The sequence below is a fragment of the Ischnura elegans genome, chromosome 12, assembly GCF_921293095.1.
Source record: "Ischnura elegans chromosome 12, ioIscEleg1.1, whole genome shotgun sequence".
In the NCBI taxonomy this organism is placed as follows: domain Eukaryota; kingdom Metazoa; phylum Arthropoda; class Insecta; order Odonata; family Coenagrionidae; genus Ischnura; species Ischnura elegans.
Window position 1 is genome coordinate 19,039,825 of NC_060257.1, and position 211,269 is coordinate 19,251,093.

The 211,269-nt window shown below is 38.8% G+C and overlaps 4 protein-coding genes and 2 long non-coding RNA genes across 6 annotated transcripts; 2 read left to right on the forward strand and 4 right to left on the reverse strand.

Annotated features, from left to right (window-relative positions):
- Positions 1–27,585: 27,585 nt before the first annotated feature.
- LOC124169266 lies at positions 27,586–148,259 on the reverse strand. Its single transcript, XR_006867068.1, has 3 exons — positions 148,159–148,259; positions 84,391–84,449; positions 27,586–27,669 (listed from the first exon to the last, which is right to left on the reverse strand). It is a non-coding gene; the product is annotated as an uncharacterized LOC124169266 (long non-coding RNA).
- Positions 148,260–148,296: 37 nt separating this feature from the next.
- Positions 148,297–151,926, forward strand: LOC124169265 (putative GPI-anchor transamidase). Its single transcript, XM_046547828.1, has 8 exons — positions 148,297–148,434; positions 148,531–148,673; positions 148,757–148,892; positions 148,982–149,190; positions 149,675–149,792; positions 150,673–150,783; positions 151,244–151,425; positions 151,750–151,926. The coding sequence occupies exons 1-8, from the start codon at positions 148,360–148,362 to the stop codon at positions 151,829–151,831; spliced, it is 1,056 nt and encodes a 351-aa protein (XP_046403784.1). The 5' UTR covers positions 148,297–148,359; the 3' UTR covers positions 151,832–151,926.
- Positions 151,927–153,012: 1,086 nt separating this feature from the next.
- Positions 153,013–160,090, reverse strand: LOC124169604 (chitinase-3-like protein 1). Its single transcript, XM_046548247.1, has 11 exons — positions 159,961–160,090; positions 159,391–159,475; positions 158,558–158,737; positions 158,352–158,452; positions 157,958–158,089; positions 157,728–157,855; positions 157,489–157,612; positions 155,653–155,838; positions 154,702–154,824; positions 154,392–154,538; positions 153,013–153,372 (listed from the first exon to the last, which is right to left on the reverse strand). The coding sequence occupies exons 2-11, from the start codon at positions 159,458–159,460 to the stop codon at positions 153,136–153,138; spliced, it is 1,428 nt and encodes a 475-aa protein (XP_046404203.1). The 5' UTR covers positions 159,461–159,475; positions 159,961–160,090; the 3' UTR covers positions 153,013–153,135.
- Positions 160,091–164,002: 3,912 nt separating this feature from the next.
- LOC124169739 (PAX3- and PAX7-binding protein 1) lies at positions 164,003–192,247 on the reverse strand. Its single transcript, XM_046548434.1, has 16 exons — positions 191,936–192,247; positions 191,727–191,863; positions 191,480–191,636; positions 191,291–191,393; positions 187,692–187,858; positions 186,069–186,157; positions 178,991–179,226; positions 175,811–176,000; positions 171,660–171,792; positions 169,965–170,174; positions 168,941–169,146; positions 168,348–168,516; positions 167,794–168,034; positions 166,365–166,578; positions 164,282–164,433; positions 164,003–164,174 (listed from the first exon to the last, which is right to left on the reverse strand). Exons 1-16 carry the CDS (start codon positions 192,156–192,158, stop codon positions 164,108–164,110), a joined length of 2,694 nt encoding a protein of 897 aa, XP_046404390.1. The 5' UTR covers positions 192,159–192,247; the 3' UTR covers positions 164,003–164,107.
- Positions 192,248–192,379: 132 nt separating this feature from the next.
- LOC124169740 (serine/threonine-protein kinase 40-like) lies at positions 192,380–210,977 on the forward strand. Its single transcript, XM_046548435.1, has 11 exons — positions 192,380–192,510; positions 192,610–192,888; positions 192,993–193,136; positions 193,576–193,724; positions 193,805–193,999; positions 199,666–199,914; positions 201,223–201,406; positions 207,038–207,167; positions 210,026–210,197; positions 210,342–210,440; positions 210,535–210,977. Exons 2-11 carry the CDS (start codon positions 192,768–192,770, stop codon positions 210,679–210,681), a joined length of 1,590 nt encoding a protein of 529 aa, XP_046404391.1. The 5' UTR covers positions 192,380–192,510; positions 192,610–192,767; the 3' UTR covers positions 210,682–210,977.
- LOC124169741 lies at positions 205,604–207,030 on the reverse strand. Its single transcript, XR_006867222.1, has 2 exons — positions 205,850–207,030; positions 205,604–205,655 (listed from the first exon to the last, which is right to left on the reverse strand). It is a non-coding gene; the product is annotated as an uncharacterized LOC124169741 (long non-coding RNA).
- Positions 210,978–211,269: the final 292 nt, after the last annotated feature.

The window sequence follows — 211,269 nt, forward strand, 5'->3', positions numbered from 1 at the left end:
ACAAGACCAGTGATGGACAGTTTTCGTTCCTTTCACGAAATCATTTCCTCCGCGTCCTCGCTAAACCGAAAAAGGGGCGAGCGATATATGCGTATTTATTTATTTATTTCTCCCACCTTTTCCCTTCATTTACAGCCAGCTTCGCGATCCAATGGACTTTTATCACGTGGTTGTTCAGGCATTACGAAATGGTCGCGTATATTTGAATAAAGTATTGGTGATGTGGTTACCGCACAGTTTTCCATTCCTGCACGTGTCTATTTCTCGGGTTGTCGCTACGTAGTTCAGTCGAAAACTGTTTCGTCAGCCTTCCGGAGAGCTCTTGCAAGTCCAAGTGTCGTTGACAAGGTTGACACGGGGCCAGAACGACCAGATATTCATAATACCCTACGATAAACATAGTATCTACATTTATGTCCGTGTGGTTTGCATGTGGGAATTCTCTTGCATGCTGGTGTTCGATAGTATGTAACTGAATTAATTAGGAATTGCTAGCAATAAAAATTTGGGAAAAGGATATACCTTCAAGAAGGAGCTACACAGCTAACACGATTAAATCATCGAGTGGCGAATTCGTAAAATATTTAGGGGTCAACATTAAGCGGTATCTTTCGTAAGGTAAACGCATAGGCGAAGCATGCGGGAAAGCTAACCGTAAACTGGGATTTGTTAAAATAACTCCCGGTAAATGCCCTAAAAAGGTGACAGAGATAAGTTCACTAGTGAGGCCTCAATTACAATACGCTCCTAGAGCATGGGGCCCTTATATAGTAGGACTGATACCTGAAATCAATCGAATGCAGCGCAGGGCGACCGGATTTGTTAAGAGTTGTTATGACAAAAAGTGCAACGTTTCCAGTACTATGTTACACGAGTTATTTAAGGAGCGTAGACTGAAGAATAGGCATGTTGCGGAAGTTCTTAATATTAGTAAAATTGGACATTGCAATATTTCTACTGAGTTTTATTATGGCACTACACATTTCGTTGTTAAAAACAACACACTTGATTGTTGTTTGTAACAACGATAGGCGTAGTGTCAAAATAAAACTCAGTGGAAAATTTGCAATGTCCTATTATACTAACACCCTAGAGGAGGCTCGCAGGGTATTATGTAGATGTAGAATAGGGTTGGCATTAGCACATAAAATCGTTTCAGGCTTGATTTTGTGGAAGTTTGCTATAGCCATGATAAAAACACAAATGGTCATTTCCACACCATTTAATTTAACACTCAACGACCGACCAAGGCTTCAACACTTTGCGTCATTTTCAAGGTGAAAATAAATGTTGATAAATGGTGATTTGTAAGAGGCGACTATATACCAACATTTTATTTTTATTTTTTTTATTTTAAAGAAATATAACCACATACAGCATATGCCATTTTATAGTGGCCAGGTAACAATACATAAATTAGAGGACGAAGACGCAATATAACATGTGAAAAACAATAATTACATTTACAAAAACAAAAGGACAAACAAGAAACTGCAGTGACAGATTACTTCGGTGACAGATAGGATAGGGAAAGGCTTATGAAGGATTTCAATGGAAGTGCAAAGGGGTCGATGTGTGGAGGGAGTGAGTTCAACACAGAAGTGATGCGGTAGAAAAACGAACGTTTAGTGAGCGAAAGTCTAGGAATGGGCATGTGGATTAGGGGATGAGAACGGGTAGGGCGGGGTGGAACTTTAAAATTGATAAAAGAGAGCAATGCTGGGCAGTCGATGGTGGAATTGAGAATCTTATAAATAAGTTTTAAATCGGCTGTGAGCCTATGGGTAGTGAGATTGGGGATGAAGAGGGAGGAGAGAATAGCATTAGTGGACATGTTGCGTAAATGCGGCATTCTATTTTTTACTATATTGGCAAAGAAATTGCTGACACAGTCCAGGGATGAGAGGTTGGTTTGTGAAGAGATAGACCAGATGGGACAAGAGTAGGTAAGAATTGGAAGAATGATAGATGAAAAAAAAGTTCGAAGTGCCTGGGGGTCTTTAATTTCAGTGAAACGGAACAGGAGTCCTAAGAGGGACATTGCTTTAGACTTGATGGATTGTATGTGCGGAGAAAAATTTAATTTATCATCAGTGATAATGCCTAGGTCCTTAGATGTTGATACACGTTTCAGCGAGTGATTAAAAATACTGTAGTCAAATTGATGAGACATCTTCTTTAGGGAAATGGACATCACACTACATTTATCTGGGTTTAATGCAAGATTCCAGACATTACACCAATTCGATGTCTGACGTAAGGCATCCTGTAGGTCTTGGCAATCAGATGGTTTTTGAATTTCCTTGAACAATTTACAATCGTCAGCATAAAGGAGAGTTTGAGCTTGGGAAGAAGGTACATACAAACTTTTAAGTGAAGGTTTAGCGCTGGTTATGATAAAATAGCATTCCTCATATTTCGGAAAATATACACGGTGGAACCTTAGCGACAATATATAATGTTGGGTTAAGGGAGTACGCGTAGAGAAACCAGTTAAATTGAGATATCCAAGGATGTGAAGCCACAATATGGAATTTAGCTCATCCTTCCCAAAACCCATTCTGAAATTAGGATGCCCAACGGACCGAAAATTCCGTTCAGAATATCCAGAGGAATGTACGAAATCCCAACAGATAATACGTCACTACTGCAGAATAAGTACGCCCCTACAGAATTCTACAGACACAAATCAAACCGAAATCGAGACTTTTGCAGTTTTTTTTATCGAATCCTCAAAAAATCTCACAATACTTCTGGAAATCCCCTGCAATTCTAAATAGTGAACTACCGGATGCTGTTAGGGTTGTGGATCATCTTGCAGTAGACAAATGCAATGTGCTTACACGTGTTTTTACGCTGTACTGAAATTCACTCTCCTTTCAATAACGCGATGACATTAGGGATCTGCTGATTAACATGCCACACATTTAGGATCCCTTTGTTCCTTCCATCCTCACCGCCGACGAGTCCACTCGTTCATTTCCAAAGAGTTGTTTTTTTTCCCCCTCCACTCCACAGCGTCCTTATTCGTTCCGTCTAGATCCTCATCCTTCCGATGGAATCGTTCCATCAGAACGAATCGTTCCGGAATGACCCATCTCAGAACCTCCCCCCACTCCTCGATGCTTATTTCCCACAAGAGCCGACCGCTATCCGCAGGCCTTATCCTTTCCCCTCACCTCTTCCGTCCATATAAGACAAACCTCACCATACAACGAGAGAACCTTCTATCCTCCTCCCCTCCCCCAACCGCCTTTACACCTCTGCCCCATACCTCTGCGGAGCTTGTACCTCCTACCTGCCTACCTCTTCACTCACCCACCACAAGGTTTCCCCCTATCACCTCCACGGAGGAAACATACCCACACTCAACTCTCCCCACTTCCCTATATTGACCTCAACCAAACTTATACCTATACCTCCACACACATACACAGCAGGCAAAGAGCTTCACTATATGACGACTCCCTCTCCCCCCCCCCCCCAACCACCATTCCTCTCCCTTTACCACTCAACTACCTTCCCTCCGCCTCATTCCACCACCCGACCAACCTCCTCCTTCCTCTTCTCATCCGACTCTCCTCAACTCGAGCCAACCTCCTCTCTCCCCGACCGCTCTGCAACGGAGAGAAAGAGAGAGAGGCTTCGAGGCAAGCACTCGCCAGTCGCGCGCGCGCGCGAGTTTCAGGCGGCCATCCTTTTTACACACATACACAAACGCAAAAGCGGAGGGGCTCTCTCAGGGAAGAGTCGACGCCCAGCAAGCGCGCAAAGGGATGGAAAAAAGGAGGAAAGAGTAGTGTTGGTGGGATGAAGAAGAAGTAAGGAGAAAACGCGGGGAGAAGGGAAAAAGAGAGGGAATGTTGGAAGCGGCAAAGAGAGCGCCTTCTATCCTTCCTATCTTCTTCCTGAGTCACCACGACCCCGGAAAGCAGCTTGAGAAGAAGCGTTGTAGGTGGAAACCGAGATTAAACGGGTTAAGACCTGGGGGTTAGAGCGAAAGCAATGAGGAGGGAATCTTGTTTAATTACGGTGAGTGAATTTGGACGGTTTCCTCAAAAAGCCGCAGCAAGGAGGAGGGGAATGAAGAACTACAACATCTTTTCCATACATATACATATTTATACATATATATAAAGCACGCCTTCCGTGAAGAGGTTTTAGGGGAGGATATATAGATGGGTAAGAGAGGAGGAAAGGGGGAAGTGTATAGAGAAGACAGGGGGGGTGGAGAGAAGAGCATGGTGCTTCTTTCGACACCCAAGTGTAGTCAAGCAGCGAACGGGTTGGGAAGGGGGAGGGGACGGATTAGGCTCGCACGAACTGGCGAGTGCGGGCAACATTCCCGGAGAGCGCGCACGATATGGCGAGTGCTTGCCTCGAAGCTCGCTGAGCTAACTGGCGGTTGATTTTTCATGGCTGCGGGAGGAGGGTGATAAATTCTACCGCACTTGACTGAAGATTGCCGTAGTAGCGAAGCAGCAGCCTGCTAAACTCTGGAATACGCCATATCTACAAAAAAAAAGACTTAGAACCTTTCGGGTACATATATACATAATCCTCCGCGGGAGTAAACGGGGTGATATTTTTCCCTACTAAATTCTCATCTTCGAGTGCTGACTTCCAACGAACGTCTTACCACTCAAGAAAAAGGTTTTTTTTTATTTTTGAACTTCATCTATTCCCTCTACCCCGTCACCTCTCAAAATTCGCTCTCTCGGCCCACGTGATAATTTAAGGGAGCATCCGTAAAAATCGGTTTTGGTCGCTCGGATGAAACGATAAGAGGAAACGCAAGCCGCGCACCGCTCGAAGAAAATACACTCGTCACTGTGATGGAAGGGAAAACGTGAAATCCGAGCGAAATATCTAGTGTAACTCAGATTTATGAGGTTACACTCGGTTCAATCCCAACGAGAGACGGAGAAACCAAACCACAAATGGCATTACAGAATCAAACCACACATATAAACACAAAAAAGAACTTACAAATAGTTTAGTTGACTGGTAGCGTAGCTTACCTACTTATGCATTCCTTAATGCATGTTTCTGAAATTTCCTAATATTTCTGACACTATGTTTAGCATGTTCTAGCTTCCTAGGCAGATTACCTTCAAAAGTATGCTTAACATTTTTACGACCGTATGGTCTTACATGAGGGAATCCTCTTGCATGAGCCATACTAGTGATTGACCACCCCTACCCAAACACCCAAGAGGTGGCTTCCAGGGTATTAAATAGAAGTAAACAATTCACTGCGATAATTATAATAATTTTTCGTTAGACAGTGAAATAGCTTAGTTCTTGTTTACTTGATATTATTTCCGAATAATCTTCCCAGTAGTACGAAATAATCGATGCGTACGGAATTTCCCGTAGTTTGATACTCATGTCCAACGAGGCCAAACTATTGTCGTTCGTCGGTAGCTGATTGAATGGCGCATGACTTAGCGAGAGCCGAGCCGTTCCACGTAATTGCACGCACAATTGTGGTAGCACATGCATGCAGCTGAGTGCATGTTAGGGAGAAATTCTCACCCCCTGCCACAAATCCTGGAGGTGGCACGCAGGCTATCACGTAGATGTAGATAAAGGCAACTGAAACCGCAATGCACGTAGAGAGAATACAAGCGTCGCAGTCATAGAAGGGAAAACGTGGACTCCGAGCCATCGTATGGAAAGAATTTCGAGTAGAAAACAGATTTACGAGGTTTTACTCGGCTGCAGTCCACGAGAGAGAAAAACAGACCTCAGTTAGTGTTAGGATGCACTACTACTTTAAAAGTATACACATACATTCATTTATTTCGATTTAATTAAACGGCAAAGTCGGGTTTCCTTTGTCTTCGTTTGTATAATGAATCCAACAAAGTCGTTACTCGCCGCTTTCCGGCTACTGCCATGGACGTCCAACACCAATTCATACAGGTAAATATATTCACCGTGCTTTCACCGTAAAAAAAATTAGTAGCAAAGTGAGCATTCAACAACATCTCTCAGCCAGTGAGCCAACTCAAGGATGTTTGTCAGGTGGTGAGTTTTCATTAGCACTCATTACGCTTCAAGTGCACTTACAATTAATTGTTGTGAAAAAAATTCCATATCACGTGCACATGCATGGGAGGGGTGTGAGCTCCCGCCATGCTCACATGCATCGCTCCATTTAACACGTAAGAATAAAGGATAAATGCACTTCAGTGTGAAGCTAAAAATACCCTGAGAAGATTATTAATGAAAATAGGATCATACAAGTCTTATCTCATTTAATTACCTACTTTAAGTATTGACTTCAATTCTTCAAATGCGATACTGAACTGGCCTGGCAGTTAATTAAAAAAAGAATAGAGGTTACCATGCCATAATCCTAAGAAATAAACTAGTTAATTCTGCTTTAGCACCGATAAAGCTATTCAAAATAATTTTTCACTTGTTTTCATGTTCAATTATTTAAGTGAACGCATGATTACGAATGGAATGTTGGTTATCCAAATACTGGTTCTACCTGCATTTATTCGCAAAGGAAATATAAATGCTAAATTCATTTGATGAGTAATATTACAGTTTTTTATCATATTCATTACTAATAAACATGTAAGTTCTCGGAGGAACCTAAGAAAACACGAAATTCAAATAATAAAAATTAAAGAGAAAATTTGTTTTTAGTCGTCCTAGCGACAGAAGCGATTCGTTCAATGATTGTTCAACTAATTGTATCCATCAAAAACTGTAAAGGCCGGGTATTAACTGTATTTCGTCACGGTAAATATACAGGTGATGATTCCATCAAATCCGTAACTAGCGGCTTTCCGCTTTCCAGCTTCTCCTATCCACGCTAAACACCTTTTGACACAGGCACACACGACTTTCTCCGAACTAATTAATCCAGTGACGAGTATTGGTGGACGAAACGATGGCATGCACACTAATGCGATGAAAAGAGTAAGGTAAAACGAGTCTGAATAAGTTACAGAGTGCAGGCCTAGCTGTTATACATTGCATGAAAAAGGATTATCACCAATCCGCGGTAAAATAACGACACAAATTCTTGTTTTGTACATATAGAGGAGTCAAACGCACTCCTATGCATGCATAGCGATGCCACGGGCAGTCGTGTCGGCCGATATCGATCAATTATGCACCGGCGAGGACGATATAAAAAGGCTGACTGGAATCATATGAAAGCTCTTCCAGTCCCATCTCATTAGCATACATGCAGTCTAACGCCAGCAACACATACATAGCGCGATGGCCGTATCATTCAAATGGCTCTCGGCAATCATTTACCGTTTATTAGCTTAGGTTACAGGAGAATTTTTTATTAGAGGATTTTTTCTAAAGTTCACGACGCACTGATTAATGATTTCACTCCGTCGAATGAATAAATTTATACTGGAACAAATACAGGTAATATGTGAAAGAAGTCCAAATTGTCGAACTATTTATCTTCAGTCTGGTTTGCACATAACGGAGCCATATGATTACTTCTTTGGACCTCTCTCCGCGACAAATAAATAGACCAGTAGTTATATATGTTGTAAAAATGTATATGTTCGATATGGTACTAGCTATCGGATTCGTTGCTTTTCAATTCCATTCCAAGAGTTTGAAAATACAATCTATTTCAACGTTTATGGAAGTAATTAGCAATGAATTATTTGTACGGAGCACATAGTTTGATATTCTTCTACACATAGGCCAGTGAAAGCGTTCATAGAAAAATTAGCCATATCAGTTTAACGGGAAAATAAGAGTGAAACTAAGTAAACGCGCAGTGCCGCAATTATTTTATTTTCATCCGCTTTTTATCAGTGTTTAGTTAGGTCAAACCGTGAATCATGGAAGAAAACATCTCGGGATGGAAAAAATTAATCAAATTTGAATTAAAAAATCAATCAAATTAAATTTCAATGAACATAAAACATCTGATAATACAAACGCAAATCGCAGAATATTATTGCGTAGTTTTATCAAAATATTCAACACACTCATGCTAAATAAAATGGCTAGTTTAAATACGTAATGTGCTCCCTACTCTTCCAACGGCGTGCAAAACATTTCGACATTATTTATCACCAGTCCACGGTAAAGTAACAGCATGAATTCTCGTTTTGTGCATGGAGTAGTCAAACACACTCCTATGCATGACTAGCGATGCAGCCGGCGATGGCGCCGGCCGCTAGCGATCAATTATGATTCAGATTACATAATGAAATAGAGTCGAGAGCAGACAGGTTGAAAAATTAATAATTCCGACGAACGACAAAGATAATTGACTGCTGTGGCCAGCGTGGCAGTGCGGCATCTGTTTTATCCGTTACCCATTAATATGATCATTAATTACCAATAAACATGCCCAACAGTAAATGCTATCAGGATAGTGTCCGTAATAGCGAAATACATACCACTTCTGCAATCTCTTTTTTCATAGCAAAATTAACAGTGAGAGCCTACTCCAACCACACCTGTGCACGGCTCACAAGGGTTGCGCCTACAGCACCGTAACGTGGAGCACCCTACTATTCACGACTGCTGTGGTGTCACGTCTTCACTTGTTAACCCTGAGATCGCGGACTCTAACCCCGCCGGGGTTTGTGTTTTTCACCACAAAGGGTATGAAAATACGTGTGTTTATCCAACAAGTTAATTAAGATAGAGGACTAAATAGCACAAAATTAGAGAAACCGTTAATATAACGTAATAATCACCGGGATCACCCACGCACGTGCGTCAGTTCAATGGACAGGACGTAACATTAGAGATTTATAGCTGAGCCTCAAAACATCTTATTTGAAGGGAGATTGCAAAATAAATGAAACTAAATCAATTATCTAACTATAATATAAGTAAAACTGAGCTGAGACAATCAATCGCTATGAAAATTAGCCAATTAAAGAGCACATAATAGAGAACTAACGATTTGATAAATCGGTTTAGCTATGGTGAAAAAGGAAATTGGATGACATTTCCCATTACGGAATGCGTATTACCTTTTACTTGCAGTAGGCTGTTTCACTAACTACGACATGGATCTATATGCTTGGTCAGTAACTGAAGTGGAAAAGAGGGCTAACTATCCCTATATTCGACAGCTTGATATAAAAATTCACGAGACAATTTAATTTATCATTTGGATGCATTAAGTTTTCTGAAGGGTTAGATGAGTCGTCTTGCATGAGGTGGATTGGAGGCACTATGGTAACCACATAAGTGATGAGTCCAAGGTGCACAGGGTAGCACAGATAGTGCATGCTTCGTGAGAGCCATCCACTGCCACGTTTGCACGTGCCTTTGTGGTAGCACCTATTGCACAGAGATGCAAGAGTCGGTCATTATTAAATTAAGTGTGGTGTTTACAATTGTGTTTCATTTTAAGGATAAACAACTGACACAAAGTATTGTCTGAGACGATTTCTTATACTCGGCCAGAAGTTTTTCAACCCAATGGATGTTTAATAAAATGAAAAAAAAAACATTCAATCAGTCGTCCGAGCTGAGCAACGACTATATTCATGAAAGTTAGCTTTTAGTTTCTTCCCTCCGAGGATACAGACGTAGATACACGTATAAAGGTAAGTATATAAACTTATTAATCACTAAAGAGTTAACAGTGTTTAAAGCAAATTTCTTGATGGAATGCTGGTAGTACTAAAGAAAGAGATTTATGCAAAAAAATAAAAGGAAAAAAAACTTTAAAATAAAGAAATGGAAAAAGAAAAAAACAGGAAATCAATCGTCTTAGCGATTGCATGATCGAAGCGGGAAGTGTTCTATTCGAACACTTACCGCTTTTAACTCGAGCACTTCGACGTACTAACACAACTTAAAAGTTCGAGTATGTCGATGTAGATGCACGTAGATACAAATAAACAGCCTGCGCTACGGTCGGTTTGGGGGAGGTTACATGAGTGGGTGTTTGACGCAGCCCGCCGCAAACCCTTGAGTGAAAGAGAGATAGAGAGTGCAGCACTGTGTTGGGGCACCAGTCTACGGCGGGATAAGAAACCGCCAGACAGAGCGCCACTTCATCGGGAAAATTGTGCAAGGGCAGCCCGCGGAGAGGGAGGGTTGAAGTGCGCGCGGTGCAGCAGAGAACACGAGATGCGGGTGTAGGATTACCTCCGCCCGTGTGGAGGAGGCGAGAATAAAAAATGCAAGGCCCTTTAAACGGCTCACAGTCGGAGGGAGGGAGAGGGGGGGGGGAAGAGGAGGATGGTGGTGGGGCAGGGTTGTTAGCTCAGGGCCGGCCGGGCGGCTGGCTGTGATTCGACGCGCCTCGGGAGCCCGGCGAAGACAAGAAAAAGGCCGGATCGCGTTGTTAAGCACAGCAACACACGGAGAACGTGGCGTTACGCAGGGCCATTACATCTCGGAAGGGAAGAAAACCGGTGGAATTTCCACAGTGATTTCGTGTTTAACCTTGCTGAAAATAGATTATAGAGTTTAGTTCTATGAGTAAAAACGTTCTAAAAAATCAATTTATTTCTTACTTGCCGAGAAATCTAATGATTATAAATTAAGTATTTTTAACGTTTCTGGGTACTGTTCCAATTTTAGTTTCTTGCACATACGTTTAACTAACCTGAAAAGACAACTTCTGCTAAGTTAATTATTTCATCTACATTTACATATTACCCTGCAAGCCACCTACAGAGGTGTTTGGCAGTGTTTGTTCATACATCATGTGGTGAGGTATATAAGCAGCAGTTAGTGACTGAAAAATGTAAATCCACGTGTTGCAAACAACCCGTTTTCCAAGTCAATAAAATTGGGAAAAATGTAGCGCGTAACTACAAATAGATCGTTCATCTACCGTTCCTGGATTTCTGTTATATTAGTCAACTGATAAATAACTCGTTCACGTGTTGCCGACGAACAGTTTTGCACGGTAAAAAAATTGGAATAGCATATTGTGTATACGTGTAACTGTATCATTGCATCTGAATAATTACAAATTGATCGTTCATCTACCGTTGCGGTGCGCCTCGATGAGGATTGGGAGGGACAAAAGACAGATTCTGATTTCCACTTCATTGTGATCATTAAGGACACTGAAGAATAATATCTGTTCATATGCTCCCAAATTGCCCGAAGTTATTCTCTGAGACTAAATGGCCAAACGACCTCCAGCGCTGTTCGTTTGTCGAGACTCGGCTGGCTTCGATTCGACGCGCTTGGATGGGCTGGATGGTAAGATCCACGACTCACGTGCGCATGCGAAACCTCGCAGGAAAAGGCAAGCTCAACGATTCCACGGAGGCAGAGTCATCATCGCCAGTCCTTCCGTCCGGGACCAAGGAGCAAAGTGCCCCCTCTACAACGTACGTCGACTACACCATATAAAAGTGCCCTTTGTATATGGTGTAGTCGACTGAGCTTTTTTTCAGCAGACCCTCCATGGAAGCAATGCTAAGCGAGCCGCAGATTGCGAATAGGCTAATGCGGCAGAAGGGCCACAAAAACGGACGATGAAACACGATTCAACGCATGAATTTTATGAAAGAGGATATATCCAATCGACAACAAAAAATGCTGTCTGAAAGGCTGTTAAAGAAGTAAATGTATGCCACATCTGCAAAGAAATCGAGAGGATGTGACTTTTATTGGAAGGTACAAAAAATGTCATATTCTCTCAATTTCCGCACAGATTTGACATTTAATTTTAATTTTCGACCAGCCTTTAAGGCGAAGATTGAACAGCAACCATTACGCACGTAAAAAAGATGAAACGTATTACTTTGAAAAATAATTTAAATTCCTAATGATTCGCTAGAATTCAAATAAATTAATTGCGCGTTTGATATCTGCATGTGATATACGATAAAAAATTATGAGAAATATATCGCCTCATCAAGAAAGTAGGGTCAAAAGCATCAGAATGCAAACCAGTTCACATGAGATTTACATCTTTCGATAAAGACTTTTCACCGAGTTCGAGCGGGTCAATATACTTACATTAAAAATTCATCACTCGTAAAATTACAAATTTTTCACTTATCTGACCTGTTAACGGAACATCGCAATCGTCTTTGCATCCCCATAAGCCCATTAAGTCATTAAAGCATTTAGTGAACTAATTAAGCGATCGACTGACTTCGGCGCGCTCGTTTAGAGTTTGCCATACCGTATGTACCCAAAAACTTTATTGAAAGCGTAATTACCGTTCCTGAAACCGTGCATTACCCAACCCCTTTAACAAGAGCTTGAAGAGACTTAACCAGGATAGACGGGAGAGACGAACAGAGAGAAACTAGATTCGTGAAGAGATGATTCAAAACGATGAGAATTATATCGCTTGATCAAGAACGTAAGGTCAGGAGCACCAGAATTTAAACGAGCTCACACGAGAAAAAAGATCTGACGCTTTCCCGGCCTATACTGACAATGACGGGTTCGGGTGCTCCACGGAGTAATTTCCTCCATTTATCCAACGTTTCGAGTCGTACTCCATCCACAGGGCTGAATCATTTCTGATTAAGACTTTTCATCGATTTCAAACAAGCATATATAAATTGAAAATTCATCACTCGTAAAATTACAAAATTTTCGTCTGTTTCCTACGCTATCTCATCGAAGTATTAAGAATCAGTGCTATTTATTTTCATTTAATTTGAAGAGCAAAAACACATAAGTAGACCTTTGAATTGAATGGCTTTCGTAAAAGGATTAAATAGATTTAAACCATATACTAGTGGATTAAACTAATAGAATTGAAACCATAAAAAAGTACGAAATATTTCATCTCTTTGTAAACGTAAACATTGGAAAACTCGACGAAAAAAAAAGTTGAAACTTGTGAAATTACAAATTTTGTTAACCCATCGACACGCTTTGTTCTGTCAACACCGCTTTCATCGATATGACAGCCTCTATTTCATCATTCATAACCGCTATCAATCGAGTTCCATATCAATCCACCACAATCCAGTGAAGGACCGGTAAGATAAACAATATAAATTACGAGAGGAATTTAATCGAGGAAAAGTCCCCTAGGAACACCTAAAGATAATATTTGGGACTGATAAAGAAGTACTCAAGGAAGAAGAGCATCAGGAAACTGGAGGAACGAGCTTTAAAAAGGCTTACATGGTGGGCTGAGGTATAGTAATGACTGAGGTTTGTAATAGCGTGACACTGATCAATTGAATTCCTCCCTAAATAACTGTAATCGAAAATGCTAACATGTTATTCACAGGATACGCTGCACTGCTTACGTATACAAAATCATGAAATGTATCTTACCTTTTTATGCTTTTCAATGCATTATTTTCTTCATTTAATCATTTTGCTAAAGCCATCCTGTTGACAGCGATGTTCGTGGGTAGAATTCTGGGTAAACGAGGGAGAGGAAGGAAGAGAATATGATTTTTAGATAGAATGAAATAGAGTAGACCTTATTGTGAATTGAAGAGGTAAGTCCATGAATGGACGGGAGACTGTCAGAATACTTCGTAAGTGCTTCATGGAAATCTTCCTTAATGGGTAGAATACTTGAATAACAAAAATCAATCAAGTAAAAAAATAATAAATACGCAAACCTGTTGCAGTCAAGTCTTGAGCGACTGAAGCGCCTGAATTAACGAGGCAAAAGTGCGATTTAGGCCTATCCGGATAGCTCAAGACTCACCACAACCGGCCAACTGACGAGAGATACTTCAGCTCATTTACTTTTACTGTAGTTTTGTTTGTAGTATTTAAGAGAAATATGAAGCTTAAACTGGAAAATTGATATTTATTTCATATTGAATTGAAATTTACCTGCATGGCAATACGTTTTCAATATTTTCCCAATATTTTATTATACTATTCCCGACGGCTATTACAGCCATCAATTCTTCTTCAGTATTGAAATATACAATAGAAATTTTCCACTATTATGGAGTTATAGTCGCGGAAAATTGTAAATTTTTATTTAAATATGGAAAAATTCCACTCCATCACGCTTGGATATTCGGATTTTATTCATCTTCAGTAGCTGAAAATGATTCTGTAGGCATCGATTTTTTGCGCGACATATCAAGTAAAAAATTGTATTTCTATACTTTTTTCCTTTTTTAAGATGCACAATACATACCAATTTATATCATTTTCGAAGCATTAATGTAAGAAACAATATATATATCGCATCTTCTCTTGATAGAAAGCAAAGAGACCACGCTTCTCTGGGAAGGGGATAGTGCTGTATTGCAGAGCCGTGTTAGCTGTCGAAATAGGGTGGGGTAAGTGATAGAATAGGGCGATGGAGGTGGAGGCCACGATTTTCGTCACCACAGGCCCAACGGCGCGCTTGGATTATCGGCTAACGACATACAGCGGCCAGGCTGACCGAGGGACCGCTGAGTTTTCCTTCCGCCGTGGAGCAAAGAGGGGCAAAGCGGGATAAATGTGTGGCCCGTCCGATGCAGCACACGTTGGGTGACGAGAAAACAGAACGCTCTCTCCGGGTTATTTGTGACGGGTTCGATAGGAACATGAGCAGCTTTTCGTCTTCTATCACGGCGCAGAGAATGATGGTGAGTTTAGTGCGGCACTAAAACGAAAATATATGACGACGCGAAAGCACAAAGCGATACGGAACGGTAAGCCGTCTGCGATGCCTCTTTTTACGACGTGTCTACTCTTTTTCTCATTCACGTAGTCACGGATCCCTTTGGAGCTGTTTTTAGCACTAGACGTATTGATATTTGACTAACATTTAGAACTTAACTGCATAGAAGAACAGAGTTGTACCGCTGAGTACAAAAGTCGCCCTGATCAGCCAATTGAAAATGAGTTTAAATTTGGCGTATTTTTTCCGATATCAGTGAGGGATGTTGGCGACATATAAGAAAGCGTGTGAAAACAATTTTCAACAAAAGATTCGTCGGTTGAAACAATTATTAAAAATTTTTGTATGATTGGTAGCAGTTTCATATTTTCCCATTTTTCATCATAGGTATATTCAATTTCGCCATCTTAGTAATTTACCTTCAAAGCCCCCATCTCATCCGAACTATATCTTGAGCAAGGACGTATACTTGTTAGAAGGACGCATAATTTTCGCTCGACCGATCTTTTCAAGTGACGAATTTCTCCCTTAAAATTTCAAGCTATCGTCTTCAAAATTTCAGATATAAATAGGGTTCCTAAATAAAGTAAACCCCAGTAAACTTTTGCATGTATCTCAAATTTGAAACCTTTACCTCAGTGATTTCTCATACGTCTTTAAACTTGATAAATGAGCAAATGTCGAAAATGCCACCTCAATGTGCACTGAAAATTTCAAGATATTAGCATAAGTCCCAAATGCGTGATACGTAACCAAAAAATACAAAAATAAATAAAATCCTGATAGGTAAGTAAGGATTGGCGAGTAATTTTAATAACTTTAACTAATCAGCACCAACGCTTTATTCTCCGAGCGATGAAAAGCTTACATTTTTACTTTTTAGAGCATTTGCAACGTTTCAGGAAAAATATGCGTGTTTTTAAATATTTTCATTAGGTAAATTTCTATTTTCTACTCTAAGTGGTTAATCGCGCAATCGATTAAACCAGAGCTATAAAAACAATTTCTACCAAAAAATTTATAATGAGCACCATCTATCATGAAAATTTAAAACTATTTCTCATACGAAAATTTAGTTGATTTTTTAGTTAAAATTTTAGTTGATTAATTAGAGCAAAACGGAACAATATTTCAAATGTCTGATTATTAAATTTTGTACTGTCATCGGAAGCAAGCAAGAATACAAAATGTCAAGACGATCTGACAATGGAAAGTGGGTTAAAATTCAATTGCAGGATTTCACCGATGAAAGAGACCAACAGACGAAGTGAGTTAAGTAAAAGCGTGTAATAAAGTTGAAAGAGAGGTTATTATTATATGACCTCTTTACACATTGTGTCGTGGTGACAAAAATATGTTCGAAATCATTTATCAGTGTGCTGTAGCCACACGCATTTGTTCAATGGACCCAATAGATTTCATCAGTAATATGAAGACATAAAACAATCTGTAATAGCCTGGATAAGAGGGATAAAATGTAAGTGCACTGGCATTCATCGATTATTATCGCTCCGATGGAGCAGGACTAAAAGTTGGAAAGGGATAAGGCAAACACGCAGATGGATGAAAACATTCGCTCACCACAAAATCCCAAAGATCCCCGATAAAAAATAACACCATTACAAAAAAGAGTGAGGCAGAAGAACAATCCATCATCGGACCGAAACTGAGGCATAACGATGGACGACAGAAAACCTACAACCGGAAATCCTTTTTTTATCCCGTCAGTTGAACCATCGCTTTTCTGCACATGCGATCCAATCTTCAGTTCTTAAAAAAAAAATATGGGTAGCATTGCGATGCGAATAAAAAGATCTTTCGTGGGGGATAATATTACTTGCTTCAGAGGAAAAGCGTAAAAGAAGGAATACCGAGGGGTTACAAATTCTCGGAACTCCAACGTATGCCGCGGAAATGATTAAAAGGCTAAAAAAAACATATTCCCGCCTACGTCGCACAAAGGTGCGTGGCCGGTAGCAAGCAGGCACAAGCCATTCCTGTAACTTGAATGAAAAAATAAGTGTACCTCCAGTGTACACATTTCTCGTTTTTTATTGCGGTTTTGCTGACGAAAGGCAAAGCAAGGGGAGTAAAAGGTAGTCAAAAATCTGCCTCAGCATTATTCTTAAACAGCACAATCAAATAACCCAAAGCACATACTTAAGACGAAAACGCAATGTCGTCAAAAGCAAATATCAATCTTAGATTAAAAGTTTCCGCGGCGCTGTTAAGGTGATGTCTACATGTTTACAGAGCACTTTGATCGCCAGGGATCAAACATCAATTTTGATGCCGTATTCTCAGATGAAAAGGAACATTCAGCCCTCAAAACGACAGACGTTTATTGAAGTGAGTGGTAGACCTGGTAAATGCGCGATTTTATAAAAGAATATTAGGCGCGGGAAGATATTATTCACACTCTGTATTTCTCATCTTATAAATACGTAAAATTGCCAAGAAACTCAGCGAAGCGCTTTGCGCAGTGGACGCGGTAATCCGAAGGACCGAGGTTCGATTACGGATCCGGGAAATTTTTTCTTAGGCTTCATTGTTGTGAATATCAAAGCCGTCCACGCGACATGTTGAAAACAAGCTTATAAAGTACTCCCAGAAATAAACATCCTCCCTCGACACCTGCCGAAGTCCTCTCAGGTTTTACACCGGATCACAGTTTCCGTGTAAATCGACGCTATGTTTAAATAATTCATATAACACTAACGGTGTAAGATACATCTCACATCTTAGCTCAGCGCTATGGATGTTAGAGAAGTAGGTATTCTAAAAGCCAGGTCACACGGCACATGAACAGAGTTCATTGAGCACGAATGAGTTAATGTATAAATGAATGAACGCGAAATTGTACGCCGAAATGCTCCAGGTAACCACCCTACTTGTACGAAAGCATGAACAGCAATTAGGACCAGCTCAAATTTGGTTCATGCATTCGTACTCGTTCCGTTCCAACAAAATTGTTCATACAATTAGGCATTAACTCGTATGGGTAAATACATTGTGTATGTATGTACAGGCTCCCAAGTATCTAGTAATCTGGTGAAAAATTCGACAAACAAGGACACTCTGATCCGGTGAAAAACCCGAAAGGAATTTACCAAAATTCAGGGTGCCCAGTCAACAAAAGTAGAAAAATTCGAGCATTATTCCAGGTTAAACACTCGAAATTACTTAAATACTTTTAAATAAGAAGTATTATATATTTATGTAATACTTTACGTTCCTAATTTAAAACCTTACCTTACAATTAGTATAAAAATTTTACCCTTAACTTCTGAATGTCTCAATTCGCACCTCATAGCATTCGTAATAGTTTAATGAGCTATATAGATTAAAATGTTTTCATAAAACGCAGTTTAAAATGTAAACAACACATTGCAAAGCGTGTATTCACACAAAATTGCCTATGATAAAAACTAAATAAAAAAACTGCTTTGACCTGATAAGTTGATGTTGACGTCGCCTGGCATTCTATTCTCCGTGTTTTTTAATCTTACAAGACTATTACAAGTCTTGTCTGACATTCCACGTTTCAATGCGTCTGTAAAAATTCTACTGAGCTGATCCACTTAAAATAATGACAAATAGGTACATTTTAGACCAGAAAATGGGAGTTGAACAGGCAAAATTTTATGTGAAATGAATTTGAAATAAAAGTATTATCAATCACAGACACTTAATGAATTTCACAATATATTTTTTTTTAATTCTATTTTAGAACGATTTCGGCAGTTACAACATTATCAAGTATTACAGAAAATATCTATCTATATATCTTCTGTACTTGATAATGGTGTGACAGCCGAAACCGGTCAAAAAATAGAATTTAAAAAAATATATTGTGGAAATAACAAAGAGTCTGTTATTGAAAATATGGAGCCCTTCCACCACGTAAAGGCTTCAAGTTTCGATTTAATTGAAATAAAAGATTTTAAAATCCCAGGTTGGATAAAAAATTCATGAATAATTCAGGGATAAATTTAGGTTCTAAAAATTCACACATATTTCGCGTTCCCCGTTTTTTCCCTGCAAACCGGACATCCTGTAAATTTCATTGTCACCGAAATCATATTTCGGTAGTTATTTATGACGTGTTTCGAACTAAATGCTCGCCCTATCCCGTCCGCTTACGGAGTGAAGGAAACACCGTTTGGCAAACGCGCATAAGCAGGGAGCATTCCCGGGCGTACACAGAAAAGGAACTCACAGGGGGGGGAAGACGGATGATTACGTACGCCCGAGGCATCGCATGGGAAGAAGAACAAACAACGACGTCACATTATCCAATACCCCGCCTCCGAGACCTCTTCGCATCTCATCAGCCATTGTCCGTGAGGTGGCAGCGCACACTTTGTGAACAAACAATTCCCGGCGAGGACTTGGCCTCCCACCACCTCGGCTGGGGCGTGGAATACAAAACGAGGCATCGGCAGCTAAGCGAGGAGGAAATGCGGTGGTTGGGAGGAAGGATAAAAAAACGGGAGAACACGAGCGGGGAAAAAAAGTAGAAAGCTTGGGTCGCATCTACGCTTCTTCAATTAATCGAGACAAATATCGATATCTTCGACCAGAGAATTGAGGAAGTTACCTATACTCCATTGTTACACCGTGAGCGCATTCATGCGTCAGAAGTTTTTTTTATGCTCTCGCACCCAAGCTTCTTCGATTAATCGAGACTAATAACGAAAATAAATTAGTGGCCCAAATATATTAAAATGATCGTAATTGGGAGAACCTATGATCATTACAGACTTTATTATTATTTCTCCGCCCCGAGGTTTGAGGAGTGTCACTAAATTTCACTGTCACACCCAAGGGCGTCCCCAGGATAAAAAAAATGGGGGCAAGCCATGGTTGTTCAAGTTGTAACATTTAAGTATGGAAATGGTGAATGAAACCAACATTTTTAAGGAAACTATTACAGCGATTTATTATTTTTTAAATTATTTGCTTAGAAATATTTTAGTTACATGTCCTACATTAACATAACTTTCCGTTGGTTTAAAGAAAATTAGTTGAAAACTTTCGTTTCAATCCAGTCCTGATTTTCCTTAATGACTTTTACGATTTCTGTTTCTAGAGGGGGGACAGCTGCCCCCTCCTGCCCCTCGCTGGGTACGCCCATGGTTACACCGTCTGCGCATTCGTATTTCAGGTGTTATTTATGTTTTTACGCCTAAGCTTCTTCGATTAATCGAGACAAACATCGATTTCCTCGACCCAGTGGCGTAACTAGGAATATGCTTTGGGGCGGGATGAGAGGGTTTTGGGGGGGGGGGGATGAGATGCGGTTAGTGGGGGCAACCCTCTACCCCTAGGAATCGGGTAGTTCAGGAACGATTTTGAAAAATAACATGCCTGAATATGCATTTTACATCATTTTGGCACATAAAATTCAATTTAAAGCAGATGCAGTTATTATATATAAAAAATACAGACATGATTTTAAAATTGTTTTTTGATTTCTCTGAGGGTTGGGGGGGGGGGAGGATACACCCCCCTCATCGTATAGTTACGACCCGAGGTTAGAGGAATTTACCTAAATCTCACTGCAGCATCGTCAGCGCATCCATATTTCAGTCAATCGTCAGCCGATCTTTAATGAATAGTCGAATAAAACGATCAAAGAAGAAAAAATATGCAGAATGAGGCCAGGGACGGGTAAAAATTGATAATGCTGTTCTCGCAGCTAACCACTTCTGATTGACGAGGATTTGATAATAATGAGATTCATTACGCCATAGACAGATAGTCACACGTAACTCTCGAGCCTCTTCGATGAATCAGAGTCCAAATGTTTCGTGCTTGCCGTTTTGCTACTTTAAAGCCGTTTGCATCATGTGAGAGATAATGCTTGAAATAGCGTGGTAGATAAAATAGAGTACAGACGTTACTATAGAAGTATTTCCACGGAGCGACAAAAATGAAACTGCCTCTCGGTCGACTTGGTACAGGGAGAAATATTTGAGGTTTAATACGAAACTGAAAAGTGATTCTGAGAAACTGTGAATCTATCAGCTACCTTACTTAACAATATTCATTTTCATAGTAATCAATAATCATTCTACACGAATAATGTTCTAGGAATTGGAAAAATGCGAATGCCAGCTATTCAACCGCTTACTTTGTCGATGCTAACATTATCGGAACTGTAAATGGCTGTTCATAACACAGAGATTTCAGAAACGACTAATCTTGGATTTTATTGGGATAAGATAACAGGAGAAATACTTTAATCGCGATTTAAGGCTCAACTACTCGATGATTGCTCCAGAAAATCAAATTCGGTTCAAGCAGAAAGATATGCAGGAGTATTAGCCGCAAAAGAAAGAGAACAGAACCTAACCATGTGTTACATGACAATTCATGCAAAGAACCAAATTAAGCGAGAGGATAAATTAATTCGGCATTTATTTTACCCTGAAGGTTATAGCAGAAGCATTAACTACGGCAGTTTTGCTAACACTGTGAGGAAACCAAGAAGACTTTAATATCATCATTTGTGGTGGAAATATCAAACCACAATATATTAATATCAATTGAATATATTCTCTTTTTTAAATTGTATACTCATTGCATGATAAAAGAGGGTATTTGCAACAATTTATACCTAACTGAATTGTATGATATAGTTAACGTAACTAAGAGTCTTTATGAACGTTAGAGGCTATAGCTAATCCACCTCAATTTCGCTCCAATGAAGCCATATCACAGTCATTATTCATCATTAGTCAACAATCTCAGAATTGGTTAAATGCTGCGACTCCACGGGATAATAGTACGGTGTTTTTCCCCTTGACTTCCACATTCAGTACTATGGACATTAAAGTAATAGTCACCACAGCTACAGTGACATGTAAGTCGCAGTATTGACCACTGCGGCCTCCACCCTCACTCACATAAAGGACAGTCATTGCAATAATTATGCTAAATAATCGGTTAAAACTACGGTATGAATCAATGAACGTAAATTTGAAGCTATTTCACCTTCAAAAGCATTAATTTCTGGAATTAATTTGCATTCATCGCTGCTGTCCGCATATTCGTATAGCAGTCAAAAGGCTTCGCGGAATTTCTCGTGACCATTAAAAATTCAGGCGCAATCACATCGCTTTTCCCTGGATATTAAAAGGTTCGGCTACGCCACTGAAATAAAACATTAATTTACCATATTCACTACGCCCAGAGATAAATTTTAATCAATGCCATAAAATATAAATCAATGTTCCGATACATGATGTAAGCATTAAGTTCATTATTGATGCCTGTCATTCCAATGATGGTTTCAGCGGTGAAGGGCATTCTGGACGCTTTCCGAGCGAATAAATTTTCCCGGAAGTCGTATATTTAACGAAGGCATTAGCATAAATATGCGTTTTCTACATATTCCCTGCTACTCAATAACCTGTAATTAATTCTCAGATATATTTACAGCAATGCTGGAGTGATTATTCATGCAGGAATTGCTATGATTCATCTGAAGGCACGAGTTCTCAATAAAAGCGTGAAGGTTCGCCGTACGACAAGATTTTACTAGGAATTGAAATGCAGTAGCTAAACGCAAATCATCTCTCTAAAAGAGCGGTCACGACAATTTCAAAATTCTCTCTTAGATTTCAATTATCAATCCACTTTAAAAATTATTTATTAACCGATAACATCCAGATGAATTACTAACATTCACTTCAAAGACATCATTTCCCCCGGCTTCGATGGATGACTTATAGTGAGAACCGTTAAGATATAAGTACTCGGAGAACATTAGTCCCAGCATTTTTTTTTCGTTCTTCAATTACTTTTGTAACAGCACTTAAGACAAAATTAAGTGTATGATAGAATTTTATTTACTCGCTGCTACCGATTTCAGAAAAATAAATCCTTGATATTTTCTCGACAAAAAAAGTGCAAAAATGACGTTTAGGGAATTGTGACAATTTAACGTGCAAATAAAAATTCGCAATCACTGATCAATTCATCTATCTAAATCTTTATACTAGTTTTCCCCAACAGCTCGAAAATATTTACCTGACATTCCCCCATTGGTTTCAATTTCTCTGGAATTTTCCTGATCCCCCTGCCTTTTGTATTTCACTCGCTATTTTTATTATAATGTCATACTCTTTCAAAAATTTGTTTTCTGAAAAATTCGTCGCACTAAGACGTATTTTCAATTTATAACTAAAAAAAAACACTGTTTATAATTTTAAGGGTGAGCTCTTTGATTGTTTTATGGAGAAGTAAGAAGCCTTTGGAGAGTTGTGAATAAATCTTTTCGGCTATAAAAATTGAAAAATCGGCGGCCCTATGTATTTTGAAACAGTAGCAAAAAACACACACTCGCGTACTGAAACTGAATTCATTAGAGGCGCACGACCTCATTCACTGACTCAAACCCCATCCCCGCAAAGTGAGTGACCGTTAAGCATAAACTCTGAACCATCGTAAAAAGCGCCCTCTGGAACGAATACAGAGCGGGAAACAACGCATGCAGAGAAGTAAACCAAAATATTCCACTGCCACTGAAAATATGCAACCTTCCCGCCATATTAATCTCCACTGTAGACTTAAATTATGTATCCGAGAACCTAGCATCCTTCTAGCGTGTAAGACTTCCTCTTCCTCAAATATACTAGATACTAAAATAGCGGTAATAAGGATTAAGAACAAAGAATATGTCCATTCATTGCTGACCCACGATGCTGATTCACTGCATTGTGAGTAGCATTTATTGCGATCGAATACAAATTATTTTTCGAGTAAACACTGTCAAAACAGCAGACGATAGCTTTCACGGAAGCTTTCCGAGTTCATATTCGAATTATTAGATGCATAAAAGTAAATGTTATGATAATATCGTAAAAAAATTGCGCGTTATTTTCTGCAGACAAAATACACGGAAAATGTTAATCAATTCCTACTGAACAATATAATCACCTACGATACTTCCTTTCCAATAATTACATTTCACAGCAAGTATGATAAATCGTATTTGTATTAATTTGTATGCTAGGCGCAATAGGTACCACTAGCTAGTTAAAAAGGGAGGTAAACAATCACAGACTAAACAATGTCCACCAACATTGCCTTTTATAACAACTGGCAATAAGTTATTACACTTATCCACATAGAGAATTTTAGTTAATAACTCTTTACTAGAACAAAGCTCTGCATGATAGATTCCGCCACTATTCAGGCAGCCAATTTGTTTTCAGTTCAGTAATTCCACGGCAAAATGTGCTAACGCTCATTGTTCGTAAAACGCCTGTAGAAATGCGAAACGATGAATTTCCTGTTAAACATACTCAACATGCCGCGCACCAACGGCTAGCAGAGTGCAACGTAGACGAGAATAAGTATACTTCAAGCATTAAAAAAAACCAGTTCACTTCTCTCGGAGAAATTTTATGCAGGCACGAAATAAATTACCTAAGTGACGTCAACAGACCTCGTTTCAGGAGTAGTTCACGCGCACACGGCGGAAAGTGTTTGACATTTTGTCGCAGGAAGGGCAAGAGAGAATGGAAAGCGTCCATGGAAACCAAACAAAACACGCGAGCGAGAATAAAAAAAGAAGAGCGGTGCTGCGGATCTCGCATGAAACGCTAATTAGCGGTGACAGAAAACTCAAAATTATAATCTCGTCCACAAACGGAAGTTAGCTATAACTTTACCTTCTACCCACAGTAAACTATGACCGTTTAGACGTCAACCGAATACTCAAATATGGGAAATATTTGAATATCGGTCGCACCCTCTCGTAGAAAATAGAGAAATGGAATTCGATCGTGAAAAATTAGGTAATAGCCAGAGAAGGCAACACATTGATATCTTTCTGATACCACACCATGTCAAAAAACAATCATCCCTATCTTTCATACGCCGAAAAGGATAAAATGTTTTATCGCCTGAGTGATATTAATAAGTTATTTCAGTTTGATCGAAGCTAGATATCACCAAGAGATAGCTATATTTGACCAAACTTATGCACCACTACATCACAAAAACCTAATGTCATAAATTTCTGGAAACTACTTAGGCACGCTGCTGTAAAAAATGTTAAATGGTCAAAGCCTAGGCAGAAACCATTAATTTTCAAGGCTATATTCAAAGGTAACACGTTTTCATCCGTAACGTTGATATAAAATTTTGATACAAAGGGTTATTTTTTGACACCGCTTTTTCATCACTTGTAGCGTTTCCAAATCAAAAAACTCAAGTAAATGCGATATCACTTTTTTATAACCCTACGGATTGAGGCGTAAAAGCGATATTGGTATTATAAAATTGATATCGTGTATTAAATCGAAAATTGAAGCTTGTGCGTGGTGGAAGGGTTCCATATTATGAATAACTGGCACTTTTTACTTCCACAAAATGTTTATAAATATTTTGTGGAAGTAACAAAGTACCAGTTATTGACGGTATGTGTACACTAAAAAAACGACATATGATGCAGCTTTGGTACTCCGAGAAGCGCAGAGCACTTATAATTTAAAAATTTAAAGCAAAAAGACATAAGGAACGAGATAAATTTACGTGACTCCAATATTTGAAGCAATTCCATTGCACACTAAGCATTGGTCATTAGTCATTTGCACGAGAGGAGAATATAATGGTGGAGTGCCACTGCCATCAAGTCTACACCAAAAAATTTCAGAAACGAAAACGTTCGTCACCTTATGCCAATGTGGGAAGATTATTTGAATATAATGAAATGAGACTTAATATAATACCCATAATATAATGTGAGAGGAGTCGGTATAAGATTTGAAGGATATGGGTATATATGTGAGGAGGGATGGAGGAGTAATGAACGGTGTTACGAACGCACAATCAAGGAGCATAAATAAATTCCTTGGCACAATTTATCGCGATATATCGTATTAAACTTTATCAACGGATGCACCCACAACAAGTTTGTGGTAGAGATGTTTGCGCTCGTCGTATGTCTTTCCAGTGTTTCACCTTCCGGCGTTGGAGGCGCTGCAGTCACTCAATATATTGCATATAGAATTTCTAGGTGTAGTTTCAAACATATTTAACTTAAATATATACGTATATATTTCAACATCACTGTTAGTCGATGAAACATTACACGCCTTTAATACCTCGCCCGCCAATAAAAGGGCAAGGAAAGATAATACGCTCACGGGAACCAAGTCGATAACTCGATGCTAAAGAGAGCGTGTTAGTTTAATCGCTTAGAGATACGATGTTTTATCTCTGCAGATAAAGCAAACCCGACGCTTAATGTGAACTCGCTATTCTCGTCGGCGACCAGAAAGACGTCCTCAGGCAGTAAATCAATTCTACCCCTTCCACAGCCCGAGAATACTGAGCGAGAAACGCGGTAGGAGATAAATGTTAACAAGTTAATATAAAACGAGGACAAATACCTAATGCTCGCTGATAAGTGAGAGCTTGTGAAATCATCGGAAAGGTATTTCACGGCAACCGGCCTCTATATCCATACGCAACAACCGAGGATACTGAATTATTACCGCTCAAGACCTCAGGCTGCATTAACAGAGCACTAAACTTCCCACACGGAAACGAAAGCACTCAGATAGGTGTGTGTATGTACGGAACATGGACGCTGGAACTCAATTCCATGAAAACTGCGCGGAGAAGGCTAATGACCACTTTGCAACACTTGATTTATATCCAAGTCGCCGAGCGCATATGAGAAAATACCATCCGTGCCACAAATGTGGGCTGGAAAAATGTTTAGAGCCGAAGAGTAGTGACCATAAAGTGATTGAAAAAATAAAAAAGTGACATTCGCAACTGTAATCAATTAACACAATGTCCGGAACTTTGTAGGTAATTATTTTATGCATGATGATTTATTTTCTGTAGTATAAGGCGTTAAAAATTAGATTTTTGCGTATATGACACGAAAAATCGTGTGAGAACGTTTCGATCACAGGCAATGCTTTACAACGAGCGTGTTCTCTCCTTTTTCCTTAGTATTTCCTAACACTGAAAATGCTATTTTTTAATCAACAAATTAATAAAAAATAAGTTGCATCAGCACTACAATGATAATTTACACGAGCATTATCCAAGAATAACGTTCGTTAACTTTCAACTTCATCATTTGGAAACAAGCGATGAAGAGCTTACTTGCTTGCACTCAACTTCGGTTTCAATACGAAACAAAAACACAGATAAAAAGAAACGGAAAAAAAGGTCTAATAAGAAAGAAGAGTCTGTACAGTAAATTTGTTAACGGCAAATAAACCTGTAACAGATTACAACGATTTCTAAAGTCACTTATCCAGCAACTGAGGAGAACTACTTATAGGCCGGTAAAACTATAATTTTCCCTCGATGACATTCCGTTTTGATACGCAACGGCAGTTGATAAGTTAAACAAACGTGGGTGGAGTAACTATTTCCACACAGAAAGTGCTTCCCAAGAGCAGCAATATAAAACACAGGGACGACAAATATTTCTATGAGCATGTGAATCAACAGGGGAAGCAATTACTGCTCACTAGCTTCAGAAACATTTCTTGTAACGGAATTCGAAGACGGGCAATACAAATGTTTGCGGAATATCAAATGGGAGATTAGCAAATTAACTTAACTTTATTCACTGTCCAAAAGGTAGTCAAACATTTTCAGTGGGCACTACTGAAAAATGATATTGGATTATTCGAGAAGGACTTGAAATGAACGTTGACACGCCACTCTACGATAGGTAAAAGAAAATTCATGGGAATTTTTCGTATATCGTTCAAAGAGTTTTCAACATCATGATGGCCTAAAAGTTTTTTGAATGACTAAAAAGGCATTCATGAGCAATACTTCCGCGAAGATTGCGCTTTTGCGGTCCACAAGTAAGTGGATTTTTTCAACTTCACCAGTCTAGTTAACTGAACAATGATCTCATCTTTTCTACAAAAACTAATGAAATAGAGAGAAAAAGACGAGTTTAGGGTGCCTAAATATGTTAATAAAATATTTTTCAATTTATATCTGAATCTTCTAATCCAAATCCAACAAACCTTATTATGGCGTGTATCTCCGCATCTTGTGAAAAATAAACATATCCCAAACTTATTCCACAGTCCACGCTGGAAAGTAGGTGATCCTCCTTGGTAAACCTGAAAATAGATAAAACAAATTATCTCTCATTTGGTAACCAAATGTGAACCAACGGCTATCGCCCAGCATATTTATTTATGTTCGAAACACACATGCAGTCAAATATTTAAATTTTAAACTGCACCGAAAATCAGTTCAGCGATAAAAATAAATAAAACCAACGTAATTCTTGAAAATAAATAAATTATCATGAGCTGTATTTCCCTGCCTTTTCAATTACTTTCCATTTTTTAGAATAATGTTCCACTCCATCTACTTTACAGAATATTAACATCTCTAAAAGTTTCAAAAATATGATAATGAAGCTACATATGAAAAATGGAATTAATCAAAATTATTATATAAATTGGATTAAAACAGGGCTGAAAAATGTGAATAGCATAACGTCGAACATTGCAGCAATATAAGATGAATTTCATGACGAGCTGAAGAAGATACACTAATATCCTTCTTAGTGAGATGTTATGTTGGATTATTTTACTTAAACTTATTCACTTAAGATAACGAGACAACAGTTCCAACAAATGACAATGGCCACCATTAAAACACGGAGAGCTCATATATTAACTGTATGAATATGAGGTTGAGGAAACAATACTATTTGAATTTCGCAAAAAACATTACTTTTCTACATTTATCATTTTCCCTACAATTCTATTTCTTTCTGGACACAATGTCCTGACTTTCAAAGCTTTTCACAACGGATGCTTCCGGAATTAGGATTCTCCACGATATGGTGATGTCTATAACAGGGTAACTATCAGTAAAAATATCGTAAAAGACTAACAAACTTATTTTGAAGCACGCCGGCCGAGCTCTTCGAAGAGAACGAGTTCAAAGAAACCATCTCAGTATTATCCAGAAGATTTAAATTTGCGGTTACACATATATCATTCTTAGTTGGGCGTAATTATTTTTAAACTGCATAAAAAATAATTACATCCATATTTCGTCTATTGTCTACAACATATTCAGTTTCACAGCTTCCTCGGCAGATTTTTTATTTCGTGGAGTTGGCAAGTTTTTCATGCCTAAGTGATGGTTATGCTACGTTTCCACACAATGGCGCCTGAATCTCATGAATGAATAGAGAAACATAATCCTGTGCACATTAGCCATAAATTAGGATCTTTCGTGACGATTTCGTAGCACCAAAAAACCTTATTACGACTTGTATCTCCTAGCCTAGTGAAACGTTTCTCATATATGAAGAATGATCTGGTGATTTCCGGCGAATTGACGGGATAAAGACCTCTCGAGATTACAACCGGGTTCCTTTATTCTGAAGTTTCGAGGTATGTCACGCACCTCGAAACATCGGACGTAATGGATTATATTACTCGTTTGCAAACCCGAGAGAACTTTATCCACAGCCCAAACATATTCCTTTACACACACTGGACAGTGAGGAATATATATATACAGGACGAAAATATGACAATATTGAATATCCACGCACATTAAACTCGACCCATTATAGCCATCAACACCTCCAATACTTAACGGTGAAAAAGCAAAGGAAATTTACACAACAAGCAGGAAACCCTGAGATTTCCCTCGCTCCGTCATGCTTAAATATGAGCGTAGTGACATACTCCGGCGAGCGGACGTCATGGGAGTCAAGTCTGCATCGATTAGAATAAGTTACCGCCGCTCTCCATCAGCGATCACACACGCCCGAGGAAAAGGGAGCAAAAAGTGCTGGCTATCAAATAAATTACAGGTTAGCCGCCAGCGTTCGGACGCCCATGTTTAAGATGCGTTCTCGCAGAAAAAAAAGAAAGAAAAACCTAGTTCCTAAGAGGACAGCAATCCCATTAGTCACCGCCCGAAGCGGTTGAAATAAAAGCACGCCAAAGTGGGAGAGGACAAAGACGAAGTTGGAACTGAACCAAAGCACCGGATGAGTGACTACGCGAATTAGGCCCCGGAGTAGGGATAAAACATCGGCTGCAAAACATCGAGAAGCCGATTTTGCGATGTTTTTAAAATACAAGGCTTATTCATAATTGATGCCAAAAACATCGACTTTTCGATCATCATGAGCATGTTTTTTTTTTCTTCCATAGTTCTAACCTTACATGGATTTTCTATAGGAAGTACCAACCACTAGCAAGTTATGTCTTTACATGAATATGCACGTATACTTTTCTAATATGAATAATATTTCGTGCGGTGAGCATGTGGCGGTCCTCTTGCATGCTACATGTTGGTGATTGGTCACCCTCTGATAAACATCCTAGAGGTAGCTCGCAGGGTATAATGCAGATGTAGATCATCATCACTGGCCAACGTTCCTAAGAGTTTGACGCAGCTCTCCACTCAATTCCTTTATCAGCTAATCTTTTCAAACCTACGAATTACTTCTCTTTCACATCCCTCCTTACCTATTTTACATATTCCATTCGAGACCTCCCTTTTCCTCGACGATTGTTTTCATCTATTGAATTTTCGCTACAATGAATAAAATTGAATTTTTCATATCCACTGAATAGCGTTGAATGTTCTTCTTGCAGAGCTTTCATATCCAAGGTATTTAATGCAAAAGACATTTGTAGATAATATACCAACATAAACCCATTACCTATATTCTAACGCACTCAACACAAAAAATTTCGGGGGGTTTAGGAGGGGTATATTTATTTAGTGAGGATTTTACTTGGAGTAGATACACAAAGCATATATTTTTCTCAACATTTCGGGGGAATTTTTAACCCCTGTTTGCCACGGTCTTGCTGTATTGCTAAACAAGAAGGATAGATCGCAGGAATAATAAAGGCTTAATTGTATATTGTATCCGTAAACGTTTGTGATGCCCAGATATACGTCATTTATGGATTTAAAAAATAAAGCAAAGCAACAGAATTTTCTTTTTTTACGACGCCAGATTGTCGTTTCGCGTGTTTTCAAAACATCGAATCGATAGAGTCGATTTTTGCCACTCGATATTTTCGATTCATCCTTAAAAAAAACGAGAAGTCCGAGAAGATCGATGATTAGGTGCCATTCTCACTCGGAGGGAGAGAAAGAAATGAGCATTAAAGTAAATACACCCGTACAATAATTGCAGATATCCCTTATCGATTGAAAATATAAAGATTTGCACCCGAATTTCTTTTTCACGACATCAGTGTTATTGGGCGGGTATTCATCAATTACGTGAGGTAACTTTGGCGATTTTTGGACACCCCTTCTCCCGTAGTGAGAATCTTGAGATTTGGCTCCACCCCCTCCCTCTAATCTCCCGTGAGATTGTTCAAAATGTGTCTTTTCAGCGTAAACACGTTAATCTATGTTTTATCGCGTTGGAATAATGAAAAAAATTGTTTAACTATGATTATTAAGACTAGTATTTAAGAGCACTAACATCGTAGTCTAAAACCACATGTTACGCTGTTTCTCGTGGGAAAGAATTACGTGATACTTGCCAGGACCCCCACTTTCCCCCTCGTGAGATTTGGTGAGAATCGGCTTGACGCCCCCCCCCCCCCTAAACACCTCACTTAATCGATGGATCCCCCCTAGTGTGTGTTTTAAAAAATCGATTCGATTGTCGATTTTTTCCGCTCGATATTTTCGATGCATCGGCAAAAAGATCGAGAAGTCCGATATATCGATGCTGAGGTGGCGTTCCCACTCACAAGGAGAAGAAGAAAGGAGCATTAAAGTAAATATACCCTTATTTTAATTGCAGATATCCCTTCAAGTCAGTTCAGCCGCCGGGTTTCCGGGAAACACCGCTTGGAGAGTAATGGCGAAATTAAGGACACTGGACGTAAATACCCACTTAAAGTCCCCGCGGTCTGTTAACGCCCGGAGGGCACGAGGAGCTCGGCCATTAGGAAAGAAAATCACAGCCCGTCAAGGAAGAGGAGAGAGAGGGATAAGCAGCCGAAGGAATTCACTCCTCTCTCTCGGGACGGGAGAAGCCATTCTTCTTGGACCGTCAAACTCGTTCCACGTAATAACACGGCGTCAGCAGCGAGAAGGACGACGGAGTGAACGAGTTCACGCGTGCACAAGAGCAGCAAATCCATCAAAATCTACATAATACCCTGAAAAGCACACAAAGAGTGTTTGGCAGGGGTAGGTTTTCACCTACAGACAATATTTTGTGGACTACACAACGGATTCCAAATAAAAACATGATTGCTCTTTGCGAGACAAGACAAGGCGCAGAGTAATATACAGTAAGTACATTTCATACGTTACCGAATTCCACAACAAAAACAAAAACCCATAACACTTGCTCATGTATTCAGGAGGTGTGAGCCTACATAAAGTATGCGTCGTTCTGTATGACACAAGGTAACACTAATGGTACAGAGTACTTTGGATCAAGGAAATGGAAAGGTAGAAAGAGTTGTTCTAGCAATTGCTCAAATATTCAAAACTTAAGTAATCAAAAAATGAGTCATGCCAACATGAAACATTCAAGAGTTACCTAGATCCCTAAAAGTTAAAAATGTAAAACCAAAATTATTACGCTATTCAACTTACTGAAATACTGCTGGAAATAAGTCATGGTACTGCAGTCGTAAAAAAGCTCCATGAAAAAAATCTCGACATTCCAGCGAATTAGCCTGGAATTGGAACGCAAACAAATGAGGAAAGTAAGCCACGAGGAAAATTTCTCCGTCTTTTCATTTGAAAAAAATGCTATCGACGAAGCGGCATTCATTAAAGGCTACCACTACAATTCAGATTTTACGAACCGGTAGTTTATAATTGTATATTTGTATTGATTGAAAGCACAAATTCCGTAATAGACATTTAATCAACCTACTGAATTGCCAATTTTAATCTTTACCTGACATACTGTGTTTGCTCGACAAATAAGACACCAAAAATTCTTAGGGAAATTACATGAAAAAAGGTAGACCAAGAATAGGTTCGATAAATCAAGCCAAAAGTTTTGGAATTATTATTATTACTGATTGAAAGCACTAATTACAGACCAAAGAATGACTATTAATTAACATACTGAAATGCCACCTTTCATCTCTACCTGACATAGTATGTTTTCTCGACAAATCAGAAACCAACAATTCATAGGGAACTTAAAAAAAGGTTGACGAAGAATAGATTTGATGAAATCAATCCAAAATTTTTTGGAATTATATATTATTATTATTATTGATGGAAAGAACTAATTCCTGATTAGCAAATGGCATTTCATTGACCTACTGAATTGGCAACTTTAATCTTTACGTAACACACTGTGTTTACTCGGCAAATCAGACACCAACAATTCATAGCGCAATCTCGAATTACTTGAAGAAACAAAAAAGTACTCAGAAGAATAGATTCGATCAAATCAAATCAAAACTGATCAAATTGCGGCCACGTAAAACAACATAGGAGAGGGTCCACGAGAAAACGTTGACCTCTTCCTACAGATCCCTAACCCACAAACAAAAACGTCGTTCAAAAAACAACAACAGCACACACGGAGGAAAACAAAACAGAACAGACGAAAGTGAGCTATAGACAGCATTGTTCCTCGGGACGCGAAATCGTCGAGAATCGGATGGCTGAGGAAGGAGAGGGGGTCTTCTGGAGTGGATAAAGTGGCGTACGAGCGGAATGAAAACAGCAACGTCCACACGAAGACGAGGGGATGATGCATCCACGCCATAAAAAAACCACCCCACACGCACCCTCCCTTTCAAACGACCCTCGGGGCACAAACCATCCCCCTCCACATACTCCCCTCTCCGTAACACCATTCTGCTATCCGTTACGAAATTCTGTCACCCGAGTTAAAAAAATAACAATATCTAAAAGACTGCTCATTGTATTTTAAAACATGCAACGTAAAATTGCAGCTCTTTTATTTCTTCGTTCACAGGTGAGATGCATACTATTTTCATGTTAATATTACTTTATTGTAACGGAATATCAGTACGCTATTCTAGTAAACGTATGGTTGCACAGCATTTACATGGGCGTAGCGAGCGGGGGAGGAGGGTGGGCAACTGCCCCACCCCCCTCTAGAAGCGAAAATAAATTTAGTTCAAAAACAATAGTTTTGAACAAATTTTCCTTTCGAAGAAAAATGATATTGGTATAAGACATGGAACTAAAATAAAAATCATTATTTTTTCAAGCAAATAATTATAAAAACCAATAAATTGCTAACAAAATTTCCTTAAAAACTTTGGTTTCATTAACCTTTTCTGTGCAAAAAAGTTACGACTTGAACGACCACAGCTAGTTTTGCCCCCCTAGTTTTGATTCTGGGTACGCCCATGGCTTCGTAGTAACAAAACGGATTTATTTATCAAAATAGTCTTTAAGTAAGTCGTATCGAAGCGATCTCACAATAATTATGTGAAATTATAACGCTCTTTGTAATGGATGTAAAGGTAAAAACTCGCTATTTTCCGATCCACACATGAGACGAAAATGACGTTTTGACTGCCTTCTTGCTCAAAGAGTTCACAAGCATGAATTCATTAATGACATATTTAAGGAAGCAGCTCGTAAGTCGATATCGTTCAACATTTACTTCGGGTTTGCGAGCGCGCTGGACTGCGTGGAGCCAGCCGAAAAGAGAAAGGGATGGGGGGAGTGCACTGTTAAACCTTCTCGACACCGAGACAGACAGCGAGCTGCAAGCGGGAGGTCGGGGTGTGGGGAGACCGGTCTGTCGGTATATATCCCCAGCTTGGAAGATGCGATGGGGCCCCATCCTCCTCGTATTTCCGCCTCCAGGGGCTGACAGCAGTACACGTCTCACGCCTTAAAGCTTTTTACCCCTCCCCCGAGCTACCGACAGCCCTCTTGCAAACCAGAATCTCCCCTCCAGCACGGCTCTTCCCCCTCCACCTCTGGGGACCGACCAAAAGCCCTCTTCGTTGCAGCTTCACAAAATCCTCCCAGCTCCTCAACAAAACCCAAGCTGGATGACTCCCGTGCCCATCTATCCAGCACGTCAACCGCTGCTCTCATTATCCTTTTTCAAACATGAATCGATGAACTTAATCTCAACAATAAATGAAGTTATAATTAATAGTAGCGGGCGTGGTTTGGTGGAAAACCTTTATCGTACGAGTTGAATAAATAACTTTGCAGTTTCCACATGGTTTTATTCTTTCCAACCATGATTTCGCTTCAGAGTAACATTACCAAGTAGTTACACATTAAAATTATCATGGTGTTACATTATATTACTGTGCTACCCTGTAACGAAACTACGGTTGGAAAGTGTGACATCGTTGTAAACTAGAAATCCCTGAAAGATGCTGCTGAGGTAGCTGCCGAAACATGTCGGAGACTATTCCTTTGATCTGGCTGGAAATCCGACGAATGTGTCCGAATACACGTATTTCGCTTTTGTTTGCTATATTGGGTAGGTATCTCTAAGACTGGTCGAACCGTAGGTTTTTGCTATTGGTGTAAAACGGCATTTTTAAGGCTACGTACGTGTAGTATAAAATTTCCAATTTCCTAAATCCTCCGTTAAAGCTAACCATGGCAGTGAACCTGCAATTTTCTTATTCGTAGCCACTTTTTGTCAACTAAAACCAAGTAAATTTCACTGCGCCGCAACACATACAATAGAATGTACGAAAAATTTGTGTAAAACGGCCTTCATTAATCCTCGAGAAAATACTGGAAAATTCTCTACGCTTAAAATGCTTCGATGAAACCAACCGCGACATTGCACCTACCATTTGCGCTGTCGTAGTCGCAAATTTACCATGTGAATTTCACTGTACCTCAGGGCATACAGCTTAGGTAAACTAAATTCCCGACGTAAAACGGTCTTTTAAAGGCTGCGACCGGGTTTTGTAAAATTCGTTGACTCCTAAATGCTCCGACCAAACCAACCAAAGCAAGGAACCTAAACATTCGCACAATCATACTCGCTTTCTTTCAATGTACATCAATCAAATTTCACTATCCTACAGCATGTTTTTCTGGATGAAGAAACGCATTTTAAATTCAAGGTAGGAAAACTTAAATTCCTGGAGTAACCTTTACACAGCTGCGTGTGTCTACTGTAAAATTCCTCCTTTTACCCCAAACCAAACCAACCATGGCACCTACCGCCGTTAACCACTCTTTCACCCAGCCATTACCGTCACCTACACAGGCCTTCTTCCACTCGCTGCCAATCCTCTCTCTGCCATACCACCCTCACCCTTGAAATACCTCCCCCTACCCTCTAGTAAAACAGCCTTTTCGACACACCCTCCGGACGGGTGGCGGTCGGAACGGACTTGGAAGGAAGGGACCGAGCGACCGACCCCTCGTGTGCTCCGCTTGGCTGACTCCAAGAGGCTGTGGGACGGGTGAAAAACCTCCAGGGACAAGGGACGTGTGCGTGTGAATACACACACTCACGCATAAAGCCCACCGACGAGACCAAAGGAGGCACATATCTGGGGGCTCGGATTAGCACGGCGGCTCAAGTGCTAGCTTAAGCACTCCGGAGGTCCAGTTTCAAATCCCGGCAGGTGCGGAAAATTTACAGAGGCTACCCGGATGAGATAAGGAGAAGGAGAGGTTTTCGATGGAGCTCCGACTGAGGGGATCCAAAGGTCGCATTGGAAAGTAGGAAGAAGATAGGGAAAAGGGTTCATGGATAGAATGAAGTTATTATTATTGGCCCTCTTCCACTGGTATTCAATCCTAAGATTGGTTGGCAGCAGCTTGAATGGTTAGCACTCCCCATTCTTCTCGTCAATCCGCCTTCCTATTCAATTCCTAGTAGCTTTTGCATCCAACATCCTGCATTATTTGGTCCATAAACTGAAGCCGTGGTATTAATTATAGGTATATAGAAGTTGTTTTCACTAGGAAACTGAACCACAAGCGCAAAGAGCACCACGATGAACAGCTGAGAATTTATGTACACATAAACATCTATATAGTACCCAGCAAGCCATCTCAAGAATCGTGCAGTGGCACCATCCGTTTACAAAAAAATGCACCTTAAAGTAATTCGACTATTCTAGTAACGACTTAGTTCCATATATAATTTATTAAATGCCTTTTTAATCGGGCCAATACTTATCCTAACTAATACTTATCTCAACAATTCCTATACTTATCTATTTGGCAAAATATATATTTTATTTTATCATTTATGTCGTACCTATATGGAAACATAGTGAGGTTCTCAGATAAACTTCTCCGTGTCGCTCTGGATCTCTGTGCACTGATTACCAGACGTTTTTGATTTTCGCGTTGATATTAAGGAAAGTCAGAATTAAAACTTTTTTTCTACATGTACTCATGCAGTTCCTCTCCCAAAAAACTATACCACGTAATAGCTGCAAAGAATGGTCATTATCTTCGCACAAAAAATCATGCATAAACAAATTCGAGAGTACAATGCTACACTAACGTTCTCGCACTACACTATGATAGAAGGTTTCGAGTTTTTTTCCTAGCTTTTACACGTCGTTCGTGAAAACAATACGAAATATATGTTTGCACATCCCACTTTATACCTCACATCCATATATATATAGACAGTAGTGCACAGATTAGTGTACTGCATAGCGCTTTGAAAGATAGAGAATGAATGAATGGCAGAAGCGTCTCCTAATGGGAGACAGACTACAAACGCGCTGATGATGAGTCCAATCCCATGCTCACAGCCTCCGCGTTCCGAACTACACGGTTCTTTAAAGACAACAAACGTATAGCTGAACCACTCCCTCTATTTCCTGCCGCGACTCCTAGTTCGTCGGCGCAGGGCGTCTTTTGGAAAGGGGAGATATCCCACTAGCTACGGGGTTGGAGGCACTAAAAGGCTAGGGGTTCGAAGAGGGGACGCTGAAATGCAAATGAGCCATTAGCGGAAGACTCGGGTTTCAGATGTTTCACGATCCGACGAATGGGATTTAAAAGTTGGCATCTTTCTCCGCCATTGAGTTGTGACTTCAAACGGCATTCTACGCATTTAATTTGCCAAGACTAATGCCACCCGAGCTATATGCACCCAGACGTCAAACGCTCCAGGCAAGTATCGGGTAAACATTTCATGAACCTTCCTCAGTTGCATTCAAACTAAATTAGCGATAAATCCGATGAAGAATCTTGGATCTACGAATAGGATGAAGAAATATAAGTCATTCCCAATGAGTAATGGACTTGCCTGAACTGACAAGGTCTATCAACGATTAAATAGGATTGCAAATATATTCCGACTGTTACTAAAACCAACCTAACCGGTAGATTACTGTAACTCATTAGTGAGCTTCTTAGTAATAGAAATGTGTTCTTAGAAATACAACCATACACATTCATGCCAAAAAAGTAATTTAACACCGATAGAAGATACTGAAGTCATTTGACTTCGAAGTTTGTCACGATCTAAAGAACAAATTCCCAGCAGCGATGGATGAAATATTCTTCTTTGCAATTGACTAACCGTCCTACTAATTTAATGCTAACGAGGCCTATGATGGCTGAAGGGACAGGTTTTTTCTCTCACTCACTCAGTAATACAATCCGTATGTTGTTTGATTAGGCGGGGGTACAGCTTCCCAGAATTAGCGACAAGGGAAAATCATCACGGGTGCCAGTACCTTTCCGTAAGCCACTTCGCACTCCGACCTCTATACTGACTTAATAAAAATAAAAAGTAAGATGAAGTTTTACGATTTTCGTCCTGGGAGAAGACTGCATTGTCAGCGGAACTGTTGTCAACAAAAGCCAACGCACGCTGTAGGAATTCGAAGAAAATGCTAAGATCATCGAAGGTAAGATGGCTTGCTAAGATTGGTAGGATAAGACAATGCTAGTATTACCTTTTTCGAAGTTATATGGCTCGAAACGAGGATCACAACAAACGAACTTTGATCTAACCATTGATCCTTGAGATTTAATTCGATTGAGCATCCCTAGGTCACATAGTAGGTATGTAACCTGTATCAAGAACTGAACATTATAGGAGTGTTAAGGAGTAGGAGATTATAATGACCTATGCATGCGATTAGAATGAGCGGAGAAAGATTTCTTAGGATGGCAATGGATACAATAGAAAGAAGGACACCAATGGGGGAGGCCCGAAAAATATGGATAGATGGGGTTAAGAGAAGAATTGCTACAGCTAGAAACCTGGCAGAATACAGCAGATGACATAAGAGAATGGAAAGCCTTAGTTGCATCATTTCGCGGAACTCTGGGTCTGATCGCGAAAAGTAAAGTAAGTAGGTAAGGAAGTAGGTATAATGAAACCAGCGTCTTCGGGGTTATCCTTGTCTACGAAAAACGGTTTTCGACTCGCAATATATCCAAGGCATCCTTCAAAGTTCATCCCGGCAGATGAAAACATCTTGCGCAGAGGGAGGGAGGAAAGTGCTTCGGATACAGTGGGGTTCTTCTTTCCGAGAGGGAAACTTCGTAGGGGGGGAGAGGTTATAATAAGAGTGAGACGGAAAGAGGCTTGGGGAGAGAGAGAGATATTTATCTGGCAAGCGAGAGTGAAGGGAAGAAGAAAGAGAGGAGAAGAGAGGAAGTGGATAGTCACCACAGCGGTGGAGTGGGTGGGAACGGGGTGGGTGTGGTCGGACACGGCGTGCACAAGCCGCCTGGGGAAGGGGGAGCGGCTGGGGAAGGGGAGGAGTCGAAACCGCCCACCCGCACAACCCAACCGCCCATCCCTCTTCACATCATCTGCCGCATCTGTGTGCGCGGGCGAGGCTTTGCTGTGTACTGACGAGAGACCCTCTCTGTGATCAAACTCACCCCACTGTGCGGAGATAAACGCAAAGAGTGCGTGAGTGGCACTCTGCCGTGGGTGCGTTTTTTCGGGGGTGAGATTGATCGGCATCATCTCGCTCGATACATCGAAAACATCGGCCACGATTGATCGAAATCATCGTGTTCGATTAACTGTTATCATTAATTCAAATAAATTTAAATTATACCGTCCGACAAATCGAAATGATCATATCATTAATAATCTATCGACCGAATGGAATTGCCAATAGTGGGTATGATTGTTGAAATTATCTACTTCGATTCTAAGAAACCATGCAACTCGATTAATCGAAATTATAACGCTCCATTATTGGAAATCATCAAGAGTCTCGATAAATTTCGATAACCATCGGTGACTCATGCCACTGTCTATACGTCGTCTTATGGTAAGTTCGACTATCCATTGCAGGCTTATAAAATATTAATTCGATGATCGACAGTGACAATTTTATTTCGAGGGTCGATTTTGGCGAATGTTAAATTATTACCGATGGCCAAAGAATATCTACTGATAATCAAAGATAGCGCTCGAAGAAAAATCGCCGGAAATCCACTACCAGCTATGATATAAGACCATTATTGACAATTAATAGTAGTGGCGGATGGGAGGCGCCCCCCCCCCTTGCGGGGCCGTCCCTATTGCCAAGCATTGCAGAACCACAGTTATAACTTTTTTATATCATAAAATGGTATTTTCTGGTATGTGTGTATAATCTCTTACATTCAAATTTTCTAAAACTCTGCATGTGACTTGATTATTTTTTGTCCCGATAAAAGTAAAGGTAACTCAAGATATCTTTTGCACCCCTCCCCCCTTGAGTTTTTCTGTATCCGCTCCTGGTTAATAGTTGATCAAAATTGGAGGTCAAGTGAACATAAAAAAATCGAGTGAACTGCGAAAATCTGAATTCCTTCAGAATTTGGTTGAAAATAAACCAAAGAGACGCAGATATAGATACTGATCTTTCATTGGAGACCACTTCCATTAATTTTTGGCCATCGAAACTGGGGGCATAAATCGCCCATAGAACGAGCCCGCGTGGGTGGGTGTGGATATCGCATTTCGAGGCAGAAGGTAGCAGCATTTGGCGTGGGGCGTGGCGGGGAGAGGCGGCTTAGCGGCGCGGATGTTGCCGGGGACCGGGGCGAGATAATGCGATAGGCCGTCCATCATATCGAAGCCTATCGCCGCGATTGATTCCCTCTTTCCGACCGCCAATTCATCTTCTCTTCAACACACCGCTTCATTCCACGCTAATCCCTCATGACGATCTTCCCAACTTGATCGACTGAAGAGCTCCACCTCCAAAACGGTAAAAAATCTTGAGATTGGTTAAAACTAGAAGAACCAAGCGTGATGGAGTGGAATTTTCCCATATGGAAACAAACACTTGCAATTTTCCACGATTTTAAACTTCTATTCCGACTTAAGTTTAAATGTTAATACAACATCTTCTTCACACCAAACCATTTTGTGCCTTGAAGATGACGTAATAACATCAAAACCAAGGAATAAATAAAAGTTTATATTCGTGGAAAATTGTAAGTTTTTATTTCGACATTTCAGGGGACACTTTTTTTTCCACGGATACTAGCGAGAGTGGACATATTAATGCATCTAGTTCAAAATGTTCAGTGTTGTATTAGAAGCGAACAGTATTGAAACGCACAATTTAAAGCAGGGAGACACAACATGTTTTTTTTCTCTATTTGCAATATCAGGAATATTAAGAGTTTCGCAATCCATACAATTAATGGCGGCACTTGCTCAGACGTCTATTTGCATATTCTTTTTATTTCCACTTGATTTTTTTCTTGCATCTACAAGTCATTTTTCTCATTACGTTTGAGTATTATTTGACCGAAATTTCTTAGCTAGCGATAAACCCTTTTTTTAGACTAACCTTGCATGGATAGACTTGTTTTCATTTGTAGCATCTAGAAAAATTCAGCTTCCGATGTAAGGTATTTTGTGGCTTCTGCTGTATGGAGCGAGGGAGCTCAAACCGCCAGCACAGATGTAAGCGTGTTATTTTTATTACATTATTTTCACTCCTTATGAAACGCGGATGTAGAGTATTGCGTACTGCACGCTGGTAATTAGCCAATCCCTGGTTAAAACCCAAGAGGTAGGCTCGCAGAACATTGAGAAGACCAAATTCCCCAAAAAGACCTTCCCACGTTAAACGTCCAAACAGCTACTTCTCCAGAAACAAAACTTCCATAAAAGGTATCTTGTATGATGTTAGGCACGATGTGGTGGAAGTTCGTAATATTGTTGAAATGACACATTGCAATATTTCCACTTATAGAGTGGAAATATTGCAATGTGTCATTTCAACAAAATTCCATAAAAGGTTTTGCACGGTCAGTGGCGTAACTATGGGGGGAATAAGGGGATAGATACCCCCCCAATGCCTCATTGTCAGTGAAATAAAAACATACTTAGAACTATTGTCTAGTTTTGTTATATAATAAATTTTAGCCTAAACTTTAAATTAAACCCAAATTTTAAGGGCCAAAATGATGTAAAATGTATTTTCAGGCATGATGAATTCATTTTTCAAAAATTTTCCCGGACTGCGGGGGAGGGTCACCTCCCAAGGTCCCCTCATCCCCCTCACCATAGATATTCCCAGCTACGCCACTGTGCACGGTACATGTATATCCTCATGCACTAGCGATAATGGCGGAACGCGGAGAATTTTACAGTTTTCAAATTGAATGAAAGTTACAGTGTTTTCTATGAAAGAGCCTCTGCCGCGAATATTTCTGGTATTACATAGCACCCTCCAAACCATGTTCAGGACAACAATATACTATGCAAATGTAAAAGACGCAAAGTAAACACGCTACAGAGCTTGAACATGAGAGGGAGATTTGCGCGAATTATATAAAGGGATTAAAAATCACTTCATATAATTCGTGAAATCACTCGTTTACTCTATGCCTTACCGTACCACAGCAAGCCCCTGATAACCCCGTATTAGAAAAAAAACAGCAAAAATTTTACACCCCAAAGTACATACATTATTTGGCACATTTCCATTTTCCCGCAAGCTCCCAACGGTCGAATGCAACGCTGCCATGATCTTATGCTAGCGCTTCCTTGAAACTACCGACAGAAATTAATAAAAAATAATCCCCTGCCACACACCCTAGAGGTGGCATACGGGGAAATATGTAGTTATAGAGAGGAAGGGGAGAAGGAAGACGAGGCGACCAACGAGTGGTTTTCCAGCGAGCGGGGGTGGATTTTATATACGATACGACCGTGGCGTTCCGAGTCGGGCTGGTTCGGTCTGTTGTGGCTGCGGAGGGGAAGTATGAAGGGGATGGGGGGGATGGAGGGAGAGAGGTAGAGTCCTCGCCGAACCGCATAACTCGTTCCGAGCCGTCACAAGAGGGGTGGTGAGGCAAAGGAGGGGAGGTGGAAAGGAAAGGAGGGGAGGTAGGGATACGACGTGGGGGGAGGGGAAACACCGGAGATGAAAAAAAAAGACTAAAGGGAGAAACGGGAGAATATTTAAGCATATACCTGAATACGAATAAATACATATATATATGTGTGCCGGGAGAGTGGATGGGTGTGTTTATATATGTGCCCGAAAAGAGAACTTTTAGGGTGAACAGAAAAAACTGGGGGGTTGATGGGAGAGGGGACCGGAGGGAGTGAGGGGGCAAAGGGTAGGCTCGCGGTGGGGGCAGCGGGGGCGGGCTGAATCGATAAGAACGCTGTGACGACGCCGATGAGTTCCACCCGAACCCCTCCACTGAACATCCTCAATGCTCCCTCACCCTACACACATAAAAACCCCTCTCTCTCCTTCCCTCTCAATTTTTCCCTTTCATAGCGAACCGACTGTGCTCCGCTATCCCCTTCCTTCCCACCTCTTACACGCTCCCTCGCGTTCAAATTGAACGTACGGACTGAGTGGCAACACGACCGATGACTAGAGGTGGGCTAAACGATTACTTTCCGGTAACTGAGTATAACTGATCCTGGTACAATTCAGTATCAGGTACTGAGATGCAATTACTTAGTGCTCGTGACTCCCAGTGATATCCACTTCCACTCACGATTCGTTGAACTCGCAATCCTAGTTGTATCCATTGCCAGTAATCGCGAGTATTCCGTACTCCATCGTTTGATAGTTAAGTACCTATGAAAATCTGAAAAGGCTAGTACCGATTCCTAGGTGGGTCCTTGCTTGCCACGCAAGAGGTCACGGGTTCGAATGTTCACATGGATGTTCGTGTACGCTTCATTTTAAAGTTAAAAGCCCCAATGTAAAAGGCCAATGGTGCTGTTTTCGGTGGTATAAGATTAAATATTCAATCACCAACCAAGCAATAAAAACTTGGTTATAAAATAGTATAAATTTAATAACAACATAAATAACACGAATACATTCGTGCACATGTGCCTGTCACTAAGCGTGCATCGTTCCATACAACACGAGAACACAAAATAAATATACTCGACTAAATTCTCCCAACGGCTAGTAATTAAATATATCTTCATCTTGTGGCACGGCAGACGCGACATCAAGGCTTAATAGTAAACAACATAAAAGGGGTTTAAAAAGCGATTTCAACGAAATAAATGAAAATAGAAACACAATAATGAATGCCAAGTGATGTAAACACATTTCTACACGTATTAGAGAGAGGACTTTGTTATTCCATCAAACAATAAACGAATTCAATATATTTCAGGCCGTAGTCAAATCACTCTAACGACACACACTTGCCCTAAAAAATATAAATACATGCATAATTCATAAAAGACGAATAAATTTCAGGAAAATGATACCAATGGAAAAGATTTTTATTTTAATTTTGTCTCGTCATGAAAATACACAAAGAATTTCGTAAACAAGGTATAATATCCGCATAAAGTTCAGAATCTGGCAAAATCAACGAAAATATTTGTACAATTATTACCGATTAAACCCAACTAGAGTCGTTATCTGTTTAAGCAAGCAGACAAAGCATACGTTTATCTTCCACATTACTGATAATTGAGAGATCATCCTAGCCCCATGAACGTGCCTGTGCTATAGTAACTTCAAATTGAACGGAAATTGAGCTAAAATTGAAAGCAAAGACTGAGTAGTAGGTAATGAGACAAGAAAAAGAAAAGCGATGTACTCGTATCTATTACAATAGATTTATAGGCCTTCGTCTCTAGTCTATTGGTGGCATAGCAACATAGAGGGCAACTCCATTTTAATTACAAACGCGTATCGCATTATCCGCTAATAAATGGTCGCATTAGCTCCCTTCACCCTTACTAATGTTCCGGCCACAGATTTTTCCACAGATAACAAGGTGCGAATGCACGCAACCACACAGAGGGTGGTGAAAAACACGAAAACTCCCCAACGTAACACACGAAAAATCGGAAAAAACATTTCTGCCTACTCCCAAACCACCATGGACGACAAATGACATCATTTATACATAGATAAAAGCAGATGATTATTTAAAATTCAGAATTGCATTCATTGCTCAATACAAGCCTTTAGCAGGATTAAATTAAATTCGAAAACACAAACGCTAGAGAAACATGGCGTATAAGTTATTGGAAAAACTCCATGAATACTTTAATTTTAAATATTTAACACACCACTTGAAGATATTACAAACTGTATTAAAACCGGTCGTGAAGTAAAATTAAAGTATTTGTGGAAAGTTGCCAGTAACTTCTAATTTAGTAACAGTAGAGTTCCACTAGATTAAACCTGAAAAAAAACTTTAAAATCTAAATCACTTTAAAAAATGGCTCTTTTGAGAGCATTCCAAGAATGCTTGGCATGATTGTTTTCTCCATCATTAGCACAGCGTAATCATAAAAAAATGAAACGCGAAATACGAGCCTTTATATGGTGATGAAGTGAGTTTCTTTCACGCATAGAATTCCTGTACTCCAAAAGGTCATAGGAAAATGAAAGCAAAAAGCAGTTCCCATTGATACGAGGAAAAAATAATTTTATGCTAATCGTCCTCATGCTATTAGATCGACAATTATTTATTGCTTGCATACGGGATAGTGATTCCAGGCGAATTATGCGGAAATCGAGACCCCCGAGTATGAGGAGCCCTATCGTTCAAACAAAGAAACGAAATTCCAATAAAACGAGAAACATAATAGACGCTCTTCTATTCTATGTACTATTATAAACAAAAAAGTCACCTGACCCTCAGTAAACATAACACTTAAAAATTTAATATCCACCGCCAAAAAATACTACCTCTTTGGAGCAATGCACTAGGTAGAAGATTACGATGAATAAATAAGAGAATATGAAAGTTCGAGACAGATTTGTCGCACTGACTAATTGAGTTTCTGGGTTTTACCGTGACGAAATTTATTTTCTGACGAGTTTCGCTGGTATTTCAACTGATGTTTTCAGACCGAGTGCCGCTTGAGGTTTTTGGACGACATACGTACGCAAATTTTGATGTCAATGTTTTCTCAAAGTTCTTCCAAAAAGCGGTGATGAGGATATTTGTCTTCTCTGTTCATATCGTTGGGCATGCGGGAATGCTCTTGCATATTGCGTGCTAGTGATTGATCACTCGCTGCATTCGGTGATTTTTTCCACCATCATTGAAGCGATCGCTTCAGCTATCCCTAGAAATGGGTGGGCAGGATAATCGTGTGATTCAGACTTAGATAGCAGTCAACTTATAAGGCCGATAGAAAATATTTCAACCATAATTGTATAGGGAAATAAAATAATACAAATTTGTGAGGTCCACTTGTATATCTAAATACAAGTTTTATTCTTTCATTTCCAATATGGAGAGGTTTCACAGAGTCAAGCCTGAAGTTACCAGTTGTATGATCGTATGAGATTGACGGCCGACGACATCCAGATCATGAATGCTCCACTTATTTTCCTTCAATTTTTTTTAATGGCCAATAAATTTTACTTTGTTAATAAAATATATAAGTTCATTTTCCTTCGCGCGGTATTTTTGGATAAAATATGGAATAATTTTTCGAAGACTTGACTGAGAATACAACTATAATTGAACACTTTTTAAGCTAAAACTACTCGAATTACGCCTCAAGTCTCCTTCTTACTCTGGAGCCATCCTCAACAATTCTCCCATCTCCTTACCTCTTCACCTTTTCATCCTCAGTGTGCCTACCTTCGCGCCCCTCTCCCCCAATCTTCCTTCCCCTATTCTCCCCTCGTTCTCTTCGCTCAAACTCCTCCTTCCGAAAATGTTTTATGAAGGGGGATGGATCCCTTTTCTCCCCTGGGGTTCAGAAATCATCTCCCATTCCTCCCCCCTCAACCCACCCCATGTACTGTGGAAATCCTCTCCAAGTTCCCGTAACTCCCTTCTCCCTAAAAAAAAACGTCTCGCAGTAATGCATCCCAGGAACGCCCAATTACTTTTCCAAACTCCCCCCTCACACTCTGAATGTAATGCAATTAAAATTTCCAAGTAGAGGAGATCGTTTTTTTGACATGAAAGACTGCACCTGAAAATGTGATCACATAGTTTGTGACATACCGAGTTAAAATACTCCATGGTCTTTAGATTGTTGCATTCTTAAAATTCTACATAAAAAAAGGTCGTATACACGTCTGATTTAAACACTCTAGCCCAAAGATAAAGTGAGACTATAGAGGATTTTGTGAGAATATTGGTGACTGCCATTTGTGACTAGAATGCACTACAATATACTGCCGTGAAAACTTAACCATTACCTATACATGATTCGACGTCTCTCTACAATAAATAATGTACATCTACCTAAAATCCTACTAGCCATCTCAAGTCAGTTCAAGGGTTTTTGGCAGGTGCCAAATATTATTGGCATCCTTTTATGAGGAGATGTGTAAGATAATTTTCGATACGTTACAAAGAACACAAAGTGAAAAATTATATTCATGCAATTGTTAACCACTTTATCAGGCATTCGTTATCGTTGTCAACCGGAGGGTTAAATGCGTAAATAAGTATGGTTATTCGCCGACGGTCGTTAGCATCTGCAAGAAATAAAAACATCAGCTATTGACCCCTGAGTCGAAAACAAATGTCGACCAATTTTATTTACCAACGCAAATTTAAGTACGCTAGAAGTAAACCTGTGAATAGTAGTTATTTTTAGGTACTTGAGCAGCTTATTTTTCCTCGTCCAGGGACTTATACAAGGGGAAGGGCAATTGGACCAGGCCGCTCCCGAAATGAGAAAAATAAAGAAAATAAATCGAGAAATGCAGTATGAATTCGATGCATTATGCGCGAGGGCACGGTCTCCACATGCAGTGATACTTTTTTATATGAAAAATTATTCATAAAGAATAAAATGTGAAATTTCGTGGAGTTATTGCAAAGGAGGGGGCCGATATGGCCCAGTATCCCGGGTAATGAGGATTTATACACGACACCGCCTCGTCTAAAGGTCGCTATACACGATGAATGATCATGCGAATGAAATCATTCGCTTTGTACAACAGAAAAAATCGCGAATGGACCGCAAGACCATTCTATGAAAATACCATTGTGTTCAATTTTTGCTCACATGATATCGGCAATGGTGGCCGTGATCTAATTCACCGTGTATAGCGGCCTTAACAAACTGAATGTGTTCAGGCGTAACTTGGTGAGATTGCATTCTAACTTACAATGAAATTAAAACACTTCGTTTGATCCACACAAAGAATTTAATATTCCAAACCGAGTTTCACCTACTCCGCCGAAATAATAATATGTATTGCTCCATAATCATTTTTACAAAGTCATAGGTACAAGTACATATTAGAGCTTCAGTTGGCCCCACAGGCTTTTGCCTGTTGGTGGGATCACCTTCAGAAGACAATGGTAACATTTTGCAGACTATTGTAAACCAAATTTGTCTCCTTATTGAAATATTTTTACATTGGAAATATACCCCAATAATAATAATTATTATGATAATATATTTTCATTGCTTATTAAACATTTAAAAAATCATACATTAAATACAGATTGGGGCTTCAGGTGACACTAAAGGCTAAACATGACATGGGGTTATTGTAAGGGATATAAGTTCATACATTTATATTCCAACGGAATAGATGTAACGCCCTTAGGTACTGAAATTACATTGTGTGGAACCTAACAAGCATATTTATTTCATTTTAGGCCTTGTTTCACATCTTTAAACACTAAATAAATGTAGCTTTGATCAATGTGCATTTTCTTGTTATTTTACAGCATACTCTATTATCATCATTTGAATGCATTTCATTTCAAGAGTGACTTTACAATGTATCCTGACGGTTAGATGGAATATGGGACTTTCTAGTCCCAATCTCTCACAATAAAGACGAGTTATTATTATTACATTACAACTGAATAATCACAATTTTTCTCCTTATCTCCGTATCCAGAACGCTGGTGTGTCATCAAAATTTCAAACAACGTTTTTCCTCAAAGCGTAAGTGCAAACACGTTCCTTTTTTTTCCTGCTGGTTTCCTCCCATCCCCTTCACTTTGCATGAGCAGCAGCTCTGGAAGAGTGAGTGAGCTGTGTTCGCACATGAGCCATCAACCCCCACCTCCACAAACACACGCAGACCCAGGCCGTTTCCGCTCCGCACACTCTACACCCTCCGTTAACGATTTTGAAAGCGTGGAGAAGAGGGGCGTCGGTTATACCACAGCACCACGCCACTACCACATGGCACGTTTCAACCCTCGATAACCCTCCCCCTCCTTGCGAACTAGACAGGCTTCCTCCAACCTGACACCCCACACACGGACGGGAAGGAAGCGTAGGAAGGTGAAAATCGCAGTAGCATTCGCAGAAACGAAGATTGCATATATTATCCTTGGACGCGATCCACCACCGGTTGAGGTCGATTTTCCATGGAAGCGGGACAATATCTGCCACCTCTGCAAGCACGTGTCTCCTTACACGATTACATTCTTCAGCTCAGGCATACGACCAGCCTCTTTTCACGCCACCCGTATAGCCTGTTTCTTCTCCTTCCCCTACCCCGCTTACCCAACATCCCTAACTCCGGTAAGGACTTCAAGCAACCCCTCCGTACTCGCTCCGGCCACTTATTGTGCCTCGCCATAATCTCTTCCGTAAGTCTCTTTGCCAACCATGCTAGCCGAGCAACTCGTTGTTCGATTTCCTCTCCGTCCTACGACCCTTGTCTAAAACATTAGCATCTTGAACGCCCGAGCTAGTACATACCACGGCCATCCTTTTGAGAAGAAGATAAAAAGGAAATAGACTGCAAAAGAGAGATATGTACTTCTTTCCTCGTACTATAAGGAATATCAACAGTATTGTGATTAATAAAATGAATGGCGTAACTCGCTAGGACAACTAATTGTATGCTAATCTTTTTCTATCTTCCTAACCTTGCGCAGATACACTACACGAATTAATAGCCGTCGCCAAATTTTGTCTTTGCATGAATATTCACGAATATTTTGCTATTGGCTTTCCACTCGAGATAGTGAAATGTAAAAAAATTGTAATTCCACATAAATTTAGTACTGTATGACCCTGGTTTCGACGTGGCAGTTTGTAATCACCAGACAATGACGTACTACGTCGTTCGTAGGTCTAGGTCGGCCTAGGTCTGCTAGCCCGTACAGTTTTAAATTTATGTGGAATTATAATTTTTTTACACTGCATTATGTTGAGTCGATTCCATGAAGTCACGCTCAAGGCAACGAATTCGATGCGATTTTAATTGTGGTGTGAAATCGAGTACCATGGAGCGACGTACGCTTGGTTGGAGCTCACACCACCAGCTTAAATGCGCACGTATTGTTTTTGCTAATATGATTTACTCTATTAATAAAGAAAGAGGGGATGCAGTTGCATGCTGGTGTTTGGTCACCCCCTACCAAACATCCTAGTGGTGACTCGCAAGGTATTATGAAGATGTACATCCCTGCCTCCGTTACGGACTTCAGCAACCCCTTCATAATCGCCCCAAACACTTACAGTGCTTTACCATAATCTCTTCCGTAAGTTTCATCTAACCGCCAATCATACCTCTGCGATAACCTCGTAGTTCGATTTCCTCTGCGTCCAACGAACCTTGCCAATTCCCCCTAAAACATTCACATCATGAACGCCCAAGCTCATATACATACCAGGCTCATCCATTATATTCAAAACAGGATGTCCGAAAGGCCTTCTATTCAAAATGGGCTTCAGACCCAACCTCATACGCCTGCCAAGTGACAGCAAATCTACTTGTTTTTCATCCATCTTAGAAGATGTTCTTGTAAGACTTCGTATTTGTAGTAACAGAGCCATGTTTCACATAGCCAAAAATTTACCGAGATTGAAAAAGTGATCATCGAATTTCCAATAGTGCCCATCATACAGTCTACTAGAAGTAGAAGGTATCAAGTCTACTGCTAGAACGCGAAGATTGCTAAAAAAACGGTCTATTACTTTAGATCTGATTCGTAAATTTCCATAAGAGATCGTAGTCCTTCGTCGAGAAGTTAACTTGATTACTGGGGCTTCTGAGAGCGTGCTTAAATACCTTCTACATCTATCTACATCTACATAATACACTGCGAGCCACCTCTGGGATGTTTGCCAGGGAGTGACCAATCGCTAACATGCAGCATGCAAGAGGGCTGCACATGCACACTGCACGGTCATAGAAATATCAACCATATTAACCGAATATACGTTCATATTCATGTAAAGAAAAATTTGCCAATGGTTAGTAATCCCTATAGCAAATCCACCCAAGGTTAGGGCTATGGAAGAAAAACAAAACTTGCAGCGAGTCGCCCTAGCGAGTGACGCCTATAATTCTTTTAATCCAGACACCGTTGCTATCTTTAATAGTAAGGGGGAAGAATTAAATTTTAAATCTGCTTTGCAGTCTATTTTTTTAGTTTCTTCTCGTGATCATTTCTATCACAGCACGACGGTAAACGTAGCATATTTCTCACATCGTCAGAGAAAATATTTTCTCCGAATTTAATAATTGTAAGTAAATTTAGCTTATACTTCGCTCTACGCTCCTGTAAAAATCCCCATCCTAACTCGCGTAACGTACTGGAAACGTTGAAACTTGGTACATACCTTGGTACCATTCTAGTCGTAGACTTCCATGCTATGCTTCCCTATACTCTGCCTCCTTTTCCGCAACGATAAGCAACCACAGTAGTAGTATCCAGCGTAAGAAGAGCATAGTGAAAACGGGGTATCAATTTATTTCCCAAACGACCGCTCTCGTCCGAGAACCAACTCTTCTTGCCACCACATCCAGTGGGCGAGGAGTGGTTTGCCTCCAGAACGCAGCTTGGAATACTGTGAGCATTATATATCTCTTTCGCAGTCTCTCCTCCCACCCAACTCACAGCGGCCCCCAGCCGGTACTTCTCGCATCATCTCCCACTCGCTATTTTTCCCCTCACAGGGCCGGGGAGAGATTCGACCCCAGATTTCTCGCGGCTTAAAGGATCGGTTTTTGCACTTACTCCCGCGCGGAGGGAAAGAGGCCAGAACGACTGACTGAGAGCAGAACAACGCGCACGGAGGCGAGGAGAAAATAAAGAAGTCGCAGACAGAGGATAGCCATGAGAAGGCCACGGCGCTGTACCTGGCAGGGTAGGGGAGGTCGACCCCACGACGCAGATCACATGCATCTGTCGTCGTAGTCAGGGACGGTACTAGGAACAATTGATCGCTTGGAGAGGCAATGTGAGACAAAACAAATCAATATGTTCAAAAAAGGCTACTCGGGCTTCCAGCCGGGTGTTCTCCCACCATTCTGCCGACGTTTCGGAACACGAGTCGGGTTCCGAAACGTCGGCAGAATGAAGGGGGACCACCCGGCTGGAAGCCCGAATAGCCTTTTTTGAATATATTCGCCGGGAAAGCATCAGATTTGAAATCAATATGTTGTTTCATTTAAGTATATCGGGTCTGGCCATGGTGATAGATTTACGGAGTCACCCTCAAAGCACAAATTGTGCGAAAAATCCACAGAGAAAAAATCCATTCTCCTCGACTGGGATAATCCACAAATTTCCCGGAAGAGGAATGATACCTCGGTAGCTTAACTGGCTAAAGCAATCGACCCGAAGGGTTCGTATCCCGGTCAAGGCGAACGATTTTTTCTCAGCGGAATTTTCGCACATTACTTAGTATTATTAAAATATGACATTGCAATATTTCCACTGAGTTGTATTATGACACTACGTTACAAACAACATTGTTCGTAACGACAAAACGCGTAGTGTCATAATAAAACTCAGTTGAAATATTGCAATGTCTTATTTTAATAATATTAAGAACTTCCACCATATCGTGCCCGATATCATACAAAATACTTAGTATTTTTTCACAGATACCGGCGCACTTTATGATAAATGCAATTGGTGTACGATTCAAATTTGAGAAATTTTGACGCCAAACCCAATAAGTAAATTACTTCGTGACCATTCACACTTATGCCCTCATTTTCCTGCACTCATATCAAAAAAACGAAAATGATTTCCTTTAATTTTAGATTAGGCTACTACCTCTAGAGGCCACTGCCACGGGGTAGAATAGCAGCTACATGGTGATACGCCGGGGATTACGTCGAAGCCGGCATAGCACAATAAGCACATAATTATGAAGAAAATGCCGAGCTATGAATTCATAGTACACATAGAATTAGTTACTTAAATTTAATTAAATCGTTTGTGGCCTAATTCAGGATTATCAACCCAAAATTATCAAAGAATATCACTCGACGTCACCAAACTTAACATGAAAACCACATTTAATCCGAGAAAATATCACAGAAACTCCAGAACACCTGATAAATCTTTACTCGTAAAATCGGACCAATGTCAGACCAGTTGTATACGCGAAGCAGCTGCAATGATTGCGGAAACAAAAAATACGACGGATTCCCGAAAATGATTACTTTGAACAACAAGACACCTAAAGTACCTATTAGAATTAGGTCTAATTAGGCACGCGCAACAAAATCGTATCTCATCTCAGACCGGGGAAGTCAGCAAACCGTAATACCTTCAGAAAAAACGACGAAAATTGCAATCACACGCAACGCAATATGGCAATGCGCCCTTTACTCATTCATTACCCTGGAACTAAGGAAACATCACCTCGCAGAACTAATTGCGACGTCCACTAGGCAATGAAATACGTCTTTACTCGAGAAAGCAACACAACAACGTTGGAAAGAGCCAAGAATTTTGTTGAAACCTACACAACGCAAGACAAGTGTTCGTAGGCATGTTCAGCCAAGTAGTATGGACTCTGTGTAAAATTCAGGCACATATACTAAGTTACCCTTTGTATTTGACTAAGTGGCATTGAAACTTTAAAGGAAGACGGCCATCGCAAACACTACGCTACATTCCTTGGTGCATAAATCTTTCGTAAATCGCGGTAAATAAAGTGGGATATTATTATCGCAAGCGACACAAAAATGCGGCTAATATCGAATTGCATTGTCAAGAATATTGTAACGGTTCTAAAAACTAAACCTATACTTAAAAAGTGTGACTAATCATTGTTTATATTTTGCCCATGTTAGAATTTTGTTATAATGTTTTATAGGATATTTCTTTTCTTATAAAATTGAGCAAAATATCTCTCTTAATTTATCGCTTCTGCTGGACTTGGAAATATAGTGGGGCTCTAATATTATGTTCTCCGTGTCGCTCTTAAAGATATCCATTCTCAATTGTTCAAGCAATCTAAGCCTAGAAAGGGTGAAATCGCGAGCAAACGGTTCTTTAATCGACTGTTTTTTTTCGCTTCCGCCATGGTTAGATTCAGGCTAGAGGCTAACAGCACACAGTGCAATAATACTATGCATTATATAGGCATTCCTTTCCCTGCTGAAGAAATAAAGTGTAACAGATAATGAATGGAAACGGTGATAAACCTCCAACATCCAAGTTATATCCTTAATAGAACGTTGGCCATAGTATTCTTATTGAAAACATCCTGGATAATATAAAGGCACAATATTTATGCACGGAGCGATACCTACTTGGTAGGGGCACACACCACAACCATGATTGTGTACGTGTTACATATTAACATATTTTTTTAGACCATGTGGTACGTTACTTATTTCACGTTGCGTGCACGTGATTAATCACCCCGTGGCAAACATCCCAGAGGTAGCTCGTTGAGTATTGTGTAGATGTAGATCTGGTGCGATGTTGGCATATCCGTATAAACGTAAACCAATTACCATTGACACTGATTCCTTATGCAACATGTCACATCCCGAGAATGAGGCGAAATATTCACTAATATCGCAATCCCTGGCCTTAGGGAAGAACATTCCGGATCCAAGCCGTGACGGTTGGAAATGAGGATTACCACGATCCCCAACTGACGATATGAATCGCTAATGACGCAAGGGGCTTGAAATAGTCCAAAACGGTCCCTCGCCCGAAACGCAGAGGGTCGCAGGTAAGAATTATGCCCCTGAGTAATTTCACAACTCCGCTGACGCGGATTATAACCTTATCTTCCTGCACACTCGAGCCCCTAAATGCCCGTTCGCAAGCTTCGGGACTAACGGGAGCCTGCCCGCCTGAGCCATAAACTAATGAAACTCCCAACACCTCACGGAGTTCACCGACGGAAAGGTGGCAGGCGTTAACAATAAAGCAGGAATAAATTTATCATAACACACAACACAACTCGGCCTGGTAAATTTACCATCACAAATTCTCATTCAAAATTGCAAACTTTAGTATGAGCACTTTTATTAGTGTCTTGGACTGTAAGTAGGTCTTTAAGAATGAAATGCAAAGTTTTTGACCAACTCGAGACTTTATATCCCACTTTATTTACCCCGAGTTACGAAAGGTTTATGCACCCAAGGAATGTAGCGTAGGGTTTGCGATGGCCGTCTTCCTGAAACTTGGTCTGATTATTTTTTATTCCTTCATCAAGTTTTCTGCATTGAATATTATGCTCATTCAATTTATTATTGTATTCAAAATTAACAAATCATACTACATACATCGACTCCAAGACACTAATCAACATTAAAAATTAAAGTCAAGAGAAATAAAACTCAATTTAGTATGAATGACATTCGCCTGACTCATTGTCAGTCATGCAAGGTATACCAGATTAAAACTGAAGACTCTTTACTTATAACAATTAAGTCATGAGCAATTGTCATCAAATATAAATTGCAAGTCCTTTCCTCTATAATATTCATAGACCCATAATTTCACAAGTAGATATTAATATCACGCTGGAGTAAATAAGGGTTCTTAGAACCTACTTATAAATATAATCCCGGAATAAGAGCTATCAACTTGAAATACAAATCTGACAGCGATGTCAGCTGTATTGTCTTCCGTGCCAGAATGAACGTTTATTTATAGAAACAAAACCCTTCGCATAGCAATAATTAGAAAAAACTATTTATAAAATTATATATTACTATAAACTTGATAAACTATAAAATAACGAAGTTATAAATATTAACTAAATAATGATGAAGTCAGGACACCTTATAAATATTGGCAAGAACGGGTGAAAATGGCAGAAAAGAACATCACAAAGGTTTCTCTCAAGAAAAATGTCTCTTTAGGCCCGTTCTAAATGTGGCACTAGCACAATCTGACATACCTGCGAGAGCGCATTTCAAATTGCGTCGTATAAAGCGGTGGATTGCTGGAACGCATGCGAGAATGCATGAGCGAGAAATGAAAAAATAGCCCCCGCTCTATTTATTTCATGAATTTGCGCAAGTGCATGCCAGATTGAGAAAAAAAATTAAACTCAGAATTGGGCTATTACATGCCCCGAGTTAAACAGCTTATAGAGAGAAAGATATGGATTACACATACAAGTTTAAATAGAATAGGTATTGAGCTGTGAAAAGAAAAAAAAAGGCTCAAGACCAGCTTAACTCAGGAGACCTGACTTCCGTTATTTTAACTGCAATTAACTTGCTTCAGCGGTTATTACATCCCATTACACGTCGGCTTATCTGCCTTTCTATTTTCGTTCATGAATTTGAGCAAGTGCACACTAGATTGAGGGAAAAAGCAGTACTATAATGTACAATTACATGGCCCGTATAAAACAGCTGAGAGAGAGGGAGCTATATATCATACATACGATTTTAAATACAATTTTGAGGTATGAAAAGAAAAAAAAGCTTCAAGACCAGCTGAACTACAGAGACATGACTTCCGTTATTTTAATTTCAATTAACTAGCTTCGGCAACTATTACATCCGAATACATGTCAGCTTATCTGCTCCAGTGGCGTAGAGCTCAAATGCCAAAGCAGGTAAAAATGCTTTCAAAATTCTATATTTATAAAGTGATTATCAAACACTTAAAAGAAACGAAAACAGCACAAGAAACGAAAACAAGGCTTTCCTTGTCACTTCAGACAATCGGAACACGGAAGAAACCATTTTAGGTGCTTGAGCGAAATAATTACGGGCACATGTACTTTGGAAAGACGAGCAGCTGCGCGTATCGCTTAAGAAAAAGGAGCTATTACGGTAGCGCTATCGGATCGAAATACATATTTCCGTCAAGTTTTTTCTTTTAACCGGTAACTGCCCTTGAGCAAAGGCGATAAAATTATTTCCAGAGGAAGTTTCCACTCCTTGCTGCGGTCACGCGAAACCGACAGAAATCGCTCACGTAGGTTTCAAGTGAAACCCCTCAAAGAGTTATGCGAGACGAAAATGTGGAAAAGGCGGTAAAAACAGGAAAGTTACGACCAACAAGGAATGCTAGTCTCGAGTGAAACGTGAAATCGCGGTTGATACAACTCTCTATACACGGCTAGAAGGATTGAATACTTGCTTCAGCGACTATTTTTTTTTCTACCGCGGATTAAATGTCATGCAGGATGAAGACGACAAAGCGAATGTCGCTGGAAAAGGCGTGACAAGTGTACCCAATAACACGCTATAAGCCGAGAGTATGGTTTCTCAACGAAATCGTGACTTAAATCACAACAAGTACTAAAGTAGTCCACCGATCTGATAAACACCACTATGGATTTGGTACAAAAAAAACACTCGGTCAAATTGTTTCTAGATCAGCACGCAGCTATAAACTTCCAAAAGAGGCATATTAATTCGAGCGAGCTCTACTACAGATCACAGATTAGCCATGAAGAAAATAATTATGCGCAGACATGAAGATCGAAATACAAAATATGAGATTTAAAACGGTTTACCAGAAAATATCAAAAGAATAGAAGAATTCACCAAAAATACCAGAGTTGATACCACTTTAATTATGCTATATTCTCCTATGATTCTTCTAAATGTGAGCAATAATAATAGCTGATTTAGATTAATATACTGGTATGGTAATTATACCAGTGAAATAGATAAATTAATTATTGCGGACATATGCGATAAAGTTCTATTATTTCGAATGAAGATTTTCCATAGCATTGCCGGCCTCGGTGGCGGCGGGGTAACGTTCTCGCCTGCCAAACAAGAGGTCGCGGGTCCGAGTCCCGCCTGGGTAGGTTTTCCCTGGTCCAGGGCATGGTCGTTTGTGTACGTTTACTTGTTACATTTGTTGAACACCCCGGTGTAAAATGGCCAACAAGAGCTGTATCCGGTGGTTTGAGAATTAAAAAAAAAAAAAAAAAATATCACCTCATACCGTGGAATTCATTCTCTCCGGAGCTGAATATTCTTAAAACTTTACCTGACCGTAACCACCAACCTAGGACATTGCATTGAACGCTAATTTCGTTACCCATTAATCTTCTTTAATTTTACGCTAATTGCATAGGGTAAGTATAAAGTTGGACAATAGTCGTGTGAAAAAGAGGAATGGCCAGCATAAGGTAAATGTACCAACTAATTTCATTCCCCATGACATCGTTTACGACTTAAGACATGTGTTGCACAGCCAGAAAGCTAGAAATATGGAAGCACCCTCAACTAAACCATCAATTACAATGCCGTACGCATGTGTCATATAACGGCTGTTGGAGCTAGTTTCTCTTTCACAAACTAAAATGATCGAACAGATGTTGAAATTACCTCGGCCCGAACACTGCGTTCATAATGAGCAAGCTACAGTTCCTACTCAACCTCAGACGTACATATATTTAAAGGCACTGAATTGGCTACACCTCGCGTGGGAAGTAGTCACGACGGAGGCAATAAGATGATAATCAATTCCAGAGTTGCCTAGTATGTAAAGCTCACCTCTTTATCAGGATAATTTGATCGCATACTCAAGGAAATCAATCCGTCGGACGAGTGAAAAACACCCCCAATGCAATGAGAAGCCTTGGTGGTATAAACTGGTAAATGATTGAGCCATAAAATACAGCCAATTTTCGCATGTGATCCTTTTAAAGCGAAGATCTAAGATAAATCAGGAATAGCAGAGGGGCAATCACGCCTTCTTACGGAGCACCGGATGTTATCATTTATGCACTGGGAATCAATCATTATCCACAGTTAGCGTTCACCGATAGAGTTGCCCACACAATTCATTACTTCGCTGTTTGCTTTGCATAAAAGGAGGTAGGCAGGTATTTGGTGACCAACGGCAGAGTCCATTTGCCCCATGAGGGAAAAGCAGCTGTGTCCAGCAACTCTTGGAAGAAAAATTTATGCATAATTACAGGTTTTCCAGGAAATTTTTACAAAATTCCAAGTTACATCTTAAGCAATTACAGCGATGCATAAGCATTTTAAAACACCCAAAATTACTTCAATACTTTTAAATAATAATAAATTTATGTATTATTTTACGTTCATAATTTAAAGACTTTATTTATATATATTCAATGCAAGCCAAGATGCCGCTTTGACCACATCAGTAGATTCTGACCTCGCCGGACATCGTGTTTTTTTATACTACAAGAGTCAAGAAAGCTAGACTAGACGTATCGATTCTGTCCGAAAGAATAGCTTGGTTTTCAATGTTAATCCAATTTCCCAATAGCCACTTTCTAACTATAAAACACTCAAATTATGAGCTGTGCGGGCCAAATCAAATTTATTCGCGAGCTTCAGGTAGCTGACCTCAAGGGTGGAGGAGCTACCTCATGCACCAATGATCGTAGCGCGCGATACTAACATGTAGTACGTGGCTGGACATTTTATGGACACCATCAATTCCGTGAAGCATGAATAAAAAAACACACTCTGAGCACCAAACGAAACCCGAATTGGATCTTGGTCTCGTGACGCTTCCACAACCATTATAGACTCGAAAAGACTCGTGGGAAGGATTTCTCACGCCCAGGAGTAGGGCAGATTAAACAAACACGAGCATTCCCCTTCCAAAATACTTTCTTTCACTTATTTTTCAACGCCAGAGAACACCAAATAACCTACCCACACCGCCGCCAAGTGTGTCTAAACTGCCAAAGAAATTTTTCAGCTCCCAGAAGACCGCGGAACCCTCCAACTTGCCAGCGGGCGGAAAAGGAATGGGATATAGGAGAGCGAGCGGCCGGCAGCGACTTTCGATTTACGAATTGGCAACATCCTGCCGCGGGCTAGCCTAGTGCCCATTCCACCCAGTGGGGGGCACCACGCTCCCCTAATTAGTCCCCTTCAAGTTTTCCCACCCACAGACCTTACCTCTCCAAGCCCCCCTCTTTTACTAGAAAACCCAAGCAACGGGGTGGAACGCAGCTACACCGTCACCCTGCGCGGTTTGGATTGTGAGCATGAAATTGGGGATGATGGATTCAAAAAGGAGCTAGGAATTGTTGAAGGTTATTCGGGATTTCCATCGGGTAAGGTTCTTCCATTATGATTGTTCTATGGTTCTTCTTCACGGCCGACGTTTTGATGAACGATTCATCCATCTCACCATGCCCTGATGACAATGGACGACTCGCTCATCGAAACGTCAGCTGTGACGGAGAACGTGACCTGATGGAAATCCCGAATAACCTTTCATGATACAATACGCCGGGAAAGCCCGCGAGGAAGGAATTCTTGTATTAATTTCAGCGTCAAGAAAATACAGGATCCCTGTCATCATCTAATGAAACCACGTCAATTTTCTGGTAGCCGAGGTATTCATGCGCATTAAAAGTGTTCGGAGACTTTCAATTTCATTTTACTTAAGGATAAAAATTATCGCCATTTCCAACAAATTCTATTCGCGCTTTCAAAGGGTCGTGTAATTGAGTTGAAAATATAGTTCCCGCTGAGCTTATAATCAAAATGGAGTTGAGATCGATTCTTTTTAATGCGACTGAAGCAGAGCAATTGCTTCAAAATACATTTTTCTACACATATTATCAACCCACTACACAGCAATGCCTGCTTCCTAAAAACAGGCATTCTTTCCCTCAACTAATAGAGATCGCTTACAAGAAATTACAACTAAATTTAATAATAAGGTTTTTTGCATCATATTTATCAAGAATAAGGAGCTCTCGTATTATGGAAATTCTGAAAAAAAACACGTACCTATTTGCCATTTAGACGAATAAGTTGACAGTCTCAACTCAAAAATATTAATTCCCGTTCAGGATGTAGTCATATTTATCTACCGGTTACCGAAGGTGTTAAAAAAATTTGCACTAGTTATGGGACGTAAACTTGACCTCAAACCTTTATTTTATCCTTTGGAGGCTGTAAATTATTATTTACCCATGCAGATAGAAACTCAAAAGGCAAACCAGGGGACCTCATACGAGGGATAAGTCATAAATCGGCCAATTATGAACTCAAATCACTATCTTAGGCCGAATTTCGACGCCTCCCATTGCTAAAACGCGCACTGCGACCGCAGAACAGGAATTTCCGAGTCGTAAAATTTTTCGAACGACACTCCCCCGACCCCACGATAAAGTTCTGCGTCCACGCCAGCGACACAAGTGGGGCGAAAGAGGAAGTATAATATGTGAGTAGTGTATTGCCGTGGTGAGTGGAAGGGTAGGTTCGCGAAAGGAGGAGAAAAGAACAGGTGTTGCGGCAACACCTAATTAGAGGAACCCGATAAAAAGAATGAGCGGTTTTATAAGGCCGAAGACGCTCGTGGGAGGGCCCGGCGGAGGTTGGTGGTAGTGGTGTGGGGAGAAGTGGCTCGTCCGCTGGGAGGGTAGACGCCGAGTACTTAGCATGCCTTTTTAAGTGGAAAAGAGGCGACTCACGAACGATGGGGGCAAAAGAAAAGGAAACGCAGGCAATAAAAAGACTCGGACGAAATCTTTTATAACCAAAAAAGCGTGGGGAGAAGGGGGTGGAGATCTTGCCAGCACGTGAGCGGCAATAGATTGACTCGGCCTGTCCGGATGGCTGCGGGGCGTAAAGAATGCCGGGAAGGAAGGGGAGGGGAGGAAATGGAAGAGGCGGGGGAAAGAGGAACGGGGGACGAGTTGAATAGGAGGTGGGATAGGTGTACGATCCGTTCTTTTTCGGGACTCGTTCTTTTCGGTCTCGCTCATCAAGTTCAATGCTTCGTTCTTTCGCTCCTTTTATAGATTTACATCTACATACATACTACCCTGCAAGCCGACTAAATAGCCGTGTGGCGGGGGAGGTACGACATCAGCCGTTTAAAAATACAAATAATGAATTATAACGAAACTTCGCCCGACATTAATTAAACTTTATTTTATTCTTTATTTAGTCCTTTTCGGGGGAAAAACGAATTCTCATACCTATCCGTGCGTAAAATTTTCTCTCTTGATAGATCTTTTCTGCCTTACCTGGAAGTACACCTCCACTTCCACTGTGCGTAATAAATTTTGGAAGACACACTATCTAGCTAATGAATATTAGAATAACACACAAACTTATGCACAGCCTATTTTCTCATTAATAATTTATAAAAAAAAACACCATCCAGTCGATACTTAACGAACAACAAAACGTAAATAAACTGATCCAAACCAAATTAACTTCTTAATGTCCACTATTACTCAGGTGTGTAGTAGTTATTGAAACAAATGGAAGCAACGATATTTTTTTGGAAATAAACAGATGATCATTCACTATTTAGGGAAATTAAACGATTTTATATTCAAAACGGCAGCTGGGAAGAGGAGGTGAAACTGAAAGGCTTGGGATGTTTAGTTCATACATCTGAATCGTTCCTTTCGGTCTCGTTTGTCAAAAAGGAACGAGTTCAAGGACTCGTTCTTTCGTTCATTTCCCAGATGTCTTCATTTCCGTTGCGCATGGGAAATTTTGGTCTCACGGAACAATTCGGTTAAAATTATTGTTTTGAATTAGTAATTTGACAGAACTGTTATCTGTGCGACTAGTTTCGCCGCTACGTTGCCCCTTCATGTACAAATATCGCGCTCAGCCGAATGATACTGTTGGTGAGTGACTGGTCACACCGGGTCTATTATATTCCCGGTGAAAAAAAGAGCGAAGTGATGACTGAGGGTTGAGTAATCAAAAACGCTCAGGATGTAATTTGCATCCCTTTGGGCTTGGGGATTAATACGACCACTGCCGATAAAAAAACACACAAACACAAATTTAAATTTTCTCCACCTAATTGTGGTTGTAAATAAATATTTTAGACGAATTGTATCGGAACGAGTTGAATATTTCAATAACAGAAGAGAAAAAGAACAAATTCCATAGGGTGGAAATAAGATTCTTCCACGAAGCGAAGGCGGATTCAGTGTAATTACATACATTGAATATCTTTGATTGAATTCATAGACGCAGCCGAACTCGCACCTTTTTATCTCCCAAGTGGATTCGTGCCTCAAGAAAAAAATCAAATGCCACAGAAATGAATAAGATTTTTTACTAACTATGATGGAAATCATAGTCCTATTCAAGTTTTCCGGAGTCGTAAATTTATTAGCATGCCGTAAAAAACGGATTGAAATTGAGACAGAAAACTTCCGACAAATTCGTAATTTCATTCTGATTTCATGGGTTATATAAAGCAATATCTATATTAATTGACTCTATATTACTAAGAATTAATTATGATTATAAAACAATAATTCATAAAAGATAATAGAATATGTGTTGTAACGTTAGACATTTTAACAATGTTATTTAATGTTGTCAGGGAGTTGTTGATAAAAAGGTAAAAGGGTTTATTACGTATAAGGGAGAGGGAAAGTTACTTGAAGGAATGAGGCAAAAAAAACTGTAATTTGAAGAAAATAAAGATGTTTTCGGAAAAAAATCGTCTGACGTTACAACTTAGATTAATAATAAGTTTATTTAACTACACAAACAATTTAGCAACATAACTTATAGTGATTTACGTATTTTTAACAGCAATTTTGGAGTAAAAGTTACAGAATCCCATCAAGGAGCTCTTTGAGAACGACTCATCCTCCCGGGACGACTCATCTCTGTAGGAGGTGGGAAGGAAGGCATGGGAAGAAAAGCAGGGGAGGCGCTAGGGGGAAGGGGAGATGAGGGGAATCAAGGGGAGGTGGGGGAAATTGATGGCTGTGAGCAGGAAAACGAGAATGGCTGAGTGAGGGATGATATGGTTGGCAGGGGAAAGGAACTAACTGCCTCGGAGAGAGAGGAGGAGGAGGAAGAAGGTGTATTAGACGCAGATGTGCACAGAGCGTACTGAAAGGGTTGATGCCCCGCTCGCGCCTCGTACACATATAAACACATCAAGGGCGCCTTCAATTACGTCCCGTGGACGTCGATAAGACTTTGAAGAGCGTTTCACGAATCATCCGAGCCGAACAAAGATCACTGGTAACCTAAGATTTCTCTCCGATACTATTTTTAAACAAAGATGTACACAATTATTATAATAGGGTGGTTTCCTATTATTTTTTTATTGCCTAAATCGAAAGATTATTACTCCCGGAGTACGTATTTCACGTTTTTAGATTTTTAAATGACGTTATCTATTTTTCGCGATCAAATGAAAAGTGAAAAATTTCAAGCGCGCGAAAACGCGACGCGTAAGTAGGAATGAAGGGAAAAAGTCCGTGCGACGCATTTCTGGTTCCCCCTCCCACCTGGTAGGTGACCTTGATCGAGGCTCTGACCGCTGATAGGACGCAGGATGCTAACGGGTAGCTGAGTACCTTCCTGTCTGGTAGCGCATGGCTTAAAAAAGGTTTATTAATACCTTATCAAGCGAAGAAAACTTTCCGACCTTAGCCAGTTTTAATAGGTGATTATTAAGACATGTTTCCCTGAGCTCTGTGCCTCATGCATGCATTGGTAGCCTCTGACGATGCATAACTCCTATCCTCTCGTGTAGAAACTAGGTCCCTGTGACGTCACGTGGAGTGGAATCGCATGGGCGCCAATCTGGCCTTTTTCAAATGAGGATAGAATTTGACCCTTGCCATACGTCTAAACCGGTATTTCAAAAACCAAATAATTTGTGTATTATGAATACACTAATGGTGGGTAACGAATCGCCATCAATGCCTTTTGTTTTCTTTGATGAAGGAAACTACCCTATTATTAGCATTGTAGTATTCTACCGATTAAGGTAGGTTTCCATGGAGTCTTTAAGAACCATTCTGAGAGCCTCCCATTCCCCTCCTCCATTCAAATTAAGGCCAACTCCTTTTCATTTTATCTAAAAATCCTATTTTCCTCCTTCCTCTCCCTCGTTTACCTAACATTCTACCCTCCAATACTGTTTTCAGCATACCCTCCCCACTAAATAACCCCTCCACCCGTACCTTCCGTCTCCTCTGTATCTCATCTAAAAGCTGCCTCTCCTCATCAACCATATCCGGAACTTCGTCGTTCCTCCTCCTCTCCGTCCACTTCACATTCACAATAATTAGGAAAATTTAGCCGATTCATGCGTGATATAATAGGATTCCGGCATAATTAAATAAAAGGTAAACAGCACATTTCCACTTTTCCACAGTTATTTTCATGCGTCTGACGCCTTTCGTCTCACAGAGTAATCATCTGTCACAAGATATCACGACGCATGAGAACATCTTTCAGTTCTCATATGTACTGTGATGTCTTGTACCAGGTGATGACTCCGTCAGCCGAAACGCGTCGTAAGCACCAAAATAATTGCGGAAAAGTTCAACTACAATTTATTTCAATATTTCAAAATATTTAGGTACACAAATTCGAATTTCTTCATCAAAGATAGCAAAATAACATCTCAAAACGTTTATTATTACATCATTTCACAAAAAAATAAAGAAATATGCTACGAATCATGAAATAAAAGAAATTTAAAAAATAATAATTTAACGGAAGGAAGACGATTTTTAATTGCCAAACAACCCAGACACAAACCCTAGATTTGCCAATTTGGTCCCGGTTACTGTGAGCCATTAATGTATATGTAAATAAGCTAATCAGTAACATACAATACAAACAAATATGTTTACACAAATAAAGTTTTATTTCAATTCTATTATTGCCTATAATACGCACTTCATTGGATACTAAAGGTGGATCACGCTATTACCAGTAGGTACATAACAAAAGTAATTTGGTAAGTTGCAATACCATATTGCTTCAAACACTGCAAAAAACGAAAAAGTCCAAGTTCTTACGGAAAAATAACCTCATATTTACACCCTAAGATAATTTCGAAGTAAATTTAGGTGCATAGTATTAACGAAAGTGGTCGTGAGATGAAAACCAAAAGCAAAAGATTAAATGGAAAAAAGAAACAAATTTGATAACTCGGCAAAGGTTTATGAAAGCCATATCGGTGATGTATTTTCTGTCATCCGATCACGAAGGTGACTACATATATATCGTGAAAGGTGTAATTAATCTTCTCTGCCCGCTTGGGACGCGTAAGGGTAAGTTGTTTGTCAGCTATCAGAACCAGTAGAAGTAGACGTACGAAATATCGCAGTCCATTGGGCAATTTTTCCACGTGGAAGTCCTCATCTCGAACTAAGTTACGTTCAAGTAGGTACGATTATTACTAACGATAAAGCTCCTCATGCGAAATAAGTCCAAAATAACTCTTTATCTCTGTCGGACCGTAGATTGAAAAATAGACTAAACCTTTTAGATAAATTCAAGAGCAGTGTCTTTTCTGACGAAGTTAACCATATCTTGCGGACGCCAACGTACTACGGAAGATCAGATCATATAAATAAAATAAGAGAGATAGATTGCAGAACAGACAGATTCCGAATGTCATTTTTTCCACGATCAATAAGAGATTATAACGGCAGCAATAGAACGCGTAAATAGATTGCATGACTTGTAGTGTAGCCTACTAACCTATGTAAAACTTACTGCATGTTTCTGAATTTCTATTCTATATTCTATTTCTAACAGCATATAGTAGTATAGTTTGTTATTATACGGGACGTTTCTTGGACGGTGTGGTGTGCATGTGGGAGTCCAAATGCATGCTGCATGCTGGTGATTGATCACCCCCTGCCAAACACCCTAGAGGTGGCTCGCAGGGTAATTTGTAGATGTAGATAACAAAACACACATGACGCCTTTCTATGTAATGCATGCTAATAAATATTTTTAAAGTGTCCCTTCATTTCGATGGTAAAGATGAAATCATTTCCAATGCAGATGAAGGAATAAAAAGTTGGTTTTATGCAGGAATTAGCATTAATTCCTCACGAACGTCTATCGTTAGTCGAGATATCCCACCCAGGATATCCAGTGGACGTTCAGTGATTACTAAGCACTACATTTCGACAGTGCCTCCCTCCTAGAACAAGGTATACAGCTAAATAAAAAAAGTAACGAGCACTAGAGTTTCAAGCTCATTAAAAAATATTACCAGCTGCTAAATAGAAAACTCTCGTTTCAGATGAGATGCGGCGGAACCGTTTCATCATAAATGAAAGAGAATTTTCGGTTCCACTTGAAAACTTTACCGACTCTACACGACGCGCTTCGATGTTTTCACGTCGTTTTCTAATGTTACTTTTGACGGCTAACTTGATTATACCTGCTATTAAAAAAAGTTTCCTTACAAGATCAAACTTTAAAATTTTCAAGCAATATGACCACAGACGAGTAAAATTTCATGCACCAAAGTGTGGCGACGATTAAACAGTAAGTTTTAACACATCAAATATTAAACATGACGCATTAAGCCTTTTTAACGTTATCGTATGAACAGAAAATAAGTTCAACAACCAATTAAAATCGTGAATTAAACATCTTTGACGAAGGACAAGCAAAAAAAGTTTGACATAGCCATTTAACAAAGCGGTTAGCAATTTCGTTACATGGCTTCAAACTCAAGCCACCTAAGTGCACCCAGTTTTGTTTCCGACGGTAACTATACATTTAGGAGCTTATCTTTTAAACAAGGTGGTACTCCTAGAGAGATATTAACGGTTATTTTAAACATTCCACATTGAAAGCTGTGACATGTTTTTTTTAGATAAATTCAAGAGCAGTGTCTTTTCTGACGAAGTTAACCATATCTTGCGGTCGCCAACGTACTACGGAAGATCAGATCATATAAATAAAATAAGAGAGATAGATTGCAGAACAGACAGATTCCGAATGTCAATTATTCCACGATCAATAAGAGATTATAACGGCAGCAATAGAACTCGTAAATAGATTGCATGACTTGTAGTGTAGCCTACTAACCTATGTAAAACTTAATGCATGTTTCTGAATTTCTATTCTATATTCTATTTCTAACAGCATATAGTAGTATAGTTTGTTAGTATACGGGACGTTTTTTGGACGGTGCGGTGTGCATGTGGGAGTCCAAATGCATGCTGGTGATTGATCACCCCCTGCCTAACACCCTAGAGGTGGCTCGCAGGGTATTATGTAGATGTAGACGTTGACTGCAACACCTTCATTTCATTGTATTTAGCTATAATTTACGAAGTATAGGTATTACAAAAGAAACTAGCATTCCAATTCATGGCCCTCCCATCCCATCATTGATTATAGTTATATGTTTATGACTTGGCGGATGGATATGTGGTGAAGAGGAATGAGAGGTGAGAAAATAGTTGGGGAGATAGCGGTGTTAGGGGAGGGGCTGGAAGACTGACGGCGCCATGGAGAAAACGAATAACGACGAGGGAGATAATATGCTAAGAGTGGGACGGGGAACGGCTGAAGCGACTGTCATCGGAAGGGGAGAAGGATGAAGAATATCCAACGAGAAGGATACAGGCCTCGCTCACACCACTCAACTAATCGTCATTCTCTCACACAAACTATTGTGCCGCCTAAGTCATTACCTATAACCAGGGTCGAACTAATGCCTGATGCCTGGGGCAGGATGAATTTCAGCGCCTTTTCACATAAAGAGTAGGCGTAACACCGGGTATGATGTCGAGAGCCACACTATATATCACAGCATTAATGAGAAAGCAAAACACAAATCCAAAAACGAATCGCAATGACAGAAAAAACATACCTACGTGCATCCCATTTCTCGTAAATAATTTAATTTCAAGCCACCTACCCAACAACACTCAGCGAGCAAGCAGACTGATCCACACAAAAAATAGGATTTCCACCATTCCTGAGGCGTGTGGTTGTCTGGAACAAAAAGGGAGACGATAGTCAATTCATTCTTAATAGTTTATCCTTCGAAATTTCAAGAAACTAAACCGATTTCGGATCTAAAACAACACCGACTTTCACGTACCATAATGGCGCTGACAGCAACTAGTTGGCGGTGTCTGATACTAAAAATTACGATAGCAAAAAAGGCCCGTCACGAAGCATTTCCACTGGCGGCAGTCACGAGCACATGTATGCGAGTGAATGGAGTGAACGCAAAGAATGCGAGAAAGCAAGAATGAAAAGAGGAAAAACTTGAGCTAAAGAACGCAGACGGTTCAAGAAATTACGGAAGAGACAAAAGATAAAGCAAAAGACGAGTGTATTAAAACTGCACCTATATAGTAAAAGAACACTTATGAGAATAACGGCTGAACAATATAAGAGGTAAAAGAAACGAGATGCATCAACACACTCATTCTAGCGAAAATTCTCGATACGTCGTAAAGTTTACCAAAAAATTTAAATTTACTAATGACAAAGAAAGGTAATTCTTCGTCAAAATTTTGCGGCATTTGTCAAGGTGGTTATAAATTTTAGATCTATGTAGCCGCGTCAATGTTTCGGACCACCAAAACATGGACGAGTCGACATAGCCTTGAAGTTTTCATTCGCCAAGAAAAGATAATGAGATGATCGCATATAATATCAAATCTACATGTTCCTTTGATGTATGTTAAAGGAAAAATATGACTCTTGACTATTTCACGAAATAATATCGATTTGGGAGGAAATCAAAACACTCGACTTTACGATGGTAATAAAAGTACTTTTTATTCGATTTTTCTCTAACTGCATATATTAATAAAATGATCGCTTGTCAAACTCAAAATACTGCATTGACTAAGAATCGACAGTCATCCCTCAAAGGAAAGAGTATGCATGTGCAATGTGTAGACGGCTATAGGAAGAAAATGAGAGAGGATATAGACAGGAGAGGGATGATAGGGGTAAGTACGTATTAAATCAAATAATTTAATAACATTAACCTCGCACAATAAAACTCCAATATTCAGATATTTCACAACAAAAAGACTTGGTTTTCACCACTATGTGGCGCAATAATAAAACTACTAGCAACCCACACGTAAATTCTAAAATCACGATATAGATAAATTCAAATCGGAGTGACATTCATGCATGCCTAATTATGTGTTGGTTTTGAACAATTTGGGAACCAATTTATTCATACGAAAAAAGCTTCCCTTTGTTATTTACAAAAACTAAACCTATTCATGACTCTTGTTTACACCATCATACCTCTGCATAATCTACGAAGCCCCTACAGACTTTCTTAATGACCGTAGGGGATCTTATAATTACAATGATAAAAAAGTCCTTCAGTGCACTGATGAGCTGAACGAAGAGAATGCGTGAAAATTTCAAAATGAAATACATACTATAGAATATATAGACGCGACTGACAGGAAAGAGAGGAAAAAAACACTAAGTAAGTATTATCCCACAGCAATTATAAGAATACCCACTAAATGAATTGAAAAAATTAATCCATCGCTAGAAATGACGAATGTAATATCGCTGGCTGTGAATTTAAGTAAAAAGATCATTTCTAATTGAATGAGACATAGCAATATTTAAACAGGACTTATTTAAACACGACGCGTTTCGTTGTTACAACAACATTATCAAGTACTGTTGTAAGAATGAAACGCGTCGTGTTCGAATAAATCCAGCGGTAATATGGCAATGTCTCATTTAACTAATATTAAGAAATTTCATCACATCGTGCCGCATATCAAACAAGACAAAATGTTTGTCCAAGCATTCTTAATTTACGGGTGAATATGAACGACATTCCGAAAATCGAGGCCGGGGAGACAACTTCCGATAATAAAACTGATTTCCGAACAGAAATAACTCGAAATGCCACTGACGATGCAAGCGCTGACGACGATTAGTCGGCGGCGAAACGAACTAAAAATTACGCAGACGGAAGAAAAAAAAGCACCATCTGAACACATGGCTGGTAAGTCCAACTCAAAGAATGCGTGAAAGTAAGAATGGGGAGAGCGAAAACTCAAAAGGAAAGAGCATGCGGAATATATAGACGGTTGGGGGAATGGAAGAGAAGGTAGTGGGGAGGTGGGGTTGAAGCGAGAGAAAGGATCGAGGAGCCTGAAAGAGAGACGGCACGACAAGATGCTCGGGGGTGGGGAGGGAAGAGGGTTGGGGGAGGGAGGAGAGAATACGTCGGGAGGGGCGGGGGAAAAGGGCCCGTGAAGTAGGCTTGCCAACCGTACGGAATTCCTTCGGATTTTGATGCCTTTGTCCGGATAAGAGGTAATGCCTCAAGGAAAAACAAGATTTGTTAAAAACTATCAATCAGATAAGATGAGGAGTAGTTTTGTAAAATATACTTAAACTTTGATGCAAATAATAAATCACTTGTTTTATTATATCAAACGTTCTTGATGAATTTTATCGAACATTTCCACATTTCATAATTTGGTCAATTGTGCGAAAGAGTTTGGTAAAAACAACTGCATAAATTCTATACAATTCAGAGTTTCCTAACTTTTATCGAAGTTAAGATTAGTTTTACGAAAGTAAGAGACCGAAAATACTTTTTTGGCAACAATTATAAAACTCTCTTGTTTTGTACGATAGAATTTACCAATTGTTTTGCATAATCTATCGAACGGAATTTATTTCCCGTTTTTTCATACCAATGCACAACTGCAGTTGAAAGATTGCTTCTTAGTTAGAAGATAGGTTGGAAGGAATAATTTCATTTTCATTCTTTGTAATGGCTAGAACGTTTTAATTTTGCTTACGTTCATTTTTCTGTTTATTTCTGTTTCAATGCGCAATGTTATCCGTAAACTCGAGAATGAAAGACATTGAATACTAGAATACGTAGGATAAGTGTAATTTTAGGTATTTGATATTCAAAATAAATTTAGCACTCGCAATCATCAGCTTCAAGAACGATGGACAAGTATTCCATCGATGTAAAAATGGAAACGATGTAAAAATCGAGAGTCTGACCCGGCTGGAATCCCGGGAAAAATTCGCCGTCACATTTATTCCTGATTCCGCTTCCTATGTTTGTGCTTTGTTTGGAATCACGCAGTTGAGCCAAGTTGGCAACCCTGCTACGAAGGCAAAAAAAAGAAAAGAGAATAAAGGAGGAGTGAGAGAGGGAAAAAGGTATACGTACGAACTTATCTCGGACTCGCCATCCATTTCTCCTCGCGAATATGGCCTTTGCACCACCACCCACTCCCCACCTGCCTCCCAACCAACCAACCCTCTCCGCCCCCTAGCCATCTCTATCTTTCACGGCCGATGTATTAAAAGGTCCCCCTCCCTCCTTACATTCCACGGCGTCAAAGGATAAAATGGTGGACTGGGAGAGAGAGAGATGAAATAAAAAAAAGAACGAAAGGAGGATGGGAAATGGTGGAGTCCAAAAGGTTTTTGAGAAAGGGGTGAGGGAGAGAGGAAAGAAAAAAAACATAAAAAAGAGGAGCGGAATGAGACCAGAAAGGAAGATAGATGGGTTTACTAAAGGAAATGAGAACGACATAGGGTCTCGGTGAAAGAATAAAAAGAATGGAACGAGGATGAAAGAGACGAGTGTGTGGGCGCCCTAGGCTGCTTATATTACACACGCCCTTCTAATGGGCCCTAACGCATTAGGCCCGCGACAAATACCGCCTTGGGGGTTAAATAGATGCGCTAATGATGGCCCTGCTTTTTCATTTTAAAAGAGGATTTCTACACGTAACATTCGTGACAGGTATGAACCTCAACTTGGCTTCATATAATGCAAAAACACTGTTTTAACCCAGATTACTTGAGGTAGTTAGAGCGCCTCGGTAGAAGTAAAAAGAATCAGATGAAACTTTGGTCTCATGTTCTTTGAGAGACGCACCTTAAATGATCCAAATAAAAAGGGATTCCCACGTGCCGTTTTTTATATATTTGACGGTAAAAGTAGGATAATCTAACATGATCTCTAATGGAGAAATACGGGTTTTTCGAGCACAGCGAAACTGTTTGTAACAAGATGATGTTGAGACGGCACTCATTAGAAGCAAAATTTTGTGCCAAATCTTAATATATACGGGAAAGTAAAATCCATGATAAAATAAGAAATATATTTGCGAAAAACTGCCTGAAATTGGCAATGTGGGTGGGAATCTCTGGTACCAACATCGCAAAACGAAACCACTAAACCGACATCACTTAAATTCTAACATACATTTAGTTTCCAGGCCTTTTCATACGTCTTACATATCTTTTGTTTGTAAATAAATATATATATATTTAGGATTTACCACTTAGATTGTGAATATTTAGTCAAGGTGTTTCGTCAACAGTTCAGTGTATAAAGGTTCGAAACAGTGTTGAAACTGCTCAAGTTGACTACCGTTAATACCTTTAAAAAATAATTTCTGACGTTAGCATTTTGCTGAGGGGCAAAATTGCTTTCACATTTCATTCCTCATTATGTTATATTTTGTTTAATTTTTTAGCGACTCTTTTGCGTAAATAATATGTAGCTAGTAGATAAGTAGTGCGTCACTTGACTTCAGCCGATGCCGCTCTAACTCCTTAACCCTCTAAATGCCGCAGGCCGATACATTGGCTTTTGCTTCTCGGCCGAAAAGTTCCACGAGCCGAAATATCGTCCTGGAGGTAGTTAATTGTTCAAATTGATAATTATACAGCCACTTAACTGTTGATTAGAAATCAGGATTAAATACACAGTTTAAAATTATTATAATAAGAGAAAAATATAACAAAAACATGTTGATGCGCCAAAAAATGACATAACAGAACGTTTGAAGATTTTGCATTTTATCTAAATACACTTGGCATTTCTAACCAGTGCCAATCCAAAAGGATGTTACTAAGAGAGTCAAGTATGGCTAGGAGCAAAGATGGAGTTCATTTAGCAGACCAATGAGTGATTAAATACATCAGAAAGAACAAACCTCTGGAATAAAATCGAGGTGAAGCTAAAATGAGCAAGCGAAAGTAGTAAAAATATTTAATCGCTAAGTGGAATTAACGAGAGATTCATTTAAGACCTGATATGGCATCATGGTTAATTTTAAGGACAGAGAATATTTTATTTAATTCCCCGGAATATACATCACGTAACTAAGGCTTCGGAACTCCCTAAAGGACCAATGTTTTGCTCCAACCGAGATGACTGCATAGCCTTCGTTTTTAATCCTAACAAAAAGTAAGTCTAAAAGTAAAAGTCAAAAAGTCCCATAAGTAAGGCTAAAAAGGACATTCCTTATAAGAAGTGTGGATAAAAATTATTGTATGAATGCATTTTATAATAGAATATGTATCTCCTTCAATACACTTTCAAGAGAATTACATATAAACTTACCAAATAAAATATATCGTGGACAGATATCGTCGATGTTAGCGACATAATAAATTCATAGAGAATTTTGTATGAGACATTCAGACGGCCTTGACTGTTTTGGTAATTAATCGTAATATCAGGGAAATAAGTTCTTCCTGTATTATGATTGCAATCATGATTACTAGCGAAAATAGTTTACCCTATCATTGTATTTTCATGCTAATAGCCTAAATTTTAAAAGGGATTTTTACGAATAGAGATGCAGTAAGGAAACCCACGATAAAGACTGAAAGTAATGAATGAAAAAAGAAACGAAAAGAGACGTTAAGAGGGAAATGAAGGGATATAATAAGATGGAGAGTAAAAGTCACAAGATGGCGGGAAAATTGGAGGGATGGACAAAGAATAAAGCGTTTTACGGTGAGAACGAAAGAAGGTGGAGGAAGAGGGAATAAGATAACTTAAAACTGACAATGAGAGCATTTAACTTCACTTTCACAATCTTGGAGGAAAGAAAAACGCTCCAGAACGGACCGTAAAGACTGCTTCCCTATTTTTCTAAGATAAGACTATGAAAAACTGGATTTATGAAATAAATATACAGAATAAGGTGCATGAACGGAGTTTCGAGTTATTCCACTGCCGTTGAGAAAAACTAAGCGTGCAAAAACTCGAAACATTCGTACGAGCATCCAGCCACATCTACATGTATATGATACCCTGAGATCCACTTTCATACGGTAGCGTTACATTCATAAATTTAATATTGGTAAGTGCTTTCAGATGAAGATAAAGAACCAACTTTGCTGATAATACTTGATATCTTAAAAAGGGGAAAAACCACATGAAAGCTTTTAAGAACAAGGAAAAAAATATTTTTTCATGTTTTTCTAAAAAAACACTAAACTAAGCTGATAAAATACTATTAACATATCCATCATAGTCTCATTTACAAGTAACTAACGTAAAATTCATGCAATTACAGCAATGATTTGCTACAGCCTCAAAATGTAGTAGTGGGTCGTCCACCATATATTTGTTATTATGATCCTTGCACTACACGAACTTTAAATAAATTTCTTCACAACGACATTATACTCTAGTAATCGACATTTTACCCATAGGAATAACAGTTTTGCCATAGGAGCCTGTAAATAATTCTGATTTTCAAACACAATTTCCAGAAAATATAGCACGGATTTTTTCTCGCCTTCAGTCGATAAAGTATTCTCTAAAGAGCAAATTCAGAAATTTTCATAAATATGACATTTCCTTCGTTTCCTTAAGAGGAAAATGAAGAGAGGGGAATAAGATGGTGACGAGAAGTTATGTAGAGGGCGGAGGAAACGGATGAGCAGGAAATAAAGCGTTTCGCAAAGGAAAACGAACCAAAAAGAAAGGCGAAAAGAAAGAATAAAAAAGGTGACTCGAAACGGCAAGAATTTAACGAGAGGTTGGGCAGAGAGGGAGGAACGAGAAAGAAGACGTAGAGAAAGGGTGTCGGCGCCGCTGTGCGAAAGAGATGGAAAGTGAGCCCGGGAAAGAAGAAAAAGGCGAAAATAAAACAGAATAGGGGGGAGAGGAAATAATAAAAAGAGAAGCGAAAAAAAGGCGGAGAGCTGTAGGAGGGAGAAAGAGTTTTTAAAAATTTAATGAGAGAAAGAAAGCAAGAGAGGTCCTTCTTGGAAGGCTTGTCCCATCCGTTGGGAGACTGTATTTGGGATACTTAAGACATCATCATGAGCATAAATATAACGAGTGCTCCGAAGAGAAGCCAAGATATTTGCACGGTCATTATGATAATGTCATTAGCATGACAAGCATGCAAAATTAGGTAGCGAACTATCATTTACAAGTCAATATAAACCATGCTATTGCGTGGGAAATATCCCCGCCCACACCACTGTAATACGTCTTGGACAGTACATTCAGTTCTAACCCAGCCTTACATTCATTGCTCGCGTTCTTAAACGCAGGCTCATTAAATATTTCACTTTCTTTACTGTACATTGGTAGGTATTTCTTTTGTACTTTTTCCAAGAAAAATCATCTGAATGTATTAAACGTTTATATACTAGGTACAACCCACTACCCGTTAAGATGACTAATATGTAATTAGGGCTCTTGCCCGTAGATTCATCCACAAAGCCATCTATCGGCACTTGCATTATTTAAAGTTTCATAGCTTAAACTTCCCAAAGCCACACCCATTTGCTGACACTTAATAAACTCATCGAAACGATAGGCATAACATGAATCTCACGGTCAATATCATAGGCCCACTTTATAAGGATATATATTATATATTTTATAGGTTCACCCCATAAATTAATAGCTCGACTCGCGGCTGACAGAGACAGCCTGAACCCACCTTCGATGACGCAGCATCGGGGACTATTATAATTTGAAAGTGCTGACAAATCGTCATATTTACCAGTACCAGACCTTGCTCGCATTCTTAAACGCTGGCTCATTAAAAATTTCACTTATTTGTACACTTTTTCCGAGAAAAATAAATCATCTGAATGTATAACAAGTTTTAAAGGTGGTGTATGTATTAATCGCTTTAAATACTACGTACAACCCACACCCCGTTATGATGACTAGAATATGAAATTAGGGCTCTTGCTCGCGCGTAGATTCACCCACAAACCCTTCCATCGGCACATGCATTTCTGAGGAGTTCATAGCTTTACCTTCCCAAAGCCACACCCCCTTCCTGACACCCAATAAACCCATTCAAATGATAGGCATAGCATGAGTCTATATAGGGATATATATTATATATTTTATAGGTTCACCCCATAAATTAATAGCTCGACTCGCGGCTGACAGAGGGAACCTGAACCCACCTTCGATGACGCAGCATCGGCGACTATTATAATTTGAAAAAGCGCTGAGAAATAGCCATGAAGCCATATGAATGAGACGCGGAGCGCTTAGCAGCAGGAATCGAATTCGCAGATGGCAAAAAGCAAAGACGGAACGAATGAAACGGCGAAGATATGTTCGGGAAACGGAGCGAGATCAAACGAAAAGGAGGAGGCACCGAAGAAAAGGGCAGGAAAACATAAAAGGAAGACGGAGAAGAGGGTGTAATAATCTCCCAAACGATACTTATCTCTCATGACCGACTCCTATGCGATTTCATTCCCGCACGGACAGATGAAGGGGATCGATAAAAAAGAGTGACATGGGGAGTGGAAAAAAACACGTCCAGTGGTAAGAGGCAGAGAGTTCTCTTTTTTTACTGTGGCGAGGAAAATGGCGTGATCTCTCTTTCTACAGTCCACCGCACTCAACCCACTCCACACATCCCTTCCGACGTATTTTATTCCTCTTCCTTTGAGGCGAGACAATCCAGCTCAATGTTAGCGCTAGACGGTTGCCTAGGGTTGGCCTATTCCTGGGATATTCCGGTTTCACGCGGGACCGAGCCATGGGGATGGACTCATTTTCCTTTCAGCGGCAAAACTAGAACATCGCTACTAGTTTTCGCATCTTCGTCACGCCAACTCACAAAGCGTAAAAACTAGGGCTGATAATTTAATGTTGCCACGTTCCATGCATAGGGTTACAGGCTTAGAAATGCCTACGAAAGTACACGTTTCAACTTTTGTACGTGATTACTTTTCTCTCTACGTCAAAGTAGAACATAATCTCTAGCAAGAATATAATTCTCCCACCTAGGTCACGCCAACCCACAAAGAAAAAAGTTAAGGCTGGTTAATTACATATCGCCACGCTCGCTGGATCATGCATAACACATGGCAATACAAGTCGAAAATCTGAGATCTGAGGTAATAAACATGTATATTGTTTCAATTATTTGTCGAGGTAATTTTCCTTTAGACTCCATGAATAGAAAATGTTTGTACGAAACGCTAACTCACAAAGCGTAAAAACTATTCTCTTCATACTGCCACGTCATTCATTGGAACATAACCATAACCATTCTCCATAACAGAAGGCAATACAATATGAAATACCTCAGATAAGAGATATGCATATTACTTCAACATTTCCATACGGTTTTCATATCGACAAACGGCAAAGAATAACAATTTTACAAAAATTACATAAATATCGCATGAGTTCCACGCTAGCACAAAAAAAGCAAAAATTAGGGGCAAGTCTAGTTTATATGAGACAAATACGTTCCATTGATTCGACAACATGCTGAAAAATGCCTCAGATAATATATATTAAAATCATTATTCGCTGAAATACGGAATATCACAATATTTTTACTGTTGCCGCACGGATGCATTGCAATTGCGGCTTCGTAGCGGAATATAACGGAATTAGATATCAAAATTTCTTTCGTGCGTGTTCCATATTATGGCTTCTGCATTAGTACTATCCAATTTCATGATATCACGCTCATCAGTGCTTATTATTGATACAAATGTAAAAACACGCGTCATTTTTTTTAACCTAAGTAGGACTACCCCACTACATATTGACTCGTTTCATGGATAATTAATTTTATTCGGCAAAGTATTTCAAAATTCATCAGATACGACATACGATCAATTGTTTCAACCAATGGACGGGATCATACGCCTTACATAGGCAAAACTAAACCATCGCTATTAGTTCCCGCAAAGAAAGTAGGCCTAGTTAGCTTTACCACGCTCACTGGATAATTCATGGCATCGGGCAATATGTTTCAAAATACCTCAGATATGTTAATGTTTCCATATGCTGAAAAAACGGGAATAGATTCAATGGTCTCGTTCATTACGTGATTCTTTGCTCTGAAGCGGTTGCCACTGCTGCGATTTAAATGTGATAGATAGCCAAATCTTCACATGATGGTATTCGATGCAATTTTGTCTTCAGTGATTTTCTGACTAAGACAGTGAACAATAATTTTATCTGACATTTTAATGATAATACCTGAAAATAACTATAACGATTTCCATTTTACTTGTCTCATGATCTTTTGAAAAAAATTAATTATACCTATAAAATTAATGGAAATATATTGAATAAGTACCACGGAAAAATCCATGTTGGAGCCAAAATTGTTCAGTAAGAGTGAACTTACAGCACTAAGGAAATAATATTTTTTCCATTCAACGGGAAGTATTAGCGACACGAGTAAATTGACCGTCCGGATCAGAGAACGGACCAATATAGGCAACAAAACTCCTTGTCGACGAAGGAGAATCGAGAACAGAAAAAAGACAGCCGCCGGGCGCCCAGCCCGAACGCCGACTTAATAAAATAATTGGGCCGGCAGTTAAATAGAAATCTCACGTAAAAAAAGGCACTTTCGCCCAAAATTAATGGTGGAAGGCTTTTAGCATCATGGTGGCATGCTTTCCACAACAACAGAACCATTATTTTCAATGAAACATAAAATCTACCGCTAAAATACACTTCCTTTTACCTATAAAGTATTGGTAAGACATAAAAGCATTGTAGGAATCACCACCTCACATAAAATTCTGACAGTGGTCGAGTTACTTCGACGAAATGAAACATGAACTCAAGCCAAAATATACCTGGGACAATGGGAGGAGTTGAAAAAAGCACTCGCAAGAGCCGAGTTGATTTCTTTATAACGAACGCATCTAAAGATTGTGATTTGAATCTCAGTCACCATAAAACCACGTCAACCACGGCTCTTACAAAATAACGAAGTAATAACTTCCCGTGGAATTAATGGGAAATTATAAATGCTAACAGAGTTAATAAACATATAATCACCAGTATGTATCGGCTGGTAGGTAATTCTTATCCTTCATCAAGACACTTGGGAATCCCAGCGGAGAACACCTAGTTCTAACATCCTAGAAAGATAAAAAAAAGGCTAAAATAAATCTTCAAATCGCGTGACCTATTAAGGGTGCTAATAATGAGTTCACTTTCAACTATAGTCACTATGGAAGCGTTACCTCGGTGCTGGAGTTTCCGGCGTCTAAATAAAGTGAAGTCTCTCTGTCTTGAGCATCATGATACCAGGGAGGCCAGTCACACGGAATATGCGGAAAAACCAATAAGTGCCCATAATTACTATGAAAAGTTCCATGCGTAGGTAAAGAGACAAATTTTTGCTATCTTAACCATATAAAGAAAATAAAATCAATAATTTTACTGTCATTTTCACATTTGTTAGAACCAACCTTTAAGAATACTAAATTGAACAGCTAGGATACCTCGCAGAATAACTAAAAAGATTTCAAACAAAATATAGAAATCTTTAGCCAGCGTAATACATCAAAGAAGAAAAAGCCCATTTAGCGCATAAAACTGACGAACGAAAACACACGAAACTAACTACGAATTAGCCAGGAAAAAATGACATTTTCTTCAGAAAAAGCTCGAGGATTTCATGCCTGTAACCGAGTGGCCACCCAATGAAGCGAAGTACGTTGCGGCGATGTTTCAACTCCCTTTCAGCCATTACCATAATTTCAATGCCACTTGCGCATGTGAGGCCACTTGGCGAGGAATACATCAGCGAGGAAAAGACGGCGTCGACACGAAGCCCACTCGGCCGCAACACAAAATAAACAATTTCCGAGGAGCAAGAGCGGTCGAGTGGCGGCGGGCAACACGATGGAATCGAAAAATAGTGACGCGCATACAATATTAATTGACGCTCCGTCCGTGATCATTCATCTCCCAACATCCCATTATACCCACACTATGGCCGACCTCGCGAGCCCTCCAACGTCCACAACACTCTCTCACTCTGGAACAAAATAAAACCATCACCGCGTACTCATCCCTTCCACCTGACGCTTCACCTTAGCGAGGATATGATGGGATAAATGGAAGAAAAAATATAATCGCCTCGATTCGAGTGTTATGAGGTAGACCTCAGGAAATCCCGCCAATGTAAAACCCATAATAATGCTGGCAGCATCACATTCTACACAGTACCTTCGATAAAAATCCATTCCATAACCATATCGTATAAGAAAATAAGATTTTTATTCGAAGTGTTGTACAAGGTGAGTGAGTAGAGGTAGCTAGATGAGAGACGTAGGAGAGAGGAGGTATTGATGGAGCGAGTATTTAGTGGGGAGGGGATGTTGAAAATAGTGTTAGAGGGTAGCATGTTAGGTAAACGAGGGATAGGAGGGAAGAGAATAGGATTTTTTAGGTATACTGAAAGGGAATAGGTCTTCCTGTGAATTGAAGGGGAAGCCCATGAAGGGAGAAGAGACTGCCATAATACTTCTTAAGTACTCCATGGAAACCTAACTTAATCGGTAGAATACTTTGATAATAATAATAATCTTTGAGGAAGTTCGAAGTACATATTTTTTCATAAATATATACAGAAAATTTCTAGACGGTTTGCCACAGTTATTAACAAACTTGAAGTCTGTATTTATTTATTAAGCATCCTAAGAGTATAGACACAACATCAACACGATTATCATAATTTCACCAAGCCTTCAAGAACTTTACAATGACAATACGAAAAAATACGCGGTCAATGAAACAATAACATATTTTTTTCGAGGGTTGCCCGGTCTCCAATAAATTATCAAGGACCTGAGCTGGCAAGTTTCAAATATTTTCTATCCAACTATAAGTCACATAGGACTTATATAAAGATAGCCTAGAATTAGGCTCTCCACTAACAACAGCCACAACACTCTCTCACAATAGAAGAATACAAAACCATTAAAGCACGCGCATACAGCCCCTCCATCTGACACTTCACCTTAGCGAAGATAAGATCGGATGAATGGAAGAAAAAATATAACTGCCTCGATTCGAGTCTTATAACATAGTCGTCTTAAAATCCCAAGAAAGCATTCTCTCCCTCGATTTGTCGCATATTGTTTTTTGGAGATGTTACTCATTTAAGACTTATGCTATCATTTTGAAAGTTTTCACGGTATGTTGAATAAGAATGCCTAAGCCGATTTCTTTTTTTTAACACCCACAGAACGCAAGTAATTTTACACATATTCTTAGCTCAAAATAACACTTCTACAAAATTTCTTGATCAGAAATTTCTATACTTATTCCCAGCATATAAAACACTTTCCCTTCTCACGTACTATTTCGATTTTATCATTCAGCAATATTAGGCCAGCACTTAATCGAGGAGTTAAAGTGGTGAAAGAATAGGTCTCAAATTTACATTATACCCAAGCAACTGCATTTCACATAGATTATGATCAAGATTGAGCCGATACAATCCATAGCACGGAAGGTGCTTCGTTGTCTTGGACGCTGATACGATCCTTTCTTTTGAATGCGTAAATTTGATGACGAAATGATGAGCGCATGAAAAGCGACCATCGATCAAAGTAGAAAATGCGCTTTGACTCCACAAAATGTAAGGGGATACCAGCAACACTGTAAAATATAAAATTAACAAAGAATCATTGTATTTCAGGAGGATAATGTGACGCAGAATTTATCCTTGGGATGTAAAAATATTGGATGGCATACAGCATCCTATCAAACCACTTTTCATAACATTAAATCAGCACTACATGAGTTAGTCAAAGGTTTATGGACTGCCGTAACTACAGATTTAAACATATTCATTTTTTTCATGAGTGATAGGCATTTTGATGATTAAGATTGGTTTCATTACAAATCTCTCCAACATCGCCAACTAGGACGCAGAATCCTTGCTCATGCCTTCAACCTTTGCGAGAAAAAAAATTACCACGAACGACATTTTTAACTCCACCCTCAGAAAACCTTGCTTAAATCTGACAAATTGGCTTAAATTGTTTCCCAAACCCTTTTCGTCCAGTCTATTCTGCACATTTTTACAGCCCGCTCTATTTCTTCGAAGAAAAACTGGAGCAGACTTTTAAGAGGAAATTCCTAAGAGGACAAATGTACGAAAAAATCCACAGAGAAAAAATCATTCGCCTTGACCGGGATTCGAACCCGGATCCCTCGATTTCCGGCCGAGTGCTTTAGCCAGTTAAGCTACCGAGGCGTCATTCTTCCCTGTGGAAATTTGTGGACTATACCGGACAAGGTGGTATGGACTGCTGAGCATATTATGCGACGAGCAGTCCAAATCGTGCGCACGGCGCCACAGCCTGTGGCGCCGTGGATTTCTCTGTGGATTTTTTCGCACAATTGTGCATTGCGGGTGACTCCCGTAAAAGTTATCACCGTGGTTAGTCCCGGTATACTTAAATTCGTCAAAGAGAGAACACCTATATGTGTTCAAAGTTCGGACCTTGCTCTCCGGCTGTGGCGCCGTGCGCACGATTTGGACTGCTCGTCGCATAATATGCTCAGCAGTCCATACCACCTTGTCCGGTATAGTCCACAAATTTCCACAGGGAAGAATGACGCCTCGGTAGCTTAACTGGCTAAAGCACTCGGCCGGAAATCGAGGGATCCGGGTTCGAATCCCGGTCAAGGCGAATGATATTTTCTCTGTGGATTTTTTCGCACAATTGTGCATTGCGGGTGACTCCCGTAAAAGTTATCACCGTGGTTAGTCCCGGTATACTTAAATTCGTAGGACAAATGTAGTTTGATTTTTGGCGTACTGATGTCAATTGGACTACGCAGTAAAAATATCAAGTCAACAATATGTAATCAAGTAGTTAAAGAGGCGAAGATAGAGGCTTAAATTTTTTTCACCAGTAACGGCTGATCGCAATGGCTGTCATTAAGATCGAATAGATTAAAACAGCCAGCAGCACGGAAGGTGACCTCGTTACTTTAATCATTACGTGCATATCCATTTTTTAGCACCTAAATCCCTACTCACCTTACTACTCGCATGTCCGCTTTTATTTTCTCAGTTAGTAAACAGATTATTAACAGTTTTATTATGCATTTTACGATTACGATTCGTGATATTTCAATGAAGGCAGAGCTGACATTTAGGTAGGTTGGAAATATATAAAAAGTTTAATGAGAGCATAAAACATTTAATTCCAGGTAATTAATCAAACACTTGGTAAATATTCATTCTACACCGCATGCATTTGAAGTCGATCGAGAGCAAGAACTTAAGACGTCGTACTTTCATTAAATAACATTTCAAAAGAGAGAAAATTTCGCAAAAAATAGACGCTTCGACGTAAGAAAAAAAGACGGAGAAAAAAGAAAAACAGACGGAGAACTCCAATAGACGCTTTTCCATTCTCTCTCAAGCATCAACAATAGTATTTTCCTTTCCAAACATAATCACTATAACATCACATATACAACTCAATCATAAAATTTTGCAGGCCTACCTTGCTTCTTAGAAGGCGAACCTCCTTTGTCATCACAATAACCATCAGAGGCACACCTCCTGAAACAGAAAAAGAGATGTTTAAATTAATGTTAGAAAAATACAAATGGGATTGATATTTAAAAATATAAATTCTAATCCCAAATAAAACTGAGTGCCTTGAATATCATAAACAGATTAAAACACGATTCCTCCACTGAATTCATCGATACGAAGAACTATCCCTTCCAATGCCCACGTCAAAATTTGAACAAGAACTTCCACTCAGCATGTTGTATTGAGTGAGTTTAATCTTTAAAACGAAGTTTAACAAACGGGCAGAATAAAAAAACGAGTAACATAGATATAAGGAGAGCCAAATGTAGGATTTGATTTCATGAAAGAATCTGAACTTAAAGTTTCAACCAATACGGCCCAGGGCCATTTTTTTACTCAAAAATAACTATCAACCTCTGAAACATGATATAATCAACAAATACGGATGGGTACATTTCTAAACCGAGTTTCATTTTTCTGGCTTCCAAATGACGCTATATCAAAGAGTAAAATGTGAACTTTTTCTAACATTAACTAATGATTTTACAAGTAGGCAATCTATATTCTCTTTTGCAAGCGATTTCTGCAAAAAAAAAAGCAAGCACGAAGTACTGTAAACTGCGCGTGCAGGAAAATCTCAAGAAGTGAAGCATAAACTTGAAGATGGTATTCGTAAATGTATTTTTTGGCTCATGAATCAAGCACTAAAAATGAAATTCACTTTGAGTTAAATCATATGAATTTCATCTAAGGTGGGTGCAACCTTTCACTCGTTCACGTGACTGCGTACTAAGTCAGTATGTATTCAACCGAGATAATAATCCCGGACGAGGTCCCCTGCGGAAGAGAGGAAACGCAGGCCATTTTTAATCATTGTCGAGGACACTATAAGAATAGAAGCTTCAACTTTACGCTTAACTTAATGAGTTTTCCCAGCACACACAGATAAATGTGTGCCGCAATTGCTTGCAAATAAAACTTAGATTTCCGACTTGTAAAATCATTGGTCATGAAATAACCAATTTCATATTTTGCTCTTTGATATAGTACCATTTAGAAGCCATAGAAAATGTAACCATGCTTTAAAAGTGTACCCACACGTATATGCAATAAATAGAGTGGTTGCCTATTATTTTTTATTGCCTATTATTTATAACATTAAATCGAAATATTATTACCAATTAAGTACATCATAAACATTATCCTGGAGAAAGAATTTCACGCTTTTAGATTTTTAAATAAAGATATCTATTTTTCGCGATTAAATGAAAAGTGAAAATTTTCAAGCGCGCGAGAACGCGACGGCCAGGTATGAATGCTGGAAAAATACCGTGTGACGTCATTCTGGTTACGGCTACCGCCGTGTGAAGCCACTTTGGTGCGAGGCTATGAGCGCCGCTACGATGCAGGCTGCTAGCAGGTTGCGCTTGGCTTAAATAAGGATTGTTAATACCCTATCAAACGAAGGAAACTTTCCGACCTTGGGCAATTTTAACAGGTGATTATTAAGAGATGCTTCCCTGAGCTCTGTGCCTCATGCATGCATCGGTTATCTCAGACGATGTAAAACTCCTGACTATTCGAATAGCATCTATATCCCTGTGACGTCATGTGGAGTGGCATCGCATGGGCGCCTATCTGGCCTTTTCAAATGATGTTAAAATTGACCATTGCCATTCGTCTAAACTGGGATTTCTAAAACAAAATAATTTGTATATTATGGATACACTAAAGTTAGGTAACGAATCGCAATCAATGCCTTTCATTTTCTATGATGAAGGAAACTATCCTGTTGACGCGCAACATAAGCGAAATTGTAAGCCGTAACTAGGCCAACAGCGGGGGAGAAGAAATAGCTAATTTTAATAACTGACACTGGAAAACGTAAAAGTAACTTATTCACATATTCATTCACATTATTTCATTCCGCAAATTTCGTTACAGATGACTTTGGGCATTTCTGGAGGAATTACCTTCAAAAGAGCTAGAAATTCCATGAAAAGCGCCGCAGAGGCAGGTACACTCCGACACAAGGGCAGTGCACTTTTTTACATCACCTCACGACACTTAACTCTCACCTCTCCACTCCGTCCATTTCCATTCCTCAAAGAGCACGATTTTTCTTTTTTTATCGTCACAATAACGATCAGAGGCCGACCGCTCGGCAAGACGTATAAAAAAAAAGAGAGTGGAGAAGCGCAGGAGACGCAAAGTAGAGGTGGAGAACGATTTTCCGGGTCGCCGAGCCATCCTCCTCGAGACCAATAGCCCGTGCGGGAGGAGGCGGAGGGTGTACTTTTCCCCACCCACCATTATAAGAGGACGCACCTCCCCCGTGGAGCTATAGATGCGAACCCACCTCCACCTAGGAAGGATGGGGCAGAACGCTTTCGGGTCCCCGCAGCACTGTAGGTGTCGATCACGTGACCCATTTGTATTACACAACAGCTAGTCGGAATGAAATTAGAGGATATATCAGGGTGATAACGGAAACATCGACATGATATTCTATTACTTTTCCCGACTATTGCTTTAGCAAATTTCCACACCTTTACGTATTTCGCTAAGCTGCCAGTTTTTGGGACCCTCACGAAAAAGGCTTAATAACAGTTAGAATGCGCGCAAAGAAGAGCTGCCAGGTACGTGAAAGGTCGTTACGATAGTCTTGTTAGTGCAATTAACCTCTTAGATAAACTCGCATGGGAATCTCTGTCAGACCGTAGATTGAAAAATGGACTAAACCTTTTACATAAATTCAAGAGCAGTGTCTTTTCTGACGAAGTTAGCCATATCTTACGAACGCCAACATAATACGGAAGATCAGATCATATAAATAAAATAAGAGAGATTGACAGTAGAGCAGACACATTCAGAATTTTCCACGATCAAAACGGCAGCGATAGAACTCATCAATAGATTAGATGACTTCTGGTCTACTTACTTATGTACAGCTTAATGCATGTTTCTGAATTTTAATATCATTTCTACTAGCATGTGGTAGTATAATTTGTTAGCATGCGTGACGTTTTTCGGACCGTGTGGTGTGCATGTGGGAGCCCAATTGCATGCTGCATGCTAATGATTGATCACCCCCTGCCAAACACCCTAGAGGTGGGGGGCAGGGCACTATGCAGATGTATAAAGTTAACTTTTTCCGGAGAGATATCGTGGGAAAGATTATCGAATGATAAACAAAGATATACAGTTGGCTCTCATGTGTTTCAATTTGTCCAGAAGTCTGCCAAAACGTGATAAAAAGACAAATTATACTGCATAACAGACAGATTCAAGGAGCTACTTTTAAAATAGATTTTTACGGAAATTAAAACTATTTTTCAATATTTATCTAGCTTAATTTGGAAAACAGAGTTGATTTATTAGTTAAAAGTTCCTTTTAGACAGAATTGGAGAACCAGAGCTTGAACAACGCCTTGCCCTGTCCCAAAATTTCGTAATTCACTACTGACTTGATACATGCATTAAACTATAGGTGCATAATGCCACCTTATTTCTCTTGGCCACCTTCTACTTCGAGGATTATTGAGTGGAGTGTGTGAGAGCTTCATCTGAAAGTTGCTCCCAGGTTCCATCGGTCAGCAGCCAAAGACAATCACCAGGCCACCACACCCCACGGCAAAGCATATGTCGCTAAATATTTCTCGCCATTTCGCGAAAACGTTTGGGCAAAAAATTCGTGTCTCTACCCAAAGGCATCGCTGGATATCCGCAGTCGCAATATCGCCCAAAGAACGTTTCGCACCACTTGAAAGGAGACACTTCTCTCAGCCACCAGTGCCTCCTTCCCCCCTTACCAAGGCAATATCCCCGACGCCGACTCTGTAGGCAGCCATTCCGCCGACGATCCGGTATAAGGGGGAGAGCTGAGTGAGACACGATGGGAGTAGAGAGAGGCTGGGGGAAACAGTAAGAGAGTTGGATTGTGGCCTCCCTACATGCACAGGCCAAAACATCCGAATTTCGATTGTCAACTGTTTGAAATAAGTGTTTGTGTTAGCCTCTTTGCGCGGATACTACGAAAATTTTCTTATATACTGCTACTTATCCTAGAATTAATAAATAAAAGAATTTTCAATACCCACTGTAAGACTTTTTATTGAGTAATCAGACTCATGTAGCGTTGAAACGCGTTGTACTCAACAAAGAGTATAAGTGGACATTGCAAAATCTTTTATTCATTAATTCTCGTAACACGTTCAGCAGCAGCTCGCCATACAACTAATTTCGAAAATACGAATTTCGATTACCACCTGTTTGAAATAAGTTTTTATATAAGTACCTCCTTGTGATGATGCTACGGAAATTTTCTAAAATAATACCATTTGGGATGATAATATTAGTTTATAGAGCATAAGTATTTAAAATGGCATCTATTGGCGCATAAAATTAGGCGTGCGAGTTTATAAAAGTAAAACTATATTAAAATCTACCTCAACAATACGCGCTAGGCTTAGATTGCTTGAGGAATTGAGTATGTATACATTTAAGAGCGACACGGTGAACATCATATGAGAGCCCCACTTATTTCCAGGTCTCACAGAAGGGATATTTTGAGAGAGATATATTGCCGAACGGATATTTAGTTTTCCCCGAAACATAAGGCATAAAGACTTAATTAAATAATTATTTAAGTATTCTTCCGATTAAGGTAGGTTTCCGTGTAGTAATTAAGAAGCGTTCTGGCAGCTCCTCATTCTTTCATGTACTACTCTCTTCAAAACACTGTAAGGCCTACCTACTTCCACCTAAAAACCCCATTCTCATCCTTCCTCTCCCTCGTTTTGCTAACATTCTACCCTCTAACTCAGTTTTCAACGTCCTCTCCCCGCTGAGTACTTGCTCCATCCATACCTTCTGTAGTCTCCGTTTCTCATCCAGAAGCTACCTCTCTCCACCCACCATGTCCAACAAACTTTAATAAATGCAAGTCACAATTTTGTTTGAGCATTTGCTTTTTACGCGCAAACGGCTGGTGTCCTAACACCCCCTACCACACGCCTTTACAGGCTCCTTGAGGGGGGTAGGTGTAACTTTGGAAGCGTATTAACCGCGCTTCGCGTAGACCGTCTACATAAAAAGGGGGAGGTAGTGTTCCTGACTGTACATCTCGGAGGGTACGGCTGGATCTACGAATGAGGAGGGGAATAAAAAGGGAGAGGGGAGAAAAAAGGAACCGGTTGCCTGTAATCTGCCTTGGTCTCCAGCGAGAAGAGAGACTTCCCCTCCGCCCTACCCAGAATGCAAAGGGACTCGGAGGGGGTTGGGAGAAGTTGAAGAGGGAATAATGCAAGGGGTGGAACAGGGGGCGGGAGATAAGTACACAGCGGGATTGAGAGAGCTGGAGCGGAGTTAAAAGGGCACAAGAGATAAGGGGGAGAATATATCGATGCGCCAGTACTCAATGCCCGAAGACATAGAATACACCGATATTCCACATCGATACATATCGATATGCCAAAGAACAGTATTCATTAACAGGAAGGAGCTCATGAGAGGATCGTCATTTAAGAGTTCAAAGAAAATGTTAGTGAAGAGTCTAATCTGGAGTGTAGCTGTTTACGGTGCGCAAACGTGGACACTTAGGAAGGAGGATGAGAGAAGATTGGAGACATTCTTGGCGTAGTTGTGGAGAAGAATGGAGAGGAGGAGGAACGACGAAGTGCTGGACATGGTAGTTGAGGAGAGGCAGCTTTTGGATGAGATACAGAAGAGACAAGGTATGGACGGAGCGAGTCCTTAGCGGGGAGGGATGTTGAAAACAGTGTTAGCGGGTAGAATGTTGGGCAAACGAGGGAGAGGAAGGAGGAGGATAGGATATTTAGATAGAATGAAAAAGAGAAGGCCTTATTGTGAATTGAGGAAGGCAGTGCTGGAAGGAAAGGGAGGCTCCCAGAATACTTCTTTAGTGATCCCTAGAAACCTATCTTAATCGGTAGAATACTAAAATGCGCAGTACTTGAAGACATAGGATGGGGTGAGTAGACAAGGGCCGTACAAGTGATTTCTTTTTCTAAACAGAGTTAGGTACAGAAATTAAGTAGAGAAAACAAATCAGCTCAACTAAATATTTTATAGTGCATTTGATTTTCCACTAAATGTTGAACAGAGATTCACTCGTATCCCTTGGCTACTAAGTTTTTGAAGCCTTCTTTAAATTTTTGTATTCAACTCTATTTATAACAAAAATAACTTGTATCCCTTGGCTTCTCATCCCCTCATATAGTGCACCGATATTTCACATCGATAACCAATATAGATCGATTTTTACAATAGATCACTATTCAACGGGTCAAAAAAATTAACTTTATTTTTAATCCCATTCCCGGATGAGAAGCTTTCAGACGGATTTTAGAGATCCAGATGGTGAAAAAGTGTATTGTTAAGTAGTAGTAGAGATAAAGGGGGAGAATATATCGATACGCCAGTGCGCAGTACTCGCAAACATGTATTACACAGACAGTACACATCTATACATTATTGGTTTAACATTTTAGATCGACTTTCACAAAAGAGGACTTTTTAACTAGTCCAAAAACTTATACTTGACCTAACTTTTATTTAGATTATATTATGGATATATCTACAGGCATATTTTAGAGATATAGATAGTGAAACAGTGAACTGTCCACTAGTCCAATATTACTTGAGTGTCATTGTCATAATGCACACGCCCCTAGATCTTTTGCACTGCCAATGTTATCGAGGCAAGCGAGATATAGTTGAATGACATCCTGATTTAATGAAAAAGAGAGATGGCAATATTCCACAGAATTATTTAACAAAGCACGACGCGTTTCCACGGTCAGGTCTTTGCCGTCTTTAGAAAATTGCCATCTCTCTCTCTCATTAAATCAGGATGTCATTCAACTATATCTCGCCTGCCTCAATAACATTGGCAGTACAATCGATATATATCAATAAATAAATATTGTACTCGATAATGACCCAACGGTCGAAACGCGTCGTGCTATTTTAAATATTAGTGGAAAATAGCCATCTCTCTTTTTCATTAAAACTGCTTATTTCATTGAGCGGCATCGATTGTTTTTACCACTTTGTTTGCACGGGGTGAAACTAAAATGCTGAATATATTCGAGACAATTTGCTCCAATAGACATATTATGTAGAACATTAGAGGGACGGGCAATTACAGATCGACATGCTGATACGCAATATGTCTTCTTCTTATCATCCTGATAATACATACTGAAGTCATCGATCGTACAGATCAACTATATCGGTATGGAAAAGAGCTGTCTTCTAAAATCCGACACAGTATATCGTAATGTATTCGTACTAGGAAATTTGCGATAATAATAGGTATATAAAAAATACAAGGAGCAATTTGCTTGTTAACTGTCTTCCCGATTAATTTCCATCAGAACAACGATTCATAGCATGCCCGCATCTCATTAAATGAGTATGGCATCACAAAGAAATACTAAGAACATTTGTATGTATTAACAAGAACCTGCTTCCGGAAAGACAACACGTCCCGACTCTAATTCTTCCTAAACTATGAAGAACTAATATATGGGTGAGGATTAAAAGAAAATAAACCGACAAAGGGTAAATAGGGGGCTATATAATCGGCATAAATGTATCATGCATATATTTCATGGAATTAAACCGTCATAAGTATAACACGTTAAAATAATGGCTCTCATAGAAACTCCGCACCCTTAAAACGAAAATGCTTACTCATGCGATGTAGTATTTCCATGCATATTTTATGACCCCTCTATTTCGCAGTTGGGAAAAATGAGGTGAGCAAGATAGGATAAGTGTGAGGAGCTTGGAATGATAGAGAAGATTATACGGCTTCTTCCCGAGAACTGCGGTTAGAGTGGGAAGAAAACAGAGAGCGAAGGATAAGGCTGAATCAATTGATGATTAAATAGGGCTATGATACCATCCGCAATGCATTCCACGGAACGGCGGCGAATTGGAAAAGGTGTGGACGTTTTAAACTCTTAACGGATTCCCAAAGAGTGATTTATATTCTTCCTGGTATTAAGGAGGCTCTACCGAGAAGCTAAGTAAACGTCATTTACATGAAAATTATACAGTACCTTCTACCAATTCTATTTGATCGACTGTAGATCAGAACAACTGCGCTATCGATACAATATTTGGTGTACATTTAACCACAAAATCTTTTCTCTTTATATGGTTAAGCCTCAGTATAGGAGAAATGCCTTAAATACTATAATATAAATGCCTTTTTGACAAAAAGTTGGCGCCTTCATTACAATTACATTTCATCGACTGTTGATCAGAACAATTGCGCTTTCATTGCATAACTTCCAGCACATTTACCTACAACATTTTTCCTCTTTAAGCGGTTAAGCCTGAGTACATGAAACTTATCTATGAATATTATGATATAAATGCCTTTTTGACAAAATATTGAAACTATAAAGTCATTAAATTCATTTCATGAGATGTAAAAATCGGTCACATCAGAATCCTATTTCTCGATTTTCAAGCAAAAAAAGCAAGAAAAAAGTTTCCACACCTGGGTTATTACACCGATCTATATTTCGACGCAAAATGAGTACTCTCAAAGATATATGGATTTTGTGCGCCAGCTATCTATTGCAGATTCTAGGTTCTTTTTACAACGAATGTAAAATAATTTCACAGTTTAAACTTCATCACAAAATGATACATCTTGGATTATTTGTGAAAATGATACAGCAAATTTGTTGGCCTAGGCAGTCACGTAAGAATCACATTTGAATTTTGGAACCGAACAATATTTTAAAGTCCGACAGAGACGATAAAATAAGAGAGATAATCTGTCGAACGGATAGTTACATGAATTTGTTAATCCGCGAAAAAAAATATGGGCAATAAAAAAAATATGATATAACCGATGCACTCGCAAAGCATGTCTTATTAAGCATAACTCAAGCATTGTGTGTTCTCTAACACGTTAACAGCGGATTTCCTGACACCCCTCGCCATACGCCAATGGAGACGTAAATATCAAGAATCCACTTTCGTTTGCAATGCTCCCATTCGAAGAATCTCTGGATAGTAGGCGTGCTGAACTCTTGACGGATTCCCAAAGGGTGATTGATATTCTTCCCGCCATTAAATAAAACCGATATCCTTCTTCTCCGAGTGCTCACTGAGACTTCATTCCAAAGCGGGAGATTTCCCGACGGGTTGAAAAGGAAATAAAAAACTTAATAGCATGAACTCGGACGCTACAGACGAATTTAATTTCCCAGCTGGAGCAGCGGAGAAAATAAATGTGAAAATGTCTCTGGAAGGCGGGGGAAAAAAGGTCATCGTAACTTCGAATGGAAATGGCTAGAAATACCTGCTGCCGGCAATCCAGAGATATTAGGCGTGTTCGCGGGATAAAAATAAACGTCTCCAGCAAGAGACAGTTGGCGGGAAAAAAGTCACACGTTAAATGAGCGAATCGAACATGACATTCCGCGTTGTTTTATTTGCACCATAAAATACAGAGAGTTACTACGAAGGCCATGAATGCGTGAGAAAAACACGCGGAAAACGGATTAAAATTAATCATTAAAGCTCTTATTTCAACCTCAAAAGACATTGTTATTTATAATGCATACTTCTAAGGCTACAATACTAATAAATACTTACACAACTATGAATTTCGTGCAATAAAAACGTAGTTTACGATTTAAACTAATCACTGAGTTCATCTTCCAACTGATTTTTTATCCTTGATTCTCATATTTGCTTTCAAAACAGAATGTTACAATGAACTCAAAAACACTTCCAGTTTTATTCTAACAACTATCCATGGATAATATCAAAAGAAATACTTTTAAGACGATGAAATTTGCGGAATAAAAACGCAGATTACTAATTAAATTAAATCACTCATTTCTGCATAAGATTGGTTAGTTTGACTATTGCTGTAGACTTTCTTGATTTTCACCTTCAAAATAGGGTATCAGAAAAAATTAAGATACACTTTCAGTTTTCTAATTCACAGCCTTCTTTTGCAAAATAATTCAAAGAAATACATGAAAAAAATCTCAAATAAAATCAGAAATACATAAGAAAGGAATTAGATGAAAACGTGGATTACGAATTAAATTATATTACGACCACAATTCCACTTTTATAATTAGCAATAGTCTAATGAAGCAAGCAATGGAATGAGTGAAATTAACATATACATTACAATACAAAACTCATCACCACGTTATTTCCTACAGCAGAATTGTAAGAGTGCACATCTGCTGTTGCCTAATCTCACTTCCACAACAGGCCATTCCTAAAAACGATAGCATAGGTTCTCAGTATAATTGTTAACACCTGCGGAGATTTTGGAACTCAAGCCACTCATACTCATTACTCTCTATTTATATCTTTCAGTGAGATGTGATCGCTGTCTCACCGAGTTATGTAAGCATCTGGCCACTGCATATCCGTTTGCGAGTCCCCATCAATAAAGCCATTTACATAATACAAGCACGTTTTATCGATACATATCTCAAAACCGACTATCTTTAGCACGGAAAATGAGTGAAGAGTGTTCAAGAACACATTGCCAAAAGCTGAATACTATTATGTAACAAGTTCTCTCACATATGAAAAGAGATAATGATTTTTCCTTGATAACGATCATTTCGCGAAATAACCGAGGAAATCACTGTAAAATAATCATTAATTATTCTCCTAACAACCTGATGCAAGCGCTTATGGGAAGGAAACGGTCGCAAACTCAACCATAGCATTCATGATTAGACGCAGATCGCATCGCGAATAAACGCGAATTCAATGGGGTAGAGGCGTGAAAACACGACCATATGTTGATCTTCTTGAACCGAAGACGGACTGCGTCGTTGAAAAATCTTCCACGGCGATCTTTCCCCATCCAATCCACTTCAACTTCCTCGGATAACTCATTCAGCAGACGAGACGGACTGACACCGAGACTGTTTCTCAATAGCCCACTGACGCATCACGCATCCTTGTATACCGCGCTGCCGGGCGGTTTTAAATGGAACAATTCCAAAGCGATTGTGACAGATTGTTGTTTATAATCAAGTGAGCCTTTGAAATTCGAGCCCCCGTACTCCACAACGTATACCCCTCGAGCCTGCCTTTCACGCACTACCCCTTCTCTTCCCCCCCAACTACCACACGGTCTTTTTACGAGTCACCTCCTGCGTCGACACAAGTTCAGTCGATCTATATTCAGGCCCGAGACCTCCTGAGGTGAAATCGTTCCCTGCCGCCGCGAAGCCCCTCTATATAGCGCATACACACTCGCCCCACTTCCCAAATCAACAGCTGCTGCATCCCCACATCTTCGCGAGGGCCGGAGGAAGGACTAAGGGGAATGTCGGCGTGTGTTGAGGGGACGAACACGGGCAGATAGGGGATAAGGAAGGCTGAAGGCAAGAGGTCGACAACAGAATTTTAGTTTTTAAATGCGAAGCACTAGGATTCAATCGTTGCTGGCTTAACTTTGGTGAATTTCTTCTTGGTGGTGGTAGTTATAACCAGTGGCGTAACTATTGGGGGGGAGGGGGATAGATCACCCCCGAAAGCCTCAGAGAAACAAAAAAAAATATTTAGAGCTCTTGTGTAGTTTTGTCATATGATAACTGCATCTGCTTTAAGTTATATTTTAAGTGACAATATTTTGTGAAATGTATTTCCAGGCATACCATTTTCCAAAACCTTTTTCGCCCTCCCAGGCTTGTTAAACGTTTATTTAACATTAGCAGGCCCCTCGGCGTTGCTCGGGAATGATAGTACCCAGAGAAGTTCGAAACATGGATTTCATGATCATATAGGATTTTTTTGTTTACTCTTGGACCGTGTTAAGGTGTGTGCCTATCCGTAAGAATGTCAACCGCAATGCCGCACTAACTTTGATCGCAATCCGTGCTGTCGTAAGGAAACGCATAGCCAACAGACAAACAGAAATTCTCTTTTAAATTTATAGATAATAACAGACAATCCCTCGTTAACCGCTCACTCCAACATCACCTTTACTCCATACTAAATTCACTACCGGATAATATTGATAATTTTTTCTCCCCTAGCTCATTTGTTTATCTCACCATGTCCCATTACTCGGCGAATAAATAAACCTGTTTCTCTACATTCCTCCGCGTGTCTTCTATTTGTGTTTTACTATCTTTAGCCTGTAATTTGTGTTTTCATTGTTAACGTTTATATTTCGTGTTTGTCACTGCGTCACTGTAAATTGGCAGAATCGCTGAATGTGAGCAATTACTTAAAAAAAATAAATAACCGGTTGCGACATTTATTCTCATTATCAAGGGTACAACTGAGTGATACCCATAAACACGAGTGATCCAGGGAGTTGTACTCATGATAATGATACATAAAGCTTCGAAACCGGTTGGGTTAAATAAACGCTGCTTGGAAAATTACTAGGTGCCTATTAATCCTATAAAAAAAAGCAAAATATTGATGTCAGGCTTCAGTTGGAGTTATATAACAAGTAAAAATTTCGTCAATTTTCCAAGAATATAGTTAATTTTGTAACCATTGTGAGCGTAATACTACGCACTGGAATAAAACGAAAGCGTATTCAGCGCTGACTTTGGGAAAACGAATAATATTCATACTAAATAAAAAGACCGCTGATTAAATTTCCACACTTGCAATTGCCATTCCTCCGATAGTGGATTCATCGTATCAATACCTTAACATTCATCATGTGCTGCAACCATGACGGAGATATAGTGTTTTAAAGGGTGGAAATTGTTTCCGTGATTATTTTATTTATAAATTTTAAACGGAGTAGTACCTGAAGCGCTGGTAAAAGCAATATGTTACAATATTGGGATGCGATGGAACACTTTATTTTTAATTCTCATGAAGCCCTCAAAAGACTCTGTCAAAAATTGTTTTTATGCGGTTCATTTCATCCAGGCTATTTTATCCCGAAGAGTGAAATATTTCGTCATAAACATCGCTGGTAAAAGAGGAAAAGAATAATATTTAATTTGGAAAAAACGCCTCATCACACTCTCAGCTTTATTGGCGGCTTTACTTGATTTACAATTTATTTTATTGGTAAAGCAGCAAATGTATCTGGTTCCAAGTACGGTGCAAAGGGTTGACTAAAATTGATTGAATGCCAATTTTTCACATTCCATTGAGGAGCCCCGTTTCCGAATATTGTAAAACGTAATGAAATTATGGATTTCTGACTGATTTCAATCCGCAAAAATTTTATACGGAATCAACAGGAATCAAACCAGATAAACACTGTACCACGGAGAATTAATTGTATTTTGAATACTAACATCACGTATAAACTTCTACAACGCATTCCTTTTACTTATATCGAAAAAAGAAAAATGAAAAAAAGTAAGCAAGCTTCTCGTACCGTTTTGATAATACCCATATTATACACATTCATTTTTTAAAACAAGTATGAGCACAATGACCGACTGATAATAAACCTGGCTCGATAGCTCAGTATGAGAACTCATGTTAGAATATACAGTCCATTTTTCAAAATTTCCGCACAATCGCATTTGCGTATTCTTTAGCCATCACCTCAATCAAATCAGATCACGCATCTCTAGGTACACAAATTGCGATAACAACGCAAAAAAAACACTGGCCACATGACAATGTAACTCTGGGAATCATAGACATTTAAAAAAATTGCTTTGAAATCAGTTGGACTGATAAAATAAATCTATCCCAGAAATATAGTAATAAAGTTTATCATCCTTTTCCCCATAAATAGCCTTATTCACTCCAACGACATGTGGCGGAAGGGATATTTACACTTTGTTTTGACCCCAGCAGTCGGGAGCGAAGCTGCTCAATAAACATTAATTCCGATACAACCCCTCGCGTGATCTAGACAGGAAATAGAATGGAAAAGACGCGAGACGGAAGGGGCGGGGAAATACGATAAAAAAAACCTCATGGATGGGAAACAGCACTCCTGACAAGTCGGGAGCGAGTTACATTTCGATTTAACACTTCCGCGTGAAATCAATTACGCAAATTTTGATGGAACGAGTTTAGCTCTCTCTCTCTCTCTCTCCAGGGCGGGTGCGCGAGGCACGGTTCATCAACCGCGGTTCGAGATCCGATGCCGCCGAGACGCTAATTGTGGGAGAGGGGGAGGGGGAAAGGTGCGACGGTGAGGTATATAACTGGAATGAGGACACGCACGGGAAATACCCCAGAGCCATCGGATCTCGAATAAACTCGGGAATAAGCTAAGGGAAAAGGGCCGATCGGACCAGTTTTCTCGGCTTAGGGCTCTTGGCCGCGGGGATCTATAGCGAGGACAATAATATCTTCCGTTTCATGATGACAGCAGCGAAGAAAGAATGCATTGCTTACGAAAGGTGTCTCCTAGTGTCTTGGTGTCTTTCGAAAGGAACTTACAGTATTTTGTGTGATATGTGGCACGATGTTGTGAAAGTTATTATTATTAGTTAAATAAGACATTGCAATATATCCACTGAATTAATTTTTGTAGGACGCGTTTGAGAATGTTCTCGTAACAACGAAACGCGCCGTAAAAATAATATCATTTATTAGATAAATAAAAATATAAACTTTGATTAGTGTCGTGGAATGCAGGCCTTTCATAACTAAATGCAACATTTTTGGCCAAAGTTTCTGGACACTTTTATACCTTCATCAGGTCTTTATGCAATGTATATAATTTGTTTAATGAGAGTAACTAAGCTTTTATTAATGGTAATATTTGATTATTAAAGACCGACAGTCCAACACACGAATCAACGTTAAAAATTGAGGTCAAGAGAAAGAAAGAAAAACTCAATTTAATAAAAATATTGGCGAAAACCCACCCTCTGCCACCTTTAGCATAGCTTCCGGGGATCTAATTGTCATCATCATTAGTCAACAATCCTAAGATTGGTTTGACGCAGCTCTCCATTTCTCTCTCCTATCCGCTGATCTCTTCATAGCTACATATTTATTCTCTTTTACATCCTTTATAACCTGTCCTATATAACTCACTCGGGGCCGTCCCTTGCCCTTTTTCCCTTCCACTTGTCCTTCAACGATTGTCTTCATCAGACCATCGTGCCTCAAAATGTGGCCAACTAAGTTGTCCCTTCTTCTGCTTCATGTTTTTAGGAGGCTTCTCTTTTCTCCTACTCTCCTTAGCACTTCCTGGTTACTCACACGTTCAATCCATTTTATCTTCATCATTCTTCGGTAGCACCACATTTCGAATGCTTCCACTCTTGACTTCTCTGCTGCTGTCAACGTCCAAGCCTCGCTTCCATGGAGAAACCTACTCCATATGTAGCATCTGATGAATTGTTTCCTTACTTCTATGCTGGTATTTTCAGCTGTAAGAAGATTCTTCTTTTTGTAGAAAGCCCTCTTCGCCTGCACTATTCTACTGTGTATTTCTTTCTTGCTCCGTCCATCGCTGGTAATTCGGCTTCCCAGGTAAGAGAACTCGTTCACCTCTTCAAGCTTATGCTTTCCTAGGTTGATGTTTGTTTTAGCTTCCTCTCTTTTACTGCAAACTAATATCTTAGTCTTCTTTTTGTTGATTTTCAGCTGATATCTGGCCATTGTCCTTTCCATGTTTGTCAACGTCTTCTTCAAATCCATCTCTGTCTCGGCTATGACTGCTATGTCGTCAGCAAATCGCAGCATACTAATTTTTTCTCCGTGGATATTGACACCCGAAGCTTAATTGTAAGACGATGAATTTCTACACCTCCAATCGCATGCTCACTCGCATAATTCCAACCAGTAGTGATTTTCATACAGGAAACGGGTCGATCGAACCATTTTCCCGGGCTCACGTCTCATAAATACGAAGATATTTAGCAGGGACAATGATATGCAAAGTTTCATGATGACTAAAAGAGAAAAAAAGATCTAATCTATCGAATGATAAGTACACATACATCCATAAATTAATGAAACAGCATCAAATCTATACAGCACCATTCCTAAGAATCTCATGAGCAAATATAGCTTTGCCAGGAACACGGACAAATAGTTGTATGACAATGGAAGTACGCGGTATATTTACTAATACAATAGGTACTGATTCGACCGGTTTCCAGGGCTCCATTCAAAATATGTTTACTTATAGAGTAATATAGACCAAGAAGAAAAGAGAAATCCAAATAAATTCTTCACACAATAATTATAACTCCCACGAAGGAAATATACAGAGTCAAAAGCGTCAGGATATTAGTTCATCAAGAACTATTCTCTTAATACAACAAATTGCGATTCCATTCTCTACTATCAGTTTTCACCGAGGCAAAAACTATTTTGACAACTAAATTTTTGGAAAACTGAGCATGGTCCCAGCTTAAAATAATTCCGTATATAAGGTCATAAACGTTGGAGAAAATGAACCCTCTGGTTAAATTCTTTGAAGTGGTTTTCAGAGATCTAAATACACGCTAATGAACTCTTCTTCCTTTCTGATTGTGTACCTAAATGAATAAAACGCTCATACAAGTAATGTACTAACCAGAATCATCAATTGCATTGCATCAAGTCAAAATATCAGCTCCAACCATAAGCCCATGAGATAATTATATTTTAGCACATGGATCTAATACGGGCCATTAATAAATCATCTTCACTGACGTGTGGCGCGAAAAAAACAAATAATTGGAGCACAAAATTATTTTACCGCCATGTCATCCCGACATTTTTCCCTTACCATAATATATTTTCACCTTTATTTTCACCCGCCATAGATGAATATGAATGGCGAGATATCCTTCATATTCAATTTACATAGGTGCAATCTTAAATTGCGCCTAACCCCTTAGCAACTGTTAGTCCAATTTCAACACTGAAACTAGACTCAAAGTCTACAGGTTAAGGGGTTTTATCATCCAGATGATTCCCAGCAATAACATTTAATGCATCGCAGCACAAAAGCGTCCATCTACACCATTTTAGTTACACAAAATTCCAACCTTCCTGCTATGGTTATTATCCTGTTTTCCGTGATATGATTTTCTTATTCATTGTATTAACTTATTTTTTTGTTCGCGGACTAAGACAACGTGATTTTATGCCTCTTTTGGGGGATGCGCTAAAAAGCTGAATAATCATGTACACATCAGAAAATCATTGAAAATTTCAAAATGACCACCGATAAAACTAATCCTATTTACCTTTCCACGCCAGTTACATGCAGATGAAGGTTATCGGATTGTTTAATAATAGGGGTTACCTGCTCTCAGTAATATCAGACACTTTAACCCTATTCTTCCCCCGAGGGACACTTAAAATAACTGATCACAACAAAAAAAACACACCCGGCTGCTTATTGGGTGCCTACTTACCTGGGCACCTACTTCACAATCCGTGTGGGAAATGCGACCTAAAGGGGCAAAATAGATGAGTCTACCGCAGCGGCAATCAATGTCGTTTTTTTGGCCCCGAAGGGCTGCGAGGGTCGAGGAAAGAGGGGACGGTAAAACTTATGCGTGTGCATTTAGGAGGGTGAGATTTTCTCGGATGATAAGGCAGCTTAGTCGTCGGCCGGAGTCGGCGGTCGCCAGTTGCACGAAATGGAAAGGGAGCCGAGTGAGAGAAGTGACCGCCCGAACAGGTTCGTGACGGACTGGGAGGTCTCCCCACCCTCCTCTCCCCATGTTATCCCATGTCACTCCCCCTTGAAATGCTCTCCGAAAAAAAATAGAAGAACGACCAACATACCGACGCGGGCACAACAATTCGCTCCTACGAGGTGAACTCACCCTTGGCTTTAGTTCATGGTCGACGTGAATTCACGGTGTACCATAGAGCTCCATTACGTCTACCACATACCGCAGAGAAGGGAACGATAGACAAGTGAAATACCTTGGAGTTGACCCAACTCATTACTACTCGCGAGGCAAATACAAAAGAGAAGACAGGTTAGTATCACTCTCACACGACCGTATTGCCTTTTTTCGTAATCCCTTACTCCAACATAACTTTATTTTAATTATTGCCACACCACCGAGAACAGCGCCATTTGACCTTCTACATCGGGGTTTTCATAACATTTAACGGACACTAACTATGCCCTGAATGAGGTAAACTTATCCAGGCGTGACTCGAACCCGTGACCTTCGGTTTGGCTTGTAAGAACTTTACCCCGCCACTGCCGAGGCCGGCAAACTTACGCCTTCACATTGACATTTTCAAGATTAATACAAGAAAGCCAAGTCAACACTGTCCCGTATCTCGAACGCAAAAATTGTAATTATGGAAAAATGCTGGCGTAAAATTTTACAACTTCAGATTCAGGCAAATGTTAAATGCGAACATCTCCATATACTCCTAAAATTACGACATAAGTACGAGTGCACACATGAATACGCAGTATTTATAAAGATATTATACTTTACATACTTACTAGAAAATAACGACATTTTTTATTTCGTAGCGAAAACAAATATCGGTTGACACCTTATCATTTAAAACTGCGATGTGCAGTATGTTACGTTAAATTATAATGAAATCCTTTGACCAATATAATGAGTCTCGTCCAAAATGTAGCCATAGGCATACGGCAATGTTATCATCCCAGATCAGTGATATAATCACCACGTAAAAAAATTAACTTCGACATACATTCGAATGAAAAATCTAACATGAAGACTATTTCTTTCGCGATTAAAGAATCAAAATGAAGAAGTCACATTTTCCATATCGATAAAACTTGTTTCGACATCATACAGACATCATCTGGTACTCAATCGACTCATGAATATTATTATATCAGTAGGATCCACTTTGTCTTCAACCGTAGGATCCATTTGATAAACTATTTCTCGAGTTCGCTCCAAGTTGGCAGCAATTTGGGTCTTAAGACACAACAATAAATGTCTTGAATATAAGAAATGATTAAATACATACTTTTCATACTATCAGTGTCTTTGGAAATGCCATAATAACTCTCGTCACACCCTTGTCGTGCGCCAGGTGGGGAAAAATTATCAATTTTACAATACTACCGCTGCCATACACTATAAAGCAATTAAAGAATGCGCCTAGTGATTTCCTACTTTTACCTCTCGGTAGAAATAATTTCGACATCACAGCGCCATCGTCAGGTATTAAATCAATTCTTTAACTACCATACCAACACGTTCCACAGCATTTCTCCCTCAACTGTTACGTTCATTCGATTAACTCTTTCTTGAGTTCGCTCCAAGGCGACTGGAATTCGAGCCCACGGACACACCAATAAACGTCTCCAATAAAAAATAATAAATTAAATGTCGTGCCGTCAGTGTCGTTGGAAATGTCATAATAATTCTGGTCACACCCTCGTCATCCGCCAGCCAGGTGCGGAGAAACTGGCCAGTCATTTCCGACGCCAACTCCCCAACCACAACTCACGGTTTTGGCCTACGGCTCCCTCGCGTGTATAAACACGACTGACTGGCACTCCGAAAACCGCCTTCCCGAGCCCCACACCACCGCCTGAAAAGATCCCACTTCATTAGCATCATAATGATACCTCTGAGCTCGCTGAATAAGGCACGACTATCATATTCAGGAGGCACCTTTCGAGCATCGGGATGGGGGGAGGGGAGAAATGTCCCAACCCCATTGTGCGATTCACGTTTTCACTTCGCTACATCGCTGACGGGCGACAGAGCTGCCATCTTCGTCTCTCCCGAGATCATTAAAGCCCATAAAGTGCATTGTCACATTCCATCACCCAGAAAGAATAAGAGGAATGAAAAAAGAGCATAATGAAAATAAAAACATGACCTTTAATTTTTTGCCATTAAAGAACAATTGATGCAGTGTTTAGCACTCAGAACCACGATTGAAACATGATTTTTATGAAATAATATCGCTTTCGAACTACTCCTGTATTATTGTTTTAGGTTTTAAGAAAATTTAAGTTTATAATTCTGAAAATTTCTTTGCTACAACTCTCCTGAGATCACCAAACATGATCTAAGAGTATACAACAACCAGAAAAAGATATGGGGAGGTAAAAAACAGAGGGCATAAAAAATATCAACGAACACTACAATTTCTTTTCGCCATTCAAGAAGAAATATTGAATAGCACTCATAATCACTAGCCAAAACGTGATAAAATTATTTCGCTTGTATACTCCTGCTGCAGGATACTTAATAGGTTTTACGTAAATTCCAGTAATACTGTTCACACCATTTCTTAGGTTTCTTAAGTAAAAACACTCCAGAGATCATTAAAAGTGCATCACACATTCCATCGCCCTGAAAGAATATGAAAAACAATAAAGGGAACAAAAATATATATAAAAAAACATTTCTTTATCGCCTTCAAAAAACAAATGAACCACTGTCCAACAATCAAAACCACAATTCAAACCGTGATAGCGATTTTCGTGAAAGGGTATCGCTTTCGTGCTACTGAAGAGTTTTCATAGGTTTTAAACAAACGCAATTAATTTTATCATCCTATTTCTTGTGTTCCCTTAGCTACAAGTCTCCGAGGGTCATCATATCTCCTAAGGTGCATTTCAATAACCGAAAAAGGAAATGGGCAGCTAAAATGACAAACGAAGCTCAATAACCGAAAAAGAAAATGGGCAGCTAAAATGACAAACGAAGCACTGCATAGGACCGACAGAAAGAAAGGATAACGCTTTCCTACTCCTCTTGGAGCTTTTTTTATGGCTTTTGAACAAATTCAAGTAATTTTTCAATGAATTTCTTCGGTGTCTTTAGTTAAAACTCCCCAAAGACCACCGAACCACAGTAAGAGCATTGTCCACTCCAGCAAACAGAAAAAAATATGAGAAGGGAAAAATAAAAGAGAGTAAAAAATATAAAAACACTACATTTTCTTTGCCGCCATTCAAGAACAAATGAAGCAAAACACAACACTCGTAAACACAGTTCAAATCGTCACTGCGATCTTTCATGAAGGAATTTCACTTTCGTACTAGTCCAGCAGCATTTTTCATTAGCATAAAGCAAATCAATGTCATATTATTCAAAGAACGAAATCCTTAGAATATCTTTACCTGATCCTAGATGAATGACCGTCGTCAAATACTTCCGTTCATTCCTCAATAACGAATACGGGGAGACGAATATGGGAAAAATAAAGATATAAGGAGGTTAACTTCAAATTTACTTTCTAGTTCAAAAAGGCGAGATGGAAATATTGTATAGCACACATAGCCAAACTTCATTATGCGATACTGATTTCTGTTAAATTAATTCGATCTGAAACGTAAAGGTAGGTTTATACGTAAAATTACTTCTTTACTGTTTTCACTAAAACCCAGAGCACATCAAAATCTTGAACAACGCTTTTTTTATAAATGATTTTCGATGAAATTGAGGTGGGTACACAAAAATTATATTCGCGAAAATTTTCACATTGCGAATTAATGCCAAAAATATCTGAAATGGACAATGACATGTTTTTATAAGTATCATGTCGAAGATTTTTTACGTTACAGCAAGAGAAGCAGTTTACACTAGCATGTAATTATGATATAAAACAATTACGCCCTCTATTTCGTACGGTCATTTAGGATGAACTTACTTTTCACTAACGCAACATATACTGCCCAAAATATTGCTATCGCGGCAAAGTTTAAGAGATGAAACCAACCAAGGTCATTAAATCTAGGTTTATCGATCGTACGAAGAAGTCAACGATATCCGAAGTTTGGAGGTCCAAGCCATAAGGATGAATATTTACAATACAAAGGCTATTGAACGTCACACATTTTCCGCAAGCTACAACACTGATTGGCTAAATATAACGTTATAATATTTTACAAGGGTCACATCTACCAGATGACAAGATACTATTTGGCCCTCAAAAGGTTGGTTATCATAAACCAACTCGTTCAGTGAAAATCAGGGGATAATTCATGCAGTTAATTCACCACGAAAGCACGTGATCTTTCTTTACAACCACCCCATTTCAACTGGGCACATATTTCAGCTTCACGCAGCCCAAGAGACGCTGCGCTTCAACTTCCCCCGAATCGAGGCACGGAGTGGGGAAAAAAACTCGGAACGCATTGTTGGGTGAAAACCTGGAACTCTTGGAAGGGGGATGGAGCTCAGAAAATCTCGGCTTCCCACCTCCCACATGCCTTCACACAAGAGTCGGGCAACACAAAAAAATAAAAGAAAGCCACGGCCCGAGAGGAATGAAAAAAAAAGCTGAGATGGATGAAGAAGGGCAGAGCGAATCTCGAGTGGGAGGGGTAGGACAGGTGTGGGGAATATATGGGAGCGGGGGGGGGGGGGGGTGAAAACTTCCAGAGGGAGCGATTAGCGACGGGCTGCCTATGAGACGGAGGTGGTGGATAACTTAAGTGATTTGTTGCCGCCTCTCATTTTGCTCGGGTATCTCTTTCACGTCCAATTTGCGCAGACCGGCGAATAATCGACCACCCCCTCTCTCTTTAGCGGGGAGCGAAGCGCTGACGAATATGATTAACGAGAACAACGCCACATCCTCCCCCGCACTAAGATAATAGCAACAACTTCCCCTACGACGGGCGAAAAAAACAAAACGAAACCGCCGAAAAATAAAACAAAGGACACGAACCCGGTTCTTCCGTACCATAAACCAATCTCGTGGGCCAACCACGGCACCCTTCCCAACAACGTGCGATGAACCAGCACCAAATCCACGTATGGCGCCAGTGAAAAGATCGGGAACGAACCCGGTTCTAGCAATTAAGAGCACTGCGTATATTAAGGGTTCTACTTAATTATACAGAAAATGTGCGAAATTCCGCAGAGGAAAAAATTATCTGCTTAGACCGGGATTCGAACTCGGATCCCACGGTTTCCGGCCGAGTACACTAGCCAGTTAAGCTACCGAAACTACCTATCAATTATTTCCATGGAAATTTTTGGATTTAACTGGACTAGATGATCTGAACTGGTGAACATATTATGCAACTAGCAGACTAAGTCGTGCAACACTGCGCTATAGCCGAAGAGCAACCGAATTCAAATCCCCGTCAAGGCGAATAATTTTTCCTCTATGGAATTTCGCACATTTGTGCACAGCGGGTGACTCCGTCAAGTTATCGAAGCGGCTGGTCTCGGTACAATAGAATCTGTAGAAGATGTTTAGAGGCAATCTGTTGATTTAATATGATTCACATAAAAGTCGAACCTCCAATTTTACTTATTTCAATTCCCACGAGCAATCTCGCAACTCCGAACATGGATTCCCAAAGAATTCTCGAATGCTAAAATATAAGTTTCACACAGTGATCCAAACAGGGAACGACCCTAAGTACGATTTCACCATTATAAATCGAAAGATTTTTTACGATCACAGCACTTCAAATGGAACTCATTCCTTGAAAAATGTAATAAATATAATTTCCCCAATACCCTACATCCCTCTCTCACGATTTACAGAATACCTCTGCCCATAATATAGAGCCATTCACATATATTCATAAATATTTATACGATGGATCTAAAATATTATATTGGATATTTACGATTAAATAATTCGACGGAATAAAATTAGTTTATAATCCTCTAACGACATCAAGAAGGCGTACAACAATTGATTTTTGCCGCCTCCCATTTCGCTAGCGTGTCTTTTCCGCGTCTAATTTGCGCCCAACGGCTAATAATCGACCCCTCTGTTTAGCCGGGGAAAGAGGAGCTGACGAATATGATTAACAAGACCAACATCATCCTCGTCCAAGCACTATTACCATTACAACAGCGAGCGATAAACCAACAGGAAATTGGCAAAAAATATCGAGGAAAATGCAGGACATGAACGCGATTATTCCACACAGAGAAAGAGAGGTTCACGATGATCTGCAGAATAATCGTAAGGTCGTTTAACACAAGGCATATCAGGATACACTCCGAAGATGTAAGTTCGGAATAATGCTTCATGTAAAGTGACGTATTAAAAACACGAATGCACAAATCCATGATTGCGAACTTGGAAAATAGCCTCAGCACTATTTCATTTTTCAAATAATATCCACTGCTTTTTTTGAATAAATAAAAAATCGTAGCACTTTTCCACATTTTTTTTACTGCGTACAACGCGTTTCGGCTCACTGAGCCATCATCTGGTACAAGTAGCTGATGGCTCAGTGAGCCTAAACGCGTTGTACGAAGTATAAAAAATTGTGGAGAAGTGCTAATATCTTTTATTTATTTAAATATGCCTAACTTCCACCAACTGAAGCCTGAATCTGTTGAACTTAATATACACTACGCTAGTTAATGCATCCATTTAAAATGTAAATACGTAACATCAATCTTTAAAACACCCTACAGTCTGACATTGGGCGTAGGATTAATTTGAGGAAATTCACAGGTAATCCACCGATTTAGGAGGGTTTCCAAGGAATTCGATACACCCTTATCTTTCCCAGTTTCCATTCTCGCATCGATTTTCTTTCTTCAATTTGGCATTAGCCCTTTTACTCATCATTACATCCATTATAACAATGATTACTCCATCTAATACGGTTTCCAGTGTTCCTTCTCCTTACCAATCACCGCATCCACTCATTTATAATAAATGCAATGAAAACAGATTAAAGTATTCCAACGACAGCGACAAATGACGGATCAACAGGATAAATTTGATGATAATAGAATACAATGGTTCGCAGTTAACCAAAAAGCCTCACAGAGGAACTAGAAAACGTTTCCCAGATGGAGCGATAAACCAAAGATTAATTGGCATGAAAATAGACTGAAGTCCTCACAACAGCACTAGTGATGGAACTAGTCCACTTATTAAAACCAATCACTCCACTAAATCTTAAACCAAAGTCGCACGTACATAAAATTACGTCTTAAATCTCATTCGCCGCTAAAAATTTTATTCAACGGAACTATCGAAAGGAAAGTTAAAGCCTTTAAATTCGGTCGGAATATGAACGAAATTTTCGTCCTCCAATATTTTTAAGAACTTTAAGAGGCATACGTGTCGTCAACCAAGTTCATAAAGTCAACGTTAGTGATAAAATTCTCATGTTATTACTCCCTGGGACCGAAATTCAACCCCTTAAACCAGACTCATAAAATATCCTGTCGAATTAAAAAATACTCATATTCACGCCTAAAAATATCACAAGACTATGGAATTTCTTCCAAGGGGGAATTTTGGCTAAAGCTTAACTGTGATATTTTCCTCTCGGTTTATACGAAATTTAACCTCTTTGACATCTAGTAAAGACCGTTTTACACGGTACTCGGAATTGCGCAGGTTAGAGCTGCATTAATTTCTAAAATGGCGTGGAATTGCGCGAATACATGAACGAAATTAGAACATGGGCTATTTTGCCGTCGCGCGTCCACGCATTCTCGCATGTGTTCTATCAATTCACCGCTTTACACGACGCAATTTTGATTGCGACTTCGCACGTACGTCAGATTGCGCAATTCCGTGTACCGTGTAAAACGGCCTTAATGAGTTTCGAATGCACTCACCAGAGAGAAACCAAATTGCTTATCACCTAAGACTGGAGAAATTCACCCACCATTATAAATCGGTCTCTACGGAAGTTAGCATCACGATAAAATTAGTTTCCTAATAAAAAAAACTTACATTCACGTATAAAAATATTTTATAAGCCGAACGTATATCTCACAAGAGGAGAAAGCTGTACGTCGATACTGTCGACTCACATTACATGAAATTTATAGACAATCACATAATGAGTTTCAATTACACTCAATCAAGGGAAACCAAACAACTATAACCGAAGCGCGGAACATTTTCTCAACATTATAGATTGTTCTATATGTGTGAAATATATTACATTACGATAACTATACGTGCTTGGGTCCACTTGCAATACGCCTTCTTGATGTCGTTAGAGGATTATAAACTAATTTTATTCCGTTCAATACATGTTTGATCGTAAATCTCTAATATTGTGTTTCAGCTCCGTCGTAGAAATTTACTCTTTGAGAGGATGGGGCGTGTATTAAGGACAAAGAAATACTTTAAACCGCGATATAAGGATGTTGGGTATGAAGGAAAAGGATAATACATTCGGAAACTTATTATATCACCTTAAAATAAGTTATCGAATTAAAAAATATTCATATTCTCATCTTATTTAAAAATACATATAAGCCTACGGTACGTCTATTAGAGGAATAAGTGGGGCTTGAGCAGAACTGCGATATTTTATACTTAAGTAATGCAAAATTTATATTCACAGTAATGAGTTTCAAATGAACTCACTCGAGGAAAACCAAACTCCAATCACCCAAGCACGGAGAATCTTACGCAACATCACAAATCGGACTCGAGCTGCGTGTAAGAGTATCACGAATTTTACCCGGGGAGTATCATCATGACACTCCATTCTTCCCAACCCTCTTAATGCATTACGTGGGAGGATGATGATATCTGCGGGACCACACGAGAGAAAATGAGGGGACGGACGAGAGATCCGGGCGCATTCGGAAACAAAAGAGGCACGAGAGACGAAATTGAGACGAAACAAGATGGGCGTAGCAGTGGCCAAGGCACGAAAATTACAAGGGGAAAAACGCTTCAGGAAAGATTAAGAAATCATTGATGAAAAATACGCATAGATGGACAGAAATGGAATGGGTTTAGTATCGGAGATGAAAATTAACAATGATTACATTCTTAAAGAAAGAATACTTAAAGTTAGAGGTCTTTGAGAAACACATTCATAAGTCTACGTGTTTCGCAAGACTCCAAAAACAGTTTCATCCACCAACTGAATAAACCCTGTGTGCCACTACAGGACTACAGGTAGTTAATATAATGGAATCGATGAAATAAATTCAAGCACAATTGTAACAACAAAAATTGTGGAAATTTTCAAGGAATCATGAGAAAGACGGAGGAAAAAAATCATGGAAGTACTGTTTTTAATTGTTATAACATGCGTGTTATGCAATATATGAAAGCTACGGTGCAACTATACGATAAAAGTTAGAAGAAACCACGCTTGTGTCAACTGAGTGGAACAAATTTATAATTATATTAACCGTACACAATATAGATTAATTTATGAATCGTAAATTCTAAGAATATCACGAACCACGGCAGGTTACATATCGACCGAATGGTTTTAAACTGTTAATATATTCGTATCGAATAACGCATATTATGGTGGGATTTTTGAATAATTTATCCAAATTAATAGGCAGAATACCTTAGGCCAGAAGAAAGAAGGCATAAGCTAGGTAATATTCCAACGCACACAATCCAGCATCAAAGGGAAGCTTAAAACAGACCAAGATGGCTCACGTAAGTGGAAGGACGATTCACGAGGATGAAAATTACTGCCTCGAAGAAGAGGGGAATGTGAAGGCGAGAAGAGTTGTAGCTAAGATTTAAAATAAAAGACCACGCGAAGCACTATACGAGTGGCGAGATGAAAGCTCGACGCTGCTATGCCCGGAGTAAGAAAATTATTAGAGAAACGGGACTTGCATTTTATACATTCTGTGAAACACATTCATAATTCTACTGTAAAGATTAAATAGATATTCACAGCGAAAATGGTTTAACATAGCCCCTACAAAACTCTAAAACAACATGATCTTTACACATTCACGCATTTTATTCTATTTTGCATCCGTAATGACTTTTTTAACACTAAAAAAATCAAGGCAACTTGTCTTACGAAAGTTGTTTTCATCACACCTTGGTCCTATAATGTGGCTGGTTTTAAGGAATCTTCTTCTGAAGGGTAAAATTAATATTATGCTAATTCCAGAGTAACACACGGAATCAAAACCGGTTTTGTAACCGCGTAACGTTAACCATACCACATTACTTTACACGGTAAATAAACTGTAACAGATTAAACAAAATATGGTGGAGTTTGATAATTATCTATCGCACTGAGGAAGCAGAATATGAGAAGTATAGACAAAATAAATATAAGAACACAAAAAAATCAGCATCAAATGATAACATAAAAAAGCGCACGTAAGTGTAAGGATGATCAACGAAGACGAAGAATGCTGAATTATAATGGAAATACGACGGCAAGGAGAGTTGTGGGTATGTTTTGAAATAAAAGACCACGCGATGCACGATACGAGCGGTGAGATTGAATTTCACGCAGCAATGGACAAAGTAGGAAAAATAATAATAATAGAATCGGGAAAATTGTCAAATCAGGTGGGAAGAACATTTTTAAGATTGCATTGTAAAGAATAAATACTACATCACCAAAATTCAACGATCCTAAGAATAGCTTACCGCAGCTCTCAGCTCAACTCGCCAATCAGATTTTTTTTCATATTTAAGTACTACTTCTATTCCATATCATTTGTCACTTTGTATCGTTCAGCCTATTTCATTCTTTTCTCTGCCTTTGTTTCCATTAAAAAAAACCTATCACTGAAGTTCATTGTCATATGAAGAGGCCAAGTAAGTAGTCTCGTCTTCTTCTAGACGTATTCTTCGTATTTTAAAATATAGTTTGCAAATTCTATCGTATGCAACCATTCATGATCATTTTTGAAACCCCGTAACAAAAATATCTATACACAGCTGCTTTAATAATAATGATAATAATAATACGTCTTTATTGGGCGAGACTCAGACTTGAAACTCCCATCTTCCATCTAACCCTTTGTCAAACATTGAATTATTGCAGTTAAATACATTGTCAGGCTGCTCTTGGAATTATATACAGTCAATTACGTCAAAAGAAACATAGAAGTACGGTTTTCAATCAATTCTATACGCGGTATTTTAGCTGGTAGTGATTAGCAAAAAAATTATGAGGAATCACATGATATTTATACCGTCAATGTCGTAGAAACACATTCAGAAGAGAGTACAAGAAAATAGGCCAACCCACGGTATCAAGCATCAAAGAGAAACTTACAAAAATGGTGCACATACGTAGCGATGATGAAAATTGCGAGAATATACTTAAGTGAGGTGAACGCGAATGCAAAGAGAATTGCAGCTGAAGTTCTGAAATAAAAGACGACGACGAGGCGAGGCACGTTGCGAGTGGGGAGATGAAAGCTCGACGCTGCAATGGCCAGAGTAGGAAAAATCATTAGGGAAAACGGGGCATCTGTTATATGGGCGCCTGGAGCGGAGATGGGCTTGCGGCCGGCTCAACAGAGGGTGGAGAGATGAAGCAGGAATAAAAGGTGCGTGTGTGTGCTGGGAGCTTTTGGGGTGAGGTCTAAAGGGAGGAGTGGAAAGGGTTGAGCAGTTTATTCCTGGAGCGGGAAACCGTCCGCTTGGAATGCAATGACGCCCGTGGTGGAAAGAGGAGATGAAAAGGGGAAGGGGGAGGCGAGGTATTGGGGGAAGACTTGGGTGGAAAGGGTGGCGTAGCACTCGAGCGGACCAAAACGATATTATGACCTAAAATTCCCCCAATACCGATCGGTTACCCGCTCACGGAGCCCGCTTAGTCTACGGCGGTAAAATGCTCAAAGCGATTAAATCCATCGAGGGAATCCATCAAGTAAGATGGTACGATGAAAGAGATTTAAATTGATCACAATTATTATCCCCGGGATGCAGAATATGAGAAGAAGTAAAAGACAAACTAAATGTAAGCACAAAAAAAAACCATCATCAAATGGTAACTTAAAATGACTTCGTGAGAACAAATCACGACTAATGAGTAAATAAACTCTTAAGAGGGTGCGTACACTTTGTAACGACCTAGTTCAGTTAATATTAAGCATTTTAAGAATCACCCCACTCTGCTCATAAATAAAGGTTCTCTAAAGGATAAGTTTACGTATATTATTTTAAGAATCACCACCTGCCACATTTATCTTCCCTATTTAGCTCACAGGTCTAATCAATTTAATTCTGCACATAAATCTTATCCTCTTCTTCCTCCTTTCTTGCTTTCCTAACATTCTTCCGTCTAACACGTTTTCTTTTAGAATATCAAATTATTGCAGTTAAATACATAGTCAAGTTACTCTTAGAATTACATACAGTCAATTACAGCAAAAGAGACATAGATGTAAGGTTTTTAATCAATTATTTACGAGTAACTATTTTAATAAATATTTAAACAAAAATATTATCCCTATTTGTTTATTTATTTTTTCATAACTATTTTAACGCCCTGCTTAGCACCAAATCCGTCCATCCATACCCTCCGTCTCCTCCTTATCTCTTCTTGAAATTCCCTCTCATCACCCACCATGTCAAGCATTTCCTCGTCCCCTTTCCTCTCCATCAATCAGACACCCTCCATTCTACGCTACACCTATGTGTCGCCATGACCTAAAATTCCCTCACCTATACTCATCGGTTACCCGTTAACAGTGTCCGATGCGGCTACGATGCTGAGTGTTCTAAAGGATTGGATCAGTTTCTATTCCTAAAATTTTATGTACCGGAACGCATACCAACACATTTAATCCACACGACTTTCAAAAATAATCCGGGCCCTGAAAACTTCCGATTTTTCAAAACTTGTAATAAAATTTAAAATTAAGAATCACGTTTACCAAGTATAAAAAAAACGGCGAAATGTTTTGACGCGACCCAATTTTCCCTGAGAGGAGCCAAAAAGCCGTTCCGCCCGAAATTAAGCACTGGATTGTATTCATTGAGGATAGGGAACGTAGATGAAACACAAAGGTACGTCTAAGATTAGTGGGAAAAATAACTGAGATGAAAAGTCACATCAAATTTGATGAGAAAAATTAATACATGGGATCCGTCTCAGAAATAAGCATTTATCGTCTATATTATTGTAATTTTAATGCAGACAAGTCCAAGTAAAATATTTTATAAAGTTAATTATATACGAGAACATAATGGTTTCAATTCTAAAAAATAATTATCCTAAAATACCTAGAGGGAATGTTGGAAATGGTGTTAGAAGGTAAAATGTTGGGCAAACAACGGAGACGAAGTACGAAAGGGATTAGGCCTTATTATGAATTGAAGAGAGAAGTCCATGAAGGGAGGGTAGATTGCCAGAATACTTATTAAATACTCTATGCAAACCTACCTCAATCGGTAGAATACTATTTTTTTAATGCTTAGAATGTGTTACTTCCGAGGGTTAATGAGAAAGAGAAGGCTCGATTAAAAATATCTAATTCAGAGCCATTATCTACCATCAAAGAGGGGCCAATAGCAGTGGCTAAGACCAGGGGGTGGGGGGTTTCCGGGTTACAACCCCCCTTGAGCCTTTAAAGCTTTTACTTCATTCAATTTCTATACTTTATTTTAACAAATACTCGTACAACATTTCTGTCTTTAGTCTTAAAAATTACGTTTCAACATAAAAAATCCCAAAATTTTCGAGGGAAGACCACTCTAGGGTGTTTTCCATACACCCCGCAAGGGCCCCGAAATTTCCGGTAAACCCCCCCCCCCCCCTCATTTCAAAATCCTGGCTACGCCACTGCCCAATAGTATGGACTGTTTGGAACACCAGTGATCAATCATTTAAATTATCAATAAATATGATATGTTGCTCAAAATGTTTAGAGGAGTAACTTTGAATGAATGAGCAATCGATTTATTCCGATAAAGAAACTATTTTTGTGCAAGCACTACGATTTTTAATACACATTACAAGATGAAAGAGGCCACAATACCGGAATTATAGTCACTTTCAGGTTAATTGTAGTTTCTAATGTGCTCTAAATAACGGAAACTAATGATAATACCCATTTCCAGCAGGACAATATGAGTCATTACAACGTCATAATCAAGCCTAACAACACATGATATCACAGGCAGAAGACGACACTGCAAGAAATTTCTGTAACATATTTTCTAAAGAACGTTATGAATACTACAGAAAATGCCGTCGGTTTCGTAAAACGCGTTCCTATTTTCAGGAAATGTAAGGAAAACTGGCTCACGTTTCGTCCAGATCTTTAGAAATAATTTCTGTAAAATAAACATGGACGCCCTCCTTCACTGAGACCGTATAATCTGTTCCGTAGATCATAAGACTCGGAGTTACTCTTCAAAGGTTTTAATCTACAAAAACGGGGTCACGTTCCGTTAAAAAAATGTAGGGTGATTACGGGGACGGATTCTGTACAATGTGTTCCGTAGAATGTAAGAAATATTTATGAAAAAAATGGCATTTTTTGGCCGAATTTTCTCCGTTTTCTAAGTTTAAACCCGTCATTTCCTAAGGCAAAATAAACATATCACCGATTAGCTTGAAATATATCGAAGTATCGATGAATTGGAAACTATGCAGCACGTTTCCGTACATCGATACACATCTCTCATCTCTAGCTTCCGGGAAAGACGAGGAAAGACCGCCAACTTCACGCCTGTACAAACATACGGCTAAAGGATGGGCGAGCAAAGAAGTTTCCCGGACAATCTATCAAGTTTTCCACGGTTAGAAACACACGCTCCTGCCCTCTTTCAACCGTAAAGAACGTCTCCAGCTGCTCGCCTAATTACAAAAAATGTCCTCAAGTGTGGAAAGGATAATTTTGGAAACCTTTCCGCTAAAACGCACCGTGGACGTAGCTCGTAGTGGGAGATACTTTAGCTATTAGCTCGAGAAGCATGGCACGAAAGCAAAACCGGAAATGCCAAAGAACAGTTTTTAGTGTAGTGGTAGCCGCTGAAGTACCGTGAGGACTAACGAGAGCCTTTCAAGCAAGTTCTTCCCTCCTCAGAGACTAAGCAAACGAACACACCACGCAAAGCCAAAAGCCATAAGCCCAAGAAGCAAACTGAGGAAGTGAAATAACCTCAGACATGCACTAAGCTAAGTACATTTTTTGTGGTCATATATTTGTGCCTAGATGCAAAGATGTACGAAGAAGTCAATTCGGTCAATATATTTTTTTCCTTTATTCGGAGCGAATATTTTGTTTACTTCTATTAACCAAACTGTAATTACTTAGTTGTTTTTTATGTATTTTGCGAAAAGCATGACCGCCAGGAGTAAAAATTATGCTCAGAATTTTACTTACATCCTGATTAACTTTTGGTGTCACAGGGCCAAACTGATAGGATACCCCCTGAAGATCAAACTCGAGGGATCTGCTTCATGCGATTATTTCGTGAAACTGAGAGAAGCTATTCAAATCATTATTTTGCGTGCTGCATTGCTTCCCATAATTCCACGAAATATGACATATAATCACATAGAGATTATCGATGTACGTACCATTATGCCGGCGCTTATTTTTCAAAAGATATCAGATTTTAGAATTCGTGGTCTCAAAATGTGCGAGTTGTGAAAAAGTTCCGAGTTCGCGCGACGTCAGATAGCCGTTCCTGAGGCGCCTATAAGGCCTGAATGTAGCTATTTCAGTTAATAAAATTTCAACATTTTTGACGTATCTTGATTCATTAATGCCAAAACGCTGCCTCAAAGATGCCCGCTTCACGCCCCCCCCCCTCCCTGACACCAGCCGCGCTGCGCGTTTCTTGATTCGCGCGACACTCCTCAGTTCCGTGGATCTTCCCTCCTTCCCCTTACAAGCTGGCAGAGTGGACCTAGAGTAAGTAATAATCACAATCCGGGAACGATATGATTCATTTGTCAATATCATGTTATAAAAAATACACTTTGAGCGAAAAGGAGGAAAAATAGGATTTTCATTAGGTAAATATGTTGAAACAACTTTATGAGAGCAAAAGCAAGTCTAAAGTCAAATGTGATCGTTAGGCATGAAAAGAGACGAGATCTTTTATGTCAACGAGAGAAACATTCAGGAACAATAGCATCATTTTTTTAAATATGCGCCGGCCTAATGTGCCTACCATGAAATATAGCTGAAAGATTGCTGTAAAGCTTGTATAAAAAGTTGTATAAACTATAAAACTCATTCCCTCGTAGTACCATGACTATCGACGCAACCCACGAAATTCTCGGTGTATAACGGATACTATTATGTAAGGCAGTTTGCATAAAATTATTAAATATTCTCCGACGAATTACCTAAGATTATTACAAACTTGATCATACAACTACATGCAACTACAAATTATTACTATCAACAGCAAAAACAAGTCGTGCATCGTGGAAGCAACAGAAGAGCAGGAAAAAAAACCTTGGAATATAAAACAAATGAAATAAAAGATACAACAAAAAGAAACTAGGGCATTATTTTAGGGTCATTAGGATCCAAATTGACCTACAACTCACACAGATAAAAATGTTCCCCACATTCTCAACAAATTACGCTTCCGGAAAGCTAAAAGCAAGAAGATGATAACCCATTCGACCTTTTCGAGACATTGGAGCAATGAGCTTCGAAACGAGAGGAAAAATACACCCTAAAAATCTAATTTTCGATTAAATGAGTCACGCTAACAAGAGTGGAGTTAAAATCAATAAGGAATAAACGCTGAAAACGTACCAAAGAGGATAATTTTCGGAAAAATAAACGATGAAAATATGTAAATTAAATCGCTATCTAGACTAAAAATATAATATACGACATTTTCAAATTAAATAAAAAGGTTATTTGTTCCCAAAACAAATTTCCCAACAGTTTTCCGCGGATAAACCCGTGCATAGGCACTCAACGGTTATAAAGATAACTTTTAACGCCAGGTAGCTTAGGCAGCAGATGATAGATCTCTCAGATTTCAAAACACAACAGAACAAGGCTATTATCGGATGAAAAGGTTTCAAATGTTTGCCACGGCTTCCCAAACCGAACAAAACAGAACCCTTGAGCGGCCTGGGGAGAGGAAAAATAGGTCTGCCTTTAACAGTGAATAGGGAAGGAAGGTTGCAGCTAGCCGACTTTGGACAAAGAATGGGAAAAGGGATTGAGGAGTTGTGAACGTTATATACTCAAATAATTCCCATGAGCGAATTTCACAAAGCCAGATGCCATAAATCCCTTTCCACACAATATAAAATATACAAGTCAGAAACACATCCACCATTTGAAACATATTAAATTAGGATTCGAAACTTTCATCACTAATTTCTTTGATTTTTGCTTAGCATGCTAATTCTTTATCGCTCCAAACGAATCCGCAAATAATTTGAACGGTTCTTATGGGAAAAATAATAGAATAGTTAAACTTGAAGGAGGAATAGTGAATATTAAAAATGAGAGCTTGAGCCGGAATCATCGTACCAGAAAGTTTTTATCGCAATAGGTGTTCGCCTACACGCGGTTGAAGCTATTACAAAGCACTAATTAGAAAGTATCAGATAACAAGAATTAATTCGGCGAAATGATGTACAAATATTTAATTTTAGAGAAGATTTAAGAATAAGCCCACCAGTTAAGCAGGTTAGAACAAAAACAAGCATAAGTAGTAACATTAGAGCTCATTAGCTCAAACTCTCTCATTCAATTTCTTTCTTAAACTGTTACGATACTGGCCAAAATAACGGGGGCCGGGTTTAACTATGAGCGTATACTTAATAGTAAGGTGTGACCAGGAGAATCACGCCCCATGGACTCATTTAAGACAACTGAGGCATTACTAGAATTACGATAAACCGGTCGCAACTCTTCTCTTCAATCTTAAAAAAAACACTACCATGACATGGACAAAATTAACGGCTAGAATACTCAATTAAGCGCTTGCGAAGTTTCTAAGGCTTCGAGGAGAGACTACGACCTGATTACTTCGTATAAAACGACTGTGACAAGGTTAGCATAATCTATCCCTTTCTTCAATCTCTCCACCACATTCTGACTCTATTTACCTATTCAAAACACCACTAAAAACATGAAAAAAATCAACGGTAACAATGCTCGACCAAGCGCCTATGCCAGTACGGTGCCTTGAAGAGAGGCTACGGCCCGAGAGAGATTCATTTAAAACGACTGTGACACGGCTGGTATAACATGATTAACTCCCCAACGAAACGAACCGGCGGAAGACCGAAAGGGGAGGAGGGTAGGGGGAAGAACAATTAAATAGGCATCACAAAGCGAGCCGGGAGTTTATGGATGTAAGTAGAGCGCCGGAAAACACCCACGTGATTCCTTAATGACAGGACTACAAATCCCCCAACCGGAAAAAGGACAAGAAAAAACATGGGACGAGGCGGTGAGAGAGAAAAGAATATAAAAAATAACTCGACGGTGAGGGTAAATTAAGCCGGCAGGAAGGACGGTAAATTTTCCTAGCTGGAAAAATCATTTCCTTCCAGTTGACGACACGGCCACAGAGCAGGGACCTGTGAGAGCAAAGAGGGAGAAGAGACCGTCATCAGTAGGGTGGGAAAAGGAGGAGGAAAGGATGGCTGGAGAATGGGTATATACGTGCCTTTAGGACGGCAGGTATGAGGTTACCTGGAAGGCTAAGGGGGATTAAATCTCTACCTTTTTCGAGGAAAAAGGATCCGAAGACTGTGGGCAGCCCACGGTCAAAACTTCCTTTCGTTGAATTTCACAGGGACAACCTATGGCCCGCCGACTATACCTTTCCCCGTACCCACCCAGGTAGCATTGAGTCAACCAAACGAAAGTTCCACACACATGCCAGCCTCAAATAACGAAGATAAGCCATCTTGTTTCCACCCAGGGTAAAATGCACACATCAAACACACGCATCACAGTCTACTACGAGGTCATGAATGCTCTTACTACATGAAATCAATTGCATCCTCATGGAATCAATTGCACCGATAATGGGCAGTACTGGACTCCTAACCAGCATGAAGGATGACGGAGAGCGAAAATTAATTACAATTATTATTATATCTTAATTCTGGCCAGGTTAAAACTATTTATAGTCCCAACGTCCGCCTAGCCCATCTACGAGATAAGAATTCATACATATATATGAAAATAAAAATACAGAAAATTCTCCAGTCGCAATGAAAAACTCAAAAAATCTGATAAGACAGAATGATCACATTTCGAGGGCTTACTATATATAGAAACACACTTTTAAGGCTTGTTGTTCATTCACAATTAGAATCAGATATTTAATTAAAAAATAAAATGATTTTATTTTGTGGGAAAAACGTGAGCACCAATGGCACCTATCCGAAAAAACCCACTGCAGGAAAACGCCGACACATAAGTGGTTTGTGAAAAACTTGTGTGATCTTTCCGAGAGAAAAGTAATGCGTCCAAAGAGAGACTGAGAAGTACATTGCTAGTTAATAAAAAAATAGGATTGAAAAAATATATCGTGCCTAAAATTACTAGTAAATCGCCCGCACTCGCTACCTTTGTTCGTCGCTGCACCAGCCGTAAGAACACGTTCTTCTTTGAGGCCATGGAGGATTTAAGTAAGAAAACTTCTCCGAAACACGTATGGAAGGTAGAATTGTGAAAAATTTAGAGAATACAGAATAGAAAAAATATATAGTAGATTATGTTAAAAACGCATCTATTAGACCAAGAGTCAGCTTTACCCCGACGGTAAAATGCCAATAACACAGATCGTAAACGCCAACGAAATAAATTTTATCAAATAAGAGTAAACATGAATGAAGCTAGAAAACTTCCGTTTTACAAATATCACCTACATTATGCATAAAAATGGGCGGTAAAATCATGTAATTAGAAATAGAAAGGGCTTAGGCACTCACGGGGAATAATACTCGCGTTTCACTTAAAAATAAGTACATAGCTCGCAAGCATAATCTTCAGCGGAAACAAGGGAAAGATAATGAACACTTGTGAAGATAAATATCATAAAATTTCATTATCTTTCCCTCGTCAGGCCTCATTAAGAATACACACCCAATACGTATAATCATAAGAGCCCTAATTGGTGGAACCGGAAATTTTAACCGCGATAATAAATTTATGGATAAGAAAAGAAAAGGAAGGGGAATCTTATTATGTCACAATATCGGTAAAGAGAGATTCTTTTGTGCAAGACTGTCACAAGTGGTCGAATTCACGAGATATATAAGAAGAATTCGAACGTCGAAGAACGAACGAAATTAGGAAATGAAGTGCGCGGCTCACATGGTTTCCAAATCGAGATGATTATAGCTAGAGAAAAGAATTCATCGTAACTTTAAAGCAATCATACGATATCAATGGCTGAAGTAGAACGAACACAGCATATTTCTAAGGAAAAAAGTACTTTTAATGAGAACTGCATTTCATTCATCGACATACACCTTTGGTTTCCATACCAAATTTCACAACATCCCCACATACCATACTCCCTAGCGGTGGCTCGCAGGGTATTATGTAGATGTAGACATTAACAATACTAGCTACCCAGTACAAAAGCTGCTATCCCCAGCCAGTCCTCAGTGACGGCGGGGTAGAGCTCTACGAGAAGTTCCTTAAATTCAAGGTAAGATCGATTAACAACTGTGTGATTATCTCACCACTCATAGCATGCATGTTATGTGCAATTTCGACAGTAAATTATAAGTAAAATAGGACCGTACCTATTTAAAATACAGACCTGATTTCACTCAGAAATAATCATGATCATAATTTTTATCCGCTACCTAATTTTAAGTAGCCGTCCTGAAATTGCTGTGTATCATGTACGATTGATAAAACTCACACCGCATGCATACATGCGCATGTTTTACGGATTCATTCCTTTAGCCATATGGAGCACAATGATAATGTACGGAATGACATGCTGTATTTGGTATAATAATGTATAAACTCACCCCCTGCCACACACCTTTTGGGTAATTCACACGGCATTCTGTAGATGCATTTAGGTTACAATTACTCGGATTCTTAGCCAATGGTCTTATATTAGATTTCCGGTCAAAGTGATTTTCATTTCATGAGTAATTCATCGCCGTAAACGCTGCCGAGTTGAAAAAATCACACTCCCTCCTTACGATTCAGTGGAGAAAGCAGCTCGAATTACGATGCAATCTCCAAGAGTGTACGGCGTGAATACGCGTCGATTGGCAACTCTGGTACGTGACACGTCGGTGTAAACCGGGCGTAAAACACGCCCAACCTGAGCCGACTTGAACCTCTTTTTCGCCCCAACCCTCCCGTATGTAGAAGGCCCCTCCGCTTCCCACTTGTGACCTCTTCAGAGCGCCGCTAGGGAGGAATCCTTGAGAAGGGGGGGGGGGTTTGCACAAGGATGAGGGGCCCATTGTTCGGCTGAATGCGAAGAGGGTCCACACATCTGCCCTGCAGGCCAAAGGACCCAGGGTCCAAAGGAGGGGGGAAGTGGCCCAGAGGGCTAGGGGCTACCGAGGATTACTTCATGACACGGGGAGAGAGATACACTTCATGGGGTCCGGGCGACCCTCCTTTCCAAAGAACAGGGGGGTATTTGGGGGGGGTCTGAGCTCGCGCGACGGAGTTGGGAACTCGTCTGGATGTTGGTGGGTGGGGTGTATAAGAGAGGTGTCCGATGGATTACCAGTCAAACACGAGGGCGTCGCTTTCCCGTGGTGGCCTGGTGAATGGAAAGCAGCTCCATTATGACCCTCAACCGATTTGTTGCGAGAGATTTATTGAGTTGAAAGTGCGCTGGGAAGGAGGGAGGAAACACGCGGTGCGTGCAAGTATCATCAACATGGAAACGAATGCAATGATGACGAAACTGGGTTGAGAATCTTCTCTCAGGAAAGGATAAATATATAGGTTAAATTCAATGAGCGATTTCGGAGCAGACTTCTCCGATGTTGAGCATATTACCAACGCGCAATGTTATACTGACATATGAGGGGCAAAATTTACTTAGTAAATTCGGAGATGTTTTCTTAGACAATGTGAAGCACATCCCACTTTTACCGTCGTACAGCGGTAGACGTGATCACGAGAACAAAATAAAAGAAATATACCGCAAGACAAGAGAGATTTAAAATGTCCTTATTTCCTCATTCTATTAAGGATATCAACGGTGTCTAAATTAATATAATTAAAGGCGTGACTCGCTAGGACGACTAATTGCATTTTTTAAATTTGTCTTCTATTGTTCTAACCTTGCATGGATGTGCTATAGGAATTACCAACCACTGGCAAGTCATGTCTTTACATGAATACGCACGTATGTTTTGCTATTATGCGTAATATTTCTATGGCCGTGCGGTGTGCATGTGGCGGTCCTCTTGCATGCTGCATGTTGGTGATTGATTATCCCCTGCCAAACACCCTAGAGGTGGCTCGCAGGGTATTATGTAGGCTTAGAAAGAATATCACTATTGAGGAAGACTGACTGTATACCGGAAAGATGTAAGATAACTATCCATCTTCCTCGGACGATCAAGGATCAGTGGTCTTAGGAAGGAGAGGGTAATGATCGCGCATGGTGCAGATCCTCATTGCGGTGGGGGCTGGGCCTGCTCTATTTCCAAAGGATTGCACTACATCATCATAAATTCTACCATTAAAGTTGGCTCAATGTAACCTCAATGCTTGCTACTTCCAAATTTCCGCAAGGATACGAATGCTCTCCAGATATCTTATGGGATATTGCACGTAATTACAATTAAAGGTTTTATAATTATCTTAATTAGCCACCAAAGAGAATTAACTGTTTTTTAAATATCGATGCAAGGGATGAAAGTGGACTGTGACATTCATGGGCAAGTATATGGGGTTTGCCCCTGGACTTAAAGGCAATATTACGACGTAATAGGTGGGCCAATATGATATAACGACTCGTTTTCGTCGGAATGTGTTCACCGGATAAACAGAGTTTTTGTCATTAATTGGGACTCTCACCCCAAAATTTAGCCTTATAATCATTAAATATAGTTTAATAAATGCAAATAAAATAAAATATCGATGCAATATTGAAGAAAAATGACGTTTTTGTCCTTCAAAACTCCCGAATGTTTTTTTTTTAATTACCCACTTTAGATAATTGTTGTTTGTGAATTTACGTTCTCTCAAAGTATATATTAATCATTTGAACTATCTCATGAGTAACAGTGATTCCAAAGTTTTTATATAAGATCTCTGAATTCCGAGGTGGTGCCAATAGTGCAAGATGGATGCCGTGGGCTCATATCATTCACGGAAGCATTCAAGAAAATAATAACGTGCTTGAAATTCATTCGAATGACGGAAATTTCCTTTTTACACGTTGAATGATGGTCATACGCAAGATCATTCGAATGAAAATTCGCCGTGAAAAACGATTATAGGAATAAAACGAATAAGTTTTCGCTGCAAACCACAAACGGAATTTACTAAGGTTCACAGATTACAGCGAAATCGTATGCGGAATAAATTACACCTCGACACACATCTGGCGCCTGTTCGCGGATGTCAAGATGCTTGGTTCACTGACATTACCTTTCCAAACTTGCCACACCTCAAGGAGGAAGAGGAGCATGCGTGCATAGAAGATACACTTTCCGTAAGAGTGAACTCGACAAACTTCTATTTCTGCCTTCCAGCCTGTCATTCGCGTGCTACCGAAGAGATGAATACCACTCGTCTCACTTTTCTCCGCTCCGTATGCAAAAACCGACGTGAAAACATCCTGCCCAGTGCCAGCAAAGAGTTGATGATTCGTATTTACAGATGAGAGAAGGAAATCCACCTACCGAGCGCAATACGTCATGTCATGAATGACTACTCAAGAGACTTCTCCTCACCTCTGCAAACACATTCGTGGCAAGAAAACATAATAAGAAACGACAATAAACCGGTCGCCATACATTTATCACCCAGCAATTATTATTTACACAGTGGCATACTTCATTACCGTCGTTAATATTTCGTCACGAATAACACTTCACGCATGAAATCCAGGCAGTTAATTCATTGGTATCGCAGATACTCCATTAAGATACCTATGTTTAGTAACATAAAATTCGAAATCATAAGCAAACAGCGAAATGAATTGGCTCGAAAAATAGAGACGCATTTCTTCAGAAACTTGCCATGGTTGAAATGAACAAGAAAGCTGTATTCTCGGGTAACCATCAGCTACCCATCGCATGCGTCATGTCACCTGGAATATCTGGCTCATACATGGGAGAACTGTTGACTGTAATGAGCAAAGCACTCATTGAAGACCAGGATAAAACTTACCTTACCAGGGAGAAACGTACACCATTTAATAAAGATACGCGGATTCTGTGTATGATGAGTGAATCATGCCATATTTTATGGATAATCCCCAAACTCTAAATTTGAATCAAATTCATAACCACTTCATTATCTTTCGATACTATATGCATTAATATTTAAGAGCTATAATAAATATAACAACTAAGACAAATACATGTTTCAAGATCCGCAACACCACCACAGTTTAGCTAAGTTTGCCATCAACTGACTAGTACAGAAATAATGCAGGTTGAACATTCTATCGAATTCGCTTTACGATCCGTCTTCTGGAACGGATTAATATCGAAAAGTGAGAGTGTAAATGTAAACCGCAAAATTAAGCGAATCACTCGCGCAAGAGAAGGGAGCAATCCCCTCACAAATGTCAGACGTCAGGGAGTCTTGAATGGCTAGCTGCCCGTGAACCGTCTCCTCAACGGCCTCGACAGCGCCACGGGGGAGCGCAAGAATAAAATAGAATGAGTCCCATCCATTCATCATCATGCGCGATCATTATCCTCTCCTTCCGAGGTGCAGAACGATCCCCTAGTCCCCGCCAAAGGAATAGCGACCTTTCACCTGGCCTATTACGGAGGAAGTGGGCGCGCGATAGGCATTCCTCAGCTGAGCCCATCATGCACCTCGCATTATAAGCTTCACGTCTACCTTTTCGACAGTTATATCTACATCAAACCCAATAGGCAAGACATACCAAGAATAACTAACGGTGGATTAGCGAAGTACTCCAACAAAAGCGTACAAAAGAAGTTTACAAGTAGTCACATATAAGAATCGCTCTCCAACGGTACTTAACTCGGAACCTAGGCGTTGGATTGCTTCGATTGGTGAGGGTAGAGCTCACCTTGAAATAAACTATAGGCGTGCGAATTCCAACATTTAATACAAGAAGAATATACGATATTTTCCTTCCCTTATACATCTCGCATCACAGTGCTAAATCTTTGTGTGTCTATATCTACATGATAACTTGCGAGTCATTTCTAGGGTGTTTGGGAGGGGGAGACCAATCACCAGCACGCAAGAGGATCCTCACAACCACTACACAACCATAAAGTATTACACATTAAAAAATACGTAAAAATTCGTGCAAAGGCAAACCTTGCCAACGGTAAGTAATTCTTAGAGTAAATCCATGCATTGCTAGAACAATCGAAAAAGATAAACATGAAATGAGTCTTCTTAGTGTATGGCGTCATTAATTTTATTAATGGAGACACATTTGCTATCCTATATCGTGAATGGGAAAAATTAAATTTTAAATCTTTCTGTTTTTCACGCTATTTCACCAAGTAATTTTACCTACATTTTGCTCTACGCGCCTGTAAAAGATCGGCGGAAATCTCAAGATTATTTTATGCGCCGGGAAAGCGTAAATTTAGCATATTTAGCAAATTTGCAGCATATTTATTAGATGAAGGCTCTTTTGCAGACAATCTACATACTACCCCGCAAGTGTGGCGGTGGGTATTAAGTCACCAGCCGTTAAAATATACCTAATAAAGAAATGTAATAAAGAAATAACGCCTCGCATATATTACAGTTCTTTATCGTGCGGGGAAAAAAACGAATGTCCGTACATACCCGTTCGGCAAAATATCTCTCTTAATTTATCGGCTCTGTCAGACCTGGGAATATAGCGGGGTACTAATACGATGTTCTCCGCATCACTTTTAAAGATATCCATTCTCACCTGCTCAAGTACCTAATCCAAGCCTAGCGCGTCACACCTGGTGAAAAGGGTGAAACTATAGAAATTTCGTGAATAAAATTGTGTTACACTCAAATTAATGAAGTTTCAAGGGAGAAATTTTTATTGCGGTGGTACCCCTCATAGTGCATTACCAGCAAAGCCAGCAGATATTGATAACATACGAGTTTACGGCAAAACGCCTAAAAAAATAATATTGAAATTTTAACCTGGTTGTCGGCGCGCGATGCACGTAGTTGATCAAAAATAAATAAATTGAAACAATATACTTGTGATCAAGGAGGAGTATGTGTCAATCCCGAACAATACTTTGGCCTTTTTAGAAATGATAACCTTGAATACGATAATCCTTATTAAGCTGATATACGTGTTTTAAGGTACAGAAAAATTTTGAATTTTAGGAGTAGGTACTAAGTGTTGTAGAATGCAATCTAATCCTCCTCATATTGTACCTTCTAGCAATAAAACAAGATGTTAAAGACGAACTTAGCCGTTGTTTTTCTGGAGGGCCTTCCCGAGCCTCAAAATCTATAGCTGCTCCCAATCCTTAACGTTTAACATCTGCGTGACGCTTTCTAGGCGCCTGTAGCAGTTTTTGACCAATCCCTGTAAACTGCAAGTGCATGGGTTTGCAAACACAAAGAAACCCGTCACAATGGCACCGCTCATTACAGGACGAACGGGGAATGCTTACTCAAAACGTCAGCTGTGATCAGCTCAACCACCCCACCTACTCCCTCCCTTCCAACGACCGAAGCCCTCCTTCACAGACCCCCGCATCTTTTGTGTTCCTCGCCACGTCCGCTTCTTTTTTTTACTTCTCCCCCCTCCCCTCTTCCGCCCGACTCCCCCGCCTTATCACCAATCCCTCCCCTCCACTCCCCACACCCTAACCCAAATGGGTGGAAGCCATTCTCTCCGAGCGACCCACCACTTTCGTCGTCAGGGACGCGGTCACGTGACGTATAGCGTGTTAACAACCGACACCCTTCCCTCGGCCCTTCTCCCCATCCCCTTACAACCTCACACTCCTCCTCCCCTTTTCCATACCTCAATTTATCTACCCCTCCCTCTGCAGCGCGCCCATAAAAAAACTAATGCTGTATGCCCCCCAACCCACTCTTCCTCTGTCCCTTGTACACTCAGCAAACCTACCCACCTTCGTGGACGCACCGTCGTCGCCAGTGCAAAACGCGTTCGCGGCATCGTAATTTTTAGTTCCCCACGTTGCCGTTGGCGGCGTATGGGAAAGGAGGTAGGCTTGTGGGAACAGATGGGGAGCACGAAGATCAAATAAAGCAGAACGAAATAGGAGAAGTTAAACGGTTATGTAGGTGGATAGACAGAAGAGCCCTTACCGAACCTAAGGCATCGCTAACATAGCAGTGATGGTCGATTTCTATCGCTTTATCAAATTAGCAGCTTCCTTTTCACTTTTTAAACGCGGATCTCGAGGAAGAATTTAACTGTTTTGAGAGCTGTTCACGAACACGTCAATCGGTCAAAAATATCTCACGAAAATAATCTCTCAAAAGAGAAACAACACCGGTTTCGCAACAACTGTCACACTACGGATAAAACTGTTTCGGGCGCAAAGCTTTTTCTGGCTTTTATTTTAAACATACCTGAGAAAACACTTCGTAAAATAATGGATTGACTTAATTAATCAACAACGTTTCACATGGATATCTATCAGTCTATAGATAGCCCGAATCATCACCATTCCATTATTCTAAGAACTAGACTTACATTTGATCAGGAAATTCTCATCCTTTGGGTAAAATAATTAAATGGTTCAAACACGATCAGTTTTAAAAACACAATTAAAGTATAAATAGAGATGGAAAGAGTGATTAAATACACCTCTTTCCCGAGTGAATATGCTAGGACGCCTGTTCCTGACAACGAAGTAGCGGATGGAAATTGTTGAACATTTCTTGAAAACAAGGTCGCCACTAATGTAGCTGAATTAAATAGCGACATTTTGGATGAATAGCACGTCCAATCGATACAAGCGTAGCACACGCTGCGCATTGGAATAGTTTCGACCGCAACATTAGACGTGGAGTGAATGCATACCGATTCGCTGCGTTCGCTGGTACATCGATGGTGTGAAAAAGGCAATAATAAAAACAACTTCTCCCATAAACCTCACCTTATTCCTCCTTTCACACACTTCAGAAAATTCCAAGGATGAGACAAGGTACGAAGCACATCGTATTGTTCCGCGTCTGGGAAGGTACAAAATACCCTTTATGTTTAAGTTCCGGGCCTAGTAAGACCCATAATTACCCATTATGATACAGTTCCACCCCGAATGAGACACGAAATTACCCGATATGATATTGTTCAGGACGGAATGCGAAACAAAATTATCCAATATGATAAATTTTCGGACCGAGGCAGTAAAAAAAATATAATACGTAAAATCGAATCACTTTTTGAAACATAATGAGCAATAAGCGCTTCCAGATACTGTATTGATGAAATAAAAAAGGATTGAGGGTAATGATAATTTGGTCAATCCCATGAATCGTGTATTTCAATGATTTCGTTCGTTACGGACGATTTGAAGAATCGAATCAATTTCATGAATCAAATCACGTGAAACGAGTCGTAAAAATGAATCGAAACCCCTACCTCTGTTCCTCATTCACACCGCCTTCTATTAAGTTTTAAAACTCCTAGAATGCTGGAGGCTCCTTCTGAGAAAGAGACCCCAGCCATATAATTCCAATCCTCTAAATTCCCAGCCCACACTCGCACAACATTCTTTTCCGCCCGGCCGGGTTTGCTGCAGGATAGCTTAGCGGCCACACGACTAATCAACACGGAGGAAAGGAAGCGCAGGACTGCAGAAGAAAATTGATGAGCGACATGAATTCACTCCGCACCTAAACGCCTTTACCTCGCAATTTAGAACCAATTAGGCCAACAACGGCAAACAACAGCCTCGAAGAAAGAGCCTGCCGAGAAGTCTCACTGGCAAAGAGAATCAAGCTAGTTCTTTGAAAGCCTAAAAGGATTCTCATCTGCGCGATCTTGCGGCGGTAGCTTCGGAGATTCGCATGTTCAACATCGGCGTGGATTACAAACCATTCACAGAACTGCTAAAGGTCACACTAATTATACGGCATCAATTTCCTTGAACAGGGATAGGAATGCTCATTTATGGAATAAAATGCACTGTCTAATCTCTGCTCTATTATCTTAAATATTTAGATTGAAATCCCATCACGCGGATATATGGCACAAATAGCGCAAGTTCGGAGGATTCTGGTTCGATTCTCTTGCAAGGCTAATGATTTGTTACCCTGTAGAATTTCCGCATTTTGAGTGAACTAGCGAGTGGCAAGGTATTCCAAAGTTATTTCCTTAAAAAGTGATGTAAGAGTAGGTACAGGATACATACAGTGGGGATTAGCTCACTGTGGTAGAATACTATGAAGTACAGCACAAATTACTGAAGAATATCACAGCCTCCAATCTGAAGAGGTTCTTCGAATGACCGGAAACCATCTTTTCCGATGTGTCATAATATTCCAATTCCTATATTTCACTGAAAGATGCTCCAATTTCTGGAAGCTAACTATTTTTGATTAAAAAAATATTTTTAGGTGGATGATAAAATACCAGGACAACCAAACCAATGCATTAGTGCTTATGCAGGGCATTCGAGAAGGCAAGTTATATAGACATAGTATTGTGCGAGAGATGCCTAGTAAACGAATGACCAAAAATTAGTCCCACGAAGAGATTTAGAGGGAAGTTATTTCGTGACACATGCGGAGGCTGGAGAAAACTAAATAATTAATAATGTATAACAATTTGATAACAAACATCCGTTAGATAGTTTAAGCAAATGAATAGGACTGATTAATTAATTTCTAATAAATAAATAGAAAATTCCACGGAACTGATGAGCTGATCTGGAAAAAGAAGGAAATTGGACGTCATCCATCAAGCATATGTCGAGATTAAAAGCTGCGCCGAGCGAAAGTCATGTTTATTAGACAAAATTAACCAATATAAGCAATAAATGCACTCGATTGGAACGCGGCATGGAATAAATTCACCCCACTGGGACAATTTACATCGATTTTATTTCTAGTTGATAAGACAAAGGGAATCTATCGAATGGATATCCATATTACCACGTACAACAAACGCCGTCACGACACCCGCACCATCTGACGGCAAGAGCAGGAAACTTCGGAAATTGATTGATAAGCGACCAAGCACAGCTGTCAATCCTTTTTATCTGAGGGCATGTAACATATCAACTCACGGAACGGATCGCCGCAAATCGTCTGACTTAACGTCATCCAGTCCAACTACTATAACGCTTGCTGCCTGCTGTGGCAAAGCAATCGGGAGCCATATCAAGGCTCGGATGAAAAATAAAATCGGGGTCGAACTGATTCACGCTATCACCGCGTGATGGGGAAAGGGCAGCACGGTTCCTCATTTTGCCACTTTTTCCTCGGATAGATTGTAATAAGTACATGGCCTAAGTATCTGAACCACATCAATATTACAGATTTCTAATTCCAAATCCATTTATATCTTCTGTCTGCAGTTAACGACTCAAAATTTCGATTGAGATATAAAATAATTTAACATAATTTCTTCTTCCTAAGTGTCCATATTTTCCAGATACAGAAATCAGTCGAGAGGAATTTGAACTCTGTACTTCACCAATGTAGTTTTGATCCCATTTTTCATCGGTTAGATAACAAAATACGATGCTTCTCGAATTAATCATTGAATAAGTTACGTTAATCGCAACAAGAAGTCTCCTTTACCAACACTAATGCAGTAAACGATGAGGATGCCATTTAAAACATTGTTGGGATGAGTGAAAGAGGTGGAAAAGTTACTTGATTTAGCAATGCCTAGCCAAGAAAAATTAAGACATACGAAACTCTTTGAAAATTGGCGAAACTAAGAGGCGTAGAGTGATTTTAACTCCTCCGAAATATTTGGGAAATAAAGCCTTAAATGTACCCCTACAAATGAACCCCCAAAATGTACTTCTAAGCGCTTTACGGTGATGAAACATGGACGTTTAGGAAAAAGGAGGAGAGAAGATTGGAGGCGTTCGAGAGTTGGGTGTGGAGAGGAATGGAGAAGATGAAGTGGATGGAAAGAAGGAGGAACGACGAAGTGCTGGACATGGTTGGTGAAGAGAGGCAGTATCTAGATGAGATAAGGCGGAGACAGAAGGTATGGATGGAGGGAGTACTGAGCGAGGACCTAATTATTGTGAAAGCGAAGCGGACGAAGAGGATGAGAAACGACGAAGTGCCGGTGAGGAGAGGCAGCTTTTAGATGAGATACGGAAGAGACAGAAGGTATGGATGAGGCGAGAACTTAGCGAGGAGGGTATGCTGAAAAAAGTGTTAGAGGATAGAACGTTAAGTAAACGAGGGAGAGAAAGGAAAAGAATTTTCGATGGAATGAAAGGGAGTAGGCTTTACAGTGAATTGAAGAGGGAAGTACACGAAGGATACGGAGGCTGCCAGATAGTTCTTAAATACTAAATGGAAACGTACCTTCATCGCTTGAATACTTCAATAGTAACTCCAAAGAAAACCCACCGAAAAAGATTTCTGACAACGGCCTTGGTGGCGGATATTCGTACGGCGATGGGCGGAATTGAGCCCTCGCGATATTTCAGAGACATTTCATGAGACACTAATGAGTGGCCACTCGCTAAGCGGGTTGACCAGTCGGTTGACTCCTGGGAAATGAGACAAAAACGTGAAGGGATGTGAGGGTGAGGGAGAGGAGGGGCTGGAGGACCGGATGGGCGGAGAGAGAGAGAGAAGCAGCATCAGTGAAGGAGAATAACGACTCGGGAGATTTGGATTGGAGTGCAAGGAGGTGGGGGAGGCAGCGGTGGGGTTGGGGGAAGTGGGTGGGGAAGGAAGGGGGGGAAAGGAAGAAATGGAGGGGAGGGCAGAGATATAAAAAGGAAGCTGTGAGAATGAACATGTGCCTGAAGGCTGGAGATTCGAGTAGGATTGACACGAAAAAAATACATCTTTGCCAAAATAGTCAGACATAGAGAGTCCAATATTTACGCAGTATGTCTTCTGATGCTGAGCTGTATTTCCTCTCCTTATCTAACCTACAGAACCTTATACTTAAAAATGGATTTGCAATCACTTCACAATACCTGATACTAAAACGGCAGCTTCAGGACTGATATATTCCTTAATGAATGTTCCAGAATTTTTCTAGTATTTATAACATCAGGTTTTGTAAGTTCTAGCTTAAAATATTTCAAATATGTAAATACATAATATTATTCCGCTCAATTCTCAGAAATACGGATATTTTTTATTTAGACTCAATCTAGATAGCTGGAACATTAACAGTTCGTTTTTCTACTTGCCGCGATAAATAGATCTATATAAATTAGTTAAATGGATGAAGAATTTTTCTCTCCTATTCCTAAAAGTAATCTACCGGTCCATGTTAAGTAAGTGGGTTAAATGGAACGTACAAAACCAGTTTATCCCATTTCTACAATTATATCCCTGATTAGGTACGGCACAAAGCTTATTACCATTCATAAAGAAGAAATAAGTTTTTTCTAACAAGCACCTTACGTTGAATATTAATAAAAGTAACCGTAAAAGTAACTTACGTTCCAATTACTACTATTTTTTAATTTAAATTTTTACTTTTAAATTTAAGTACCTGTTCACTTGAAACCATAAATTTTTAATAGAGGAACTAATCGGTTGATATAAGGGTAACTTTTCAAATCACGAAACGACTCGAAAACTGGTTGAAAGTGGAATGAAGGAAGCTGCAATAGGATAGGCGAGGAGGGGAGGGCGTAGACGAATAGAAGGGTAAGGTATGACTATGAATGTGCGCCAGACGGGTAAAGATTTTAATAGGATTACCCAGGAAAAAAGCGGCACATAAGTCCTCCAAGTTCGTAGAAGAAAATATCTGTTTCGAACGCTCAATACAGGATAAAGATATTTACAGTTCATTTTTCTACTTTTAGAAGCTTAGATTATTCATGTACAAGAAAACGGAATTTCTATGGTACCGTAAAACCGGGATAAGTTTCTTTACGATTTGATAGACCGGAATAAGACAGCAATTCGTAGTCACTTTAATTCCTACTTCTGTTAGAAAGGTTTACCTCTACGGTTAAATTTATCTCATACCAGCGAAATTCAGTGCAGAACAATTAAATCATAATCACCGCTACCCCGATTCATGGTAACTAATTAGATGTGAGATACGTAATACATAATTGAATTAATACGAAGGTATAATGAGAATCAAGCAATTCTGAATTGAAATTGAATGATCAATCTCCATGGTTTTAATGCCATATCATGAAAAGCCATATCATGAAAAATTGACAACGCACCTATGATATGATGCAAGGTCGTAATTAAAGAAAAAAAAATAATGAGGGATTTCATATTTCCCCCATCCTTTAAAATTTATGAATGACATATTTTCCACCAGGAGACAGTTTACTTTCTTAAATTAAAGGATATATTTCAGCAATACCGGTTTCTTCAAAAACAGCGACCACTTTTCCCTAATTCATTTAAAAAACAAACTTCATATTTTTAAATTACTTTCACTAATTGAGTGTTGCGACGGCTAGCCGCGATAGTTAAAACACATCATACCAGCATTATCGCACTCTGTTATTAGCTATCAATTCAAAAGGCGAGTGACAAAGAATGAATTATTACGAAACGAAAATTATTTATGCACGAAAATTGAAATAAATGCTGGCGCCCAGTGATAAGCAACTACAAAAAAGAAAATAAATAATATTACCGTTAAATCGACATTTACAGCAAATCCACACACAAAAACTTACACTTACACTTCCCACAAGTTTTAATAGAATATATGACATAGCATTTCATAGAGATTTTCTTCAGTACGATACCGTGATTCATCTTCCGGTTCGACGGTCGCTCGTGAATTGATGTGAGAAGTGACAACCATAAGAGATGTATACGCATTACGCAAACTGATTCGCACAGTCACATACGAATGCTAACGACTTCGCGAAACAAGGTAGCTGCGAATATGACTCCCGCACTGTATTTGCTTCGGTACCTATAAGCACACGCCAACTCAATATATGGGTATATCACACGTGAGTCACAGTGAATGTCTTCAAACTACTTGAAGAATATATTTACTCACTTGTATTTTAACGGAATACTCTAAACGACAAAACAGTGAGATAGTATTTTATATATAGTACACGTAATGATAGTATACGCAAAATGACTGTGAATTATAGGTATGTTTCACCAGAATCATTTTCCAAAGAGTACACATCTAAAGAAGCTGTAAACACACCTCGCAAACAAAGCTGCGCAATAAAATGGGCATCTACTACTTCCAAGCCCATGAGGAAAAAAGACAACACATTGCACCAAAGAAGAAGAATGACTAAGCACAGGATACCGTGAGGAGATCTTTTTTCCGTGTAACTTCAATTATCGGCAAAAATTAAATGTTTAAGTGAAGGAGTGTTTAACCGCGAAAAGATGATTCAACCATACACGAATCGCCACAAAAGACGCTATACATCCATAATTAAGAAACGCGATTTAAATATTTCAGATAATTTGTTATTAGCTGCCTCATTTCCTGATAAAAAAGAGAACAATTTTTAACTCCTAAAGAACAAAAAATGAGCCCTATTAAGAATATGAAAAATCAATGGCAAATAGCTAACAAAAGTGAAGTCAGAGTACTGATGCAAATTAACTAGCACAATATCCTGATAAAATTCATTCTTCAGTTAAGAAAATAAAAGCACAACTAGAGGAAAATAAAAATAGGAAGAACCAACCACGATGAGTGGAATTTTTCCATATTGAAATAAACACTTGCAATTTTCCACGATTATCGACGGAATATAATAAAAAACGTGGATAATTGCAAGTGTTTACTTCGATGTAGGAAAAATCGTCACATGTGCGATAGCGGTTAGAAAATTTGATTCTGTTAAAAGGTTACGTCTAGTAATAAAATTGAGAGGTATCTCGCTATCTTCGCTAAATGGCAATCTAACTCGGTACATTGGATATGGCTTAACAAGACTACCTCCGTTACTGCGTCATCAAAATATTTACTTGTGGGTACATATTGTAATATGTGGACGACTTAACTCAGAGTCACTTGAAAGGAATCTTTTGCGCGGTTTTACATTTGAAAGAAGCCTCGTTTATTCAGCGAAAACATTTAGAACTTCTAAAAACAAACGAAGCGGCGGCGGCGTCGCCAAATAAATCCAGCGTAAATCACTCGGGGCACAGCGTGATAATAACCGGGAGGCATAATTTACGTCCGCCGTGCAAGATCGTGCGATAAAGCGTGGGAAAATGGGAGGCGCTTCGAGCCGCCCTGCATCCGGTGAAGCAACTTTTAGTCCAAATTTTATGGCTGCTAAATAATTCCCCGTTGAATTTTCACAAAATAAACTACAATAAAAGCATAACGACGCAAAAAGGAACGAAACAAGAGCGAATCTATCCTTTTATACACCAATAACATGAATTATCTCTCCCGTGCTACAAAAGCAAATTTAATTTAGAAGTGTGAACGTTCATGATGACGAGCGAATTCCGAGAAACACGGGCCATATGCAAAGTGAGATTTTTTTCAGTGCGAGCTGTATTGCGCACTTTAAATAACTAGTTACAACAATGCATGCATAAAAAACCATTCATTGGAAGACCAATGATATTAGCATTTACGGTCGTCAAATATACCTTCACTTTAACACTGGAGGTAAACGTGCACTAATTTACTTGACAATAACCATATCAAGAGTTTTCTAGGATATTTCACCATTACTTATTCCACTACTTAAAAAAAAGAATAAAAATCGTGGAAGTTTTTATTTTCAAGTGTTAATTTCAACGTGAAAAAAATCGTCAAATGTGAGATAGCGGTTAGAAAATTAGATTGTGGCTAAAGGTTATGCCTAGTAATAAAATTGAGAGGTTTCTCGCTATCTTCGCTAAATGGCTATGTACACTAGATATGGCTTAACAAAACAACCTACGTTAAGGTAGTGGTATAAGTTACCGTGAAATATCAAAGAAAACTTACAATGGAAGACCACAAAGTTAATAATGAGTTAGTGATTTTTTTATAACCTTATTATTAAATACTTGTATGGTGTACGTGTATGGAGCTAACGACCAAGTTATATTTACCAAGATTACACACAAGTTACATATTAGATATAACTTTGCACGCTTGCACGTGACTGCTTTCAAAGTCACTTGTTTGATGCAATGCTTTTCTACGACCAAATCTGCGGATCGTATCTCCTAGTATCCTCTACGGGAGTTTCCGAGAAGGAAATACAGTCGGTTCTAGGCAAAAGTCACCGCATATGGAGGCGGCCATTTGGGCAGTTTTAATTTATTATTGAGGCCATAACTATGGCGAAAAGCATGCATACATTATTCAGTGGCGCAGTCCTAGAAAATCCTCTCCTAGAAAATCCCCTGCCAGCCGCAGACCCTGGTGGCGGCTAAAAGGGGTCATAGAATATATGTGCGGTGACAGTTTTCAATTTGTACTGATCCTCGCATCGCTTGGACGGGGGAAGCTGGTCAAAGCCGAGGCGAGGAAATTGGAGAGAGGCTAACTCCCCCAACCCCGTCTTACTCGAAAAGCATTTAAGCTGGCGGCAATTATAAGCCGTCTTCGTGAGGCCGACACCGCTCCAACACCGCCTTCTCCTCCCCTACGCCCACCAATCAAAAACGCAAACACAAACCCTCGTGAATTTCTAAATTCAACCGATACTCCCCACACCAAAGTCCCTCGCCCCGCTCCTCCAGCACACCAAACCCTTCCCCCATATCCCTGGCGGTTCAAATCCCTAATACCACACATCACCCTTCCCCCACGCAGCGTTCGGCGTCCCCTCTTCACAAGCCGGGCTATAACCCCCATCATAGCGGCATAGCGTATGGAAAACAACCGTCCAGGGCGACACTTTTCTAGGGGTGGCAGAATCCCTATCGTCGAATTAATGCTGAGGAGACTTAAGGACACCCAACCGTCTTCAATTCATTTCAACCTTCTTATTTCATAATCTGAACGAACCAACTATTGTATTTATTCACAGATCAGTCGTACGGAAATTTATAAGCTCGATAAAAAATAAACATGCTGTAAATATGAATCGATTGCATTTTTTGATTTATCGAATAAAAATTAACTATATTCCGGGTTTAAATATGTCATTTATATATATTTTAGTTAAAATTATGTATTTAATATTCGTCAATGTAAAAGGCGGTAGTTTTTAGTATCTTCTTGTATTTCCTTGAGATGATTACAGAAGGGATTAAGAAATTGGAACTTCACATCCGGATCAAGGATGTGCACTTGTGCATTCTTTTTCTACCTACATCTGCATAGTCAAATTGTTCACACCATCGAATAGTAAAAGCTACAAATAACCGTTAGAAATCAATGAAAATTTGCATCAATTCCTTATAAGTAATTTCGTTTGTATATAAATTCCCTACAACATCAGCTAATTTTAAATAAGTTATAAATGCTTCGTAAAATAATCTGTTGCTAAAATGAAGTTCTTTTGTTCATCAGAATGAAAAATACGCAATATTACCTCGATGAACATGCATTTCTAAATGCTCCTTGAGATTTTAGATGCTGATGGGAGAGGAATAAACATTCAAAATCGGTGGCAACAGGGTAAACTCCCTCCCTGTCACACATGAGGTCGCGGGTTCGGGTCCCATCTGGGTGGTTTGCACCTATACAAGGCACGGTTGTCCGAGAGCGAGTAATTGTTAAGTTAAAAAAAAACAATGTAAAAGGCCAATGGTGCTACTTTCGGTGGTATAGAGATAAAAAAATAAATTAAACATATTTCCTCAATTTTAATTTTATATTAATTAAAGTACTCAGTTGGAATTTTACACGCTTGAGAGAAAAACTCTTTAAATGTTTAAAATGCGCCAGATACTTTTAAAAAATCAACTATATCATAATATCGTATTTCGCACAGGGATGAGCGGTGTATTTGACATCTGCCCGGGCGTCAGGAGCCTACGCTAAGCCACTGTCCAACCCTCAACACCGACAACTCTCACATGAATAAAGCCCCTCGGTGGATACAGAGGGGGAAGTAGGGAGGGACACGTGGCAGTAACCCGCCGTACACGCCAGCCTCCTCCTCCCATAAAAGCCCGCATCCTAATTCCAAATCCCCCTCAGCCAATGCTCACTCCCTTCCACCCCATCTGCCGGCTTCCCCGCGCACCACAAAGAGCGCCCAAGTGCATCTATACCCTCCCATCGACCGTCCAAACCCCACTCACTTATTAATGTCGCCATTACATCCGGACGGATCGATTGACAAAAGTTAACGCACTCGCTGTCCTTTTGGTGGGGGGGGGGGGGAGAAAAAATGTGGAAGGGATGGATGGCTACCATTTCAAAGCGTTGAAAAGGGTTCGTTCCGACGAAACGTACCAGCGCAATCATTAGTACCTTTCCCGGGTAAATCCCCGCACGCCTTGACAGATGTCAGCACCGTCGAGGCGTGACCGACCGAACTGATAACGACAATCGCCACACGAAGAGAACATATGTGTGAGTCGCGGGAAGATGAGCTTATAACGTCGTTTCCGCCAAAATTAGAACAAGCAGTCTATAAAATCATTTAGGGATATACTTCCGAGGAATCATAACGTCAAACTCATTAACACCAATCTCTCGTTTACTTGATCTTATGACGGCGATGATGCGATGATAATGCTGACTATTATTCAGGGAATAGTCGTCAGCTATGTTCTCTCAAGTGAAAAGTGTCGTCGAACGACATCTAAAAAACAAGTATTAGCATGCCTTAATACCTCTAATAATATTCAAATTTCAGTTTCAGTCACCAAAAATCGACTCGATGTCCATAGGCTGATGCAGCTCAATTTATTATTTACATTTACGTTTCCGATCTTTTTCGCGACGTCTATTTTTAGTTACATGGATCAGAATTTTTTTACACAATTTGGTGTTTTCCTACCATTACGGTTGACAAGCCTCATTATTTCCTCTAATACAATGTTTTTTCGCGACTTCACAGGCGAATCGTTGAATCCAAGATTGACTGTGACGTCTATGTGACACGTAAAAAAGAGAAAACATGACATTTTACAGGACATTTACTTTTTCAACTGTTGTTTCAACACTATGACGTAATTTTCAAGATATGGTCGCCCATAGAATGACGACAAACAGTCGCCAGAAAAAAATTGAGGGCCTTATACTGTTTTAAATATAGAAAAGCCAGCGGTAGCCGGAGATGGTGATGAAATGATAAAATATAATTGAAAAGAATGCTAAGGATAATAAATAATAATTCTATTATTTTGAGAACTTGAAGGCAACAGGAATAAAGAGTAAACGTGATTATGATGACAGAGACAGGCATAATTATTCCTGAAAGCGTTCCCTCATATCTCTTGCGTAGAACGGAGAAATACAAGTTGACTGACAGGTTCATCTACATGCACAAACTACTCTGAAAGACAAACGGTGGAGAGCAAATGATTAACGTACACCGACACATGATCGAAGTTAGTGGCTGCATAGATAATGCGAACTATCGACTGGTAACCGCAGCTTAAATAGGTCAATCATATTCATACACGCATATACAAGCAAGGGTAAGCACAAACATACACCGACGACATTTCTCATTAGTCATGATTAAAGACTATAAAAGTCTTTTGACTTGAACTCATTACCCCCACACCAACAGTGGAGTATTAGTATTTACTTCAACGCCCCGAAAACGGCGTATTTGAAATCCTATACTGAGGCGAAACCTAACGAACAACAACGTAGAATAATGACAAACACCCATGCCCATCCAGGCGGGATTCGAACCCGCGACCTTCGTTTTGGCAGGCGAGGACTTCAACCCGTCGCCACCGAGGCCGGCATAGGTACATGAATGTATTACTTTTAAATGGAAAATAATGGCCATATGCACTTATGGTTGACCATTTGTCACACAAAAAGAGATCTGGAATTCCCTGAACTTTTTTTTCCAAACTTAACACGTATTTCTTGGAATATGATCGCGTTCGAAAATGATGAAAGTTATAGAGCGCCCTTAACACGAATACCTTCTGAATAACATACTTGAAAAGATTCGATGGTTTTTACGGCTGGCAGAAAAAAAAAACACAGGAATAAACACCAAGTTAATGCTGAGTAAAAGTTGAGATTGGACAAATGTTAACGCAGGGATTGCATGACGACACAGAGGTATTGAAACGACTCTCGGCAAAGCACAGAATATTCCAATGTCAGAGATTTATCTAGTATCTACGCGTGCTAGAATAAGGGGAAAACATCAACTTTTTAACAGCTGATATTATTTTTCCGGATTCTTTCATATTCCCAGACATTCCATGACTTTTCACACGATGAAATTCCCAGACTCCTCATGTTTTCCGCAATAGTGACTCACGATAGCTCATGAGAATATTGAAATGTCCCATGGAACAGGGGTAAACTCCATTTACATGGTTCGTTGAGCACGATGCATATCTTGAAACCGAAGAGTGGCCACCATATATCCGGAGATCACCACACGTTCATACCTTGGACCATCGTGCTGGTAAACGGCCCGACATACTAGGGGCTTTGCTAGTGACAACTATAGTAGTATAATAATACAGACATAAATAAATCTCTAACGGATTTTGAGTGATATGCCACGAAGTAAGATAGTTTAATGACCGAAAATAAAAACAAAACTTATAGCCAATGTGCACTGACCAGTTTTAAAATCAGTATAATAAAAAGTTATTGTTCTCCTTCGTAATTCATTCGAAGGTAAAGATTTGAATGATTATTGTGGATAATGAGAGCTACAGTACATTGTCAACCTATACAAGTTAACATGGTCAGTGTCTTCAGATGGCGTTACGGTAAGGTAGTAAAATATATATAAAACCTTTAACTGTCCACAGGATGTCTTACTCAATAATGGAGAGATAATGTAATTAAGAGATTATAACCCAAAATAAGAAAGATGAATTAAAAGATAATGGGAAAGGAACAGCATTAACTAATATATATAATTGGAACGGGATAGAATTAATATTTTAATCGGATGAGAAGCTAATAACTAAGTGGTCTCCGTAAGACAATTTGACCCTTACTTATGTTAGTCGGCAATGATTGAAAAGACAGACTCACGGAATTTGTAATACGAGAATCCATGGACAGACTGATGACTAAAGTGGAAAATAACACGCGAATGTCATTCATGTGTCCACGTTTATACGAGTCGGCTTGTAGCTATATAGGTGTCTGAACCCCACCCCCTCCCCTCGCTGCTACAAAAATAGATAACACCTACTCACACTCTTCGCCTATAATCACCCGTGGCTTTTCCTTTCCAAATAGGGAGGCCTCAAATCCTACGAGGAGAACTTAATATTTTCCCAACTCTCTTTCCCTCTCCCCACGCCTGCTAACCGCCTTGAGCGATGATGCGATCAACCGATGACGAGCTAGAGCTGCCTCTTTCCGATTGACATTCCGCGGAGGTATGGGAGAGGCGAGTGAAGGGAAAAACAGATTGACACGCGATACCACCGGCTACAGCCGACGAAAGGATAAAATAAAAAGAAACCTCTCCGGAATAACATTGAGCGAAAGAGGGAGAGAAAAATAGGAGACGCGAATTAAAAAATAAAAGTAAGAATAATGTCGTGTATATATAAAAAGCCAAGGGGCTTGACACGAATGGCAGAAATCATGAGAATCGGAAATGAGGGAGAGGGGGGAGGGGATGAGGTCACGAACCGAGCAAGACTGCAAGCGGTCAGAACACGCTGTACTATATTCGAAACGCCAACATAAAGACCTTCGTTTTCCGCCTGCTTCTGTGTGTGGAAACCTTCACGGCAAGCACTCGCCATCGCCAAGCCTGGACTCACAGGGCGCAACCGCCATTTCGCGCTCGTAGCTTAGGCGCGGCAGTCCCTTCTTTTTTTCCTCTCTTTTCCTCCTCCTCTACACTCACTTCGACCGAACCCATCTTCCACTCCCCCCCCACTCCTCCTCCCAAGCCTCAGGCACCCCATTCCCCCACCCCCGCTCTCCGTGTTCCTCCTCACCACCCCCCTCCTACAGCCCAAAGACGGTTTGTCTGATCCTCCCCGGCATTTTGCTCAATAATCCGAGCAAGGCACGCTTTTAAAAAGTGCATATCTATGGTATTGGGTCCCCAGAGTCAAAATCGGCATGCATATAAAAGTATAACTCTCACGTCCGGACGGCAAACCGGATTTATTTTTTATTTTTTTTTTAATTCGCCCGAAAGAAAATAGAAAAAGTGCTCATCAGAAAATTTCCGGTTCACCATGCCGAGACCGCGAGAGATGACGCAAGGCCGATAAATCAATCTCTGTAACAACATAATGCTGGCGGTAAATCAATCCGAAAATACGGAGAATTTTCCTTTCGGTGATGTGGTTTTCTCAGGCAGAAATCATTTCCCTGCCCGATGCTCGACGGCGGCGGCAATTTACCGGAAGAGAGGGAGCTAAAAACCGGGGAGAGATGAAGGGGCTTAATCTGTGAACCTTCTGCCCTCCTATGAGCTTTTATGACCAGTGCATTTACAGTAAATCACCCGTGGGCGGGGAGGGGTGCGACCTATTTAAGCTCCATATTACATACACCCCTCTCCCAAAAAAGCTGGCTCTACAACGTCCATATTTTCGCAGAAAAGCTCGTCAGCCGAATACTCACCTACCAAGAATACTGAAACCAGCAAGCTCAAGATAATACCATAATGCATGATACGTTAGACGGGATGTTATAAACGCTACTGGACTTTGATATTTCAAGATGGAGACCGGAATATTCACATGAGCGTAGAAATTATTTCTAAATAGAAAAAGAGGATGAGCTGGCGTGTGGCAAGAACGCCAGAGAATTTTGGGAATGCATGAAAGGAAATAAGTCGCCATTCCATCACTCGGAGAACTTAGATCCCCCACGTTAAGGGACTTCTTAGCGGCATGGGGCATTTAGCCAAAATTCCTCATCTTCCTCATTCCTAAGAATCTTAACCTGCATTATGGCACCATTATCTTTTAAATTCTACGGACAAACGCTAAAACATCCAAGATTCGCAAAATGTTATTACCCTCATTGTCCAAATGTTCAATTATACAGCCGACAGATGAAAATAATAATTATGCAAACAACATGATCTGAGAGGAGATTGTGGCGTGATTTGTATTGAGTACACCGTCAATACAGCCAACAAGGGTGCAAACAGAGGAAAACTAAAGATATTCAGACAGTCTGATCGCTGAAAGATCTATATTAAAGTAATTACAAAAGCAGTGGGCCCTCTATCGATCACATGATAAGAATTATCGAACATTACTCACAAATCGAGAGTCAAGTGGATGATTATTCATACCAACATCAATGAGAGTTAAAAAAATATTAGTAATCCGAAATAGGACATGATAAATAACGCAACAGCTCATCGAGGTGTTCGATAGTTACATCCTAAATAAAAATGCAGGCTCCACCAGAAGGGGATCCGGGATTTTCTTGAGGGGGGGGGGACAAACTGGAAGTTAGGAACATGAGCAGAAGATGAGACGGTAATAAGAAGAGCCAAGGGACAGGTAACCTGAAGGGGGCGACCCCCCCTCCCCATATCCCCAAGTAGCTTGGTTCACCTCTGTACATCACCACGTATCTCAAGAATTCAGCATCTCTTAACAGGATTGGGAAACGTTATTAAAATATAAAAATTACAAATATAACATATATGTTTACGTCAGCCAACCAACGGGAACCAGAAAATTCTTATATTCAATTGATTAAATCAACTGATTTTGGCGTGACTTGGTGGAACGATGAGATATTCATGGTAAAGCAAAAACCCAGTGCTGTTCCATAAACTTTTATTTGCTTTCGACTAGTTTCGATGGATGTAGCGTTATTATAAAGACAAACAGGACATCTGTTTGTCTTCATAATGACGCTATAGCCGTCGAAACTTATCGGAGTTTATATGGACAGAAAATAAAAGCTAGTGAAAGAGTACTTGGTTTTTGATTCACCATGACAGTTGATTAAACTCTGCCCGCCAACAATGAAATTGACAAATTCATGCATAAGGCATATTTAACATTTCTAAAGATGGTGTTCTTGTTTACATTCTGTGGGCAGTGATCCGAAGACGCAATTTTGATAGAGGAAAGATAATGTAAAATGGCCTTCAGTAAGGAACAGTTGTCACAGTGCCGATAAAAGTGTATCTCATCCCTCTATTCACACAAAAAAAATCGGAAAATTGCGCTTCTACATTACGATAAACTTATTCAACTACATCGTAAGGTAGTAGTTTCAAAAATTTGCTGCGAGACATACCGTGGAAAAAAATGCTTCTAACAAAAGGCTATTTGACAGAAACATGAACCTAATCTGATGCGTGAATATGTATGCCCCATTATAATTAATAATAGAACCACAATATGTTTTATGAGTCATGGCTGGGTAGTAAACCTGTTCTATATTTACTCACACATACAAAGTTAATAATTAATTAACGTCTATGACAAGTAATCAACCTAATTGACGTGATTTTGTAATTATAAATTCATGTATCGGACAGTGGTGTTCGAAATCAAAACCGATTGTAGGAATTTCACGGCCGCGGTCGGTAAAAACATAGCAAACTACTAAGATATTGTAAGTATTCTTGATACTGTACACCATATAACATGATAAATTGGGTGAATAAAAGGGAACAGAACAATTTCCTTTGTCCTCGTATCCTTCAATAATTCAAAACACGTAAACAAAAACCTCCTTGATAGCTAGATAATGAAATTGAAAAGTCACTGAGTAAAAATTGATCAATATTAAATATATTTATTAACATTCAATATATGACTAATTATCTACGTGAAAAATTGACTAGTAGCTGTATCCTTCATACCACTTGCGGGTGATTCCTAATAAATCGTCTTTTTTTAATAGGCAACAAAGAATAGAGCCAGATGACAACGACAAAATTCAAACAATTGTTCAAGAAAACCATGGAAACTATAGGTCGCCATTCCACAAGATCTTCTCAACAACAATTATGACAAAAACCTAAGGCAGTATTTTTGACGTCTACGAAGGTTCATGCATCAATATAGAATTAATGGTACGATACAATTAGGAAATTGCACTATAATGGATCAGGATCAATAATAAAAAAATATAAAATAAATTCATATAAATGTTTTTTGATATAGAAAAGCTGATAATCGGGAAGTTACAGAGCTGCAACCTAGTCTTAAATTGTATTAAATTAAGAAAAATGTAGAGAACAAGGAAACCTCTGAGGCAGGAATATTCATTTGGCAGAACATCGTGGAATTTCATAGAGAAACACCGCACACATTACATCAGGAAGCATGGTGCACACATTTGTCCGATTACGCGATGCTGCCGAAAAGCACACCAAAATTAGCGATCAAAATGATTACCGTCACGCCATCTAAGGAAAATATACCAAACTTGCTTAAGAATTCAATATTTGCACCATTGCACATTTCATATCACTGCGAGCATACATGGGGACAGTTTGTACATGAAATAAGTCACGATTCCCATTTTACAATCATACCAATCTATGATTAAATAATACACTAACCAAATTCCGAATTAATATAATCAAGTAATAAATATGAGCAATAAATAAATTATGGGTTGATGAGGACCTGTTACTGCATTGCTGAATTGTGACCATATGAAAGGAGGTCATCTTATTCTTAAGGATACCATTTTCCGAAAAATTCTGAATAATTTAAACACGGAAAAACAGCCAGAAGAGCTAACTTCAGGCCCAATTAATACATTCTAAATAATAATGTGCAGTTTTGGCAGTGGGCACACATGATAAAAACACATTGTTATTAAGGTAAAATAACATACTGGCACCAAAAAGAGAAAGGATTTAAATAGAGTACTAATAAAAGGTCATATTACGCACCTTTTAAGTTCACTCCATCGCATGCACACAGTTATAGATGAAATTTTATCCTTGTGTTTTTTCTACACGAAACGGAAAGCCATTATTCCCTCCCGCACGACCCCCACGGCACATTTTGGCCAAAATATGAACTATTTTTAAATAACCGCACGCTAGGCGCACCAGTCGAATTTTGAACGGTGTTGTTGTAGATGATAAGACATGAATATTATTCCAGTTTTCTTCTTATTGTGCTCGTTTTCAAAAATTGTATTTTCCAGTTTTCCCTCAAAAAAGGTATTAGATTACGAATATACGCCTTGAAAATAACGAATTGCCTTAACGTGAGTGTTTACAAAGAATTGGTGAGCATTTCATCATTTTCTCCTACAGATCGATGAAGATGCGTCTGGAGCGGGCCATACTAATAATTGGGCTGTATTAGTTGACACCTCTCGTTTTTGGTTTAACTACAGACACGTTGCTAATGTACTATCCATCTATAGAAGTGTCAAACGTCTTGGGATACCAGACAGGTAAGTCTTCTCATTTCTTATTTAAGGGATCGTCATTTTCATAATTTTACATAAAAGTAATTTATCCACTTTTCTGATTACAGCCAAATAATCTTAATGGTTGCTGATGATATGGCTTGCAATCCTAGGAATCCTAGACCGGCTACTGTTTTCAACAACGCCAATCAGCATATTAACGTTTATGGAGATGATGTTGAAGTTGACTATCGAGGATATGAGGTTATTGAGCGTGGTTAAGATAGTAAACATTTGCTGTTAGTGACTTCATTGGTTTAAGGTATGCATAATTCATATCACTTCGGCTACAGGTGACTGTGGAGAATTTCGTTCGCCTTTTAACTGGACGTCTACCTCCTGGAACTCCTCGTTCGAAACAACTAATGACCAACGATGGAAGTAATGTTCTCGTTTATCTAACTGGTCATGGTGGCGATGGCTTCCTCAAGTTTCAGGACTCGGAGGAGATCACTAGTCAAGAATTAGCAGATGCTTTGGAGCAAATGTGGCAAAAACGAAGGTTGGTGTTTCTTATTAGAGCTTAATGTTATTGCTTTGGGTGTTTATGAAATCATTTAATAAACGTAATTAGAAGATATTGGGGGAATAGTATCATCATACTATGTCACTCCTCTCTGGTCAGGCTTATTCGTTCGGTGTTGACTTCCATTGCCAGTGCGATGAAACCGATTATTAGAATTACAAGAACTTGCATTCATTGGTTTACCTTCAGTACCCACCGATTTCAATGACTGTTAGAAATATAAACCCTCCTCTGTAGTCTAGCTCCAATGATAATTCAGGAGTGAGTTGATTATTGAGTGAAGATATTCATTATACTTCATGATATATGGCGCATCCTTCATTACATTCCCACAATCTTGATTCATAACCTTCATCTTTCTCTTTGTCCTCCTTGCATGAGTGCAACTTTCCTTTTAAGAAAAGTTGAATGAATATTTGCTTTAATGTTGTTATTTATTCCTATTCATTTTTATATGTAGGTATCACGAGATATTTTTCATGATTGACACCTGTCAAGCAGCATCGATGTATGAAAAGTTCTATTCTCCTAACATCTTAGCTGTTGCAAGCAGTCTAGTGGGAGAAGATTCTCTTTCGGTAAAATAAATTATTGGTATTTATGGATTTATTTTGTTTTAGCGATGCATATGTAGTTCTAAAATATTATTGCACATTGAATTATGTCTTCAGTGTAGAACTAACAGTTTCATATTGTCTGTCCAACAACACTTATCTGACTTTACCTGTCATGTTAGTATTAGGCGTATTAGGGCTTGACTCTTCTATGTTCTTTAGTTAATTATTTACTAACTTGAATGGCGTCCTATAGAGATTACATGGAAACCTGTCCAAATGATAACCTCTATTCAGCCTTGGCCTCCATAAGCATTTCCTGAAAAGTCAAAAATATTTCCCTTTTAAGCAATGTATTTCCCACTTCTTACCAGTGGTCCTATTTTTGTCATGCAGCCACTATTATTTGACCGGTTTAGTTTGGGTTTAATCAGGGTCATGTGGCAAGCAAAGTACGCAGCCATGTAGGGGGCCAAGCAAAAGTGCCTAACCGCACAGTCCAATGGTCAATACTAATCAATCAAGGTGATGTAAGGTTGAGGGTAGATTCACTCCACAAAAGTATTGTAGAATTTAGGGTATATCATTATAAGTTCAGGCTGATATTTAAGTCTCAAGCCTTTTTCCTAAAGTATTTTTATTTATTTTAAAGTGTATCCAGAGAGAATCTCTACTACCTCTCTGGTTATTTTTGAGGGGAGGGGGAAGATGGAATATTGTTCTCTTACCCAGAAAAATGTCTGGAATTAATCCTGGGTTTAATACAGGTGTAACTGTATACATCCTCTTCCTACTCTTTGCTGAAATTGACATAAATTTTACTTTCATAAAATCAACTATCAATCATCCAATCAATTTATTCGAACAAATGTAATGTGATTGACAAATTTACTCGTCATTCTAGCATCATGTGGATCCAGCTATTGGAGTGTACATCATTGACCGTTACACTTACTATGCTCTTGATTTTCTGGAGAAAGTAGAACCAGACAGTTCAAAGACCATGGGACAATTTGTAAGTTAATTTTATGGCTTATGCTATTTTCCTCTTGTTATCAACATATATGTATTTTCACAAATATTCTTGGTCTCCTGTATCCTTCATTGTTTATTGTACGGTAATTTTAGACACATCACGTAATTCCATATTAAGTTCTGCTTAGGATATTTGTATTTCTACCTAATAAGGTGAGATCTACTACCTACTGAAAAAATTCTAATCATGTTAATTTCTTCATGAGATCCTCATTTTAATTCAATTCCTTTTATAATGGTCATTTATTTAACATTTTGAAAAGTGAAAATATAATAAGGAAAGTCATTTTTAAACTGTCCCAATTTTGTGCTTATTAGGTTTTCCTGCTAAAAATGCAGTCTTAAAAATGCATGGATCTTACTAAGTGTCATTATATGTTTGATTGCCCTATCTCTGTTGAAACTGCCCATTTTAATAATTTATTTCTTTCCTTGTGTAGCTCAAAGTATGCCCAAAGAGGGTATGCATTTCTACCGTTGGAGTGAGAAGAGACCTCTACCCGAAAGATCCAAATCATGTGCCAATAACAAACTTCTTTGGATCTGTTAGGCCTGTTGAAATCAGTTGGACTGCAGTTGAACTTTCTAGCAATTCCAGCAGTACTAATGATATTCAACTCAGGTATTTATTTTTTCTCTCACGAAATTCACTGTCCTAACTTCAAACCTCTACTGTATATCGTCTTATTTGTTCAAATCGCTCAATTACCAATAAGGAAACTTGGTAAAGGAGAAAGTAGACCATGTAATCATGGATTTCCATTTTTGTTAATTCAGAAATTTAATTAATTGTTGGACTGAATGAATCTTACCCCTACGTCTAAATTCAGATCAAGTCCGTGTGTTTAAATTGCAGCATATATTCACATTAATTACCCTAAATAATTTGGGTATCTGATTCTTATGTTTTGATTAGCATTCTAACAAGGATTTCTTTACATTTCAGTGAATCAGAATCACTTGAGAAGACACCCCGAAAAAGGTTGACATATGTGCCACCATTTCCGAAGCATTTATTTGAAACGTAACAGTATTATTTTATTAGAAAAGCTAATTGAACTCCATTTTTTGTACAGTTTTTAATTATTTTGTTGTTGCATTAAAACTCCAATTTTATATTGAAATGAGTTTTATTCCATATATATCGAGGCAGTTTGCATTATATTAGTATGTATTGAAGACATAATGCTGCCACAGAATTAATTTTTTTGAGCCTCGTTGCGGAAGTAAACATGTACATAGTTCCTTAAATAACTATGTATCTTCCATTGTATAATAACCCAAGATAATTACCTGTAGATATGCATGCATATAGTCACCTAACCATGGTGGAATCCATCTCGTTTCCACTAAATTAGATTACCTTCCTTTATGCGTTACACAATCTATGCCTGGTGCGTGTATGTATGGCATAAGTAATGTTGGGATTCAAGAATAAAGGAGGCAACTTTAATAAACTGTTCACTTGTAACACTCATGAAGATTCAAGATAAGGAATCAGAACTTGCAAAAAAATTAGCTGCTCCACCATGAAATAGTAAAATTCCTTTTTCGTGCACTTAATTATTGACTCATGCTAAAACTACATGAAGTCTCAAACATTTTAATTCTTCCATAGAGCAACTTTCACTTAAAGTTAACTTTTCTATTCCCTTCCACCAGTGCATTTCTCCTATTCTTTTCCTTGTGGTCACCAACCACTCTCTGCTATTCATCCCTGTGAGACTTTCGAGGCAGTAAGTAAATCCAATTGCTCTTTTGATCAAAATACCCTCGCAAGAGTACATGTTTATATTTATTCAAAATGACCCGCTAGCCACCTAAATATGCATGTGGTAGGGATGTTACGACAGCTGTTTACAAGAAAAGGATAGGTGCACATTGGAGGTATTTTACTATCCACTCCTTTCTATTTAAGTTCTAGATTGTTCGGGTGAAAAACTAATTCCCTTACTATCTGTTCAGTAAAATTATTCTTATTTTATCCAACTCTTATTTTATTGTATATGTGTTTCCTAGAATTATAGAGATGTTCTAAGATGACATTTTCCATTTAGTTCTGAAAGATATCTGTTCTACTTAATAGACTTCATAATGCTAATTTGTACCTCTGCAAATCTTAAAAAATTTAAGCTCGAATCATTTTTTTTCGGCTAATTCTACTGTTTTTTTTTCAGTGAAGAGAGGAACATTAATATTAATGACACAATTTTTCTGGCTTGCATAGATTTTATTTAACTGGAACACAGCATGTGAAAATCAAACATATTGGTTAATTGTAATTCAATAATCATTTTCAGTTGTAAATATTTAGTTATGGATACAATCACATTTAGCATTGGACTGATTCTTTATAATTGCAATTTGAATAATTTTTATCGAAGACCAAACCCTCTGGGCATTTTAGTGGATAAGGTACCATTTTTCCAGATACCTCCACGCAGTAGTAAAACTTAGAGCAATCGTTATGGTCTCTCATGTAGCCTGTAGTTATGCATGGCCCTGCTGTTGCTTCAGGGCGGTTAATTTCCACTTTTTCATCTCCGTGATCACCATAATTTTTTTCAGTCTGAAAAATAATTAATACATATTATTATAATGAATGAGAATAAGCATAAATTTTTAATACTCATCATAGTTGAAATGATAATCATCTAAATCTTCAAAAGTCAATGTGTTTGAAACATTGCATCTGGCTGACACCAGCACTCAATTTTACCAAGATTCATTAGCTTACAAGATTACAATTTTGATGAAACCTCAAGGGACAAATGATTAGTCCAAGCACTACTTCAGAGATACTTCACTATATGTGTGGAGCACTGATTTTGGAGTGCATAGTTATCATTTTTAGGGCAGCTATTAAGTCACAACAGCAATAGGGTAGTTTCCTTCATCAAAGAAAACGAAAAGCATTGATTGCGATTCGTTACCCACCATTAGTGTATTCAAAATATACAAATTATTTCGTTTTAGAAATAGCGGTTTAGACGAATGGGAATGGTCCATTTTTATCCTCATTTGAAAAGGGCCAGATTGGCGCCCATGCGATGCCACTCCACGTGACGTCACAGGGACCTAGTTTCTACACGAGAAGATAGGAGTTATACATCGTCTGAGGTTACCAATGCATGCATGAGGCACAGAGCTCAGGGAAACATGTCTTAATAATCACATATTAAAACTGGCTAAGGTCGGAAAGTTTTCTTCATTTGATAAGGTATTAATAATCCTTATTTAAGACAAGCGCTACTAGCCAGCAGGGTACTCAGCTACCCGCTAGCAGCCTGCGTCGTATCAGCGCTAAGCCTCGCCTCTAGGTCACCTCACAGGGGGGCAGCGGGAACCAGAAATAAGTCTCACGGAGAGATTTCCCGACATTCATACTTACACGTCTCGTTTTCACGAGCTTGAAAATTTTCACTTTTCATTTAATCGCGAAAAATAGATATCGTCATTTAAAAATCTAAATGCGTGAAATACGTACTCCAGGTGAAATAATCTTTCGATTTAGGCAATAAAAAAATAATAGGAAACCACCCTATTGTTTGAAGCCTTCGCAGGCAAATAAAAATTACCAATACTTACAGTTGGCTGATGAATTGAAGACTGGAACACATTCTTGATTGTGTTTAAAATGGGGAACTTAATACCATCACAATAACCATGGAAATCATCAGTCTCTAGACTCCACAGCATCACTCCTCCTAACTGCTCTTTCAATGCATACTCTGCCTATTATGAGAAAAAATTAAATTAATATCGAGAAATTTATCGACTTCACCTCTAATTTGTGCAGCGTGTGAATTCGCATCTGAAAAGCTCTATTAAGTGACGTCTTTACTCCTAAGTCTTAATAAAAACAATGCTTAATTAGTTAATGAAATGGAGTTTTTACCTTTATTTTAATAGACTCGAGATTGTCGTAGGAGGCCCACTGATTGCCTTTCACTGCATATGGCACTTTTTGCTCTTCATCCCAGTGTACCTCCCAGCCTTCATTTTTAATTGCCACGCACAACTGAAAATTAATTTCCATAATACATAATAGGATCTTAAATCATAGGAAATACATAATTTCAGACAGCACTTATTCAATAATTCTGTATGTGCAGCATCAAAAACTGAGGATGTGCCATGGCGTTCTGCTTGTGTACCTGTTATGAATATTGTTCTAAGTTCAAGAAATGCTGTGGGGTTTTTGCTGAACAAAAATTTATCATTATTAAATAATTTATATAAATTCAGAAAATTACTCAATAAAATTTGCCAAGAACACAAACCTAAGATGAAAACTCAGAAAAATGGAAAGGAACAATGCAATGGCGGAACTTCACGTTCCAATATTTTGATCATATCTGTCGAAATTGCGTTAATTAATTTGGTTACATGTGTGCATATATCCAAAATCAATAAATATAAAGTTACTCATGATGATAGAAGAACATGCACATTAGTAATTTTACACTCTTAAATGAAACTTATATGAGCCAAGGTTTCAACGACTAACAATCGTTTTCAATGGTCAAGTACAAGAGATTGAAAATTCGACCAAATTTAACCTGAGCCTACTGCTTATATCAGGTAACAATGCCAGAGAGGCTTTTTCTTGAACACTGATATAAAACAAGTCTTTAATTTAGGGCCATTTTTACTTCACCGTCTAATCATAACTTCAACACATTATATTTCGATGGAAATAAATCCTACTTAATTGTGGTTGCTTGAATTTAGGTCACTACACATATGATTTCTATGCCTGACAAGTTTTCATTTGTTTGCCAATATAATACATAATTGCTAATAAAAAGTGATTGTTATGTATGTCATGGATGAAAATATACTTCACCTCATTGTATCCAATCATGCCAGCTTCACTGGTAAACCTCCCAGGGTTTCCTGGTCCTGAGGCTGGAGCCCCTATCCCTGTGTTTGATGTGCTTCTCAGGGTCCATGTACGCCCATATGAAGGCACTCCCAGAATCAACTTTTGTCTTGGTACACCTTTTTCTATCCAATGCTGAATACTGGCATGCTGTTCATTATAAAAGTTGTAGTTTCCAATCAGACATTCATTTCTACTTTGCAGACTTAACCCTTTCGAGATGGTGGAGTTCTCTCCTTAGCATGAATGCTGGACTGAGCCCCAAGAGACTCTTCCATCTGCACTGTACTGAGCATTTTTGCGGGATATTCTTTAAGAAGGGTATTGTGGATTATCAGACACATTCCCCACAAACCTTTTTTGATCCTTCTTAGTGGGGACTCCGCATTATCTTGGACTTTGAGAGTAGTTGGTCTCCCCCCTTTCGGAGTTTATAACCCTACCAGCAGCATTGGTTCACGGTCAACTCATGATTTTTTTAATGAATTAGCTCTATGGATAATTTTTGCTTGCACGTAAATTGCAGACTTTGAATTCAATTCCTCGTTTTATGCTGAGAATTGTCAAATTTTGAACAAAGCTCTGTCGTCAATATTAACAGATTTAATGCATCAACAATTTTTCATCTTGATGTTTACATTGAAATTGAAATTTAAGTTAATACTTATGGTAGAATTTTGATTGAAAATTGTAAACACTACTCAAAGAACAAGGAATTCAATTCTTAGTTTGTATTTTTTGAGAAGGAACAAATATTTATTTTACAAACTGAATGAATGAACAATTGTACGACCACGGTCCCTTACCACAAAGGGGGGTAATGTAAGACAAGGGGTCCAGGTATTTGTTCCCGGATTTGGCTGGTATGGCCTAAGTTTCGCTGTGTTGGATCCCAAAAGTAAGACTTTGCAAACCTGCGACTGTCATAAAAGGGGGAGAGCAAGGAAATGTATATTTGTTCGTCTGCATAGGAGACTCTCCGACGAAAATATTCGGCTTTCGTCTCCTGGGTCAAGAAATTTCCTGCCGCATATTTTTGTTGTTCATAGCGAAAGGGGTTAATTTGAAGGAAATATTTTGAAAAAATAATAAGGAACAAAGGAGCTATTTTCCACAAAGAAGATTAATGACTGAGCTCACGGTTTTCTACGAAGGGGGATGGATAATACTTACAATAAGCCATAGCAAAAAACGGGATAACTTTGAAAATGTAAAATGTCATTTTAAACACCTACTCTCCTGAGGGTCTCTCTACAGTTTATTTTTGGGTACTTCATTTTTTCTTAGCAAGTGTTTGGTTTAACCTGAAAATTAAATTCTACTACATACATATAATTTTTTATAGTAAATGTGAAAAGGAAAATTGCATGGCATCTGTGCCCCCTCCTAATACCCCCACTAATGGCTCACAGAAATCAGGCCCTTGCTAGACCCCTTCTTAGGCCAGTGGACAGCCATGGCCAGAGGACATCCACAATATGCAGGGGGGGGGGCTATCAGAATGAATTATATTAATATAAATTATTGCTTTGTTTACTCAAGACAGTGTAAATTATGCTGTTTAATGATACATCATTGAACTCAAGTAACTGCTCAATGACTTTAAAATTTGTTAGTTTCGGAACAGGAGAGCACCAAAGATTTTCAGGCTGGAGGGCACACTAGGATACATCCCGGTGTCCCAGCGACCCAGCACAGGCCTGACAGAAATATAAACAGACCTCCTTAACATAGCCCATTTTAATCAATGTAAGGGCCCATCCAAGTAAGGTTATAAATGTTAAGTTAAGGCATACTTACATCATTGAGATGAGTAGCAAAACCTATTTCATTTGAACGAGCATACAGAGGTGCATTGTGTCCAGTCACTGGGTCCCACGAACCATGCAAATCATAGGTCATTATATTGATAAAATCCAGATACCTAGAAAAAATTTACTGATTAAAATACACAATAAGACATTCTATAAGTCATACTAAATTTTCATACTCATTATTTTGCTAGGAAATGAATGATTCTCGTGCATTTCTAAGCCTACCGTCCTAAGGCTACCACATCATATGATGTTTCCACTGATGTTTTGCTGGCTGGCACTGCAGCTGATAGAGAAAAGCCATACTTGTCAAACTCAGCCCGCAATTCTTTGATGAGATCACTGAATGCAGTCTGTAATTGAGTATTTTATAATTACGGTTGTATTTCTATAATACCTAGAAGATTGCTATTGCCAATTTGTATAGGAAGGTAACAGTACCCTACTATATTTACCTTGTCATTTGGTGAGCCTCCTCGTTGTACAGGATACTCCCAGTCAAGATCAAATCCATCAAAACCATATTGTTTAACAAAAGCTACTATATTATCGACAAACTTTCTACGAAGAGCAGCATTATTTACCACCTGATTAATAAAAAAAAGATTAACTTATACACTCAGATCTGAGGTACATGTATGCAATGGTTGTTAATTATAAAAAAAATCTATTTATTTAAACACGTGATTCATTAATCATCACCCCAGAATTATGCTTTCCTTTCATTTCAAGTAGTCAACACATCTAAGAATCCAACTTATATTATTATTGCTCATTACACTTCATTGTTTGAGAAATTTTCAAAAATATATTGCTGTTAAATAACCTAAATTGAAAGTGTTAACTTACTCTTGAGAATGTGGCAGACCCTTGATTCCACCCGCCAATAGCCATAATAGTTTTTAATGATGGATTACGGCTTTTCAAAGCATTAAATCTTTGAATGGCACCTATTTAAGCAAGACAAAAAGACACAAGGGTTTAACCAAATTGAAGTAAAATTTGAGGTGCTGTCCTGTGCATATGAACCACACATCAGACAAATGCATGAATACCTTTTCCTCCATTTATAGATAAGTCATTCCATGTATCAAGTATGTTGACTGCTGCATCTTCTCCAATGCCCACAAATGAATAAATTACATGAGTACACAAGGATGGGTCAATGTACTCCACTTCAAAGCGACCATCTCCTGGTCTGTAAGTTGCCCAGCTTCCCAAGTAGCATACCACCTCTGTACATAAATAAGGAAGGAAATAAGACTTAATTCTCTGGTATTGAAAAGGTGCCTCCACACCCACTGCAGAATATCATAGTTAATTTTGATAGAAACTGGTTCAGTAGCTTCAAGGGTGCACTTTAAATACCTAAGATGAGGGGAAGTATGAAAAATATGTAGCACGCAGGAATCTTATTCTAAGAGTGGACTTATTCGGAACTCGGAAAATTATTGTTGAGAGGTATTGCATACCTAAAAGGCACCATGAAAAGTGAAGACCCCCCCAAAACAATGACTTTAATTCACCCCTGCCTGGAGATTGGCTGTGAATGAATGGATCAGGAATGCCTCTCAACAATAGTGTGTCTGAGTTCTAAATTAGTCCACTTGTTGAATAAGATTCCTGCGTTCTACATATTTTTCTCATTAGAAGTCTAACAGGAGAGCAAGGGAGGGTTTTCACCAGACTACCCAATTGCACTCGTCTGGGTCAAATAAGTGTTTCTGAGCATGAACAATTAACTTTTAACCAGCCTTTACCTATTATGCATATTCCTTATGCTAATCTTTTTTATAGCTATTTTCCCAACACTACCTGCCACTGTTATGGATGGAACTCTCTCTTAACCTGCACTAATTAATCAACAAAACATAAAAATAGTACTTACTTTGAGTGTGTGCCAATTCCACCACAGCCGACAAAAGGGCTAAAACCAAAGCAGTACTCTTGACTTCCATGTTTGATTTTCACCTCTGTAAGAGTATTATTTCTACAATTAGCATTTCCTTTTTGAAGAGCTTCATAAGGGCAAGTGAAGACTGGTAAAGTAGCCACGAGTTAAGTAAAAACAGATGTTCAAAGGGATAACTTAATTGGCCACACAATGATGCATGGTGACTTGATGAAGACAATCATGGAAAAACAAATGGATAGGAAGAAGACAAAGGAAGACCCAGAATGAGTTTCATAGAAAAGGTTATCAAGGTAGCAAAATAGAAGATACATGCAAATTTGAAGAAATTAGACAACAGGAGAGCATATTGGGGGGCTATGTCAAACTAATTTTCTGATTGTTTGATTATGGCTATTTGATGATTAAAATAAGTCCACCCCACTAATAAATTTCTTAGGGTGGAATTTTCTGTTACAAGGACTTGGTAAAAAATCAGAAAATGGCCTCCTAAATTAGTGATATGCACATGCCTCTCGCTTAGACTGAGGTCAGATCTACCCTCACCTGAATTAAAATTCCGGAGCTCGGGTGTAGGAACACCAGGTTACAATCTTACAACACTGAAGTTGACTGTTGAAACATTGGCAAAATGGAGATTGTAATCTGTTGTACCAAGATTCTACAGACACTACCCTCACCTATTAAACCAAACTTAGAGTTGAGAGACAAAGTGAATGATTGTTCAAACCATTCATAATGTAAATAAGGCATATAATATAAGTATTAATGATTTGAACAGAAGAATGAAATACAAGAGTTTTACTTACACCCATTTCCAGGAAGACAAAGATAAGAACAATTCAATAATGAAGGAGATCCGATGTAATACAACGAGTTCTGAGACGTTAACACACAAGAGGGCGAGTCTCACCGATAGCAGCACTTACCTGTGTGAAGGAAGAAGTCGTACAGTCAAGGCACAGCACTCCTTTAAGTACGTTCAGTTGTTTGCAGAGTGACTGCATCACTAGGTACTCTCTTGGGTAATAAAATAGCATTGGTGTACAGACTTTCTCATTGCTATGTTGATTTTTCTTGAGTTTACCATGGAACCTTCTTCACACAATGGGCAAGAGAGAATAATATCTCACAGAGCATTTGAGTGTTTCATTGGAAGAGGAATTTGAAATACACAATAGCATTGTGTGGTTTAAAGCATTATTTTACTAATGATAAAAAAATTGTATTTTGTTCTCACAAAAGAATTGAATACACATGAAAACATATAAAAAAATCAACATGAAAAACTCAATTTGGCTTGCATGGATTAAATCAAAGAACTCCAAATTGATGGTCAAATATGGTACCTAAGTGAGATAATGGGCAAAGTAATTTGTAAAGTGTAATAATTAGAATAATAAGATGCAAATGATTGCCTCTCACATGTCATATTATTTTTTTAAAGATGATTTGATACTGGTAATGTGAGTTTTTTTACCTATTCGAATGCACCAACACAAAAGATTTGCCTTTTTGCACTTCTTTGCATCAGTAGAAAAAAAATACATGGCCGCTTTGGTGGTGGCAGGGAAGAACCCTCACTTACTGAACCAAAGGTTGCATTTAGTTTGAATCCCGTAAGTAGGCTTTACCTACGCTAGGGCTTGCATATTTACGCATTACCAAATAAAGAGATGTATGTGAGAGTAAACTATACTACAAAAATTCTACTCTAAATGAAGAAATTATCCTTCGCTGAGATATACACTTAATTACAATCCATTCATTGGATAAGGGCATACATGTTATCATAAAAACGTATGTATCATTATTAGGGTTGGTTGGATTGGATGCCTTGGATCAAAATATCCATGGATATTGCCCTTAATCTAATAATTCGGATCCAAATTCGCTGAAGGCATCGCATCTGGATGTGAAATTTTAAATTCATGCCTCAGTGAATGCAGCGTCCCATACGAGGGAGTGGAAAGAGATCCGATCCTACCTTCACATGGGCCGTTGCACTGAGATGCTTATTCTATTCATGAACTATTTTGTTGAAAAGCTCTCAGGAGTTATGCAACAGAATTTCAGCCGTGGTAATTTTTACAGCAAAATATGACACACACATAGTGTGACTATTACAAAGAGATTGAACAACCATTGGGAGAATCTCAACGCCATAGGATAGCAACCACATCAAAAGTGACTACATCGCAGATTTAAAAAAAAAAAAAACACCCTCGACCCTCCATCACCCCATGCCTCTGATATTTTTTTTCCATTCTGGGACACCACAGTCTATAAATCATTATCTTTGAAGGAAAATATCATGTTTCATTATATTACAAGATTCAGTCCGAAGATGGAATGTCATATAATGATGTTGCGCTTGGTGCTATTACCAATGCGGCACCAAGTTGTAGAAATATGCTTCCAGGCTTAGGCGGATATAGGGGGGGGGGGGCCCCCCCCCCCCCCCCCCCAGACCCCTAGAAAATTTGCAAGATTTTTAATACGGTCCCATTATCATTGCGTTCGTACTGTGTTACGAGGTATCCTTGTGCCCCCCCAGAACAAAATCCTGGATACGACCTTGCTTGTGGCCCCCCCCCAGAAAGAAATCCTGGATCCGCCCCTGCTTGCAGGTATGGTTCTTTCCTGATTAAATATGAACTCAAACTTGATGCCACACATTCATTAACCAGAACCCGAAATTTGTCACAGATGATACACACAAACACTCTAATGATAAGATTTCACTATGGCAACTATAGATAAATAATATTAATAAATACTAATAACAAAAAATAATAAATGACATAAAAAATACCGATATAATCAAATAATTTGAGAAATTGCTTTTCCAACATTAGGGATGTGTATCAAACTAAAAATAACCTTCATGTACGTATCACTGGATTCTTGAAAGTTTAATATGAGAGAGATACTTCAGATATTTTTTAGAGCCTTCCAGGCACTGTTTTCACAGAACTAGCAATTAGTCTTGTGGGACATCAGTAATGAATTCAGAAAGCCACAGAGATTCCCCAAAAAATCATCAACCCGCTTTCCCACTTATTGAAGTTGTTGGATTGCAATGACCAAAAATTTGTGCTATGAAAGCTATGTATTGATTTAGCACATTCTGTAATCCGTATTCATGGAAGTACACTTTGTTCCGTGACCCACAAAAAATCAAACCATATCAGAAGTGGAGAGTGAACTCAGCTGGCGACAAGTTTCAGGACAAATATATCCCAATATGTCCATGAAACAATTCTATAAATATCTCGAATAAGCACCGGGATGTCTCGGGACAAAGTTTGGTGACAATCTAAATGGACCTATAGGAGGGTATTGTAGACCTCTACCAAGCCCTCAGGAAATTGGATCTCTGAGACATACTGGGACCCCCCATCCTGAATAGCCGGTCCTGCAAAAATGAAATGCATAGCCAAATCAAACAAAACTAAAGTCCTCTGCCAAATAATTTTTGGCAGTGTTGCCCATTACCTCTATAGTTAATTACTTTTATTCATTCCTGATGTGCCTTATATTATGTGCAAACTTTGTAACTCGATCCACAGGGCAAATAAATATAATTACTATCCATTAAGAGCAAAATTAAATCTTTTATCATTGGATTTAATTTCCAGTGATTTGTTTTGCAAGCATCTCCATTAGAAGAGAAAAAATTCCATTCAAATTTGAAGAAGAGCAATGGCATATGCAAGACGTGACTGTTTTTGTGACATAAATGGTGTTGCAAATGAGCATAATCTAGCCATGACTTCATTACCTGCAATCCTAGTTGTCACTCATAAAGGCCTTATCTACAGTCTCCTCCCACCTGCGGCTAATAAAATACATAACTCACTGCTAAGCTATCATTAGGTTGAAGCAGTGCCTAGGCTTAGATAAACTGATAAGCAGAGAAATTCTGTGGAATACACTGCAGTTTCTTGAATGCCACACTCAACATTGTCATGTTAAAATTGTGAAACCATACATGTTTATTATGAATGTACTTTTATCTAATGAGATTAAATGCAAACTTGAATTCAGATCAATAAAACATAAGATTGTAAAAAAATTTACCTGATTAAATTTTGCTACCTGACAGAGAAGAGCCAATGACACCTCTCAGATTTTCTAGGTCAAAGAGAAATGCCAATGAATAGAGATTTGTGAGTGAGCTGCCACAGACAAGTTCAAGACCGGAAAAGAATTATCTAAATGGAAAAAAAACTCAGAAGGAAATTATTTTATATATGCCATTTGTGTTTCAAATTATATGAAATGAACAAGTACTAAAATTCAATGCCTCTTTCAGATGAACACCAGTGATGAAAATTCACATAGAAGGAAGTCCTATGACTTACTCAGCATGTGCATATAATGGTTATTCACCAAGCAATGCTCTTCATTAAAAGTGACGCAATAGTGAATGAGTACTGCATAAAATCATCAGCTGAGATGAATGACTAAACCTGATAGAGGACTTGAGGAGGTTTTGCCAAACACCAACACTGTCAATAACAAAAAACCTCCAGGAAAAGTACACCTAGTAAGGTTTGCTGGATTTCATTGTAAACAAACATAATTAAGTAATAAAATTTCATCTACAAAAATGTAGATAATTTTATTCCAATATTGTGTACAGAAATCCATTATGATTAGAATAAAACAAAAGTCAATAATTTATTAGCTATGCCTTTTTGGCTTCCTTTGTTCCAAGTAGTTTTAATATACTCGTCACTTCTTCTGATGCCTCCCTGAAAAAGGAATGTGTATATGTTAGAAACCAGCTAAAATACACTTGCTTGATTACTAAGAATGAACTACTTCACAGTATAGGATTTTAATCCATATAATGACTGACCTGCCCGCAGGAGTGTTGGGATCCAATGATTGTCCTAAAACGAGAAGCTGCGATGCAAACATTTTGAGCTGTGGGTTAATTTCTTCTCCTTTTTCCTTTGCGCTCGCAGAATTACTGGCACTAAGCCACCACCGAGGAAGACTAGATACAATCTGAAAAAAAATAAGGATGGTGAAACCTGTTAACACGAAAATGGTGATAATCACACAGAGAGTTTGTAAAATGTCAATGACTTAGGTTTTTTATGAATTTTTGTTTGTTACTAACTACTATCATCATTTTAATTAATATTGAAGTATTCTACCGGCCGAGGCAGGATTACATGGAGAACTTTTCTGGTTTATCTTCCTTCCCAAACAGGGTAGTTTCTTCAAAGAAAACGAAAGGCATTGATTGTGATCGTTTCCCAACATTAGTGTATTCCTAATATAAAAATTATTTGGTTTTAGAAATCCTAGTTAACACGAATGTTAAAGGTCAATTTTAACCTCATTTGAAAGAGGCCAGATTGGCACCCATGCGATGCCACTTCACGTGATGTCACAGGGACCTAGTTTCTATACGAGTAGATAGGAGTTTTACATTGTCTGAGATAACCAATGCATACACGAGGCACAGAGCTCAGGGAAACATCTCTTAGTAATCACCTGTTAAAATTACCTTTGGTTGGAAAGTTTCCTTCATTTATTAGGGTATTTATAATCCTTATTTAAGCCAAGCGCTACCTACGAGCAGCCTGCATCGTAGCGGCACTCATAGCCTCGCAATAAGGTGGCCTCACACAGTGGAAGCAGGAACCAGAATGACATCACATGGACTTTTCCCGGCATTCATACTTAGCCATCGTGTTTTCGCATGCTTGAAAATTTTCACTTTTCATTTAATCGTGAAAAATAGATATCGTCATTAAAAAACCTAGAAGCATGAAATACGTACTCCAGGAGTAATAATCTTTCGATTCAAACAATAAAAAAATTATAGGAAGCCACCCTATTGGAGTTCCCTCTTTCATTCATGAAAAGGCGAACTCCCTTTCACATCACATACAAAATCCTATTCTCCTACCCCCTCCTCTCCCTCGCTTACCCATCATTTCCTTCTACACTCCTTCCTAATTCCCTTCCCATAATCTCCAGGAATTATATCTAAAAATCCTGTTCTCTTCATTACCTTCCCTTGCTTACTTCTTTAACCCTTTCACTGCAGCTAACTCTCCAGATACCTACCCATCACAAGAGGGGAAAGTGCCGAGTGCACGGCAGGGAGGATGAAAAGGTACATTCGCAGCAGCCTGCTGTGTGAATGTTCCAGGTAAGTTCATAGCAGTGAAAGGGTTAATATCAAAGCTAACCCTCGTTGACTTTCCCACCCACCTCTACTTACGACTCTGTACCCATCACTCCTGTAGTCCTCACTATCCTTCCACCTCACCTCGTGCAGTCCAAAGATATCTAATCTCCATTTTCCCATTTTCTATTTTCTACCTTACCCTCCCTCATCATTATCCAAACATTTCATGTCCCTAAATTTATTGCCTCCTTCTTCTTCTCCATCTTCTTGGCCTGCTTGTCATATTTCTTGGATGCCAATTTAATAAACCATATTAAAAAATCCAACTCTTACCCTTATTTTGCAAGATATTAGGGGTTAAAGTTTGGGAAGTTTACTTAGAAGTGACAGCATTGGGATTCACCTTTCAGAATGCAGGCCACAGGGTAAAAATACATAGCTCAGAAACCAATTAAAATATCCATGAAATAAATTAAAATTTGGAAACCATGAAATTTTCACCTCTTGTTAACCTATTACCTGTTCTATACATATATCGCCTATCACCAAAGCATATAGCTACCATTATGCTACAGTGCTGGTACGTTTATTTTGGATTTTTAGAAGAATTAAGAAAGCAAATACCGGAAAAATATTATGCATACTTATTTTGGTTGGAATTAAAGCAAATGTGGCATAGCAAAAACAGCTGACAAAGGGGAGAATTGAATTACCAACAAATAATTGAAAGTTTGAAATAGCATAGTAGCTCACCACAGAAAACTAAAAGTTAGAAGAAAAAATAGGAAATTACCATTCTACATTTTGAAACGGCATCAATTGGATCAGGACAAGCCCTTAATGCAGCCAACAAGTAACGGTTAAGGATAGAGTGTAGGGCGAGATCACCCAGAATACTGTCGCTGATTATTCCAGCCCACGCCACAACATTTCGTAATAATTTAACAGCGGACCAGAACTGCCGTTGGAAAAACGTGCCCATGGCCCCTCCTTTGGCATCCATAACACTGGAACAAAAAAGAAAAACAACCTGTGAAGGTAAACGATATAGAAAATTCAAAATGACCATTGCACATAAATAGAATTGTTATGAATGTATGAGCAAAAAAGTTTTAGTGGTACTTCAGTTATTATTTCTAAAAAAACACAGAAATGCCTTTCATACAAAATTATAAAAAAAACTGTGATTAATTTTAAACCTGATGCATAAACAGGTGAAAATCACAAAAATTCACCTTAACTGGGAATTAAAGTACAAACCTTTAGATTTCAAGGCAAAAATACATATCTCTTTCCAGGTTCCTAAGAGCTATTCCCCTGTCGTCCCACTACTATGATTATTTCCTAGCAGATGGAAAAATTGAACCTGACATAGACCAATGTCTGGTACACAGGGAGAAACTTAAGCTGGTAAGATTCAAACCCCATTGGGGCATGACGGTAGGAGGATCAGAAGAAATTTGTCAATAGTGGCAGACTTCAACTGGAAATTCCCAGCTTAGTGTGCAAACACAAAGCATCTAAATATGAGTACTTCATTTTTTCATCACCGTTATGACTAAACTCCTAGGCTTGTTGGAAGGCCTTCCCTTGAAAAACAGTTTCATTGGCTATATCCCCTCTTCTCTACTGATACAAGGGTGTAAAAAAAAGGTGGTTATGAAACACTTAATAATCTTTCTAATATCATAGTCAAGCATAGGGACACATTCACTTTTTCGTGCAACTAGCTATTTTTTGCAGTACGTATATGTATAGAATCAAGCCTGAGTTCCCAGGTCTGTACAAATGTGGGCCAGCATAATAAAACTATGGCCAAAAACAGGAGAATACATAATTCATTGATCATGAATTTGAATTATATGCCTATTCAAAACATTTTCTGCTGTTTATCAAGCATAAAGAAAGTCAACTTAGAAAAAAGTAAGAAGCCTTTATTATATCTTGTTATTTTTTATTATCTCTTGAATTTCAGTTGAATAACATTAGGACCTGGCTTCACGACCATTGAGGTTAGGAATTGGTTACTAAATAGCAATGAAAAACACATCTTTACTTCCACAATTTTCCACACAAATAAATTATGGAAGTAACAAAGCATTTTCCATTGCTAATATATGGAGCCCTTACACATACAAGCTTCAAGTTTCGATTTAATTGTTACTAAATAATAATTTTTGGGAATCATATAAACAGATGATGACGAAAAAAGGATCACTTACTGTTTTGGGTGAATCGGAATGAAAACATCATTGTCAACTGCTTCCCGTAATCTATCAACAATCCCTACAAGGAGAGCTCTAAGAGGTTTGGCAGAAGATGCTGACACAATTGTGTTGCTGGTGGAAGATGGTGGAATGTATGGCGTTACAGTTGGATACTCTTCAACAATTTTTGCAACAATTCGAACTAGCCTTAGTGTCTGTGATGTTGACATCGGATCCCAGCTGCAATCAACGAGTTCTGTAAAAAAATGAACATTAAATAAACTCTGACGAGAGTTATTTCATCATTAACAGATTTAATAATAAAAAATTGAATAAAAATTTGACAAGATAGGTTAAGATGTACATTAAAATAAATTTTCAAAAAGTTATACATCAGTGTTTTTATATTTCAGATGTGTAACTACATTTTTTTATGCAAGTAAAAGAGCGTTTGGAATAATGGTAAACAATTGGTGATAATGAAGGTGGACAGAATTTTTGAATTAATAGGGAAGGTAAAAATAATCATATCACAGGTAAAAGAAACATAAAGCATGAATAATACTTACGAGTAACCTTAGGAAGTATGACTTTCTCCACCACAAGAGAAACTAACTTCAGATCTGGATCATTCCGCAGTGTTTCTTCTGTTTCAGTGTCTCTCAGGCCATACATTAATAGAAGGTCAAACCATTTCCTTCCCTCAAATCCACAAGGACCAGCCCCACTTGAGTCATCCTAAAAATTAATAAAGAAGAGAATTTTTATTATGATAAGTCTAGATTTACTAAGAATTTATTACCATTCATCATTATAGATTAGCCTAAATAACGCCATGAATTCATGAACAAATCCTAAGCTTCTGTTACCCTAGCCCTGCTCCTAAACAGCAAATTATCACTTTAAACATTTTTGTTACAATGTATGATAAATTATCCATCAAAAATTGTGAGATACATTCTTGGATGTTTTACTTAACACAAATATTTCTGGTATATCTCAATAAGAAAAATTTATACCACATAAAATTGCCTGAAAATTATGCAAATATGAGAAAATCTACAATAAAATAAGACCCTGGATAAAAATAGTTAAATAAAATACACATATCAGTTTGAGAGGGTAATAAAGGGAGGCTATTAATTGCTACTTTTGAGCATACCTGTATAACAATTGGATTCCAAGAGAGGAGATTTAACCGTAAAATCGGAGCCAGGACCTTGGGTAAGCAAAGACTAGCGTATGCTTCTCTGTAGGAATTTTCCTCCTCTGAGCGCCATTGCTCCCACCTTCCAAGAACCCCACGAACTGTGCAGAACTCCTCCACAACATCCTCAAATATTTTATGGGCATCACCCTCGATGATTTCTGTAAGGCACAAAAAAATGAGGCATTCTTTAATATAAGTTTTTAAAATTCAATTAATTCAATCCTAGTACAACTTAATGCACCCAAATAGGGATAAAATTCGAAGGCGATGACAAAAATATCAATACTTATGTCACCTTCTTCCAGCAGCACCTGTAGGCCATACACTGATATCACTACAGCCCTGTCAGAACCAGGTCAAAGACAATGAACTGCAATTTTAAGTATATATTTCATATTCTTGCAAAAGCTTTCATAGAAATTGTTTGGTGCAATTATTTTTTTTTGGGCATTCACTGTACTGTGAACTAAAAAAATGCTTACATTTCAAAGATATATCGTGGGCACTATCTTTACACATAATAATTTAGGCATTGCCAGATTAAGCCAGGTATACTCTGATTGGCTGAAGTAATATTTGGGTTTTGAGAATGGCTTCTGTGAACGAGTCTCTCCCACACATGCATTCCAAATTGTCAGCAGGAGTCCCAAGATTCACCACCTTCTACTTCATGGGAATTACCACCATCTCAAATTTGCGTTTGGACCAACCCTTGGCAGGCACAAACAGCGTATAAACAGGGTTTCAAATACTCACCCTTTTCGAAAAAGGCCATTCGGGCTTCCAGCCAGGTGGTCTCCCTCCATTCTGCCGACGTTTCGGAACACGAATCGGGCTCCATCCTTTAGCCCTGAGGATGGAACCCGACTCGTGTTCCGAAACATTGGCGGAATGGAGGGAGACCACCCGGCTGGAAGCCCGAATAGCCTATTTCGAATATATTCATCGAGAAAGCATCAGATTTTACTTCACTCACCCTTTTGCTTGCGGTAAGCAACCACTTCTAACTCGGTTTGCTCGTCATCACTGGACATCCCTTCATAGTGCTTCAATGACCCACTCGTCGATCGGGCAGCCATTTGCCTTGCTCTTCTCCTCCGACTACGCCGACCTTCCCTCTCTGCTGCCCTCCGCACCTGCGCCTCCTCTTCCTCTGGGTTTGCTCTCACGCCACTCGCTGGCACTCCTACGCAAATTAAAACAATATGCCACCTGTAGACAAACTTCAAAGCACATGAAGTTAGGGCTCCCACACAGTGATGAATAAAAACTTCAATTTGTTGGGCAAAAAAAATACCACAAAAGTTGATGAAGTCAATTGGAAAGATAACATTGGTTAATAAAAGGTGAAATAAAACTTTGATAAAGATGAAAACAAAATTTTAATAATCTCAATATAAGTGCCTGTAAGCACCAACACATACATGCAGTCTCTGGTATCTCTTTAACTTTTAATTTCATATAGAACCAATCAGTCAAAAACTTGGGGATTCCAAACTCAAACATGGAATACAAATCTCATAGGCACACTGAGATTTAAACACAGGTTAAAAATGGCTGAAATGGTCATGCAGTAAACTCTCGCCAATACAAGTTCATTGGACCAAAAGTTTGAAATTTGAAAATGATCAAATATTAATTAATAATTTTATTCCATTTGAAAACCTTTTCCCCCCTCCTAAAAGCCTCTTTGATCCTTACGGAAAAACCAGCAGTCCAAAATCCTACACCTCCCCCTACTCCTACGGATATCCCCGCCACTACCTTAGTCACCAAAAACCCTCCACAACTCACTGGAAAAGGTCATCCACACCCCGCCCCCTCCAATTCTCACCACCCGCTCACAATGCCACATCACCTCCTCAAGATTTCCACAGCTACCCCTTTCACCTACTTTCTTCCTCCCCCACTGAAATCACCTTGCATTTGTGATATGCAAGGACTTATTTTGTGCTTGAACCCTTTGTATGAAGATGACGCCACTGCATTGAAACTAGTAGTGTCGTAAAAATAAATTGGAGGAAAATCACAAAGTTTTACTTTTCATTTGCACAAAATGAACTTCCACAAAGTTGAGCCTGAGACAAAAGAGGTTATTAAAAATTAAGTTTATAAACCCTCTATATGAACACCCTCACATCTATCCCACAATAATAGCCCAGAAAAAATAAGTTTCTGTAGAACCATTCCTTGGCATAATGGCAAGTAATGGAAAAAGCTTCATAAGAATATTTCTGAGGTAAAAAACTTTCAACTAAAACAGATTCATAGATACATATTTATGATGGAAGGATTTCCTCGCAAATAATGTGACTGTGTAACTCTAAGGTTTTCGATGAATTCTTAGACTCATGAAGATGTGGAGTCATTTCTTAAAATGTTGGTAGCAATGGGGAACCTGACCTCAAATCATACTCAAAAGCAGAATGTGCAAAGGCAAATAGAACCTTCCGATACAAATCTAACTTCCACCCGGAAACAGTCCTGAAAATATTTGGGCTGATGATTAATGTTCCCAGAGGGCTTTTAGATTTTTTAAAAATCAGGTCCTACATCTGAAGAAAAAGAGCAAACGAAAATAACACATCATCTTTATTTTTTACTTTTAAGGACATTAACCATAAATTAAAGCTAAATTAAGTATAATAGCATGCGAAGAAATGTAGCTTACTGTTGGTAGCAATTGGAGCCAACTCTTTGGCCTGGTCTCGGACATCCTGTCTCCTCCTTGCCATTAATTCATCTCTACGTTTCCGCCACAATTGATTATGCATTCTAGACTCTACCCCCTCGATGAGAGACACCTACATGGGGTTTCAGAAAACAAGCACACGTTATCAAAAGATGAGCACAAAAAAATGGCCGCTATTCCACTCTGCAATGTTAGAGAAATTTTGGTCCCACAATATTAACAAAAGAAAAATGTGTGCCATATAAAATGCTTAAATAATATGTATGAGGAATGTGAAAGTATGTATTAGGGATATCAAAAAATGTCTAAGATGTTTCTTCTATCTTGCTATCACTCAACCATTTTAACTGGCAGTAAATTTCCACCAATAGTACTGTTTAAGTAAAATTGGGTGTTTTAAGATGCAGAGCTGATTGCTAACCCAAATAATCTTATGTAATTCACAATATGAAATAACAATTTCAGGTAAAACTTGAATGAAATACAATACATGGGAGATTATTCAAAGCTACAACATGATTTAAATGCTTAAACGTTTTAACAATGTTTAGCAAACTCCCATTATAAATGAAGGAGAAGAGGGAGGTATCCTAAATTAAAAGTGATAGCAACAGTAAAAAAGTTACATTATATTCTTTTAAGGATCAATATATGTGCCTTTCAGTAATTATTTTAACAGAAATAGAAAAAGAGATAAGAGAAAACTTGTTTTACAAATGAAGTAAATTATTTGCTGAATTCATTAAAGCATTTGGAGCATGTTACCCTGCCTATCATCCCTAAGACTAAATGCTATATTATAAATTTTCCCTCAATTCAAAGCATCAAAAAGACAGGAAATCATTCAAAGAAACCTAAATTCCCATTTTTATTTGGTGTACTTACAGTCAACTGTGTATTTTAAAAAGACTGAATTTTCTTTCCTAAATTAACACATGAAAATATTGAAAAGAAAAGACTAATATGATTTTAGGATCTAGCCTTTCACATTTTTAGCATCTACTGCTCCGGTATAAGCATTCATAGGAATTCCACAAACAATTTCCAAAAAAAAATTCAATCTTTGAACCCAAACCTAATATATTATTTTGTTTTCATTTAGCTTTTTGAGACAAAATCCATAAGATGAAATGTTTCCCTTGGCCTCTACTAATTATTTTCCCAATGAATTTTTAATTGATTCATTAACCACTATTAAACTCTTCGGTATTAAAAATCATAGCAGATCGCATCTCAAAAAAAGGAAAAGATAAGTTATCAGTGCAATGGTGAAGACTTGTCATACATTGCAAAGACCTGAGGAAGACTTTGAAATGTTTGAATATCTTTAAACTGAGCTGATCTTGATACCCAAATATCAACTTTAACGTAAAATATCATGCCCATTTTGATGTAATTCCAAAGGAATAGACAGAACTATTAAAACTAAAACTTTGTGAAAGAACTCTCAAAGATAAATAGAAATATTTAGCACCATCCCATAAAGCATCAAAGTAAAGGAATGATCCAATATTATATTTTTTATTGTGGACAGCCAGAAAACTATGCAAAAAGATGAAGTAAATGAATGAATGGCAACAATAAACCAGTTATGCACTTAAAAACAAATGCTAATGAACTTACCAATACCTACTTAAATTTTCCAAGCAATTTCTAAAATGTAGAAGTTCCACAGAGAAAGGACTTCCACTGAGATTGACAAGCTATGAAACACCACTTACAAAATCAAATTCTTTCAATATCCCTTAGTGAAAATATTTTTTACATTAGTGTAAAAAAGTAAATAATCCATCCCTAATATTCTAAAGGTGGAAATGAATGGATTGCAAAAAAAAAACAAACCCTCTTACTACGACGGGCTGATATTGCCTTTTCCATCCCAGCTTAAAAGTGCCTCAAGCTGAAATATTGCTTTCTAAGGTACGTTTTTGTTCAAATTAATAATATAACTATGCAGTAACTAAAATTTTGAATGAAAAATCAACATCAATTACATAGTTAACAATTAATATTACAAGAGTAAAAACGAAGTGTGCTGTTATACCACCAAAATGGCATCACAGAATTTTTTCCTCTTTATGTATTAAATTTCACTTGATAACCCTAGGCATTCCTCGCACGTAACACTCCAACTGGTTTGAACTATGAGAGTTAAGAACCACATTCTTAGAACTAAGACATAAGGGGAAGAAAAAACTTTAGCAGTAAGGTTTAAGAAAGGCGTTTGGAAGCACCACAAAAATTCAGTCTGATTCAAAAAGCCATACAGAATGCGTGAGAATTTCTTATAACAGCAGTAGACAATTCACTTTAGGGAAACAAAGAAGTTAGGAAGATGAACAAGCAACAATGGATTTGCTTTGTCTATATATAATGATTTAAAAGGAATTCATGGAGATATACTTGACTTAAAAGGGGATTAAAAAGTGAATAGGATAGGCCACACATTATCCAATATATTTAGTCAGCAATTTTTCAAGATTAGAATATTTTAAAACCTCCATCAAAAATACTTTTTTGGGAGTAAACAAAGACAAAATCCACATGGCTTTTTAATATAAAATGAGGTTACATAATTTTAAGTCTAGAGTAAATATTATAATTTCAACAACTTCACATTTGATTAAAATTTGTTGGCTGATAATAAAAAAATTGAAGTACACAAGTGCAGTACTTCTGATACAGAGGGGTAAATTCCTTGCCTACCAAATTGAAGGTCAAATGTTCAAGTCCTTCCTAGGTAGGATACTCCTACCCAGAAAATGGGTGTTTATGATTTTATATTATTAATTGTTTGATGTCTACCATAAAATGCATAAATGGGTATAACTCAATTCTTTATGATAATTTTTCTAAAAATTAACAAGAATTCGATGCACTTCACACAGATTTGTTCACTGCGAAATATAACACATTCATGCATACACAAAACCCATTACACTTTTAAGATAAATATAATCTAGGTTTAGAGTAGGGAAAATTGAACCCCAACCAGGAGGATCAAGTAGTCTACAGCAGTATAGGAGATGATGAATCTGGAGAATTTTCGGCAGCTTCACATGATAATCAAAATAAATTAAGGCAGCGAATTAAAGAAAATTACACGAGGAGAGGACCACGAAAATAATTTGGATTATTTTTGACTAACAAGGGGAGTGACTGATAATAGCATAGTTCGTAATTCAGGAGACTCACATTATATCAATGCATTTTCTACTAATGGGGAAAAATATAATGCATTCATTCTTTACTGAGCACTAAATGAATTACTAATAGTTTTTTTTTGTTGTAGCTGTGGAATAATTTAAGATGTCTATGTATGAACGACAAAATCCAAGATAAAAACACAAATGGTAATTTCCACACAATTTAATTTAACACTCAACGACTGACCATGGTTTCAACACTTTGTGTCATTTTCAAGGATTAAGGTCAAAGGGTTGAAACCATGGTCGGTCGTTGAGTGTTAAATTAAGTAATGTGGAAATTACCATTTGTGTTTTATAATGGATATAGCAACCTTCCACAAAATCAAGCCTGAAACAATTTTATACGGACAAAATCCAAGTAAACGAAATCAGTTTTCTGACAAGTAAAGACTAAACTCAGCAAAGATACCAGGAACACCCAGTTTAGCAAAAAGGAGGGATACTGTGAAATGCACCTGACTGTCAACTCTGACCTATATTTTGAAAACTCAAAAATAGCAAAGATATAGCTGCATCAAAAATTAATGAAATTCTAAAATTAATAATAACATATAAACTTATAAAATAGGATATCCTAAATTAAAGTATCGTAGACACAAGTAGAAAGCCATCAAGTGCAATAGAGAACACCTCAACTACCAAATAGCATTTTTTTCTAAATGAAAAGAGCTTGATTAAACATTTCATTCTATCAAAAAGAGGATATCCTTTTGATAGTGAAAAAGTATAACTGGGCGCACAAGCCCCTTGAGGTGGGTCAAAGTTAGTGCGTCATTTAGCTATGCCACACTCCACAATGGCCCAAACATGAGCAAGACAAAAATCACTGAAAACCCCCACACATAATAATAATAAAAAAATAGGAGACAAGGTAAAACAAAGAGAAGCATTTCCCCAAACAAGAACCGCTTGTGAACCCACCTTCTCGTCTAGACACTCTACCAAGTCAGTGACATACCCACGCAACTCTTGGTAGAAGCGGAAGCGTCGGGCGAGCGATGGGGCCATGCCTTCCCGATCGCCCGCCTCCTTTCGCAGTGATGCCATCTCCTCAGCTAGCCTTTCCTTGTCCGCTTGGTGCCGCCTCGACACTTCACGCAGGGAGGCCAACCTATGAAGAGAGACAGACAACCCACATCCTTATTAAGATTTCTAGACACAGTCAAGCTTCCTCCAGGAATGCTCCCTGTGACTGAAATGATAGTTTCCCTAACAAATTAATGTGTCTTGAAATAAAAGGTGAAGTTGAGGATCACGCTGCAGGGGCTGACATAGGTTAGCATTAACATTGGTAACTATCTTTTCACTTCTTTTGAAGGAATAAGTTAGGATAAAAAGCTGAAAATATTAAATATAAATACTAAAAGATTACTGCAGCACTCCACCATGACCATGGCCGACTCCCTTAAAAATTCATTGAGAAGAACTTCATCATATTGAATCTAAGGCCAAAGAGTAGAATTTGATAGAAAAATTCGGAGGTTGACCAATCCTAGATGTTAGGCTGGATACTGTTGACATCACCTGGAAAATAGTTGGGAGAAAGGGAAATAGGAAATTAAAAAAATAAAATAAACACATGGATTCCACTGCTACCAAGGTGCATGGCATAAATCTGCAGACGTGGAAATAAAAAATGGTAAAAATGAATTATCCATATTAGCCCAAATATTCCCTCCCCTTCTTACCCCAATCTTAGCCCAAATATTTCATCCCCAACTTACACCATTCACCATCAGAGAGAATGATGGCCAAGATCTTTTAGTTTTTTGTCCAAATAAAAGACCTTAGACATGGAATGCCTGACACGAAATGTCATAAAATTTTCCAGGGTCGTCAACTAAGTGAGGTGGTTCATTGAAATACATGTTAAGGGTTTGACTTTGTAATTAGTTTCCATTATCCTCATGATTAGGAATGAGTCAGACTAAAATTTTGACAAAACTGAACCACCTCACCTGGTTAACAACCAGCATAATTTTCATTCTTTTAATTTGCTGGAAAGGAATCAGATCCTTCTTCTTCACATACCGTAAGACCTTTGGCCCACACTCTAGAAAGAGATTTAATACTTCAAAACAGTATTTGCAGTCAAGACATTTTCATAGTGAATGCTGTTACCATTAAGTGGCAGCACAAAATACAGATTTCAAGGTTTCAAAGCCTGGAACTGTGACGAGGTGGGCAAACTTCCTTCTTGGGGTAACATTGAGCCATCAGCAAAAACAAGCATAATAACCATGAAATATTATTATTTATTTATTATTATATTTAAAAACTTAGAAGGGAATTTCTGTATCATTACTGCATCTGAAATTCATGTAGCACATAATCAGAACCCTTATAAGTAATATGGAAAATATTTTACGCCGCATAGCATCAAATTTACTGAAGTAAACATTTTTTGTATGTAAAAGTAGTGAAGTGGGCCATCAAATGGTTCACAATATCACTAGGAAATTTATTTCCCTCAGAAAATTTTTGATTCAAATATAAAGAGGCAGTTCTATCCTCTTACTACAAGGATAAACCTATTATAAGCAGGCACGTAGCAATAATATGATTAATGGAGAAGGTCATGTGCTATTCAGGTCGCCTAAACTTCTATTTTGTTGTAAAGAAGATTACTTCAATTTCTGTACAGGAATTCATATGACATTCAAGTAATCAACTCATTCCGATCTTAGTGGAAAAAATTTCATGTGATCATTAGGAAAAGTAATACATATTATAAAAATATTCCAGAATATGTGTCATGAAATTTTGACTAGGCTGTTAAAAAAGAGATGAAATATTGACTAAACATCCAGGATACAACCGCTTGTTGAGTTTGATTGCAGGCTGAGGTAGGAAATGCAATATAAAAAGAATTTTCTCACAAAAGCTGATCAAACAAGAGAATAAATATTAAGTGATCTAGAATGAACCCTTAACACTTAAAATATGAACAAAATTTGAAATCAAGGATACATAAAAATAGGACAATCCATGATAGGAACTGGAAAACCTGGCTGAAAAAGAAAATGTTATATGGATTTTGAATATTATCTACCCTGCAATGGCTATGATAAGAAAGCAACAGCATCCAAGACATATTTTTTCCTTAAGGATTTGACTGAAATGACAGAATAGATTTAGTTGAGGTAGTGATACCATACCATACCACTGAAAATCAAGTTACAAGATGAGATGATTTTTAAGGTTTCTCTTTAAGGTGTCCTTCTTTTGAGGTGAGAATTCCTGCCTCATCAAGAAATCAAACAATGAGACAAGGACAGGTCTAGGAGAAGGAAATGGTATTTTTCTGTTAAGATCACATGTCCTGTTTGTTTCAATCTTCATCTGCAGCTCCTTCATATTGTAAATCTGTAGTCCCATTTAAATGCTCAATTGCAAAAATAAATTAAATGATGGTCTGTTCTTCTCAACTCTTCCCAAAAGTCCTTTGTGAAAAACCCTGATGTGACACTCAACTTGAATGGAGTGATAACAGTTATTGACAGATTGCTAACCTCTGTACTATAATACATTTATGGATGAAACCTTCCTGAGCTGGTGAGAAAAAGTATTCAGTGAAAAAAGTCAAGTGGCAGTATCCCATACTGCCCAGCCAGGAGGGCAACAATATATCCCAATTGCCACTCTAACACAACAATGCTCTGGGCATTAAACCATGATTTTATTTTTCTATGCCCCTGGAGTTTTCCCTGAATTATATCTGATGTCCCTGACCACTATTAATACAGATGAATTACCATAAAAACATTAGCATTTCATGATCCAAACAGGCCAAAATACTAACATGACTTAATCAAAACTACTACTTTTGATTTAAGGCCGCAATGCCTTCAATGTGAAAATCATAAGCATCATCAGTGCAAATCATAAATGAATTCATCACATAACAACAGCTACACAAAGAGGATTAAAATAAATACATATATAGTACTATATCCCCGAAGTGATTCAAGCCCAAAGAAAGAAAGAAATGCATAAAAGGAAAAAGTATTCCATGCAGGAAACAAAAGCAATGGAGGTAATAATTATAATTCCGGTGACTGGAGAATGCCACTCAGCAAGAAAACAATGGCTCGGCCCTACCTTTCGCCAAGCCTCCGCTTCACACTCTCAGGTGTCACTTTTTCCCCTGTTTGAGCAGCGAGCCTACTGAGGGCTTCTTCAGTGGCAAGACTGTGATCTCCACCACAAACAACGCCTGATTCGCTAGGTACTGTGACCATGGGTGTCGATGGAACAGCGGTGCTCACATCATGAACCTCATGGGGCATGACACCAGGGTGAGAGACAAATAATGTGCCTTGTTGAACAGCAGTGATCTGAATAAAAGTAAAAGGAATCAAGTGTAAGTATCGCTGCCAGTGATTTCCCGAAACCCCCCAACCCCAGTATCCGACTTCTGCTCTCATCTGTCTCCCACACTCCGAAGGTGCAGACAGAGTGAAATAGCTGGCACCTCAGGCAAAAATGTGCCACCCAATTAGAAGATCCCAAAGGGGAGTCATGTTGTACAACCATTAAGAGATCAGCATTTCATGATCCAAAGAGGCCAAAATACTAACATGACTAAATCACAACAAGTACTTTAGATTTAAGGCCAATTTTGATTTAATTAAATTATTTTTCAGGGAGAAAATGCATGCATACCCGAGGCCCACTCCTTGACACTGAGCATTGCATAAATTTAATCACATAGGAACTCAACAATCCTATCATTTTAATTTATTCCAAGTGTCTAGCTAGCCACATGGTCTCATAGCAAGACAGTACGACAAAGAGTTGAGGACTATGGTTACTATTTTTTGAGAGACTCATCAGTTATTTGACTTTCATGATGATGAAGGGCATCTGAGGCATTACAATACATTTACCGTATAAGCGCGTGTAAGAGGCGCACCTTTTTTCCCAGAAATTGCAGCCGAAAATGGGGGTGCGCCTCTTATACAAACGTCTTATCTTCCCCCCCTTCCCCCGGTCGCAAGTCCAAGGGGAACTGAGTGGCCTTGGTTTTCAGCGTGAGTCAGTCATATGAAACCCTGGGTCAAAAACAAGCGACAGGGAGGGGAGTTTCTTCCTTTGTGACGTATTTTTAAAATGCTCCTGTTTGAATTTCTTGTAAGCATTACGCAGTCACGTCGGTACCCCAGGGGTGAACACGGAAAAGATCGCGCGGGGTTTTTTGCGCGCGCGAGAGCGCGCTAAATTTACTGCCACGAGTGGGCATCCCGCGGCATTTATACTGCCTATAGTAATTGCTTATCAAACGTAGAGAAACGCGTAGTTTTGAAGGACAAACCTGGTTAATAGTCAACATCTGTCTTGCCGAGCAATTTCCATTACGCTGACGACCTGATTTTTCAAAAATTATCTTCAGACGCTAATATGAGGATTTTTGCAACTGAAAATTATATTGGTATTAAAACCTGCGGTTTAAAAAATTCGAACGAGTGTGTTCATTGTTGGACTAAATGGTGGATAGAAGAAATCGGAAATGCTTATAAGTGAAGGGCGCTGACGGAGTCGTCGAGGGGAAGGAGCGCGCTCCCTCCCCTCTGTATTTCAAGCTACGAGGCTACGAGCGAAGAAGCAAGGGAAGAACACGTCCGATCTTGCATGTGACGTCGTTGTCTTCAAAGCGAAGGGGCGACGGCGCAGCTATGTGATATACGCAGTTTGCGTCGCCTGAAGTTCCCAGTCAGTCTCGTCATGTTTGAATGCGCTTATGCTGCGCTTGTTTCTTCCGAAAGTATGCTGTTTGGACTAGGTTGAATATTAGTATTCTTGTTTTAACTATAAATCTTTGTGTCATTCAATTAGAGCTTAAAAAAACTTAAATGATGTCAGATATACGTCGCGTTAGGTCTCATTCTTTTTAGAACTTCGTGCGTGTTATACAATTGCTGAAAGATATCTAGATATCTTCGAGCTCAGCAGGTGACTCACCTAGCATTTGGCCTCCAAAAACTAGGAGAGTTGAATCTGAGACCGAAAAAGGTCAGTTGGTGAGATGGGGTAGGGATGATACACGTTTCCATTGTTCCCCTGTAACTTGATATTTTCCTATTTTCGTGTGGGGTCTCCGAAAGGGAAAAAACGGCGGAGGCATTAACTTATGGAGGGCCGAGTGTGGTTCCGTAAAATCTACGACGTGGTTATTATTCTACGGCGCTGAGATTGCCCCGATTGTTGTCCAATCTCTTGGGAAGGTTCATGCTATGTGCCTGTCGTGTTTTGCCTTAAAATTTTCCACGGCTGCAATTCTATTGCAATACTCCTGCGAAAGCTTTTAAACAAAATTGTTCGTGATTAGGACTAGCATCGTAGAGCAACGGCGCATGCGAAGAGAGGATCGGAACTCTTTTTCCTCCCTCTTATGCCGCTATTACCGCCGCAGTTATCAAAAAGTCTTCCATCAATTAGCATTGAAAGAGGAAATTTTGATAACTGTTGAAATTCCAGGCATACGTCTGCAACACGGCACAATAAGATTAAAAAAATGCTGCAAAATTTTTTCTTTATAGCTTCGATGCTCAAAATAGGGGTGTGCCTCTTACACACGCTTATACGATATATCTTTCCAATCGGAACAGTCCGATCAGATGCCAACAAACTTTTTCAGACAATTGGTCACACACAATCAGATGCTGTTGGATTGACTTCACTACTATGTTACAATGAGATACATACGTAAACAAATACGAAAATAATGGATACCAAGTTAGTGTTAACAGCCAGCATTAATAATACAATAAGTCATAGCTCTTGTCGAAGTTCAGCATGATCTTAAGTCTTTTTTCTAAAATACTAGTCCCATTAGATTTGAGATGATGCATATTACAATTCTAAGAGTGTATGAAGTCAATCTGACAGCATAGGATTCCCCATTGTGTAATTGTATAAGAAAGTATCTGATATCTGAGCGAACTCGTGGATAGGAAAGCTCATGGTACCTCAACTGAACTAGACTAATGAACTTGCAGGGGCATGACTATCACAGCATAGGCTTTGGAAACCAATGTCAGTAAAGCAATCCTGATGCAGTAATTGACTTCTTGATGTAGAGCAAACATGAGCCCTCATAACAAGTGCTTTGCATGTTTTTCTACAGGAACAGGCCATCAATACAAAAAAATCACTCAGCAACAGCACTTTTGATACCATAAAATACTTTCATCAAATTAACTGATTGAAAAACCACGATTGGAGTACCAATATACAGTAAAACTTTGATTTTACGCAGTTGGAGGGACCGAAATATGGGCTCTGTGTAAAATCAAAGTGTGTAAAATCAAGAGTTGGTATTGAGGAGGAGTATAGTTTTCAGGATAACATTTTCGCATAATTTTTAGAAAGCTTAGTCATACACTTTTGTATAGTTCTGATTTAAGCCAGAACCGGAACCAGAAAAAGTCTCATATGTGATGGTTTAATGGTAAAAGAGCATGAAATCCTTTTTAATCGCGTAAAATATATGTTTCCCGGATTCAATTACTCATTTGGAGGCAAGAAAATGAAGCCTAATAATATTACAGTGGAAGCCCCTTATAACGAGTATGGGATATAGCGACAAGCTCGAATTAGCGACAGCTACCCAAGGAACCATTTTAAACCCTATGATTTAAATGTAAAATAAATTCGTATTAGCGATAATGGCTCGATTCCTCTCTTGCGCCATTCGCAATTACGACAGGTTGACTTTTTGACCACGTGCCACATCTCTGGAATTCAATGCTTTTAAAACGGCATTTTTTCCGCCAACGTCGACGTCTACATGTTCCGTATTCTCCTATTCTTCTTTCCTCAATAAATTTCTCGAGTACACATTTCATTGCTCTTTTGTCATCTCCCTCCCGCGCCTCCGCAGTGAGGTTAAAAATTATTCCGCCCGTCTGCTAGCACCATGGCTGGTAAACGCAAGTCCTTGGATTTAAAAACCAAAATGAGAATTATTGCAGATTGTGAAAGTGGAGAGTGTTCAAAGAGTGAAATAGCGAGGCGATTTGGAATTAATACATCGATATTGTTCACTATTTTAAAGAAAAAAGAACAAATTCGTTCGTCAGTGCTTGAAGAAGGGCGTCCAAGCACTCAAAAAACACCTGTGGCCCGGAGAGCATCCGCAGCTAGAAACTGCTCTTTTCTCGTGGTTTTGCCAGCAAAGAGCCGCAGGGATTCCTATCACCGGCCCAATGATGAAGGCTAAAGCTGAGTATTTGTGTGAGAGGCTTGGTGAAGACAATTTTAAGTGCTCGGATGGATGGTTTGCACGATTTAAAAATAGGAAGGGGATATCCCTCGTCAAACTATCCGGTGAATCATCAAGTGTTGACGTTAATGCTGTGGAAGGCTGGGCTCCGGTCCTTAAAGACTATTTGGACAATTACAGCCCCTGCGATATTTACAACGCGGATGAGACGGGCATATATTTTAACCTTCTCCCGGGCAAAACTCTCGCCACTCGAACGGACCCCTGCAAAGGAGGGAAGAAAAGTAAAGACCGCGTAACTGTTCTTTTATGCGCCAATATGGATGGTTCAGATAAGTTAAAACCGTTCATGGTGGGGAAATCCGCCCATCCCCGATGTTTTAAGGGAGTTAAAACTCTCCCTTGCACTTACGAAGCAAATAAAAATGCTTGGATGACGGCTGCTATCTTCACGCAGTGGTTACGAGCGTTTGATGCCAGGATTGGTGGAAGGAATAAAAAAGTACTATTATTCATTGACAATTGCCCAGCCCACCCACTAATAGAACTAAGAAACGTTAAAATTGTGTTAATGCCGCCTAACACTACAAGCGTTCTTCACGTTCTTCAGTTCCAGTCAGCATTCCTATCAAAAAGTGTGCGCTACTGCCGCTAGAGGTCTCTACGTCCGCTGATATTGAGTCTGATTGCGTGAATCTCTACGAAACATAAATATTGCTAGACAGACAAAGAGTGGACTTCATTTATCATTTGTCCTTCTATTTATTTGAAACAGTTTTTCACCCTTTCCACCGAAGATAATTGATATGACTAATATGCTTTTAGATGCCGTAATGCTGTTCGGTTTCATGATTCCGATAGCATTTGAGTCGGCTGTTTTGAAACACGATAGTAAACCATTCATACAGGCAGACTTGAAGCATAAGAAGATTACTTCCACCTTCATTTCGCCGTTAACCTGAAAAAGATAGAATTGCAATGCTCATGTGGAACCCTAAAATTTTATCACGCTCCTTTCGTCACCCAATTGCAGCAGCCACCCATCATTTTCATTACTACTCGGAAAGATAGAAGGTATGAAATTTTGAACAGATTCCGAAGTTTTAGCATTTAATAGTCTGATGCATAGCCATAACTGGTAGTTATGACATGTATATTTGGAGCATCCAAGAAATAAGGATAATAACAGCTCATAATGCACAGTTCAGTACGAGTGAGTCTGAAGCTGGGACTTTTAAAATCGACTTCTTAATGCCTCGGCATATAGCATCCTGCATTATTACATATGATTTGATCATAGATTGCAAGTGAATATGATCATTAGTGAATTAAATGTTAAAAATAATGATTTAAAACGGCTATCATGCTGCAATTTTCGCCTCTCGGCAGAAACAGCCGTGGTGACGCCTGATGAGTGATTTTTTTGTGACGATGTAATTGCATTCGGTAACAACGACAACTCACTATAGCGACAGATTTCTCTGTTCCCAACAGCTGTCGTTATAAGGGGCTTCCACTGTATTTACTCCCAAGCAACACCACAGATAACGTGTTACTAGTATTAATAGTCCGGAAAAATTTTCCCTCTTTATAACTTTACGCATTAAAAAAGCATTTTCCAATGAAATTATAGCATTAGTAGATTGAATCTACCAGGTATAGCTTCTCTGTCTGCATTCTTCCGCGAATTCAGCACCGGGACCTTTGACTTACAAGCTGTGTGACTCATCTTCACGTAATATTTTACTTCCCCATATCTGATAACAACACCGGACACTTTTTTTATTTCGATTTAATGGTGCTAAGCCATTCCTGAGTTTAAAGAGACTGCCTTATCACTCACATCTTGAATTTGACTTCAATGATTACATGACGATTGACGACGCGAGTTATTCTCCGAGGGTATTGACTCCCGTTCCGTTAAAAATAAACGCTTGCCACCAAGCAGAGTTAAGCTAATGGCTATTCAAGTTCTAATCATGTTTCATTTAAACCCACTGACAATGAGATACAAGTTGAGTCAGTTCTGATAAGTGCGCCGTGCAAGCAACTTTCCCTCGCCTCCATTTGTCCCGCAGATGTGGGGTTAGCCCGCGGAATGAGACAACGCATGCTGCTTTTACCATCGTGTTGAATCACCATCGACCTACGTCCATACAAGAAGTACGACTATCTTTTTGGACCACCTTGGAAGCCAAAATTTTGGCACGGGATGATTTTTAACGGCTCATTTCGCCGTTATATTTCGCTGGGGCGTTCGCAAAATTCTAGATAACTTTCCGTTAGGGATAGATGTTCTGTAGTTCATAATTCCGGATTAACGGCCATCTACTGTAATTATAATAAATATGTTATAAATAGTGTCGATCAATAAGCCGAATATTAAACGAAAGGTGATAATGTTAATATCTCCGGCGATCATCTGTCTTAATCAAAAGTAGGTAGTTACGCATACACGGCGATTGCCGTAGGTTTTAGGTTTCGATATCCTTCTACGGCAAATTTGTACTAGGAGCGATATTCGCGTTCGTGAAGGGGCCTGAAATATTACTGAGAGGGCGCAGGGGGAAGCAGTAATTAGATTCGCGATGTTTTTAGATTCACGCTCAACAGCGCGACGTCATTTCAACCGTTCATACATTCATTTTTGCTAATCATTGAGACGAATATATAACCTAACTTCATATTGCTTCAGTCGGGATTTTTAAAACAAGTCGCAAGATAACTGCGTAAAATCAAGATCAGCGGCCTCTTTGGGGCTGGGGTTGTGCTGCGCAAAATCGAAACACTGCGTAAAATCAAGAAAAGATGTAAAATCGAAGTTTCACCATTGCAATTCCCTATGCTTTCCGGCCGGACTTCAGCGTCGCTGCGTAAAAACAAGACTTGATGTAAAATCAAAGTGCATAAAATCGAAGTTTTACTGTATTCTTCCTCTCAAGACTCAAGTCTTACCTGTGCACCAGTCACTCCCTTCCTGATTTGCTGAGATTCCCATTTTTCCAATTCTTCATCATCCCCTCGATCACTTTCTTCAGACCCAGCTGGAATTAAAATTAAATGTATTAAAGCATTTATGATAACAATTCACTAGGCAGTCCTTGACTTTCGTACAATTCACACATTCCTACATTCCAAAGTGACACCTTTCACTTGACAAAATTCGGACTTTCGAAAAATTTTCTGAAAGTAATTATTTTTTTACTTTCCGGAATGTTTATTCTGCTCATCCAAACATTCAACCATTTCATTTACCAGTATACTCACACAATACGAACGTATACAATCGAGGGCAGTGTTGACTACAATCAAGGTGATTTTTTTTAGAGAGCCACTGCCTGCTATGGGCTCCTTTATCTAGAGAAGAAGAAAGCTATAGTTCAGCCTTCATTGGAGAGATTTTTAAAAAAGCTGACAAGACACCATCAAACAGCTTTCAATAAATGAAATAAATAAAAATGCTTCTTTCTAATTGTTATTTTACGTTTGAGTGATTTTTAATTAATTTATGACATTTGCACCTTAAGTAATGATAGTGCACAAAATATCCAAATTCCGTGTGTCTTTTTGGAATATTATGTGAAAGATAAGCTATCACGATACATGCTGTGTTGAGATATCACCCGCCAAGGAATTTTGATGTAAAAATAGAAGATATCAAGAGTGTAGGTTCAACAATTGCATTTTCTTATGCTTCTTCATATGTCTTTTTATTTGTAGTTGGCAATATAAGTGGTATCTCAACTTAAACACCAAGAGGAAGTTTCACTCAATTCTCATTTTTTTAAACTTTTATTTACATTTTCTGCGTATTTTCAAAACAAATAACATAATGTGATAAATTGTATTAATTTTTTATTAAAAATTAGTTAATAAATATAAAATCTGTGAAAAAAGTGAGTTTTTAAGATGTATATTTTGCTCCTTTGGAACATAAACCCCTAATTAGAATGGAACTCAATGGTTCGACTTTCGTATATGTTTTCAGGATCGCATAGTGTGCGAAAGACGGGGACCACCTGTACACACATATCCAATCAACATTTCACACCAGCATTAATTTAATAAAATTCCAATCATATGGTATACAACACTACAGGAGACATGAAGTAAAGGGTTCCTCTATGAAAGATCAATTACAATTAACGAAAAGTGCATTCAAAACGAGGATTTTCACCGTCCTTTGTCAGATCTCCAAGAGTTCAAGAAAAGTTATGTGTTTAGAAGGATCATAGCTAGTTAAGGCAAAGTGAGCTAGCAATTTTGAAATCTCTTTAATTCGAAATTGTAAATTGTGTCAATAGAAATTATGGTTCCACTGGATATGATTCTTGTGAACAACGTGTGAGAGACAATGACTCCATTCCAACAAAAAATATATTGAAAATCCTTAGTAAGACTTAATTTATATATTATTAATAAATAAAAATTTTGAATAAAAAATTTAAATGCAAAAATGTTGACCCACTGCTATACAAAAAAAAACCTCCACATAAAAAAATCATCAAAAACATTAAAACTTCTATGATTAATTCCTAAATTCCACAGTAAGGCAATGAAAATAACTTTTCGACTAACCTGCTTCTTGTGCAGCAAATATCGCCTCCCTCCGCTTTTCCCGATCGGCAGAGGCAGTCGGAACAGAGAATTTCAATCTCTCACCATCAAGATTACCATCCTCTCCTTCATCATCACTGACATCATTATCATCTTCTCTCACTAGCCGTGACTTTTCATTTTCGTAGCTGTGAAAAAATAGAGTAAAGACCAAAATTAATTATTAGAGGATTCTTAATTTTAAGCATTTGCTAAAAGCATATGTGCTAAACAGAAAAAATGGCCATACTGTCCATTTTATAGCAGAGAACTATATTTATGCTCTTAAATACAGAACAATTTTCACAGGAAAATGCTCTCTTTGACTGGAAATTGAACATAAACCTTGGCCTTTCCAGGAACTGACTGATTCAATGAACCTGGTTAGCCCAGTGGTCTGGAAAACCAAAGTTTCCTGGTTAGAATATCTTTCCATGAGATTTCACTCCAGTGACAATCATAATGAATTTCAATGCCATTTTCACTAAGCAGGTTGGAAATATAACACATACATTATAACAGATAAAGAGACTATTGTGAAATAAAAATTCATATCACATTAAAGCCTGTTTGATGATTTTACGTATGTAACAATTCTGAAAAGAGTGAGAGATATGATTTAAAATAAAATGTTCATTTGCATACAGCATTCTTCTCTCTCGTAATAGCAAACAGTAGTCTTGACTAATGAAGGCTCATTTTGTTCATCTTAAATTCGAATTTCTCACCTTATGCAACACAAATTACATAGACATGCTTTTAACTAATTCCACTAGTGGTAAAAAAAATATAACAGAAAGAGATAGAAACTCCACACACTCATACCTAAATCTTCAAAAGACATAATTGTAGTAGAACTTCTCTTAATGACATTAATCTGTTTTCAAGCATGTATATTTATTAAAGTTAATTCTATTGTAACTTGATTCTCCATTATTTCCCGAGGAGGAATCAGTTTAAATAGCATTAGTGCATGTAAATGTACCTATGTTTAAAAAAAAATGTTCTTCGTACAAAAGTAAGGCATACAATAACATAGAAAGCAGAAAAAATAAGGGAAAGTTGCTATTTGAAAAAGCACATTCAAAGTCATAAGTCAAGGTATTGAAAATTGTCCGCCAAAGCCATTGTAGAGTGGGGGTCTACTCCATCATTATTAAAGGTGTTCCAAAGATTTATAATACATGCTGGATGGACAATATTATGAGTCACTCTGGCTTACCCCCTTCCCACATGAAATATGCTTCTCAAGTCCAATGTGACACCTATTACTTCTCATTCTATCCATGAGTATGCAGAGGAGACATTTTTTTAGTGAGAAAATGAAAGATTTTCGGTCAAAATGAAATTTACATCCAACTACCTCCAAACCTTTCCATGTACCTCAGTCCATTGGACATGCAACCACCATTTATGTGGTATAAATGGAGCTTTTGAACTTTTCTCATCACATTGGTAACGACTGTTACACATGCACTCAAGGCTTCACCAAAATTAATTTCTGGTGGGGTGCTACGTGCTTTCTTTCCTTTTTTGACTTGCTACGACTCGTAAATGTAGAAAAGATAAAATTCATGTGACCTTCTAGAACCTTTGTGTCTACGAACCATGCATCTGTAGTGGCTGCATGATGTACAACGGTGAGATAACACCATCCCTAAGCCATTGTACCATATTCCATGCCCTTTTTTGCATAATTTTGTCACTGTTTCCCTAACACTACTGACATCTAAATGTAGCCCTACCATCATTCTTAGAGGGCAAAGACTAGGAGGGATTAATGACATCTGCCACAGAGAAATACATGTATTCAATGATGAAAAGAGCGATATGTGTACCTATTACTACGCCCATTCCAGAAAAATTTTGCCTCACATTATAATTTTCTTGCCTCATGATAAGACCAAATTTATGTCCTTCGGTTGATACCCTGATAACTCGAGAAACATTACAACTGAGGATCACATTTTTGAAAGAGTGAATGAATTTGAATACCTTGGTGCCCTAATCAGCTAAAACAATAGTGAATCATGTGAGATACAAAACAATAAATTCAGCCAAAAGAAGTATGTATGCCCTGAAAAAACTGCTATCGTAAAAAATGTTATCCATCAGAACCAAACTCAGAATTTATAAGACTGCCTGGAGAATAAAACACAATATGGAAATCAGGAACCTTTTCAACTCGCCAGACGTAGTAGCTGAAGCCAAGAGCTGCAGATTGCGATGGGCAGGGCACATAATACGAAGAGAGCAAGAGGCCCTAGTAAAACAAGTCTGGGCAGAAAACCCTGATGGAAGACGACCTCCAGGAAGACCGAGAAAAAGATGGAAGGATGAGGTGCTGATTGATATGGGGAAAATGGGAGTCAGCGAGGTGGATTCAGAAGTGAGAAAGAGTTGGAGGCAGAGAGTTGGCGAGGCTAAATGGCTATGGGAGTGAGTGACAATTTTCAGGTGACTATCCCAGGTGCAGAGAGTGTGGTAGCCACGTGAGTAGAGCATTTAGCTATTGTTCAGAGAGTTTTCCATTCAAAACCATGGGTGATCCCTTCAGACACCTCCAAATTAACATTCCTAGGAGAGGAAGGTGGCCCAGGAAAAGGTACCGATCCCCATTTTCTGATTGTGGTGTCATACAACAGTAAATTAGCCTATGGTGAACTCTACCCTCACTTGTTCCAACCAATCAGAAGGTTGAACGACAGAGAAAGTGAGGCACACAATCTATCACTTGAGGTACCTCAGAATCTGTCTCCTAAAAGGTACGAAAAAAATATCTTGAGATTCAGACTTTACTACATGCCATTCTGTGAAAATTTTTTTTACAGGGTGGCTACTCAGTCAACCTGAAATTAGCTGACCTCCTCACTTGTACATATCAATTTTCTAGGTCTTTTGAATATAAATATTTTACAGAATAATTTCCTTTACTAATTATAAAAATGTGATCAACGGTGGGACAGAAATAATGTTTAAAAAATCCGCAAGTTCATGATATAAAAATGAATTTAATAAGTTACACAGCACCACTTGAATAACACCTTGGGCATGGGATGTTCAAGTACTGAAGATTAACCAAATGCATAAGAGAATGAGGAAGAATCATCGCTTAACTTTTACAGCAAATATCACGTTTTCAGATTTTAAAACTTTCCGGGGATTTGATGATTTCCATACATTATGAAATTCCATTTTTTCCAAGATTTTTCACAAGAGCTGCCACCCAGTTTTACAAGTCCATCGGATTTTCTTGACATTGCTCTAGGATGCTGTTTTCATAACCAGTAAATTCCAATGAAACATTAATAAAATTATCCCACTACTACAAATAATTTCCAATGCAAGCGTTTGAACTATTTATACTCAACAACATCCACAAGGCCACACGTTAATTGTTTGGCTTATAGTCAATGACTCAGAACCATAAACACTAACTTCAAGGTTTAATAGATGAAGTCATGTATCTCCAAGAACAAAATAGAAAAGAGAGCAAAATCAATCTACTGAACTGATGAGGAATGTGAGAAGAAGGGGCACATAAAAACGTCTGGATTATTTACTTCGTCGTGAGACTTTACCGTTTAGTATCATCAACTGGAATGTAATCGCCTCCCATTTCCCGAGCCATTTGCCGTCTTTTGCGAGCAGCATGAATCATTGCAGCATCTGGTATTCGACCACCTAAGAGACATACGATAATTAAAATAGGATATAGTTGAATTTACAATCTATCATGTCACAGCAGCAAAAGGATAACTATCACTTACTTTGCAAAAGTAGTTTAACATCGGGTTGGTTAAATATATGTTTTCGTTGTTTCGCCGCTTCATCTTCCTGATCTTCTTCGTCAGACACAGTGTGGTCAGCAAATTCAGCCTCTCGACCATTAAGAATCGGAACAGTATTTGTTCTTTTCAGCGGCACCTAACACAACAGAACAATATCGTATAGACAAAATAATAAGATAATGCACATCCTATCACATAATAAAACTGAACACACTCCGACGATTACCTCCACTATAACTGGAGCCAAATTATCGAATTCAGGCTCCTTTTCTTCCTTCTTCTTTTTCCTTTCTCTATCCAAGAGTTTCATAATTTTTTTACTGTGCGTTGACTTTTTTACTTGAAATACTTCACCATCATCGCCTGAAATAATTAATGAAGTATAGCCAAGTCCTTTTAATCAATTCATCAACACGAAAATGAAGATATAAATACCTTCATTGAGATCCTCCTCGAAACTTAATAGCGTTTGCTTTCGCTGCTTTTCCTTTTTCTTCTCCTTTATTTTTCCGGGGACTTTGGAAACCTGGGCCGATGTGTTATCTTCCGATGATTTTCCCTCACTGCCTTTGTCCGTATTTTCATTTTCATCGTCGTCGTCATTTTCCCCAACTATCCTTCTCCGAATATTTTTCTTGGGCTTCTTGAATAGCGACATTTTTGGAACAAAACTTGCAGGATGGCTGTCGGAAGTGATTGCTCAATTGCCTTTCTAGTTTCACAGCAACATATATCTGGTAAAAGCCAGCACCAAAAAATTCCCTCTAGAAGTCGATAATAATTTATAAATATTTAATGCAACTTTTAAAAAGCCGCAAGACATACAGGATTGATATGACGCATATACTGGCGTCGAGTGGTTGAGTTGACGATCTTCTGCTGTTGAGTCGCAGCTGGATCCGCTGGGTCAGCTGTGAGGGGTAGTGGGGGTCGCTGAATGTTGATTTGGTAGCAATGGCCTAGAAAATTTTGTTCCCATTGTACGGGTATCCATAGCCTCATGAACACAAGTAAGTTTGTGGCGCTTCCTCCTCTTTTGAAAGTTATGTTGATTATTGTCTTGTGATATGTGGATTTTTTTTTGTACTTATGTGCCCTTTTTTCCTCAGTGTACGATGACCTGTCGGGGGCTCGTGCAATTCATCACGTAAATTTTCCTCCAGAAGCTGTTTAAGTGTCAGTGCATTTTCCATACATTTTTATTGCCAACTAAATGCTGTGAATCCCCATATACTTGCACCATATGTTTGTAACTGATAACTAGAAAATGGAACTGCATTTAAGCCTCAACGCAAGCGGGAGAAAATGTAACGATATGGCAGTTGCTTCATTGAAAGTTTGTGATAACGTGGGGGGAATGTCTTCTCCATCCACTTCAAAAGTTTTGGGTGAGTTCACATTTTTGGTGCTATGAGTTAATGCGCAAATATACTGTTAACGTCATCACTGACTGGTTATTCCTGCTCTACTTACATAACTTTATTTTCTTTAGATTACCTAAAAAGCAGCTGTAACAATGAAAATAAAGTTCAGGAAGTACCCGAGTACAATGGGAACCAATTTCGGAGTGAAGGGAAGGTGAAGAAAAGACCCCGGAGTGTCGAAAGAGACTTCAGAAAAAGATTGAAATTTGAAAGTGAGTTGTTTTCTGATATTATTGATTATATTCTGGTATTAATTTTTCCAAAGTGTTTGCACTTTCGTGGTGAATAATTACCATTAATACTGGAAAACCTTCGAAGGCCCTATATAATAATGTTTGAATCAAATTAAGTGGAACTCGTATAGTTGTTGTCTTGCAAGGAGGCATCCAGCTCTTAGAAATAATATGTAGTGATTTTGGTATTCTGGTCGACTTCTAGAAAAGTCACCGAAACAATGCAATTTCCAATGATAAAATGATTTTGAACCTTGATGATGAAACATGTGTCATTTTTACACAAGCAATTATATGACCTTGGTTTTGGACGTAGGAGGAAACTTATTGTATTTCATGAAGTATGTCTATGCAATGACTACTTACTGAAATTGAAATGCATAAGTAACTCATCATTATAATTTCTAAATATGTACAGTACCACCTGAAGGGACTTTGGTACGTGGTGGATTGGTGAAGAGAGCTGGGCCATATCTATTGGGACCAACTCTTGGTACATCACCTGTGCAAAGTATAGTTCAATGTTTAGCCAGGCGGGAGGGAACTGACTCTTTTTATACACTTAAGGTACTAAAATTCAAACACTTGACAAGTTATTAAATACACTTGAAATGTGAGATTCTTATTCAGTGTCTTTCAATTATTAGATATTAACTCTGAGAGGGAAAGAAGATGGCATTCTTGGTGGTCGTGTTGGGTGCACGGATGATGCTAGTGAGTTGGATATTGAGGAAGAAACCCAAGATGATAGACAGGGGAAAATGCTTCTTCATACTGAGCATTCCATCCTTTCATTACTCAAGGACCAAGATGGAGTAATTCATCATCATGACTTTTTCAAGGTACCTATGATTCTAGTTGTTTTTGGTGATAAAAGGTGCAACTGTTACATCGTGAATGAAAGATTCTTTTCAGATTTGACGTAAAAACATTGGTTTCAGCATTGTTTCATCATCACCCAGTATGTATCATTATTAAACTACATAACATGACATTCATCAATTCATCTTGGTAGTGATGTAACATCGTCAAAAAATGTCATAACGCTTAATACAGTACGCTCAAGATTATCTGGGCCAATGGTGGGGGGGATGTGGCACGAATAATCGGAAAACATGGATAATCCAAACTTGATAAATGCGATGGTGGTTGGCGTAACATGGTGAAACTCCTTCATGATGCACAAAAGTTAAGAAAAGACTTCGCTGTTTCACAAAATAAAATATATTTGCGACCGGTTTCGATACAGCGTATCATCATCACTACCAAACCACTAAAAACAACTGTGCAGATCAAAAAATGGGTCATCTGCATGTTAGGGATAGACCTCTGCCACCTGGAAGCTCCACCAAGCCTGCACTTCTCTGTGCATTCAAGAGTTCTTGGCAATATATTTTATTTTGTGAAACAGCGAAGTCTTTTCTTAACCTTTGTGCATCCAAACTTGACTTTAATTTCATGTTATTTTCATAATATATATAAATCAAACAGTATATTATTACTTATGCACATTTTCTATTTTTTTAAATTGCTTTCTGGAATTGTGAAGAGCTTTCTCTTCCCAACCGCGATCTTTTTTGCGGTGATAATGTGATTGTACTTGTATCGTTAATGCTCCATGTAAGGCCTGGTTTCGAAAACCATACATCCGTGGCTGTGTGATCACAGATACAGAAAAGTGGTTTGCATGAATGCTTCAGAACCACTGCTCGATGTCATAAACTACACTGTCAGGCACCACGCCACATTGTCGCATCTCGCATCAGTTGCCCTGGTTGCAACTGCTGCGCAACGTGTATCCGTGATCAAGGAGCCCGGTCGCGCACTGCATGGCTTACTGCTACATATAATGCCTGGTTTCCGAAAACCACACACCCGTGGCTGTGAGGTCACAGAATCAGAAAAGTGGTTTGCACGAATGCTTCGAAACCACTGAAAGGCACCACGAGTAGTCACGTCTCGCACAAGTTGCCTGGGATGCAACTGCTGCAGGATGCGGATTCGTAATCACAGAGCTTGATCCCACCCTGCGATGCTTGGAAAATAGGAGCACAGCACTCCCGTGAAGGCAACGGGCATGCAACAATGCCATCTCGCAGTAGCAGGTTAGAGGACACCAGGACTTAAGGCAAATTGTCTAAACAGGCGAGTGCCTGGCTATAACTCATGCTATCTCTACTTCCACTTCCCCGCTACCTTCACTTGTACTATTCCCTTCCTATCCAGTTTAACTTTGACTGGTAACGGCATACACATGCCGGAGTGCGATGAAATCACCGATCGGTATTCAACTGCATGCGAAGCCGCGGCAATAATTGTGCATTTGCGATGTGAAATATAAAATTAAAGATCGTTAGTAACATTTCTCTTAATTTACAAATGAGTAACCATTAAAGAGTCTTCTAAAATTAATCAAGAGATTTTTCCTGCTGCTGATCGTTGTCTTCAATGCTGGAGCAGATGCCCAAGGAAACTTGAAACATTCCTTGTCAGCAAGTAGATAAAATAATTTTTTAATTTTATAAAATACTAATCCATTTTAAGAAGGGGATTCTAATGAAAATAATTTACCCGGCGTAGCATTTTATTTAAAAAATGCAAATATCTTGTGGCTTTTGCGTCTAATTTTATTTTTTTATAAAGATCGCAGAAAACTTCGAAGGACCGTGAACTCATGCACAGATAATCCGCAACCCGGAAAAACCACAGCCGGATAATCGGGAGTCTTCTGTATATTTAATGGAACTTTGTTCTTTCCACACAGCATTTTAATTACCCCCATCAATTTCAGCAACATTTTGTGGTGTTCAAGGGAGAGGGCCAACTCGGGTAGTTTGTAGTAATTCTAGTAGACTTGATGAACATATGGATAGTCCATAAAACATCACCTTTATCCGTTAATTTAATGTCATGTTGTGACTTTAATGACACATTTAGGAGGACTGTCCATTCAGTGCCTATGATAATTTGAAACTTATGGATGATATTTTTAATTATCCAAGATGCCTGGGGGATGATAAAGTCCAAAAGACATTTCAGGTAGGAGCTAGCCTGAAAGATGGGCTCCATATTATTTTAATTCCTTCCCTGAATCCTAAAAAAAACAAATCAAATTGGTAGGAAACATGGTAATGCGTCATTATTTCGCCAGTGTTCGTAAACCACTGCATTGTACCTGAATCAAAGTAGATTAACTTTAAATCAACCTATTATGTAGTATGAATTTTCATTTTATTAAGTTATAATTAAATCCTTATTTACTCACATAAGCCGCGCCCTCATATATCCCGTGCACCCGCATTTTTGGGCTGGCTCGTGATGGAAAAAAAACTTCCTACTGCTTTTTGGGTGCAGTCTAATGTAGGAACTCGTGATTTGTTGCTAAATCGATAAATTTACGTTTCTATGATTAATAAAGTTAAATAATGTTAGAAATGTAATTCCTGCGAAGGTTTCCTAGTTTCAATGCTAAACTCTGGAGAAATAAACGATAAGAATTTGAGGGAAAATGATATGCAGCTTAAAATACAAATTTGAGGATTCGTGTAAGCCACGCACACTCATTTTTTCACTGGCATTTCCGAGAAAAAAAGGTGCGCGGCCTCTACAGGTAAATACGGTACGTCATAAATAAATAATTGAATTATACAGTACACTCCTGATTATCCGGGCTAATGATGGGGAGAGACGGCACGAATAATCGAAAAACACGGATAATCCAAACTTTCACTTAAATGTCTTGCTATGTTTATAATTTACGTAAAAAATACAATATATTATTTTTGCAGTTAATATGTCATATAAGAGTGCTTCCCGGACTCATTGAGAGCTTTCTTCACCAGTTCGCAATCTTTTTAGCGGCGATAACATGGTTGTATTCGTATTATTAATGCTCCATGTAAGGCCTGGTTTCGAAAAACCACACATCCGTGGCTGTGTGATCACGCTCGACGTCGGAAACTACGCTCTAAGTATCAAAAACTACAACTAAACAAACGTCGGAAACTACACTGTCGGGCACCACGCCACGTAGTCTCGTCTGGCACAACTAGTCCGGTTGCGTGGTCTCACACTGTAAGGCTTGGAAAACAGGAACAGGGTGCTCCCGTGAATGCAGCTAGCGCGTGACCGCCTCCGTTGAACGAAGGGGATGCTAACGGAAATAATAAGCCCGGTGTATCCTAGCATTAATGCCATAATTCTGATGATTTTGCGTCCGATTTTTTTATATGAAGATCGCGGAAAAAATTGATCGAGAGTGAAAAATCATGCACGGATAATCCGCAACCCGGATAAACCGCAGCCGGATAATCGGGAGTCGGCTGTAAATGAATTTCCTGGTCCAAGAGCCATTTAGGCACACCCTAACAAAAAAAGGGGGAGAGGGTTGTGGTAGTTAGTGTTTTCGTCTCTCACCTAGTGGAAAGGGGTTCAAGTCCTTTTGGTGGCAGAGATTCATCAGAGACTTCTGCTTGAATACCTTGTGAAGGGCACTTCCGGTACAGCACTCTTGTCTAATGATGGGACATGAAGTTGTGGCGTTACGTCGTTAATCTTCGAGATTGTGAATGTAAGCCCCAGACATAGGGAACTCCAATCGTCTGTCACAAGCTGGTTCAGGGAAAGACTACACAAACAAGAAATCAGCACTCAAGAAACAATTGTCACAAATTTACAAGTTATTTTCAATCAATATCTGTTAGAAGTAGAAATATTCAAAATCAGAATTATTACAGAAAACAACGATGACAACTAATGATCCTATAGGAAACATTACCAAAAACTAAGTACAAGCTGTATAATTTTGCAGAAATCACCCATCTCAGCCAAGCCATCTGTCCACCGCGAGCGCTGGGGCAAAAGAGAGCTTGCGAGCTCCGAAACGTGTCAGGGTGGAGGGGAGGGAATTTGCAAAGGAGTGGAGGGATAATAGGGCGATGTTCAAATCAGCTGCAAATCTGCCGTGTAGGCACCCCTGTTGACTGGCACCACTGCAAAACGTCCATCATCCAAGCCAGGGTTTGGGGGAGGGGGGGGGGGGAGAACCACGTACTGCCGGGGGTACTCTCTCCTCAATCTTCTGGGTTGGAGACATAACCAAGTGGGGTGATTGCTGGTAGAGGCAAGTCATTGGAATTCATGGAGGGGAGAGACATAGTGGGATGAGGTGTTGGAGGGAGAGAGAGTTGTGATAGGACAAGTGGAGTACTTCTCACTCCAAACTGCATAGGTACTTATGCCTCAGCACCCATTTCCCCTTGATTGCCAAGGAGTAGGTATTCCTCCGCCATACTACCTATATAAGTCTTGATCTCCAGGTGGGCTGGCATCGGAGGGCTAGCGTTGTAGGGCAGCATCGTAGGACAACGTTCGTAGGACAGCATCGTAGGACAACGTTCGTAGGACAGCATTCATAGGACAGAGTTCGGAGACAAGAGTTCCGAGACTTAGAGTCTCCGAGCCTTTGAGTAGAAGGGCCTTTGCGCGAAAAACCTTAGCGCAAATTGTCCTTAGCGAGAAAAGTTCTGCGGATAAGTTTGGAGGAATTTCTGGAGGGGGGGTACCAGAAATTTTGGAGGGGGGTTACACTAAAAAATGCCACAAAGTCATGGCACCTTTCAATTAGAGAAAGGTATTACTGATCCTGGATTTCTCTCTAATCTTGTATACCTACATTCCCCTATGGTACAAATGGCCTAATCTGTCAGTCGCCTCCTCTAAATACATATCTACCTAGCATACTAGCAGCACTTGTGATGGCTGTTAGTTGGCTGTGTGTGTTAGTTAGATTGCTGGGTGGTTTTTTTTCCAATGGGGTCATCCACTTAGACTGGAAATCAGTCTTCATTAAATGAATTCAGTAGATGGAAGGGAAATAAAGGTTATGTACTTGGAAAACAAATCTCCCCATTCAGCCATTCGCTTGTAAGTTTAAATTAAAATAAAAAAGAATTATGAAGGAGTCTCCTATTTTTCGTGAGTTTTTGACGTCATTAGAGTACTATTCCATTCACTCATTCATGGGGAATTTTCATTGAGGAAACAAATTGTTCAAAAGAGTGTAAACTGCAACAAAGCACGTAACAGCAAGGAGAAATGGTGAATTGTTAGGAATGAGTTTTAGGCTTTATCAAGTTAACATCTATGGGGTAAAGATCATAGATTTTTTGTCGCTAATTGCTCAATAATGAGGTGATGGATCCAAAAATAGAAAAATACTAGTCTCTTTATTTTACAAACCCTATCACAATTGACAGTGAGATAAAATTGGTGAACGACCCATTATTACAGCAAGCCCTAAATGTGTGTGGCAGACTTCTGAGAGGATTTCACTAGTCAAGCTTTTTGTGACGCCAGTCTATAAATAGGGCCAGGTCCATACCCTGATCAGTTCAAAATTATTTTTTTTTCAGAAAAATTTGCCTCTGATGTTTCAAGAAGACATTTTTATCCATTCCTACCTAAATAAAAAGGTTCTTTAACTAATTGTCACATGTTAAATTTTCAGGATTATGCTTTGGAAGAAAGGGATGAAGTCAGTGCTTATGGTTCAGTGCAGAGGGTTTATGCGGGAAAAGCTAATGTACGTCTATGCCTGGTATTGGATTGCCTGTGGGCTCATGACTTTTGCCCTTCAAGACCACCAGCTCCATTAATAAATCTGCAGCATCATGTAATACGAGAAAGAAAATTGCCTCAGCGAGAAGCCTTAATCATCTTCTATCATACTGTGAAAGTCATACAAGATCTCCATGCTGTGAGTTTTAATAAATGCACCAATATCCATTTCTAAGTTTTTTTTTAAATGATAATAGATGATTTGATAGCATAGCATACAGCACTAGTTTAAAATTGTCTCAGAAATTTTTTTTTCTTATGGTGGTTCATTTGTTTCTTAATTGTTATATTAGGTATTGCATAAATAAGCAGTATTATAACAATATATTTTTTGTGGCTACTTTTAGGTTTTTTTAAACAATTATGAAGTGGCTATAAAGAATGTAATCAATTTAATTTCTTTATTCTGATTACATTGTCTTGTGTTGAATTACCATTATGGTGAATTTTTCTGCTTGGGTACTGCCTATTAATTGCTAAATGTGACTCTGTGTCATATATGAAGTCTGTTTCAGCTGGTGGAGAACAGTACTGTGTAGCAATCGATGGATAGCATTACAGTAAAAGATAAATAAATATAACCCAGAAATTAAAATGTAAACTGTTAATATTTAAGTTCTAAATTTTTTGCATCAAAATTGTGTGAAGATGAATGAGCTGACCTAAAGCAGTGGGTTGATAGATCTCTCTTTGCATCTCAGCGGAAGAGTACAATGGGCCAATATATCACAGCCATCAATATATGTTAAATTTTATGAATTTGCTATGATAAAATTTATTTTTAAAGCAGCGTGGATTTTTTTCATTTTTAACTAGTTCAACTTAAATGATATTAAAAAAACCTGCATGTAGGTAGGAAAAAGTTATTTTAGTTCTGGGTTAGATTTAGCACCTTATTAGACAAAATTAGCTCAGATGAACACTTCAGATCATACTTATGAGTTATACCCTGGGATCACAGCTTAAGATATTATATAGTAGCTAATGACAAACGAGGATTTTCAAAAACATTTGCCTATATTTTAGATGACGATAGGCCTAAAATATTACTTGAATGGAAGTTTATTCATTCCATGCATTCAATAGACATGGTGGTTCTAAATTAATGTTTTGAACGGGAAGACTTTCAGTCACTTCCTGGTTAAATGAATTGGAGAAATTTTAGGAGAGATTATTTGAATTGTTATATGTATTCTCTTCTAATTGCTAACTAATGTTTGTGGTAGGTAACCCTTAGCAATGAAAGAACAAGAATAAACACTCGGGCATTTCTTAGGGGAAGGTGGTGGGACAAATCCATAATCAATGGATTTGATTGAATAATGAAATAATGGATTCGTTATCTGACATCTCATGTAATTCTAGTGTTGTGTGTGTGTTAGAAGTATATAAATAAGTCTTCCAATTTACTGTTGAAAATGCTTACTGTGATTATTTTCATTTTTAGAAAAATATTGTACACAGAGACCTCAAGCTTGGAAATATTGTAGTCAATCGCAGGAATTTGACTGTAACATTGACAAACTTCTGTCTGGGGAAGCAATTGGGAAGTGAAACTGACCTTCTAGTCGATCAGAAAGGATCTCCAGCATATATTTCACCAGAAGTCCTACATGGAAAACCATATCTTGGTAAAATATTGTGATTTTTATTCATTTAATGATATGAGACTGGTGACCGCATGTTTCCGCTGTGTCAAGGTTCCAAATTCTCCATTCGTTTGGTGCTACCGCGTCGGTTGTTTCTGATGACAACAGTTTCGACCTGAATATGCTGGCAGCAGTGCCAGCGAAACTGTTGTCATCAGAAACAACCGGCATGGTAGCACTGAAAGAATGGAGAATTTGGAGTAGTGAAAATTGTTTAATTTTACTGTACTTCAATGACAAGGAGTGTCATTTTTCTGTTATCTGAGTAAAAATTACCATTGCTATGCGTGGATGTGGAAACAAGTTGTTTTTATCATGATTAAGAAGAGTTGCCTCAAAATTAACTTGGTGAAGTTAAATGACTTATCTTGGTTGTGAATCCAAGTCACCCAGATGTTAGAGTTCCTTTGTTCTTAAGTTATCATATTGTTTACTAGATGCTGTGCTGTTGTTGGTCTGGTTGTGTACGATGTGTGAAGAAAATCTCCATCATGCTCTTTTGACGGCAGTGATTTCTTTGAAGTAAAATTTACTTTTTCCCCTAATGGAACAATAATAAAGTTCAGGAAGACTTCTCAGGCATTCCTATGGTATGAAGGGTATTTTATTACTGCATACAATTCAGTCTGACGGAGCATTTTTTCTCGAAGCTAATTATAATTTCGGTTTGAAGTCAACCATCACCATTGTTTTGTGTGGTATGGTGTGGCTTATTTTTTTTATTTTTCTAGGAATTTTGATTTCAACCTCTTATAATGTGCTATGGGTAGTAAAGTCAATATGATAAAAACTATTGGTCTATTGATGAATTCTTCTCGGGTTTTCAGCCAGGTTAAACCCGAGAAGAATTCATCAATAGTTTTCACCAGGAGAAATTAAAAGCCTTTATTATTGGTCTATTGTGTGACATCTAGAGGTTACTTGCTGCCCCAAATGCAATAATAATTAATTTTGTCAAATTGATAAAAATACCATTTCTGAGAGTAAAATCAAAACCTTTTGAGACGTTGGAATTCTCGCCTTAGTATGACTGCTGTACTGAGCCCTGAGAGATTCTTCCGTCCCCTCTGTACGGAGTATTTTTGCAGGACATTCATTAAGAAGGGTGTTGCGGAGAATCGCACTCTCAGCACCAACCTTTTTCGACCCTTCCTGGCAGGGACTCCACATTATCTCGGACTCCAAGGGCAGTTGGGCTCCCTCCTTTCAGGGTTTATAACCCTACCAGTGGCATTGGTTTGCGGTCACTCATGCTTTTGTTTATATGAATTAGCTATGGATATTTGTTGCTTGAACGTAAATTGCAGGCTTTGAATTTTATTCTGGGAGTTGTCAAATTTTGAACGAAGTCCTACTGTCGATATTAATGCATTTAATGCAGCAACAATTAACATGTCGATGTTTATACTTAAATCAAGATACATATAAGTTAATATTTATGGTGGAATTTCGTTTAAAATTGCAAATGCTGCTCAAAAGGCAAATAATTCAATTCTTAGTTTATATTTATGAGAAAGGAACAAATATTTATTAAAAAAAAATGACTGGATAAACAATAGGGTAGTTTCCTTCATCAAAGAAAACGAAATGCATTGATTGCGATTCGTTGCCCACCATTACTGTATTCATAATATACAAATTATTTGATTTTAGAAATCCCAGTTTAGACAAATGGCAATGGTCAATTTTAACCTCATTTTAAAAAGGCCAGATTGGCGCCCATGTGATTCCACTCCACGTGACGTCACAGGGACCTAGTTTCTATACGAGTAGATAGGAGTTTTACATCGTCTGAGATTACCAATGCATGCATGAGGTACAAAGCTCAGGGAAACATCTCTTAATAATTACACATTAAAAATACCTAAGTTCGTTAAGATTCCTTCGTTTGATAGGGGAATAAAAATCCTTATTTAGGCCAAGCGCTACCTGCTAGGAGGGTACTCAGCTACCTGCTAGCAGCCTGCGTCGTATCAGCGCTCAAGCCTCGCCCCAAGGTCACGTCACACGCCGACAGCTGGAACCAGAAATACGTCACACGGACTTTTCCCATCATTCCTACTTAGCCGTCGCGTTTTCGCGCGCATGAATTTTTTCACTTTTCGTTTAATCGCAAAAAATAGATATTGTCATTCGAAAATCTAAGAGCATGAAATGTGCCCTCCAGGAGTAATAATCTTTCGATTTAGGCAATAAAAAAATAATAGGAAACCGCCCTATTGTATACCTAGGGGTACCTGCTCCCGGATTTCGAGGTTAAAGCCTTAGCCCTGCAGCGTTGGGTCCCAAACGAAGACATTGCACACTTTCGCTGTGAAGCGCTTCCAGCAAGACGGTGAAATGGACCGGCATTTCATAACGGCGGGCATTTTGACTTGGGTTGCTAGGGGGTTGTTGAATGAAAGAGTTTGTTTATTAACATGTTATCAATCAGACATCTCGATCTTATCTGCAATCGCACGGAAATGGAATGATTTTTCCAATTGCTAACAAATATTTTTGATGGCGAATCGGATACGAGTGATGACGCAAGTACAAGTGAGAGTGAGGAGGAATCGGGAGACGTTGATGAGGTGGATTTATTAGTAATTTATGCCATTAAATGATGGAGGAGGCAAGGGGATATCTTGTATTGAAGCCACGGATTCTCTCTTACATGGAAAATGTGGTAGGGAGTTACAGTGGGCTAACGTTCTTAAGTCATTTCAAATTTTGTCATTGATAAGCCAGATCTTATTTAAAATAATAAATCAAATGTGTGGCGGGCAATGCAGCTACCGTCCCTGACGTGCGGGTGTTAATAAATTCACGGCTCTCTTACTTTTTGAGCCATGAAGAGGAATTCTTTCCCAATGATAGCCACATCATTGCAGACTCTGCTTATGGAATCAATGAACATTTGATGGTACTATTCAGAGATAACGGGTGTTGATGCGAAAGGAAAAGATGAACTACACTGCAGGATGACTTTGTGTCAGAAACTCTTCAATACTAAGTTATCGAAGGCTTGAAAAATAATTAATAAAAAAGTGATAGACAAATTTGAATTAACTGATGTGGAAAAGATAATGGAATTCATCTTGGCTTGTTGTGCGCTCCATAGTAATTGTGAAGAAAGAGGAGGCGAAGCGACCGATGTAGCTCCAATAGGGTAGTTTCCTTCATCAAAGAAAACGAAAGGCATTGATTGCGATTCGTTACCCACCATTAGTGTATTCATAATACACAAATTATTTGGTTTTTGAAATACTGGTTTAGACGAATGGCAAGGGTCAAATTTTATCCTCATTTGAAAAAGGCCAGATTGGCGCCCATGCGATTCCACTCCACGTGACGTCACAGGGACCTAGTTTCTACACGAGAGGATAGGAGTTATACATCGTCTGAGGTTACCAATGCATGCATGAAGCACAGAGCTCAGGGAAACATGTCTTAATAATCACCTACTAAAACTGGCTAAGGTCGGAAAGTTTTCTTCGTTTGATAAGGTATTAATAAACCTTTTTTAAGCCAAGCGCTACCATTCAGCAAGGTACTCAGCTACCCGCTGGCAGCCTGCGACGTATCAGCGCTAAGCCTCGCCTCAAGGTCACCTCACCGAGCGGGAGGGGGAACCAGAAATACGACGTACGGAGATATTTCCCGGTATTCATACTTGAGCGTCGCGTTTTCGCGCGCTTGAAAATTTTCACTTTTCATTTAATCGCGAAAAATAGATATTGTCATTTAAAAATCTAAAAGCGTGAAATACGTACTCCAGGAGTAATAATCTTTCGATTAAGGCAATAAAAAAATAATAGGAAACCACCCTATTGACGTGGAAAGAGTACCGATTAAATTTGATGAAAACATTAAAAAATTAGGATGAGAGGGGTGAATAAAAGGCAGAGAATCATGATTATGAATTACCTCAGGATTAATTACATTTATATATATCTAAGAAATTAAATACATTATAACTATAACACAATAACAAATTACAAGAATTTATCATAAAAAATCCATTGAAACTCTTCTTACTTGTTTCACATCAATTATATTAAAAATGTTATGAACACCCCAATTAAAAAATGTCACTGATTTTTCTCTATTAGTTTCTTCATCAAATCTATTGCTGTTCTTTGCAATTCCATTTTCTCCTCGTGCTCCCACTTGTTATTTTCCTTTTCCTGGTTGATATTTTTAATGAACTCCTCGATTTCTACATTGACTCGCCTCTTCTTTGGCATTGCTTGCGAAAAATGAGTGGATAGAGATTACCACAGGAAATAATGTTACTTTAAGGACTTCTAAGCTAATTAATTCAATAAACTAAAGTATCGTCACAGTATTAAAAACACACTATTAAAGGGAAACATCATTAATCACTACAATGCAAAAGTCATTAACATCGCTTGAAATAATTTATCGTTTGTATTCACTTACTTTCTGCAGATTTTGACGGCCCTTCACGGCAAGGCGGCTTCCTTTTACTGATTGGGCATGCACATTTAATAATATTTTTCTCTCCATAACTCATACCATTCAATTATTAACCAAAACCTTTCTCAGCAATGAGGATAATGTCTTCTATTCCACAGCTTTATTTATTTATCTCACCAGTGCATAGTAACCGTGTAATATCATAGGAAATTGGCGTAATTTCTCGAATGATTGCAAACGATATATCGCATTCACTGCAAACACTTCACGTAAATGCTGGGGTGTTTGAAGCTATCAAACTTGATAATGTATGCTCTCTCCCAGGCCCCACCTTCTGTGCTTCAGAGCCCTCCAAAGCGTGAAACGGACCGGCCTGAGGCACTTGAAGTGGCTTGAAGCGTGAAACGGACCGCGACCTAGATTAATTGCTTTTGCAAAACATCCATTGTTAGCCAGAAATTACAATAATTCTGGGGTGTGAAATACTCTGGAAAGCTTCGTAATTAGTAACACAGTGAATGCGTTAGATCCCATAGTGAACACTTAAATTTTGTTACAAATTTGATCTCAATATGGTGGGGACCTGAACTCAGGTTTGTAATTTCTCAACATAGAAAAATTCATAACATTGTTTCTTCTACCATATGTTGACTTACTTATTTTATTAGGACTATAATTTGACTTCACAATATGGAAATCTTTGTAGCACCAACTATACTCGTATAAACTAGAGTTTAATGTAGTATGCACAATCTTGATTGCATTTTTAAAAATCTGTGTGAAGTTAGTGATACTGGTGACGGCTCTTGTGAAACTACAAAAAAGGTTTTGCCATTAATAAATATGAATGTGGTACTTATGAGAAGATACTATTATTTACCAGTAATTTACTTTCTTGATTTAATACATCCCCTACTTTGTAGTCAAAAATAGTTTGGTAACACAATACATCACTCACAATGTAGCAAATCTCATTTTTTGGTCCATATGATTCCAAATTAAATATGATTAACTTAAGGAATGTAATTGGACTAATTAACGCTAGCTAATCAGTCATTTCGCCTGCAGAAATGGAATCAATGGGAGCATAGAACCAGCAATGTGTCAGTTATGTATTTACTAGATATTTTAGGTGTTTAAAATTACGGAAGAATAATTTTGCTTTTTCAAATCTTCATTGTTGTTTTTCAGGTAAACCATCTGATATGTGGGCTCTTGGTGTGGTTTTATATACCATGCTATATGGCCAGTTTCCATTTTATGATTCCAGTCCATCCCAGCTTTTCGCCAAGATTAAAACAGCTACTTATACTACCCCAAAGTAAGACAATATGTTTGCTTTAAATATTAATACTCAAAGAAATTTTGTGATGTGGATATTTATGTCAATCAGGTATCTTAAAAAAGTGTTAATATTAATGAACACATGACTTTAGTATGCTTTCTCTAAATCGCAGTGATGAAGTCCTAGAATATGTGATATAAACGTTGAGGTTAGGGCTTGAACACTATGCAGTGGGGTGTGTATTATTTTCTATTGAGGTGTTAAATATTAATTCATTCATTTTAGTAAAACTGGAGTAAACTTCTCCAAAACCTCCAATTCTAACTGATGGACCAATCACCCCTTAGCACTTGTTTAAATCTACCAAAACTTCAGACATTTAGGTTCTTATTTGGGCAGAGGTGCTTTCGGCATGTTGACTGAGAAAGATAACCTCGTGGCTGTTGCCTTCCAATTGAAATGCATATGATAATTAATCCACAAAACATCATGGCCTGACTTACTCGTATGATCTCCAAGACATTGGACCAATTATAAAGGCCTGGTTACATATACATAAACACATACTATTTAATGTCTAAATGTATGAACGCAAAAATGCACCGAGTAACCACCTAACTTGTGGGAACGCATGAATGGAAAATAGAACCTGTTTTAATTTGGTTCGTGCATTTGTACATGTTCCGCTCCGGTCCACAAAAGTCATACATGCAAACAGACATTAACTCGTGCATGTTAATGCACCGTGTAACCAGGCCTTAAGGATTGATTCTTTGGCCTAGGTTTATACGGAGAGCCACTGAAATTCTGGTTATGCATCAAAAATACTTTTATAATTTAGGATAACCAAAATTAATACGTAGTGTTAAAAATTGAACCTGTTAGAGGAAGGTGCAATAAATCTACCAGTGAAAAGGTTCAAACAAATTATATGTTCCTAGGATATTTTTGGTGTAAGTGTGAAGTATTGATTTTGATTATTTTGTTAAACAATGTTACCTTTGAATACATTATTCAGGTTCACTCAAACCTTTGATAGTACTGTAGAAAAGAGTTTTGTGAATGAAAATATTACTTTTCATCATTTGGTGACGTCATTACAGTTAGGATTCAATGACTTGTTCAGGGAGAACTGCTCATAAGGAACTTCTCAAGAGAATGTAAGAAACAATAAACCATGCAAGGTTGACGAGTGGCCAAGATACACTGATGGGTATAGCAAGAGCATGAGAAGCCATCAACTTCAAAAAGGTTACAGCTGTTGATTTTTCACTGTGGATAGCTGGAGAGTAGGGGGTTGTTCGAGAGGTGAAAAATAATTGTCTTTTTATTTCACAAACTCTTTCACTATCAACAATTAAAAATATTGGTGCATTAGCCCATTCCTGGTGAAAGTGCTGAAAAATTACAAAAAGCCTTGCATTAATACTGAAATGTTACTTGTCGACGAATTCATAATTTTCTCCATGAAATTGATTAAGCATTCAAAGCCTTCAATGCTGACCTAATAGCTATAGTTACATTCAGCTGTTGCATAATAATATTTAACAGTTATTCAAATCAGCATGTGAGTGGCACAATCAAAGTTAACTTTAGGTTTAGTATATCTTTCGTTATTATTATAAAAATGATGAAAGAGTAAAATCTTTGATATTATGCAAAGGGCCTGAGCACCGTTAGGTCAGTGAGCAACTCATACGCTGTGGGGCTCAGGTTACACTAAAGTTTGGTATTAAGTCTTCGATAAAAAATTATTTTGTCATAAATTTAAACTCCTGCCATGGTTTGTTAAATTTGATGACATGATTATTTAAGTTTTTAAAATCCCATACTATCAAATACCATGAGGCCTAAATAAAATTTCATGAATGTCATATCTTGTAAATGATTCCATATATGCAGTGTTACTAAAAAGGCTGTTGGTCTGTATCATTATCTTGTTGTTATCTATATATTATGCTAGTCTTCATCAATGGTCATTATGTATATTGTTACTAAGTGTATACAACATATGTGTTAAAAAAGTGTGTACTTTTGTAATAAGGAAATGATTTAACAAAACTATCCATTGGCAATATGCACTAAAAGATTCATCTATCAATAGCAATGCAGCTACAATTTTCATCTTAAATTATGTGTGAATAATATTGCATGGGGACAGATGGCAACATTTTGCATGGAATTTTGAATTCTATGAAAAATGGGAGTTGCTCAGGAAATTTGTATTGCAAGCAACATGTGTGCATGTTAAGCACTCAAAAGAAAAAGGAATCTGCATTTTCCACCAAAAATATAGGAATTTAATAAACTATGTGGGACTCAATATTCAAATACCAATTTCCAACATGCACCATTTCTTGTGTGTATACAGCTGGTGACCCAAAATTCCTACCGAGGTAGTTAGGGAGTTACGATGTGGAGTTGGAGAACTGGGAATAGGGAATTTGATTTGCTGTTTTGAGTTTGGAGAACCTTACTATTTGAAATCACTAGATTATGAATGTAAACTGTACCCAGTGATCATTGAGTGTACATTAGAATGAATTCATGCATAAGTTTTTTGTAGCTCTAATATCTGGAATTATCCGAACAAAAACTCAATGCACGTGTCTGTGATTACTAATCCCCTGGAAGGGTTTGACATGTATAATATAGAAAATTTGTTGAGATCTTTTTTTCTGATAGTTTAAGTTGAAGGGTAGTAATTTTCTACTCCCAATTTTTTTGCCAACGCATTAGTCTTGTTTGCACATTTTCTTGTAAAATTTAAAGATTTAAATCACTTTGAAGTAGTGTGTTAATTTTTACCCTCTGAGATTATGTTATTAAGTTTAAATGATTACTTGTTGATTCATTACCTAGATTGACAACAATTTCCTCTTGAAAATTTACAGAGATGGTCGTGTGACATATGATGCAGCAGCCTTGATTGCTAATCTTCTGGTGCTGGATCCAATACAGCGGTATACAGCTTCTCAAGTCCTTGAATCTTTAACATCCATCATTAGTCCATTGGGTTCTCTTTTAAGAATTCATCAATCTTTGCCTTCCTCTCAGAAATTGCAGGTCAGTTGATATTATCCTAAGATGTCACAGGTTAAAATGGAAGAAATAAAATAATTACAAATTTTTATACATGTCTCTGAAAAAATGGAGCTCGTAAAGGAGGAGAAACATTTAGAAGCTAGCTTATCATATTTGTATTTTCAGGTGGTACCTGATATAGATGACATATCTGAAGAGCAAGATGGCCAAATTAGAATTAAAGAGTTTGATGAAGAATTTAAAAATGTGACATCGACTTCAGTGGTAAGTTCGAAGTTTTTTTGTCTTCTTATGCAAAAGTAATTGAATAAAAGGTGTTCATCGTGCTCAAAACTGAAATGTGCTTCATTATTTTCAGAGAAATTTCAAAAGGAGACATGAGTCTGAAAAGACTGTCTCATGGGCTGAATTTACTAATGGAAGAAGCAATGTTCAAGTACAGAGGAATGCTCTACCTTCTTCAGAGACTGACTGTCTAACTTTGGCAATGCTTAACTCTGTATGATACCTTTATAGCTCCAAATTGTTTTAAACTTAAGCAATCCAGGCATTGAGATCACATTATGAAACTTAGTGCTGTTAACCACAGTAGATCAAATTTTAAGCAGTAGGTAAAATTTGCCTACATCACAAAAATATATAGGCTCAAGGATTCAATCATATATTTTTTATGATGCTTTGAAATAAGTGTTCCGATTTGACTATTTTATGCTGTAATAATTTTAATCATCTGCACCCCACAGTTGTGATTGTTATTGGAGCCATTAATATGTCCTTAAGTCAATAAATTTTCAAACCTAAGCAGCTTGAATTTGGTTTATAAGTTCCTACCATGTTGGTGATTTACTCTGATGGAGATGTATTATTTTGGGTATTGTTAAATCTTTTGGCAATTTGTTGATATTTTGTTTAAAAAAAAATCCCAGTAAAAGATTTGGATGAAGATGTAGACTTCATGGCTGCTTAGTAGTTCTTGTTGTCAGCATTCCCATTCAAAAGTATTCCGATACCTAAACATTTAATTTAAATTACCTTTGTGAACAAATTGTAAGATGTCAAGCATGGGTAACTCGATAAGGATACAATCAGCACA

Coding starts and splice junctions, on each gene's coding strand:
- LOC124169739 (XM_046548434.1), bottom strand. CDS start 192,158: ATGTCGCTATTCAAGAAGCCCAAGAAAAATATTCGGAGAAGGATAGTT. Junction 191,394..191,479: donor TGTTAAACTACTTTTGCAAA/GTAAGTGATAGT, acceptor TATGTCTCTTAG/GTGGTCGAATACCAGATGCT. Junction 169,147..169,964: donor TGCTTACCGCAAGCAAAAGG/GTGAGTGAAGTA, acceptor TGTGCCTTACAG/AAATCATCGAGGGTGATGCC.
- LOC124169740 (XM_046548435.1), top strand. CDS start 192,768: ATGGAACTGCATTTAAGCCTCAACGCAAGCGGGAGAAAATGTAACGAT. Junction 194,000..199,665: donor ATCATCATGACTTTTTCAAG/GTACCTATGATT, acceptor TTAAATTTTCAG/GATTATGCTTTGGAAGAAAG. Junction 210,441..210,534: donor ATGTGACATCGACTTCAGTG/GTAAGTTCGAAG, acceptor CATTATTTTCAG/AGAAATTTCAAAAGGAGACA.
- LOC124169265 (XM_046547828.1), top strand. CDS start 148,360: ATGAATATTATTCCAGTTTTCTTCTTATTGTGCTCGTTTTCAAAAATT. Junction 149,793..150,672: donor TGGGAGAAGATTCTCTTTCG/GTAAAATAAATT, acceptor TCGTCATTCTAG/CATCATGTGGATCCAGCTAT. Junction 150,784..151,243: donor CAAAGACCATGGGACAATTT/GTAAGTTAATTT, acceptor TTCCTTGTGTAG/CTCAAAGTATGCCCAAAGAG.
- LOC124169604 (XM_046548247.1), bottom strand. CDS start 159,460: ATGGAAGTCAAGAGTACTGCTTTGGTTTTAGCCCTTTTGTCGGCTGTG. Junction 158,090..158,351: donor GGTCTGCCACATTCTCAAGA/GTAAGTTAACAC, acceptor TTTATTAATCAG/GTGGTAAATAATGCTGCTCT. Junction 153,373..154,391: donor CTTCAATTCATCAGCCAACT/GTAAGTATTGGT, acceptor ATTATTTTTCAG/ACTGAAAAAAATTATGGTGA.